The sequence below is a fragment of the Populus trichocarpa genome, chromosome 10, assembly GCF_000002775.5.
Source record: "Populus trichocarpa isolate Nisqually-1 chromosome 10, P.trichocarpa_v4.1, whole genome shotgun sequence".
Lineage (NCBI taxonomy): Eukaryota > Viridiplantae > Streptophyta > Magnoliopsida > Malpighiales > Salicaceae > Populus > Populus trichocarpa.
In genome coordinates this window covers 9,469,388-9,749,567 of record NC_037294.2, presented here as the reverse complement: position 1 = coordinate 9,749,567, position 280,180 = coordinate 9,469,388, and the positions used below count along the sequence as shown (strand labels likewise).

The 280,180-nt window shown below is 33.8% G+C and overlaps 24 protein-coding genes across 65 annotated transcripts; 12 read left to right on the top strand and 12 right to left on the bottom strand.

Annotated features, from left to right (window-relative positions):
• The first annotated feature begins 39,002 nt into the window (after positions 1 to 39,002).
• LOC7459975 (peroxisomal membrane protein PMP22) lies at positions 39,003 to 40,838 on the top strand. Its single transcript, XM_002314453.4, has 7 exons — positions 39,003 to 39,194; positions 39,337 to 39,435; positions 39,596 to 39,697; positions 39,789 to 39,864; positions 39,995 to 40,065; positions 40,174 to 40,259; positions 40,531 to 40,838. Exons 1-7 carry the CDS (start codon positions 39,123 to 39,125, stop codon positions 40,580 to 40,582), a joined length of 558 nt encoding a protein of 185 aa, XP_002314489.1. The 5' UTR covers positions 39,003 to 39,122; the 3' UTR covers positions 40,583 to 40,838.
• Positions 40,839 to 50,245: 9,407 nt separating this feature from the next.
• Positions 50,246 to 56,036, top strand: LOC7459976 (protein NPGR2). 5 transcript variants are annotated; one of them, XM_024611158.2, is made up of 6 exons: positions 50,246 to 50,517; positions 51,148 to 51,413; positions 52,020 to 52,272; positions 52,791 to 54,007; positions 54,965 to 55,115; positions 55,589 to 56,036. In XM_024611158.2, the coding sequence occupies exons 2-6, from the start codon at positions 51,162 to 51,164 to the stop codon at positions 55,903 to 55,905; spliced, it is 2,190 nt and encodes a 729-aa protein (XP_024466926.2). In that variant the 5' UTR covers positions 50,246 to 50,517; positions 51,148 to 51,161; the 3' UTR covers positions 55,906 to 56,036. The 5 variants fall into 5 exon arrangements, with proteins under 5 accessions (XP_024466926.2, XP_024466925.2, XP_024466929.2 ...); XM_024611157.2 differs by having other exon boundaries at positions 50,807 to 51,413; XM_024611159.2 differs by lacking the exon at positions 50,246 to 50,517 and adding an exon at positions 50,591 to 50,806.
• A 2,142-nt stretch (positions 56,037 to 58,178) lies between these two features.
• Positions 58,179 to 62,715, top strand: LOC7475407 (uncharacterized). Its single transcript, XM_002314455.4, has 11 exons — positions 58,179 to 58,287; positions 58,382 to 58,442; positions 58,956 to 59,110; positions 59,551 to 59,832; positions 60,071 to 60,200; positions 60,908 to 61,012; positions 61,119 to 61,221; positions 61,301 to 61,426; positions 61,744 to 61,937; positions 62,163 to 62,257; positions 62,445 to 62,715. The coding sequence occupies exons 2-10, from the start codon at positions 58,390 to 58,392 to the stop codon at positions 62,251 to 62,253; spliced, it is 1,239 nt and encodes a 412-aa protein (XP_002314491.4). The 5' UTR covers positions 58,179 to 58,287; positions 58,382 to 58,389; the 3' UTR covers positions 62,254 to 62,257; positions 62,445 to 62,715.
• Positions 62,716 to 63,550: 835 nt separating this feature from the next.
• On the bottom strand, positions 63,551 to 64,504 carry LOC7475408 (50S ribosomal protein L28, chloroplastic). The gene is made up of 2 exons (XM_002315538.4): positions 64,168 to 64,504; positions 63,551 to 63,901 (listed from the first exon to the last, which is right to left on the bottom strand). The coding sequence occupies exons 1-2, from the start codon at positions 64,394 to 64,396 to the stop codon at positions 63,669 to 63,671; spliced, it is 462 nt and encodes a 153-aa protein (XP_002315574.2). The 5' UTR covers positions 64,397 to 64,504; the 3' UTR covers positions 63,551 to 63,668.
• An 817-nt stretch (positions 64,505 to 65,321) lies between these two features.
• On the bottom strand, positions 65,322 to 74,251 carry LOC18102464 (splicing factor U2af large subunit B). Of its 4 annotated transcripts, XR_002983926.2 has the most exons (11): positions 73,991 to 74,250; positions 71,912 to 73,358; positions 71,675 to 71,812; positions 68,605 to 68,676; positions 67,594 to 67,635; positions 67,301 to 67,390; positions 66,998 to 67,105; positions 66,808 to 66,900; positions 66,596 to 66,675; positions 65,696 to 66,503; positions 65,322 to 65,591 (listed from the first exon to the last, which is right to left on the bottom strand). XR_002983926.2 is itself a non-coding variant. In XM_024609369.2 (10 exons), exons 2-10 carry the CDS (start codon positions 73,316 to 73,318, stop codon positions 65,774 to 65,776), a joined length of 2,760 nt encoding a protein of 919 aa, XP_024465137.1. In that variant the 5' UTR covers positions 73,319 to 73,330; positions 73,991 to 74,251; the 3' UTR covers positions 65,322 to 65,773. The 4 variants fall into 4 exon arrangements, 3 of the variants coding, with proteins under 3 accessions (XP_024465137.1, XP_024465138.1, XP_024465136.1); XM_024609369.2 differs by having other exon boundaries at positions 65,322 to 66,503; positions 71,912 to 73,330; positions 73,991 to 74,251; XM_024609370.2 differs by having other exon boundaries at positions 65,322 to 66,503; positions 71,912 to 73,467.
• A 6,672-nt stretch (positions 74,252 to 80,923) lies between these two features.
• Positions 80,924 to 83,804, bottom strand: LOC7459979 (multiple organellar RNA editing factor 2, chloroplastic). Of its 4 annotated transcripts, none has more exons than XR_002984362.2 (5): positions 83,312 to 83,803; positions 83,113 to 83,210; positions 82,956 to 83,021; positions 81,402 to 81,655; positions 80,924 to 81,298 (listed from the first exon to the last, which is right to left on the bottom strand). XR_002984362.2 is itself a non-coding variant. In XM_024610664.2 (4 exons), the coding sequence occupies exons 1-4, from the start codon at positions 83,728 to 83,730 to the stop codon at positions 81,513 to 81,515; spliced, it is 726 nt and encodes a 241-aa protein (XP_024466432.1). In that variant the 5' UTR covers positions 83,731 to 83,804; the 3' UTR covers positions 80,924 to 81,512. The 4 variants fall into 4 exon arrangements, 2 of the variants coding, with proteins under 2 accessions (XP_024466432.1, XP_002315577.2); XR_008060341.1 differs by having other exon boundaries at positions 81,426 to 81,655; XM_024610664.2 differs by having other exon boundaries at positions 80,924 to 81,655; positions 82,956 to 83,018; positions 83,110 to 83,210; positions 83,312 to 83,804.
• Positions 83,805 to 84,289: 485 nt separating this feature from the next.
• LOC7459980 (cyanate hydratase) lies at positions 84,290 to 87,496 on the bottom strand. The gene is made up of 4 exons (XM_002315542.4): positions 87,141 to 87,496; positions 86,975 to 87,046; positions 85,849 to 85,957; positions 84,290 to 84,537 (listed from the first exon to the last, which is right to left on the bottom strand). The coding sequence occupies exons 1-4, from the start codon at positions 87,407 to 87,409 to the stop codon at positions 84,499 to 84,501; spliced, it is 489 nt and encodes a 162-aa protein (XP_002315578.1). The 5' UTR covers positions 87,410 to 87,496; the 3' UTR covers positions 84,290 to 84,498.
• Positions 87,497 to 100,718: 13,222 nt separating this feature from the next.
• LOC7459981 (protein NRT1/ PTR FAMILY 5.2) lies at positions 100,719 to 105,650 on the top strand. The gene is made up of 4 exons (XM_002314456.4): positions 100,719 to 100,921; positions 102,905 to 103,122; positions 103,826 to 104,391; positions 104,529 to 105,650. Exons 1-4 carry the CDS (start codon positions 100,813 to 100,815, stop codon positions 105,403 to 105,405), a joined length of 1,770 nt encoding a protein of 589 aa, XP_002314492.1. The 5' UTR covers positions 100,719 to 100,812; the 3' UTR covers positions 105,406 to 105,650.
• Positions 105,651 to 105,912: 262 nt separating this feature from the next.
• LOC7475409 (protein unc-13 homolog) lies at positions 105,913 to 110,408 on the bottom strand. 2 transcript variants are annotated; one of them, XM_024609196.2, is made up of 5 exons: positions 109,573 to 110,408; positions 108,436 to 109,323; positions 107,872 to 108,327; positions 107,565 to 107,751; positions 105,913 to 107,151 (listed from the first exon to the last, which is right to left on the bottom strand). In XM_024609196.2, exons 1-5 carry the CDS (start codon positions 110,176 to 110,178, stop codon positions 106,187 to 106,189), a joined length of 3,102 nt encoding a protein of 1,033 aa, XP_024464964.1. In that variant the 5' UTR covers positions 110,179 to 110,408; the 3' UTR covers positions 105,913 to 106,186. The 2 variants fall into 2 exon arrangements, with proteins under 2 accessions (XP_024464964.1, XP_002315579.3); XM_002315543.4 differs by having other exon boundaries at positions 109,588 to 110,407.
• Positions 110,409 to 119,140: 8,732 nt separating this feature from the next.
• Positions 119,141 to 129,672, top strand: LOC7459982 (uncharacterized). Of its 3 annotated transcripts, none has more exons than XM_052456541.1 (25): positions 119,152 to 119,376; positions 119,827 to 120,035; positions 121,224 to 121,441; positions 121,956 to 122,061; positions 122,171 to 122,272; positions 122,511 to 122,570; positions 122,716 to 122,794; positions 123,048 to 123,195; positions 123,381 to 123,504; positions 123,625 to 123,805; positions 124,383 to 124,411; positions 124,961 to 125,109; positions 125,646 to 125,748; positions 125,936 to 126,031; positions 126,108 to 126,163; positions 126,258 to 126,381; positions 127,202 to 127,264; positions 127,383 to 127,442; positions 127,530 to 127,691; positions 127,978 to 128,051; positions 128,142 to 128,235; positions 128,426 to 128,562; positions 128,663 to 128,743; positions 129,228 to 129,333; positions 129,419 to 129,672. In XM_052456541.1, exons 2-25 carry the CDS (start codon positions 119,853 to 119,855, stop codon positions 129,488 to 129,490), a joined length of 2,607 nt encoding a protein of 868 aa, XP_052312501.1. In that variant the 5' UTR covers positions 119,152 to 119,376; positions 119,827 to 119,852; the 3' UTR covers positions 129,491 to 129,672. The 3 variants fall into 3 exon arrangements, 2 of the variants coding, with proteins under 2 accessions (XP_052312501.1, XP_052312500.1); XM_052456540.1 differs by having other exon boundaries at positions 123,045 to 123,195; XR_008060364.1 differs by lacking the exons at positions 128,426 to 128,562; positions 128,663 to 128,743; positions 129,228 to 129,333; positions 129,419 to 129,672 and having other exon boundaries at positions 119,141 to 119,376; positions 123,045 to 123,195; positions 127,767 to 128,051; positions 128,142 to 128,218.
• Positions 129,673 to 131,515: 1,843 nt separating this feature from the next.
• On the top strand, positions 131,516 to 136,943 carry LOC7475410 (uncharacterized). Of its 2 annotated transcripts, none has more exons than XM_052456542.1 (15): positions 131,516 to 131,698; positions 132,341 to 132,498; positions 134,164 to 134,266; positions 134,380 to 134,475; positions 134,563 to 134,618; positions 134,692 to 134,815; positions 134,996 to 135,058; positions 135,182 to 135,241; positions 135,339 to 135,500; positions 135,617 to 135,690; positions 135,771 to 135,864; positions 136,024 to 136,160; positions 136,260 to 136,340; positions 136,423 to 136,528; positions 136,695 to 136,943. In XM_052456542.1, the coding sequence occupies exons 2-15, from the start codon at positions 132,356 to 132,358 to the stop codon at positions 136,776 to 136,778; spliced, it is 1,383 nt and encodes a 460-aa protein (XP_052312502.1). In that variant the 5' UTR covers positions 131,516 to 131,698; positions 132,341 to 132,355; the 3' UTR covers positions 136,779 to 136,943. The 2 variants fall into 2 exon arrangements, with proteins under 2 accessions (XP_052312502.1, XP_002314494.3); XM_002314458.4 differs by having other exon boundaries at positions 131,517 to 131,712; positions 132,343 to 132,498.
• A 14,714-nt stretch (positions 136,944 to 151,657) lies between these two features.
• Positions 151,658 to 206,097, top strand: LOC18102462 (uncharacterized). Of its 5 annotated transcripts, none has more exons than XM_006378259.3 (15): positions 202,592 to 202,805; positions 202,937 to 203,092; positions 203,299 to 203,401; positions 203,515 to 203,610; positions 203,697 to 203,752; positions 203,826 to 203,949; positions 204,129 to 204,191; positions 204,315 to 204,374; positions 204,474 to 204,635; positions 204,762 to 204,835; positions 204,918 to 205,011; positions 205,150 to 205,286; positions 205,389 to 205,469; positions 205,549 to 205,654; positions 205,781 to 206,097. In XM_006378259.3, the coding sequence occupies exons 2-15, from the start codon at positions 202,950 to 202,952 to the stop codon at positions 205,862 to 205,864; spliced, it is 1,383 nt and encodes a 460-aa protein (XP_006378321.2). In that variant the 5' UTR covers positions 202,592 to 202,805; positions 202,937 to 202,949; the 3' UTR covers positions 205,865 to 206,097. The 5 variants fall into 5 exon arrangements, with proteins under 5 accessions (XP_052312505.1, XP_002314497.3, XP_006378321.2 ...); XM_024593201.2 differs by having other exon boundaries at positions 202,903 to 203,092; XM_024593200.2 differs by having other exon boundaries at positions 202,873 to 203,092.
• Positions 172,822 to 176,507, top strand: LOC7475412 (uncharacterized). Its single transcript, XM_052456543.1, has 15 exons — positions 172,822 to 173,041; positions 173,188 to 173,343; positions 173,555 to 173,657; positions 173,771 to 173,866; positions 173,954 to 174,009; positions 174,083 to 174,206; positions 174,385 to 174,447; positions 174,571 to 174,630; positions 174,730 to 174,891; positions 175,011 to 175,084; positions 175,167 to 175,260; positions 175,403 to 175,539; positions 175,642 to 175,722; positions 175,819 to 175,924; positions 176,049 to 176,507. The coding sequence occupies exons 2-15, from the start codon at positions 173,201 to 173,203 to the stop codon at positions 176,130 to 176,132; spliced, it is 1,383 nt and encodes a 460-aa protein (XP_052312503.1). The 5' UTR covers positions 172,822 to 173,041; positions 173,188 to 173,200; the 3' UTR covers positions 176,133 to 176,507.
• LOC18102461 (heterogeneous nuclear ribonucleoprotein 1) lies at positions 184,779 to 216,846 on the bottom strand. Of its 6 annotated transcripts, none has more exons than XR_008060366.1 (4): positions 216,405 to 216,846; positions 213,704 to 215,000; positions 212,883 to 213,145; positions 184,779 to 185,147 (listed from the first exon to the last, which is right to left on the bottom strand). XR_008060366.1 is itself a non-coding variant. In XM_006378258.3 (2 exons), exons 1-2 carry the CDS (start codon positions 216,624 to 216,626, stop codon positions 213,843 to 213,845), a joined length of 1,380 nt encoding a protein of 459 aa, XP_006378320.1. In that variant the 5' UTR covers positions 216,627 to 216,846; the 3' UTR covers positions 213,425 to 213,842. The 6 variants fall into 6 exon arrangements, 1 of the variants encoding a protein (XP_006378320.1); XR_008060367.1 differs by lacking the exon at positions 212,883 to 213,145 and adding an exon at positions 186,794 to 187,056; XR_002984371.2 differs by lacking the exon at positions 184,779 to 185,147 and adding an exon at positions 210,667 to 211,436.
• Positions 216,847 to 226,386: 9,540 nt separating this feature from the next.
• LOC7475415 (pheromone-processing carboxypeptidase KEX1) lies at positions 226,387 to 228,221 on the top strand. Its single transcript, XM_024610047.2, has 3 exons — positions 226,387 to 226,639; positions 226,730 to 226,815; positions 226,949 to 228,221. The coding sequence occupies exons 1-3, from the start codon at positions 226,568 to 226,570 to the stop codon at positions 227,829 to 227,831; spliced, it is 1,041 nt and encodes a 346-aa protein (XP_024465815.2). The 5' UTR covers positions 226,387 to 226,567; the 3' UTR covers positions 227,832 to 228,221.
• A 1,705-nt stretch (positions 228,222 to 229,926) lies between these two features.
• LOC18102460 (uncharacterized) lies at positions 229,927 to 233,366 on the bottom strand. Its single transcript, XM_024609531.2, has 2 exons — positions 232,477 to 233,366; positions 229,927 to 230,380 (listed from the first exon to the last, which is right to left on the bottom strand). Exons 1-2 carry the CDS (start codon positions 232,716 to 232,718, stop codon positions 230,323 to 230,325), a joined length of 300 nt encoding a protein of 99 aa, XP_024465299.1. The 5' UTR covers positions 232,719 to 233,366; the 3' UTR covers positions 229,927 to 230,322.
• A 1,652-nt stretch (positions 233,367 to 235,018) lies between these two features.
• On the bottom strand, positions 235,019 to 245,940 carry LOC112328994 (uncharacterized). Of its 7 annotated transcripts, none has more exons than XM_052456314.1 (7): positions 244,805 to 245,940; positions 242,744 to 243,965; positions 240,895 to 241,159; positions 239,032 to 239,209; positions 236,769 to 236,985; positions 236,323 to 236,518; positions 235,019 to 235,568 (listed from the first exon to the last, which is right to left on the bottom strand). In XM_052456314.1, the coding sequence occupies exon 1, from the start codon at positions 245,678 to 245,680 to the stop codon at positions 244,808 to 244,810; it is 873 nt and encodes a 290-aa protein (XP_052312274.1). In that variant the 5' UTR covers positions 245,681 to 245,940; the 3' UTR covers positions 235,019 to 235,568; positions 236,323 to 236,518; positions 236,769 to 236,985; positions 239,032 to 239,209; positions 240,895 to 241,159; positions 242,744 to 243,965; positions 244,805 to 244,807. The 7 variants fall into 7 exon arrangements, with proteins under 7 accessions (XP_052312274.1, XP_052312270.1, XP_052312272.1 ...); XM_052456310.1 differs by lacking the exon at positions 235,019 to 235,568 and adding an exon at positions 238,015 to 238,074 and having other exon boundaries at positions 236,038 to 236,518; XM_052456312.1 differs by lacking the exon at positions 235,019 to 235,568 and having other exon boundaries at positions 236,038 to 236,518; positions 242,744 to 243,050; positions 243,159 to 243,965.
• LOC7459984 (actin-related protein 2/3 complex subunit 2B) lies at positions 235,336 to 240,649 on the top strand. The gene is made up of 10 exons (XM_002314464.4): positions 235,336 to 235,473; positions 236,472 to 236,538; positions 236,841 to 237,048; positions 238,072 to 238,238; positions 238,864 to 238,941; positions 239,059 to 239,191; positions 239,430 to 239,521; positions 239,643 to 239,699; positions 239,981 to 240,032; positions 240,308 to 240,649. The coding sequence occupies exons 1-10, from the start codon at positions 235,415 to 235,417 to the stop codon at positions 240,505 to 240,507; spliced, it is 1,113 nt and encodes a 370-aa protein (XP_002314500.2). The 5' UTR covers positions 235,336 to 235,414; the 3' UTR covers positions 240,508 to 240,649.
• A 3,641-nt stretch (positions 245,941 to 249,581) lies between the features above and the next one.
• LOC7459985 (protein PROTON GRADIENT REGULATION 5, chloroplastic) lies at positions 249,582 to 250,557 on the top strand. Its single transcript, XM_002314465.4, has 2 exons — positions 249,582 to 250,024; positions 250,238 to 250,557. The coding sequence occupies exons 1-2, from the start codon at positions 249,746 to 249,748 to the stop codon at positions 250,340 to 250,342; spliced, it is 384 nt and encodes a 127-aa protein (XP_002314501.1). The 5' UTR covers positions 249,582 to 249,745; the 3' UTR covers positions 250,343 to 250,557.
• Positions 250,558 to 251,229: 672 nt separating this feature from the next.
• On the bottom strand, positions 251,230 to 254,032 carry LOC7475418 (eukaryotic translation initiation factor). The gene is made up of 5 exons (XM_006378256.3): positions 253,756 to 254,032; positions 253,389 to 253,557; positions 253,158 to 253,286; positions 251,588 to 251,653; positions 251,230 to 251,512 (listed from the first exon to the last, which is right to left on the bottom strand). The coding sequence occupies exons 1-5, from the start codon at positions 253,959 to 253,961 to the stop codon at positions 251,465 to 251,467; spliced, it is 618 nt and encodes a 205-aa protein (XP_006378318.3). The 5' UTR covers positions 253,962 to 254,032; the 3' UTR covers positions 251,230 to 251,464.
• Positions 254,033 to 260,718: 6,686 nt separating this feature from the next.
• LOC7459986 (peroxygenase 1) lies at positions 260,719 to 263,316 on the top strand. Its single transcript, XM_002314466.4, has 6 exons — positions 260,719 to 261,114; positions 261,858 to 262,007; positions 262,229 to 262,314; positions 262,533 to 262,627; positions 262,712 to 262,837; positions 262,925 to 263,316. The coding sequence occupies exons 1-6, from the start codon at positions 261,006 to 261,008 to the stop codon at positions 263,076 to 263,078; spliced, it is 720 nt and encodes a 239-aa protein (XP_002314502.2). The 5' UTR covers positions 260,719 to 261,005; the 3' UTR covers positions 263,079 to 263,316.
• A 131-nt stretch (positions 263,317 to 263,447) lies between these two features.
• On the bottom strand, positions 263,448 to 265,374 carry LOC7475419 (acid phosphatase 1). Its single transcript, XM_002315548.4, has 3 exons — positions 264,267 to 265,374; positions 263,884 to 264,093; positions 263,448 to 263,795 (listed from the first exon to the last, which is right to left on the bottom strand). The coding sequence occupies exons 1-3, from the start codon at positions 264,647 to 264,649 to the stop codon at positions 263,618 to 263,620; spliced, it is 771 nt and encodes a 256-aa protein (XP_002315584.1). The 5' UTR covers positions 264,650 to 265,374; the 3' UTR covers positions 263,448 to 263,617.
• Positions 265,375 to 265,563: 189 nt separating this feature from the next.
• LOC7459987 (60S ribosomal protein L23) lies at positions 265,564 to 267,820 on the bottom strand. The gene is made up of 4 exons (XM_002315549.4): positions 267,671 to 267,820; positions 267,215 to 267,499; positions 265,959 to 266,000; positions 265,564 to 265,832 (listed from the first exon to the last, which is right to left on the bottom strand). Exons 1-4 carry the CDS (start codon positions 267,681 to 267,683, stop codon positions 265,750 to 265,752), a joined length of 423 nt encoding a protein of 140 aa, XP_002315585.1. The 5' UTR covers positions 267,684 to 267,820; the 3' UTR covers positions 265,564 to 265,749.
• Positions 267,821 to 268,952: 1,132 nt separating this feature from the next.
• LOC7459988 (uncharacterized) lies at positions 268,953 to 276,229 on the bottom strand. 13 transcript variants are annotated; one of them, XR_002984296.2, is made up of 9 exons: positions 275,912 to 276,229; positions 272,955 to 274,840; positions 272,500 to 272,730; positions 271,699 to 271,907; positions 271,009 to 271,060; positions 270,794 to 270,863; positions 270,301 to 270,347; positions 270,067 to 270,137; positions 268,953 to 269,877 (listed from the first exon to the last, which is right to left on the bottom strand). XR_002984296.2 is itself a non-coding variant. In XM_002315550.4 (3 exons), exons 2-3 carry the CDS (start codon positions 274,698 to 274,700, stop codon positions 272,563 to 272,565), a joined length of 1,914 nt encoding a protein of 637 aa, XP_002315586.4. In that variant the 5' UTR covers positions 274,701 to 274,840; positions 275,912 to 276,229; the 3' UTR covers positions 272,267 to 272,562. The 13 variants fall into 13 exon arrangements, 1 of the variants encoding a protein (XP_002315586.4); XR_002984298.2 differs by having other exon boundaries at positions 270,811 to 270,863; XR_002984293.2 differs by having other exon boundaries at positions 270,301 to 270,863; positions 271,699 to 271,977.
• Positions 276,230 to 280,180: the final 3,951 nt, after the last annotated feature.

Sequence of the window (280,180 nt, the reverse complement as noted above, 5' to 3'; positions counted from 1 at the left end):
TGTATAGTGGAAGAATCAGTACAGAGAAAATCAATCTTAATTATCAAACAAGAAATATTAAATTATATATGCTTATTATTTTATGTAATCTGTACATTAATGTACGCACACTCTCATTTATCTCATGTTCTAAACTCACATTATTTTATCTAATTTATGTATTAAAATACGCTCACATTAATCTCATGCTTTAAAACTCCCTTAGTTGAATCTCCTCAATATATAACATGAGACATTAAAAATTAATCTCTTTAAAATTGACATTACACAAATATAGCTTACATGAACTAAATCTAAGCATTATTAATTAGAATCTCATCCATTTTCATTATAAAAAAATAAAAGAATATATGATATTTTTGTCTGATTGATTATATAAATGAGGAATTGAGCTCATAAATTTGGGTATTGAGTTATTAATTATTTCTTTAAAGAAAATAATTTAAAAACAAACTTTTATATAGCATTACTCTTAATTTTTTATGCTTATATTCTATACACACAGAGAGATTGAGAGGAAAACAATTCTCATAAATGCACCGGTTATAGATAACTCGTATATGATTACATTAAATTAATAAAAAAAACTTAATTTAACATGTAAGAAACTGATTCAAAAATATTTTAAAAATTTTAAATTTCATTTAAAGGATGCAACTAGATTAAATCAGAGAAAATGATGTAATAAAGCTAAAAAAACAAGTTATTTTCTCCAAGTATATTTCAAAAATAGTAAATTATTTATTTATTTATTTAAGGCCTATTTATTTTTACATTTTAAAAATATTTTTTAAAAAAATTAAAATTCTTTTATTTTTTTTATTTCAAATTAATATTTTTAGATCATTTTGATGTATAGATATTAAAAATAATTTTTAAAAATAAAAAATAATATTTTAATATATTTATAAATAAAAAATAATCGCTAGAATATTCTTAATTTATTTAATTTAGAGGTTTTTTTCCTCTATGAATTAGATGACAGAATCATTAAAATAATACTGTTTGAAAATTCTGAATCTTTTCATCATTCTAATTTACTACAAGCGAAGACCGACGCTCTATTTATCAAAAGAAAGAAAAGAAACTCGGTGCTCTATATACCATTATATTTTCTTTATTGTCTTATATAGATGTCACATCAATTAATAAATAGTAGTAATTAATGACACTAACACTACATTTATTTTACTATTACTATTTAATTGATGTTATATAACACTGTAAAGTTTTCTTTTTAGAAAAGGCCATCGATGAAGCTACCCCTCTCTGTCCAGTCTCAAGATAAAGGCTTCATAATGTGTTGTATTATATTGGGTTTTTTTTTTAATGTTAAAATAATAGTTGTTTTTTTTTTTAAAAAAAGGTTATAAAAAATAAGTGCTAATCTTAAAATTCAAAATATAGCTTGGATATAAGTACATCTTCTCCATAAATAGGAATCAAAACATAGCTAAGCTGAGCGTTAACCAAGTGGTTCTGCCATTAAGGAACTAGCTTATTCTAATTTCTCCATTAAAATGTAAACAATGGGGTCTTGAAAACTTGAACTTTCCTTTATAATAGTGTTAGAACAAGAAATAAATTTGGCACCCAACATCAACGTCATTTGTGATCGGTTAATTGGGCTCAAGATCATTTTTCTTCAATGTAGAATAATTCCGAGTGCAAGAACCAGCATTAGGTGCGGATCGTTTGATCTCCAGTATAATTAGTAACATTCTTCCTCAATTACTATAAAAAAAAAATAATTGGAGGTCTTTTTACATTTTGAATCTCATCTGATGGTATGGGGAGCAACAACCCAAACAGTGGCTCTTTCAGTGCGTTTAAAACACGTGGATAGATTCTTTGCCAGAATATACACTCAGTTTTGCCAACTGGGAAATGATCGAGGGGCCTTGTAGGATCTGAAGAGCACTGTTGAGAAGTTGTTTTGTACAGTGCAAGGGACAAAAACAATGGTTCTAGTGGGATTTGCTCATGAAATAAATAAGCCGTGGAGCCAGATTTGCCAGAACTTTTTCTTTTTGAGTGTTTCGTGACGTTGGAACAATGTATTCCTTTTTGTGTTCCCCCACTAAGACAAGCCCCCATTTTATCAGATTAGTGGACTGTATGTAGATAGGGAACCCATTTTTGGTGAAGAAAACATATTCAAAGCTTGACTCTTGAGCCTTAAAAGATTGCCCATAACTTGGGACATGCAGTTCAAAAATCAAATTCCTGGGATGCGGTTACATGCTCTTTTAAGGGCAGTATTTAAGGTTTGTCTGCAATTGGATGAAACAGGAGGTCAAACTTGTGAGAATGTCGTCCTTGAATCATAGTAACATTTTTGGGTTTAAAAAAGAATGTACTTTACTTCAGTTGGAATCGGAATATTTCTATTGAGACTGAAGATCTAGAAAGTTCAACCTTTTTTTTCTTCTTTTAAGTCGGGGGACATAATATATTTAAGTAGCAGAAATCCCAGAATGGAGAGGGAAAGTTACATAAAGAGCTGCTGTGAAGTGCAGCATGCAGCCATAACAGAAATAATACAAAGAATCGATCCAGCCCTTATTTATACAGATTAATTATCTAGCAATAACCGAAAGTATCTTGTTAATTTAAGCGTAATTTTGAGTTTGATAGTGCCCAGGTGCTGTTACTCTTGGGAAGATACAAGATTCTGTCCGTAAGAACAGTACATAATTGAACGTGGTGGACCCTGTCCTTGAATCTTAATTGAGAAAATGACCCTATCCTGCCGTAAGAGCCAAAGATCTGTAGTTTAACACCTCCACCAACGAAGTAAGTAACAGTAAGGAAACTGTGCAGAAAAAAAATAGAAAATAATGTCCAATGTCCCTCTTTGTTCTGGTTATGAGTGCTCATGACCTTAATTTCCACCATCAGAGAGAGGAGAGAACTATAAATATTATTTGTCCAAGTCTATGGAGACCTTTCTAGGTCACCTTTCCATTTAAGTGTGTATTTTTCTGCAACAAAAAGGAAAATTAATGCATATCCCACTACTGGGAGTTGCTAATATATGTTTTTATTTATTTCATTCTCATTGTGTTTACGAGTACGCCTTGTTCTCTTCTACTACTTCTTCATTTAACTAGCCTTTTATGGTTTACTTTAGTACTTAAATAGGTATTGTTTTAGGGAAAAACATGGTCCCTTTTCAGGTCCATAAACCATTGCTGCATGGATATTAATTGGTAAGTGCTGGTCAAGATGATTCTCATCAATCTTTCTGATCTGGCTCACATACAGATTCCACAAGCAAGTGAACGTGATTAAATCAAAAGGGGAAGTGGGTTAGATGGAGTAGCATTTGATTCTTTAATAAAAGATGTAAATATCTGTACGAATTGCATTTGTCAGATAATTAATTTAAATCTAGCTTGCGCACATTAACGCCAATTCCACTTCAGTGGAACCTTTTCTTTTTTCTTCATCATAAAGATGACCAATTAATGCAGATATCAACAATGACACGCTAAACTTTTTAATTATGATAGTGCAAACGTCGGTTTGGCCATTAAGAACGTAGATTACTAAGACTAACACCCTTTTCTTGATTACTGCATGCTGTTTAAACCGGGATTACTGTTTTGTTTTTCATCATCTTTATTGTATTTTTTTCTCTTAAAATTATATGTTTATTTGGGGATTGTGGCACCATGTATATTGATTGAATTATAATGTTTGATGTAAGGTCTGGAATTATGGAACCTTGTGATGATTGGTTGATTAAGTAAATTAATAGTAGTTGATAATTTGAGATGTCCTAAATACAAACAAAACTTTGCTGAATTTTTGATAAATAAAAAAAAAATTATCCTCAAATTAAGAGGATATGTTGAGATCTTTTAACATTGATTAAGTCGTACAGTCGGACTGTTACAGTACTGTTTATACCGGGACTGTTGTTTTGTTTTTCATCATCTTGGTTGTTTTTTTTTCCTTAAAATTATACGTGTTTTTTAGGGATCGTGGCACCACGTATATTACGAATAAAAACTAAAGTTCTCATAAGATTTCAGCCTAAATTATAAAGAAATAGAGATCAGAAAACCTAATGTTTTCTAAAAAGTCTATAATTCAATAACTAGATCTCTAATTACAACTTCCTTGGACAGCATTTTTAGGTTGCTTATATACTAATAAAAACCTCTAAACAAAGTTGAAAAAATAATAATAAAATTATAATCGAGCAAGGAAAAAAAACATAAATTAACTGTGATTATTCTTGAGATAGCACTTTTGTTACAGCATAGCTAGCTTAATTGGAATACTGCCGATCTCAAATTAATATTCTCCATCCCCTACATGATTTGACTTCAAATCTCGTTATGAGTTAACAAAAAAACAACCATCTCCTCTGCTCTATGTTTATCTATTTCTTCTAGAGGATAAAAATATAAATTATCTAAAATTGTTGTCCATCTTAATGCAAGACTAATCTCGTTTCTCAGACGTTAATTAGGTGTTACGCCATTAATTTTATGATTTATTTAGGTTTCTATGAAAGTATAAACTGAACTACTTTTGGTTAATTAATGGATAATGCGCGATTGCTTGGCTCAAAATATACCACAGGTTGCAAATATATAAGTGCATATATTATATCAAAATATTTTTTTGGGGCCTTAGTTAATGTTTAAGTTCTTGGATTTGGTAGCTTTTTAACAATTTAAAAACCGATTAATTGAATGATTAGGAGTTCAAATTCCAAAAACAACATTCCTATATAATTAATTAAATTTAAAATCTTAGTGCATGAAATAACTTGAAGTCTACATGCCAAAGAAGTCAAGTTTGTAGGGTATATATGTATTCCATGGGATACACGTAAACAACCACATTCTACATTAATAAATCAATTTTGTAGGGTGTGTGTGTAAATATATATACACGCGCGCGCACGCGCATGGTATACGATACACGTAAACAATTACACTCTGCACAAATAAATGTCGATATATAATTCTTTAATATTGATTAGATAAACCATTAACAGATACGTACATAGCTAATTCGACACATTTATCTATTGAAATAAGATTTGTTGGATGGACTAATAGCCCATAAATATGAAAAAAAATAAAAATAAAAGGAGAACTCTTACGGATAAATTTTGAATTATGATCTCACAAATTTTTATTTTATCTTTCAAACCAAATAATTCGCTCGTTTGTATTTGAAAAAAATAAATATTTGTACATACAGAAAATAAGATCCAAATCATACCTAATCTTCTTCCTCCTCCTCCTTTTAGTAAAGATTTCATTAAATTGAAATTAAGGCTTATAAATTAATTTGTATCCGAAGCTAATTAACTCAGATATAATAAAATTATCTATATGTAGAGAAGTAACCGAACTTTTATATTATTGAAATTGTATCCAAAAAATATACAATAAAAGTTTTATAAAAAAAACTAGAATCTAGATCTAAAAAAATTTAAAATTATTGATCTACAGGTGGACAGATTATTGAACACTTTTTCAGCAATCTACTAATGATTTAATTTGTTATATTGTTTTCCACTTGATATTTATTGTTAACCGAGAATCGAATACCAAATCATAAGCATTATTATTCATGAAACTTTAGTATTTTTGGGATCTGTTTTAATTAAAAACAATTAATGGGTATATTTAAGACCGAATCTAAAGTGGTTTATATTCACTTTTAAAGTTAAAACTTTGTTGGAAATTATTCTCCATTAAATTTCTTTAACAAGGAATAACATAATTAAAATAAATTATGGATAAATAAAAACCTTTCCTTCAAGATCAAGAGGTCAAAATGGATTCAAAACCTTCCAAAAGCCCCTAACAAAACCCTATAAATACCCCCTGAAAAATCAAAGTGGAAGGGGGAAAGAAAAAAGTAGGAAAATCTTGATACGAAAGCTAAATGTGAAGGCTTAAGAGCCTAACACAAAGTTTTCTTAAGTTTTGAAAGGGTAGTCAATTATTAGAGGCAAAACTTTCTAAAGAAAAACAAAAAGAGAGTAGTTGTTCTAAGTATATTTTCTGATTCAAAAGTAGAGTTCATGTGGCCTGTTTGAGGTGTTTTTTATTTATGTTTATGTTTACATACATGGAAATGAGATTTGAAATACTAAACAAGTAATGTTGTGTTTACCTCTTTTGTTGTGTGATAGTTTGATCTAGTTTTTTGAAGTTCCTCTTTGATGTTTTAGAACCTTTCTACTTTAGTTATTTTTTAATAAAATGGTTTTGTTTTAGTTTATGCTAGCTTAAATAACGCATGTTGAAGTGATGATGTTTATTCCAGGCTTGCTAAGTCTGTGCATGACCAAAATGGGTTTAGAAAACCAATTTTGAATCCAAATTGCATGAAGATTTAGGTTGTATTAAGTTGGCAGTTTTCAAAATTGAAACCCCATGTATAATTTTGATGATTTAATATTATTTGTTAGTTATTTTAATTCAAACATGTTCATTTATGGTAGTGTGACTTGTTAGAATAAGAAAGCATGTTTTAAAGGTAAAAAATGTTAGTTTTTAAGGCTTGGGTGGTTGAGTTTTCTGGGAAGTGGCTGGGTTTTGTTGGACAATGTTCTTTGTGTTCTTGGAAGAACATTACCTTAACTTCATGATTTTGATCAGTTTTGGTTCGTTTCTTTGCACTAAACACTTTGTTATACTTTATTAGTTAATAATTTAAGGTTTATTTGCATCAATAACAAGTTTTGAAGGGTTTTAATCTTTGGGTTTTGTTTTGAACTAAAACTCATTTTGACCAAATCATGATGATTCTGTGATAATCAAAGTGAATGGATGCTAGATTATTAATCCTTGCATGATTTACAACATGTCTATGTCCTTGGTTTGATCATATCTAGTCTAGTTGGAGAGTCACGTTGCTGGGTTTGGGTTGAATGTTCTTCATGTTTTTTTCGTGTTTGATCTGTTTTAACCAAGAAATTTTGAGTTTTTATATTTTTTGGCAAGTTTAATATGTTTTTGGCTTTGATGTTGTTTTTGGGTTGTTTCTTGGTCAAACCATGATTTTTTGTTCGGTTTATGATAGTATTTCGAGTTAACCCGGTCGGTTCAAAATCAAGTCAAAGGGTTAAAACCCTGTTTGGCTTACAATCTTATTTCTAAAGGGAATTTTGGCTTATGAGTGTGTTTTAGAAAGACGCTCTTAGATCTATTTTGATAGCTTTATTTCAAGAAAAATAATGGGTTTTTGCCAAACAAAATTTAAAAATTAACAAAAAAAAGATATTTCTTTTTTCTCTTGCTTATGGACAAAAATCTTAAAATTATTTGAGCATTTTTTTTAAAAAAAATCTAAAATACTTTGGCATGTTTTTTTTTAAAAAAGGTATTGCATAGATTTTACAACAAGTTTGTAAAATTTCAAAGGATTTTGGCCTATATTTCAAAAATATTTAAAAATTATTTTTGGTGAGAAAATATATTATTCACTTTTAATATAAGAATAAAAAAACCTAAAAGGAGTTAATATTCAAAATATTATTAGAGATAATGATTTTGTTTTATTACTCAATTTAGTATAAGTATAAACAACCTGCATGAGAGGTCAATATCTAGAATATTTGGGAGTAAAGCAATTCATTCATTTTTAATATAAGGATAAAAACCACATGGAATTTTATTTGAAATATTATCTGGAATGACGTGATAGCCAAAATTCTTCAATATTAGGTTGATTGAGAATTAAGCTTCATAATTTATTTCGGTTTACGTTCTATGAAGTTATCTTGATCTCATGATCTGAGTCTCGAGTTTGGCCAGTTGGCTTAGGTTGACTCAAGTGGTTTTTTTTGTTTTTTTTTAATTTGATTTTTTTAATTTCATCATTCAATATTGGGTTGATTGAGAATTGAGTTTCACAATTTCTTTCGATTTGTTTTCTATAGGGTTATCCTAATCTCGTGATCTAGATTTGATATGTTAACTCGGGTTGAATCAACTTACTTTTTAGTTGAAATTGTTTTCAAACTCGTTCTTCAACATTGAGTTGATTGAGAATTGAATTTAATAATTTTTATTATTTTCTTTCTATAAAGTTATTAGGATGTCATGATCTAGATAGGTTTACCAGGGTCTCATGACCTAGGTAGCGAATTTGACAGGTATACCCGAGTTAATCCAAGTCTATCTAATATATTATCATTTTAATATTTAAAAAAATCATCTTTGAGTCAAATTATGTTTTTATTGGTCATCTAAATTGTTTTTGGACCTACAAAGTTAATCAAGTCATATAAAATCAATTCTCTTATAGTTTAATTTTTTTCCTACTAAAATACATATCAATAATATTTGAATATTTTTTTATTTATATAAAAAATTAATCTAACCACAATATAGCATGGAAAATGATCTAATCAAATCTAATAAGATAAGAACTCGACCCGACGTGCACTATAAAAACATGAAAATAAAAGTCCATAGATTCCCTCCTCCTTTAAAGTGTTTTCATTATATCCTGGAATCGTATACGTAACAAACATTGAAGGCACTATAGGTTGTTATCCTCATTTAGTGGGAAAATCTTCGGCTACAGATGAGCCATGGAGCTCTCCAGTGGAAACGAGAGAAATGTATCGTAAGCCCCATCGTTCGATATGTGGCCTTCAAGAATTAATGGAGTGATCAAAACAAAAACAATAAGAAAAAAAACATCATTATGATAAACTTGAATATTATTTCGAATATCAATAGTAGAATCTCGATTTTTCTTTAATGATGCCCTAGATATGATTACAGACTAACAAAACTACTATATTCTAACATAAAGGCTTTCTTTCTCAAAGTCATGCTTAATCTTGCATCGTCTTTTAAAAAGATTTCAAAGGTGGATGATGGATGTATTTTATTTTATTTTTGTTCTTTGGATGATTCTTGAATCAGAAAATCAGAAAAGTGTTTAAAACATGAAATACTCCTTCTTCTTCTTTTTTTAAAAAGAAAATATATTTATTATTATCTTATAATAGTAAAATACATGTCTTAATTTCATATAAAGATATATTGGAAGTGTCATATTAAAAAAAATATGCGGAGCTTTAATACTATATTAAGAAAGAGAAACAAGATACTAGAAAGGATAGATGTTTTGATTTTTTTTTATGATGTCATAAAAATCCAAGTGGTCTAGGATGAGGGTTACCGAGTTGGATAATCGGTTAATCAATTAATCCTAACAATTTCATCCATTTTTCCTAGTGAAGGTTGTTGATAACTTGCACGTGGTGCTTGGCAAACCAAGATGACTTATGGTTAGTATATGCAAAAGGTCTCATTTGGTAGATGTCGAGACTCTTAGATGCTTAAGTAAGTATATATTTAGAAAGAGAAAATACAATTATATTCTAGACAAAGATGCTCTTTATATATGCAGTAAAGAATGAATATTGTATTTATAACCCATGAGTTTTATCTTTTTGTGGAGAAGGGAAGGACTGAAAAGTCCTCTATTTTTGGTAATATTAATGGGGTAAAAATATCATTACACATCATTAATGAGATAACATAAATGGTAGGTCCCTTAATCTTTTGTATACCTATGAATATAAAAAAAATTATTACATCGGATATGAATGACTTATATAATTGTTCTAGATGGAGAGACATGGTGGTTTATCATGTCTATAATACTTTTAATTTAGAGGATCATCTAAGAATAGATATGTAGCCTTAGAACCTGATAATTGTTGAATTCAAGTGCTTTGATCTGGCATTTTGTCATACCTATGTTATCCTGGGTTTGGCTGACTGGCCAACCCAAGTACTTTAGGCTTGACATGTTTGTCAGGCCCTTGTTACCTTGCTGAACCCAAGTACTTTAGGCTTCAAATGTTTGACTCATGTTACATTGGGCTTAGTTGACTGTTAAACCCAAGTCTTTTTTAATCTGACATGTTTGTTAGACTCATTTTGTTTTTAAAATCTTTTCTATTTTTTAAAATCTATAACTAAAAAATATTGGTTCATCAGTAGCGCTTGAGTATTTGCAATATAATAATATACGAAGACTTTAATTAATTTCTCGGTTTAGGTAAAGTGGTGAGTTTTGCTTGTATAAAAAGGGAATGAAAGTTGGAAAAGATGCAGAAAAATGTGCATCTGGACTGAAAGAAATTCTTTCAGACATAAAATACAAAAAATTTATACTTATTAAAATTCTAAGAGATTAAGGGTACCATGTCTATCATTTATAAAAATTCCTAAATGGCTGTATGGAACCTAAGAAGAGTAAACCTATACTTGGAAATTTTTGAGTGATTATAGGTTCCTTGGAGAGTTGGAGCCTATAGCTTTTCTAATATTGTCATGGGGCTTAAAAGCCCTTCACTAAAAAGTGGTCATCATGATCAAAAAAGATTTACGGAGCATGAGAGCCCCTCTACTAAAGAGTGGTGATTAGATAATGTTTATATTTGTACTAGGGAGATCAAATTCATCCCTTGGAGAGTGATGCAAATAATATCGGGGAGATCAAGTCCATAACTTGAACAATGATGCATATAGCACTAAGAAAACCTCATACCAATCCCTTGGAGAGTGGTGCATATAGCACTGGGAAGACCAAGTCCATCCCTTTGTAATTTGAGGGACTACTACCTTTTGGGAAATTAAGTCAATCCCTTCCTAGGAGAATCGCACATTCCTAGGATAATTGTGTTATTGCACTAGAGAGGCTTCAAATCCATCCCTTGGTAATTTGAGGGACTATTTCCTTTAGGGAAACTAAATTAATCCCTTCCTAGAAAAATTGCACATTCCTAGTATAATTGTGTTATTATACTAGGGAGGCTTTAGATCCATTCCTTTTTAATTTGAAGGACTACTGCCTTTAGGGAGACTAAATCAATCCCTTCCTAAGAGAATTACACATTCATAGGATAATTGTTCTATTGCACCAGGGAGGTTTCAGATTCATCCCTTGGTAATTTGAAGAACTACTACCCTTAGAGAGACTAAGTTAATCCCTTTCTAGAAGAATTGCATAACCATAGTATAAGTTTTGAGGGGCCATGAATTGTATGTGATTTTCCATGAATTTCTTGACAAGCTTCTATCTAGCAAGCCATAAAGTTATCTCTAGAGGGTATGTTCTCTTACTCCTCTTATCAAGGCTTCTAAGGCCATTGACTCAATCGATTCTTCTACCTTGAGCATCTCCTCGTTGATTCTCCTCAAATATGCCTAAATAAACTTGCCCTCTTGTTTGGTGTCGCGAGGAGCACGCAATGGGTCTGCCTCTTGAGATGTGTGTGTCAAAAAGGATGTTTTGGTATGATCATAAAGTTATGATTATAAGGTTCAGGAGTCGCCACCCAATATTACGATTACTAGGAAACCTATGGTCTACAAGAGTCCAAGTAAGGGACTGGTTGTGCTAGGAAAAGACGTATCACTCTTAGTGCACCCTACTTGAGATAAGTTGCATTGTCGTTTGATTGTTTTTCTAGGTCAAGTTTCTATTCGTTGGTCTCATCTATAAGGTTTAAGACAGATCTCTTTTCGTGAGAAAGTCTTTACCTTATCGAGTTAAATCCTAATTGTTCTAAAGTCTAAATTTTAACATCACATTTATTTTGCGTTCTGTATCTTTAATACCTGATGGTATACTTTACAATGTAATTCTATACCCCTAAATATTAAAGTCTACAGCTAAATCCTAATACTTTAAATATAAAGTGAACAAAATAATTAATGAAGGATTTTGATATTTTGGTCAAAACCTAACAAATAATCATAAAGTGGTTATAATATCCATTTTACATTTTAAAACATGAGAAAGATGCAGTTTTTGTTTTTTTTTTATGAAAATATGCTTGTAAAACTTTTAGAATTCGGTCGTATGCACAAAAACAAAATATTTTTTTGTTTTTTTAAGATGAAATTAATTTTTTAAAAATTTTCTAGTTTTTTAGAAAAGTTTTGAAGAAAACCAGGTATTTTAATACGAGATCTGTATCTTACAATGTAAATATACATTCCAATATTATACAAAATGGTTGGAAAAACATGTGAGGGGCCCAAAAATATTTTTAAAATGCCCTTTAAAAAATTAGAAAATTTTTATTATTTTTTAATAGTTCGATATTATTTATTATATACTGGGTTGGGCCTGACTAAACCATTTGAGCCAGACCCAACCGAGTCGAATTGGGCCAACTGTGGCCCAACAGACCTTGCCTCTCTGTTTTTTTTAGGTGGGCTGGACCTGGTTTAGAAACATGGGTTGGGCTGAAGCGAGTCCAACCCACAACGCAAATTAATTAAGCCATCACTACTTGCAAATTTTGCTTGCTGTGGCTTGTGAAGGGTGTGGGGAAGAAGAGAAAAAAAAAGGCATGGGGAAGGCTTACTTGGCTGGACAAATGGCCAGCAAAGTTCATGATGGTGTACGGAAGATCAACAAGTGGTTGGTGGCGGCGCTAGCAGTGAAGGCGTGATAATAAAAAAGAGGAAAACGAGGGTTAGCTGAGAAGAGAATTTTTTTTGGGAAAAGCTATTTTTTACCAAATTTGAGCTTCGATTTCTTCTCCCACAGGGCATGGAATCCACCCCTATTTATAGGGGGTGGAAGAGGAACACTTTGTTTTTTTAGGACAAATCTTAGCCCTTGATTCAGTTGGGAAGAATATCAATTGTTGGCTAAAAGTGACCATTATGAACTGTCAAATTTGATAGTTGAAGGTTGTCTGAGTTAGTCTCTTTGGGGCGGCATCATGACATATGTCGTGTCAATCAGCCAGAAACAACCATATCGGGGTATGGTCATGTGTCAGGTCATCATTTTTGTACAAATTTTGTTAAATGTACTAAAGATATGAAGTATTTAATGCCTTTGAAAAGCATTTAATGCCTTTGAAAAGTAGTCCCATGAGCAGTCATTTCGGGTGAAAAGGAATAACATAATAAACAGTACCAGATGATGTATCATCTAGTCTGTCTTTGTTTTTTTTACTGTTCGGTCAATATGACGCCTTTTTGGTAAAAACATGTTATTTCATTTAAATGAAATGAAGTCAGTTTGGATTTTAGAGTTTTAATTTAGGAGTTTGGTCAAAGTTCAATTTGGACCTCCAATTTTGAATTTCTTTCAATTGCAACCCTAATTGACCCTAAACTTCTTATTTTATGCAATTTTGTCCCTACTGAACTTCAATATTAGCACTGAATTTCAGCATCTTTTTCATTGTAGTCCTTGGTTTCAGATTTATGTAAATTGACCCTCAATTTACCATTAAACTTTTAATTTTCTTTAATTTCACCCCTGATTTCAATCAATTAGGTCTCCCATAGTTCAATGCATTTTTCAAAATGGTCATTGGCTGCGAATTTCTTTAATTTAACCCTTAATTGACCATTATACTTTCAAATCTCTTCAATGTCACCCCTGATTTCATTCAATTTTGCCCTCATAATTCGGCACTTTTTTTCAAAATGGTTCTTGGCTATGAATTTCTTTAATTTAACCCCTAATTGACCTTAAAACTTTGATTTTCTTGTGATTTTATCTCTGACTTGAACCAATTGACTTTGTAAAAGTTAAATTTGACCTCCTAAAATTTCAATCTTCTCAATTAAGCCCAAATTAGGCTTCCAAATTTAATTTTTCACCAATTAAACCCCTAATAAAAATCAATTCGCCCTATTTAAAGTATAATTATGTGCTTGCACCTAATTAAATCCTTCAATTGGACCCAAATTAATTCTTAAACATAATTAAACTTTAATTTGGCCAATTATTAAATCAAATTGACCTATTAGAAATCTAATTATGTCCTTAGGCTTAATTTTTATGCAGATTCATCCAATAATGATTTAATTTGACCTTAAATTTTTAATGTCTCTTTTGTTTTGGGTATAATGGGATACAATTAGGCTCTTGATTCCATCCAAAATTATAGCTTGATTTTTCTACACTTGGAATCCTTCTTTAGCCAACTTTTTCCATGTCGATAGTCTTCTTGCTATTATTATTTCTTTTTTTATTTTTATTTTGAAAAGAAAAAAGGTAAAAAATTTTAGGAATAACCAAAAACAGGTTATGACATTGGGCAACACTACAAAGTTATGCTAAAGTGTGCCTTCAACCACAAATCCAGATCGAGATCTGAATGTGTCGAAGGATCATCATCATATCTCTTATTCAATCGAGTGTTATATGTATTCTGAAAAAATAAAATTCAAAAAAAATTAAGAACTTAAAAAAAATTGGTTAAAATAACATACGACAAAGTGTTAAACTCAATTATCCATCAGATGTTGCATCCTTTTTTTGTAGTCATTAGTCCACACATGCTTTTCTGCAAAAAGCTCCATTGGGCTTGGTTCACATCCAAGAACCGTAGCCTGCAAGAGAAAATTGTTGTTAGTTAAATATATTTATAAAAAAAACAATAAATAAAAAAATAGATATAATTAAAAAAAAATCTTACCATCCGTTTCGCATATGAAACGAACATAATTGAGTCACTAGTGCTCGTGGTTACAAAACTATGAACATGATGGTTCTGGTTCTCTGCACCAGAGTGTGATTGTCACACGAAACATTCAGACATCACGTGCTAAATATATTCTGTCCACACGGCCTCCGAGATGTACGGTGGTTTGAGACCCTTCCAAACCATAATCTCCTTCCAACCTGGAAGTTCTCTTTCTTTCACATATTTTTTGTTTTTCTTTTGCGTCTCGTACTAAAAGCACACAACTTATATGGTACAAATGAATTGTTTGTTAGTAAATAAAAAGTAAAATTGACTAAAATGATTAAAAAAAATTATCTTGATTTCAATCTTACCTCATTATAACGTGATTCTTCCAAACCCTCCTTGCAATATTGTTGTCAACTCTATCCCATTTAAATTTATCCTTGCAGTTAATATTTGTAATAGAAAGATTTCATTAATAGGTTAATAAAATAACCAAATTAATATAATAAAAAAATATTTAACTCAATACTAACCTTGAATCTTTTGAACGATGCATCAATCATAGGTTTTCATTCAGAATATTTGAAAACCTAACTCCATCGAAACAATAGAATTTTCATTGATGATTTCATTTTCGATGTTATGATTCTGACAGCCTCAATGCTTGTGAACCTGAATTTGCATTCATTAATTTAAATTAATTTTTCAAAAATTATTAACATATCATTGTGAATGGAAAAAAAACTTACATTGAAAGTCGTTTTTTCACTAAGCCTGGTACTTTTGGGTTAATGGACCCTCCTTAACATGGCAACTAACTTTTATCTAGGTATCTACACAAATTAAAGAATTAAAGTATCGTAAACCATTCCTATTTAAAAACAATTCGGCAGCACCTCCCCTATATGTGAGACTACCTAAAAATTTTAAACCTGCAAATACACAAAAATTTAAATTGTATTGCCACAAACCAGTTGATTTTATTTCAATCTATGTCAATCGAATAATTTCAATTATGTTAATTTAACCAAATTTTTAATTAACAATGCTACAACCATTTGTAAAATGATCATAAGAGGTAAATGTCGTACCCTCTCGAGAGCGCGACATTTACCTTTCATAGGTTTCTTTGCCCTTATATTATTAAGGGATAATGACTTATTATTTCTAGAAAAATATTTTGGATATTAACCACTTGAGGTTTCTTTATCAAGATATTAACAGTGAATAATAGAAAATTATTCCCAATAATATTTTGGATATTAATCCCTTTGGAATTTATTTATCCAAATATTAATAGTGGATAAAGACGAATTCCCTAAAAATAAGATTTTTCTATTTTTGAAATATTGGCCAACAACCTTTTTAATTTACAAATAGGTTGTAAAATCCAAAATGCAAGAAAATAATTTTTGTATTTAAGAAATCCATGCTAAAACACATTTTTGAAATCTTGAATTTTTTTTTTCAGAAAAAGGAATGTTCAAAATATTTTTAGGGTATTGGTTGTATGCAACACACAAGAAAACAGTTTTTATATTTTGTCAAAACACGAACATCATGATTAGATACAAACATCACAATTAAACAAAAAAGACATACCCATCTATTCCAAAATTCACAAGAAGCCTAAAACAGTTCATCTCAAATAAACAAGATTCGACACACCAATTTAAACTCGAAGCCTGAACAAGCCTGACCCATCATTCTCTAAAATAAGGCACAAGTTTGTATGCACGAAAAAAAAACAAAAACAAAGTTCTGAAATTGAAATTATAATAGGAACCGTGACCCACCACCCATCTTTTTTTTATGATCTTGAAAAAATACCATGCTCGTTTCACATAAAAGGCAAGAACATATATTAAATACTAAGACCAAAAAAACAAAGTGTCTACTATCTCATTTTCACAAAACAGAGAGGTTTAAAACGTGAACCCAGAACCTGCTGAAAAACAACAACAAAAAAACCTTTAACTATAAAGGACCCTCCCTCATGTTTTTCACTCTCTCTTCTGCACCTATAAGCCACAACTATTCCTATACAACATTCCATCGCAAGAAGACGCTCGAGCAAAGGGAGGAAGGGATGATAAAGACCTTTAAAGCTCACAAGAAAAGAATACACAACTTTAACATAAACAATAATCCAACTCAAAGGGGTTAACCTCTCCTATATCACATTGGTGCCGAAAAAAAAGGTTACCTCGGAATTCAAAGAGTATCGCCCAATTAGTTTGATCCATGGTATTTACAAGATTATTGCGAAGATTTTGTCCAGCAGACTAAAGGAAGTAATAGGCAGCTTGATTAGTGATAATCAGACTGCTTTTATAGCAGACAGACAAATTGTTGATGGTTTTATGGTAGCTAATGAAGTGGTTTATGATCTCAAAAGCAGTCGCAGATCAGGTCTCATATTCAAGGTTGACTTCCAAAAAGCTTTTGATTCAGTTTTATGGGACTACATTGATGAGGTGATGACTTACATGGGTTTTGGTATTAAATGGAGAGGGTGGATTTCCTCCTGCTTGTCTACTGGTCAGGTTTCAGTTTTAGTCAATGGCTCTCCTTCCCCAGAATTCAAAGTGGGGCGAGGTATTAGGCAAGGTGATCCCCTATCCCCCTTTCTCTTTAATATTGCTGCCGAAGGACTATCTGTTCTCTTTCAACGTGCGGCAAACTCCAACATCTTTCGGGGTATTGATTTTGGCTCTAATAACTTTTTAAGTCACCTACAATATGCAGATGACACTCTTGTCTTTATGCCAGCTAGTTTGCATGCCCTTCAGTCAGTTAAAAGAGTCTTAAGGTGGTTTGCTCTATGCTCAGGCTTGCACATTAATTTTTTTAAGAGTTCTCTTATAGGAATAAATGTTGATGACTCTTGCTTGGATGAGTTCGCAAAATCAGTTTTCTGCAGGCATGATTCTCTTCCATGTAACTATCTGGGTATGCCTTTGGGGTCTAATCCTAGAAGGATTTCAACATGGAAACCCATCATTGATAAGTTTCGAAAGAAACTCACCTCGTGGAAAGGGAGAATGTTAAGCATGGCCGGTCGCATTTGCCTTATCAAAAGTGTGTTGAACTCCCTTCCTTTGTACTTCATGTCCATCTTCCTTATGCCAAAAGGTGTGTGTCGCTTACTTACTTCAATCCAACGCAAATTCTTATGGTCCGGAACTGTAAAAATGAGAAAAATTTGCAAAGTCCAATGGAGTGTGGTTGTTAGAGATAAGGATAGGGGTGGCCTTGGGATTGGGTCATTGATAGCCAAGAATAAAGCAATGCTCTTCAAGTGGATTTGGAGGCTATCTCTTCCTGGTAATGAGCTATGGAAGAAGATGGTAATCACCAAATTCAAGCCGGTATTTGAAAATGGTTTTCCTATTTTTAATAGAAGATTGTCTTGTATCTGGAGAGACATCTCATCCCTCATGACTTCAACAGACTCTGTCTCCTCAGCTTTAGCCAATAATTGCAGATTTGTAGTGGGAAATGGCTATCTCACTCGGTTTTGGTCTGATGCTTGGATTAACAGCTCTCCATTGAAAGTCATTTACCCACGACTCTATATTCTTTCCACTAAACCAAATGCCACAATTGCTGATATGGGAAATTGGGAGCAAGGGGAATGGAAGTGGGAGTTAGCTTGGAGGAGACAATTGTTTCTCTTTGAAACTGAGCAGGTTGTCTCCCTTCTCTCATCTCTAGAAAGCTTTCGGCTAAAGGCAACAACAACAGATAAGAAAGTTTGGTCCTTTTCAACAGATGGGGGTTATACAGTTAAAACTTGTTCTTTACTAATTGACAGAATTGTGAATCCAGGGCTTAGAACTTTTAAGGCTTCGATATGGCAAAAAGGGGTCCCTCCTAAGGTTCAATCTTTTCTTTGGCTAGCTGTTCAGAATAGATTATGCACTAAGGATTTCTTACTTTGCCGCAATATAATCCGATTTGATCAAGCCTTTTGCATCTTTTGTGAAAATGAGATTGAAACTTCAAATCATCTTCTCCTTCATTGTAGACCAGTGTGGAAATTATGGATGAAATTCTTGGATTGGTGGGGTATTAGTGGTTGCCTTCCCTGCTGTGTGGATGATCTTTTACATCAGTGGCCCAACCTAGTATTTGGAAAATTCCAGCGTAAGGCTTGGTCTATGCTCTCTTGTTGTGTTAGCTGGAGTATATGGCTTATGAGGAACAAAGTAATCTTCAATGATGGAGCTGCGACCTTCGAAGACAGTTTCTCCTTAATTCTTTATCGCCTCTCAAATTGGCTCAAGTCTGTCGATAAGTTCTTCATGGCTACTAGCACTACTTTAACTATGGGACCTGAAGGTATTATAGATTGGTCAAACACCAAAACAAGGCTTTAAGCATGATGTATCAGTTTCTCCAATCTTGATGTTCTTTTCTTCTTTTTTTCGGTTTGTATTTGTTGACTCTCCTTTTCTTTTCTTTTGTATTTGTTTTTTGTTTTTGTGACTTTTTTTGGCTATCTTCTGGTTAGCCCTTTCAATATATCGAATTATTCCAAAAAAAATAATCCAACTCAAAAGCCATGGAAAGGACAGTGGATAACCATACTACCTTTTGTCCCAACAGAAAAATAACATCTAGAGCAAAGGAAGAAATAGGTTCTGGAACATAACAAACCACAACTGCAAAGTTTGAATATAGCAAGGAAGAAGAAGCTGGAAACTATACATGCAGATCTTACTTGTAAAAAATAAAGTACAAACCGATGTGCAGTCCCTGCTTGTTTTGCTTTTGGTGATCTTAATAAACCTTACTCTTTTTTGTTGTTTAATTCTTTTTTCTACTCTCCGCCTCCTTCCTCTCCTATGTTTTCTCTCTTGCCTTGCTACCTTTTCTTCTTGTTACCCTCTATTTTTCTTTCTCTCTTTTTGTTTACCTGTTTCCTCTCCCTCTCTCGTTTCTTTCTTCTTCTTCTTTTTTCCTCCATTAGGTCAGCAGATGAGGCATATATATAGCTTATACATAGCTCTATTTAGGAAAGACTCATTACACTAATCTAGGATATAATCTCGGCTGATTTACAATCAAATAAAGCAAATTAGGAAACTAAAATATTATGTGATTTCTATTCTGTGATTCCAGTAATTATTCTTCACGCTAACACTCTCATCCCAGCCGTCTGTGTTAAGGATAGAATCCCAAGCATTAAATGCTCTCTGGAATATATCGATGACCTTAATCCATCGGTGTATTTGTTGGTATTTTGAAGTTTATTGGTATTTTTATTTATGTAAAATAGATTTGGTTGCTAGATTGTACTGCATTCCTTATCTATCTATCCTATAAATACTTAAAATCATAGCAACAACACACAGCACAATAACACCAGTTTTGTGTAAAATATCAAAATTAATGTTTCCTTGTCATTTAATAATAAATTAACATCATTATCATTACATTAAAGTTGATTTTGTCCATAAATATTATATTATAATTTATGGCATTACACATTCGTCTTATGCAAATTAATCATAAGTATCTTCTTCTTCTTCAATTTTGTCAGCTCCATCGCAATCTTTTACATTGATTTTATTGTTATCATCATCTTCATTAACTTATGTATGTCCAATGGTTCTTAAAATATCATTTAACTCCTCAACCTCAACATCAATAAAAGTATTCTTGGCAATGTGAAAATTTGAATTGTCTTTTAAGTCATTAGACGGAACAACTTAATATGGATCAACTAACTCATCTCTCATAGTTAATTCATCATTGTCATCCTGAACAACTTGGATTTGATTTTTATTATGGATAACCAATCAACTCTTGAACAATCCTTTTTAAATGAATGAGTGTATGTTTAATAAATTTGCTGGTATTGTTTGGCAAAAACAAAAACATCATCGACGTTACAGAGTCTAGACTTTGTATTAATTTTAACGAAACCATGATGAGAATCTATTGTGATTCCTCTACCAATAGTATCACACCAATAGCATTTGAATAAAAAGATTTTATTCTGCTCGCTATAATATTGCAATTTAATGACAACTCCTAACTTCTCATAGTAGTCAACTTCAAACTCATTTTAAGTCGATCCCTTAACACAGATCCCACTATTATATGTCTTTCTACCTTGACCATACTTTTTAGTATTAAACACATGTTCATTGATGAAATACTTGTTATAGAACCCAGCTTTCTTTCAGGACCAAAACATAGTAAATTTAAAGTAACACTAGTATTCATTCCCAATTGATAAACCTGGTACATGAATTACATCTTTATCACAGTTAACAAGAAAAGTGTAACAAAATTAAGTATCCTGAGAGATAACAATGATTAAACAGTCTTTACATGTGTTCTGAACCACGTGGAAAAATGTTCACCTTGTCATCGAAAGATTTAGGATTCAGTCAGCTATGAATTTTTAGACAGTAAAAATTAATGATTTTGCCTACAAAGAATTTAAGAATCTATTAGTTTATGATAGTATAAGCAATAAGTTGTTTGAAAGTAACTACATGTGGAGTATTATACGTACTGAATAAAAGGTCTTAATTCATCGTAGTTAAATAACGCATAATTATGTGCTTATCTGAATTCTATTTCTGTCAAATATCTTCTCCTTGCAATATTTTTTGGTACAGGTCATCCAGGATGGTAGAATATTAACAAGTTCTCACTCGAAAGCACTTCCCCATAGTCGTCATGCTTTGGAACGCAGTTGATTCTTGTTCTCAAGTGAGGGTCGAAATAATACAAGATAAATATTAAGATCTTTTCGACAATATAAGCCTCGCATATTGAAGCCTCAATAAACACCTTGTTTTTTACTTTTCTCTTAAGGTTTAACAAGTATTTGTATGGAGTTAGATGAATGTTTTAAATTTTTTAAAAAAGTTAATGGAATGTTAATTACGATGCATGTGTAATCTCTAACCTCTTGAATAGATACATCCATCTATATTGAACTAGGCCTCCAACTTTTGCCTTAAATGGTAGATGTATGGGTAGATACTCTATTAAGTCGAAAAATGATGAAGGAAATATCATCCCAAGTTTGCAGATGGTATGGACAATGTTCATTTCAAACCTCTTTGTGAGTGCATCTTATATATATTAATTTTTTGTTTTGTAATAAATCCCTATAAGCTAATGGAATGAGTGTTTGCATAAACACATGGCAATCATGACTCTTCATTCCATACAATCTGCAATCCTTCAAATTCACCAACCTTGATATGTTCAAAGCCTTCCCATCAGAAAAACGTTGACTTTTATACCATTAGTAGACAAGTAATCGTGCATTCTAGTCTAAAACGAAGCTGGCTTTTGGCTTTGCAACCCGTAACCCATCATAAACTAACTCTGTAATTTTATGATAAAAAAAAATGATATATTCATTCTAGCCTTAATGTTGTTCTTTGTCTTTCCTTTCATATTCATAATCGTGTTGAAAATATTTTCAAGCATGTTCTTTTTAATATGCATGACATCAAAGTTATGGCGGAGAATATTGGTCTTCTAATAACAAAACTTCCAAAAAATACTTTGTTTTACCCATTTATAGGTCAATCCAAAATCAAGATACTTCTGTTTACCGGATTGAAAACCAAATACAATGTCATCATACTCTGACACCACGTCATACAATTCATCACCTGATGGCAGTGGTAATGTAACATCCTTTTCAGGTCTGCCAACAAAAAAGTCACATTTATGTACTTGTGATCCATTGGAAAGAATCATCGTTGGCAATAAAAAAAAAGATGTTTTACCATCATTTGTTAACATGAAGGCCTTGTTATTTTCCATACAGTATAGACATGCTAGTTTTTCATGCATGCCCCAACCAGAAATCACTATATACACAGGAAAACCATTGATGGTCCACATCAAAGTTGTCTTCATCTGAAAAGTTTGTTTCCTCGATACATCATGTCGCAGGGTCGCCCCGCAACGTCGTCTGGCAACGACGGAGGCTTTTGTCGTGCCTCCTGATGAGGTGTGGTGTGTTGGGAAGGGTTTTTGGATTTAATCATAAAATTATGATTAATGTTTAGGAGTCGCCACTTAGTATTATGGTCACTAGGAACCTATGGTCTGCAAGAATCTGGGTAAGGGACGGGTTGTGCAAGGGGAAGACGCATCACCCCCAGTGCACCCTACCTAAGGTAAGCTACATTGTTGTTTGATTCTTTTTTTCTAAGTCGGGTTTCTATTCATTGGTCTTTTCTGAGGTTCAAGGTAAATTTCTCTTCATGAGAAAGTTTCTACCTTATTGGGTTAAATCCTAACCATTCTAAAGTCTGAATTTTAGCATCGCATTTTTACACCTTGTATCTTTAATACCTGAGGGTGTACTTTATCGTGTAATTTTACACCCCACATATATTAAAGTCTACATTTGCACCTTGGAAAAAAAAGGTTGAAAAAGGTTTTTGATATTTTGGCCAAATCCTAATGGATAATCATAAACTGGTTAAGATATCCATTTTATGTTTTAAAATATGAAAAAGATGCAATTTTTGTTTTTATAAAGATATGCTTGGAAACATTTTAGGATTTGGTTGTATGCATGAAAAAAAAATATTTTTTTTGTTAGAAAAGGGAAATTAATTTAAAAGTTTTTTGAGATTTAAAAAAAAAATGTTTTGAATTTTAAAAATAAAATATTTCGGAGAAAACCGGGTATTTAATACCGGATTTGTATTTTACAGTGTAAATATACAACCCAAAATTATGCAAAATTGGTAGAAAAATATTTGAGAAAATCACAATTTTTTTGAAATGATTTTTGAAAATTTTTGGATTTTTTTTGTTTTAATATTATAATATATATTGAATATACATGAGCTGGGCCAAGCACAGCCCCCAGAAAATATGGGCCAATATGGGCCTAAATGTTTGGGTCGATCTTGGCCCAACAAAATTTTCTTTCTTTTTTTTTATTTTTTGGGGCCGGGCTGGACCCAGCCAGACACTTGGGCTGGGCCAATACTGGCCCGGCCCAAAGTCAATGTTAATTATTTGCAGAACGTGAACAGTGGTTCACGTTCTACATGCAACTGAAATGGTTACAGAAAATAGAGGTTGATGGAGGAGCGGCTCACTCGAAGCAAGAGTCTCGGTCGTGATCAAGAGGCTTAGCTGGTGGTTCTGGTGGCGTTTCTGCGAGGAAAGGTGGTCGGAGTCATTCACGGGGAGAAGAGGAAGATTTCTGCAGAAGTGAGAAAGAGGAAGAAATGGTGGCTGTTTTAGGCGTGGGGGTGGCCGACTTGTGGTTAAGCTAGCTACCTGTGGTGGAGCTGGTGGTGGCTGAAACGGCAAAGAGAGAGAGGGAGAGAAAAAACTGCAGAAACGAGGGGCAGAGGGGCTGGTTTTTGGCCGACTTTGGACTCGATTTTCTCCTCTCTCAGACCCTGAAATCCACCTCTATTTATAGGCGGTGGAAAAGGGCAGTCTTGTCTATATCGGGGGGAAATTGCAGCCATTGATTCAGTTAGAAAGGATCCCAACCGTTGGTTCAAAGTAGGCATCCTGAGTTGTTAAATATACAGGAAAAGGCTGACTGAGTTAGCCTCTTTAGGCCGGCACCGAAGGGTTGTCATTCAGCCTGAACAGGCCATATGCGGTTGTAAAGAAAGTGTAGAAGATCTTTTTTCGTGCAAGATTTGTCAAATTTGATGGACTTAGATGCATTAAATGCACCTACAAAGTAGCTACCCAGGCAACATTCTCGGGCATTAAATGCATTGACCCTAAACTTTTGATTTAATGCAACTAAACCCCTGATGAATTACTGTTTGAGCCCCGGATTTATGCACCTTTTGCAATATGGTCGTTAGTCTCGGATTTATTCAATTTAACCCCTAATTAACCATTAAACTTTCAATTTCTTTAATTTCACCCTCAGTTTTTGTCAATTAAACCCCTATAGTTTGGCGTATTTTGCAGATTGGTCATTGGCTGTGAATTTTGTCAATTCAACCCCTAATTAACCCCAAAACTTCAATTTTCTTGCAATTTGGCCCCTGATTTCATTCAATTAACTTGGTAAAAATTAAATTTGATCTCTTAAAATTCCAAGCTTCTCAATTAAGCTCAAATTAGGCTCCCAAACTTAAGTTTTCACCAACTAAGCTCCAAATAAAATTAATTTGACCCATTTAAAGTATAATTAAGTCCTTATACTTAATTATATCCTTCAATTGGACCCAAATTAATTCTTAAACATAATTAAAATTTAATTTGACCCGTGATTAAATCAAATTGGCTTATTAAAAATTTAATTATGTCCTTGAACTTAATTTTTATGCAAATTCGTCCAAGAATCATTTAATTTGACCTTTAATTTACATTGTTTTTTCATTTTTTGGCATAATGAGGTGCAATTAGACCTTGAATTTCCTTCGAAATTGCAACTTGATTCCCCGGCTTGCCTTCTCCACGTTGCCAACCTTTATTTTCTTTCTTTTTTAATTTTTATTTTGAAAAAAATGTGATTTTTAGGGAATAACCGAGAATTGGGTTATGACACATTATATGTCAAAGCCCTAAATGACCTTAACTGCTTCAACTCATCAATCAATAGACGAAGATAAACATCTATTTCTGAGTTGTACTATTATGACCTAGTATGACCTTAGATAAAAACATGAACTTCGGTTTTATACACATCCCTGGTGGCAAGCTGTAAATTATGAGTATCACCGGCCAACAAGAATAAGGAGTAACAAATGACCCAAATAGATTGAATTTTTCTGTACATAACCCAAGATGCACGTTACTTAATTCCACTAAAAACTAAGGATGCACCCTATTAAAAAATTTCCAAGCTTCACCATAAAAAAGGCGCACCATCACTCCATCCACCGTTTCATATGAATGATGTTATATCATATACTCAGCAATCTTTAGTGACATGAATAACCTTTGCAATCTATGTGTGATTAGGAAGTATCTAAGTTTTCTTATGTGACAAGAGTCCTTCCCTTGCTAGTTCTGGGTTTATAACGAGCATGTCCACATGTTTTGCACACGGTCAACTCTGTATTTTCAAAGTAGTACACCATGCAAAATTTTGAAAACGTGTCATTTTTTTAGTATTCTAGGCCGAGGGGTGTTATCATGGATTTAGCAGCATAAAAGTTATCTTTCAACCTATTCCTTTCAGGTAAAATATTTTTCGCTCATTCAATAATTTTTCCATAACCGGCCTCACTCAACTCATGATCTGACTTGATGGTGAACACTCATGCAACGACCGATAATTTACTGTGATTTGTGCACCCATCTCATAATAGTTCATCAGAGTCTTTCAAAAGATCAAATAACTTGGTCGCGTTTGCATGAGGTTCTTCATTTACTTTTGGACATTGACTAACATTACCCTGATTCATTCTCATCACATCCATAACTATATTCCTATAAGGATTACTATTTTCATCTACAACTTCATACACGTTACTAGAACTAGAAGTTGACCCAACCATCCTTTCTACCTTGGTCTCGTGAGGAACATATGATTTTCAACATAGGTATCACTTTATGAACCTTTTTTTTTTTGTAAAAGATGCATCGTTACAGCATCAAGATCAAGAAACTTTTTATTTTTACACCTCTTACATAGACATTTAATATCGCCTCCACTAATATTTCTCCGATTAGATAGTGTGTAATTAATAAAACCTTGAACTCCATTACAATTATCCATCCTACATAACCCTTTGTGTGAATCTTGATACATCCATGAACGATCATCTATTACTTATGTCAAACCTATATTTAAGATTATTTATTTAAATAATCTTGATACATCTATAAAGCCTTTTGAGAATTTGAAGGACAAGGAGCATTAATTTGCTTTTAGATATTTTTAAATAAATAAGCTTATTTAACGGGTCCATTTTATATTTTGTCAATTTTATTGTTGAGTTGAAATTTTTGGTAAATGTATAGAAATCTAAATTTATATAGATAATTGGTAATGAATTAGTTGTTTTATTAAAATAGTTTGAATAAGTTTGAGTTCAACCAATGTTCTGTTATTTATTTAATTTATGTAATTAATTATTTATTTCGTCACAAAACACCTAAGTCACAAATTCAAGATAAATTTCATCAATTTACAAGCAAGTATAATTTTACAAAATTTCAAGCAAACCCTAACATGTACAAATCATACATTCATACAACAAATTTCTAAGGAAAAAAATTATAAAACAAGTAAATACCCGAACAAAATATATATATACTATAAAAATGACATGTCATCGTATTTTTCATCTTTTTTTTTCATTATAATTTTCTTAGTATATATCTAGATAATATTTATGTTGATATATATTTACTGATGAATATTGTAAGTGCATATTCAGTCAAAACAATTCACTATAATTTACTGATAAATATTTTATCTATATATCTATTTATATTTACTAATTTTCTAAAAGTAATTTCAAATTCGTGGAAGATCATCTCGTTTCATTGAGCTTGACGCATGGAAAGAAAATTGACCTAATTTCTAAGCCCTTAGGAATATTGCTAGGGCTGATGCGAGCAAATCAGTCAGCTGATGAAATCAAATCAAAAGAGTTACATCAACCTCGTTTTCTGAAACAAAAGAAAGGAAAGGCCACATCTCGGTGGGTAGAGGTACTATAAAAAGTAGAGCTACGAGCATGCATCTCCCCTTTTGGGTGCTTGACCCTATTCACACAAAGTAGAACTACAAATCTTCTTTTCCATTGACACAGACATTTGATATTCCCCCATTATATTTACTTCCTGTTGAAGGCTCTCATGTATTTGTAGACGACGATCGAGTGCTGTACTTGATCTACAGTTGAAGCTTCATTCTGCGGTCAACTTATCCAAGCATTATGGAGGCACACCAAATGCAACCAAAATCCATGCCCTGCAAACTGTTGACACTCGAGCAAGTTTTTCATTCCTTTCTTTTCGTACATGAAGTTTCATTTATCGCTTCAGCATTAAGAAATACTCCTACTAGAGGGAATTAAAATTAAATGCAAAAACAATTAAAAGTTATTAGTCTTTCACTATGTTTATTATAGATCGCAATAGTTAAAAAATAATTTTACCATTCTTAAAAAAACCACCAACTACCATGGATAATATGATTTTTTTCACGTGACTTATTAATCATTTTCAAATATATTTGGACAATTTGGTTTTATCATTTTTTTTAATTAAATGATTAAATTTTCTTTAAAACAAATAAAATATTAAACTTGTGTAAAGAAGGTTTTTTGTCTTTTTAATTTTTTAGTATAGTGAAATGATTGAATTAGCATGTTTTTTATTTTCATAAATTTGTGTCAAAGAGCGTTTTTATCTTTTTATTGTGATATTTTATTTTATTTTATTTGCTATAATCAGGTTCACTTAGGAGTCATTTGATAATTTAATAAATATAAATATTATTAAAAAAAATGATTGACGAATGTGTTGCAAGCATCAACCATGATTGGTTCTCGCACTCTTCGGACAACGCATACGACATTGTTATTTGTTTTCTCTCTCCTCCGGCGACCCTCCATGATATAGCGATGCATGTGGCCAATCCAGTTTTGCGTCGGTAGCCTTTTTCTTTCTTATTTTCTCTCTTCTCCTCAATTTATGCACTTGACCCTTCAAGTTTTCAAAGCAGTCTTTCAATTGTTTTCTCTTTCAGATATATCCCTATTTTTTATTACTATTTCTTATATGAAATAATTATTTTTTTTCAATTTCATCCTCTCTTTTTTATATATGTTAGGTTTGGTCATCATTATTTTGATTGTTATTTGTTTTATTTGAGATATTTTTAAAAATAATTTTTTTATTTCATCCTCCTTCAATTTTTTTTCCTATTATATTTAATCTATATTCATTTGGTTGCAATTTTTTTACTTTGAAAAATAATTAAATTTTTTTTTTTCATCCTTCAACATTAAATTGGTTAAGAATCAATCTTCTTGGTTGATCTCAAGTCTGAGATTTCACGGGTTGTGAATTTAAGAAATTAACCCAGATTTAGAAGACCCGTCCGTGTTTACTTTTTTTTTCTTTATTAAACTCGTGTTTTTTCAATTTCATTCTTCAACATTTATTTAATTGGAGATTAAGCTCCACTATTTTTTTTAATTTTCTTTCTATTGAATTTTTCATTGAGTTTGAAAATGATTTGGGTTATCTTGTCCTTCAACATTGAGTTATTTGATAATTAAGCTTTATAATTTTATTCAATTTGTCTTCAACAAGATTACCCCAGTATCACAATTATATCGCACATTTTGCATGCTGACCTGATTGGACTCATGTTGGTTTTTGTTACCTTTTTGAATTATATTTTTCCTTTAATGCCATCCTTCAATATTTTTTTCATTTTACTTTTTATGAAGTTATTGCATATCATTTAATTTTTACTTTGTTATCATATGAGTTCCTTCATCATTTGAATTTTTATAAATTTGATTTTTTTATTTTAATTTCATCCTTCAGCATTTGATTGGTTGGAAATTAGTCTTCGTGGTTCTTTTTTTTTTTTCTTTTCTATGGGGCTATCTCAATCTTATACTTATATATGATCATGAGGTTAACGGGTTAATTTGGTTTGTCTCGGGGTTTTTTTTTGTTTTTTTAATAATAATTTTTTTTAGTTTTGTCCTTCAGCTTTATATTATTTGATAATTGAGTGATTGTATTCAATTTGATTTCGACGAGCTTATTATTGTGTCACGGCCAAAGTCGAGCTTCGAGAGGTTTGTTTTACCTTTTTTTTGTTGTTAGTTTTTTTTCACTTTATTTATTGTCTTTATATTTTTTTAATTTATCTTATTAAATTAGTTGAACTTGTTAAACCAAATCGATTTAATGATCCAAGTCTCAATTTTATTTTATTTTTTGAATATTTGCATCATCCTAACATCTTTTTTTTTTTTATTTTGGAAAGAAATTAGGCAATTTATAGCATAGCAAGGACACCTATTTAGTAATAAAAGTCTAAATGTGGTTAGAAGCAGGCACAGTCTACATACGTGATAATGCTGATATAATTTATATTGGCTCGCTGTTACTGAATCTTATTGGAATCATTTACGTTGATGGACGTAGGCGACAAGGCTGACCCTTCACTACTAGTCCTGGGAATTCTTTGAATCAGCAAAGAGATTAGGATTTTTTTAATCCACAGGAATAAACGGGAAATTAATATTTAAATTCTTTTATAAATAGCTGTCTCAAAAGTTATCGTGGAGTACCTTATAGGCATATGCCAAAAACCTTTAAAGATTCTTCATTAGAATAGAAAATAATTAAAACTTCTAACTGTAATAAATTAATAATATTCTAGTAAATAACTTTTTGTTCTTTGTTTTTGCCAATAGATATATTTCATCCATATTTAACATATTAAAATCAAATATTTTACACCAAAATTCTTTTTTTATATATAATCAACGAGACTATATTGAAAAGATGATAAAATTAATAGTCAAAAAAATAAAAAGTTCTTGATAATCTTAATTTGATCATCTTGGTTTGAGATTGAAACCATTGAAGAACAAGCATACCCTATTAACCATAAAATTACCTCCTAATTAGGTTATGAAAAGAATATTAATCTAGTAAAGTTACGTCAACATTTAATTATTTAAATAATAGTAAATAGCTAAATTAACAAATTAAGCACTTACATATATAGAAATATACAATAGGATCAATGATCCTCATAGCTGGCATCATTTAATTTAGCCATGAGGGCGGCCTTGTTACTAAAGAGGAAGGAGTTGTGAATAAATTGAAGCCTCTCCTTTGAGTGGGAAACATAGGCTTGCATTAATGTGTTAGGACTAATAAGGCGAAGCCATGACCACCACTCGTGTATTTTAGTGGAGGCTTTATGTAAAACATTGAAAGAGACCGTACCACTAGACCAAGTTGCGAGCAGAAGTCTAGCAATACACTAACCTAGCTTGCTAGCTCTCATCAGAACCTAACCCAACAACTATCCAAGGAGAGCATTTTCTCCTGTAAGGTTTCAGCACAATGGAATAAATTTAATATAAAACCCAGAAAATCCTGAGCATTAGTCCTTGATTTGGAGCGTTCAGCCAATAATTTGATGTGAAACAATCGAGTGTAGGTGTATTCATAGGAAATTTATGAATAAACAAGTCTTTGTTCATTTAATACAATTATTGAAATGTGTGATACACGAAGAATCCATTACAGAACTCGCATTATTTCTTCACAGTAGGAGGCACTAAACAAAACAATGCGATAAAATATCTAGATGAAGTTGGATGATCATATATTTGAATCCAAAAAAGATGATCATAGGACATAAATTATACCCAATGTTTTGATAGAAATTAAATAATGCATCGTGATCCTCTGCAGGCGGTGTCAAATAACTGGCTTCCTTCTAAAGAACATCCTCGGTTTATGTTCTTGCAAGATGAGGGTTCTTTGTTTTTTTCCTTGTCGCTTGTTTATATTAACAAAAGCTAAACCTTGTTTGAAAAACATTCTTCACCTCGATCTATTTGTACAGTTTTATTTGAACAGTACAATGATGTTTTTTGCACATCTAAAACAGTGATATCCTTGAAATTTGATCTTAATCACGGGTTTTATTGGTCATTAAAAATTAATTTAAGGGTATAATTGTTTTTTCCATCATTTTGAGCATAGAAAAATAATATATTTACCCTTGAAATAAAAAAATCATAAACATGGAGATGAGGGGTAAATAAGTCTTTCTCTTATTGAAGTACAAGAATGCCCTTGAAGTAAAAAAAAATTTAAACCATAATGACAGGACCTTTTGGTATTTTTACATTGGTTTTTAATGTAATTGTTGGAATAATCAAGGGCATGTATGTCCATTTGCATTAATTAAATATTATTTGAATTTAAAAAGTTAATGGCGCGTGTTGTGCATGTATCAACATGTGGGAGGCGCTTGTACACTTTGAAAGGCGCATGTGGCACCTCCCGATGGTAGAAAATAACCTTCAGCCTTGTCGTAGAATGTGTCATTATTGCATTCTCTTCTTTCTAGTACGGTGTGTGCCAATGGTTGTTGGGCGGTTTCTCGTCGGTCAATCTTTTTTTTTCTTCATCCTACCTAAACAATAAAAGTTGGTTATTTTTGTTCTTGATATTTCAACTTCAGTCATTATTCTTTTTATTTTTAGTTTTTCTTTTAATTTTTTATTAAAATTTATTTATTTTCAATTTAATTCTAAATTTTAATTTGTTATCCGCGAACAAAGCAAGGGTAATAGCCGGTAGGTTTGCTAAATTATAAGCAATTTATAAGACCGGTGATTTCTAATAGAAAAACTAAAAATAGGGACATATTATCCTAATTATGAGAGTCAAATTTCATTGGACCTCTTACTAAAATAAAATAAAAAAGTGTATGTTAGGTATTGACATGATCAATACGAGATGATAACGTCGATTATCATCATGTGTGTGTGTGTGTGTGTGTGTGTGTCCTGAGCATGCATCATGTACGTATACCGAGTGTCGTGTTGAAAGAAAGAAGGAAACCTTTAAGATATTGGACAGCTGTAAAGGCATATGACTTATTGGAGCCCCATTAGCTGATCCAAGGGTCACTTATAATGGATAGAGTAAGTGACAACAGTTGTTCTCAGTAATGTCAATTTACACGTCATTAATAAAGGAGTCCATTCGGTCGTAGAGAGACTTCAATTTTCTTTCTACTCGGTAGAGCCTTTTGAGAATTTGAAGGACAAGGAGCATTAATTTGCCTTGCATGTGTAATGAGACAACTATGGATTAAAAAAGAAATGGATAAATTAAGAGCAAATATGAGATCCTCAATCGGCACATCAAGGAAAAGCGTATTAATTGGAGTGTCTTGTGGGATTAACCCAACAAAGTTCTATTCAAGGAAAGGCAATTATAAACTAAATTTATTAAATTAGGTCAAATCAAGTAAAAATTAACTTGGTATAATTTCGTCATCATCTCAATTAATTCATAACCTAATCGATCCAATTAAAACAATGATGTTATTTTAAATGTTTTAAAAATAATATTGAAACGATACTGTTTTAGATTAAATCAAAACACTTCATAACTCTAATTTAACCATACAAGATTTAATATATAATTTTGTTATAAATATTTTTGGTTCCTGAAAGACGTCATGACAAACAATAAAGCAGTTCTTTAGGGGACATAGAAGACACAAGAAGACGGGATACGTTTTAGCATAAATTTTTTTATTTTAAAAATTTCTTTGGTAACATTTTGTAATTCCATGCCACACCTTTTACCTTTAATTAAATTTGTGTCATTAAAGTAGTGCAAATTACTTTACTCCACTAGATTACTAGATTTAGTTAACTTGTTTTAACCAATCAAATTCAAAAAATATAAAAGATCAAAAAAAAAAAAGAAGTGAGAAAATTCGCAATCTGCACACAACACTAGTCGAAACAATCATAAAATGGAAGCTCTCGTTGAAATGAAATCAAAGAAACCAAAATTTGATTGGAACCGGGAGATGTGTAGATTTGAAATCTGGATGTAACCCTTGCTATCATATAAACCTTCCCACCGAGCTCTACCTTTGAATCTTAAGAAACAATAGGGGAAAAATGGAGAGATATCATGTTTGATCCTCGGCAAAAGGTGGCGTCGACGGATAACCTGGATTTGGGCTGTCCATTTGAGCTCCCAAGGAAGAAAAAAAAAGGTAAGAAGGAGAGCACAAGAAAGGCAGACTTGGGCTCATCTTCTGTTATCGTCTTATTCATGAGCACCTTAGGCCCCTCGTTAGCTGCTATTAAGCTTCAATTGAACAAGTCCATGGGCTAGAAAGCTCTATTCATTCAACCAAATATCAAGCAAGCTCCTGCCCAGAGAGTTATCCTAAAAACATAATAAATACAGATCACTCAGTATCTACATTGTATTTCTTCTTCTTCGAGTGAAGATTTAAATTAATAATAATGAGAGGATCGTTTCTGTACATACTTGTGCATTTCAATGTCTCATATGACCCATGCTAACTTTTGTGTCTGAGATCTTTAGGTATTTTTAAGTTTATCGGTTGTTTTTTAAAATATTTTTTATTTGGAAAAATATTAAAATATTTTTTTTATTTTAAAAAAATTATTTTTTACATCAACATATTAAAGCTATCTGAAAATATTAAAAAAAATCCAACAATGAAAGATGAAATTTCAAAAAATATTTTTATTATTATTATTGATAGTAATTAAAAGATCAAGTTGCCCCTAAGATTACAAATAAATCCCTAAAATCAAGCTTTAAGAGTGATTTAAAAAAATAGAAAACCTTTAGGTGCCATTTTGCTTTTAAAGGTATTTTACTAATTTAATTGTGCAGAAAAGATGTAGCAAGACTGTAGTAATCTTGAACAAATAAAAAATGGCTAATTCATGATAAAGTGAAATATCCAAAAAGCTCCTAGAACATAGTTAATTTTTTTTATTTTTTACTTTTAAGGGTAATAAAGTAGTTTTAATATAAAAAATTATGAAAAGACCAAGATGCCCCTAAACAGTTCTAAAATGACAATTGAACCAAGTAAAAATACCATTATACCCCTAAAGACTATTCTTTTTGATTTTTTTGAAGACAAACTAAAATAATTTATTATTACAATCAACATTAAATCAAAACATATGCATAATACTTGTCCATGTATGTTAGGTTTTTCTTTTAGTATATGCATAAAACAATTTCCTTTTAATTCACGTTTTCTTTGTCAAGTGGATAGTAGCCCAAACGGTGGCCACTAATTATTAATTCTGGTGTCAATTCACTCCAAATTAACATCGCCACAATATCTCACTCAATATATCTCACACAAAAATGGGGATGAGTTAAACGATTGCTTTTGATATGTTTTTTTCATTATTATTTTTTGTCATGTTTATTAAATGCAAAGTAAATATAGAGATTGTTTTAATATGTAATTAAAATGATAATTATTTAATTACGCTTATCTTTTCATCTAATCTAAATAAATACATGTACATCAATATAGTTTTATTTTTATACTTTGTCTAGACTTTATATTAATTTAACTTATTTTTTTTTAGATTAATATAGGTGCCCGAGTTAACTTGCGCACACCTTGACTAATCTCACGGGCCCTGAAGTTAACGATCATGTAAACCTCCAGCAGCCCTGAAGCATGTAAGACTCGAATTGGTTATTTTTGAGGAGCAAACTCAAGGTCTGACCAGTTGAATTATACCCCTCGGGATTAATTTAACTTATTTGATGTTATGAGTTTTAGCTCCTTGTTGCTATTTTAATCTAATAATCCAATTTTTATGATGTCATGGATATTAAAATACGTGTACATCAATATAATTTTTTATTATATATTGTCTAGACTCTATATTAATTGAATTTTTGATGTTACGAGAGTTTTAGTTCCCTTGTTGCTAGTTTAGTCTTAGATTTGGATGAAATTTTATTCTTTATGTCAATAACTCTTCAAATTTTAAAATTTTTATTTAACTAGATATTATTATCGGTTTTTTCTTAATTTAAATTAATTTTATGTGTGTTTGATGATTAAATTAATGTCATTTTAGGTTGATATATATGAATTCTAATTTACTTAGAAAATCAAGACTCGTTGGCAAACAGAAAAACATTGTTTATTTTTTAAAAAAAAACAAAGATGATCAGATTAAGTAGTTTGGTTTTTCGTATTGAAAAAGAGACCGTAGAGAATTTCAGTTCAGATTCAATACTTAATGCTTTCGTTGGTTATCAAATCAGAAAAAGGGGGAAATTAAAAGATATAAACAAAAAAACGAGAGGTGATCTAAAAAAAATTCAAAAGAAGGGTTGCAAGAATAAAATCATATGATAATCACACTAATAAAATCATAATGTTTAAAAAATTCCAAAAAAAGAAAAGTGGTTTGAATTAAAGACAAAATAATTATATATTATGATTGAATAAATTGTTAAAGACATTCTTAAATTATAACTTGTAGCAAGGTTGTCTCTATAAAAAAAAAAATCAAGTTTTGAGATGTGTTGATAGAGTATTATCTACAAGAAACCATGATAAATCAATGACATTTGAATTTAAACTATCTAAAAGAAAAACTTGAAACTAAAATTCATTGGCGTAGCGTGATACAACTTACAGAATATTTATGTAAGTAAAATTATCTATACCTGTTTTTTAAATTAATGTTTCTTCTATAACAAAGAAAACCTTCAGTTTGAATATATTTTTAATTCTAATTTCTTTTTAATTTAAAGACGTGCGAAGAAAAAAATCTGTGATCTAAGATTTCCATGGCCCAATTATACTATGCAATAACAATTAAAAAGGTAAAATAAAATTACATTAAAAAAATAAAAAATTACAGTACTGCATGTATATTCTTTGAAAATATCAGTTCTTCTTTAAAAAAATAATCATATAATACTGCGATATCCAATAATTTACAATTATTAAGAGCCTGTTTATTTTCGCGTTTTGAAAATATTTAAAAACAATTAAAATTTTTTATTTTTTTTAAATTAAATTTTTTTAATATTTTCAAATTATTTTGATGTATTGATATTAAAAATAAATTTTATAAAATAAAAAAATATTATTTTAATATATTTTCAAATAAAAATATTTCAAGAAATAACCACCATTAAAATTAAAATTTAAAAGGAACTTTAAAAAAACTGTGTATACATATATTGAGCACCGTCAGTGTACTAAGGGATATGTAATGAATTTTCTTTTTCTCCGACAAAAAGAAAAGTAAAATTTGAATAGTTTCTATGTGCTTTTGAAAAAAGTTATATATTCTATTATATAACAATCCTTTACTATGCTGCGGGCAAGAACAAAAGTTTTTTTTAATGTAAAAAAGCACATGTCATGTTAAGAGCCCGTTTGATTACGCGACTACGACTATATTTTAATTAAAATATAGTTTGTAGTTGTTTGGTAAAAGAAAATACACACTTTATTATATATGGGGCATACATATTTTTGCCTTTGATACAGAGGAAAAGAAAAGGCATCAAAATGTTGTTTCTTCCTTACTGTGCATGCTAATTGCAATGTTCACTGAACAGTGTAATTAGCATGAACAGTGTATATTGAACACTGTTAACGTGAACAGTGCAAGAGAATTGCATTGTTCACTTAAAAAGTAATGAACTGCACTGTTCACGTGTGAATTGTACTGTTTACGTGAACAGTGCAACTCACTTGAACTGTTCACGTGACTTTTTTTTTTAATTTTTTTAACTAGTTTTTTTTTTTAGAGTGAATTAAATTCACTCGCACTGTGATCAATATTTTTTTTCCCAAATAGAATGAATTAAATTCATTCGCACTGTAATATCAATTTTATACCTGATAATATTTTATCTACGCTCAAAAAATTATGAAAACTGTAGTTCTTATCGGATGAATTTTGTACGTAATGGAATTATAAATAGTTTAATGGAATAATAAAAAATATTTTATATAAAGTATTTTTTATTTCATGATGTAATACGAGTAATTAATTCTACAATATTTAAATTTAAAACTATCAATATTAATATATATTTTTTAAAATTATTTTATAACATCAATTTCAAAAGCATTCTTAACCAAACACATTAAACTATTTTTTCTTCAACCTCAATTTTAACCACAGTTTTAACCAAACACCTATTTTTTCAAGCCAACCTCAACTAAAAGTACTTTTTATAAAATAATTTTTTTCAAACCACAACCATAACAACTACCGCAATACCAAACACACTCTTAAGAATTAAACCAAATGCTTTTTGAACGTGAAAAAGAATTTTTATGCAATGAAAATTATTTTGATATTGTTATTAAATCTGACTTGGTTAGTAAAACTTGAAACCTCCTAATTAAACTTCTTACTTAACATTAATTTAAAATGAAATTATATATGAGTTGTATTGATGTAACCCGATCGACTTAACAAGTCTAATTAAAACTTAGACAACCTGTAAAAATATAGTTTGACTTTAAAAAAAACTCAAGATGTCAATTTTTTACAATATTGATACGACAATATATTGGATCGATCCAGGTTTCGAGATTTAACCCGTCAAACCTTCTATTGACTCCAGTGAATCTAATAACTTTTTTTTTAACTATTCTTTACTTAATTATAAAATAACATAAATACATGGACAAAATCAAACATCAATCTAATGCTATGACTTTATTTTAGATTGTAATAACCTCATAGAAAATAAATCGAAATAAATTATGAAGCTCAATTCTTAATCAGCCTAAGTTAACACATTAAATCCACGATTTAGGTCATGAACTCCACTAAGTTTTATAACTTTATTTTTTCCAAAACTATTTTTATTTAATTATTCAAAAAAAAAATAAACGCTCACAAAAATCAAGCATCAATCAGATATCAAGATATTTGTTTGAGACCATAATAACTTTATAGAAATCAAACTGAAATAAATCATGAAAATCAATTCAAAATCAACCATACATTGAAGGATGACATTGAAAAAAAATCCAATAAAAATCCAACATCGAAGTATAAATTGAAAAATACATCACATGACAAAGAAAACAAACCAGACGTGTGGGCCTAGGTGCCCTGGCTCGCTTGACACTACCAACTTAAGCTTGCATGCATGGACTTTTTTTTCCATATCAATGCATCCTCCACCCACATTAAAAAAAAAAGAAGAAGAAGAAGCATGGGTGCTTCTTTTGCATGCCCAGTAATTGTTTACCATCGTGGTGATCGAAAAATCAAGGAGTTGTTTTTTTTGTTTAAAAATCAATTTTTAAACTCATTTTGACCTAAAAGCACCTGATAAACATTAGTAGAATCTCTAAAAATCAATTCATCAACCCAAAAATGGTTTAAAACTACGAAATTAAAACTGAAAAAATTATTTCTCAATTCTGATCTACTTTTTTAGACGGGATGAAGATTCAAATTAAAACACCTTAATGAAACCTTTGTGTTGAATGGAATCCACTAACACTAAGATAAGTTTGCATTTTATCGTTAAAATGTGGCTAAACTGACAACTTTTTCTCTCATTTGCTATTTTGAGGTGAATTTTTTTTCTCTCTTAAACTTGGAGTCTAAAATGATAAGAAAATAAAATTGTGGATTAAAGTTAAAATTACAAAACTATAGGGACTGTGAAAGAAAAAAATATATATATACTAAACATAAATTTTTCTAACAAAATTGAGATATCATCATAAGATTTCTCATTGTTTTACACTTTCATTATTTTTTTTTAATTTGTTTTTCTCTAACATATTATAAGAAATTGATAAATAATTTGGTTTTAAAATAATGCAATTGAAAAAAAGTATTTAACTATGGAAATTGAAAAAACAAATACTATAGATTGCTATGATAATTTACGTGGCATTTTAATGTATTTTGTAATGTGATTGTGATAGAAATTTGATTGGTTGCACCAAACCCTTCCTTGTCGTTTTATTTTTGTAGATAAACTGTTTAAAAAATGAAGAAGAAAGAAGAAAGCTAACATCTTAGTAAGCCGCTTTCCCTCTGCTTCTCACCTATATATAAATATCACAAGCAAATTAACCTGCACGTAATATCCAAGAGACCAGAGAGATTTGATAGTTAACATCATGTCTGATGTCGCCAAAGAAGCATGGAGAAAATATTTAATTCAACTCCAAGTTAACCCTCTTAGGACAAAGGTTGTTTTCTTTTGTTGTTTTTTCTCTCTTCTTGATCAAATACTGTTTCCAAGTTCTTGACTTTTATTTTTGTGTTTAGAGTTTGTTTTCTTGTTTCTTATATATTGTAATTTTACTCTATCATTTATGGGTGTCTCTGCAGGCATTAACTTCTGGGGTTATAGCTGGGTTAGGGGATGCACTTGCTCAAAAGATTTCTGGTATCAAGAAGCTTCAGTTAAGAAGATTGCTTCTTTTCAGTGTAAGGCCGGGGGCCTTTTCTTCTCCCTTGTGTTTTTTCCATATTCTCACTTAGGTTTCTTACTGGGAAATGAAAGAAGAGAATTTTGGTGGGATGCATATCTAGTAGACATGATGATCTTTAATTTGTAAAACTAAACAGCTGGTCTTGATTTATGAAGCTTTTTGGCTTTGCATATGGAGGACCGTTTGGGCATTATCTTCACAAATTGATGAGCGTTATTTTCAAGGGAAAGAATGACAGCAAAACTGTTGCAAAAATGGTAAGCTTCGTGTATGGTTTTGATTGTTTCTAGTGCCGATATTGCTTTTGTTTTCTAAAGATTAAGGAGTGGAAGTTCTTGAACTTACTAGGTTTTGTTCGAACAATTGACTTCCTCTCCTTTGAACAACCTGCTTTTCATGCTGTACTATGGCTTGGTAATTGAGGGTATGTGCCTATATTAATTGAACTTAATTCTATCCACCATTTCTTTCAAGTTACAAGGAGCGATCTCATTATTTAATCTCCATAATCTCTTAGTGTTTTGTTAAGAAGATTATTTTGTTTGCTACTGCAGGAATACCATGGGTTTTTATCAAGGACAAGATTAAGAAAGACTTCACTTCTGTCCAAGTGGCAGCATGGAAGGTGCAAAATATAAATGCAAACCAGTGCTATATATTTGACATGTACGCTGATAACACAGCAAGAGCATGCAGAGAACTAATTAAAATAATGATTTTTTGCGAGTTACAGGTCGGGCCTGTGGTTGCTTGGGTGAATAACCAGTTCGTGCCTTTGCAACTCCGAGTTATATTCCAATGCTTTGTTGGTCTGTGCTGGTATATATGCCCTCAGTTCACTCTGATCGATCCTCCAGATTTATTCAATCTCGACCATGTTAAATAAGCTAATTCTAAGTACTAATTTATTAATTTTCTACCTCAAATACAACTTCTTAGACTCCATGCCTTGGCCAGCATATTTTAATCTTGCAATGATAATGTTCAAATCTAGGCGCAGTTGTTGTGGCATTGTTGGGTTTTTGCAATTTGTTTAGCTATATATTATTATAATAATGACCTCTTTAATTTGTCTGTTTGCTGACTTCAGGACAATCTTTTTGAATCTCAAAGCACGTTCAGCTGTGATCAAGGACTCATAGAATGGAGTGACCTTCTTCTCCTCTAGATTTCCCTTCTGGTTTTTTAGCGCAATACCCCATCTTGTAAGGAAAGAAAATGCCAGGATATGGAATTTCAATCGTATAATAATAGCTTGTATTCATGTAGTCGAGCTTTTATAGACTGTTGGTTTGTTGAACTTCTCCCTTGGGAAAATTAAGGTCTCTGATTCTCAGTAGAACTACCTGGATTTTGTACTCTCTATATATTCTACAGTCCATCGTTTTTATGTGTGAATCTCCCTGCATTTCTGAGTTTAGAGGATGATTTTAATCTCTTACGCATCACTAGCTCATATTTAAAAAACTGTATATCATTGTTTAATAAAAGAAAAACAAATGGTTCTTTATCTTCTTTTTTTCCTTATATAAAACTATAGGCTTTCTCTGAAACCTCGTTCAGGACAAAGAAAGAAAAAAGAGGATGTGTGTTATCAGACAATCCATAGGTCAGATAACTGCAAGTCATCACAAATAGTTTTGACTGTTGGGTGTTCAAAGTAATATTGACTGACGATAAATGAATACAAGACAGGACCACTGAACGTAAATATGAAACAATTACCTTCGAACAAAAAAAAAAAAGCAAAAAGATCTCTCACTATTTCAAGAAAAAGACATTGATTTAATCTTACACAACGAGGACCATTAGGTGACACCCCATAGATCCTGTTAAAAATTACGTTGACTTTCCATAATATAATAATGGATTGAGAAGTTTATTGAGATAAATCATGAAATTTTATTGGAATAATTTCAAATACTGTGAAAGAATTATCATAATTTAATAGTTTAAAAATGAGTTTTTAATATATAATTTATATTATTTTTTAATATACTTCCTCGAGTAAATGTATATATTATAACTTGTTTTTTACCCTAATTTTTAAAATATTTTTCAAAAAACAAATCCTAAAAATTGTATTTTTCAAAAAAACAATCTATCCATTTTTTATAAAATTTGGCTATTTCATAAATTTTTTTATGGTTTTGTTCACCCTGTTGATTTTTTAAAACAAAATTAAACAGGTGATATTGCTTATATTAACATTTGATATATCACTTAGTAGTCATATTTCTAGTGACCAAAAAGTTATGGCATGATTTTTTTATCTTAAAATCTTATTTTTTTTTTAATTTAAAAAAAATCTAATAAATATCTTAAAACCCACATTAAAACCATTAATTGCTAATCTAAAAAGACCCTTCAATCAGTCGAAAATATTAAACTAAAGAGAAAAAATCTTCTTAAACTATTGGCAAGATAAACCCAATAAAATTAAGATTGATTTTTTTATTATTATTGAAATGGGGTAAATTCAAAGCTTTCTCTATGCATTTTTTTTATAATTTTTTCTCTAATCTTAAATCAATATATAAAAACCTTAAACAAATAGAATTTAGAATCAAAACATACATTACGAAAATCATAGGGATCAAAAATTCATAAACGGAATCTTTATGACCAAAACCAGAATTTTCACATGGAAATGAAAAGGATCCTGTTTGGTTTTTTTTTTTTTTAATCATCGCTTTTTAAAAAAATTATTTTTCATACTATAAATTTAAATCCTTTTTTATTAAATTAATCTCTAATTTAATTTAATATTTTATCAAACAATCTAAATGTACTAGAATATGTAAAGAAAAAATCTCAATACATAAAATAAAACCAGCACAACATGCCATAATAAAATAATAATAAAAAATAAAGTGAATAAATTAAAAATGACATTATTGATTAAATAATGTCTTCCATAATGAATTTAACATCGAAAATCGAGTCACACGCTATGGATAGCAGCCACCAACCGCGGCCACCACGAACTAGAACCACTACCAGAACTATTGACAGACCATCATAGCCCCCGCAAATCGACCACCGTCAGCAACACGAATCAAACACGTATTTTTATCTCGGACACTGGCGGAGGCCTAAGAGGCAGAAAGTGGGCCCTCACCAACCCTGGGCCTAACAAATTTACCAGGCTTGGGTATATGTTTTGGATCCAAAAAGTTATATCGTACCTTGAGTTGTACTGAATTTTTCCTCTCCTCCTTCCTACCTCATTTTGCTGGCTCTTCTTTTTCTATTTTCTATTTTTATATATATATTTCCTGGTAACTTCATCAAATTTCATTAAATTGAAAATAAATAGGATGCATTATCATGTACTGTAGCCCATACAGAACTAGAAGCATATTTTTATTCTATTTTATACCAATATTGTTTTTATTATTAATTTGAAATAGTAATTATTATTTGATAGGGTTAAATAGATTATTGGTTTCTGGGCTATGAATTAAAGCTATGTTTGGCCCTGCAAAACATGGTTTCACAATTTTCTCAATATTAATTGAAAATGCTCCTTGTTATATAACTGATTATATATAGTCATAATTAAAATTACATGGTTAATATTTAGGCCAACAAATTAAAAGAGGCAGCATGTATATATTACTGATCTTAAGCACGGATATTATTAATTCAGTCTTGATTTCTTTGGGATCGAGATACTGCTAGAGAGTTCTGTTCTGTAATCAGTGTTAAAATTAAAATGTACGCAGAGACCCTTATAGTCAAGGATCCATTCTGAGAAGCTGAGCCATAGAAATGACTCCTCACACCCCATGGGCCATCAAGCATTTCTCACTCGATCGTGCGTTATCATTTCACAAATATATACTTAATAGCTTGAAAACAAAATGACGAATAACACCGACTACATGGGCAGTTCATGAGCACATGGAAATTATCAATCACGTCATTAAGTTCTTACACATGATCAGCATGAAAATACTTATGAATCATGCACGTAGAAGCTAGCTAGCCGCATGCATGATGTAAGAAATCAAACAGTCAAAAGAATGAAGAACACCTTGAATAGCAAAAGAAAAAACAAACAAACATCTATTTAATAACAGTGATTAAACAAGGGTTCAGCTCCTTACATTCTCTATCCCCCGTGCGTACGTACTGCCAAATATGCATGTCTAATAAATGCTCGATAATATGGAGAAGCTAGCCCTATCTGAGATTATATTAAGCAACAAACAAGCTCAGGAACAGGATCATTTAGAATCTGACACGACCAAACACTGCCTCCACAGAGAGACGGACGAGGCTTTTGCGCTTGCTCCGTTGATTTCTGGTTCATCTTACTTCTGAGACGGACTCGCCGTTTCCAAACAGACCCGGCAACATATTCACAATCTTTTCCTTGATGGTTACGTGGACTCGAATCTATTTCCCAATCAGATCCCGCCACGTATAAATGCCAGTACACTTCTACATCTGGATCCACCTGGCCAGCTGGCAAGGATTAACAATCCCGGGAATGTGGGCCCCTTCACCCTTTAAAATGCTTGCCACCTCAGCGTAACTCTTGTGTTCCTTCTTCTTTCCCGGCTCTCCTCTCTTCGAGCACTCCACCGAGCCGCCAGCTAGAGACGTGACTTCTGCTCGAGCCGGATCGAACTTCTGCCCAAGAAGGGTGCCTTCAGTCAAGAACTCATACGCCATGTAGCCGGCTAGTAGCCGATTAGAGGAAATCGGCTCGTCAAGATTTGAAGCTGGTTGAGCCGAAGCCGATTTCGGCTTCATTGAATAAGACAGTGCCTCTCTCTCTTTGCGCTTCTTTGAGGCGCCAGGTGTTAAAGTCCTACGTGAGTGGTAACTCATCTTTTGAAGGATTAAACCGTTAAATTGCAGTTAATTCTGGGCCAAAAGAGTCAGACCAAGAATTTGGAATTTTATTTTTGGGACGTAAGTGTCAAATCATTTTCTTGACAAGGGAGCGAAAGGAAAGGTCCAAAACGGGGTCGAGAAGGAGAGAGACCCCATCGCTGGCGAGGTTCAAAGAGGCAAGCAAGTTCAAGGATAAAAAGGTAAAATAACAAAAACAGTTTTAAAATCAATTCATGATACACGGGAGAGTTGGAGTTAGGTTGAGGTATTGAAACGAACGGAACCAGATCTAGAACACGGATGAGTGTGTGGTCGGCGATTTTAATAGAGGCGGCGCGTGAAGAAAAAAGGTATAGATTGGGAAAGAGAGGAGCGAGGGGAGAGGATTTGTAGAAGGAGAGACAAGGGAAACTTGTTGTTCTGACTTCTACGGTGCTATTTATAAAACAATCTAGTCTTTTTCAAGAATCTCTACTCATAGAATGACAAAAATGCCCCAGTATTTAGTTGAGAATTCGAGGCAATCCACACTTTTATGGTTAATTACTTTATACTATCCCTATATTATATTGTTATGATTAATTGGATCATCAGATTATTAGTTTTATGCATTGAGTCCTTTTACCATTTCCTCTTTTTATTATTTAAACTTTTTACTTGGAAATGTATTAAAAAGATATCTCTAATTTTTAAAAAATTATTTTTAACATTATTATATCAAAATAATAAAAAATATATATAAAAAAATAATTATAAAAAAATATTTAATTTTCATAAAAATATTATTTGAAAGGCAATTACAATCAAATAGAATAAAAGTCTCGAGCACGTGTTAAGAATCTAGTGGGTTAAGAGAAAGAAAGAGGACTGGCTGACCCATTATATTTTTTTACAATTGTTTAATATGACCGACATGAATGGTAAAGGACTCAATGCTTCAAATTAGTGGTATAATGACTCGATTGATCAAATAAGATAGCATCGGGATGATGTGTGTAATTAACACTGATGTCTTTGATGAGCTTTTGAGTAGGAATCGGAATTACAGTTATGCCCTTAAACGCTCCTAGAAATTTTCCAGCCACGGATGGTCAAGGAGGGAACGAACTCGGCTTATGGCACCGTTGGTTTGTGCGCAGCCGTGTTTTTTTATTTTTGGTGATTTTTTTTTAATTTTTTATGTTTTTTTATTAAAATAATACATTGATTTTTAAAATAATTTTTTTAAAAAATTATTATTTTAATATATTTTTAAATAAAAATATTTTCAAATAAAAAATACAGAGGAAGCATAAACCTCGGGGGAAAAAAGTAAAATTTACCCGACATTAAAACGTGGATTGGTTTTCTTAATTCTGGAAAACACCTGCCTTTGGATTTTGGAATCTTAATACAGAGCAGGCCTTAAGGAGGTGCCACTGTGCCGGTGCCAGAGGATCCAGGCCGACACAATCCACGCAGCCCACAATTTGACATTGAGTTTGAACTCAACTATGAGCCTAATTATGAAATCGATAAAACTACGCTAAAATATGGGCAGGTACTCCCAATCTTTTTTTGAGAGCTCACTTCAGCGACTTTAAAGTTTACGGTAAATCAAACCAGGATTTTTTTTTTTATTTTTTTAAAAAAAATAACTAAATTGGTTTTAAAAAATTCAAACTGGTTCAAACCCACCGGTTTTGGTCCGGTTATTTTAGAACAAAAACTGGTTCAAACCAACCTATTCTGATTTGAATCGGCTTTTTATTTTGGCACGGTTTTTTTCCTGTTTGACTCTGTTTTTTTCGGTTTTGATTTTTTCAGTTTCAGGTTTATAAAACCAAACCAAACCAGTAGGTGTTTTAAAAATTCTAATCAGTTCAATCGGTTTTTTTTTCACGGTTTAGTTTTTTCAGTTATTTTTTTTTCTGATTTTCTCGGTTTAATCAGTTTTTCAGTTTTTTTGCTCACCCCTAAATAAATCTCATTCATATAAGCATCTGTTAGGCACATGTCTCGTTTAAAATCTCATTTGGTAGTGTGGTATTATGGTAATAATTGTTTTTTCAAATGATTTTAGTTTAGAAATACATCAAAATAATATTTTTTTATTTTTAAAATTTATTTTTAACATCAACACATCAAAACGATCGAAAAACATTAAAAAAATTAATTTAAAGCAAATAAAAAATTAATAAATTTTATTTTTTTTCAAAAATATTTTTAAAATAAAAAAACAGTTTCTAAGTCGAATCAAAGAAAATTTTTTTTACAATTAGGACTTATTTATTGGAAAAATCAGTCAATTTGTTACATAATGTAGCAATTCTGCAATTCCTCCTTGTAAATTATATAATTGTATAGTAGTTTGGGCTTAGGCCCATTAATCTTAAAAAAATGGATTAACTTGGTTTTTGGAGCTGGATCCGGTGGTGGAATGGAGGAATGGGAGGTGGCTCTGGCAATGGAATTTTTTTTTTTTTTTTTTTGAGGGGGTGGGAATCAATTACACATAAAGTTAGTTCTAGAGGTATAACTCAACTGATCAGATCATGAGTTTGCTTTCTAGAGGTTATCAGTTCGATTGCTACAAACTTTAAGGCTATTAGAGGTTTACATGGTCATTAACTTCAGAGTCTCAAGGGATTAGTCAAAGTACGCATAAACTGACCCGAACACTCACGGTTACCAAAAAAAAAAAGTGAGATGTTTATAAGAATATCTTAATTATGGAATTTCTTTATTCTATATATTTTATGTGAAAGATTTTTGGATGATGTTTTTTCTTGTTATCATAATAATTGATCTTTTTTCTAAATTATTATTATTTATCAAGTATTAACAAGTCCAGAGTTTTTGCAGAGCTTGGCAACATAAGCGTGTAACCCAGCAGAGACAATATTATGACTTGAATTCTTATTTAATCTAGATTTAATTTTAAACTATATAGAAGTTTATCGGACGTTATTTAATCAACTTGTGATTAAAAAAAAATGATTGATGTCAATTTCACTACTAAGTTTAAATAAACATTAAAAAAAAATATTAAATTCAAATTTAATATATAACGAGCATCGAAATGTGCAGATTTCGCAACATCACAATCCTTTAATTTCAATATCATGAAAAGCTATAATTTTTTTTATTTTACAGTTTTTTTTTTTCAGGGGTGTTCGTTAAAACATTTTCTTGACATACATGTTTATGTAAAGGCAATTCTGGCAGCATAGATGGGGCTCGAGTCATTTTAAAGGCCCAAGTATTGGTCTTTGTATCTTTTAACAGGCTGAAGTCTGAACGAAAACAATTAAAATCTGGGCTGGTCTGTAAAGGGATGATGATAAATATAATAATAATGAGAAGAAAATTTTTATTTTTTATTTTTTATTTTTTGTCTTAGCCGTCTAACTTTCTGTCTCGTATTTAGGACAACCCTGTGATGTATAAGAATTCACCATTCCAGGTCAATAATAATAATAAAAAAAGAAGGTTAATATATTTTTAAATAGTATTAATTATAAATTTTTATAGAAAGTGAAATGAAATTAAAAAAAAAATTAAATTTTATTCAAAAAAATTAATGACTATGGTGCTGATAACAAATATTATTTTATAGAAAAGACTCACTCCATATTATAATGTTTAGATTAAAACATTGTTGATGAAGGGATAATAATTACATTTAGAAACTAATCATTGAGAGGTCAAGTTAAACCACTTATGACTTTTTTAATATTTGAGAGATCATGACAGGTTGCTAGACATTGTACTTGATTTTTAAATATAAATCAATCAATTATTGAATTGATAATAAAATAATTTATTTATTTTATTTAATCCTATTTTATTTATAAATGTGATTTATATTTGGACCAACTTATTAGCAATCTAATGAAACGTCACACATATAAGAATCATTGGTCATAAATTAAAATGAAATGATTAATTAGGTGTGACTTGATTATAAATAAGTTGTAGAAACTGATGATTAAAGTGTAATTTATACAAGAAAAAATAATTATATGTTTAGAAAATTCAAGTAGGGACTTAATTGAATAATTTTTTAAAATTATATTGAAATAATATATGTGATATTATTCAGAAGGCAATTTATTATTTTGTTATTTATAGAGTTTTTAGGTCTCTATAAATATGATATCATGTCTTTTATTTTCTTAGCAGTAAATAAAAAATAGAAACTACGAAAGTTACAGGACACCTGAAAAAACAAAAAAAAAGTGTTATTATTTAAAGGTATAGCAATTACCCTTTTCTAAAAGAGTTTATGAGATTTCTTATTGGCGATTCATATGAATTACCGTTAGATACCAAACACTTGGACGACTTGTAATTTGCAACATATTAACCTTAGATCAATTATTTGAAGTAAAAAAAAACATATGATATTCAGATAATTTTTGTATAAACTCTAAACAACTTCAAATCTGTCTAATAAAATACTTGAGACTCTAAAAAACTTTTAAATTTATTGTTTTTATTGTGTATATATTTTCGGTGAACCCCTCACAATATACATGAGAGAGAATAAGGGTTTTATATATAGAGAAAAATTTAAATAACAAACACAATTTAAACAAGAGACATGACATGTACTTATTCTATTTTGTCGGTTTAGTTCGTGGGCAAGGAGATAATATATAGTTAAATTACTTTTGTTATGTCTAGCATATCGGACACACCCTTTTACAGGGTTAAAGTATCTTTTACGTCTTTATGAGTTAAACCTCACCAAAACAAGCTCGAATCATTTTTTAAGCTCTGTAAACAAGAAACTAAATTTCGAACGTAATTCTTTTTATAAGCAGGAAAAAATATATATACTGCAGTGCTGACATTACTTTTAACATTATATTTGAGAGTGTGGTTACGGTTTTTTTTTAAAATATTTTTCATGCCGAAATGTATTAAAATGATATTTATTTTATTTTTTAAAAATTATTTTTGAAATTAACGCATTAAGACAATCTAAAATATATATAAAAAAATTTCATTTTTTTAAAATACAGGCACGACTGCGTTTCAATTTAGAACCAAGTATAATTTATATGTAACTCATTCTTCTTCTCACACTTGAAGCAAAAGGCATTAAAGTTTCGAAGTCATAAAATCTTGAGTCGTTACTTAATAAACATTATACATGGTTTTGGTTTTTATGGTTTTTAGGATTGTAATAATGGTTATTTTTTTAAAATATATATATTTTAAAATAATTTTTTATTTTTAAAAAATATTGTTAATATTAACCCATCAAAATAATTAATTTTAAAAAATATAGTTTTAATCACGTTTCAAATGATCATTATTGTCAATCATGGCGATTACCGTAAAAAGGTTCTTCTCGTAATCTTTTTATCTAAAGTCTCGCAATCATGAGACAGCCTAGCATTAGAAAATGGAGTAATGAAAACATACCCACTCACCAGAGCACGGGTGATTGATTGGCTTTGCCTCTTCTTCTTCAAAATAAATAAATAAATAAATAAAAATGCTCAACTGGCTTTGCCATTTGCATGAATTATCTGCTACCGTAAGAAAACATACAGAAAAGTTGTCTGAGAGAGAGAGAGAGAGAGAGAGGATTTATCATGAGGGCCGGCACTGCAGTTGACAATGCTAAAATCATGTTATTTTTATTTCTCCTTTATACAAGCCAGTGAAGTTGCAAGAAATTTATTTTAATTTAGTGCTAAAATTGTTCTTGACAATGAATTGGGATTTATTTTGATATTTTAAATGAAAGCACTCAGACAAACAATTGGACGAAATATTTTGATTATAGCTAAATTTGGATGAAAGAGAGATGATATTATCCAATTTTTATTACATTTAGGATGAAATCAATAAAAATAAAAGTTTTGAGACTCGATTGGTAACAAAGTAATAACTAGGGGCTAAATTGAGTTTGTCTAAACTTTAATTCTGTTTCAAAAGCTTATCTGTGTTCACACACCTTTGAAACAAAGAATATAGTAGCGTCAGACTCTGATTTCATACTTCAACGCACATACATACCTTCTCTACTGTCTGAAACTTCAACAATTAATACTAAGAAAACGTTCTCAAGATAAATTAACTTAAAAGAAATTGAATTCTACGCTACAGAGAGAAGGGAAAAGACGTTAAGAAAATAAGAAGAAAAAAAAGAAGGAGAGGTAGAAATTGCGGAGATGCACTGTGAAGGTTTTGATGTGTTGTGGGCTCAGTCAGTGCTTTTTTTCCATGAAAGGTACTTTTCTTTTGGATGATTGTTCTGATCCCAGCTGTTTTCTTTGTCCATATGGTAATGAGTTTATATTACTTTCCCATTTTACCTTCCTTTCCAATCATGCTCTCTTTGTTGATTTTCCGGTGCATATAGTTCATCTGGATTTAGCTGGACTTTTCTTGTTTTTTAGCTTTTTACTTCCTTCTTACTTTTCCTTAGCTTGTGGGGTGCTGAGGTCTGGGTGGTTTATTGACGTGGTCGGTTTTGGTGAAGTAGAATTGAAAGATACTGGCTGTTTTTTTCTTTTCAGGTGATCATTCGGATGCTTGAACTCTACGTTTTTTATTTTTTTTTGGTTTTAAGGGCTTGAAATGTGTCGAGAAGCACTAAGTTCTTACAAAGATTGTATTTTGGGTTTATTCTTGTTCAGTTTTAGTCATGGTTTATTAGGACGGCAATGTAGATTTCATTTGATTGTTAAGAAAAACCTATCGATTCAATATATTTGAGAGATCACAGATTCAGACACTTCCATTTTTTCCATGATCCTAGAATTACATGGCATGTAATTAGAGCATGGTTATTTTGTTGTTTTAAGTTTCTCAAGGGGTTTTGATCTTGATCTTGATCTTGTTTTGGAACAATATCAAGGGTAATGAAACATTATGAGACTTAAGAATTGGATAAAAAGGTGGGGACTTGGCGTTAGAGGGAAATTGTGGAAGATGATGAAGTGCATACGTTCTGGGGAGCAGCTACGATTAGATGACATGGCTTCCTCTTCAGAGTCCTTGGCAACTCGGGACTACTCAGTCAGTTATTCATCTCAAGCTGCTGGGGTAGATACAAAGGTTGAGAATAGCAACATTGAAGAAGCAGAGTCATCCCTTCGTGAGAGTGGTTATCTCAACTATGAGGTAAAAGAATTATATCTTCTCCCCCTCAAACAGAATTTAATGGAAACACTTATGGTGATCACGGCCACTTGAAGGAATCTTTAAATTGAACAGTAAAAGAGTTAATAAATGTATAATTCTTCATGTTGAATCTGTAAAGAAGACAATGGAAAAGGCTACGCAATGAACTGTTACCTGCGACCCGGAATTTATCTGTTTTGCACCTCTTAGGCGTGGATACAGGGATTTCCTTATACGTTATGGTGGTCAAATAAAATTTCATTTTGCCGTGAATGAAACCATAGGATAACCATTTTGGGGTTAGCATATTGTGCGTGCGCACATGCCTGTGTTTGGAGATGAAGCATATAATGTTTTGACCCCATTCAAGGTCAAACTATGGAGGCGTCAATCAAAGAAGTATTAGGAGAGAGGAAAGGTAGAGTCTATTTGGGGCTTTCACCAGAGGCTTGCATTTTTCGTAGGTCTCATTTATAAGATTTGATGCTTTGTTTCTGTTTTACTTGACACAGCTTGCTGCACTTCATCAAAATTCGTGTTTTTGTTGAATTTTATAGTGTAACTTCACAATACTTCATGAAGCTAAGCGGCCATCTAATTTTATAGGAAGCTAGAGCATTATTGGGAAGGCTTGAGTATCAAAAGGGAAATATAGAGGCAGCACTTCAAGTGTTTGAGGGAATTGACATTGCTTCTGTGAGCTCTAAAATAAAACTCTCCCTTTCTAGAAGATGTGAACAAAATCGACGTCGTTCTCAAAGTGATGCTGCCCCTCCCATGTCTATGCATGCTATTAGCTTACTTCTCGAAGCTATTTTTCTCAAAGTAAAATCGTTGCAGGGTCTTGGACAGTTTGAAGGTAAATTTTTGCATCTTTTTTGGTTTTCCATTTTATATTATCTTTAGTTGGGTGCAGATGAAACTTTGGGATGGAAATGCTGTGGTTTGATTCTGGAGAGCCACTGGTTGGCGTATCACTCTTAGGACCCTGCGGTGGCAGGACTGTCAGTGAGCAGCAGGCTTCTTGGAATTCAGTTTGCGTGGATATTCAATTATTGAGTTGATCCAAATATAAAAAATAAATAATTGTAGAGGCACTTTTCCTTGTTATAAGAGAAAAGGATGGCATATATCAAGCAGTCATATATGTTGCCTGGTTCTTATAACTATTGTGCCCAAGTTTTCTCTGTGGGTTATTGTTGTTTATGCAGCAAGTTATTTGATGCACGTTTAGAAGTACCCATAGCATGAGCACATGCACACGGTGATGCAAATGAAGAAAATATGAGATAAAGGAATTTAGATTGCTGTATGCAATTAATGTATATATTATTTTTTTCTGTATGGCTAACTTTCCTTCCTGACCTACGTTTGCAGAAGCTGCGCAATCATGCAAAGTGATTTTGGACACTATTGAGACTGCATTGCCAGAAGGCATACCAGAAAGTGTTTCTGCAGATTGTAAACTACAGGATATTCTAAACAAAGCTGTTGAACTGCTTCCAGAGTTATGGAAACTCACTGGGTCTCCCCAAGAAGCTATCTTGTCGTACCGCCGGGCTCTCCTATATTATTGGAATCTGGATACAGAGACCACATCTAAGATAGAAAAGGAACTTGCCGTTTTTCTGTTGTATAGTGGTAGCGATGCAAGTCCTCCTAATCTCCGTTCACAGGTGGACGGATCTTTTGTACCAAGAAACAATATAGAAGAGGCTATTCTTCTGTTATTAATTCTATTAAGAAAATTTGCTGTCAAAAAGATTGAGTGGGACCCGACAATCATGTATCACCTTTCTTTTGCACTATCTATTTCAGGGGAACAGAGAGCACTGGCCCATCAGGTGGAAGAGTTGCTTCCAGGGATCATGGAAAGGAGAGAAAGATATAGCATTCTCGCTCTCTGTTATCATGGAGAGGGTGAGGAAATGATTGCTTTGAATCTTCTGAGGAATTTGCTGTTTAACAGAGGAAACCCAGACTGTGTTTTGGAATTATTATTGGCTTCAAACATTTGCGCAAAGAATACGGTTTGCGTGGAAGAAGGGATAAGTTATGCTTCCAGGGCGCTTTCTGAGTTGTGTGGTAGATGCAACCAGATGGAAAGTGTTGCAAACTGCTTACAGGGTATTTTACTGTCAACTCAATCCAGATCAGTTGCTTCTGATTCTGAGAGAATTTCAAAACAAAGTGAAGCACTTGAGATGCTGGAAAGTGCTGAAAAAATGATGATAGAAAGAGATCCATCTATCATATTCCATCTCAGTCTAGAAAATGCTGAGCAGAGAAAGTTGGATGCTGCCCTTTACCATGCGAAGCAGCTTTTGAAACTGGAGGCTGGGTCTAGTGTTAGAAGTTATATCCTTTTGGCTCGAATATTGTCAGCTCAAAAACGGTTTGTTGACGCAGAGAATGTAATCAATGCTGCTCTAGATCAAACTGGGAAGTGGGATCAAGGGGAACTGCTGCGGACAAAAGCTAAACTCCAGATTGCACAGGGGCAATTAAAGAAGGCCATAGAGACCTACACTCGTCTTCTTGCTATCATCCAAATTCAAACTAAAAGCTTAGGTGCTGGGAAGAAGCTTGCGAAGGTATGTGGACTGATTTACACACCTGTTCCAGTGACACTCTGAGAAAACATGTGTTAGGACGTTTAAATTGCTAATTTTTCACCAACCAGAAAAGTCAACACTTAAAAAAAAAGGGGGAACTCTGTCTTAATCTTTGAGCATAATCTTTTCAAAGCATATACAATTTATTTTTTCTGAATTGAATATGCACCGGGAAATTGTTTTAATGAAAACAAGGGTTTGCTCGTATGATGATTTGATCTTTACTTTTAACTCTCATGAAGTATGATGATTTGAAAGTTAACTTTCCTTGCTGTTAATCTCTAGAATCCATAATATAGTTGTTTGAATGTAATATCACCAGGAACCTTGTTTGATCTTTTCAAGAGTAGTTTTGAAGAAAATAGATTTAAATTTTTGAATGAGTACTGTTGGCTTCATAAATTTTGTATTTCTTTTATAATGCACAAATTATCTATAAATATTTACAGTCTTCAAAATACAAAAGTGCGTTTGAATGTCAATGGAATTATATATATATATATATATTAAAATCTGTCAAATTTCCTAAAAGTAATCGTAGTTTAACTATATTGTGAAACCAGAAATAGATTTATGGTATCATGAGCAGTACTTGCAATAGTTTACGAAGAATTTATGTTTTTCAACCTTGAGATGAGAGTTGGACTTACCATGTTTTATAAAGTTTTCATGGGAAATTTTTGTGGAAATTTTTGTCTGGTGAATAACCTAATTCTGATGAGCTTTCTAGGACCAGCTATTCTCATCCCAAAGTCTATATGATTTGAAAAGCTTTTGGGTTCTACCATTGCTGTGAGAGGTGAAAAGAACTAAAGTTTGGGTTTGAACCCATGAAGCCTGTGCTGAGGCAAAATAGTAGTATTGAATAGCACAAATATGTTTTATCTAAATCATTTTCCCGTACATATACATATACATATAAACATAAATCTACAGAATCAGAGAAACAGCTGGAGTTTGGAAATGGAAACATGGCACGATCTGGCTAATGTGTACACAAGTTTGTCACAGTGGCGGGATGCTGAGGTCTGCCTTTCAAAATCAAAGACTCTCAGCCCTTATTCTGCTTCAAGATGGCACTCCACAGGTGAGTAGATGTTAAAAAATGATGCACTCTCACCTTCATTATGTCTTTGTGTTTGGGTTGGTACATGCATGCACATGAAGCTACATATAATATATAAGCTGTCTAGTTTAACTGGAGGAGTGGTTCCCTTTTCTGCTCATTAGCTCCTGTCAGCTCAGTTTTTTGATGTCTGGTAATAAGCTTGCGGGATGATGCTAGGGAATGGCTCCAAAATGTAAGATTGCTTAAAACTATGGAATTGAATCTATAATGTGGAAAACTCATCTTGGAAGTTCAATTTTAGTCGTTTATGTTGGTTGCAGGCATATCATGTCATTTTCCTTGCCTAAGAGTTTTAGGTTTAGGGTACCAAATTAAAAAAATATATATATAAACAGTTGCTTTAAGTCGTTCTGCAGCAAAATATGAATAAATTTCTGCCAGATCTTCCTAATATATTGATATATATAAAAACAAAATGGTGATCATGTTAGGTTTACTCTATGAAGCAAAGGGCTTGCATCAAGAGGCTCTGAAAGCATTCAAGGCAGCATTAGATGCGGAACCCAACCATGTCCCAAGCTTGGTATCCACTGCCTGTGTCCTCAGGCGACTTGGTAGTCAATCAATACCAATTATCAGAAGCTTTCTCACTGATGCTATTCGACTTGACAAAGCAAACCATTCTGCATGGTACAACCTTGGACTACTCTACAAGGCTGATCCCAGTGCATCAGCACTTGAGGCAGCCGAATGCTTCGAGGCTGCAGCGTTTCTGGAAGATTCTGCACCAGTTGAGTCCTTCAGATGACTGCCTGATCTTGAAGTACATTTCTCTCCGTAAATCCATATGTAGATTTGTGTTGTTACTCAAAAGTACTTGTTTGACATGCTTCAATGAATTGGAAATCTTTTTTAAGAAATGATTTGCTATATTTGTAAGTTTAAGCCCCATTTTTTTTTTTTTGTAATATTTAACTTCAAATTAATTCAGCTTATGGTAGTGGAAGGAAGTAATTATATTTATTATTAATGTTTCTGCACTTGGGGATTTAATTCAAGAGAAACATATTGAATTTGAACTTTCGGGATGATGAAGTTGGTGAATGGAAACAAACTCATGTGCTGATAAGCTGTATCTCAATCGATATCTTTTTACCTTAAGAGGTCTCAAGTTCAAACCTTTTTCTACTAACCAAAAAAACTCAGGTGGGGATTCATTCTCCAAGCAAATTCTTTTCAGTTAGAAGCACTTCGAGATCAGGAAAGAAAGAATTCTCGGTCACAAAAGCTGGCGTGAGGGTTATACACATGGCTATAAAACAAGAATAAATCCCAACAATTGTAAATATTTTCGTTGTATTAACATAATGTTGTCAAATCTATGGCCTACACACCAATGATTAACGAACCTATCTGATGACAGTAAACTCACAAATATAAGGAGGACATGGGCTCAAATATGTTCTTGGGAGAGCTTGAGTTTAAAAAAAGCATCCAATTGCAAGGAGAGATTAGAGTAGTCTCTCGTTTGTGAATGGTGATAAGATTTTTTTATTGAAAGCAAGAGATAAAAGCTGATGGAGATGGCTTTTCTAGTAAAAAGGGATGTTGAAAAGGTCGAATGAATGAGCTGCATTAATGGGTGTCCATGAAAGAGTCGTTCATGGCCGGAAAATGAAGATATCGTAGCTGGGATATATTTTCATTTCAAGACTTTGATTTCAATTTTGGAAAAATGTTGAAAAGATTTATGAAGGTTGTTAGGGTGAGTTCAAGAGGTTCTTGGCTGGAAACAATGGATGCACATTGGGTGGTGGCCTCTATTTTTTCACGATCGAAGCATCATCGGAAACAAGGAGCGGCCGGCTACGGTCCTTGACTCCTTGGTTTCTCTTACAGAAAGAAAAGAGAAGAAAAACACGCATGGGCTTCCCAAGCTTGGCCCAAACTGTGGCATGTGGGCCAGGATGCACTAGATCCATTTCTTCTTCTTCTTCTTTTTCTTCTTCTTCTTCTTCTTCTTCTTGATGTTTTTAGTTTTTGGTTATTTTTTATAGCAAGTTTTTTTTTTTAATTTATAATTTGGATTATTATTAGATTCTGAAAGTAGTACCTGTGTTTTATTTATCCTATACAAATTTATTATATTATTTTTGGTTTATTTTCCTTAAAAGTATGTTAATATTCTTACAAAACTTCAAATACACTGCAATTGTTCTTATATTGAAATTAAAGTGTAAAAAACACATAAAACAATAACAAAGTGATAAAAATAATTTTTTTATTGAAATCTCTCGATCTAGAGATATTTAAATATTTTTCTTATTACATCTTTAATATACACTAGAAATTATTCTTAAAGAGATTTTCTTCACTGCAATTGATCTAAATATTGCAATAATTTCTTAGAAGTAATTTATTTTTTAATTTAATATTCAAGTTTTTCATTGATTTATCAATTTGATATTCATTATTTGATGCAATATAGAAATGTTAATTGTTTATAAGCTATTATCGAGCACAAATTAATCATGGTCTGATATTCTGCCGAAAAAATTAACCCAATCAGATTTATAATATGTAATAAATATATTGTTACCCTTCTTTAATACACATTAATTATAGTTTTATTCAAAAAAATGTTGATTATATACATTTGATAGTTTTTTAATCTATGGTGTAATTAATAAAAAAATTCCCACTCTCCTCTAATTTATGAATTTAACTCAACCAATACATGTGTTTTATTTTTTTGAAGCGTAATTTGTTTTTTAAATATTTGGTTTTGATTCATTTAAATTATAATTATAATTAATAAAATATACAAAATATGATTTATGAGCGCTCTGTGCGGTCCGGTTTGCCAGCAAATAACTATATTGTAAGTTGTGCCCACAAATTAAATAACGTTTTACTTTAAGAAAAAACAAAAACGGAAAGAAATGCAACGAATTGTAACGATTTAGGAAACTAATTTAGATTTATTTAGAGGAATTAGGCTATTCCTATTTTTGCTAGGAAAAGTCGGGATCTTTTATGTTAAGTTCAAGCAATTAAAAGAAATCGTAATTAAAAAAAAAAGGGGGAATAGAGGATTGAGATTCTTAAACCCTACTTCAAAATTCAAAGTCTCCTCGTCGAAAACCCTAAGACTATTTTCTTTTATTATCTTTTAGGGTTTTAAGTACAGGTGCATGCACTTAAGTACTTTCAATCAGTTTCGATGTTTTGTTTTTTTCCTTTACATGTCTAAAAACATATTTCTTATTAATTTCGTGATTCAGGCCTAAACATGCCAGGCACTCAAATTCTTGTGAACGAGCTTGTCACCAAGCTTAGAAAACGGTGAGTTCAACTTTGTCTTTAATTTCTATGTGCTTTTATTATTATTATTATTATTATTACACACGAATGTGATACTCTTTATCACATAAATTTGTTTAACAGTACTAATGTGATGTACATATACATTTTAGGAAGGGTTATTTTTATCATCCCTGGTTTTGGCATGTATCATAGGTCACAGGCTCGTATATGCATGCATGAATTTGTGGTGATTTTGACGTTTTTGATGATATTTGTGAGGAACTACAGCGTATGTTGAACTTTAATTAGGTTGTTCTTGGACATGAATACTTATGATGTAATATGTAGCCTAGCGGAGAAGAGTTGAGACTCGACAGAATGTTCCCTTTTAAAATTCCATGTTAGACTCTTGTTAGGTACAAACAATTCCATAGATCATCAGACTTGGGCAAAGTTAGTCGGGCCTTAGCTCGGATACCTGTGCTAATCCAAAAAAAAAAGTTCTCTTTCTTTGTTAAATGTTTTTTTTTTCTTTTATCTCTGTGGTGGCAGGAAGGTGGAGGGTTCACAGGCAACTGCTCTTCTGACAGCGGAGTTGCTTCGGTCAGTCATATCCCAGCTGAAGGTGCCACAAACCAACCAGGCTGAAACTCTCATTGAAGCTGTAAAAAGTGTGGGGGAGCAGCTCGTTGCTGCCAATCCTGTTGGTATGCTTACAGTTTTCTTCTGTAAATTCCTCATCGGGTTTGTTGAGATAGAAGTGATTAAAAAGATGAATTGTGGTCTCGATGATGCCTTTTGTGGACTTCTGAAAGAAAAGTACAGGTTTTGAATTCCATTCCTCTACAATCAAGAATATTTTTCTTCCTTTAGGAATCCATATTGGTTTATAGGCATAGATGAATATAAGAAGTGAGCTGGTGGAAAGCTCAGGACAATTGAAGAGCTCCCTTGTCACTTTAAGAGTGGGGATTAGGCACTATAAACTATAAAAATAACATGATCCCCGGCCCCAAACTTAAAGTTGCGAGTAATAAACACTCTAATTGTTATCCAGCACAACTTCAAAGGTCGGAAGTTATGTGGTAGCTTATCAGGTCGTCTTTGGTATATTTATAATGAAAATGTTGTATGAACGGCATTGCAGAGCTTGCTGTTGGGAACATTGTAAAGCGTGTTCTGCACGTAATTAGAGAGGAGGATTTTTCAGTTGCGACAAATGCTCTTAGAGGACTGGTATCATCTGCTGGCGGTGATAACAGGGATACTGCTGAACATAAAGATTTCCGAGCTCAAAATGTGGCTGCTGTTGCTGCAGGACCTCCATCGCGCCCCCCTTCATTGCATTCCCTTCTTGACCGCACACCTGATTCGGCAATAGCTCACCACTCTTCCTATATTGGAGATTCTTTCGAAGGAAAAGGAAAATGTAAGCTGCTATATGCTTAAAGCTTAGGTTCAAAATCCCCCACATATATTTTTTTCTGCCTTGAACATTTTCCCAATATTATTCTATGTTCGATAATTACAGATTTCAAGTATGAAAATGTTTTCAATTTTGCCGAACCTCATTTATCAGAGAGAAATACAATGGTCTCTAGCAAAAGCAGCATTCACTTCAAAGCATTTTTGGGTTTTGGTGTCTAATGGCATGTTATCCCTTGCAGCAGCCGATAGAAACACAGAGATCTGGAAATTGAAGCATGATGTGATACGGGCAGTTAATGAACTCATCGAAGATATAAACAGTTGCCACGAACAGATTGCAGAACATGCAGTGGAGCTTATTCATCAAAAGTATATATCATCACCACTTAATATCATTTTCTATCTCAAGATGCTTCACATTATTACCTTTAGACTTTTTCCTCCCAATGATATTGATTTCAACTATTTTGCTTTAGACACTCTGGGTCTGGGCATAAGAAGTTACATAATCCGGTTCTAACCAGTTTATTTAAGGTTTCCAAGATCTAATATGGAAGCATAAAATGAATGATAAACTTGCTAGTTGCAAGTCAGATGTTCTCATTTCATCTTTCAGAAGATTGTATTGCTTACCTTCTTGTTTGATTCATTATATCATCGCACTTTGTATAGCATTGCCCCCATAAAGGGGATTTCGGTCTCGTAGATTGAATTTCTGATTCTTCATTTTATCAGATTTTAAGTGCCCTTGGTTACTTCCCTGGGTTTCAGTGCTTGAACAAGTAGTACATATGGTAACACTGAGAAATCTGTTTGATATTTTCCAATACAATGCTGCAAAAGTACCCTGAAACTTGAGTCATTAGATAGGCTGACAGTGCATCTTAAAGCCTCTAAAAGAGTGTAATCTTAAAGAGATCTCGTTTGCTTATTCGTTTTAACTTTTTATGTTAATAACTGGTCTTATATGTATTTCTTTAGCCTGAATTTCTCCTCGCTTAACAATCTTGCCTGCGTATATTTGTCACAGCCCTTTAATGTTTGCATTATTTTTAACTATTTCTAATAATTTTCAGTGAGATTATTTTAACTTTTGGTCGTTCAAGAACTGTGAGGGAATTCCTATGTGCTGCAAAAGAGAAAAGATCATTTCGGGTTTTTGTTGCTGAAGGAGCTCCAAAGTATGTAGAAATCTTAACGTCAAAGCAGCAAAAATAGTCTCCCGCCTCACTCCCTTCATTGAGTATTTAATTCCCCTTTCTCTAATGATTCATTTCTATAAATTAGGTATCAGGGGCATGCCCTTGCAAAAGACCTCGTAGCAAGAGGCTTACAGACTACACTGATTACTGATTCTGCAGTTTTTGCAATGATTTCTCGAGTGAACATGGTAATTGCCAACTTCAAATGCCTTGCTCTTTCATTGATGAATATAATTTAGTTGCCTAAAATTGGGACTTCTGGTAAAGGTTGTAGTTGGAGTTCATGCCGTGATGGCTAATGGTGGCGTCTTAGGTCCTGTTGGGTTGAACATGGTTGCACTTGCTGCCAGGAAGCATGCTGTTCCATTTGTTGTGGTTGCTGGTACTCATAAGGTATGCTGACAAAAACATCCTATTGGATAGAACATGTATTCTTTGGAGATTTTCCAGTAGTATTCCTTGATCTGCTAAAGCATCAAAAATTTGGAAAAAAAAATTTAATATCGCAAAGCTTCTCGCTTTATAGAAGAGCAAGTCTGAAGCCTTCACATGAAACTGTCCAAATGGTAACAATCCATACAAAATCAATGCATATCTGTGTGTTCATGCTCAAAACTGTCCTGCAAATTCTCAATCCTTACGACTTTTGCTTTGACTCTGATACTACCTGTTTGCTTTTTGTTGCTGATGCTGTCTTATTTATCTGGCAGCTGTGTCCGTTATATCCACAAAACCCACAAGTCTTGCTAAATGAAATGAGATGTCCATCAGAACTCTTGCAATACGGGGAATTCTCAGATTGCATGGACTTCAGCATTGGCAGCGGCAATCCTCTACTTAATGTTGTCAATCCTGCATTTGATTATGTTTCACCAGAGCTTGTCAGTCTTTTCATTACCGACATGTACGACCATTCTAAGTGTTAGGAAGCAAGCTTGTTCTTCTTTTTCTTGGGAAATTAGCTTCTCTATCTTCAATTATCACCATTATGAAACAAATTGGCAAAAGTTTAACTGGATTGTCTGTTGTACAGTTTCATTCTTTTAACCGTAACTATTTTGTGCTCTTATTATTAGAAACTTAATGGCTTGTGTGGGTTTTTACGTCCTGGTCATTCTTTACGCTGCAGAGGAGGATATAACCCGTCATTCATGCACCGGCTCATTGCTGATTATTACTCTGCTGACGATGTGAATCTGCCAAAGAAAACCACTTCTTGAAAGGGTGAGTTTTCTTTCCATGTAGGATAAGGTTTTTTTTTTTATATATATCCTGTTTTGTGCTGGATAAGTTACTTGCGAAGGCTGTGGAGAAGTTTTCAAGATGTTTTTGTTGTTTACCAGATTCTAAAATAACAATATCGTTTCTTGTGTTTACTGAAATTGACCACCTGGTATTTCTACTTTTGCAGGCATGGCTGAGATCTTGATGCAGACTTTTAGTGGACTGTGAGAACTGAAATGATAGCCTAATCAGGTTTCTTTACCCGAAGAAAAAAATAGCATTCAAAATTTAGGTTTTTTTCTTCGTTCTTTTCCTTTTCTCTTGGCTCTTGACGATGATACTAATTGCTTGACAAAAAGGAACCTGAATAGATTTCTTTCCATTTGGCAAAATATGTGCCAACAGATTTAAAATATAGCAATACAGTGTTGCTGCACGAAAGTTTTTGGTAGAGAAGTGACTACCTGCAAAACCGAAGTTTCAAACTCTAAAAAAGTGAGATCTATCGGCTGAGAACAGTGTACTTTATAATTAACCCAACAAAAGCATTAGTTTCGGTATTGCAATTTTGGGATTATTGAGCTGCTCGTGCAGTACTTAGAGGCATCAAATACTCTCAGAATGACTTCATTTTGATACCCTGTCAACTCTGTACTGGTGAATTGTCGTAGAAGAGGGTGATGCTCGCACGCTCTCGCAAAACTCTTACCTTGTATAAGATGTAATGGTGTCATGAGAAGCTTGCTAGAAGGAAACTGATGCTCAAGTGCAAACATGAGATGGGATCAAATTTTCGTTTTATTTCCATTCAGCATTTCTTTTTCAGGGTTCCTCCCTCTATCTCTTGGGTGCTCTTTTCTCGGTTAAGTTGCTTCTCCACACCGCTACCTGTATGGGAATGGAACGGGAGCACATGGCTGGATTTGGATATTACATGACCAGAAAAGATATCTGGCCATGGCTCGATGAGTCTGGATCGCATCGATTGGATATCACGACATCTAGTCCGAAATGTTGCTAAAAATACTCGCACCTAGATTGCTTTCTTTTTCAAAATTAAAGCAATCATTCATCCATCCACTTCCAATGATGGCAAAATGCTTGAGCACTGGAAAGAGAAAAGGAAGAACAATCTAGCCTGAAATTTGAGAACCTATTCTGAAAATTTCAAGAACACTAATATAATCTACAACTAGGATTATGTGAAACTATTCTGCCTTTCCTGATAGAGGAATCAATACCATTTTAGACAAATGAAAAGCCCGAGCACATGAATAAAGAGAAATTGCCAGCTTGTGAGATGTAAAGATGATATCACTGATTTCAGGGAAGAATTCAACAAGACAGGGGATGAATAACAGAAAACCAAAATATACCATCAACTGGAAACAAAACCATAAGGCCCAATTTATTACTTTTTGCGAAGATCTATGCCAGCCTTCTTAGCAACAGCATCCAGTCCGTTCTTTTCTATAGTCTTTAACGCTTTGGTCGACAATCGCAGCTTGACATAGCGTTTGCCAGCTTCCCACCACACCCTCTTGTACTGCAAGTTGACAAACTGCAACTTCTTGGTCTTGTGGTTTGAAAAGGAAACTTTGTTTGCCCTGTTTGCTTTCTTCCCGGTGAAGGGACAAATTCTACCTGCCAAAAATAAATGAAAAAAACGAATCACATAACAGAATTAATCAAAATCTAAACCGCTGTAATATAGCAAGCACCAACCGAGTCCGATGTACATGAAGAACAAAAATCAAATAAGCAAGGACTAGCTCTGCCCCGTATCAGACATTAGCAATGCTGGGTTTAATCCAAGAAAAAAATAAAAGGCCATGTCTATGAAAACAAATCAAAACTTTTATTAAATAATCTAGAACAAACGAAAACAAGAGAAAGAGAGGAAATTTTACGGGCGATGACAGGTTGGAGAGCGGGAGAGAAAGGAGCGGAGAGTGGTTTTGGTGGGTTGTAGGAAATTCTGATGCCACTCAACTGGGAAGTAACAAACCCTATCTCTGAAACCGAAACCAGACTAGTCTTCGAAATAGAAAGCTGCTGTGTTTTGCGGAAGCATATACTGTTTCCAAGCAACACTCCTCCTCCAACCCCAACCCCTACCCCTATTGCTGTTGTTGCCATTGTCTTCTTCTTCTGTGTTTCCTTTTGTTTATTGCTTGTTATCTTCTCTCAAATTGGCAGAAACGGATAACATGTATTGAGCAGCAGCAGCAGCTACTTCATTTGAGGCCTCTTGTTTTTCATTCCTTTTCGTATTTGATGGACGGTGTGTGTATTCTCTTGGGTTAGGTTGGGCTGGGTTAGGAACCATCAACCTGATCACTCGGGCTGGGCTACACAGGGCCTTAAAAATGGCCTCATAGTGCTATGAAATTCATACGTTCGGCAATATTAAATATATTATCATACATCTATCTATCAACAAAATTACAAAACAAAGAAATGATAAAAAAAAATCATAAAATTAGTATTTTTTTGGTGTTAATTTAAAAAATATTTTTTTTTCTATATAAAAAAAGAAAAGGAAGAACAATGGAAGCCAAAAAACAAAGAGAGAGGATATACTCCTTTAATAGCTAAAATTATATGATGAACTAAGAAACATGATTGATTGAATTGTTATGTCATTATTGTATTTATTTTCCAATGAAAACCGATCAATTATATTGATAATATCATTAAATTTCATTATGCTTTGGTCCAACAATCTAATTAGATTAAGGTTTCTGTTTTTGTTCAAAACAGAAGCAAAAACATAGAGCTTAATTGTTTTGATTTTTACTTCTACAGAAATAAGAACCTGTAACCAGTTGCCAAATTGCCAAATTTTTACTTCTACAGAAAAACAAGTGTAATTTTAAGAATGAGGCTCTTGAAAGTTTTGGTAACATGTTGCTCGTACAAACAAGCTTTTCGTAGGGAAAACCACAAATGACACTACACAAACCCTAAATTCCTCTTCTTCTTTTTCTTCTTTTTTAGTTTTCTGGGAGGGAAGGGTACCTTGGAAAACAGGAACCAAAACTATGGCAATAAGCATCCCTCCTGTATCGCAAGCATTTACTAGATGAATTATCATCCCACTTTGGAATTAGGAGTTGAACCCTTGACCTTCAACGTACTTGTTGCATATGCAAGAAAGGAAAATATTACATTAGCAAATGTCTCTTTCAGCCTTATCCTTCATGTATGTAACTCTACTAGCCCCATTACGTGAATGATCAATTCAGTAGATCAACCTAGTTCAGACCAGCCCAGATCCTCAAACTTTCAAACTCCAACCAGTGACTATGATTTCAGCATTTTGCAAGTTTCCCTGCAGTTCAAAAAACATGTTCTCCGACATGTCATATGGAAAAAGGTTGAGATTAAACAAAGGTTCAACACTGCTCCAAATGTCAAAAAGGGTGGGTGTTTTACCAGGCATGAACAGAAAATCCCCTCGTCACTCTGCATGCACGTGGTTTTCCCATTAGTTCATGGCATCTACTAAAACAATCACTTCGGGAATCTGGCAAGGTAAATATCAAGAGGAAAATATTCCACCACCACAGCACGGTCATCAAATAACCTTCCATGTAAACAATGCGCTGCCATGCATGCGGCTTCTGTTCTTCTGAACTCCACAAAAACACATCCCCGCTCAAAAATGAGTCCAAGATTACAATCCTGTTCCTTGCAATCTCCCTTCTCAATAGAATTTGGTTTCATTTCCATGCTATCATTCACAATAGCCTTTTCAACATCTCCACTGACTTCCTCCAGATTCAACTCTTCTCCAGCCATTAATTTGTTATCTCCCACCTCCTTCAAATTCAAATCTTCTCCAGCTGTTGATTTGTTTTCCACATCGACTTCCTCAATTTCAATGTCATCAGTGACCTTGTCAACATTGCTGTCTGACACATCTTGAGGGGGTTCTTGAGAATCAGATGAACTCTTGCATGCTAAGTCTTGAACAGCCATATCACTGTCAACCTGACCTGGTTGGCATGGCTCATCCTCCATGACATCACTTGCTGGTTTATCATCACCAATGCCGTTGCCTTCCATAAACTTTTGGTCAATAGATCCTCTGATGTTCCTTGTTTTAGGATTTGTTCCATCACAGCCTAAGCTTTGTGTAGCTTCAGCAGATACCGTATCATCATTGAATTCGCATGATTTTGAAGTGGATATGGTAATTGCAGCATACTTGACAACATTAATGGATTTAACAGAGCCAAACCTGCAGGTTTGAGAGGTGAACATATATTCCAAACCATGATTCAAATTACTATCAAGTTAAAAAGCAATAATGAAAAATTCGTTTACTAGTACCTGGCACACTCTAAACGCACATCTTCCAATACTTCTTCAACTTCCGTGTTAGATAGGGATGAAAGGCTTTCTGAATCAAACTATTTAATATTGAGAAAAGGACAAGGATAAAATAGATAGTTAAGAAAAAATATCAATCCAAAATAAAGTTTAAATATAGAAACATGAAAGAATTACCAAAATAATATATACCAAGAAACATAATACCATACCACATTTTTAAGCTTTAAGACTTCTGTAGGCTTCTCAAGAAGTGCCTTTGCATGCTGAGAGATCTGGCCAAATTGTGAATTTCCATCACTTCCCTAAAATGTGGTGCTTCTATGTCAGTTCCCATCACCATGCAATGCATAGAGTTGATATTAAATTTTCAGTAGAGAAATCAGGGTGGTGAGGAACTACCGAGGAGGATGCATTTGGAACAGCTTGAATGGCAGTTATTACTTGCCCTCCTAACTTCATACCATTGAGACCCGCACAAGCCTTGAAAGTAACCGATTCGTCTGCATACTGATATCAAGAGTATAGATGAGTTCTTTGACAGTCAAGCTCAGGAGAAAGGGAGGATTAAGTTACAAAGAAAACAATAATGAACAAGGAAGCACAGTAAAATTCACGTAAAGGAGAACCCTAAGTGTTCTAACATCACAGTGGTATGCCTCTCTTGAAGCAAATGTAAGCAACAGCACAAATATGCTATGTTACCTCTAGGAAGGCAAATGGCTCATCAGGATCTTTACTATTCTCAAACTGGTATGCCTTCAGAGGTCCAAAGGCACTAGCAATCTCCATGAGCTATAAAAGCAGCAAGAACATCGTTGTCACTTACAGAACCGAGGAAATTGGAGAAATGCAAATAAAATAAAGGATATGGAAGGCGGAAAGGGTGCAGGAATTTTGGAGAGAGAGATGGAGTGTATGGGAATGCAGGAACCCTAGAGGCCATTCTCTGAAGGAACACTATACACAAAGAATTGAAAATTTCAGAGTCAAATTACCATTTTAGAAGAAAGAACCTTTGAAATTCCACCAATGAAAATCTGCACAAATAACTCAAAACAGAAAAATAAGCACAAGATTGTAAATATAAATCAGAGCAAGTAGCATAACAGGTAACTAGATACGAGCAATAGAGACTCACTACAAGATAAAATTACATTTAATAATAATGAAAATCCAACCAGTAAAAATAATAAGAAATAAACACAAAGGAGGTGGTGATTACATGTGGATAAAAGCAAGGAACAGTTCCTTTCAGGTCTACAACTGAAGGACAAAAATAAAAGCATGGCTAAATCAGTTTCACCCTGTAAAGTCTCAAGTCTCAGCTACACACCAGTTGTTTTATCAGTTATGCTACTAGCTTAGCAAGAGCAGCGGTGAATAGGGGTTTAAGCACAAGCTATTTTATGAGTAAAACAATTCACTGCAATTAAATTATATTGGGACCTCCACTTTCACCTTAAAAACAGCCTAGTCAAGCAGCCAGAGTGATGTTGGCCATCCACAAACCATTATATTCTAGTCATCAAATTCCTTTTTAGTTTTAGCACACTTGCAACATCAAGGCTATCCTATGTTCCATGGCTTTTACTATTTCCAAATTCTATTGCAACTGCCAGTTCACAATAAAAAAAGTTCCCCTGTCCCTCCCCATGTGGTCACTAACTCCTGAAATTTGTCTCACCCATGTGGTAGAAGAAAGCATTTTTCTGTGAATGCTGAAAATCATCTTTTCAATATAAGAAAAGGAAAGAGGTGGGGGAAACAAAGAAAAATTTATGTTCATCAGTTAATGTTATTAACAAGGAATTTCTTGAACTTCCATTGGAAACACATACAAACTGAAAATTGCCACTCGAGGTTCACAATTAAATTAAAAAAAAAAGTTATAAGAAAGAGGAAATAAAAACCCTAGCTTTTTGTTCATGCCAGAGAACCAAAATATACCTGGCTAACTGGAAGTTAAAGTAAACACAAAAATCAGTTAGAAGGATGATGGTGCACACCTTGTGAGGTGAATCCTTAACAATATCACCAATTGCATCAATTGCAGCTGCTGATTTTTCTAGTTCACCAGTCTGCATGAAAATAGCAACTGTCTGAAAACCTGCTACATGGATAATAACCACAATATACCTCAGAAAAAGCAAAGAAGAAACTGAAAGCATCAATTGAACAAAAAAATAGCTTCTGTTTACAATACACAAATTCAAGCAACGAGTATAAAATCAAACAGATTTCGTGAAAACTGAGGGATATGAGGCAATAAATAAAATATAATCTGTATATTCTAATTTAATAACACCAAATGTGAATGAGTTTCTGTTTTACAGTACCAATTCCATGATCAAAAGGCTTATATCCCTAAAAAAGTTCAAATGCATTGATAATCAAGGTGAGAGACTGTGTATGCCACAGAAACAGTACTGTGAGATCAAGATTGAACCTGCATATTGGTTTGTTTCCAGCAAACATAGAGCAAACCAATTATGTCATCAGCCCTGCTTTCATCTAGGGCAGACATGATGCCAGAATTAACATAAAGAGAAATAATGATACAAGAACATCAAAAAAGTTACTCGATGAAAGGAAATATCCTTTTAGTCAAAACTATGAACTTCAAATCGTTAGATCTTATTGATCCCTTCAATAAACAAATTTTAACCATATCTCTCGTGTTTTCTCTAAATTTCTGTTAAGACAAGAAATATACAGAATTGAACTTAAAGAAGAGAAATTAACATCAATAAAAGAATGTGCAAAACCATGCCAATGTTATGAGGAGAATATTTAGCAGACAACATCATGCCACTCAAATTATAATGTAAGTAAATATGCTGGGAAAATTCAGAGTTGATAACAGAGAATGACAGAACTATCCTATATATATACACCTTAAAGCATTATTGAATTAGCACATTAAATACATAACATACAGCACTGCATTTCCTTAGACGAAAAAATTACTGTTTGAGCAGCCTAGATCAGTAGCCCAAAACCAATGCCAGAGAAAGAAGCACCATCAAACTCGTCACTACACCTGGATATCTTCTTATTTAGGAGACAGCTTCATCACCATCCAGTACGTGAAATATCACACACCCAATATAAACATCCTATTTAAGAGATTCCAACATGACAGTCAGAATAAATCTCATGTAACTAGGCAAACAGAATATTCCATGTGCAATATAAAGTTTGTGAAGTTACAGAAACAGTTCCTATGTTAAATTTGTGGACAATCTTGCTTTGCTTCCACAGAGCTAGCAAAATCTAAGGAGTCTATGAAAACCAATGACAAAATCATGCAAGATCTCACAATAATGAGGCCCTCGCCTATATGATAAGGACTAAGAAATCTTCCATGACCCACAATTTTGAATATACCAAAACCACAAAATCCTGAACTAGACAACTCCATAAAGTATAGCTCCTGTGTTTGGTATTTGTGTATGACACAAGGGTTCATTTTATCTAAATACATACTTTTATACGAGTAGCACAGAAACTTTTAAGGATGGTCTTATATTCAAGGCACACACCTCAAAATAGTTTCCAGAATACAGTCCACTAGTTGATAGCACTGATACCCAGTGAACTGCAAACTGCTGCAATTCCATACAGAACAAGCTCACATCACTGTACCATGGAAGCATGCTCCTCTCTCACATGCATGTGGGATCTGTTGGTAGTTGTCATAAGTGAGACCCATGTGCATGTGAGAGGAAGCAAGTATACTCCAAGATTATGCTATAATTTTAACCAAAACAGTCAAAAAGAGTAACTGCAAGTGTTACAACTCCCCATTTATAAATGATGGGGAGAATAAGAGAGTAATAACTTCACATCAGGAGCCACCTCTTTCTTGGTAAACCCAATATTATTTGGCCTACAAATAGATTGACCATTGATAGTTGCATTAAACTTCGTCTTTTTGAAAGCCTTTAGATACAAAAGATCAATAAAATACTAAATGCATACAACAAATACACAATAATGAATTGTAGGTTCAAGAGCAGGTAATGCATCTGAGAGCAAAACTGTCACAGGAGTTATGATAAATGCCAAAACCTCTCTTTCTGATCAGTAGCTGCATTATGTAAGTTATAACTAATTTTCTGTGCAATATTTTACAAACAGTTAGATGCATTGAATTCATTCTCTTGTTAACCAATGCAACCAAACTTTATAAGTTGTTGACTTGGTAAAACACCCATTTGCAAAGAAATAATACCATTCTTGCAAAGTGATTGTTATAAAACACCCATTTACAAAGAAATAATACCATTCTTGCAAAATGATTGTTCAGGAGCAGGTAAATAATTTGCAGACAAGATTAACTAGTAGAATCATAACCTGACATTTTAAGCCTAAATCTAATGTGAATAAATACATGCCATATATATATATATATATCAAACCCTAGTCATAAAAATCCATCTTTCTCAATTACTCTGAAAGAACAACAATAGCTTGCAATCAATCATCTAAAAGGTCACGCCTTAATATCTTTTTAAACAGCACACTGGCCTAAACCGAGCTCACCACTGCAGCACTCCTCCTTCAGGACTCACTTCAAAGTAATTTAGGAAAATATGAATCTTGTCTTAAGATTTGATTCTGATCACCATGCAGGCTGGACCAGATTACAGAGAACTTGGCTTTTCTACTGTCATTTCCTTTTAGCTAATAAAACTATCTCTTGCAACTGATAAGGTTTCCGATTGACTAGACATAGGAATTGATGTACTATATGACTTGAGAAAAATAGAGCTCCAAAATACACAGATATATACATCATAAGAACTTGCAGCAATTAGATTAAAGTTAGAAATTCTAGTGGACAGACAACTGACATAAAAACAAATCATCACCAAAGAGAAACAGGGAAAAGAAATGATTGAAATAGATCAAATCTATTTCTAGGCATCCAGACAGACCAGTTAACTTCAAAATATACAATACCAAAAAATTCCAAACAATAGCACACCATGAATAAGCCAGAAAAACAAGAAATCCTAAAGATTAGTGCAAAGCTATTAAACTTTAAAAGAAATGGAGGATGGTCATTCTTACTGCCACTTCAATAAAGTCTTTGGGCCGTCTGACTTTGATAATGGAGCCTGAGAAGGAACAGCCATCAAAAGAGAGAGCTGCTGAAGCATCCTCTGGAGTCAGAAATTCCACAAGAGCTTGGCCCTTTTCTTTTTGCCTCTGCAGATAAAATATGGTAAGACATGCCACAACCCAATTGTTACCATACACTTGATACGAATAACATGGACATTATTCAAATACAAATTAGAAACTTACAATGCAGCTTATACATGGTTGGGTTCCTTGGATATGATGGACGCCTGAAGAAATCAAAAAGTTATTAAGACAGTCCATCACAGCTTTCTCTGAGGCTGAAGCTGGAATGTTCTCCATATAAAGCCTCCTTATAGGATGGGTCGCTTGTGTAAGTTGAATGGATTCAGTGGCGACTTTCATAGCGGTTGACAAAGAACTGAGTGAAACCCCGGAAAGAGGCTTCATTGGAGCTGAAACAACAGGAACAGCACTGACCACTTCATGTATATTTGAAGAAGCAGTTTGGTTTGGTGATTGAAAATTAGAGAGAATCACAGCAGGAAAGACATTGTTTGTTTCTTCTGGTGCAAGGTCCCATTTAGCACTTTTCTTCTCTGGTGAGCGTTTAGCTGGGGAAGGAGTCTTAATAGCGGCCTCAGTTTTTCTCTTCCTTGGTGAATAGCCACCAAGCCCACTTGCAAAGCCACCATGTCTCCTCTGATGCCTACTAGAACTACTGTTTGTAAGTTGGTTATTTTCAGCATCAGATTGTTGTCGTCCAGACCTTTCTTTGACAGAATGCGAGGACAATTCCACATGTTCTCTTTTGTGATAAGAACCACGTTTGTGAGCCCTTGGTGAGAGTGAAATAGACCTTCTATTTCTGTCCTCGTGCTCTCGGCTCCTTGATCGTCTCCTTTTCAGCCTTAATTCTTCATGATGAGATTTTGAAGATTCCTTCCTTTCCTTTCTCTCAGAAGTTTCTAAATGATGCCCTTTTCCTAAATCATGTTTCTTTGCAGCATTCCTGTCTCTACTTTTATCATCAATACCATTCCTGTATTTTTCCTTTCTTTCTCTTTCAGATTTTCCTCTACTTTTGTCCACATGTCTATCTTTCTGCACCTCTCTTGAATGCTTCTTCACAGCTTCGCTTTCAGAAATATTGCTTGGCCGCTTATCACCTTTTCTCCTGTCATGAATTTTTTCATTAGTCTTTTCTTTAACTTCAGTTCTCATATCTTCGTTCATTTTGGCCTTTGATTTTGTTTCTGAATCTCGAACATCCCTATCTCTGCCTTTGGCTATATAATCCTCCTTCATGGAAACATTATCTTCTTTTTTTCTGTAACTCGCCTTGCCATGTTCCTCTGACAAGTGCTGTCGGAGACCAGTTGAAGATTCTTCATTGTGGCCATTACCCCTTTCAGATCTATGATCAGAAGCTTTCTCATTAATAACACCTCCTAATATATCTTTTAATTCTCCTTCCAAAATTTCAGATGCTTTCTTGTTTTTCCTTATAGACATAATCTCATCAAAGCTGAACGGTCTAGTCCGTGCAGCAGTTCCTTCATACTGGTGATCTTGAGACATCTCACTACTTCTTCCATACTTGTCTTTATGCCGACTGGATCTGCTCATCATGCCTGATACGAACTAACTAAAAACAGTGAATTCTGCAGCCCTAGGAGAGCATGGAAAAAAGCGCATGCCTTGAAGTAAGAAAATCGTGCAGCATGCAGAAAAGCCAGTGAAACTCTGGCTGTTAGTAAAACAGTCGCTCTATAACTATCCTGAGCCCAGAGGAAAGATATGCACCACCATAAAGCAAGTATTAGTCGCTAATCCATGTGTTTTAACAATTGAAACCCTTCTGACAACAGATTGGGACAAAACAATAACAGGGAGGGAGATTACAGGTTCAATACCAAGTAACAACTCTGAGGTAGGCACCTAACATTATGCATCCATTTATCATACTATTTTTCAGTGGGACACCCGAAAAATCCATGAAGCCTAACACATTAACTACTGTTGGGCATTATATCAAAAATCTTCCAGATACATACAGGTTTAACGGAGAATGAAGATACTTCCAATAAATCTGAAAATAACACACAGATTATTCCTAATATTAGTCACTAATGCATGTGTTTTAACAAAGAATCAAATCACCTTTCGAAAAACTTGCTTAAAATTCCTACACTAAACTCACCTTGATTAAGTTTGTTTCTAGAACAAAACAGTATTCAGTCTAGATAATAGAAAAATAAGTTAAATTAAATATACTGCAAGAAGGTTTGTTTCGAGTCGTACCTAAAAGGCAGTTAGCGGAGTGGAGAAGTCGGAGAATGGCGAATTGGAGGCGGAGGCGGAGGAAATAGTTAAGTATGCTTAGTTACAGCCTACAAGTAGGAGGAGATGAGAGTTGTGCGGAGGAGATAGAAGAGACCTAAGGTAGATGATGGCCACGAACAAACACCATATATTTGCAGTTTAAGATTAGGAGCCCAAAAAATGAAAAATACAACGACGAGACGACGACCTATTAGTATCCCCTTCCCCCCCTTGTTGATTTCTCATGAATGACACGCCCCCCATATGTTGCCTCGTGTCGTCGATATTACAACGATATATTTTCAATTTTCTTTCCTTTTCTTTTAATGTTGCAATATTTAAATCTTTAAGCTCTTAGCAAACCATCTAGAACAATTGAGAAAAAATGAATTTAATTTATTTCTAACAAATGCAATTTCTGAATTCAATTCTTTGTAAAATAACATAAATTGATAATGGCATAAAAGAGTGAGTTATCTATAGAATGATAGTATTATGGATGCCAAAATTAGAGGGGTTTTATGAATATCAAAAACGGTTGATGCTGTTAAATAATATATTTATTTAGTTTTATTTATTAAGGATAGAATAGTATTTTCAGTTCAACCTATATATAATCTCTTTGTATTTACGTTAACACAAGAACTTAGAATAAACAGATTAATGAGAATTTTAATCTCCTTATCTCTTATGTTCGTATTTCTTTTATGTTAATTTGAATTACTTTAACATGGTATCAGAGTTGATTTTATAAAACAAGACTTAATTTTAAACATAATTTTTTTTTAAGTGATATTTGTTTAGTTTCTGTAAATCTGGTATTTTGTCTTTCCTTCAACTTTTGCAAATTTGATATTTCATCTTCCCTTCAGTTTCTGTAATTTGTTATCTATTTAGTTTCTACAATATCTGTTCAGTTTCTACAATCTGGTATTTTGTCTTTCGCTGCTTTTGCATTATGGTTTTCTTTGTTTGTTGATTATGACTATTGAAAAAGATGATTCGCTTCAGTTTGTGAGTGTGTGGTTGGATGAAAAGAATCATTCATACTAGAGTTATGTCATGAGAAATTTTTTTAAGGGGAAAAAGATGTGAGGATATGTTAGTGAAACTTATGTGATACCTAAGAATACTTAGGAGGAGGAGGAGGATGCTTTAATAGACACATGGGAAGCAAACAATGTAAAGATTATTACTTGGATCAACAATTCTGTTGAGTATTTCATAGGTACGCAGTTGGCGAAGTATGAGGCAACAAAGGAAGTTTGGGATCATCTGCAAAAGTTATTAATGCAATCAAATTTTGCAAAGCAATATCAATTAGAGATTGACATTCGAGCTCTTCATCAGAAGAATATGAGTATTTAAGAGTTTTATTCTATTATGACAAATCTTTGGGATCAATTGGCTTTTACAGAATCAGCAAAATTAAAGGCATGTGGTGCCTATATTAATCGTAGAGAGCAGCAACAATTGGTACAGTTTTTAACAGCACTTCGCAATGATTTTGAAGGACTTAGAGGTTCAATTATGCATTGTTCTCCACTGTCTTTTGTTGACTCTGTTGTCAGTGAGCTATTGGTTGAAGAAATACATCTTCAATCTTATTTTGAAAAAGAAATTATATCTACTTCAAATCTCTTTGTACTAGCAATACCATCTAAGTCATTCCTGAATCATCAGAATAAGCCTTACACAAAGGTTGCCTTCGACGAGTGCAATTTCTGTAAGCAGATAGAATCAATTTCAGAAAGGTCATTGGAAGCCTAAGTATCCCAAGTTGAGACAACAAAATCAAGCTTAGAAGTCTGGCAATCAGTCACAATCTAAAGTTTATAGACCACCTCAGGGTTATAAACCACCACACCACAATACTGCAGTAGTAGCTTCATCAAGCTCTATCATTGATCCTAGTACTATGGCTGAGCAATTTCATAAGTTTCTCTTCCTTACAGTCACAAGCAATGTCCGCTTCTCCTTTTGTAGGTCAGTTACCTCATGGTTCCTCAAGTATGTCACATTCTGAATGGATCTTGGATTTTGGTGTTACACGTCATATGTCTCCAGATTCTTCATCTTTTACCTCTGTGTCCCCTTCGCCCTCCATTCATGTTATAACTATTTATGACACTCTCATACCCTTAGCAGGTGTTGGTTTTGTTGTCACACCTCACTTGTCTCTCCCTAATGTTTATCCTATTCCGAAACTCAGATTGAATCTTGTTAATGTTGGTCAATTATGTGATTCTGGTGATTATTTAGTTATTTTTTTTCTTTTTTTGTTGTGTACAGGATCTGCAGTCTCAAAAGCTGATTAGGACAAGCCGTAAGGAGAATGGATTATATATTTTTGATAAGTTAAAGGTATCAGTTGTCGTTGCTGCTACTACTACTATTGATTTTTTTTTTCGTTCGAGTCCTTCATCTTCAAGTTTTTACTTATGACATTCTCGTTTAGGTTATGTTTCGTCTTCTCGTTTGAGATTTTTGGCATCCATGGGAGCTTTAGGAAATTTACAAACTTGTGATATTTCTAATTGTAGTGGATGTAAACTGGTAAAATTTTTTGCTTTACCTTTTAATCGAAGTATTTATGTTTCTTCTTCACCATTTGACATGATTTATCCTGATGTATGGGGACCTTCTTCTGTTTCCACAAAATAAAGGTCTCAATATTATGTTTCATTTATTGATGACCATACTCGTTATTGTTGGGTTTATTTAATGAAACATTGTTCTGACTTCTTTGAGATATATACAATTTTTCGAGCTCAAGTCAAAACTTAATATTCTGTTATAATCAAATGTTTTAGGTGTGATTTAGGTGGAGAATACACCTCTAATAAATTTTGTCAATTGCTTGCTTTACATGGAACCATTTACCAAACTTCATGTATAGATAATCCTGAGCAAAATGGAGTTGCTGAAAGAAAACATAGGCACATTATCGAAACTGTTTGTTCTCTCTTGTTGTCTGCTTCTATTCCTAGTGAGTTTTTGGGAGAAACTGTCCTTACTGCTGTAAGTTTTTTTAATACAATTCTCTCTTCTAATAATTCAGGTTTATCTTTTTTTGAAAAGTTATATGGGTATGTCCCTGATTATTTCTCCTTTAGAGTTTTTTATTGTACTTATTTTGTTCTTCATCCTCATGTAGAACGCAGTAAGTTGTCCTCTCGATCTGCTATTTATGTCTTTCTAGGTTATGGTGAAGGTAAAAAGTAGTATCGTTGTTTTGATCCTATAACTCATAAATTTTATGTATCTCGTCATATTGTCTTTCTCGAGCATATACCTTTATTTTATATTTCATCCACTACTCATAGCCTGACTAAATTGATCTTATTCGTATAAATCCTTTTTTTCTTAAGATTCTGATAGTTTATCATCTTACGTTTCTAGTACCTTAGATACCCCTCATCATGCTCGACCAATTTGTACTCATCAATTTGCAACTGACACTTTACTCTCTGGCACACCTAAAGCTTCATACTCATCTACAGCCCCTCAAGCTTCATCTGAGATTATGGATCCACCTCTGCGTCAATCCATACGTATTCGTAAGTCCACAAAACTATCAGATTTTGTTTATTCTTGTTATTCTTCATCATTTACTTCCTTTTTAGTTTCTATTCATTGTCTCTTTGAGACCTCTTCCTATAAAGAGGCAATTATTGATCCTCTTTGGCAACAAGCTATGGATGAGGAACTTTATGCTTTGTATAAAACAGATAAGTGAGATTTGGTTCCTCTACCTCCTAGTAAGAATATTGTTGGTTGTCCTTGGGTGTATAAGATCAAGACTAATTATGATGGGTCTATTGAGCGATACAAAGCTAGGTTGGTTGCAAAAGGATACTCTTAACAGTATGATATGGATTATGATGAGACATTTGCCCCTATTACAAAAATGATTATTATTCATACTCTTATTGCCATAGCTTTGGTTCGTTAGTGGCATATCTCTCAACTTGATGTTAAAAATGCCTTCTTGAATGAAGATCTTCAAGAAGAAGTTTATATGGCGTCTTCTTTTGGTATTTCACATGACTCTGGGTATATTTGTAAGCTCAAGAAAGCGTTATATGGTCTCAAACAAGCACCTCGGGCTTGGTTTGAGAAATTTTCTATTATAATCTCGTCTCTTGAATTTGTTTCTAGTAGTCATGATTCTACTCTTTTTATTAAATGCATTGATGTAGGTCGTATTATTATATCCTTATATGCTGATGACATGATTATTATTGGTGATGACATTGATGGTATCTCAGTTTTGAAGACATGGTTGGCTAGACAGTTTGAAATGAAGGATTTGGGTTCTTTTCGATATTTTTTGGGTATTGAGGTAGCTTACTCACCCAAAGATTACCTTCTTTCTCAGTCGAAATATGTTGCAGATATTCTTGAGCCGACTATACTTACTGATAACAAGATTGTAAATACTCTCATTGAAGTTAACGCAAGGTATTCTTCTTCTGAAGGTTTACTTTTAACTAAGCTTACTTTTATATTGTACTATTGTTGGGAGCTTGGTATATCTCATCATTACTCGTACAGATATTGCATATGTTGTTCATGTTGTTAGTTAGTTTGTTGCTTCTCTTACTATTGTTCACTGGGCAGCTGTTTTTCATATTTTACGATATCTTCAGGGGACAGTCTTTCAAGGTCTTTTACTTTCACCACCTCTTTCTTGGAGCTGCGTGCATACTCTGATGCTAATCATTACAGTGATCCCACAGATCACAAGTCTGTTACTGGTTTTTGTATCTTTTTAGGTGATTTTCTTATTTCATTGAAGAGCAAAAAACACTATATCGTTTCTCATTCCTCAACCGAAGCAGAATATCGTGCTATGACATCTGTTACTTGCGGATATGGGAGTTTCATTTTCTCATCTTACTCCTATATATTGTGACAACCAGAGTTCTATTCAGATTGCTCACAGCTCGGTTTTTCATGAACGAACTATTGAGATCGATTGTCATCTTACTCATTATCATCTCAAGCAAGGCCTCATTACTTTGCCTTTTGTTTCTTCTTCTTTACAGATTGCAGATTTCTTTACCAAATTGCATTTCATTTCTCATTTTTATTTTCTAGTTGGCAGACTCTCGATACTTGTAGCTGTCGCATTTAGAGTTTGAGGGGAGATGTTAAATAATACATTTATTTAGTTTTATTTATTAATGGTAGAATAATATTTTCAGTTCAACCTATATATAATCTCTTTGTATTTAGGTTAACACAAGAACTTAGAATAAACAGATTAATGAGAATTCTAACCTCCTTCTCTTTTATGTTTGTATTTTGTTTATGTTAATTTAAATTATTTTAACAGATGCATGCAAAATACTTCAAAACTCTAAAAATATCATTCACTCTGTGCTTCATTGACAATTACTATTAAAATTGATAAATTTTCTACTTTTAGTAAAAGGAAAGAGAAAGAGTAAATGGAAGCTTAAAAAGTTGGACATGGTATTAAAACATCTAAAACAAGGATGATAATGAAATTGTACAAGGTAAAATTTTTATATATCTACATCCAATATGGTACATCTATACTCTTAACTACGCAAGCAAACACGCGTTACATTACGAATCGAATAAAAAAAATTAAACATAATAAAAAAATATTAAGGTCATAGAAAACTATTTGATATTATTATTAAAGTCAGCACAATGTGTCAACCTCGAAATCCTCGGATCCAGCTCTTTGCCTAGCTTGGATCTAAAATTAAATTATTCGAGAGTTGTCTCTATACAACCTACTCTACTTAGGCCCCGTTTGTTTGCTGGAAAGTAGTTTCCTTTTGGAAAGTGAATTCCGGAAAAGTGAATTATTTTCTAATGTTTGATAGTATAATGAAAAATAAGTTAGAAAATATTTTCCAGTGTTTGGTTATGTCATGGAATATGAGCTAGAAAATAACTTATTAATGTTTTATTTTTCTCAAGTTTATTAAAATAATGAGGAACAAATCTTACAAATTAAAAAGTTGAATGAGAATCAAATTGAAAAAAAATATAATTTTATAAATTATCTCAAATAAAATAAATAATAATCAAAATAATAGAGATCAAATCTAAAAATAAAAAAAATGAAAGATGAAGAAATTAAAATAATAATAATTAACATTTTATAAAATAAGTAACAATCAAAAGAATAAGGACCAAATTTGATAGATAAAAAATTTCAATAAAAAAATGATAAGAAAAAAGCAAATAACAATTATAAAAATGAGGACCAAAGTTAATATAAAAATTAAATTTTAAGAGATGAAATTGAAAAATAAATATTCAAAACAAAATATATATAGCAATCAAAAGTTTGAGGACAAAATTTGATACAATCAGCAAATAATATGACATTTCTAAATTTTTCACAACTTCCGAAAAGTGTTTTCCGCCTAAATTTTCCAGGAAAACACTTTCCTGGAAATCAAGCCTAATTTTTCCTTGACTGGAAAGTGTTTTCCGTTGACCAACTTTTCTATTGTCAAACAAACACAGAAAAGTTTAGAAAGTAGTTTCCTGAAAAGTAAATTCTGAAAAACAAATATAACCTTAATCGATTTAAAAGCAACCCATCCAACATGTAAAAAGAATTCGAGGATAAAATTGATAAAAAAAATGATAAAAATAACAAAACAACATTTCAACTCAACTATTTGTTTAACACAAGTTTAAAATTAAATTGCAATAAAATTTTCTCAATATGACCTTAGATCTTAATTAACTTAATTGATTCAAAAATAACCTAACCAAAAAAAAATTTAAAGATAAAATTGACTTAATATAAAGAATATTATGACGAGTAAGTCTCTAAACACTTGCAGGAAAAGAAATACTTTTTACTGGTTGCCAGATGATTTCAATCATGTGCAAGCCAATTACCACACATTAAGATGGAGGTGTGAAACAATTATCATAATCAAATCAGAAAAAAAATAAACACGAGCCACTGGGTTCAATTATCAGGACCCTTGCCAACATGAACATCGTGCAAAAAAAATCATATTACAAACCCCAGCTAGTTTATGAACGAGGCTTTGCTGTTATATTATTCAAAACATTTCCCCTTTCTTCAAAGGGCCACACGCTCTTTCCCGCGAGTAAGTATGAGGATCCCATACTCACACAGTTCATATCTGCTAACAGGGACGCGCAAAACCATAAAGCTAAACCACCCCCCTCAATGTGGACAACCACCGAAAAGTATTTTACAATTTCCACCATGTGTTCAGTGCAAGTAAAACCTAACAAGCAGCTGATACGCCTCACCTGAAAGGAACAAAAAAGCGAAAATTACGAGGATAGCAGATTTTACATTCAGACGCTTCACGTTGGGACATGTCAAGGAGAGAAACATGAAATTATCACATACAATATCCTTGGTTCAACTGGCTACATTAAATAGTTACGGACACCATTGATAACCACGCAGGACAAGCTTCCAATTGCAGAAACTATACAGCAAGCTTTCCCATGCAGTGCTTCACCGCATATTTTCTCTGCGACGCACATATCGGGTTCTGTCATTATATCTTGGTCTGTCATTTGCTCTCTGTGGCTGTGGTTCCACCCTTTTCTGCCTTTCAGGTGGCCTTTGAACTATCTCTCCGTTCACAAATAACTCAGCTGCCATAAAAAGAAAGCCATACAACATTAGGAAAAGGAATATTATGACGAATAAGTCTCTAAACTATGCAATGGTGGGAAAAGAACCTCTTCACCATGAGGGTGAAGAAGCAACATACTAAAATTAGTCCATTGAAAGCATTGTGTTAGTTGAGAGGAAGTTAGGCCTGTAAAATAAAGGGAATTTCAGGCTAAAATTTGGATTGATGAAGACCATTTCTAACTTCTAGAACCGACAAAGGTTAACCATGCAGCCACAACCATAAGCCTTTACAATCTCAGGAACAGATATCAAAGGCAGAGATCGAATGCAGGGTCAACCAGCCAGTTTAAACAAATGATATTCATCAAGCTATCAAAGTTTTCTATTCAGGACAGAAAAAGATAGAACAAGCAGCAAGCCATAAAAAAAAGATAGAATCAACCCTGTAAATACATTCACCAAGGAAATAACTACACAATTCAACTTTCAAACAATTAGTAAAAAATGTAGCAGACACATTTCATCTCCACTGATCTGCATCTCCATGGAATTTGAAGAACAGAACAGTATAGAGAGCAATTTTATATAAGTCCATTAGCATTCAAAGCTAAACATTGCCCATAAGACTCTTTAGCTTTGCCAAGATGGACTGTGAGTTAAGAGGAACTTTTATAAAAGCAATAAAATTTATGTATCTTATCAAATGATTCTGCACCTCCATTGAGCACAAGAAGAAAAGAACAGGTAATGTTAGTAGATTGATGTGAGTCCATTAGCATTCAAAGCTAGACAGTCCATCTGAGGCTTTTAGCCTTGCCAAGATGGACTGAGACAGGACAGGCAACGATTCATAAACAAAAAGATATAATCAACCTATAAGCACATTCACCAAGGAAATAACTACACAATTCATCTTTAAAACACTTGGCATATGGTGTAGGAGTCATGTTTCATCTCCACTGATCTGCATCTCCATGGAATATAAAGCACAGAACAGTATAGAGAGAACAATTTGATATAAGTCCATTAGCATTCAAAGCTAAACATTGCCCATAAGACTCTATAGCTTTGCCAAGATGGACTGTGCATTAAAGAAGAATCAAATCATGCCATCGCCATTAGTTCTTCCTATCGAAAACTTCATGCACCAAATCTTTGTCAAAATCACCATTGAAGCACATGCATAAAATATATTACTTCCAAACGCACAGAGTTAAAGAACAACACGCACAGAGTTATCCTAACCACTGAAATTCTAGATGAGTCCTAAACAAAAGCAAATTAGTAGCACTCTTAGAAAGAAGTACAAAGTCTTACCACCATAGTCCTTGTATTCAGGGTCAACATAAGAATCCGGGAGGACAAAGAGAACACCAGGCAATCCTATTAACAATGAAAAAAAAAAAGTAATCCAAGTGGGAAAGGCATTGTAAATCCAACTTTTGAATTGCAGTGACTTAAAAAATGAACAGACCTTCAAGCTTGTTAGAGGTTTCCTCATCAATCTCGCATCCAAACCCAAAATACCTCTCACACGAAACATTATAAATCTTATTCTTTGCTTCCTCCTCACTAATAACAAAAATAATAATAATAAAAAAGATAAGCAATCAAGAAAACCACAAAAATCGAAACTTTCAATTAAAAAAACGAGACCCCTTTACCCATTTTACCTGCCAACAACTTTAGAAAGAGTTTGAATATAGCAATCAATCATTTGCTGTTTAGTAGCACCCTCACCACCAGGCTTATCCATAACAATAAGCCAGTGCTCATAATCACAACCAGGGAAAAGCGGGGCCATCTCATTGGGTGGCCGGTCACTAAAGTTTGACCCTGAGTTCAAGGGAGAGTAACCCGAGTTTCCAGCTCGGTTGACCCGGCATCGAATGGACGTGAAACGGGTGGGGTTAGTGGTTTTGTTGATGGATTGGAGAGCGTGAGAGAGTGAGGGTAGAGATTGGCGGCAGGGAAGAACAGTAGGAAGTGAAGGAGGATGGGTTATGGAGAAGGTGGAGAGGAGGCGTTTGGGGAGGAGGACACAGAGACTGAGGTGGCGGGTGGCGAGGGAACGAACTAGGGTTGGGGTCATTTTGATAAGAGCGAGAGCGAGAGCGAGAGCGAGGGATGAGGGTTTAGGAGATGATTATGACCGTTGAGTGTTTTTGGAAGGGGGCTATTTATCTTTATTTTCTTACCTCTCTGGAGTTTTTCAACTTGGGCCTGGAAGACTTGAGTTAGAGACTTTTAGGTTAGAGTACATACCTACTTCGATGCTTTCAATATTTTTGCTTTGAGAAAAAATAGCTAAAAGGTGGGGGGAAAATGTCAAATAATTTTATTTTATAATTATATTGCTGTGTCTCGGAGGGCATCCAGCCATCCACCTGAGAAGGATCATTTCAACGGAGGCACATATATTTGCCCCACAACAATTTCCTTTCAAATGAATGAACTAGACATGCCTTTATATGCCTCTATTCAGTTCATGCTAAGATCATTTGTGTTTCCTGCATTTGGTTCCATGGTGTGACTAAAATATGGTGGATTCTGGATTTTGATCCATGTCTTTTCTACATTTGGCAAAAAACTTGAATCACTGCTGCAAAAACAATTTCCAGTACACTGAAAGGGGGCTAGACATGCGAAACTAATAGAATGTTTGGCAACCTTTTATCATTCAAACGCACAACATACATTAGAACAGGAAACATTAAGGATTCAAGTAATAATACAGTTCTCGATCTTGACCTTATTGAATATCTATAAAATCCATATCCAAGTAATTTAACAAAGCCCCCAGGAAGTCCAAAGTCTTTATTAAGTGCGGTTTCCGTGTCCACATCCTGATTCAGCAACTTCAATGAGGCCTTGGTCTTGAAACCATATGCTCTGACTTCTGTAAGCATAAATACAAGAAATTCAAAGCTGTGATTGGATTAACTTTCAATGAGGAGTGCTACAGAATACATTGTATGTAAAGTTCATAGCTTTAAATGCCCGCAATTCTGTTTACAGAACAACATGATCCTACAGCGGCAGAATAACAGAAAGCATTTGAGATGTACTGCGCAATCATGTATCAGTTCAAAATCTTAACTACTTAAGTAAAGCACAATTTCTTTTCCTGCTGTTTTCTTTTGTACTCGATCCATTCTCTTTGTATTGGTGATGGTATGATATTATTCTCATTGCATGACAATATTGAAAATTTCAATAGCACCTCGGGCGTTGTTTATACTTTAAGAACTTAAAAAATTTCATTTTACTTGGTTATTTATGCCAATGCTCATTACTTTAAAAAAAAATCTAACCAAATCAAATAGAAATTAAACCTCTGAATCAGAGAGCGAGAGAAAGGGTCAGAAAAAGATAACTATGTGATGCAAATGAGAAGAAAGAGAAATGAATGATTTTAATTTGAATCTTGGTAAGTAAATTTTAGTTTTTCTTCTAAATCTATTCTATTTGGGAATTTTTCTAATTCAGAAATTTTAATACTATTCAGAATATTTGTTTATAATTTATGTAGGAAATTATAGCAGTATGTAGGAGCTTTCTGTTAGTTATGTCTCATGATTTCCTTTTTCCTTCGTCGCTTCTATTTCCTGCTTGACTTAGAACCGCTAAGCTTTTGGTGCCTTAAAGAAGCACATATTCAGACCTGAAATATGGAATTATTAGTATTTTGGTTGGTTTGACTGCTGCAGCCTACGAGTGTTTCGTCTGTTCTCAGTTTCTCTGAGTGCTTCTTGTTCTTACTCTCCGTCAATGTTCTTCTTGCTACAGTACCCAGCTACTATTCATGGCAGTGATGACATCCCAATTTCTTCCACAATAGTTGCTAATCTACCATAATTTGCATACACCAAACCCAAGGTCACACAAAATGTTTTCGCAGGACACCAGAATTATTAAAAGCAGTCCTAAATAGCAATATCCAGGTAGTCCACCAGAATAACTAAAATTAAACTCGACATCAGATAAGTAGCTCAAACTATATCAAATTATAAAAAATATGATATCATATGAATGTCTCTCCACAAATATGGTAAAAAGAAAATTCCTTAAGTATTCATGACTCTAGAACAAATATGGATCATGGTAAAATTAGGACCTGTCCAGAATTGTTTATTATTCATAAGCAATATCGCCCCAAATAGGGAAAAAAAGAAGAAGGAAGCAGTCATAGAAGTAGAAGGCCACAAACCTGCTCAGTATAAGGCAGATACTTCCCATCAAATGTCACAACTACACGATCCTTTCCATCTACACCTTTCACTTTGTCAACAGAGCAGTAGAAGTCTATAGCTGACATGCTGACCAAAAGAGTAGACAGCAAATGAGTAAACGAATTAAGTTGATACTCGATAATCAAATAACATGAACTTCATTTATCTAACCTTAAGAGCAAATTGTGAATTTCAAGCCAACCTCTTTCCATTTTTTCTTTTATGGACTACACACACAGTAGTTTTCCCAAAGTTGGGCCAAGGAACGATAGCAATTAGGATGCACCAACATCTTGGACACATCACAACAGTATAGTAGACAACATTTTAAGAAAAGACAAGAGCAATGGATCTACTGCATGCTTGATTTGACTGTTCATACGAAAATAAAGGAAACACAAACTCTGATTGTTGAACTTTTGTCATCTAGAGTAGAAAAAAGATAAAAGACCTCCACTCGTTAAGCGCTCAACTACATGCCTTGTTTTATTGCGTTTTCAATTTAAGAAATCCAACAACTCAAGTACTGAAACTAGCAAAACATCATCCTGAATCACTCTCCATAATGAAACTTCAACTCAAGTACTCAAACAAGAAAAACATCATCCTGAATCACTCTTGATAACGAAACTTCACCAATTAAATGCTCACTGCTTCCTCGTAATAGCTGACGAAAAATTTACAATTGAGTGTCCATTTCAACTACAGAAAATAAAATGCTAGTATAAGCAACAACATTTTAGACTAACTTCTGAGCTGCAAAATCTGTAGAAGCACAGACAAGACAAGAGAAGTACAAGTTTTGCACTTAAATGGTGTTCGGTTACGGAACGCATTTCATTATAGTTATAAAAGGTAATGGGATCCAGTCTCAAAGCAAATATACAGGACTTGGAGGCCAAGTGAGTCCCAATGCAAAACACCAATGTATACTTGCCCAGATTGAATTAATAGATGTTGAGTTTCAAGTTGATAAAATAATGACAAAATTACGGTAAATCTGATTCTGTAAATTCGATTCATCACAGCAACACAAAAACAAAACTTGAAAGAAATAGCTACCTCATAGGTAATTTAAACAAACAGGAGTAGTAATAAACTTACATGCCATCACCAAACTCTTCATTGATGATTTCCTTTATACTCTCACCAAAATGCATCACTGCCTCATTCAACCTACATACAAAACATTTCAACATCTCACTAATTCTCATACCTTAACCAAAATATGACAAAGTTGAAATCTTTGAGAAACAGAGCGAAAACCCACCTGTAAACACAAGGTTCTTGAATCAAGTTCGGGTCATAGGACCTCATGGGAGGTCTCATCATTTCCTGAAGCAGGTCCTCGGGCAGCTCAGGTAAGGCTGCCCGTAGGCTTGGGGCAGTATCAGGGTTAAGTTGAGCCTGACGTCTTAGTAACTGGGCCACATACACATTTGTCAGCCCAGTTTGCTCTGCTATCTGACTGCAGCTCTTGCCGGAATTGCGCTTCACGGCCTCCAGGCGGTTGATTATTGTCGTTTTGTTATCTTCCATTTGAAGATGAAGCAGTGATCAGACTAGTTTTTTCCTTCTCTTTTTGTCTCGTCTCAATGAGATGAGCAAGTGGGGCAGTGGAGTGAAAAGTTGTGGTCTTTACTCTTTAGGTCCTGACTAGGGACTAAAACATAAGACAAATGAAGTTTGGTACCAACATTGGAGTTTTGTGATGATGAAGGACTGAGATTTTATCATTTGAAAATTAAGATAAAAGTGAACTTTTTTACCCAATTTCAAAATTGCCACCTATTTTATTTTCCATTGTTATTTTAGTCCTCTTTCTTTCAATCTTGCTCTTCCTCAGCAAATCTAGAGCAATTAACCTTTAATTTGGCCATAAAAGAATGAAATCATTCAAAACCAAACTTCGGTGATCAAAATGAAAAACAAAATCACATAGTAAATCTATGTGAAAGGTGAGAGGAAACATTGTGTTTGGTCCACATTATGTTTTTTCACGTGATTTAGTTTTTTTTTTATAATAATAATATGGTAGGGTAGGGTAGGATATGGCACCCATACAGACCCAGCTAAGATGGGCGAGCTGTGTCCTTTTTGGGCCTTATTTAGAATTTGAGTGAGCCACGTCACTCCTCACTAATCATGAGGGCCTTGGTTCCTCGTTGGAAAATATAGTATTTATTTTTAATTAATAACAAGTAACTTTTTCATACAAATAAGTAATAAAAAGTAACATTTTCAATTAATTTGTATATAGGTTTTCTATTTTTACAGGTTAAAATGAATATTTCTTTTTACTATGAAAAATAATATTAACTTCAAGATGTTGGGCGGAGCTGGAATTATTTGATAGAGGGGCCAAAACTAATATAAAAAGATATAATTTTTTTTTAATTTATATTGGACCTGGTGATAATAAGGCACGCGTGAGAAAAAATTGATAATTTTGATGGTTTTGCTAAAAATAAAACATAAAAAAATCCAAGTATAATCAAAACAAACCCATAAAATATATCCAATTAATTAGAAAAAACAACATTCACTATAACAAGAAATAAAAATTGATAAAATTAGTAGATCTGAAAAACAAATTGCAGAATTATATATATATACACCTCATCAAATTCTTAACAAACATAAAAAAAAAAGATTTTAAATTTAGGTCACTAATTATTTGTTTTGATAAATAATGAATTAATTAGCAGCTTTGCTTTATTCTTTAGACATTGCTTTGTATTATTATATTTTTCGGTTAGGGTTTCAGAGAAATAAGAGAAAGAAACGGTAAAGAAAGGTAATTAAGTTGAAAATGATATTTGTCTTCTTGTTTTTCACTTACATGGATAGATAGTTTTAAAATCAAACATAACTAATGAAATAATAATTTATTATTAAAAATCCCATTACTTATTATATTTAAATTCTAAATAAAAAAAATTAAAATGTTTTGCAGATTCCGGACCCCTCCTAGCCTCCCCTGGTTCCGGCCGTGGTCTTGTGGTTAAGAAAGTTTGATTTTTTTTCTTAACTTCCTGTAGGATCAGCTTATAAGAAAAATTATTTTATTATTTTTAATTTAATAGCGAGTAAAAAAAACATGATTAATGTATAATTAATTTTAAAATGCCTTTACCTATCGAACTATAGAAAATGGAATTTAAGACCAGCAACATTATGCACGCATACAAGGCTATGAAGCTATTTGAGGGTAATTCGTGATTGTTTACCCCTCTTCTCTTCTTTCTAGTTTCACAATATTGTTAAAGTGTGTCTATATTACTCTTGACTAGTTTAGTCAAAGTTTTCTTTAATATATAATATAAGTATCATATGACTTACATACAATAAATCAAGAGTGTTCAATATTAGTTGTTTTTGTATTTTAAAAAAACAATAAAAAAATTTTAATTTTTTTTTTCATCAAATTAATATTTTTTTAGTATTTTCAGATAATTTTGATGCGCTGATGTTAAAAATACTTTTTTTAAAATAAAAAATATTATTTTAATATATTCCTGATTGAAAAATACTTTAAAAAACAACCGTAATTATATTCTCAAACAACCTCTAAAACTAGAATTGTTTTTTTTTCAAAATTTGATTTTTTTAATAATAAAATATAAAGATTCTTCCTCCATAAATTTCTCATTACAAAACCCACAGAAAAAGTAATTTGAAATTATCTTATTTTGCTTACATAATTACAAATTTAATCCAGTTGCATAATATTAACGTTGGTGTAGCATAGATAAAAATTAGATTTTGCAACCCTAATATTACATTACTGAACAATAGAGAAATAGGTAGAGAAAACTATAATATAATATTTTCTTAAAATTCTATAATTCAATAATATAATGAAAAAGATTGTGATTGATTTTCAAAATGATTTTTGCTTTAAAATAAATTAAAATAATATTATTTTAGTTATTTAAAATTTATTTTTAACATCAACACATAAAAAAAATCCAAAATCATACAAAATTTTATTTTAAAGCAAAAAACAAGTTTTTTAAATTTTCAAAAGTATTTTTTAAACACAAAAACAAACACTCTTGTTATTACCAAACCTAACAAAAAAAAATCAAAATTAAGTATAAAAAGTAATTGAAATCCAAAACTTAACTAAAAAAATAATTAAAACAGCAAAAATTATAAATTTTATAGACCTAATTCGAAAGGCTTTCTTGCCGGTTGATTACAGCAAAATAACACTCTTATGCATCATACTATATATTTTTTTAAATTATTTTATAATCTCAATTTTAAAAGTATTTTTAACCAAACACATTAAACTATTTTTTCTTCAACCTCAATTTCAACCACAGTTTTAACCAAACACCTATTTTTTCAAACCAACCTTAACTAAAAGTACTTTTTATAAAATAATTTTTTTCAAACCACAACCACAACAGCTACCGCAATACCAAACACACTCCAAATATTTGAAATCTCCTAGTTTATTCATAAACTGATCTATCTTATTTATATATATTAATGGCCCTTGAATATCCATCAAGAACAAGTGGAAGTACCACGTCAGCACAACCTCAGGCTGATGGATTCCGTTTTTCATTTTACACCCTTAATAAGTTCACGTCGAGCGATCAATTTCAATCTAGGAATTTTGTTTGCTTCCCATCGTCTTCTTTCTCTCCTTTTCTTCCTCAACGCCCATATCTGTCAAGAGAAGCTGTCAAACTTATATTTCTACTTGCGTCGATCCAGCTGTCATGGTCCAGGATTAAAATATTCTTACATCCGAAATTAAACAAGAATGCGCACTGTTTAGCCTTTTTGCTCGCAAGCTAGTCGGTGGAAGCTTCTTCTTTCTGATGCCATGTCGATTCAACGCTGTCTGTGTTCGAACATTACAGGACCTGTGGTCATCTCTGGACTTCGTCGTCGTTTGATTTCCACTCTTACTAAACCTGACCTAGCCGTTCATCCCGAACTTAGCCGACCCCCTTTCTGCATGTACTGGACTGGGTGTCAAAGCTTCAAGTGTTTCGGCTTTTCCGGTAGATTCATCTTTATTCTGTCAAAACCCGATGAGTTATTTTTATAAAATCTAGAAAGATAAAGTTTTTAAACAGAAAAATCTAGATGAAGAATTTTCTTACAATATATTTGTTTTTTATTATTTTGATTTAAACCAATTGAGATTTTATATTATAAACTTTAATCTAAGAAGTATATTGACTTTTATTTTTTGTCAATAAGTAAGAATATAAAAAAGACAATCAAATTGCTTAATTTCATGCTATATAATCCATATCAAAAGTACCCTTTAAATTATTTAAGAAGTATGACAAGATAATAGTTGAATTATATATCATTTACATCATTATTATTTTTCGATTAAACCCTTTACTAATAAAATTGTAAAACCATATAATATAATTTATAATATTTCGTTAAATTAAATATGGATAGAGAGCGTGAAATATATTATATGCACGTGTTCTAAAATGACTTTTTTTTTTGTTTTTTTTCCTATCATAATATTCTTTTAATCCATCCCAGTCAATATCAATTGATAAATTGATGAATAGGTGTGTGTTTTGAGCTAATAAGAAAATAATTTGTATCATTGATATTTTTATATACAAACTGTAGATACTTGGGCCAATAAGCATCTCTCATGTGTGTGAGATTTGTTACCATTTTACTTTAATACTAATATGAATTAAAATAATTATATCAATTATTACAATGCTGTGACAAAATCACTGTAAAAAAACTATTGCAATTCCCAGTGAATATATAGTACTGACGTATGAACGTCTGTATAGTCTGTATAGGACTAGTCTTCAAGTGACATAGCGTGATAGTAAATGACTTGAGATCTGCATAGCAGGTCTCGAGTTCGAGTCAGGGCATGCATCTCTTGTAAGATTTTGGGACAGCCAGGATTTTACTCGCTCACCTGGATCCACAAAATTCGTTTTGTCCCCAAGTGGCGTAGCGTGATGGCAAAAGGCTTGAGATCTGCACAGCAGGTCTCAAGTTCGAGTCAGGGTGTACACCTCTTGTAAGAACCTGGGACAGCCGGGGTTTTACTCACTCACGTGGGCCCACAAAGTGCGTTTTCGGAGGAGTGGGGTTTCCTCGAATCCAAAAAAAAAAAAAAGTCTGTATAAGAGTTAATTTGATTTGATTTTTAATTTTTTTATCATTTTATATTAAACATTCTAACCTTTAATTTCTTTCCTCCCTCATTTTAATTTAAATTCAATTAAATTGTTTTTTATTTTTTTTAAAAAAAAACAAGTATCCAAAGGACAGTGCAAGGGGTTACGTTGTAAGGCAAGACAAATTAACAAGAACAAGAGATATATTAACAAATTATTTTGTTTTGATTGAGTTTTATATTTATTTGTTTGGAAAAAATACTGACATGTTATCAATTAAAAATATTAAATGGCATGATGCCTGAGATCATATTTTTTTACTTATATCTATCTTTTAATTTTTTAGTTTATTTTTAGTTATTATTAATAATTTTTCTGAGCATTTATGGATACATGTAATTATTAATTAATTTTAATAAATGCACATGTCGAGTTTTCATGATTTATTTTTAGTTTTTTTTAAAATAAATTCACTTTTTTTTTGTTGGAATTAATTTTTTATCTAGCCCATAGACTATGATTAACTAATTATGTTATGATGCATATGCCATTTGTGTATATAAGAAATAAACAAAAAAATAAAAATTCGATGAAGCTTTATAGGATTTTTTGCAGGTTATAATAACAATAAAAAGAAGTTCAAACTTGGAGAAAAAGAAGGAAAATTGAAATATTGATAAGAACAAATTAACAAGACAAGAGAAGCTATGCCAACAAATTATTTTGTTTTAATTGAGTTTTATATTTATTTATTATTTTAAAATATTAACATTTAATTAAATAAAAATACACTAAATGGCACGATGCAACCCGAAATAATATTTTTTTATTTGTATTTATATATCAATTTTCCAATTTAATTTTTTATTATTTCTAATGATTATTTTGAATATTTATCAGTGCCTATGGCTATCAAATAATTTTAAAAAATACATTCGTCAAGTTTTCAATTTAATATTTTTTTTAGTTTTTAAAAAATTAAGAACTTTCATATGTTCTCTTTTTTTTTTAAAATTAAATTTTGATTATGCACTAAGATTAACTAATTATCTTATGCTACATGTGCCATTTGGGTATATAAGAAATAAACAAAAAAATAAAACAATAATGAAGCTTTTTAGGATTTTTCGTAGGTTAAAATAACAATAAAAAGAAGTTCGAAACTTGGAGAAAAGGGAAGAAAAGTCATGAAGAAAATTTGAAATATTGATGAAGTTTTTAAAAATCTATCCACAAGTTTTAAAGTCCAATTAAAAAAGGTACGAAACTTGGAGGAAAATAATAAGAAAAAAAAATGAAACATAGATGAAGTTTCAAGGATTAATCTTAGCAAGAGACTAGTTACATGACCCGCGCGATACCGCGGGTCAATGGTTTTTGCATAAAAAATATCAAAAAAAGTTAAGATTTAAAAGTATTAGATCTTTTTGTAAAGCTATATCCAAGAGTCTTGGGTGTGACTGCAACGTCTGACCCAAGAGTAATATTTATAATATTAATAATAATATTAAACTTGCATGACCCAAGTTTAAGTGGGTCTGACTACAATACCAGACCCAATAGTCTTGGATGTGGGTCTGGCTGCAAGGTCGTGTCATAAAAGTGTGATAATTAAATAAATTAATTAAAAAGAAAAAAAAACCAAGAGGAAGAAAAAAATTAATGAAGAAAAAAAAAATTGAATTAACCAGGTTAACCCGTCAAACCCTAGATTCATGTCGTGAAAGTTTGATAACTAAATAGAAAAAAAAAATTGACGGATTACCACAAAATTAACTGGGCTAACCCGTCAAACCCGGGATCCGTGTCATGAAAATTTGATAACTAAATAGAAAAAAAAATTGAACATTAACAAACTAAATTAAACGAAAAAATTGATTAAAAAGGAAAAAAACAAACAAAAATGTATCAGTCTTTTCACTGTGGACTCTAGTGTGCAGTCCACAGTTAAAGGCATAAAAACAGCAAAAAAACAAAAAGAAAAAAAAAAGAAAAACTAAAGGCATCAGTCAATAACTAAATAGAAAAAAATTTAATATTGATGAACTAAATTAAATAAAAAAATATTAAATAAAAAGAAACAATAAAAAAAAACTTATAAGAAGAAAAAAACTAATGAAGAAAAAGAAAAAGAAAATCTAAATTAATTGGGTTAACCCGTCAAACCTGAGATCCGTGTCATGAAAGTCTGATAACTAAATAGAAAAAAATTTAATATCAACAAACTAAATAAAAAAATTAATTAAAAAGAAAAAAAAAGCATCAGCCTTTTTACCGTGGACTACACTGTGCAGTCCACAGTGAAAGGCATTAAAAAAAAAACTAAAGGCTTTAACCTTTTTATTGTGGACTGCATACAATATTAAAAGATGAAATTGAAAGAACAAAACTAATGAGGAAAAAGAAAAAAAATCTGAATCAACATGGTTAACCCGCCAAATCAGGTTAACCCGTCAAACCTGGAATTCATGTCATGAAAATGTGATAACTAAATAGAAAAATGATTTATTATTAATGAAATAAATTAAAAAAAAAGATTAATTAAAAAGGAAAAAGAAAAGAGAAAAAAAACCTACAGGAAGAAAAAAACTAATGAAGAAAAAGAAAAAAATCTGAATAAACTGGGTTAACCCATCAAACCTGGGATCCATGTCATCAAAGTCTGATAATTAAATAGAAAAAATTTAATATTAAGAAACTAAATTAAAAAAAAAAGACAAAAAAAAAACTAAAGGCATCAGCTTTTTCATTGTGAACTGTATTGTGCAATCCACAGTAAAATGCTTAAAAAGAAAAAGAGAAAAAAAAAAACAAAGGCACACGCCACGGGTTAAATTTTTTTTCTTGCATAAAAAATGTCAAAAAAGGCTAATATCTAAAAGTATTGGGTCTTTCTGCAAAGATATGCCCAAGAGCCTTTGGTTTAGCTGCAACGCTTGACCCAAGAGTAATATTTATAATATTAATAATAATATTAAACTTACATGACTCAAGTTTAAGTGAGTCTGGCTACAACACCGGACCCAAGAGTCTTGAATGTGGGTCTGGCTGCAAGGTCGTGTCATAACAATGTGATAATTAAATATATTAATTAAAAAAACAAAGAAAAAAAACCAACAGGAAAAAAAAAACTAATGAAGAAAAGGAAAAAAATCTGAATTAACTGGGTTAACCCTTCAAACCAGGTTAACCCGTCAAACATGAGATTCGCGTCATGAATGTTTGATAACTAAATAGAAAACAAAATTGACGGGTTAACCCGCCAAACCCAGAATACGTGTCATGAAAGTCTGATAATTAAATAGAAAGAAATTTAACATTAAAAAACTAAACTAAACGAAAAAAAATAATTAAAAAGAAAAAAAAGCAAAAAACAAATTCCGGGTTAACTCGTCAAACTTTAAAAAAAGCAAAAAAAAAATTCCAGGTTAACTCGTCAAACCAGGTTAACCCGTCAAACCCGGGATCCGTGTCATGAAAGTCTGATAACTAAAGAAAAAAAATTAACATTAACAAACTAAATTAAACAAAAAAATTCATTAAAAGAAAAAAAACACAAAAAAAAGCAAAAAAAAAAAAAACCCATAAAGGCATAAAAAGCAATAAAATAAAATAAATAAAACAGAAAAAAAAAATTAAAAAAAAACAGCTTAGCGTGTCACTGTGGACTGCACAGTGAAACACTGAACAGTTTTAGTATATGTTATTAATTAAAAAGAAAAGAAAAAAAATTCGGGTTAACTCGTCAAACCAGGTTAACCCGTCAAACCTGAGATCCGTGTTATGAAAATTTGATAACTAAATAAAAAAAATTAACATTAACAAACTAAATTAAACAAAAAAAAATCATTAAAAGAAAAATACACAAAGAAAAAACCAAAAAAAAAAACCCATAAAGGTATAGAAAACGAAAAAAAATAAAAAAAATAAAAAATAAAAACAAAAAAAAATGGGAAAAAAATAAAAACAGAAAAAAATAAAAAAAAATAAAAAAGAATAAAAAAGACTGCTCAGCGTTTCACTGTGGACTTGCACAATGAAACACTGAGCAATTTTAGTTTATTGTCAATTTTCCTTCTTTTTCTGCTGTTCATGTATAGCGAGAAAGAAAAAGTTGCACATGCTTAGGAAAGCTATAAGAGTATATTTGTTTTTATATTTTAAAAATATTTTTTATAAAATTAATTTTTTTATATTTTTAAATTGTTTTGATATACTAATATAAAAATAAATTTTAAAAATAAAAAATATTATTTTAATAATTTTTAAATATTTTAAAAAAATAACCCCTCTGCCTAAAGAGTTGGGAGAGAATTGCCCCAGTTATATTTTACCACTTGTACCCCGCCAGAAAGACAAGAGTTCGCTATATCCATATCACTTACCAGTAATTTAATCGATTAGATTTTATATTTATTTTTTAAAAATTACTAATTTAAATTTTATAAATTTTAAGATTATTGAAGACTTATATAATTATTAATTTCATGACCTATTGGATTAGTCGAGATATACGCAACCTGACCCGAATACCTACTTTAAATCTTTAATAATAATAATAATAAAAAACAATGGTGATAAATCGAATCCTACTACAATATATATATATATATATACATTTTCATGTTGCAAAATATAAGTTTTAGATTTAATTGATTTTTAAAGTTTTTTATTTAAAAATATATTATTTTTTAAAATTTTAACAAAAAAACAAAAAAATACTAAAAAAATATTAATTTAAAATTAAAAAATACAGTTAAACAACAAATTGTCCGTTAAATCATAATCCATCAAACAAACAAGTTTTATTTTATTTTCTTACTCTTATTCACATGTCTTGTCAACTCACAGCATTTTCCAAGTAATGATACGGAGATCAGAACATTGAAATTTGTCATAAATGAACAACCGAATAAACTTTTTATATCTTTTTAAATCTTTTTATATGAAAAAAAAGGGTTTTGGTTGAAAATAAACTATGCATAAAAGTTCTACGAGTGAAAACGTGTTTGAGTGGTTAAGAAGAAAGCCTAAAATCTATGGGTTTTCTTTTTTTTAGTTAGTATAGTAAACTAAAAATTTAGGGGAAGAACATCGCTTGAATTTTTTTTTTAGGAAATGATATAGATTTTGCTCGTAAAATAATTAAAAATCAAATTCAATATAAAAATATGTTAAGTTTAGTTAGAATTTATTGATTAAAATTATTGTATTTTTTTATATTTTTTTAAATGAAACAAAATTTTGGTTATAATTTTTATATAGAGAATTTTTTAAAATTATAAAGTAAATAAAATTTCAGATTAATAAAAATTATTATTTTTATAAAAAATTTTAGATTTAAAACAAGAATGACTCAAAACTTTATAAGAAGTAAATATTTTTTTTAATTTTATTGTTCTTCAACTTCTTTACACGTTAGATTTTATTTTCTATTCTTTTAATAAAATTTTAAAAAATAAATTATTAATAAATTATTTTTCTATTTATTTTTTTAATATAATCATATATTAGAAAATATTTTATAATTTATTTTTTATGGGAATATCAATATTAAAAAATTATTTACTTTTTATAAAATTTATTTATTTTTAAAACAAAAAACATACTTTCAAGCAAATAAACCAGTACAAGATTTATGGCGTGGAACTCCAACATCAGACACCCAAGCTACGAAAATTAGCAAAACACAACAGGACGACAGCTACAAACAACATTGGACTACAACTCGTTTTTGAACGTACAAAGATTTCTTACGGCGGCGTGAACACGGTCGAGAAGGAGACGGACAAGCTAAGACCCGACGCAACCACTTCCTCCGGTGACACACACTCCTTCTCCTTTCTTCTGCATTGCCCCCCCCCCCCCCCTGTGTTTTTGTTTGCTAGACTTAAGTGTTCTTTCAGTCTCTCTCTTTCTGCGTCTGCTAAACCTCGTTTAGTAGTTGAATATCCTTGAAAGAGTTTATATTTCTTGATTTTTTTTCTGAATGAATTTCAGCAATCTATCTACATTAGCAGCATCGATCAGTGCAAGAGAATCTTTATTTTCCAGGAACACCAGGGCTGGCAACATGTTAGAAAGAACTAAAATCCAGCTCTTTTTTTTTAATTAATTTAGGTGTACGAATAGCTTATATAGTTTATATGTAACTCAATTAATTTATAAATTCTAAAATTAACAATCTTATAACTTTTCAGTAAACCTAAAATTTATATCACTCAAACTAATAATCTTTAATATATATATATATATATATATATATATATATATATTTTAACCTGAACTGTTCTAGCTGCAAGAGGCATCATGTTTAAGAGCTCGTCTGTTGATGTGTGAATTAAAATATTTTTATTTAAAAATATACATCGAAATATTTTTTTTAATATTTTTATATCAAATAAATATATATATATATATATATATATATATATATATATATATATATATATATATATATATCAAACCGTACAAACGCTAATGATAAACGCACTCCTAGATCATAACTAGCACGGCCGTATTTACATATAGACGTAGACATGCCCATGGACGCCCGGCATCACTCGTCAAATGCCGGCAAAAATTTAATGCCTAGCCAGCTCATTAATTGGTTAATCATTTTATTTCTTGTCCTCTCTTGAGAGAACTAGGGCAATGTTGAAGGGTTTCTAGATAACCGAAGAAACTAGAGTTAGAGGCTTGAGAGCTATGGTCCAGTTTTAACTAGTACTTTGGCAACATGCACATAGACTACACGATAAACTTGTAATTAAGGAACCAGAAATCCTCAATTTAATCCCTAACTTATATATTCATTTTTAATTGGGTCTTATACTTGTGAATTTTATCAATTTGGCTCTAAATATTTTATTAGAAAGGACCTAACTGAGAATTGTGGGAAATGTGGACAAAAAGAAACAAATATTTTTATTATCAAGCTTATATATATAAACTGTTGTTACAAGAAAGGAAGTATTTAAAAGCACTGGTCAAACATATAATTATCGAAGCCAGCTTTTTTAACATGATTATACAATTAAATTACATAGTAAAAGATCTATAAATATTTAAGAAAAAGATAATGATATTTTAAAGAGCTAGATGCTAAATAAGTAATAAAAATTGAATTTTTTTTTTTAAAATTCAATAAATCTTTATAACACATTATTTTTATCATTTCATGGAGGGGAATACTTAAAAGTCTTCTTTTTTGCTGATAGTATTAAAATATCTTTTATATGTTAAAGAGAAAAATATCTCTAATTCATATCTAGAATCATGTGGTCCAATAGATAGCATGATAAGATTGTAAGAGAGTCACTTGTACTTGAACGTTTAATACTTGACTGAACTCGAGGGTAATGAGTTTGACAACTCTTTAAATTTATATATGTTTAGACTTGATGTTTGGTTGAGCCAAATATATTGAGTATTACAACTCATTAAACCCATATATATTAGAATTTAATGTTTGACTGAGTCTAAAGATGCTGATCATCACATGTCTTTTTTTTTCCTAAACATTATTTTAGACAAACAAAAATATATATAAAATATGTTGAAAAATCAATAAAGAAAAAATAAAAGCTTGAAAAAATCAAATGAATGAATCGTCAACAACGTTAACACACGATGAGAATCCCACTTCAAAGTGATGAGAATCCCACTTCAAAGTATTAAAATAGCAGTCGTTCAATTGTGCATTTTAAGCTTGTTAATTATGATATTGTTATTGAATAGAGTGTTATTATCAATAATGGAGTGGCAATTTCATTTCCCTTTTTTTTTTTAGCCTAGGGCTTGCACAAATCCATGCCAGCTACAATGGGACAGAAGCAAGAACAGAAGGTCAAAACATTCTTTAGTACGAGCAATCAACTTTGAGACTCCAATATATCGAGAGTAATTGTTAAGAGTTTAGATTTTTAAGGATGCTTAATGTATTCCTTCATAAATGGAAGGGTTAGTGAAAAATAGAGAGAATAATTAAAATACTAGTAATTCTAGAGAAGGAAAATCAAAAAAATTATTTGGATATGTTTTTCTTAGATAAAAGAAAGGATGGGAGTGAAAAAACAGTACCATTTACCAGGAAATTATCAACTCTACGATTAGTACCTCCTCCGAAGAATGAATTCAAGCAAATTTAATTATTATTAAGGTATTTTTAACCTTTATTTTTTAAATTAAGAGTGCACATATATGGTGATTTTAGGAATGCAACCTGTCTGAGAGTGTTTTTTTCACCTATCACCTACTCCTCTCAACCAACCCCTCTACATGTAGATGTAATTTATTTTTATTTTGCACCAAAATGGTATTTTTTTGCCGACTTCCGTTCATTAATCCAAGTCCTAACAATGGCAAATCATCTAAGAAAATATCTTCAACTTGAAGTCCCTCGCCAAACCAGCTATTTCAAGAAGCGTTTTCCCGAGTGAAAATGCACACCGAATCAACCTGAAAAGCACTTAACCACCTCCTGCTAAACATAAATCGCTCCAAGATGTTGATTTATCATAGCAAATTGCTCAATGGCTGCATTTATACTCACGGTGTGGCTCGACTGGGGAGGTCTTAATTTACTATAAACCACATGCGACTAAAGCCAATAGAGAAACTAAAGATTATTGATAAAGGGAATTAATAATGGCAAAATGGTAAATTAAGGTTTTAAAAGGGTTGTTGCCGGATTGACAGTTCGATATATAGTGGTAGCAAGAAGCCAGTGGAGGAGCATAATTAAGGTCGAGAAGAAAAGAGAAGTGGGCGCGCGCAAGTTGTTAGGCCGAAGAGCTGGTGGCTATGGAACACGGGCTTGATGATTACACACAAGATGGGACCGTGGATCTCAAGGGAAAGCCTGTCCTTAGATCAAAGAGAGGTGGATTGAAAGCTTGCTCCTTTGTTGTTGGTAATTTATCTTCTCTACTTCCTCCTCCCCTCTCTCTATGATCTCTCAAGGGTATTAGTTTTTCCAAATTTACAGGAGAAGCTAGGATATTCATTAATGAGTCTTTGAGTAGGTTACCTACTAGCCCACTAGTCTGCAAATATTTTAGGACATTTGCTGTTTTGAGCTGCGTTCCTTCAAACTTGGAAGCTGTTTGCCAGGTGGCTGAACTCTTCTTTGTTCTTCTGTTTTTCCCTTTTTAATCACTTTAGCCCAAACAATCGTGCATGCCATGGAAAGACAGTATGTCCCGGCAATGCTATTCTCCGACTATACATTTCTCCAGCTCTACCTGGAGGTCTGTTTTGCTTTGATGTCAAATATTCAGGAGGACACTCTAATTCACTGTTGCTTCATTTTATGAACATATCACATGATTAATTTACATGGGCCTAATGATCATAGATAATAAGTAGGTATTAAATAAAAGGGAAATCTCATTAAGTCTAAGACATTCTGGCTACTGTCTGTCCTCTCCAATTCTAGGTTTTCTGTCTTTTCCATTCCAGCTATGCTATCTCGAGGAAGTTTTGCTGTCTAGTCAATAAATATTCTGAGAAGGGTCATCATCATATTTTCTTTATATCCATCATATTTTGATATCGTGGAACTTGCAAGAAATTAATATCCCTCAGCTACTTCGGTTCTAACCTTCCTGTTCCAAGTGCGAGCTAGAATTTATATCGAGTAGCCAGGAGTAACTATAGGATGATTTCGAAGCTAAACCTGCACCACCATTTTTAGTCCACAAATTGAATGCCGCTCTTAGAGCCACCAGCTTCGGGGTGTCCTACGCTAGGTAGGGCCAGCGATCTCTTATTAGTGAAATGAGCCCATCTGTCTGGCCTATCATTTATTGGTCGGCCCGGCGGTGGCTCCTGCTTCTCCATGGCAGCAGCTCCTCATACAAGTTCGCTGATAGGAGCCCTTGTAGTCGAACCAATAATCAATAGAAGTTTACTGACCCAGAGCGTGTGTGTGTGTGTGTGTATTTTCTAATTCAATTAAAGAGAGACTATTTATATTAGAACAAGAGGATTCATGAAAATCACACATGTAAGAGATTTATAAGGATTTATTCTTATTAAATTACCTGGTTAGAGGTTTGAATTCTATTATTAAAAAAAAAAACCTAGATTCTTTAACCATTAAGTCAGTTTTTTTAATTAAATTAATTATACATTCAAGTTATTTACTCATAATTAACATATATATATATTTTTTTAAATATCACACCTACCTCGAACTGTATAATTTGTTGCTATTAATTTCCGGTAGGTGAATATTATCTACATGTCCATTTCTATATATATTAATTTTACTGTATGGCAGAAAAGACAAAGTTCTTCAAAATTATTTTGGTTTATCATTTGTTCTTTTTGTTCGACGATGATGGTATCAAAAACACACATTTCACATTGACTTGATATATTCTTTTTTAAAAATAAATTCTCATAATTATTGATCCTCAAATTTAAATTCAATGAGTAAAGGAAATGAACAATTCCCTTTACGTATTAAAATAAAACCAAGAAAATAAGGACAATTTTTACAGTGAAATTGATGATCAAGAAAAGAATATTTGCTCTGCTAAAATATTCGGTGCCTCTTTATTAATTTAGTGGGAAATGTTGTCCGTGAAAAAAATATTAATTATTAGAACACGAATCTTTAACAGAACAAAAGAAATAAATTTCTCCCACAAAATGCAACTTCTCGTCTTTTCAATACAAGAAACATGTAAATCCAACAGGAACTATTTCAATATTTTTTTTTAAAACGTAGAAATAAACAGGTTCTTCAAGTGTTATGAACGCATAAACAATGTTCATTTCAAACACTAAGATCTTAACAAATATTATCTCCAGCTGATTTTTTTCTTCTCAACTTGTTAACGTTTGAAAATAACGTATCATTTTTCTTTCTTTTTGTATTGTATTGCAGTGTATGAGGTTTTCGAACGAATGGCATACTATGGGATATCAAGCAATCTTGTAGTGTACTTGACAAAAAAGCTCCATCAAGGCACAGTGAAATCATCCAATAATGTAACAAATTGGGTCGGCACCATTTGGTTGACTCCTATCTTGGGTGCCTATGTTGCTGATGCACATCTTGGCCGTTACTGGACCTTTGTCGTTGCATCTGTCATCTATCTTTCGGTATGTATGCATGCTGCCATTTCTAGTTTTCTCTATCGTACGCATGCATTGCTTCTGGTCCAGCTCCCTGCTTTATCTCGCCCGAAGAATGAGAAGCTCTTTGGACCACATCTTTCAATTCAAATATCCTATGTCAACACTGTTTCATATCCTTTTCAGAACGTGTTATTCTGTCTGAATTTATCAATTCATTTATCGCGAGTTGTACTGTGTTCTTGATCACTAGGTCAAACAAGGGATAATTATCAAGGGTTGTGATTACGAATACGTGTGAAATCTAGCTGCGTGACCAAATTATTAATTTCCAAGTTGTGGGAGGACGGCATGTGAAAGCGTGACTTCAGAGTTTCTGTTTTATAAGGTAGAATTAGGAAAAGATATTGTCTAATTCGTTGTAAGAAAAACCAGTTGCTTCGATGTGTTGAAGTTTTCAAGATTGCAACTTGGAGTTTGTCTCGTCTCGGGTCAGGGGAAAAAAAGAAATTCTAGCACGCACCCTTAAGTCAACTTTTGCAAATTAATTAGTGCAAACATAGGATAGGAACAATTCCTAAGATAACGTAGTTTTTGGATAACATTTGAATAGTAAATGGCTGAAAGCGATCTGGCGTTCGTTCATCATTTGTCTACGCACGAACAACTGTTGAAGTGATTTTTAATACAGTTGTGAGAATTTTAATGAAGGAATCTGACATGATTGCAGGGGATGTCTCTACTAACACTATCAGTTTCCCTTCCTGCACTAAGACCACCTATCTGCAAGAATGCCAATGTGGAGAACTGTAAAGAGGCCTCCACATTACAATTAGCAGTGTTCTTCGGAGCCCTCTACACGCTAGCTATTGGAACTGGGGGAACAAAGCCAAACATCTCGACAATCGGTGCTGACCAATTTGATGATTTCCATCCTAAGGAGAAGGCTTATAAGCTATCCTTCTTCAACTGGTGGATGTTCAGCATCTTCTTTGGAACGCTCTTTGCTAACACTATACTTGTGTACATACAAGACAATGTGGGTTGGGCATTGGGGTATGGGCTTCCAACTCTTGGGCTTGTGATATCGGTTGCTATATTCTTAGCTGGCACACCATTTTATAGGCACAGGCAGCCAACAGGAAGCCCATTTACAAGGATGGCTAAGGTCATAGTGGCAGCCCTGCGCAAATGGAAGGTTTCAGTCCCTAATGACCCTAAAGAACTCCATGAGCTTGACTTGGAAGAATATGCAAAGGCCGGAAAGTTCAGGATTGATTCTACACCAACCTTAAGGTTTGCAACAGTTGCAGTGCGTGTGTATTTTTTCTTTTCTTTTCTTCCGGCATTAGCTTAGATTAGATGTAAGGATACTAATTTATATACCTGGCTTGGCCTAGTAATAAGTCTGAACTTGGGCAACATGAATGCAGGTTCCTAAATAAAGCTGCTGTGAAGACAGGTTCAACTGATCCATGGATGCTTTGCTCAGTTACTCAAGTAGAGGAGACTAAACAGATGTTGAGAATGATTCCGATATTGATCTCCACATTCGTCCCAAGCACAATGATTGCTCAGATAAATACTCTTTTTGTCAAGCAAGGCACCACTCTTGATAGACAAATTGGCAACTTCGAAGTCCCACCAGCAAGTTTAGCTGGATTTGTGACTCTGTCAATGCTTGTTTGTGTTGTGTTATATGACAGGTTCTTTGTTCGTATTGTTCGTAGGTGGACAAAGAATCCCAGAGGAATCACTCTTCTTCAGAGAATGGGAATAGGCCTTGTTTTTCACATCATAATCATGATAACTGCATCATTAATTGAAAGACACAGATTAAGTGTGGCCAGACAACACGGCTTAGTTGAAAAGGGAGGCCAAGTCCCTTTGACGATATTCATTTTGCTTCCTCAATTTGTGCTCATGGGAGCGGCTGATGCATTTTTAGAGGTGGCCAAACTCGAGTTCTTCTATGACCAGGCACCTGAAAGCATGAAAAGCCTTGGCACTTCTTATTCAACAACTAGTCTTGGCGTTGGAAACTTCATTAGTAGTTTCCTTCTTTCCACAGTTTCTCATATCACCAAGAAGCATGGTCACCGAGGGTGGATTTTGAATAACCTAAACGCTTCTCACCTGGACTATTATTATGCCTTCTTCGCAATACTAAACTTCCTGAACTTCATTTTCTTCTTGGGTGTGATTAGGTTTTATGTTTATAAGGCAGAAGTTTCTGATTCAATGGAAGTACTGGCTGAAGAATTAAAGGCGATGAGATTGAGGGAACCTAACCAAGTTTCTGAACATTAATGAAACGTGCAGAAGAAAAGCCTGCATAGAAATCAAAGCTGAAATCGGAGATCAGCTTACAAGTTGACGACCATTGTATAGAAGCTCCCTCCCTCAATAGCCTATTTTGGAGGGGAACTACTTTTGGGATAAGTGGTGGTTTAATACCTGTATGCTTCATTTTCTTCACCTTTTGAGGGAGAAATAAAACTGTCATGTTTGCTATTTATTTACTGAATGGAAAAGAAATGGATATAGTTAATGTTGATGACTTGCAAGTGCTCATCTTAAACAACAGCATAATTAAGAAAATCTCCTCCCAGGGAAGGAATTGCATTTTGTAATGTAACTTGTCTGCAAGCTTGAAACATATAAGCATTTCTTGGAAAGCTCTGTGAAGTTAGAGAAACTTCGCAGAATTGATGTTAAGAAGTGAATGAACTTCTCTCACACACAGTTGGATCAGAAATTGAGGTAACAATGAGAAGCCATTCTTCAATGAGGAATTATAAAGATAAGTCTATCAGCTTAAAAGGAAGTTTCTGCTCAACATTTGAGAAGATCTTTGCTTTCGTACGGCTAAATGTTGTATAGAAACATACTATCTCAATCCCCAAGAGGATCTTGATATGGAATTTTAACTTAAACCAAACCCAATGTATACAATGAGCTCCATCACATTTCCAATTTAAAGTATCTGTTTTGGCTTCATGGCTAGAAGTCATTATACAATAGATCAATGCATCCAAAACTATAACACTCTTTGCCTGAAATGCACAAAAGTTCAAAACCATCACTTCCTTTATCTTCTCTTTGCTAACTGGAATGTTTTCTTCAGGAACTGATTTGCTGCTTTATCATCCCTGTGGCATAACACCCGTAGTATTGTGTTTGGATCTGCCCTATTCCACCTTCCTGTTGTTGGTGGCATTGGTAGTTTTTGACCTGAACCCGCAGATCCTATACCACTGGCTTCACAAGTCAGGATACTAAAATCTTCCATTAGTTGTTCTGTGCTATCACCCATCAATGCTATCACCCCTTCAACAATCTCAGCCTCCTTTTCCACTGCATCCTCGTTCATCAATCCTTCACCACATGTGCAAAATGTGCGCTTCAAGTTCTCACAGTCCTCCTCAATCATGGGATAATCAGATCGATAAAATATGCGGCTGCAGCCACCAGCAAGCAAAACCATGAGAAAGGCCTCAAAAGAGGCCTTCATGACTTCTCTCATTGCAACAGGTTGGGCGCGGTCAGTGAGAATTGCTGTCAACAAATTAAGGTTCTGTTTGAGAATCCTCAGTGCAGGCTTGATCCTTGCATTTGCTACATCAGCAACATAGAGAGTATCATAAAAAACAGAATTCGAGTCGAGGAATATCAAACGATAAGCAGCAACTTCTGATACATGATGACAGGCAGATTGAATGGATGCAAGGGCTAGGTCAAAGTAGGAAGAGGAATTGATGTGGTTCCTGCGATGATAACCACGGGACGCAGTGGTTCTTGGGGCAAGAGCAAGGTTCTTTTCTAGAGAGTGGAGATGAGATTGAAGATAGTACAAAGTGTTGAGCCGTATGTAGAGCCGTTGTGTTCCACGGCTTGTTGACGGCCGGGGATGATGAGCATCATTTAAACCATGTTGGTGCATATATTCTGAGTTAATAGTGCAAGGAGCAGCTCTCTTCCACATTTTGAGGAACTTTGAGTCACCATTGCACCTGGTTAGAGGAGGCAGTGTAGGAACATAGCTCTGTTTTGATCCTGCAAAGCATATCAAAGAAAATAACTGCTTAGTTGAAGTCAGTTAAGCACTTAGAACATACTCGTATTTATATTTATGACAGCCTTCAGTGGAGCATGTTCATCTCCTTCTAATGAAGAAAGAAGAACTTAGAGAGCATTATTATCCAGTCCTTGAAAAGTCATGCATCAACTATAACATGCTGCAGAACAGAACATCCACCAAAGAATCTTTGCTGCCAGTCAAATGTTCTGTGGTCATCAGTGAGTTATTTTATAATACCATATTGCTTCTAAGCAATTACTTCCGCAGAGAAAGTTACTCCTAAAGTAACAAGTCCAAGCAGAAAAAACCCAGGAGAATACTTTTAGAGAATAATATAAATCTTCTTTGACAGATACCACAAAGAATAAAGAAGGAGCTACTTTCTTACCACAAGCTGTTACCAAGTTGGAGTAATCTTTGAAGAGATTCTCAAAACCTTCGGCTAGATCATTAATCAGATCATCGGTAATTCCAACAGGAATTTCAAAGAAATCATCCACAGCTTCCTTGGCTATTTTTATTAACTCCGCAGCTGATGTCGCATGTGGCTCGTTTTTGGACTTGGGATTCCATGTCTGTAACATATATTTCACCATTTTACTCTCGAGTACTATTGACAATAAAAAAGCAAAATCTCACACCCATATAAGCTTAAATGCTGTATTCATTTCAGCAAACAAATTAAAGAAACTCACTTCAGAATCTTTGGCACGGTTAAGGCATTCTTGCCCACGTTTCAACCTCTCTCCAATCCATTTTTTCATAAGCCTCAGTATGACTGAATCAACTTCGTATGGAACCATCTCTCGTACGATTGTTTTGCCTCCGTCTTCACACTCTGCAGAGTCTTCAACCAGCATTTGAACCAAAACCTTTTCAAGTTTTCCAGCACTCTGCAGTACCGAAACAGTCTCATTATTGAGGGTCGACACCCCAGCAAGATATTGCTTCAAAACTGCTCCATAGCACTGGTGTAGCGTTACGGCAGCAATGCTAGCTGCAATTGAGTGCCATTTCTTTAGTATGGGACTAAAAACCTCCCTTTCTCTCAAGGCCAAGTCCTCAGCTTCTTTAGCCAACTGCAGGAGAGCCTCGCTTGCTTCATCTTTCACTTCCAGACTTGTACTCTTATAGCTTCCAGTTTCTATTATCTGCAATCAACAAACAAGAATGACTTAACATGAGATACATCGTAGTACAGAAACAGTAAATGTTGTAACTGATAATTAAGCAAAGGGGAGACGTATGGAAACAGCAACCTTTGCAAATGCATTCTTTATAGAACCTCGAATATAGTGATCCACACGATCCCCAGATGAATCAACTATCTGTGTGTCTCCTTTCTCTTTCCCAATCCCTTCTGCGATAGTAACGTCTTCTCCCAAAATTTTTGACGCTGATAATGCTAAAGGTAAAAGATTCTCAATTAGGACAAAATTTCCCCTCTGGAAATGGTCATGGTAGTGAAGCAATCTCCTCTCTGCCCACCCTTGCATTGAAGCCAACATAGAAGACAAAAGCTTCACATACATAGCCTCTCGGTCTGGCTTCTTCGCATCATTAGCCACCTCTGTCGATAACATAGCATGTGTCGCAGAAAGAAGATCCGGCTCTACTTGTGAAGTAAGTACGTATTGCTGGAAAAGCACCCAAGCAAAGCACAGATTGTGTATAGGTCTATTGATTCCCAGTGTAGACCATGTCTTTTTCATTAACTCAACAAGCTCGTCAACCTCATCAAGGACTAACGTCTCATCCCTAAAATCAAATATTGATTGAAGAAGAGAAACGTATAGGTGAATGTTGAGTGGAAATCCATCAGCCCAGTGGCATACATCGGTTGGTGTACCATTGGCACTTCGCCAAGACAAGGAAACAACACTGTTGCATAAGGTTCTCATCGTGTCAGAATTTTTGCCTGTGTCGATAGGTTTGGTTTCGCTGGCACGGATAATTTCACGAAGACGTATAGCATAAGGGCTTGATTTATCAAGCGGGATTGAAGGGTGAAGGAGGAGGCCAGCCTCCAGGATTTTGAGCTGACGCCTTTGCCAGAGATGGTACTCCTGACTGTCATTAAATTCTGACGGTTTTAGGTGGCGGAGGAGTTCCAATGGCAGGATTATTGTCTCTGCTCGCCTGCCCATCTGTGAAAGTAAAGAGAACAAGTCATGAATTGATGAAATCAAAACGAAAATTATGATCATCCAAAATCAAACAATTAAGACAAACGATACATACATATGTATCCAAAATCATTCAATCTATTTCTATCATTAACAACTAAATTATGCACGTACAAAATGTTATATCAACATTGAAAAAAAAAGAAGCAAAAACATGTGACTTTTATGTCCATCAAATTTGTCATGAAATTATAATTCTGAAATACATACAGTAGCAGTACGTACTTGGCCTACAAGAGTCCTCATGATCGTCTTCCTCAACCTATTATCACTATGCTCCGTCACTCTCATCTGCGCCCTCATTATCTCCGCGGAAGTCAGCGGCCTCCGAGGCCTCCCAGAAATCGGAACCGTGGCAAACCCCATGGCAGGACTTGTCCCTCCATGATTTAGAGGGCCAGTCGGTGATACTGGTGCCGACCCGCCTCCGCCGCCTCCAACAGCCGACATCCTCCTTGTAGGGGACTTCTTCAGCATCTTCATTCCCAGAGCTCGCTTTATCCGACTCGTCGGAGACATCACCACCACCGGACCACCGCCCATCCGACCACTCGGTGAGCCAGTTCCTGCTCCATCGCCATCATGTTGTTGGTGCTGATGGCTGGAATAAAAGTTGATGGCATTGCGGCCACCTCCGAAGCCAGGGGAGGAGCGGCAGGCGGTGAAGAAGACCTCATAGGCGGTCTCACTGACATCATCCTTGTCAAGGCCTTCAAGGTCTCCAAAAGGCCAAGAGAGATCATTGTCCTCGGGGTCAATGGAGCTGGAGATCGTTAGGGTACCAGAGAAGGATTCGCGGCGACTCTGTTGGGCCATTAAAAATATTGGCAATGATGTCTCAGATATCCGGCGGGAGAAAGAAGGGAGAGACGGAGAGCATTCTCTTAATACATGGAGAGAAAAATTAGAGAAGATCAGGAGACATGCAGAAATGTGGCTGCATGAGACTTTTGTGTGGTAGTTTTGTTAGTTAATACAGCGATTTTTTGCTAAGAGAGAGACAGATATGAAAAACACAGCTGATGGCTAAGAGACAACAACATTGTTGTGTGAGGAAAACTAGGAAAGATTACGGTGGTGAACTGCTATGTTTTAGCAAATATTAGCAATTACTACTCCGGAATTTCTGCTTTGTATATTTTTCATCTTTTTTTTTTTTTGTTTTCTTTTTTACACCTACAATTATGTTACTAACTTGTTGTCAAGGAGACCAACTTGGCAAAATTATCTTGTAGGATAGATAGATTTCAATGCACCATGAATATGCTAGCTATGTGTTAATTTGGAATATCATAATCATAAAACTCAATTTAGATTATGAGTTTGGCAAAACTATTGAAGTAAATCTAAACGATGTTGTTTTAAGTTTTTTAAGTTAAATAAAATTGTTTTAGAAAAAAAATTAAAAGTCAAATTTAATATCACCCACTAAATCATCGAAATATGGATTGAATCGCTAGGTTGATCAGATTAATTTTTAGTCCAATTCGATATGAAACTTAACTCGAAATTAATTGTGTGATCAATATGTTATTGGACTGAGTTACCAGACTTCACGGAGATTAATAACAATAGTTTGAATTGGATTGATAAATTTTGCAAGTGACATAACATTCGGGATTCATTAATCGAAGTCATTTGTAAAAGAAGATTGATGAAGATGTCAAATGTTTTCCATATATGAAGTTAATTATAGCATGTAGTACGTTCATAGTTGGTTAATTTTCTAACCCTAATTTTATGTTATTAATTATTGTAAGTTGGTTAAAACAAAATCTTTGATCCTCGTCGTGTGTTTGACAGCCAAGCAAGGAAGAAAAACAAATGTCTTTACATTGTCCAATTAAAGCTTATCTCTGCAGTTCTTCAAGAACAACGTTCAGAACTTGCTTTCCAACAGCACTAATCAGTTGATTTTTTTGTTTTGGATTCAAATGTGCTATCAATCCATTTGGAACTGAAACTGAAAGATCTTCGATCATTCTGATTAATTTATTGGTTTTATTTTCTACTATATATACGTGTTTAAACCACAGACAGTACCCCAAGATCGATCCATTGCATTGAATATTTTCAAATTAAGTTAAAATAATTTAATTTATTTGTCAGTGCATGCATGGCCTGGATCCAGGTTCTTGATTCTTTAATCAACCTCCTAAACTCTTGTCCTTTTACTATGGTTAATTACATGGCTCATTCGGCATCCATTGAATCTAATTACAAGATCACCTGTGTAGAGATGCTGTTGAGAGGTATGCTAGCAAATCGTGCAGGCAAATTTAGCATCGTTCTCGAGTTCTATCAATAACAACAGTACATGAGAAAGATGAAATTATTTCTTTGCCTTTTATATTTTATCTTTAATAAATAAGATTGAAAGATAGCATAGAAAATAAAATGAATTGGATTTTATTAATTTTAAATATTAAATTTAAATTATTTACGAATAGAAAATGTTGGGGCTGTAAGAATGGTTGGTGTGAATCACCTCAGAATCCTGTGGAGCCTCAACCAATTATAGTCTAGGCCCATAGCAGAGGCCCATCTGCGGAATTCAGGCCGACAAAATAGTGTCTTTGTCTAAGTTGATGTGATGTGATAGGATATGTGGTGTTGTTTTTTCCTAAATTCTTAGGCAGCAAGATCTATCGTATGTTGCGGTAGTGTACGTGTTTTTGTTCTTTTTTCTTTCTTCGCCACGTGTACAGATATCAATGGCTGTGGCTCATTCATTCTTCGTAATCATCATCCGTATTACTGTTTATTTTTTTGGTTTCAAAAATACTTTTAAAAAATTTAAATTTTTTTATTTTTTTATTTTAAATTAATATTTTTGAATATTTTTAGATCATTTTATGTGCTAATATCAAAAATAATTTTTAAAAAATTAAAAAAATATTATTTTAATATATATTTTCAAGTAAAAAACATTTTGAAAAACAAACACAATCATAATTTAAAACACACTCTCATTTTATATCATTATAAAGTTTTTTTTTTTTTACACTAGAGCATGCTCTTTTTTTTCTTCAAAACTCTCGATCAACAAACTTGTTGTGAAGGAGACCAACTTGGCAAAAAAATATCTTTTTGGATAGATAAATTGGAATGCATGATGAATAAAGTAGCTGAGTCTTAGGTTGGATCATAGCTATAAAACCAAAATCTAGTTTATGGGTAAGCTGAGCAACTTAGATAAATCTAAACAATATTATTTTAAAAAGAAATTAAACTCGATATCATTTGAGTTTAACTAGATCTAGCTTGGAACATGTTATTGGATTAATAAATCATTAAATTAACTCATTAGATCAAACCGAAATTAATAACAATAATAATTATTGATAAAAACCATATCTCAGGTTGAGTGATATTAGTATCAATAATAAGGTGAAGTTGTCATTCATGGACATGCATTTAAGCTATTTTTTCTAATAAATAAATTATATTATTGGTACACTAACTTTTAAACTTTTCTCCATGGTTTTTAAACCCGGCCTGGTGGCCAGCCCGGTTCAAGGTCCGGATTCTGGGATTTGACCGAGTCGTCCGGGTCAATTCTTTTTTAAAAAAAAAACCAAAACGACGTCGTTTTAGTAAAAAAACAAAAGTTAACGAGTTGCAACCGAGTTTTTGACCAGGTCACACCGGGTTTTTCCTTCCCCTGTTTTTTCTTCAATCCAGTACGGTTTCAGCTCCGAGTCAACCTACCAGATCGGATCGAATTTTAAAACTATACTCTTCTCGATAGAGTATAATTTTTTTATCAATGAAATATATAAACCCCGTTCTGTGCCCAAGATTTCATTAATGCGATCCATGCCCCCTTCGGCGATATCTGCCAAGTTCTGTGCCCAAAATTTCATGAATGAATTGTCGGGCAAATTTTCAACCGATTTTTGTGGGCGCAAAAATTCCAAATATATTTATACTTTCTCGACCGAGAAAAGTTGAAAAGTTAGTGTACCGATAATTATATTTCTCTGTCTCCTTCCCTTACCTCTCCCTTAAAATTCATGTTTGGCATCTAAACTTTCAACGCGGTCCTTTTAGTTTGAGATATTTGAGTATTAAATTTTATTCTTTTGATTTGTAGTTTTATTCCTTGATTGTTTTTTATAAGATTTTTATTTGTTTTTAATTTTATTTTTCAATTTAAATTGTTTATTTTTTATTTTTTTTAAAATTTAATCTCCATTTGTTTTATTTTTTGCTTTTTTTTTTCTTGACTCTTTTATAAACTTTTAATTATTTTCAATTTTATCATTTAATCAAAAAATTAATTTGTTATTTTTTAAAAATTTGATCCTTATTTTTTTAATGATTTATTCTTTTAATTCTTCTATTGAATTGATTTTTATTTTTAATTTAGCCCTTCAATTAAAAATTAAACATCCTCTCATTATTGTTTTTTCAAAATCTGATCTTCATTCTTTTAATTGTTATTTTTCGTTTGAATTCTTTTTTTGTGATTGAATTTGTTTTTCAATTTTAACATTTGACGTTATATTTATTGGAATTTAGGCTCTATGGTTTTTTTATGTTTGATGCTTCCGATCAAATGAACTAGTGAATTTAATAAGTTAACACGGGTTCATATTATTTTTTTTATTTTCTTTTTCAATCTCTGACATTTATTTTAAAAAAAATAGGATTCATGGTTTTTTTTCCCTCTTTTTATATGGTTATCTTTATTTCATGACCTGACCTGTGTGTTTGGCTATCTAATCTGGGTGGGCTCGTGTGTTTTTTTGGCTTTTAATTACTTTTTTATTTTATTTTAGATCCCTTTGTGTGGATGATTTTTTAAAAAAAACTTCCTTCAAAATTTGATTTGTTGAAAATTAGTTTTCATGATTTTTTTATTTCTGGTGTTTCCAATCAAATGACTTGAGATAAGGGTTGCCATTAGTTTTATTTACTTATCCTTCTTTATCTCGTGATTGATGTTTTTTCTCAAAAAAAAAAATTAAGTTTTGAAATTTTTTTTTGTTTTTTATGTTAAGTTATCCCGATCTCATAACTTGACCTGTGGGTTTAACAGGTTCAACCTGGTAGGTTTATATATTTTTTTGGCTTATAATTGTTATTTTTTAAAAATTTTATATGTTTATTTTTTTTTCAATATTTTTTTAATTGAATATTGAGCATCTATTTTTTTTTTATTCGACCTGCTAAGAATCACAGGTCAAATAGCTTGTATTGTGTGATTTCCATAAGCTTTTCTGTTTTGCGATGACATGATAGTTGGTTTTGATTAATTAATTTCAAAATTTGAGCTTCTCTTCGGGAGAAATTTCTTCTTTTTTTCAACCGGATAAATGCATTTATTTTTCTACAATTGACCTTTTACTATAATAAAAGGTCTCTAATTTAAATTACTTGTTCGAAATCTTCATATCATAAATTAAAAAAAAGGGAAAAATCGAGGATTGAAATAATTGATTGGAAGTTTTTCTTTTAAATATACTCGATTGATAAATAGCGAGATGTTGGTATACCAATAGTGTAATTATCTCCTTTGAGAGGTTTTAATCAATGTAATTAATCCATTGATCTAATAATGGCTTGGACTAGAAAGCTTGGAAGCTCGATCATTCGATAGTTTAAGATAGGGGTAAGAAAAAAATCAAAAAAATCAAACCGTAAAAAAAACCCGATTAAAATATAAGCCTAAAACCAAAAAAACAGAACCGAACCCAAACTGAAAAAATTGAAAAAAAACCAAGCCAAACCAGAAAAAACCGAGCCAAAACAAGACAAACCGAAAAAACCAAAAAAACCGAGCCAAACTGGTTTGAACCGGTTTTTGTCCTAAAAAACCCGAACCGAACCGGAACCGGTCGGTTTGAACCAGTTTTGATTTTTTTTTTATAAATCGGTTTGGTTACTTTTTTTTAATAAAAACTGAACCGAACCGTAAATGATCACCTCTAGTTTAAGAATATAGTTTGGGCAAAGTTTAATTTACCATCCAAATTTTAAATTAGGGTAAGCTCAGCAAATTTGTATTTCTTAATCAAACCATTCCGTTAAATATAGTTGATAAAATCACTAATTGTTTATGTGTTTTACAAGCAATTAATGAATAGAAATTATACGAAGCATAGTAAATTTGAAGCTTGCCCAGTAATTAACCAAATAAATAGTCATATCTTCCTTGGCACGATGACCTCGGCTGTCAAAAGTTTTGTTCTTATTTTCCATGTCCTCCCCCCGCGTCGTCAAGTCGTCAAGAGCATCTTGACTAGCCATGTTGAAGCCGAAAGGAAGTGTGCGGCCCACCATGGAGGAGCTTTCCATGTAATTACTAATTAGTCCTTCACCCGTCCCCTCGCTCGATCCACTATCAAACCCAACCTAAAAGCATATCAACAAAAATGTAAAATAGCTTTTTAAATAATATAAATATGATTTTTTATTTATTTGTATACATTTTGATGGTAAAAAAGCATTCAAGGGAGTTAATTATATTTTAAACTAAACTAATTTTAATATAATTATATAACTACTTTAATTAATTCTTACATAATATAATCATGTTATTAATTACATAATCTATTTGTATTTTAATATATCTGATACACAACTATTTTAACAATTTGATATGGCTCGGTTGACTTGACGGGTCTTAAAATAATTTGGACAATTCTCAATAAAGTTAATATTAAATGATAAAATTAAAAAAAAATCAATTAAGAAAAAGAAAAAAACCTAACTCGAGTCAATCCGGATAAAATTATTTCTATGATATGAGTCATGAGATTAAGATAATCTCATAAAATATAAAAAAAATATATACATATAAAAAAATAAAAGAAAAAAAACTAGTGAAAAAAATATTCCATTGAATAATGTTTGGTAAAGTTTTGACTTTTTTACATTATATATAGGAATAATATTTTTGTAAGATAAATGGTATTTTGTTTAGCATTTCTTTAATAGCATTTAAAATAAATATTAAAAAGTAAAATTAATTTAAGCTATTTTTTTTAATTTTTTACTTTCCATGTAGCACATCTCTCGAAGATGCCCCAGGTGGGTTGGGTAGGTGAAATCATCATTCATAGACATGCATTTAAGCTATTTGGAAAATTTTTCAACCGGATAAATGGATTTATTTTTCTGCAGGTAACATTTTCATTATAATAAATGGTCTCAAATTTAAATTATTTGTTCAAAATCAATTGTCATATCATAAAAAAAATGGAAAAATAAAGATTGAAATACTTGATTTTAGATTTTTAAAAACATTAATATACTCGATTGAGAAATAGTGAGAAGTTGGTATACCAGTAGTGTAATTATCTCTTTTGAGACAGGTTTTAATCAATTTTATTAGGGTAAGCTCAGCTGCACCATCAAGAAATTTGTATTTCTTAATTAAACCATTCCGTTAAATATAGTTAATGAAATTATTAATTGCTTGTGTGTTCTACGTACAATCCCCGTAAAGGGATGAAATTAAAAGGAAATTTTATTTTTAATACGGTGTGAAATAAATGCACGTGAGTGAACAATATAACTATTGTTTGAAATACTTGGGAATTTATATTTTGATATTTAGTGAAACACGTGACTTATTCTTTATTTTTTTTTCCCGATTTATCTCTCAGAAAGTTTGTTTATTTTGATCATCATAGATTTAATAACTTAACTTGAATTTTTTAATTCTTTTTTCAGTTGAGTTTTTCCTCAAATTTCATCCTTCTATATTTAATTAATTTAAAATTAGATTTTATAATTTATTTTGTTTTGTTTTGTGCCGATGTGTTTTTAATTTTCTTTGAATTTGTTTTTATTTTTTTATTTTAAAAAGATATTAAATTTATATTTTTTAGTGTTTTTTAATTGATTTTGTTATATTAATGTAAAAAATAAAAAAAAAAATATTTTAAAATAAAAAATATTTTTAAAAAACACCTTATGTGCTTGTTTGGGATTACGAACCAAACAGAGATTGGTTAAAATTCAATTTGTTTTTGCTTATTTTTTTTATTTTTAAATATATTTTTTAAAAATATATTATTTTAAAATACTTATAAATAAAAAAAATATTTTAAAAAAATCCACTGCTACAATCAAATACCGAAAACTTATATGATCGTCAACTTCAGGATCTGTAAAATTAGTTAAGATACACATAAATTAATCCGGAGATACATATTAATAATAATAATTAAAAAAAACACTGCTAGATCACGATACCAAGCAAGCGTCTCTTGACATATCGGTCTTGTTTGTTTTTCCGTTTCAAAAATGTTTTTGAAAAAATTTAAAATTTTTTTATTTTAAATTAATATATTTTTAATATTTTTAGATCATTTTAATGCGCTGATATTAAAAATAATATTTAAAAAATAATAAAAAAATTATTTTAATATATTTTTAAATAAAAAATATTTTAAAAATAATTACATCGATTCCAACATGACAGTGCATCCTTGACGAGCCAAGTTGAAGCCAGAAGGAAGAGTGGCTCCCACCATGGAAAAACTTTTACATAATCAGCCAGGAAGGCCACTGGCAGTGGCAGTGGCAGGCAGCTCAGGCCTCAGATGTCCACGATCAGATAGACCCGCACTTTTCCCCTGCGATTGGATTCATCACAACGTGGCCCATCCTGGCGCGTACAAAGCCAAGGACAGATAAAACCGACGGTCTTTTTTTTGTTTTTTTGTTTTTATTCCAAATTAACTTAATTAGAGTTATAATAGGTGCAATTAAATATATTAATACACTGTGTTATGATCGCTCGAAGACGTCTACAAATACTATCCAATTATTTATGAATATAGCTCAAATTAATATATAAAAATACAGTAAAGATAACTCCTAGAATATATCTCTTTCTTGACGTGCAAGATGAATTTATGGGACGCCTTTTTTAGTGGAATTTATGATGGTATATTGACAGGATTCATTTCGGTTCTTGTTTTTCCGTTCCTTGTCGTGGTTTCTTATGTTAAAATGATTATTTCATACAGTAGTGATAAAGATATGTTTTCTGCGCACAATTTATTTTTGTATTTGAAATTGTATTTATGTTTGTCTAGCTTAAAAAATATTAAATTAATTTTTAAAATTTTTTTATTTTAAAATGTTAATATCAAAAATAAAAAAATTATTTTAATATATTCTTAAATAAAAAAAATTATTTTAATGTACTATGTTAATGTAAATTTCACCTTATAACTGTGTTCTTAATGAGATGATATATATATTGGTCAAATATTTTCTGGTCAACTTACATCTACTTAAATTAAAGCTTTTTTAAATCAATTTTTAAATAATTTATCCGGCTTAAATAATGATAAATCAATAAAAGTTTGTATTATATGGTCAAATCCAAAATAATAATACAAGTAAAATCTAATATGAGACAAACTTTAATCATGAATAATTAAATTATTATGTTATTTTCCAAATCGGTGAAATTTAAAGATTTGAAAAATAAGGAATTAAAGTTATATTTGGTTACACATTTATTTTGTGTTTGAAAATACTTTTTAAAATAATTTAAATTGGAAAAAATACCAAATATTATCGAATAATTTTAATATACTGGTACAGAATTACAAGAAAATACTTAAAAGATCATTAACCACGATAATTTTTCAATCAAAATATGTTTTCAGAAAAAACATTAAACAGACACTACTCTCGCCGAAGACTTTCAGCAACAGTATCGAGACGGAAAAATTTTGAGGCTAGCAACACCTGTATAAAAACAGAGTACACCTCCCAAAATTCCATTCTCGGCTCATCTACTTTTTATAAGTCTTCTGCTCTCACTAGAGGAGGGGGAGAAGGAGGGGCAGGGGGAGAGGGAGAACGACTCTATTTTAGCCAGGCTTATCTGCTTGGGACATATATCTCTGGCTTTTAAGACAGCGAAGCTTTTGAGAGTTGTGATCGGTGAAACCTGAAGCTATACGGGGTTTTAAGGGAATGCCACTTGTTGGTTCAGACCAGACGCACACTTTCTTCACATTCTGGTAACATCTTGCGAAGGTAATAAAGTTTTCAATCTTCTGTTACTCGTGTACGTATGAGTAAATAATTAGCGCTCCCTCCTCCTCTGTGTTTTTTGCTCTAGTAGTACTCTATGCACTGTGTGACTATTAGAACAATATTACTCGCCATATATAGAGAAGCTAACCAGCGGGAACCAACCTGCTAATAATTAAATAAATAATTAAAACTTTGGAAATGAGCATGTGAATCTTTGGAAATGAGCATTCCACTCGTGAGTTTTCGGACTCTGAATCGTGTTTATTAAATAAATAATTAAAACTCTGAATTTGATAAACTGCGTGTCATGTTTATTTATTCACGACCCCACCTGCTACTTATGCACAAGCCTTTACCGAGCTTGAAGTCTCTTCGATATATATATATATATATATATTTTGCAGAGTTTTGGCACTTCAAAAATCTGAGACAATCCAACTAATAACGCAGGATTAGAACTTGGGATTTTCCATTCAATGTCAAGAATGAGAGTAGCAGTGGTTGGTGCTGGGATTAGTGGACTTGTTTCAGCTTATGTTCTTGCAAAAGCGGGTGCTGAGGTTGTTCTGTACGAGAAAGAAGACTCCTTGGGCGGCCATGCTAAAACTGTCTGCTTCGATGGTGTTGATTTAGACCTCGGTTTCATGGTCTTCAATCGGGTCAGCAACTGCTTATCTATTTTTCATTCTTCTTTAATTCTCTGTCGCTCTCTTGCTTTCCCTTAATGGCATAGGCATGGTTTGATAGATGTTATCGTGCTTTTTCACGTTAAAGAGGAAAGAAAATAATCATTAAAAAAAATGCATGAACTCGATCACTCTAGTGCTTGTTCGACTACATGGAGCTAGCTATAACTGTTTTTTCCTGAAAAGATAAATAGAAATTCGGTTGATAAATACAAAGAACAATATTTTTAATCAGTCACATTCTTTTCTGTTGACTAGCGAGTAGTGACGCGGACGCCTGTAAAGCATAGCAATTGTTCTCAAGGGAAACTCTTTCAAGTTAGATTATTAAATAATGAATACATAGATTCTTGGTGATAGCAGCAATATATATATATATATATATATATATATATATATATATATATATATATATCTTTTAAATTATTTTAAAACCATATCAAAAACAGATTTATTTTATTTTTTTGTTTTTTAATGTCCTCAACTTAACATTATTTTTTAAATTCTTACAGAAAAACCTATATTCAAAGCTTAGATAAAACAAAACCATAGGGTTAAAGTAAATGTATTAAATCATGAAAAATTAATGGCATGTTTAGTGATCAAATGTGTATTCTAATTGACAATATAATGAGATGATTCATTACATTCCTTTGTTTGGTTGTAAGAACTTTTAATGATACAATGGAGGTCTTAATAAAGTTTCATTTTTAATCCTTGTAGTTCTCAAAAAATAGTCTTTATATTTTATTTTTATTTCTAATTTAGTCCTTTTTTGAAATTGATTATCCTTGTATTTTATAAGCAAATACAACTTAGTCCTTACTTGCTAGCTAAGCTAGACAAGAGTTCTAATTATTGGAAAATATATCTTGTTAAATAATAGTATCCATGATAACAGTATCTCTTTGTCAATAACTATAACTCAACTGTTATTAGTTTTTCTTCTTCCATTGAGAGGTCTTGATGAGTTAAAGCCTCTCTTTTATAATAATAAAATAAATAAATAAATTCGAATCTCATTATAATAATATTTGACGTGAATTTGTCCTAGCTAACCAAAGCTTAGCAAATTTGTCATGTGTAAATAAGGTTGTAGGTTTTGTCACAAACTTGCGAGTAGGATTAATTGACTTGGAAGGATATTGGGATCATGAACAGGTAACGTATCCAAATATGATGGAGTTCTTCGAGAACCTTGGGATAGACATGGAGTTATCAGATATGTCGTTCTCAGTGAGCTTAGACCAGGGCAAGGGTTGTGAATGGGGAAGCAGAAATGGGTTTTCAGGTTTGTTTGCTCAGAAGAAGAATGCGTTAAATCCGTACTTTTGGAAAATGCTTCGAGAAATTGTCAAGTTTAAGGATGATGTGCTCAGGTGAGCCATTCTCTTTTCATATCTTTTGTATAGTGTGCATTGAGACATTAAACTTAGACCACATGTGGTACTTGTATTTATTTTTGGAGCTGAGAATTAGCTGCTTACATCAAACTTACAAGGCATGTTGTTAATTAGGATTCAGGATGTGCAATCGCCATACATTCAATAAAATTTCTCTCGTGTTTTTGTACCTTCAAGTTTTTCTTTCTGGTATTGTTAACCTGATGGTGCAAAAATATGCCCCACGGCCTTGAGTTATCATTCAAGGGTCAGCTGAACATGCATTTGATTTTCAAGGACTTATCTGGTTTTTGATCTTCTAGACTTATTTGTTGTATGGGCATACAGATTGTTGGCACTGGCAGTGTGTGATTTCATGAGTTTTGGCCTGGGAATTTGACTCTGTTCAAGGATAGACAAGCCTTTTAAGGCACTGATTAATGTTTCAAGGTAATTTTAATGTGCTCGCAGTGGCAATGGCAACTAATTTAATTTTTGTTTTGTATTGCAGTTATCTTGAGGTTCTTGAGAATGACCCAGTTGTTGATAGGAATGAAACCTTAGGGCAATTCGTCAAGTCACGAGGTTACTCTGAATTATTTCAGAAGGCTTATCTTGTGAGATCTCTAGAACATTTGTTCCGTCCCATTTTCTCAACCTTCTGATTAGGTTCTACTTTCGATCAGTTCAGTTACTTAATGACACAAATAACGTTGCTTTTCTTAGGTTCCTGTTTGTGGTTCTATATGGTCCTGCCCTTCAGAAGGAGTTATGAACTTTTCAGCTTTCTCTGTACTCTCATTTTGCCGTAATCATCATTTACTTCAGGTAAGTGTTCTTTCTGAAAGAAGTGTCATACATCAATTTAACCAATAAGTGATATCAATATGTGCATGAATTGTTTCAAGTAAATCACAATCATTGTCATCCAGCCATTTCTATATGCACCATTGAACAGAGGTCTTTTGGCATTACGTAAGCAAACCTTTAGTTTTTGTCTGCTACTGGAGTTCTAGGCAAACAGATGTATCGGATTTCTCATTGAATGCTCTTTGGTACTATACAGCTCTTTGGCCGGCCTCAGTGGCTCACAGTCAGACGGCGATCTCATTCTTATGTCAACAAGGTGCTCAATTGTTGCTTTTACAGTGCACCATATTATTTCTTAACAGTGTCTGAGTAGTCGTTGTTTTTAGTTAATGGGTTTCAGTTTTGAGCTGAAATGGCATGCTTCCTGTGCTTAATATTCATTCAATGTGCCAAAACATCAGGTCAGAGAAAAGCTGGAAAGTTGGGGTTGCCAAATACGAACCGGTTGTGAGGTACAGGCTGTTTCAACAACAGATGAGGGTAAGCAGTAACATTAATTTAGTGGAAGATTTAAGGCACTAGATTTTGTTTAACATAAAATGATGATTTATGCTTGATGATGTGAGGTATTTTAAAAGCAGAAGTTCATTGTATGTACAACTTCTGCAGAAGCAAAGAAAAACTTGAAATAAAGTTAAAAGAAGGAAAATGAACAACTGAAAAATCTTTAATAACTGATGAGCAATACTTTTCTCTAGTAATTCTAATGGTAACATGAGAAGTATTTTAGCAGGTTGTGCAGTACTCTGCAGAGATGGCTTGCTAGAAATGTACAGTGGTTGCATAATGGCTGTCCATGCCCCAGATGCTCTGGGATTATTAGGGGAGCAAGCAACATTTGATGAGACGAGAATACTTGGTGCTTTCCAATATATGTATAGGTATTTATTTTTATTGTTTCCCACTTTTCATTTATAATGTCAGGACTCAAGAATAAATGAACGAGCACTTCTTAATTTTTTGTAGTTGAAGTTTAACAAAAACTAACTGTTGAAAAGTTGATGTAAAACTCATTTAGTTCTCACTCACTCAAGATTTTCAATCATTCCACAATTTCTATTGGCAGCGAAATCTTCCTTCACCGTGATAAAACATATATGCCCCAAAACTCAGCAGCATGGAGTGCTTGGAATTTCTTGGGAAGTACAGAGAATAAAGTCTGTCTGACATATTGGCTGAATGTGCTTCAGGTTTGTTTTTAAATTTGTAATTAAGTCTCAGAATTTATCTGTCAGATTTGAAAAGAACAAGAAATTAGCCCAATGTCCCACTATCTAATTCTGTTTTTGAAATGTTGTATCATGCTGCAGAATATTGATGAAACAGGTCTACCTTTTCTTGTGACGCTTAATCCAGATAATGCACCAGATCATACCTTACTCAAGTGGTCGACTGGTCGTCCAGTTCCATCTGTAGCTGCAACAAAAGCTTCACTTGAACTTGACCATATTCAAGGCAAGAGGAGAATTTGGTTTGGTGGAGCCTACCAGGGTAAGTCTTTTGCTTGTAAAGAAGAAAGGACACTGGTACAGATACAATGTTTGCTTCTTCTATCAGATGAATTTTTATATATTCTGTATTTCCTTTTCTTTCCAGATTCACTCATGATTCAAAACATGATTTCACTTGGTGCTATCCAGATAAAAATAGAACTTTAAGGGGCTATGTTCATTTTTTTGTACTCTTATAGGCTGCAAGCGAAGTGTGTTTCGTAAGAAAATAAGAGAAGTGAAATAATGTTTCGGTATACGATAGAAGGTTGAAGACTCTGGCAATTATTGACGACCTTAGATAATCTGGCAAATACTTCAATCAACTACTGGTGGCTTTGCTAACATTAATTTGTGGCAAACTTGTAATACCAGTTTTTTATTTGATGTGGGGAGATGAACTTATTTGCTAGACTCCTTTTTTTTTTCAGATCTAGAAGGAGAGATTCTTTTGAAGTTTCCATGATAATTCATTTCTTTTATTGTTCAGCCTTCAGAGACACTGCAACTTTTCAGATTTTAGATTACTGGATTAGCTTGATACTTGATCAACTGAGCAGTTCGTGTTGCATTTTCAGGTTATGGCTTCTATGAAGATGGACTAAAGGTAGACATAATTAAGTAGAGATAACCACTATGTTTGTAGTGAAAATTCAATTCCTCTTTGTTGTATTTTTGGTCAGTTTCCACATTTCTTTTTGTTGGGAAGGTATAAAATATTGAAATGTTTTCTAGTTCTAGAGTACAAAGGAATCGATCACTGATACAATTCTGCTATGAAATTCTGTTAACCAACCTATGTTCTCTGAACTCTTTGTGGAAATGTCGTCTTCAAGTCTTGCAATGAAAATACCTTTCTTTTTTATATGAATTGAAAAATTGAGTTCAAAATGTATCCTGCAACAGGTAACAAATTAGCATTCAAACTTGCTTATGAATTACTGTTGTTCTCTCTTCTGAAACATGCTTTTGGTACTCGAAATTGAAAATCAAACAGGGCCTTGTTTTCTTGTCTCCATGAATTCATTAAGTATCCAGTGTTCTTTTCATGATATCATGAAGTTGGTGTTCTGCCACGGACAAGTGAGGGATATCAGTTTGTATTGGTGCTGATACAAGAAAATGAAATTATTTGTCTCTCTATTACACTTTGCAGTCTGGCATGGTTGCTGCACATGGTTTGCTTGGAAAAAGCTGTGACATTCTGAGGAATCCAAAACATATGGTACCTTCTATGTTAGAAACTGGGGCGCGCCTTTTTGTTACTAGATTTCTTGGACATCATATCTCTACTGGCTGTTTAACGTGAGTTCAATTATAAAGATAATTTCAATCCCTTCTTATGGTGGTGTTTTTCTTTCTAGCATTTTGTTGTTAGGAAAACATGCATACAGCTTGCTCTTTCTTTTATATTCATAAGGTCATCACATGCTTATCCAAGACCACATGTAGGTTGTATAATGGTTATCATCTTTCACTTGGATGCTGGATTGCGAGAGCATTGGAGGTTTAGTATCTGAGGTGTTTTCTTTTCACTTCATGGGAATGGGTTCGTGTAAACATGTAGCCATTTAGTGAATGTTCATTTCCTTTTATAATTATTCTCCTGTTGTGGGTGGATGATGCAGAATGTGGGCTTTCTGTAGATTCAGCTCCTCTATTGTCTTTTCAGAATAAAATCTCGTGTTGCAACATTACTATCTTTGTCACCTGTCCAAATTGTTTAACTTGATTCTCATTTCTTCAATAAGCTTGTGTTTTCAGTCTTGATTATTACTGCCATTGACAGCCCATTCTAGATTTTCCTCTCTTTTTTTAATCAATATATGGTGATTTGACAGTTTGCTGGAGGATGGAGGCACAGTTTTCTCCTTTGAGGGAACTTCTAAAAAATGTTCTCTGAAAACTGTTTTGAAGGTTCACAATCCGCAGTTTTACTGGAAGGTATGTACTCCAATGTAGTTCTGCTTTTGAGTGAGTTGCATGCCACCTTGAGTTCAAAATTATCAACAGGAAAAGTTTTAACTGGAATGTCGTGACAAAAAGCAGAAGGTATTTTAAAATTTAGAATAATTTAGTGCCTAGTTCAAAACTTACACTACAACTAATGAGCCCAAGAAAATTTTCTCAGATAATGACACAGGCTGATTTAGGCCTCGCAGATGCATATATCAATGGTGATTTTTCCTTTGTTGACAAAGATGAAGGTCTTATAAACCTTTTCATGGTGAGATAACTGATATAAGCTATCTCTTGTGGATGGACTTTCAAAGAATTTTCTTTGCTAATAATTTATATTGCAGATTCTCATTGTAAATAGAGATGCTGATAATTCTACATCTAAGTTGAACAAGAAAAGGTGTGTTGTGACTGGTAACTCCAAGAATATGATATTACAAGAGATTGAATCTTATATCTTATTTCATTAAGTATTCTCCCCCTGTTTGTCTCAGGGGCTGGTGGACACCATTATTATTCACAGCTGGTATTGCATCTGCAAAATTTTTCATTCAGCATGTTTCAAGGCAAAATACTCTTACACAAGCTCGCAGAAATATCTCTCGTCATTATGACCTGGTATGAGATGGTTGAACTGGCACTAACTCCAAAAATTCTGTTTTCTTAGAGTGGCTAACATTATGCTTAAACGTCTCTTTCTATGCTGTTTTGAATTTTTCTCCAATGTCTTCTTATGTGTAATGGAAGGAAAAGAAAATAGGCCACGGCTGCTTGCAAGGCTCAATGGAAAAACTATTTAATCTTTGAGATGGAGATGAGGGTGCAAAGATTTGAACACCGAGCCTTTTCTTTTAGATGGTTCCAGTTCTGATACCATTTAAACTGGCACATCTTGCTAAAATTTAAGCCTTTTAGAGTGGAGGCCTAACATTCCTTTCAATGTCATTCTCACTATACCTTTAATGGAGATACCAAAGTCAATTCCTCATCTCATTAGTGCATTTTGGAAATATCTGAAAACAAGAGTGAGAAAAGCTACTGAATAACTTCTAAGATTCTATATAATCTTATATATGTGAACCAGTAAAGTGATGGACTTGCCAAAGCATTCACTTGAAAGCATTGCCAAGGTTTTAGTTTCTAAGGTTCATTTTGAATCTTGTCGAAGTAAGAACCCTTTTAAATCTTGTATCAGATCATAATGATGAGACAGTGCTGCTTCTACTCTATCAAATATTCACAGGGCTACCATTTCAGAATTCTAAATTAGTGACCTTGTCAGCTTTTCCCATATCGAAGTGTTGTGAGAGTATTTGGTTTCATTATTTTTCCACACGTTCACTTTTGTTGTGGCCTTGAAACTTTTTTGGTTGTCAAAGTAGTAATTAAGTATGATTTATGACTAGAAGCTTACATCCCTTTCTGGTTGTGTCTCCAGAGTAATGAACTTTTTGCTCTGTTCTTGGATGAAACAATGACATACTCCTGCGCGCTATTTAAGGTTGGAAGCCCTGCATATTGATGATTTCATTTAAAATAACGCATGACAAAAATAATCTAATCCTTGACATGCTATGTTTAACTGATAATATATTCATTTTCTTGTGTTGTTTTAAAAGAAAGAAGATGAAGACTTGAAAGCTGCACAGATTAGAAAAATATCCCTTCTAATCGAAAAGGTAAGCCTGTTAATTATTCTTGGACAACTTGACCAAGGTTGCTTGATACTAATGTCCATTTTTATGTGCTTACCTTTGACAATCTAGGCTAGAGTCAATAAAGACCATGAAGTTCTTGAGATTGGTTGTGGCTGGGGAACCTTAGCTATTGAAGTTGTCCAACGAACTGGATGTAAATATACTGGCATCACTCTATCTGAGGAGCAACTAAAATATGCAGAATTGAAAGTGAAGGAAGCGGGCCTCCAGGTATGAAGTAGAGATTTAAAAGGACTTCTGCAATTCTGATATCGCCCAGATTTTCCTACTTTTTTCATTTTGCAGTCTTCACATGCAAATGGATGTAAAAAGCTTGTCCAACATAATTAAAGATCGTATTATATAGCAAGCAAGGATAAAGTTGGCAGTGTTGTCCTGACTTAACTGTCACGGAGATAGGGTTTTGTAGCAGTGGATTTCTTTTTCTCTGTATTAAAGCAGAACATGGTTGTTTCTGAAATCAAGTAACTTGTTTTAACGTTAACCATGTTACCAGGACAGTATAAAATTTCACCTCTGCGATTATCGCCAATTGCCCAAGACCCACAAATATGACACGATAATATCATGGTGAGTTCTCTCACCACCATTTTACATTCTGATCTTAGAATGTTGTACTAATACCATCGCTTTGATGGCCTTCTCTTTGCACTTGTCCAGTGAAATGATAGAAGCTGTTGGCCACGAATACATGGAAGAGTTTTTTGGTTGCTGCGAATCAGTATTGGCTGAAAATGGGCTTTTTGTCCTACAGGTTATGAAAATATGGGAAAAAATAGTTTTGCATAGTTGTGCACATTTCAATTGTAAAGTAATGGGTTTGATGGCATAAATCAGTGCTTAATTGCCAGTTTCTGTAGCAGTTTGGCCAATGCACATTACTCTATGTTTTACTTGACACCAAGGCCTCAGGGGGCTAACAGTTTTCTAACATATTTTTGTAGTTCATATCAATCCCGGAAGAAAGATATGACGAGTACAGGAAGAGTTCAGATTTTATTAAGGAATATATATTTCCTGGTGGATGCTTGCCTTCATTAACTAGGATAACATCAGCCATGGCCTCTTCATCAAGACTCTGGTAGAGGCCATCATCAGTTTTAGCTGAAATTTACTGCTGATGTTATTGCTCTTTCTTCAAACTACTTTCTGCAAAATGAACTTAATTTGTGTTTGTGTAGTGTGGAGCACGTGGAAAATATCGGAATTCAATACTATCAAACACTTAGATACTGGAGAAAAAACTTCTTGGAGAATCAGAGGTAAAAATCACTTCAGAATTTTTCACATTATTTTGTACCTTGTGGGGTCAGCTTCACCATTTGCAACAATTATTTTGAGTATCAGGTTGACTACTACTGGATGCGTGATGATTCATGATGACAAATGTCAAATTATTTGACTACAATGAGATTACATGATTACTTGCTAGATCCTTGTTGATCACATTACATTTTAAAACTAGCTGCTAGGCAGTGATCTTCATGAATAATGCCTGACACAATTCACTTTGCGCCAAAGAAAAGAAAATAGTTGGCTTTAGAATAATGAAAATAGTTGACATAATAATGCTTGACACAATTCACTCACTATTACTTGATTGATCTCACTATGACGTTTGCAATATCTGACACCAGAAGTTTCTGAAAAATATGATCTTTACTGTCTTTTTACTGGTAACCACGGTGGCTAATTGTAGAATAACAATAATTTTTAGAATTAAACAGACTATTTTATGGTGGGCAGAGAAATTCTTTCCCTGGGATTCAATGAAAAGTTCATTCGAACATGGGAGTACTATTTTGACTATTGTGCAGCTGGTTTCAAGACACACACACTTGGAAATTATCAGGTAAATCTCAAGATTACATATGGCTTTATTAAAATCCTGTCCTTGAGCTTCTGACAAAAGAAAATCGATTTCTTCTGTAATGTAGGTTGTATTTTCACGTCCTGGAAATGTTGTTGCACTAAGCAATCCATACAGAGGTTTCCCTTCAGCATACTGATCCTTCTCTCTGAAGGAAGACAGCACCAGCACATGGAAGTCAGCCCAAGCATTAATTTCTTTGTTTTTCTATACTTCTTTATCAAGTTATGTAGATCATTTGTGTCGCTGATAAAATATTGCACCAAATTCGAAGCTCTCTGTTTACTTTTATTTTATAAAAAATGTATTCTCGTTCTCATACACAGCTCACTGCTCAGGATGATGAAATCTCATCCTTGGGAAATACTCGTGGCGTTATTGTCAGTGTTTGGTTACAGAAATAAATACATAAAAATATGTTTCTAAATAATTTTTTTTACAAATTTCTTCACTTAAAAAAAAACATGTTTCAGAGTAACTAAATTATTGTTTTGTCTGTTCTGTTCTATTGTCAGTGACCATATTCATAGTTATTAAACCCGGACCGGCCCGGCGGGTCGACCCGGGACCCGGTCGACCCGGTGGCTGGACCGGTCCGAGTTTGTCAAAAGACCGGCCGGTGCAACGACCCGGCAAAACCCGGCCGACCCGGCGGGTTAACCCATGACCCGGGTGACCCGGGCAAACCCGTGTGAGACCCGGGTGACTCTCCATGGCAGATTTAAGATTTTATCTCTGTCTGGATCTGTGGAGGTTGAAAAATTAACAGTGGTTTGGTTGTGCGATGACTTAAGCTTCAAATCCTTATCTTCGAGAAGGAAGAGAGCGTTTTGGAGCGCAGATCTAGCATGAATCAAAAAAGAAAAAAAATCTCAAACAACAAAAAATCGAAAGAAAGAGCATGAGGAAGAGAGGGGAAAGATTTACCAGGAGATTGAAAACTTGTTGATCTCTCTTCACTGTTAGAATTTGAGCCCAAGGTGTAAAAGAGGAGAGGCAGCGAAGAGGAAGGGTGCAGACAACAATATATATATTTTTTGTTTTACAATACTTTACGCTCTCTTCTCAGCATCAAATATTTTCAATCTTTTTTTTTTTGTTGAAAACAGGTCTTTTAACTTAATTTTTTTTAAAAAATAAACATAGTAAAATATTTTTAAAACTTTATTTCGCACTTAGAGTTTTTGTCAAGCGGAGATAAATTTTATTTTATAAAAATTAATTAATAAGTATATTTTATTTATTTTTAAGATTTTTTTATTAAATATAAATCTTGAAATATTACTCTCCTCACCTTTAAATTTTGACTGATTTTATTTTGTTCCATGTATTTTTCTCTCACTCTCAAATATATAAAAAAAACCATGTTCACTTCTTTTTTTTTTATTCTTTTCAAATTTACTATTACAGGGAAATTGTTTTATTATAAAACATAACCGAATTAAAAGCATATATTTTCTAGTTAAATACCATTAAGAAAATCTCTTTTCTATTTTAATATTTTTTTATGAAATATTAAAATTTTAAATATATTTTTTAAAATTTTTCCAGGTTAATCCGGGTTGACCCGAGTTGATCCAGGTTGACCCCTAAAATCCAAGACCCAGCTTCTTGACCGGGTCAATATCCAAATCGGGTTTTATAACTATGACCATATTATTGCTTGGCCTGGCAAGTGGCAACTATAATTTTTTTTTATTATTTTGAGTTGAGCGAGAATCTTGCCTTTGATTTGGGAAAAAGATTTGCTTTTGCTTTTGCTTGGTGCTGAAGTGATTATTGATGATATGTTTGCCCCTGTAAATTTATCAATATTACACTTCTATCTAAAAATTTTATAATTTCCAGAAGTTTGGTATTTTTTTCTACCCATCAAATAGCCTACGTTTAATTTTGTTTCCTGATTTTATTTCAGGTTTATGAATGTTTATGTGAGAGATTATAGCATGTTTGTAGATTTAAGAGGAAAAAAAAAGAGAGAAATAGAAGAAAAACATGAAAAAGTGAGCTTTCTGTAATAGTTGAAGAGTGAAATTGAAACTTATTAGAAACTATAGGGGTACTATTGGGAAAGCCTAGGCTATGAGGATAGAAGTGAAGCATTGATAAATCTACGAGGGCAAAAACGACGTACAGCTTAATCTTGATCTCCTGTAACATGAACAGACATGTTTTTGCTTTATTACTCGATAACATACCTTATGTTTCTGCCAGAATTTCATATCAATGAAAATTATTAATTCCTAGCAGCATAAACCCTTGTCTATCTACCTGTCTAGCAATTCTTTGATCGACCTTTCCAGCTGCGCCTTTCTATTTTTTATTCCCAAGTTTTGCTGCAATTATCGCTGCAATTATCAGGTATGTATGTTCTTGTTTCTTTTTGCATCCAATGAAAATAGAAATGCTCACATATATACGCTTGGAGTTGGCTAACCACCCCCCCTCCCCCCAAAGGAAAAAAATCAAAGATCTTTTATATATATATGCAGGTATTTTCTTTTGCTCAACTTCCATAATATCCATAATGGATTTTGTTTTTAGAATTAATAATCATCATCATAGATCTTACTTTACCTTTGATGCGTGTGTTAAGCTGGTTTGACCTTTTTATAAAATTCTGCGTATATAGAAAGCTAGATATGTTTAGCTGGAAACCCAAAAAATGCTGTAGAGACATGGTGAATTAAAATACTTAATTCATGGATGTATAATATTGAATAAACAAGTTCATGAGTCGTGCTAGATTTGTATCTCTTAATTAAGAAATCAATAATCTATATATAAATAATTTATTTAATGAAAAAGAGAAAATCCTGGATAATTAGCTGGCCGTCTGGCTACAAAACCATGAAGTTGTTAGCTGGCCGTCGAGCTGCTCCTATATAACAGCATCGTTAGCCTTCTTGAACTTGATCATAGTGAGGAGTAGAGGAATTCATCAAGTTGATTTGTAGATCATCTAAAGCTCGAGGTTTAATTCTCTTGCAGTCTTGTAGCATCAATGGCCGCTGCAAATTGTTCCTCTGGAGAGACTTGTGCTGCTCTGATCCATGGAAAACAAATGGCACCTTCTCGGCTAGAAGCTTGGGCTCGTCTTTTTGTTACTAAATTTCTTGGACGTCATATCTCCACTCACCGTTTAATGTAAGTTCACTTTTTTTTTTTTTTTGTTTTTTCGTTTACAAGTGTTTCGAAAATGAATAAATATAATTGGCAAGAAATTAGAAATACAACGATACCAATTAAACTAAGGGGGTGTTTAATTTATATATTTTCTAATCACTTAATGTATATTGAAATCATTTATATGGAGAAGAAATATAATGAAATAATCATCATTACTTTTAGTTTTTTTTTAGATGATAGTATGTACTGATTAAATTGAGAAAAATACGAGCTAATTATAAGAATTCGAAGGCAATAAAAAACTTTACTTGCAGCTCCTGCACAAATAAAGCTCTTGTTTCTAATATAATAATACTGAAAAAACAAAAGAAGTCGAGAAGAGAATGGAATCATATATCAAAATCTTTTTTTTTAAAAAAATATCAAAGCAATTTTTTTATGAAAAAACATATTAATAAGAGAGAACGTTGAAACTTACTTGTTGTTATCTATTTTTGAAAGTACTCACACAAAAAAAAAAGAAAAAGAGAAAATACAAAACAATTGTAGAAAGAAAAAAAATATCGAAGAGAATACCAGGGCGCTAAGAAAATGGTTAAAGATTGGTTGAGGAGGTTCAAAAATACAAATATTAAAATTTGATAGTATATTTTCAACTAACGAGAACTTTGTTGGCAGAGAAAATTTAATTTAGAAAAGAGAAATTTAAAATTGGATGTTTTAAAACCCAATCGGATTTTGTTGAAAGTTTAATTGAATTTTTTAAGGGTTTAATTGTAAGAAAATTAAAATTTTAAGTCAATTTGGGCTTTAACTGAAAGAAATTAAAGTTTAGGGGTCGAACTATAATTTTTAAGAGTTAATTTAGTCAAATCAGGGGATTAATTGTATAAGTATTAAAATTTGATGAGTAATTAGAGATTTGATTGAAGAAATCCATGTGATTCCTTGGTCTTCAATCAAAATTTGGCTTTTGTCAACATATATTAAAAAGATTTTAGACAATGACAGTTACAGTTCATTGTATGCAAGTAAAGCTAGTTTCAGTTACAGTTCATTGCTTGTAAGAAAATTTATTGTATATAAAAGAAATATACAAATTGGGACCACGGCTTAAAATATACTCTATGGTACCAGAGCAACAATTGGCTGCTGCTATAAGGCATGGATATGAAATAATCAACTATATATCTCCAACAATGCCCTCCCAAAGTTTAAATATATATTTTTTATAACAAACATGATTAATTAATTTAGAGTTTGCAATTGGATTCAATTGTGCCATGTGAATTTTAATGGACTTTAGAAAAAAGCTACTAAAATAAGGATAAGGAAGAAGTCTAAGTTTTCAGAATAATTTTATATTATTTTTAATATATCTTCTTGATTATAAGTTTTTTAAGCTTGGAATTTTTATAAATCTTATAATTTAATCAGATAAAATCAAATGGTATCGTATAAAAAAAAACTAGTTCAATCCATAAATTTAAATTATTAAATAATATTTTAAGAATAATTTTATATTATTTTTTTTAACACCAATATCTCCTTTATATATACTGGGGATAAATATCTCCTTTAATGTCAAAATTTATTTGCAATCTAGTCCAACTGGGGATAAATTTACCTTCGAGGGAACTAACTCGAATTTAATGTCATTTGATTTGGACTGTGCTGTCACAGCTTGGAGGAGGAAGGGGGTGCAACTTTCACCTTCGAGGGAACTAGTAAAAAATGTTCTCTAGAAGTTGTTCTCAAAGTTCACAATCCTCAGTTTTACTGGAAGGTACGTTCTGCTTGTGGGTCTCCTTTTCTCTCAGCTAAGATTATAAGCAACAATATTGTTGCAATGCACGAAATTCTCAACATTTCATTACAATGATTAGAAAACGTTGTCAGGTAACGACGCGGGCTGACATAGGCCTTGCAGATGCTTATATTGATGGAGATTTTTCTTTTGCTGACAAAGACCAAGGTCTTCTACATCTTATCATGGTGAGATATATAATGTTGTTGTAATATATAGTGCTTTTCATTTCGGTTTTAATATCAATAATTTTCTTTAAAAAAATTAAATTTTAGGTTCTGATTGCGAACAGAGATGCAAACAGATCTATCTCCCAGGCGAAGAGGAAAAGGTATGCGATTTTGCTTCTTTTTATTCCTTTGATCCTATCGGACCATCTAACATTCATCTGTGGTTGAGTATAGGGGTTGGTGGACACCATCGTTATTTACAGCAGGTATTGCTTCCGCAAAGTTTTTCCTTCAGCATGTTCTGAGGCAAAATACTCTTACACAAGCTCGCAGGAACATCTCTCGTCATTATGACCTGGTATGGGATCATAGCTTGTTAATTCTTTTGTTTAATAACGTCCACGCTGTAGGGCAAATAGATTGTGTGGAAATTGTGTGGAAATGCATGTACTAGCTAGTGCCATGTTCAGAATTCTGATGTTAGTGAAGGATCTTTCAGTGAGGCTTACATCTCTTCCTTTTCATTTCGTTCTTCTAGAGTAACGAGGTTTTTTCTCTATTCCTGGGAGAAACAATGGCATACTCGTCTGCAATATTTAAGGTCAGAAACCCAACCTTCCAATGTTTTTATTTATTTTATTTGATGCAAAACAGGAATCTCATCCACTATGTGCCAAGGCTTTAACTTTTGATTATTTTATTTGCATGCGATGTTACATTATAGACTGAAGGTGAAGACTTGAATACAGCTCAGTTGAGGAAAATCTCTGTTCTGATTGAAAAAGTGAGTGTAATATACAATCTCTTAACTGTTTCACCAGATTTTTAACAAATTTTAATTGATATACATACTATCATGTATTTATTTTTAACCAATATAGGCAAGAATCGATAAGAAGCATGAAATTCTTGACATTGGTTGTGGCTGGGGAACTTTTGCTATTGAAGTTGTCAAACAAACAGGATGCAAATACACGGGTCTCTCTCTATCTGTGGAGCAACTGAAATATGCAGAAATGAAAGTCAAGGAAGCTGGTCTGCAGGTATCTATGGGATGATAATTGATACATATAGCATCTACTGTCTGAATTGTTGTTCAGACTGATTTTCTTAAGACAAATATCTTCATTTTGAAGCTTATAACCTATTCTTTTACCAGGATAATATCAGACTTCTCCTCTGTGATTATCGTGAATTGCCTAAAGGCTATAAATACGATAGAATCGTATCTTGGTAAGATGCGTCTTTGATAAATATATACCTACCATATCCCACCCAGACAGATAGTTGTAAATTTTGATCTATTTTCCTAGTGAAATGATAGAGCATGTGGGTCATGAATACATGGAGGATTTTTTTAGTAGCTGCGAATCAGCATTGGCAGAAGATGGGCTTCTTGTTCTACAGGTATGACGAAAAAGGGAAGGAACCTCTCATTGTCTGAGTTGCAGTGCTGAGAGAAATGTGTTTGATTACTACATTTTCAACATTTAGCCTAGGTAACTCCTTATCATCTTTACCATTCTACTTATTGCTAACCAGTAAAAATGGTTTGTTTTTCCTCAGTTCATATCAATAGCAGATGAGCGTTATGATGAGTACAGGCGAAGTTCTGATTTTATCAAGGAATATATTTTTCCCGGTGGATGTTTGCCTTCATTAAGTAGGATAACATCAGCCATGGGTGTTGCATCAAGACTCTGGTACGAGTGGTTTTGTTACACAGTACTTTAAGGCTTTGTTCTTGCTTTTAGTTTGTCGGAATATTCTGTAATATACTAACACAAGTTTTGTTTGTGCAGCGTGGAGCATGTGGAAAATATAGGAAGTCATTACTATCATACGTTAAGAAGGTGGAGGAAAAATTTCTTGGAAAACAAGAGGTAGATATAATCATTTGATTTTTCTGTTCTCTGCAGAGTATATATGACGCCAGTAATAACCTTTTCTCATTCTTTTTCTTAGCAAAATTCTTGCCATGGGATTCGATGAAAAGTTCATCAGGACATGGGAGTATTATTTTGACTACAGCTCTGCTGGTTTCAAGTCGTACACCCTTGGGGATTACCAGGTAAGTGCAGAATTGCATTTATCCCTTTCCTTTGAAAAGCTCATGAATAACTTTTCGGAGATGTAGGGACTACTTTGTATACAACATTAGAATCAATATTAAATTAATATAAAATTTAAAGATTCTCTACTCCCATATTAATGTTTTAACTTGTATGAAAATGCAGGTTGTATTTTCACGTCCTGGCAATGTTGAGGCATTAGGCAATCCATACAAAGGTTTTCCATCGGCATATCAACACCTTCTATAGAAGAGAGACCGTTCTATGATATAAGCCGCCTCAAATTGTAGCTACTTACTTATTTCTTTAATTTCCAAGTTTGCTGTGTTGCAATAAAACTTTCTTGAATTGGCTGTTAGCCAAAGAAACTGAAATTGTGAAATGGTTTGGAAAATTAATTTTTTAAGACAGACATGTCATGGTGTTCAGATTTAGACATCTCATTCAACCCAGGATGTGCAAATTAATTTTTATTTTTAAAAAAATTTTAAATTATTTTTATTTTTTTACTTAAAATTAATTTTTTTTAGTGTTTTCAGATCATTTTGATGTGCTGATGTCAAAAATAATTTTTAAAAAATAAAAAAAAATATTATTTTGATATATTTCCTAGCAAAAAGCAACCGCTACCATACTCTCAAACACCTCTGTAGTCAGGTCCAGAAAAGCAAAAGGTTTTGAGCAATTAGATGGGGACTGTTCAAACAGACTATGTAGATGACCTTAACATATGATTTTATGAACTAGTGAGATATTGATAAGTTCAAGAAGAGGTTTGGTCATACCAGACCAACATGGTGGCTTAAAGATAACATAAATTCTGATTCGATTATTAGATTGGATATAATTTTTTCGAGGAGATTCCCGAGGCCCGGTTGGATCATATTTGTAATTCAAATATGCTATAGTGTTCCCTCAAATTAAGGTTAGAAAATCTTATTTAAACTAATTTTGTTATTTTTTTTTATTGTTTTGGATTTCATGTTTTATTTTGGATGTTTTGTTATTTTTCTTTATGTTTTAGAATTTTAAAGAGGGAGACTTTTTTAGACTTTATTTTCAGATAATAAAACTATGAATTTAAGTTTCATGATTGTAACCCTTTTAATTTATCAAATTTTATATTTTATGTGCTTCTTTGTTGTCTTTTGTTCTTCCGCTTGCATTACTAAAATTCATATGTGGTTACCCATACAAGTAGCAGCAATCAAAGCCCTACTGAATTTTTGGGATCCTAGTTATCGGTGTTTTACCTTCGGGAACATGATATGACACCTACCTTGGAGGAATACGAGAGGATTCTAGATTTTCCAAATAACAGCCATAAGATCTACCTCAGGCAAAGATTTGAAGACACAGCTTCAGAGGTAGTCAATTTATTAGGCCTGGGAAAGATCAGCCAATGTAGAGTAGCTGATGGGGGTTTTAAATGGAAGGTCATTGAAGCCCGAATGAAGAAAAATGCTGAAGAAGGCAAGTTGGGAGATGAACGATACAAGTTGGTGGCCTTCACCATTTTTGGACTAGTATTGTTCCCATCCAAAATCAAAGTCATCAGTTTAGAAGCCGCAAATGTCTTCATAGAATACGAGAATGACCGGATTAATCCCTCTTCAGCCATTTTGAGAGAAACCATGTTATCACTCAACCACTATAGAACACATGGAAAAGGAGCCATGAGATGTTGCATCCCTATGTTGTATTTATGGATTATCAGTCATATCGAAACACCAAGGGACATCTTTAACAACTTCTGGTGGTTTGACCTTCGACCATTAAAAGTTACCATAGATGAGACTTGGAAGAACTGGGATGAGAAAGCATGTATAGATAAATATGCAGCATTGCCATGGAGCAACTTCAAATGGAAAGCACCATGGATGAACAACGCCATCTGCATAATGAGCTGTGGAAGTAAGATATGGGTTCCCCTGATCGGTGTAACCGGGTACATCAGTTATGCAGCCGCACTTGTAACAAGGCAGTTGGGTGGAATGCAGTACGCACCAAGAACTCTGGGTTTAGCCGATTTCATAGGTTTATTCAAGCACCAACCATTCCTTGAAGAGATGGAACTTATCCGACAAGACTGGGAAAAACCCCTGCTGGTAAAAAGGGAAGAAGGAAGCAATTTTGAAACGTCATTAAGCCAGAATTATGCAATTTGGAGAAATGAAGAGCTTTCTGAAGTGAGGGGTTTCTCAACACCAAAACATCCAGAATCAGCAATAGAGCAACCAAAAATGAAAAGGACTGATAATGAGGAAGAGTTAAGAAAACAGTTAGAACGATGTAGAATTGATCACAACAAAAGCAAAGGGCAACAACAACTACTGGAAAATCAATTAGAGGAAGAAAATATGATGAGGAATTACTTGAACCAGCAGTTGGAAAAACAAGATAAGTAGTTAACATCTTTCAAAGAATGGCAGAAAAGGGCCGAGGTAGCTGAAGAAATAGCTAAAGAGGTCCAGGATGAGTTAATGAATCGAATAACTGAATATGATGAGCTGGTTAACAAGAATGGGCTCACAAAAAAAGAGTTGGCTAAGGTTAAGAGATCAACAAAAGGCAAGATGAATGTTGATAAAAAGATGATGGATTCTTTGAAAAAAGGAAGGGGCATTCTTATAAAGAAGGTAGAAGTTGAAAAAGAGAAGAATCGAGTAGTCCAGCTCGACATAGAAGAGGAAAGAAGGATCAGGGCTCAATATATGGTGCAGCTTGAGGAAGAGAGAAGTGCAAGGAAAGCCGCTGAGTCTGATATGAGAGATTACCAAAAGAGAGTTGAGTCTTCAAACGGAAGGATAAGGGCTTTACAATCCGAGATTGAAATACGAGAAGAAGAGCCGAGGGAGTTGAGAAGCCATTACTTCGAGATGGAAGAAGAGTTGAGTAAGATTAAGCAAGAGCGTCAAGAATGTCATGACTACATGAACATCTTTGCAGTTCAAATTAACTCCAAAATAGCCGAGCTGGATATCGAGAGAGAAGAACTATAAAGGGCAAGGGATAAGTTGGCACGATCGGAGGCTATGGTTCGAATGTTGGAAAGAAATAATGAAGCCTTAGGAGCCAACAACAAAGTGATAATCATAGATAACGTCGTGTTCCATGATAAGATAAGACATATGTTAAAGCAGGTCAAACAAGCAGCCCGTTGTGCGGAAAGGTTGCAACAACAAGCCACCCAAGTTGGAAATGATGCTTCGAGAATACATGGGGGCTATCACCTCTTTTATTGGGGACTTAGCTAATATGGGAAATGCCTTTTAAGGGTAGCGATGTATAAGGCCCTTTTCTATTTTAGTTTTGTATGAGCGACTGTTATTTATAAGAAGGCCATGACCTATCTTTCTTTCTAATGTGTTTTGGTAAGCTATTATGATAAGAACTTGGCAAACCCTCCTTTACAGCAATCAGTTTGACTCAGAAATCTTGCCTAAAGGATTACAAAAGTCATGAATCAGCTCTAAAATACACATCGCATGTGCATCATATTTTCATCACGCATTTGTTTTTAATTTATCATATGCATTCCAGATTGTGAAACATAGGTCCCACATCCAAAGTCCACCACACTCGGTCCAGATCAAGGTTGGAGAACGAAGAAAAAGCTCACTTAGAGTCACATTATCAGACCGAGTTAGAATCCGTAAAAAATGAAGTTGCTTGGCTGACCGACCTACTCGAGCAACTTCTAAGAGCTAAGAATGGTGAAGGAACATCCGCATAACCGCCTGCAGAAGCGTTAACAACTCACATCCCTCAAGCATCTCAAAACCAGGGGCAAACTCGGCCAATGAACAACTTTGTGCCTATCACCCCTATCCAGCCAACTCATGCTCCAATCACTGTGGACTTAACGACGGAGGGAACCCCGGATAATAGGTCTACCAGTTTGATGGACCATGATAAGCTGTTTGCTTTGGAAGAAAGATAAATGACAGTTGAGGGTAATGACTGGTTTGACCCTATGCGAGCAGCCAAAGTATGTCTGGTACCAAATATCGTGGTGCCAAAGGATTTTAGGATACCAGATTTCATTAAGTACACCGGTTTGGAATGCCCAAACACTCACCTTCGATCCTACTGCAATAAAATGGTGGAAGTAATCTGTGATGATAAATTGCCAATCTATTTCTTTCAAGATAGCCTCGTAGGATCTGCTTTGAGCTGGTACATGAGGTTAGACAATGTCAGGATCATGAGCCGGAGAGATTTGGTAGAGGCTTTCCTTAAGGAGTACAAGTTTAACCTGGAAATCGCTCCAGATCGAACAAGTCTAATGTTAATGGAGAAAAGGAGCCAAGAGTCGGTAAGGGCCTATGCACAAAGGTGGAGGGATGAGGCAACACACGTCCAACCCCATTTAATAGAAACAAAGATAGTGACCTTCTTTGCCAATACCTTCAAGGCACCTTATTATGAGCACCTAACAGGTAGCTCATCTCATCATTTCTATGATGCGGTAAACATAGCCAAAAGGATAGAGCAAGGGATTAAAGCTGGACGCATAGCTGAGCCGTTGGAGAAGAAGGGTTTTATTGGAAGGAAGAGGGAAGGTGACGTTAACAACTTGGAAGGTAGGTACAAGGGCAAGAGAGTGGATTCCCATAACCCACAAATACCTACCTCTCAATTTTCCCACATGAACTTTAGCAAACCTTTTTCCCCTAATCGAACAAATAACCAGTCAAACAACCAAAACAACCACCAAAGACCAAATACAAAATACATTACAGAACAATTACCGCATTTACCCATGCCTTTGAAAGACTTGTATGCCAAACTACTGAGCATTGGACACATAGCTCCTATCCCCGCATTACCACTTCAACCACCATTCCCCATCTGGTATAAGCCCGAGTTGACTTGCGAGTACCATGCTGGTAATCCCGGGCACGGTCTTGAAACATGCTATGCTTTCAAGAGGAGGTTGTTGGAGCTCATCAAGATAGGATGGGTGTCATTTGAAGACACACCCAACATCATTTCAAATCCATTGCCTAGTCATACCCCAAGTAATAGTGGAGTGGGCATGATAGAAGTCGGGAATCAAAGTAAGGCGTTGAAGGTATCTATGAACAAGTTGTACGACATATTGGTACAATCAAGATTTCTAGAGATAAATGTTGTATGCCATTTGAAGGGACGTGATTATTGTGAGTTCCATGGAAGAAGGGGACATCATATTGAGGATTGCATCGAGTTTCGCGAAAGGATTGCGAAAATGCTGATAATGGGGGAGTTAAGGATTGAACCCATGAAGGGCAGTCATGAGGTGAGTATGATGGAAGGCCAAGATAAGCTGTCAGAGGTATGTAGGATCCAACAAACAATTAATGGGCCACCAAAGTTGATCTTGGCTAAACCTTCCTACACAAAAGGAAATCACAATGCTATGCCTTACAATTATGGATATACCTCTAACATCCAAGTCACTGTTCCTTCATTCCAAACCGAGATTAATTAGTGGGGAGACTTGAAGTGGCCGATGCTTCACACCTGAAGAGTTAAGGAAAGCAAAAGGAAAAGAGGTGGTAGATGTCGACCAAGAATTAGAGGTTAATATGCCAGTGACTAAAGAAGAGTCAAATGAATTTTTAAAGTTGATAAAACACAGTGAATATTGCATAGTAGATCAACTAAAAAAGACCCCTGCCAGAATCTCCCTTATGATTTTGATACTCGGCTCCGAACCGGATCAAAATGCCTTCCAAAAGGTATTGAATGAGGCTTATATGCCTCAAAACATTGAGCAGAAAACCATGGAGCATCTGGTTAGGAGAATTCATGCAACTGATTATTTGTACTTCACAGCAGATGAGCTAAGTGCTGAAGGAACTAGACATAACAAGCCCCTATACATTACTGTTAGGTGCAAAGACTGCCTCATAGGAAAGGTGCTCATCGATAATGGCTCGACTCTTAATGTGCTGCCAAAACACATGTTGAAAGAAATGCCAGTCGATGAATCTCACATAAAGCCAAGTACCATGATGGCAAGAGCATATGACGGCTCACCCAGACAGATAATTGGGACTTTAGAGGTGGAACTATATGTGGGACCACAAATGTTCCTAGTAACGCTGCAAGTTATGGATATCCACCCTTCATATAGCATGTTATTGGGAAGGTCTTGGATTCATGCAGCCGGGGCGGTAACTTCATCATTACACCAATGCTTGAAGTATATCATGAACGGGATGTTAGTAATTGTCAAAGCTGAAGAAACAATATCTATGATAAAGAACGTAGCCATACCTTTCATTAAGGCCGCAGACTGTAAGGACGGGAATGTCCATGCTTTCGAGATCGTGAACACTGATTGGGTTCCCGAGAACACAATATTAAGAAGGCCAAAGATCCCAGAAGCAATAAGGATGGCGATTAGATGCTTCTTAGATCGTGAAATTCCATCTCCGTATAACCCTATCACCAGAATTCCATTAAGGTCTAGTCTCATAAAGATGAAACATGCTAATTAAAGATTTGGGCTCGGGTATATGCCTAAAAGGGAGGATTATCAATGGGCTACTGGTAGGAGAAGGGAAAAAAGAAGGGCCAGGATTGAGGGAAGGGAGCCCGAATAGGAAGAGCTGAAAATCCTTCACCTTAGGGTTTCATTCCCAGAGGCTATATACATAATGTGCCACCTGATAAAGGTTTGGAAAACCTTGGTCAGGAATTGTCAATGATGAACGTGAACACCATGGAAGAGGGTAAGGTTGAAGGAGGTGATAAGAAAACACGGGTTGGGAAAGAAGATGAAGCACTACCACAACTGACTGTCCATACACTAGAAGAAGTCTCCGCAAGACCTTTGTGCGCAAGTTGGATCAAGGTGAGAAGTTTCAGAACTGGGTGACCCAAGAAGCTCCACTAGTTTTCAAAATGTAAACCAACTTTGTTTGCCTTAACATGCTTTTGTCATTGCTTTTGTTTGCTTTTATTTTCTCTAGTTGACAATCTAGGCTCATGATGTCAGCTAGATTTTGTGTTTGTCATTAAGCCCACCTTTTCTTTAAATAAATGATGAGATCATGCACTTTTCAAAATTATCTTTTTTATGCATTTACACCAAACACTTCTCGCTTTCATGAATCCTGAAAGCGGATCTCCCACAACATCACATACACTTAACATCAAGAATAAATGGCCAAACTTGAATGAACATGTGATAGCTATGGAAGAAGAAGAGTGGGATGAAAGCAATATCAGTGAATTCACCAAGCTAGTGGAACAATGTGAACAGACTTGGAAGCCCGCCGCAGAGGAACTCGAAACCATAAATGTGGGCAGTGATTAGCTCAGGAAAGAGTTGAAAATAGGTACCTTAATTACTTCTGAACAAAGGATGGAAATGATCGCCCTATTACAAGAATATTCAGATGTTTTTGCTTGGTCCTATGAAGATATGCCTGGCTTGGATACAAATATTGTAGTACACAAGATACCGTTGGAAGAAGGTTGTAAACCAGTCAAGCAGAAGCTGAGGAGGGCCACCCAGATATTTGGATCAAGGTCAAGGCAGAACTCGAGAATCAGTGGAATGCTGGCTTTCTAGAAGTAGTTAGATATCCACAATGGGTATCTAACATTGTTGTCATGCCTAAGAAGGAGGGGAAGATTAGAGTTTGTGTGGACTTCTGGAATTTGACTAGAGCTAGCCTTAAGGATGATTTTCCTCTACCACACATAGATGTTTTAGTGGACAACGTTGCTCGAAGTTCCACATATTCCTTTATGGATGGTTTTTCAGGATATAACCAGATAAAAATGGTTCCAGAGGATAAGGCGAAAACAACTTTTGTCACACCTTAGGGGACATATTGCTACAAGGTCATGCCATTTGGTTTGAAGAATACAGGAGCAACCTATCAAAGAGCAATGGTGACTCTGTTCTATGACATGATGCACAAGAAAATTAAGGTGTATGTAGATGATATGATTGCTAAGTCCAAAAAGGGAGAAGATCATGTTGAGGTTTTGAGGAAGTTATTTGAGAGGTTGAGGAAGTATGAATTAAGGCTCAATCCTGCAAAATGTTCATTCGGAGTTAAATTAGGTAAGCTGTTAGGATTTGTGGTAAGTGATAGAGGTATATAGATGGATCCAGATAAAATAAGGGTCATTCAATCTATGTCATCCCCTAAGATGGAGAAAGAAGTAAGAGGATTCTTGGGAAGGTTAAACTATATTGCTTGGTTTATAGCTCAGTTAACAACAACATGTGAACCTATCTTCCGACTATTAAGGAAAAAGAATCCTGTAACCTGGAATGAAGAGTGTGAGGAGGCATTCAATAAAATTAAACATTATTTACAAAATCCACCTTTACCTCCGATATTAGGAAAACCTTTGGTATTATATCTAACAATAACTGAAGCATCCATGGGATGTGTATTGGGTCAGCATGATGAAACCGGAAGGAAAGAAAGGGCTATTTATTACCTAAGTAAGAAGCTCACCGAATGTGAGTCTAGATACACCGAGATAGAAAGGCTCTATTGTGCGCTGGTATGGGCGGCAAAGAGATTACGACATTATATGTTATACTATACCACTTGGTTGATTTCAAAAGTGGATCCTCCAAGGTATATTTGTAACAAACCCTATCTCTCAAGCTGAATTGCAAGGTGACATGTTTTATTAGCAGAATATGACATAGTGTATATGACAATGAAAGCTGTAAAAGGAAGTGCAATTGCAGACCATCTAGCTGATAATGTTGTTGAAGATTACGAACCTTTGGATTTTGATTTCCCCGATAAAGATATATTGTCAATAGAGAAAGAATAAGAGAAGACAGATTGGTGGACCATATTTTTTGACGGGGCAGTGAATGTATATTATAACAGGGCTGGTGCGGTAATAATCTCTTCTAATAAGAAACAGTATCCGGTTTCGGTTAAACTGCATTTCGAGTGCACCAACAATACAGCTGAGTATGAAGCTTGTATCCTTAGTTTAGAAGCTGCATTAGAGCTAAAGATAAAAAAGATAGATGTATATGGGGAAATCCAACCTGCAACCTTTAGCCACCAAACACATATACTTCAACCAACTAAGCTATGATATGAAGTTGTTATTAAACAATTAAAAAAAATATTGACTTTCCAAATGTTGCTTCTAAAATTTCAGAGAAGTTCTGCTATTTTTTTTTGTCCATCAAATAGCCTACGTTTTATTTTGTTTCTTGATTTTATTTAAGGTAAAATGGTTAGAAAAAAAACAAAAAAAAAACTATATGGGAAAAAACACTGTAGCAATCCACAATAATTTGCGAGGAAAGCTACAGTGCTTCCCTCACATATTGTAATTGTAATTCTTAACCAGCTCAATATTAAAAAATAAAATCGAAAAAGATAATTTTTGGAGAAAATCATAAAAACAAAAAAAAAACCATGTGGAGAAACACTGTAGCAATCAACAATGTTTTAAAAAAAATTACAAAACTAAATTCTCAATCGGCTCAATATTAAAAAAATAAAATCGACAAATATAATTTTGGAAAATAAAAAAATAAAATAGAAAAACCATGTGGGAAAACACCATAGCAATTCATAGTATTTTAAAGGAAAAAAAATACAAAGCGAAATTTTTAACCAGCTCAATATTAAAAAAGTAAAATTGACAAAGAGAATTTTGGGGAAAAAAAGAAAAAAGGAAAAGAAAAGGTGAAAAAAAAAAGAAATATCATCTTAATATTCACTAATGCTAGAATATTTGTATTCTACAATGCCAAAGCTGAGAATACTTTCAGTATTCACTAACGCTAGAGTTAAGAATATTAGCACTAGAATTAGAATTAACTTTGAACCCCAATATTCATTGACATCAAAATCAATTAGGAATATCAGACATTCTCTTCATATAATACTTACCAACACCAGAATTGAAAGTATTTTTAGTTGAATACTCATTGATGCTAGAGTTAGAAATATTATAGGAAGTTGTTATTAAACAATTAAAAAAAATATTGACTTGGTTTATTTTTCATATGAACATGTAAACCGACACTAGTCCTTTGTTTTATAATAATAATAATAATAATAATTTGGAGAAAAAAACTTCATGTTTCTCTTTAAATTTATCAATATTCCACTTTTATCTAAAAATTTTATAATTTCCAAATGTTGCTTCTAAAATTTTAGAGAAGTTCTGCTATTTTTTTTGTCACGACCCGAATCTCGGGTCCATGACTGGCAATGTAAGAGCGGAGTCGAAGGGACACCCCACCTACACTAAGCCTCAGAACGGATATATCAAAAGAACAAGTTGTTCAAAAATACACAGCATTTCATAATCTTCAGAAATATTATATTATTCAAAACTGATAAAACCAAAAGATAGTTCAAAACTTCTCATCAAAAATTAAAACAAAAACAATAATCCATAATACTCGTTATATTATCAAAATCCAAACTTAATTAAAGCAAGGTAACAGTAGAGCGTCTAAGACATCAAATCAAAACTAAAAGGAAAGCCTCGCAAAATAAGCAAGGCATACTTACCAAAACTATAGAAGCAGAAACACTCAACAAAGCCAACCTGCTATCAGAAACTAAGAACCTGAAATAATATTAAGAATGAGGGGTGAGTTCAACCAACTCAGTGAGGGGATAACATTTAATATACATTTTATATATTTTAGATATTAATAGTTGCAAGTTGATTTATCTTGATATACAAAAACATATACATATACATATACATACTAAACATATTAACATAAAGTAGTGAAATACATGTCAGAGATCAGATGACACCCGAATGTGACCACTATGGGATGATCAGTCGCCACAGGCTGATGCCTCTCTCACAAGCTAGGTATACAGAATATTATGTGAACATAGGCTAACTACTCTCCGTTAGCATGGAGTTACTGACAAGTCCTATATCAAGGCATAATAGATATTCACATAATCATCAAACAAATATATATCATATCAAATAGAATTTAGTTTGACAGATTACGAGTGCAAATTCAAGAATAAATGAGTACTCGGAAAATAAAGCAAAATATATAAATATTCAAGAAATTAACTAGTTGTAGTCATCATATAATTAACATACATATTTATTTATATTATATGCATATTAAAGATTATCCCACTCACCCGGAAAATATAGAACCAAAAGGAATGTTAGATGAAAGACCAGAAAATCCTATTGAGGATCGTTAGGAGAACCTACAATAAATATAAAAAATATACTCAAAAGCAACTCAAAACAACACAAATAAAAGATTCCAATGCATAAAAGAAAACTAGGTTTAGTCTCCTAGGTTTAGAGACTACAACGACAATTTTCCAAAATAGGCACCAAAACATAATTTTACCAAAACTAGACCAAACTGTAAATACATAACCATACTAAAATTTCACCCATAAACCATCCGCAATTCTGTCCAGAACAACACAGGGACCAAACTTTAATTTTTTAAAAGTTCAGGGACTAAAATGTAAATCCCTAAAATTGAGGGGCCAAACTGAAAATATTCCAAATCAATTATCAAACCAAGTTCCTCATCCTTGACCTCATAATAACACTGTCTAGAACCTCAAAATACATAGGGGTCAATTTATAATTTTTTCAAAGTTTAGGGACTAAACTGTAATTTTCATAAATCAAGGACCAAAATAAAATTTGGCCATCTTCAACCTCAAGACCATTTTGTCCAGATTTTCCAGCAAGGTTGAAATGAATTTCTTAACCCATAAAAATTAATTTAAATAAATCAACTCATAAATCCTTATTTCTCACAACATACTCCAAAATCAATCACTTAACATTAAACCTCTAATAATCCTAAATTAATCTTAACAACATAAACTTCAAATCCTTCCATAAACAAATCATAATCAAAAGTAACATGAGAGAAATAATCACTTACTTGCTACTTCCACCTTTCTTAAACCCAAAAACTCAAGATCAAAAACTGAAATTCTTGGTTTGATGAGGAGAGGGTCACGACAGCCACAAGAATTAAAAGAGAGAAAAATAATTCTTTTGCAATTTTTCCTTATATACCTAGGTTAACTTAGGTTGAGTTTGGGTTGACTTGGGCTTGTGTTTGGGCCAAAAGTTTGGGTCTTATATTTTTTTTGTCCATCAAATAGCCTACATTTTATTTTGTTTCTTGATTTTATTTAAGGTTTATAAATGTTTACATCATGTTTGTTGATTTAAGAGGGGAAAAAAGGAGAAATAAAAGAAAAACATGAAAAAGTGAGCTTTTTGTAATAGTTGAAGAGTAAAATTTGAAACTTATTAGAAACTATAGGGGTACTATCGGGAAATTCTTAGCTATGAGGATAGAAGTGAAGCATTGATAAATCTTTGAGGGCAAAAATGACGTACAACATGAATTGACAATTCGATACCAGAATCTCATACCTATGACTTGTGCATGCTAGACTATATTTCATATCAATGAAATTATTAATTCCTATATATATATATATATATAGAACTGATATTATTTTGATGTTAAAAGTATAACCACCACCCCCACCATAGCCATATATTGGTGTGGCAATCAAGTAATTAATTCTGGAGGTGTTAATTAATGTCTCACTTCCATTGACTAGAAAACAAAAGAAGAAAGTAAGCCTTTTTATTTGAATTCTCATGCACACAATTTTTACATGGATACACAGTTTTTCCCATGCAAGAACAGGCACCCTTCTCTATTCCAATGGAATATCATCACCGACTATGACATGATATATTAATTAAGAGCCACACTATTTTTTCGATCACTAGATAGCACAAGTAATAGCACAGCTAAGTTACAACCAGAAAATAATTTCTAGCAAGACAAGTTGCAATCAAAAGTCGTGAAAGCACTATTCCTAACCTTCGAAAGTCAGCTAGGCCATATAATTTTTATGGCAGCTACGTCATTCCTAACCTTCACTTTATTTTTTTCTACTACTATTCTAAACACCGTCTACAACTCATTAGTAATGAGGTTGTATTTACCTCGTAAGAAAACAAAATAAAGATTACGACTCCTAATCGACTTAATTACAATATTTTTTTTGGATCTAGAAGAAAACGATGAACAAGTATCTCTATGATGCTTAGCAACATGTCAAGTCAGATGATTTTCTGCGTGGCGTAAGGGTGGTGAGGCCTCAGAGCATGTAACTGCAAATATTTTGAATTCTCATGCACAAACACAAGATTGGACTTCTCTCCCGAGCTCCATCTTGAGGAAGCATAACAGAGATAATCAGTTGCTTCATGCACTTACTCTTCCTTATCAGCTTGTTTTATTCAAATGTATTTAAATGTATTTAGCTGTAGCCGTCATTCATAAATATAGGATTCAGTAGTAACCTTCCTAGTTTTTAGACTCTTCAACCGCTCTTGATTTTGTATTTATACGGCTGTTTAATCAATAAATTCTTTACACCATAGCCATATACAAGATTCTGCTGTAACCTTTTTAGTTTTTAGCATCTTCAACCACGCTTGGTTTTGTATTTATGCGGATTCTTTACAGCCATATATAAGATTCTGCTGTAACCTTTTTAGTTTTTAGCATCTTCAACCACTCGGTTTGTATTTATGCGGTTGGTTAATGAATGAGAAGTATTCCGCTTTGCTTCAATTTGGGTTAAAATTTCAAAATTTTTGAAGAAATTCAAAACTTGGGTTAAAATTTCAAAATTTTTGAAGAAATTCAGAAATTTAATGAAAAAACACAATTTGACCAGTTTTATGTTATTGGACGTAATTTTCAATGCGACATCAGATTGAACTGAAATTTTACGAAGGATCTTAAAATATATTGAATAAAATCTGGTTGAAATTTTAGAATGAACGGAGCTTAGTAGTGCTAATAAAAAAAAAGGACCGTCAAATAAAAGCAAAACGACTCATTAAGGGTAAAATGATTATTTGCCATTAAAAAATAAAACAAATCAGCTCTTCCTTCCTTTTATATGTTGCCGACCGGGCAGAAGCATAATAGGAAAAGAAAGAAAAGAAAAGGCGAGAGAGAAAGAGAGAAAAGAAAGGGAAAAACATAAAAAAAAAATCCAAGGAAAAAAAAAGAAAAGTGAGAGAATAACCTTATTTTCCAGTTGACATAAGATTGTTATTTTATCTCGGTTGAGGGGTTGTTACAATATCGATTCAGATTCGATTATAGATAAATTATATTCCACAAAATATCAAAGGATGTAACTTCAATAGTGAGTTATTTTTACTTTCACTTTAATTTTATGTACTTTTAAATTTATTTTTTAATATTTTGAATAACATATTTGAATTAAAACATTACTATTAACTTCAAAAATTCATGAAAATAAATTAATAATTAACTTTAAAAATATTTTATATATTTATTTAATAACCAGGCTGGAAAAATTCCTGCTCCGCTAATGAGTATTCAGCTTTGCAATTCTTTACACCATAGCCATATATAGGTGTCGCAATCAAGTAATTAATTCTAGAGGTGTTAATTAATGCCTCACTTCCACTGACTTCGAAAACAAAAGAAGAAAGTAAGCCTTTTTATTTGAATTCTCATGCACAAACTTTTATGCACACAATTTTTACATGGATACACAGTTTTTTCTATGCAAGAACAGGTGCCCTTCTCTATGCCAATGGAATATCATCACGGACTTTTTTTTAGTTTTTTCTATGCAAGAACAGGTGCTCATAGAGGTGCTCTTCTCTATGAATATCATCACGGACTTTTTTTTTAGTTTTTTCTATGCAAGAACAGGTGCCCTTCTCTTTGCCAATGGAATATTATCATCACGGACATTTTTTTATAAATAGCAAATATGACACCACAATCATGACATGACATGACATGATATATTGATTAAGAGCCATACTATTTTTTTTCACCAATAATAGAGTCTTTTCTTCATGAAAAAATTCCAAGACCAAAATATATGAATACACTCAGTTAGCAGGTAAGTATGCAATGGCACAACTAGGCTTACGATGATAGTAGTTGGATGGTGGCATAATTCGGCTGACTTTTTTTGTTAATTGGGTATTTATTTTTGCATCCTTTGAAGATTGCTTAATTGCAAACTTAAGTCCCTAAAGCTTCACTATAAATAGGCATTCATTTGCTTGTTTTAATCATCAAGTTTTAGAGAGAAGTTAGAGAGAGAAACACTAGTGAGAAGTATAGAACAAGCTCTTGTAGATTCTTAGTATACAAGAGTTAGAGTATATTAATTTTTGGATGTTCTCCTGGGATATCCCAAGTAGAGAGATTGAGTCATTTATAATTTATACTCCTTCATAGTAATATATCATTGCCATCTTGTTTGTGGACGTAGACCAAGTCAGAACCATGTAAATCCTTATATTATTCTTTGTGCATGTTTCTTTCCTCTTCGTTATCTAATCTGTTTCTCTTTAGTTTGCTGCCTGTTTTCTTGCTGCGACTCAACAAGTTGATTTGTAGATCATATAAAGCTCGAGGTTTAATTCTCTTGCAGTCTTGTAGCATCAATGGCCGCTGCAAATTGTTCCTCTGGAGAGACTTGTGCTGCTCTGATCCATGGAAAACAAATGGCACCTTCTCGGTTACAAGCTTGGGCTCGTCTTTTTGTTACTAAATTTCTTGGAAGTCATATCTCCACTGACCATTTAATGTAAGTTCACTAGCGAAAATGATCACTTTTTTTTTTCGTTTACATGTGTTTCGAAAATGAATAAATATAATTGGCAAGAAATTAGAAATACAACGATACCAATTAAACTAAGGGGTTTTTTTTTGTCTATTTTAATGATACTTTTTACCTTCGAGGGAACTAACTCGAATTTAATGTCATTTGATTTGGACTGTGCTGTCACAGCTTAGAGGAGGACGGGGGTGCAACTTTCACCTTCGAGGGAACTAGTAAAAGATTTTCTCTAGAAGTTGTTCTCAAAGTTCACAATCCTCGGTTTTACTGGAAGGTACGTTCTGCTTGTGGGTCTCCTTTTCTCTCAGCTAAGATTATAAGCAACAATATTGTTGCAATGCACGAAATTCTCAACATTTCATTACAATGATTAGAAAACGTTGTCAGGTAACGACGCGGGCTGACATAGGCCTTGCAGATGCTTATATTGATGGAGATTATTCTTTTGCTGACAAAGACCAAGGTCTTCTACATCTTATCATGGTGAGATATATAATGTTGTTGTAATATTTAGTGCTTTTCATTTCGGTTTTAATATCAATAATTTTCTTTAAAAAAATTAAATTTTAGGTTCTGATTGCGAACAGAGATGCAAACAAATCTATCTCCAAGGCGAATAACAAAAGGCATGTGATTTTGCTTCTTTTTATTCCTTTGATCCTATCAGATCATCTAACATTCATCTTTGGTTGAGTATATATAGGGGTTGGTGGACACCATCGTTATTTACAGCAGGTATTGCTTCCGCAAAGTTTTTCCTTCAGCATGTTCTGAGGCAAAATACTCTTACACAAGCTCGCAGGAACATCTCTCGTCATTATGACCTGGTATGGGATCATAGCTTGTTAATTCTTTTGTTTAATAACGTCCACGCTGTAGGGAAAATAGATTGTGTGGAAATTGTAGCAATATATTAGCATGTGCTAGTGCCATGTTCAGAATTCTGATGTTAGTGAAGGATCTTTCAGTGAGGCTTACATCTTCCTTTTCATTTCGTTCTTCTAGAGTAACGAGGTTTTTTCTCTATTCCTGGGAGAAACAATGGCGTACTCGTGTGCAATATTTAAGGTCAGAAACCCAACCTTCCAATGCTTTTATTTTATTTTATTTGATGCAAAGCAGGAATCTCATCCACTATGTGCCATGGCTTAGCTTTTGATTATTTTATTTGCATGCGATGTTACATTATAGACTGAAGATGAAGACTTGAATACAGCTCAGTTGAGGAAAATCTCTGTTCTGATTGAAAAAGTGAGTGTGATATACAATCTCTTAACTGTTTCACCAGATTTTTAACAAATTTTAATTGATATACATACTCATGTATTTATTTTTTAACCGATATAGGCAAGAATCGATAAGAAGCATGAAATTCTTGAAATTGGTTGTGGCTGGGGAACTTTTGCTATTGAAGTTGTCAAACAAACAGGATGCAAATACACGGGTCTCACTCTATCTGTGGAGCAACTGAAATATGCAGAAATGAAAGTCAAGGAAGCTGGTCTGCAGGTATCTATGGGATGATAATTGATATATATAGCATCTACTTCTGTCTGAATTGTTGTTCAGACTGATTTTCTTAAGACAAATATCTTCATTTTGAAGCTTATAACCCATTCTTTTACCAGGATAATATCAGACTTCTCCTCTGTGATTATCGTGAATTGCCTGAAGGCTATAAATACGATAGAATCGTATCTTGGTAAGATGCATCTTTACTAGATATATACCAACCATATCCCGCCCAGACTACTGATGTCATAAATTTTGATCTGTTTTCCTAGTGAAATGATAGAGCATGTGGGTCATGAATACATGGAGGATTTTTTTAGTAGCTGCGAATCAGCATTGGCAGAAGATGGGCTTCTTGTTCTACAGGTATGACAAATAAGGGAAGGGACCTGTCATTGTCTGATAGCATTGTGCTTCATTACCACATTTTCAACATTTAGCCTAGATGACTCTTTTACCTTTCTACTAATTGCAAAATATATAGTAAAAATGGTTGTTTTTTTTCCTCAGTCTACATCTATAGCAGATGAGCGTTATGATGAGTACAGGCGAAGTTCTGATTTTATCAAGGAATATATTTTTCCCGGTGGATGTTTGCCCTCATTGAGTAGGATAACATCAGCCATGGGTGTAGCATCAAGACTCTGGTATGAGTTGGTTTGTTACACAGTACTTTGAAGCTTTCTTCTAATTAATTTTTAGTTTGTCTTGACTATTCTGTAATCCTAATGTAAGTTTTGTTTGTGCAGTGTGGAGCATGTGGAAAATATAGGAAGTCATTACTATCTTACGTTAAGATGCTGGAAAAAATATTTCTTGGAAAACAAGAGGTAGATATAATCATTTGATTTTTATCTTCTTTGCAGATCATCATCATCATCTATCACCCCACAAAGGAAAACATTTCTAACTTTTCTCATTATTTTTCTTAGCAAAATTCTTGCCATGGGATTCGATGAAAAGTTCATCAGGACATGGGAGTATTATTTTGACTACAGCGCTGCAGGTTTCAAGTCGTATGCCCTTGGGAATTATCAGGTAATTGCAGGTTTGCATTTATTCCTTTCCTTTGAATACAACATTAGAATCAATAAAAAAATATATATGGAATTTAGAGATGCTCTACTCCCATGTTAATATTCGAGCTTATATGATAATGCAGATTGTATTTTCACGTCCTGGCAATGTCGGAGTATTAGGTAATCCATACAAAGGTTTTCCATCGGCATATCGACACCTTCTCTGATATCTCCCGAGCTCCATCTTGAGAGGAGACATAACAGAAATAATCAATTGCTTCACTTACTCTTCTTTATCAGCTTGTTTTATTCAAATATATTCAAATGTATTTAGTTGTAGCTGTCATTCATAAATAAAGGATTCGGTTGTAACCTTCCTAGTTTAAACTAGGATCTTCAACAACTCTTGATTTTGTATTTATACTGTTGTTTAATCAATGAGAAGTATTCAGCTTTGCAATTCTTTACACCATAGCCATATATAGATGTCGCAATCAAGTTATTAATTCTAGTGGTGAAGTTATTAAGCTATGACATGAAGTTGTTATTAAACAATTAGAAAAATATTGACTTGGTTTATTTTTCATATGAACATGTAAACCGACACTAGTTCTTTTTTTTATAATAATAATAATAATAATAATTTGAAGAAAAAAACTTCATGTTTCTCTATAAATTTATCAATATTCCACTTCTATCTAAATTTTTTTATAATTTCCAAATGTTACTTCTAAAATTTCAGAGAAGTTATGCTAATTTTTTTTTGTCCATCAAATAGCCTACGTTTTATTTTGTTTCTTGATTTTATTTAAGGTTTATAAATGTTTACATCACCGTTTGTTGATTTAAGAGGAAAAAAAAGAAAAATAAAAGAAAAACATGAAAAAACGAGCCTTTTGTAATAGTTGAAGAGTGAAATTGAAACTTATTAGAAACTATAGGGGTACTATTGGGAAATTCTTAGCTACGAGGATAGAAGCGAATCATTGATAAATCTTTAAGGGCAAAAATGATGTTCAGCATGAATCGACAACTCGATACCATATCTTATGTTTCTGTCAAAATCTCATACCTATGACTTGTGCATGATAGACTATAGAGTATATTTAATAGTGTGATTGCGATTGTTATTTCTCAAGTGTTTTTCATTTGATTTAGAAATGTATCAAAATAATTTTTTTTTTTATTTTTTAAAATTTATTTTTGACATCAATACATTAAAATGATCTAAAAATAGAAAAAAATATTAATTTGAAGAAAAAAAATAATTTTTAATTTTTTTTAAAAACGCTTTTAAAATATAAAAACAAATTTGGCCATATCAATGAAATTATTAATTCCTATATATATATATATATATATAGAGAGAGAGAGAGAGAGAGAGATAGAGAGAGAGAGAGAGAGAGAACTGATATTATTTTGATGTTAAAAGTACAACCACCACACCACCATAGCCATATGGCTCAACTAGAAAACAAAAGAAGAAAGTAAGCCTTTTTATTTGAATTCTCATGCACAAACTTTTATGCACACAATTTTTACATGGATACACAGTTTTTCCTATGCAAGAACAGGTACCCTTCTCTATTCCAATGGAATATCATCACCCAATTTTTTGTATAAATAGCAAAGATTACACAACAACTATGACATGATATATTAATTAAGAGCCATACTATTTTTTTTCATTAATGATTTTCATAAAAAAATTCTAAAACTAAAATATATAAATACACTCAATCACCAAATAAGCAAGTAATAGCACAACTACTGACTACCAGAAAGTAATTTCTAGCAAGAGAAGTCCTAATCAAAAGCCGTGAAAGCACATGCCAACCCATTGAAAGTGCCAAATAATTTTTATGCCAGCTACTTTATTCCTAACCTTCACTTTATTTTTTTCTTCATGTATATTTCTTCTTTTACATGCACATTGATTTAATTTAATGTAGTAGTTTGGTAACACAGGAGTGCTATATCCATTACAAAACCCGTCGTGCAGGATCTCAAGATAGTGGACAAATGGACTGTATTGATGAATATATATCATTCCAAACAGTGGACAAATGGACTGTATTGATAGAGATATTGCAGGTGGGGTAGAACCAACGAAGGCAATGGATGATTTGCTTGCCATATCGCTCAGGTGCATCCTTCCTCAAAATGAGAGGCCTAACATCAGACAAGTCTTTGATGATCTCTGTTCTATATCTGTTTGAAATTTTGTACATGTGTCCTGGAATTAATTTTTGTCATTCCCCAACACCCCCCCCCCCCCCCCAATTGTCCATTTCCCCCATTTGTTTCATTAATTGGTTTTAAAGCCTTCTGGGGCTAATCATCACTTTTTTTTTTGGCTGGAAATTTTCTTGTAAAGGAACAACCAATTAATCTATTGATTATTTGACAGTGTTTTTGAGTTTGAGAAAGGAATTTCAATTCTTGTGTTCTCATTTATGTCACTTTACCAACTTGAGATTGCGAGATATGTCTTTCATAGACACAAGAGTGCTAATGACGTTTCTGCATCATCTCCTAGTCTGCCTAAAATCCGAATTCCAAAGTGTATGGTCTCTCTTCCAGTTTTAAAATCAATACAGATGCAGTTGTTTTCCATAATAAGGGATGTGGCCTAGGAGTTGTGATAGGGAAAGATCAAGGTCCAGTCTTACTTTCAGCCTCAAAATACACCACAACTAGGATGGCAACATTGCAGAGACCTTGGCAAGCTTTATACGGGCTTCAGCTAAACAGGAAATAGACAATTTGGAGCTTGAGAAAATTTATTGTCTTTTATCTCTAAAAATTGATGTCACTTCTTACTCTGGGCCCCTAGCTGAAGACCGTTGAGCAGAGCTTCCCTGCAAGCAAGTGATTTATTTTGAGAGGAAATTTTACACGTGAAGAGAGTCACAAGAGAACGGTCAACTGTGTAATATTTTCATAACTTAATTTTATTAATTTTTTAACTAATATAATTGATAAAAAAGAGGCCACAATTTATTTACTGGCTTTGAAAAATCAGAAAAGGCTCAGTATGGGTATTGTTGCTATAATTTATTTTTCTAGATCGTCATGTTTAGTTGCCTTTTCCCCTGCATTACTGAGGAGGCAAAGAATGGTCTAGTCTAATTGTCTACTAGTCCAAGTTTGTTAGGAAAATTGAAAGAAAAAAAAATTCTGAAGACAACTTTCTGATAGTAGTATTATTGTACATTATTGATTCATCATAATCAATAACACATAGTATTATTGTGCTCGGACAAATTTAATTTCTTGTGCAGTAGTAGGTGTTTATGTCAGGTGTTCAGTCAGGGATAGATGACTATTGTGGGAGGAAATCATCACTCTGCAGGCTGCCTTTGGGATACCATTCTTTTTAGTTGGTGATTTCAATTAAACTTTGCATCAGAGTGATAGAAACAGTAGCTACCTCAATCAGCTAGGAGCAAATGAATTTAGAGACTTTATTAGCGAGTGTAACTTCCTGGAGTATCCATTAAATGGGCATCGATACACTCGCTTTCGAGGATAGTCTCTGATAGCAGACAACAAACATATAATATAAAGGTAAAAAACTTAAAACTAATTTAATCAAACATATTATCCCAGCCATGCTCAACATCCTCCCTTTTCAAGTACTCAACTTAGCTCTGATAGTAGACAACACTGGTTTTCAAGTAGAAAGCCTACTTGGATTGGCACCTAAAGGCAACCCAAGGTATCTGATCGGAAAAGAATCACTGCGACAAAAAATCACATTAGTCAAAGTTTGACATGCAATCCTCATCCAAGTTAATTCCTATAAGATAACTTTTATAGAAATTAACTTTTAGACTTGATATGATCTCGAACAAGCGAAGAATCCTCTTGGCATGCAGCATAGAAGAGTAGTCATTTGGCAAGAATATCAGAGTGTCATCTGCATATTGCAAATGAGTTATATGGTGCCCTAGAGTAGTCTGGAGGCCCTTGAAATAATCCGAATTTGAAGCCTTGTTAAATAAAACAGTCAAACCATGTACTGCTATGTCAAATAGAAAATGGGAAAAAGAGGATCCCCTTGCCTTAGACCCTTCTCTTGACCGAATTCTCTACTAGAAGAGCCGTTGATCAAGATGGCCATTTTAGAGGTGGACAAGCATTCAAAAATCAATTTTTTCCAAAGAGAACCAAATCCCATAAAATCCATAGTAATATCAATATGCTCCCATAAAATCGATTTGAAAGCTTTGTGAAAATCCACCTTCAATAAAAAATTGTGCCCCCCTTACAACGAATGTAGTTGAGAATAATTGGGAGGTTCGACCTATTGGTTAGCCAACCTTTTCTATATATATGTGTAGGGCAATATACAATAATAATGGTGGAGGTTACAACACAAGAGTATGACTATAATATTTTCTATATTGATACATTCTATAATATGCCCCCTCAAGCTGAGGGTGGAGGATCGACCTGAAGCTTGAATCGAAAGCAGTAAACGGAGCAGTAGGAAGCGACTTAGTAAGAACATCGGCAAGTTGATCGTGAGAGAAGATAAAGCGAATCTGAATCTCTTTCTTCGTAACTCGGTCTCGTACAAAATGATAGTCAACCTTAACGTGTTTAGTACGAGCATGAAAGATAGGATTTGCAGATAAATAAGTAGCGTCGAGATTATCACACCAAATAGTAGGAGTAGAATCAGAATGAATCTGCAGATCTCTCAATAGATACTGAAGCCAAATAACCTCAGCAGTGCCATCTGCCAAGGCTTTATACTCAGCTTCGGTGGAGGAGCGAGCAACTGTGCGTTGCTTGCTTGATTTCCATGAAATCAGCGTCTAACCAAAGAAGACAAGATAACCACCGTAGACTTGTGATCATCAGTACTACCTGCCCAATCTGCATTTGTAAAACCATGTAGATCAAAGGAGGAAATACGAGTGATATGTAAGCCATAGGTGGCCGTACCCTATAGATAACGTGGAATACGTTTAACGACACCCTAATAAGAATCTGTAGGAGTATGCATAAACTGACAGACTCTGTTGACTGCAAAGCAGATATCTGGTCTCGTAAAAGTGAGATATTGAAGAGCACCCATAATCTGATGAAACTGTGTAGGATTAGAAAACAAGGGATCTGACATTATGGTGACTTTGGAAGTAGAGATAGGCGTATCAACCGGTTTGTAGGAAGTCATACCAGCCTGAGCGAGGATGTCAAGGATATACTTATGTTGTCGTAAGATCAGACCCATAGTAGTGGATTGAACCTCAATGCCCAAAAAATAGTAAACAACGCCTCAGTCACGAAGCTTGAACTCTGAACTGAGTAACTGTATTAGGCGGTGAAGTATAGTAGAGTTGCTACCCATAAGCAGAATCTCATCAATATAAACCAGAAGATAAAAGATATTGGCACCAACAGACAAGATAAATAAGGAGGTGTCAACCTTGGAAGCATGAAAACCAACAGAGAGTAGAAAGTCAATCAGACGAGTGTACCATGCCCGTGGGGCCTGTTTTAAACCATATAGAGATTTATGCAACCAGCATACATGAGAGGGAATAACAAAATCAACAAAACCTGGTGACCTATAGGTGACACTCAATAATATGACCTGTTTCAATAATATGACGATAGTGACGCTCAATGCTGCCATTTTGCTCATGTGTATGAGGACAAATTAATCTGTGATGAATACCAATAGTTTGAAAGAGACTGTTTAACTTGCGATATTCACCACCCTAATCAGTTTGAATGGATTTAATTTTGCGAGAAAACTAACGCTCAACAATTAATTAGAAACGTTGAAATATAGGAAACACAACTGATTTGGCAACAAGAGGATAATACCATATATATTTTGTATGTGCATCGATAAATAACAAAGTAACGAAAACCATCAGAGGAAAACATAGGAGCATAACCCCAAATATCATTGAATATTAAATCAAGTGGAGTAGAAGCTTTGTGACCTATAGGTCGCAAAGACAAATGCGAAGACTTGCCAAGTGGACAAGCTTGACATTGAACAAGAGAGCGCCTAAAAGTACACATTATTTTATTTTTGGAAACTAACAAATTGAAAATACAGGAAGTACGATGACCCAATCGACGATGCCAGAGATCAGCATTGACAGAGACACAATGAGACCAATAAGCTTAAGGAATGGTGGTGGCAGGAGACTTAGAGAGAACATAAAGACCATCATTGCTCTGTACGGAAAGGAGCACTGCTTTGGTGGTGAGGTCCTTTACATAAAAGATAGAGGCATGAAATTCAAAATAAATATTATTATCACGATAAAATTTCTGAATAGGTAGCTATGGTTTGGTAATGTGAGGAACATGGAAACATTAGATAATGTAAATGTATGTTTAGGTGAACGTAACATGATATGTCCAATATGGGATATGGATAGACCCTTATCGTCACCAACATGTAAGTGATCATTACTAAGATAGGGTGCAGAATCGGTCAGAATCGCAAGATCAGGCGTAACGTGGTGGTTCGCACCAGTGTCCGGGAACCAAGTAGGGGCAGAAACCGAACCAACAGCAAGATGAGCAGAGGGCTGGTGACCACTGCTGCGAAAGTGAGCACATTATGGGGTTGTGTGGCCGAAGGAGAAGCATAGCTGACACTTAACGTTCTGCTCAAAGGACTGGTGGGGAGACCATTGCCCACCAGCAGATCGTCTAGGCTGTTGCCAATGACCTTGCTTTTAATCCGTGAGAGCAGAGGAATGAGAACCATGAAAATCAGACTTGTCATAGTTATTGTACCTGTTGCTTTTGGAGCGCTAGTTGTCGCGGGAACGACCTCTGTGACAGCCAAAACTAGAGTTGTGCTGTTGCTGGGCAAGATGAGCAGAGGGCAGCAGAGATGGATTTGCAGCCAAGGATGGAAGAGAAGTCCTATGCAGAAACTCATGAGTAAGAAGATGGTTGTGAAGGTCCGCGTATGACAGTGGTTCTGCCTTGGTCACGAGACTAGTTACCAAGTTTTTAAACTCACCATGAAGACCATGAAACATATACAGGTTGAAGTCTTCAAGAGAGAGGGGCTGGCCAACAGTAGCCAATTCATCAAATAATAACTTGGCGTGCTGCATGTATGTAGTAACTGAAACATTTCCTTGCCGAAGATCTTGAAAAGACCCATGAAGTTGCATAGTGTGAGAATCAATGGAGAAGCGAGTGTTTTCTCAAGAGTGCGCCAAACACAAGAAGAAGTCTGACAATCTACCACAAGATGCAGGACATCCATGGAGAGAGAGGAGAGTAACGCGTTTAAAATAAGCTGATCATGTTGCTTCCAATGGAGAAAAGAGGGGTTGATTGCTGAAGAAGAGCCATCAGAACAGTTAGAAACATGAGAGGGAGGACACGATACTAAGCCATCGATAAAGTGGAAAACACCTTGACCAATAAGATACGACTTCATCTGCATTCACCAATAGAGATAGTTGGTGGTTGTAAGCTTCAATGAGACCACTTGATGAGTGTTGGACAACACAACGATAGAAGGAGTTGTCCTCATGATGTGAGGAGGTATGACAGAAACATGGGAGAAGGAACCATGATTTTGCTCTGCAGGTTGGGCCTGCTGCTGGTGGGAGAAAGAACCAGCAGCAACAACTTCTGAGGGGCTTCCTGGCTGGGCTGTACTGCCGATTTGGTGGAGGGAGAAGGCGGCAGCAGCAGCAGCAGAATCCATTTAGGAGAGGGAGAGAGGAGGACAACTACAGGGGGGAGAGGGAAAGAAGAGTTCAGATGGAAAAAGGCTCTGATACCAAGTCGAGAATAATTGGGAGGCTTGATCTATTGGTTAACCAACTTTTTCTATATATATGTATAGGGCAATATACAATAGTAATGGTGAAGATTACAACACAAGATTATGACTATAAAATTTCTTATATAGTATACCTATAATATTTCCTATATAGATAAATGCCACCAACAATCTTGTTAACTATCATGAATCCATCTAAAATCTGACACCCAGCAATAAAAGCTGACTAGTTGATACTAATAACATCTCACAGAACACTCTGGAGGCTAGTAGACAAAAGCTTTGGCACTATTTTGTATAATCCATAAATCAAGCTAATAGGCCGGAATTGAGAGAATGTGTTTGGTCCTTGGTCTTTGGAATCAACGCCACAAAAGAAGAACTAATACCCTTGGGCTTTCACATCTATAACAATGATCTGGAAGAAAACGATGAACATGTATCTCTATGATGCTCAGCAACATGTCAAGTCAGATGATTTGCTGCGTGGTGTTAAGGATGGTGAGGCCTCAGAGCATGTAATTGCAAATATTTTGACTTCGAATAAAAGATTGTGTCCTACGTCTTGCAGTAAACATATCTTGTTCAATCATCATAATGGATTGTTTTGTAGGACAAGTAACTAAAAGATTAGAGCGGTGGTTCTTCATTGTTAATATCATCAAGGGACTTGAAGACAATCAAGAGATGTTTAGTTCCAAATTTAAGGCCCTGACAATTCGGATTACAAATTTAATTTTTTTTATATATTTTTTTCTCTTTATACTTGATCTTTTTATCATTTAATATTTGACCTATAAATTTATTACCATTTGTTTATCTTTATTTTTTGTAATATTTTTTTAGTTTTTCACTTTTTTTTCACTTTTTTTGGAAAAAAATATTTTTTTTACTCTTTATACTTGTAATATTTATCATTGTATACTTTGCTTGTTTATACTATTATTTTTGTTTTTATTTTTATTTTTTTGTAATTTTTTTGTATTTACACTTTTTTTGTAAAATTATTATATAAAAATTAAAGAAATGATATTTCATTGTAGCAATTGCAATATTAACACCTTTATTAACACATATAATTTTAACTATATTTTCTTATATGTAAGTATGGACATAACACTAGGTGATGACTCTTTAAACTATTCCTCCTGAAAAATAATATGTTGGATATCTATATTTTTTTTCAAAGTTCATCGCGAAGTCAGATAACAATAAGGCTCCTGCAATAAGTTTTATTACAAATAACTGGAATCTATGAGAATCTTGCCTTTGGCTTTTCCTGCGTAGCACAAAAGTTTCAGAATACAACTTTGATTCTATTTTCAAATAAAGAATTTTATTTTGATTTTATTTGGTGATCTTGTATTTGATTAGTTTATTTCCGGCACTATCATAGAAAACTTTTGGTGTTATTATTATACTTGTTACAATGGCTAAAACTTGAAAACTCTCAACCCAACTTTTTGTTTATCTCAAATTTTAAATTAAATCATGTGTAAATTATCCTAACGTAACCTTGTTAACTAGGTAGATTTAAAACAAATCAAAAAAGAATAAATGGATCAGGTTAAACCTAGCTAGTCTGCCAAACCTACAATCCGGGTTATGAATTCTACTATGTCAAATTAATTTTTTTATTTTATTATACGATAAAAAATTAAAAAATCGATTTACCATTAATCCAATACTAAAAAATAAAATTAAATAAAAATCTCATATTAAATATAAAAAACTAAAAAAGAAAAAAAATTAAAAAACAAAAGGCAAACAAAACCAAAGAGCCTATTACAACAAAACTCGAGCACATGGGCTTGAGAGAGGATAGCAGGTTAGTATCCTATCATCTGTGGTCTGAAAGAAAATATTGTTGTCAGGGGAAATTCAACCTGCAACCTTTAGCCACCAAACACATATATTTCATCCAACTAAGCTATGACATGAAGATATTATTAAACAATTAAAAAAATATTGACTTGGTTTATTTTTCATATGAACATGTAAACCGACACTAGTCCTTTTTTATATAATAATAATAATAATAATAATAATAATAATAATAATAATTTGAAAGTATACTCAAAATATAGAATTAATTAAAAGGAATGTCAGATGAAAGACCCGAAAATCCTATTGAGAATCGTTAGGAGAACTTACAATAAATATACAGAATATACTAAAAAGCAACTCAAAATAACACAAATAAAAGATTCCAATGCATAAAAGAAAATCAGGTTTAGTCTCCTAGGTTTAGGGACTAAAACGATAATTTTCCAAAATAAGAACCAAAACATAATTTTACCAAAACTGGACCAAACTATAAATACATAACCATACTAAAATTTCACCCATAAACCATCCGCAATTCTGTCCAGAACGACACAGGGCCAAACTATAAATGTTTTAAAAGTTCAGGGACTAAAATGTAAATCCCTAAAATTGAGGGACCAAACTGAAAATAATCCAAATCAATTATCAAACTAAGATTCCTCATCCTTGACCTCATAATAACACTGTCCAGAACCTCAAAATATATAGGGGTCAATTTATAATTTTTCAAAGTTTAAGGACTAAACTATAATTTTCATAAATCAATGACCAAAATAAAATTTGGCCATCTTCAACCTCAAGACCATTCTGTCTAGATTTTACAACAAGGTTGAAATGAATTTTTTAACCCATAAAAATTAATTTAAATAAATCAACTCACAAATCCTTATTTCTAACAACATACTCCAAAATCAATCACTTGACATTAAACCCCTAATAATCATAAATTAATCTTAACAACATAAACTTCAAATCCTTATAAACCCTAATCTCTCTTTTTTTTTAATTCTTCCATAAACAAATCATAATCAAAAGTAACATGAGAGAAAGAATCACTTACTTGCTACTTCCACATTTCTTAAATCCAAAAATTCAATATCAAAAACTGAAATTCTTGGTTTGATGAGGAGAGGGTCACGACGGCCACAAGAATTAGAAGAGAGAAAATGAATTCTTTTGCAACTTTTCCTTATATACCTAGGTTAACTTAGGTTGGGTTTGGGCTGATTTGGGCTTGGGTTTGGGCCAAAAGTTTGGGTCTTACATTTTTTTTGTCCATCAAATAGCCTACATTTTATTTTGTTTCTTGATTTTATTTAAGGTTTATAAATGTTTACATCACGTTTGTTGATTTAAGAGGAAAAAAAGGAGAAATAAAAGAAAAACATGAAAAAGTGAGTTTTTTGTAATAGTTGAAGAGTGAAATTGAAACTTATTAGAAACTATAGGGGTACTATTGGGAAATTCTTAGCTATGAGGATAGAAGTGAAGCATTGATAAATCTTTGAGGGCAAAAATAACGTACAACATGAATCGACAACTCGATACCATATCTTATGTTTCTTCCAGAATCTCATACCTATGACTTGTGCATGCTAGACTATATTTCATATCAATGAAATTATTAATTCCTATATATATACATATATTGAACTGATATTATTTTGATGTTAAAAGTATAACCACCACCCCACCATAGCAATATATTGGTGTGGCAATCAAGTAATTAATTCTAGAGGTGTTAATTAATGTCTCACTTCCATTGACTAGAAAACAAAAGAAGAAAGTAAGCCTTTTTATTTGAATTCTCATGCACACAATTTTTACATGGATACACAGTTTTTCCTATGCAAGAACAGGCACCCTTCTGATCTATTCCAATGGAATATCATCTAGATAAACAAGTAAAAAAAATTGACTTAATTACAATATTATATGATTTTTTTTTTCAATTTTTTTCCTAAACAATCTTTTAATTTTTCTTAAAAAAATTGTTAAAAATAACATTATTTCATTAGAAACTAATAAACCCAGGTCAATTTTTTGATCTGCTGATTCATCTATTCGACCTACAACTCAGACCTTAGACCGGATAATTAACCAGACATGGTCTCAAAATTAATTATAGCCCCCAAACATAGATATTACAATTCGTGGAGTACACTTTGAAAATTTTATCAAGAAATACTTTTTGTGCTGGTTTCTTTGATCAGTAGTAAACTGATCTATTCATTTATCAAGGGTCAAGACCATACTTACAGATCATACGAGCACACTCTATGGCCATTAACTGGTTGAATAGCTACTGCAGGGCAACAGGAAAATCTTTTCTTAAATTAATTTATTTTTAAGGGCTCGTACGAATTTGCAATGAATGCCAAGTAATATATTGATGTTTGTAGATCGATACTATAAAGATATATATGATGTGTTCTTAATAATATTTTTTTAAAGAAAATCTTAATTGACTTATAAATTGATTTGAAGATTCTTTTTATTATTAAGTGTTTAAATGTATAATATTTTTTTTTGATGAATTTCAAAAGTATATTTCATTTAAAAAAGTTTTAAATTGACGTTTTTTTTATAATTTTGATATACTAATATTAAAAATTAAAAAAAATAATTATTTTGATATATTTTTAAATAAAAAGCATTCTTTTCAAAAACAAATAAAAAAGTTTTGATAAGTACACAAATTATTGCACAAGTGCAATGTTTGTCACCCAGTTAATCCCCTTTAAAAAAACAAAATAAAAAATAAAATCACAAATTAAGGAAGCACTGTGTGATGACGATTTATCAACAAGATCAACATCTCTTTCTTTGTGATCTTTCGTTTCTTGGCCAAATTTAGCTTAAGATTGATATAAAATGACAATTCTAGCTAGTCAAATGGAAGCATCATTTGGAGAGCAAGGACACGATCTTGACATCAAGATATAAGCTTGCGGCCAAAAAGTCATCGTCGGAATGGTTAAAGAGAAGTGCTTTTAGTCTCAATCAACTTGTCTCAGTTATTTAGGTTCTTTCTTTCCTTTAGCCAATCAATCCAAGTCGGTGACACTTTACAGATTTGAACGCGTGTTTGGCAGTGTGGTTGCGGGTGCTTTTTAAATAGCTTTTCGTGTCGAAATACATGCCAATGATATTTTTTTATTTTTTAAAAATCATTTTTGACATCAGCACATCAAAACGATCCAAAAAATACAAACCGCACTCAATTTTAGCAAAAAAAAAAAAATTTAAATTTGATGAAACGCAGTTACAAACACAATGTCAAACGCAGTTAATTGATAAGATTTATAGGCTCGGAACGCAATCAAGGATGGATGAATATATAAATTGGATGATTAGATGTGTCCTTGAACCAGCTTACATATCAACTGATAATGAATTTATTTTATACTAATACATTTTAAAAAAATAAAAACTCCTCGATCGATATTGGGTTTCAATTAAGTTAAAATTCTCGTCAGATCAACATGTTGAGTCACTAAATTAGTACTCTTGCTTGTATTTGACAGGTTTAAAGCTTGCTTTGGTATTCAGATATTCAAGAAAAAACCTAGAATTAAAACAGTTTTTACAGTAACTTGTTATCACTCCAGGCCTTGTCATAAAGGAGTCCAAAACTGCAAGGGGCAAACAAATTGTTCATCCTAAACATTGCATAGACATAGGTTTAAAGGCTATGTAAATTGTCTTGAATTCCAAGATAAGCCATCATTTAGAGAGATGGAAAAAAGACTTTATTTTCTTTCACTTGCGAAAACTAGAATATTCAAGGCATCTAAACCTCACAAAGACTCCCGTCTTCTACCCTAAACAGCAAAGATGACACAGCGACAATGACATGATATATTAATTAAGAGCCACACTATTTTTTCGATCACTAGATAAACAAGTAATAGCACAGCTAACTTACAACCAGAAAATAATTTCTAGCAAGACAAGTTGCAATCAAAAGTCGTGAAAGCACTATTCCTGACCTTCGAAAGTCAGCTAGGCCATATAATTTTTATGGCAGCTACGTCATTCCTAACCTTCACTTTATTTTTTTCTACTACTATTCTAAACACCCTCTACAAATCATTAGTAATGAGGTTGTATTTACCTTGTAAGAAAATAAAATAAAGATTACGACTCCTAATCGACTTAATTACAATATTTTTTTTGGATCTAGAAGAAAACGATGAACAAGTATCTCTATGATGCTTAGCAACATGTCAAGTCAGATGATTTTCTGCGTGGCGTTAAGGGTGGTGAGGCCTCAGAGCATGTAAATGCAAATATTTTGAATTCTCATGCACAAACACAAGATCGGACTTCTCTCCCGAGCTCCATCTTGAGGGGGCATAACAGAGATAATCAGTTGCTTCATTTACTCTTCCTTGTCAGCTTGTTTTATTCAAATGTATTCAAATGTATTTAGCTGAAGCTGTCATTCATAAATATAGGATTCTGCTGTAACCTTTTTAGTTTTTAGAATCTTCAACCCCTCTTGGTTTTGTATCTATACGGTTGTTTAATCAATAAATTCTTTACACCATAGCCATATATAAGATTCTGCTGTAACCTTTTTAGTTTTTAGCATCTTCAACCACACTTCGTTTTGTATTTATGCGGATGGTTAATCAATAAATTCTTTACAGCCATATATAAGATTCTGCTGTAACCTTTTTAGTTAATTTTTAGCATCTTCAACCACTCTTGGTTTTGTATTTATGCGGTTGTTTAATGAATGAGAAGTATTCAGCTTTGCAATTCTTTACACCATAGCCATATATAGGTGTCGCAATCAATTAAGTTATTAATTCTAGAGGTGTTAACTAATGCCTCACTTCCATTGACTTCGAAAACAAAAGAAGAAAGTAAGCCTTTTTATTTGAATTCTCATGAGCTGCCTCACAAATTTTTTATACACACAATTTTTACATGGATACACAGTTTTTTCTATGCAAGAACAGGTGCCCTTCTCTATGCCAATGGAATATCATCACGGACTTTTTTTTAGTTTTTTCTATGCAAGAACAGGTGCCCTTCTCTTTGCCAATGGAATATCATCACCGACTTTTTTATATAAATAGCAAACATGACACTGTTACTAAACAACCTGTTAAATTTACTAAACAAACATGAAAAAATTTAATCTTAAAATTAACTTTTCCAAAATAGTCATCTCCCCGTCTTTCTTTTTTAGAGAACTTTGAAGAAATAAGATGAAGGTAATAAGGGTAATATAGAAAACAAAATAAATTAAATTTTATCTCTTTCAAATATGTAAATTCAACTTATTTATTAATTGAATTCAATTACATTAAAAAAAATTATTTCTAAACAACCTATTACTGTCTAGCTACTGCTGTATAACAGCATCAATAGTCTTCATGAGCTTGACCATAGTGAGGAGTAGAGGAATTCATCAAGTTGTGTTGAACGGTAGCTCACAATGATAGTAGTTGGATGGTGACATAATTCGGCTGAATTCTCATGCAAACACAAGATTGGACTTCTCTCCCGAGCTCCATCTTGAGGGGACATAACAGAGATAATCAGTTGCTTCACTTACCTTTTTTTTTTATATAGTAAACGAGAGAATTATATATTAATTAAGCAGCCCCATCAAGTAACTGGAGCTGAACAAAAGATAGAATACAATGAGAATATAAAAGAAAAGAAAAGACCAAAGCGACGAGGGACTTAATTAGTTAGTTCAGTTCATAATATATTCAGGATTTCTAAAAAGATCTAAGCCCGTATAGCTGAAATTTATAACTGATGACTTCAACCAGAAAGCCAAACGGTGAAAGGTGAGATCAAAAATCATATCCCAATTAATCTGAAGCCTTGGATTCGAAGATTAGACGGTTGCACGCTATCCAAATTGACCAGTATAAACCTTTACAGAGGAGGGTAATAGCACGTCGCTGAAAATTTCCATTAATCAAACCGGACCATTCCTGTAGATTTTGATTTGTGTCTTTGTGCAGACAACTTGAGCACCCGAACCAGTTCAAGAAATGACCCTAAAGAGACCATGTTATAGGACACCAATGGAAAAGATGATTAATTGTCTCAGTTTCCTTGCAGTAGAATGGGCAGTGAGATTCCTCATAATTAATGATTCTTCTCTCAGCTAAAAAACTTCTTGTACTCAAACTGCCATGAAGAAGAAGCCATATGAACACATCCACTTCTGGAGGAGCATAACCATTCCATAGCAGAACAAGAGAGTGATTATTTTCAGTGGCCAATAGACTATCAAAGAAGAGGCAACCTGATTGAGTTGAGTACATGCCAGAGCTGTGGAATTTCCATAACTTGCGGTCTGCACCATCTGAGAAAATGAGACCACGATGCACCTCTGCGATCAAGCTCTCCCTGATGCAGTTTCTTCACTTACTCTTTCTTATCAACTTGTTTTATTCAAATGTATTTAGTTGTAGCAGTCATTCATAAATATAGAATTCAGTTGTAATCTTCCTAGTTTGTAGGATCTTCAACCACTCTTGGTTTTGTATTTATACTTTGTTTAATCAATGAGAAGTCAAGGGCGGAGGGATGTTAAAGGTTTCGGTGAGCTATAGCCCAGGTCAAGATTTTATCAATATTTTTTGACTAGTTTTATGTAAAAAAATTCATAATTCTCAATTAAGTTATCAAAATATTCTGAAAATTTGCGTGGAGCCTTCTAATATGATGCTTTAACTTGGGTTAAAATTTAAAATTTTTGGAGAAATTCACAAATTTGATGAAAAAACACAATTTGACCAGTTTTATGTTATTGGGCGTAATTTTCACTGCGACCATCAGATTGAACTAAAATTTTATGAAGGATCTTAAAATGTATTGAATAAAATCTTGTTAAAATTTTAGAATGAACGGAGCTTAGTAGTGCTAACAAAAAAAAAATCGTCAAATAAAAGCAAAACGACTCATTAAGAGTAAAATGGTTATTTGCCATTAAAAAATAAAACAAATTAATTCTTCCTTCCTTTTATATGTTGCTGACCAGGTAGAAGCATAATAGGAAAAGAAAGAAAAGAAAAGGTGAGAGAGAAAGAGAGAAAAGGGAAAAACATAAAAAAAAAAATCCAAGAAAAAAAAATAAGAAAAGTAAGAGAATAACCTTGTAAACTTACAAAGTCTAATTTATAAAACACTAATCTAAGGAAGAATCAAGTGAAGAAAGGAGGAATTGAGAGAGGGAAAAATTTTAATTACTTTGTTTTATAGTTGACATGAGATTGTTATTTTATCCCGGTTGAGATGTTGTTACAATATCGATTCAGATTCGATTATAAATAAATTATATTACACAAAACATCGAAGAACGTAACTTCAATAATGAGTTTATTTTTACTTTCACTTTAATTTTATGTACTTTCAAAAAAAAAATTTAATATTTTAAATAATATATTTAAATTAAAACTTTACTGTTAACTTTAAAAATTTATATACATAAATTAATAATTGATCTTAAAATATTTTTATATATTTATTTAATAGCTCAGGAAAAATTCCTGACTCGTGAGAAGTATTCAGCTTCGCAATTCTTTACACCATAGCCATATATAGGTGTCGCAATCAAGTTATTAATTCTAGAGGTGTTAATTATGCCTCACTTCCATTGACTAGAAAACAAAAGAAGAATCATCTAGGTGGTGGCCTAGTGGTAAGAGTTTGGGACCAAGAAGTTTGCTTCCTCTGTGGTCTCAGGTTCGAGCCCTGCGGTTGCTCATATGATGGCCACTGGAGGCTTACATGGTCGTTAACTTCAGGGCCCGTGGGATTAGTCGAGGTGCGCGCAATCTGGCCCGGACACCCACGTTAAACTAAAAAAAAAAACAAAAGAAGAAAGTAAGCCTTTTTTTTTTAATTCTCATGAGCTGCCAGCACAGATTTTTTATACACACAATTTTTACATGGATACACAGTTTTTTCTATGCAAGAACAGGTGCTCTTCTCTATGCCAATGGAATATCATCTCGGACTTTTTTTTAGTTTTTTCTATGCAAGAACAGGTGCTCATAGAGGTGCTCTTCTCTATGAATATCATCACTGACTTTTTTTTAGTTTTTTCTATGCAAGAACAGGTGCCCTTCTCTTTGCCAATGGAATATTATCATCACGGACGTTTTTTTATAAATAGCAAATATGACACCACAATCATGACATGACATGACACGATATATTGATTAAGAGCCATACTATTTTTTTTCACCAATAATACAATCTTTTCTTCATGAAAAAATTCCAAGACCAAAATATATGAATACACTCAGTTAGCAGGTAAGCATGCAATGGCACAACTAGGCTTACAATGATAGTTGTTGGATGGTGGCATAATTCGGCTGACTTTTTTGTGTTAATTGGATATTTATTTTTGCATCCTTTGAAGATTGCTTAATTGCAAACTTAAGTCCCTAAAGCTTCACTATAGATAGGCATTCATTTGCTTGTTTTAATCATCAAGTTTTAGAGAGAAGTTAGAGAGAGAAACACTAGTGAGAAGTATAGAACAAGCTCTTTTATAGATTCTTAGTATACAAGAGTTAGAGTATATTTTTGGATGTTCTCCTGGGATATCCCAAGTAGAGAGATTGAGTCATTTATAATTTATACTCCTTCATAGTAATATATCATTGCCATCTTGTTTGTGGACGTAGACCAAGTCAGAACCATGTAAATCCTTATATTATTCTTTGTGCATGTTTCTTTCCTCTTCGTTATCTAATCTGTTTCTCTTTAGTTTGCTGCCTGTTTTCTTGCTGCGACTCAACAAGTTAATTTGTAGATCATATAAAGCTCGAGGTTTAATTCTCTTGCAGTCTTGTAGCATCAATGGCCGCTGCAAATTGTTCCTCTGGAGAGACTTGTGCTGCTCTGATCCATGGAAAACAAATGGCACCTTCTCGGTTACAAGCTTGGGCTCGTCTTTTTGTTACTAAATTTCTTGGACGTCATATCTCCACTGACCGTTTAATGTAAGTTCACTAGCGAAAATGATCACTTTTTGTTTTTTTTTTTTCGTTTACAAGTGTTTCGAAAATGAATAAATATAATTGGCAAGAAATTAGAAATACGACGATACCAATTAAACTAAGGGGGTTTTTTTTGTCTATTTTAAGGATACTTTTACCTTCGAGGGAACTAACTCGAATTTAATGTCATTTGATTTGGACTGTGCTGTCACAGCTTAGAGGAGGACAGGGGTGCAACTTTCACCTTCGAGGGAACTAGTAAAAGATTTTCTCTAGAAGTTGTTCTCAAAGTTCACAATCCTCGGTTTTACTGGAAGGTACGTTCTGCTTGTGGGTCTCCTTTTCTCTCAGCTAAGATTATAAGCAACAATATTGTTGCAATGCACGAAATTCTCAACATTTCATTACAATGATTAGAAAACGTTGTCAGGTAACGACGCGGGCTGACATAGGCCTTGCAGATGCTTATATTGATAGAGATTTTTCTTTTGCTGACAAAGACCAAGGTCTTCTACATCTTATCATGGTGAGATATATAATGTTGTTGTAATATATAGTGCTTTTCATTTCGATTTTAATATCAATAATTTTCTTTAAAAAAATTAAATTTTAGGTTCTGATTGCGAACAGAGATGCAAACAAATCTATCTCCAAGGCGAATAAGAAAAGGTATGTGATTTTGCTTCTTTTTATTCCTTCGATCCTCTCGGATCATCTAACATTCATCTGTGGTTGAGTATAGGGGTTGGTGGACACCATCGTTATTTACAGCAGGTATTGCTTCCGCAAAGTTTTTCCTTCAGCATGTTCTGAGGCAAAATACTCTTACTCAAGCTCGCAGGAACATCTCTCGTCATTATGACCTGGTATGGGATCATAGCTTGTTAATTCTTTTGTTTAATAACGTCCACGCTGTAGGGAAAATAGATTGTGTGGAAATTGTAGCAATATATTAGCATGTACTAGTGCCATGTTCAGAATTCTGATGTTAGTGAAGGATCTTTCAGTGAGGCTTACATCTTCCTTTTCATTTCGCTCTTCTAGAGTAACGAGGTTTTTTCTCTATTCCTGGGAGAAACAATGGCGTACTCGTGTGCAATATTTAAGGTCAGAAACCCAACTTTCCAATGCTTTTATTTTATTTTATTTGATGCAAAGCAGGAATCTCATCCACTATGTGCCATGGCTTAGCTTTTGATTATTTTATTTGCATGCGATGTTACATTATAGACTGAAGATGAAGACTTGAATACAGCTCAGTTGAGGAAAATCTCTGTTCTGATTGAAAAAGTGAGTGTGATATACAATCTCTTAACTGTTTCACCAGATTTTTAACAAATTTTAATTGATATACATACACTATCATGTATTTATTTTTAACCGACATAGGCAAGAATCGATAAGAAGCATGAAATTCTTGACATTGGTTGTGGCTGGGGAACTTTTGCTATTGAAGTTGTCAAACAAACAGGATGCAAATACACGGGTCTCACTCTATCTGTGGAGCAACTGAAATATGCAGAAATGAAAGTCAAGGAAGCTGGTCTGCAGGTATCTATGGGATGATAATTGATACATATAGCATCTACTTGTGTCTGAATTGTTGTTCAGACTGATTTTCTTAAGACAAATATCTTCATTTTGAAGCTTATAACCTATTCTTTTACCAGGATAATATCAGACTTCTCCTCTGTGATTATCGTGAATTGCCTCAAGGCTATAAATACGATAGAATCGTATCTTGGTAAGATGCATTTTTACTAGATATATACCTACCATATCCCGTCCAGACTACTGATGTCATAAATTTTGATCTCTTTTCCTAGTGAAATGATAGAGCATGTGGGTCATGAATACATGGAGGATTTTTTTAGTAGCTGCGAATCAGCATTGGCAGAAGATGGGCTTCTTGTTCTACAGGTATGACAAATAAGGGAAGGGACCTGTCATTGTCTGATAGCATATTGTGCTTCATTACCACATTTTCAACATTTAGCCTAGATAACTCTTTTACCTTTCTACTAATTGCAAAATAGTAAAAATGGTTGTTTTTTTTCCTCAGTCTACATCTATAGCAGATGAGCGTTATGATGAGTACAGGCGAAGTTCTGATTTTATCAAGGAATATATTTTTCCCGGTGCATGTGTGCCCTCATTGAGTAGGATAACATCAGCCATGGGTGTAGCATCAAGACTCTGGTATGAGTTGGTTTGTTACGCAGTACTTTGAAGCTTTCTTCTAATTAATTTTTAGTTTGTCTTGACTATTCTGTAATCCTAATGTAAGTTTTGTTTGTGCAGTGTGGAGCATGTGGAAAATATAGGAAGTCATTACTATCTTACGTTAAGATGCTGGAAAAAATATTTCTTGGAAAACAAGAGGTAGATATAATCATTTGATTTTTATCTTCTTTGCAGATCATCATCTATCACCCCACAAAGGAAAACATTTCTAACTTTTCTCATTATTTTTCTTAGCAAAATTCTTGCCATGGGATTCGATGAAAAGTTCATCAGGACATGGGAGTATTATTTTGACTACAGCGCTGCAGGTTTCAAGTCGTATGCCCTTGGGAATTATCAGGTAATTGCAGGTTTGCATTTATTCCTTTCCTTTGAATACAACAGTAGAATCAATAAAAAAATATATATGGAATTTAGAGATGCTCTACTCCCATGTTAATATTCGAGCTTATATGATAATGCAGATTGTATTTTCACGTCCTGGCAATGTCGGAGTATTAGGTAATCCATACAAAGGTTTTCCATCGGCATATCGACACCTTCTCTGATATAAACCACCTCAAATTGTATCGGGACAATCATCTATAAATTTTTTAAAGCAATTTTTTAAAAAGAATAAAACCTTCAATTCTTTTCAAGCTCAGCCACTATGTATTGGCAAGAAGAGAACAGAATTGCGGGCAAAAGCCTTCAAAATACAAGGCCTCCAAAGACAATGATCTGGAGAAAACGATGAACAAGTATCTCTATGATGCTTAGCAACATGTCAAGTCAGATGATTTGCTGCGAGGTGTTAATGGTGGTGAGGCCTCAGAGCATGTATTTTGACTTTGATTGTATCTTTCGCTTTGTAGTAAACATATCTTGTTCTAGATATAACAATCATCCTAATGGATTGTTTCGTAGGACAAGTAACTAATTAAGGATGGTGGGATTAGAAAGATTTGCCATGTTATTTAGCAGGCTAATTAATGATATATTCTACCACAACTAAAATTTTAGAGCAGTGGTTCGTCATTTTTAATATCAACAGGGGACTTGAAGACAATCAAGAGATGTTTAGTTCCAAATTTAAGGCCCTGACAATTCGGATTCTAAAAGGAATAGGTGACAATTGGGATTACAAATTTAAAGTTTTTTTAAAAAAAATTTTGTCTCTTTTTAAATACTTTATGTTTTTATCATTTTACATTTGGCTTATTAATTTATTACTTATTTTTTGCAATATCTTTTTTAGTTTTTTCTTATTTTACATTTTTTTTAGAAAAAAATATTATGTTTTATTCTTTATATTTTTAATATTTATTTTTCTACACGTTACCTATTTATACTGTTATTTTTGTTTTTGTTTTTGTTTTTGTTTTTTTTGTAACTTTTTTATTTACAATTTTTTTATAAATATTTTATACAAAAATTAAGGAAATGGAACTGAAGCTGAACACATCAATTGGAAGATTAGACGAGCTTTAAGGTTTAGGTCCAGGTATTGGCCCCAGTGATGGGGATGAGGCTATAATAGTTCTTTTAGAAAGTACAATTGAGAGACAAGCTAGAGAGCGTCCTCCATCAATGACAGCCTGATTGTGAAGTTTTTTGATTTTGGCTGCAGGATTTTTTGGTTTTCTCACAATAGCAGTTTGCGTAGTATCAGGGATTTTTTCAGCTTCTAATTACTGTCATCCAAGCCGCCTTTCCGTTGTTAATCGTGTTTGCTGTGTGTTGCAGCAAGAATAAAAAAATAAGGATCAACATTTTATGTTCTTACCTAATCCTCTCTTATAAAAGAGTAACTAAAGATAGGCTAATATCCTGTATATTTGAGTTGGGTCAAGCACTAGCCTAAATATATATGAGTTTGACGAGTTATCAAACTCATTATCTTTAAATCCAGTTAAATGTCGAGTCTAAACATATAAGATTCGATGAGCTACCAGACCCACAATGTCCGAGCTCAGCTGAGCACTGAGCCTAGACACATATAAGTTTGACAAGCTGTCATACCCATCATATTCAAGTTCATGCTCTTTTTTACTTTAAAGAATCTTAGGCTCCATGATTAAACTATATGAGTTAAAAATATTTTATTTTGATAAGTCTGAGATATTTTATTCTGATAAATTAGAGATATTTTACTTACATTTTAACTCATTCTCTTCGGAAAGAGATAAGCCCTATAGGCTATAAAAAGGACAAGATATATCTCAAAAGCAGACTCGTTTTTTTCTCCCCTCTTTATTGCATATGTATTTTTAGAATTCTTTTTTAAAATATGATTGTATTTTCTTTGAAATGATAATCAAAGAGTTTTTAAATTTATAAGAGATGATTTTTTGCAACTATCAGGAATTATTCATCAACCGTCTTAATAAAAATATCAGCTTGGCTCGAGCCCATCGGGTAAATTTGAACCTCTTCAAAAACATTCGTTCTTTTCAAGCTCAGCCACTATGTATTGGAAAGAAGAAAACAAATTTGAGAGCAAAAGACTGAAATATATAAGGCTTCCAAAGACAAGGAATGCTTTCTTTTACATCTACAGCAATGGTCTGGAAGAAAATGATGAATAAATATCTCTATGGTACTTAGCTACATGTCAAGTCAGATGATTTGCTGCCTAGCCTAAAGGGTGATGAGGCCTCAGAGCATGTAATTGCCTATATTTTGACTTCGAATAGAGGATTTAGTCTTTACTTCTTGCAGTAAATATATTTATTCTAGTCAAGTAGAGTTAAGTGATTTTGCTTCTTTTTATTCCTATGATCCTATCGGATCATCTAATATTCATCTGTAGTTGAATATCAAAAAATTACTAGTAGCATTCTTGAAAAACCCTTTATTTTGCTCTTCATTAAAATAAAAATCCAAAATAGTATTTTTACATATTTTAGCATTGTCACAAAAAAAAATCTCAAAAATACTTTGCATGCATATTTGAACTTAATAACAAGTTTATTAAGTACATGAGAATTTGATCTATATTAAAAGTTTCATTAATTAGGCTAACATACTCAAATTTACAAAATAATAAAACCATCGAATGTATGTTACTTATGTTTAAGGCAAATGGACTCATAGCGAGCCAATACCCTGAATATTAAGAAAATAAAAACACAACTCCTAAATTTTCAACAAAAATATTTTTTTTATCCAAATAATCTTTTCAATTTGTATTAACGACACCAAAGTTGAAAATACCCACTTGGATTAATATCCACCAATTCTTGAATTGAAAATATCATCTTAATATTCACCAACGCTTGAATATTTGTATTCTATAAAGTCAAAATTGAGAATACTTTCAATATTTACTAATGTTAGAGTTAAGAATATTAATATTATAATTAGAATTAACTTTGAAACTCAATATTTATTGGCGTCAAAATTAGAAATATCAGATATTTTCTTCATATAATACATACCAACATCAAAATTGAAAATATTTTTAGTTGAACATTAACTAATGCTAGAGTCAAAAATATTACAATAGACCTTTCGTAATTTAAAACAAAATCAATAATATAACCTATCTTAAGTAGGATATTTTAGGAGTGATAATATCTTCTTTTTAGCATAATTAATTTCATACCATAAAATATTTATTGATCAATTATGATTTATAATGACATAACACTAGATGATGATAACTAGGGGTGTTCAAAAAAACTAAGTAACCGAGAAAACTGATAGAAAATTAACCGAGAAAACCAAACCGAGATGGAAAACCGATTAAACCGATTTTTAAAACCATAAAAGCTTGTTGGTTTGGTTCGGTTTCGGTTTTACCACTGAAACTGGTGAACCGAACCGGTTCACCCATAAAATAAAGTTAATAAACGACCTATAAATAATACAGTAAACCTAACCCTAATTGATAACATTACATGAAAAGCCGCCACCCACACCAGAGACGATTTATCACCTTCTTTCCCTTTCAATTTTCATCCACCCTGCGTCTCTGCCCCCTGCATCTGTGTCTTCTCTAGCCAAACAATAAGTCATTAACCCACGTCTCCGCATCCATCTAGTATACTTGCAGCCAAACAAAAACTCTTGGCTTCTCTCTTTACTTGCAGCAGAAAGAGAGGGTTCCTCCATTAAAGAAAAGACGGCAAGGTAAAGTTTATCCATCTTTGACACTGCTCGTCATCTTTGATAGTGCTTCCATCCTCAAGACATGGATTGTACTATGTCAACTACAAGCAAATCAAAGGAGCCACTAAAAATAGAAGCCATTATTGAGTAGAGAGGCGGATGATGAAAAGCCTAATGAGACCGAGAGGGACGATAGAGGAAAGGGAAACCAAGGGGAAAAAGGAAGCATGTGGAGAGGGAAGCTTCCAAAGCCTTGGATTCTCTGTTCATGAAAGCATGCTAGTCCATTACCACATCCATGATTAGGTTTCTCGGTTTTTAAGCTAAAAAACTGAATTTAACCGAACCGAACGAACTGGTTCGGTTTGAACCGGAATTTGGTTCGGTTGGGTTTGAATTTTAAAAAATATAAGTTACTCGGTTCGGTTGGTTTTTATAATTCAAACTGAACCGAACCGAACCATGAACAGGTCTAATGATGACTCTTTAATCTAAACATTTCCCCTTCAAAAAATAAAACGCTAGATATCTTCTTTTTTTTTCAAAGCTCATCGCATATTCGGGTAAACGCTCCTGCAATAAGTTTTATTGTACAAAACTGGAATCTGTGAGAATCTTGCCTTTGACTTGGGAAAAAAATTCCCTTGCGTAGCACAAAAATCTCTGAATACAACTTTGATTCTATTTTCAAATAAAGAATTTTATTTTGATTTTATTGGGTGATATAGTATTTCATTAGTTTATTCCCCGCACTAGAATCAAAATCTTTTGGAATTAAAAAAAAAAGTATCTAGATTATAAAAAACTTTTTGGTGTTAATATTAAACTCATTATAATGGTTAAAACTTAAAATTTTAAATTAAATCATGTGTGAATTGTTAACTTGTTAATTAAACATGTTTAAAAAAAAAGATAAACGGATCAGATTAAAACTAATCAATCTGTCAAATCTACGACCTGAGTTATGAATTCAACTGGATCAAATTAATTTTTTTTATTTTATTATATGATAAGAAATATAAAAATCAATTTATCATTACCCAAGTAGTGAAAAATAAAATAAAATAAAAATAGCATATTAAATAATAGAACTAAAGATAAAAAAGAGGCTAAAATACCAAAATAGCCTAATACAACAAAACTCCGGCATGTGGCCTTGAGTGAGGGTCGCGGTATCATATGTGGTCTGAAAGAAAATATTGTTGTCAGCGGAAATCCAGCCTGCAATCTTTAGCCACTAACACATATATTTTAACCAACTAAGTTATGACGTGAAGTTGTTATTAAACAATTAAAAGAAAAAAAGAGAAATAAAAGAAAAACATGAAAAGTGAGCTTTTTGTAATAGTTGAGGAGTGAAATTGAAACTTATTAGAAGCTATAGGGGTACTGTTGGGAAAGTTTAAGCTACGAGGATAGAAGTGAAGCATTGATAAATCTTTGAGGGCAAAAATGACGTACAGCATGAATCGACAACTCGATACCATATCTTACGTTTCTGCCAGAATCTCATACCTATGACTTGTGCATGCTAGACTATATTTCATACCAATGGAATATCATCACCCACTTTTTTTTATAAATAATTTTTACATGGATGCCAGGCTTAGAACTAGAAAGTAATTTCTAGCTATACAAGTCACAATCAAAGTCCATGAAAACACGGACCAAACCATTGAAATTCAGGCTATGCCATACAATTTCTATGACAGCTATGTCATTCCTAACCTTCACTTTATTTATAGATCAGTAAAATATTGATAAGTTCAAGAGAAGATTTGATTACCTAACAAGTTGATTTGTAGATCATGTAAAGCTCGAGATTTAATTCTCTTGCAGCATTAATGGCCGCAGCAAATTGTTTTTTTTAGTTTAACGTGGGTGTCCGGGTCAGCTTGCGCGTATCTCGACTAATCTCACGGGCTCTGAAGCTAACGACCATGTAAGCCTCCAGTGGCCATCATATGAGCAACCATAGGGTTTGAACCTGAGACCACAGAGAAAGCAAACCTCTTGATCCCAAACTTTTACCACTGGGCCACCACATAGATAGTTTACTCTGGGGAGACTTGTGCTGCTCTGATCCATGGAAAACAAATGGCACCTTATCGGCTAGCTAGAAGCTTGGGCTCGTCTTTTTGTTACTAAATTTCTTGGAAGTCATATCTCCACTGACCGTTTAATGTAAGTTCACTAGCGAAAATGATCACTCTTTTTTTTGGTTTACAAGTGTTTCGAAAATGAATAAATATAATTGGCGGGGATATAAAAAAATTATTTTAATGTATTTCTAAAAAATCATTTTGAAAAAAAAATTATATCACTATTCTAAACACTCTCTACAACTTATTAGTAATGAGGTTGTATTTACCTTGTAAGAAAATAAAATAAAGACTACGACTCCTAATTGACTTAGTTACAATTTTTTATTGATCTGGAAGAAAACGATGAACAAGTATCTCTATGATGCTTACTGCTTAGCAACATGTCAAGTCAGATGATTTTCTCCGTGGCGTTAAGGGTGGTAAGGTCACAGAGCATGTAATTGCAAATATATGCTTAGCAACATGTCAAGTCAGATGATTTTCTGCGTGGCGTTAAGGGTAGTGAGGCCTCAAAACATGTAATTGCAAATATATGCTTAGCAACATGTCAAGTTAGATGATTTTCTGCGTGGCGTTAAGAGTGGTGAGGCCTCAGAGCATGTAATTGCAAATATTTTGACTTTGAATAAAAAATTGTGTCCTACGCCTTGTAGTAAACATTTCTTGTTCTAGATATAACAATCATCCTAATGGATTATTTCGTGGGACAAGTAACTAATTAAGGATGGGGGATTAGAAAGATTTAGCAGGCTAATTAATGATATATTCTACCACAACTAAAAGATTAGAGCACCGCAACTCTCCGCCTATCTTGAGATCCTGCACGACGGGTTTTGTAAATGGAATTTGGAATGATCAGAAGGTTAGGTGGTTCACGGTAGATTCAGTTAATTGTGTTGGCGGAATACTCGTGATAAGGAATGATGAATCATTTAAGTTTGATTCCATTGAGTACAGTGGGCAATGGATAGCACTCCTGGGAACACATGCTCAGACAAAATTTTCTTGTGCAGTAGGAGGTGTTTATGTCAGGTGTTCGATCAGGGATAGATGACTATTGTGGGAGGAAATCATCACTCTGCAGGCTGCCTTTGGGATACCATTGTTTTTAGTTGGTGATTTCAATTAAACTTTACATCAGAGTGATAGAAACAGTAACTACCTGAATCAGCTAGGAGCAAATGAATTTAGAGACTTTATTAGCGAGTGTAACTTCCTGGAGTATCCATTAAATGGTCATCGATACACTCGCTTTCGAGGATAGTCGATGAGCCGTCGTGATAGAGCTTTTGCTACTCCAGAATGTCATCTACAATTTTCAGGACTGATGCTTTATCGATTTCGTAGAGGCTTGTCGGACCACTGTTAACTGTTGTTGGGAATGAAGCATCAAGACTGGGGATGGAGGTCATTTCGGTTTCTCAACTGCTGGCTGGAGCACCCTTTATTTTTTGAGAACCTCAAACTCTCCTGGACTAAACCCTGTGCTGAGCATGCTGGCAGATTCAGCTTATTAAGAAAGCTTAGTTATTTGGCATCTACTATCCGGAAATGGAATAAGAACTCTTTTGGTAATCAGGATGAGAGGCTTTTACAGATTCAAAGCAGACTCTAGCAGCTGGAAAAGGAAGGGGAGGGTCGTTCTCTGAGTCATCAGGAGATCTTTGAATGGCATGAACTTAGCTCTGAATAGTGGACAATGAGTAAATATGTGGAAGCCATTAATTTGGAGGCAAAAGTCTCGACAGACTTGGTGTAAACTGGGAGATAGAAACACCAAATTCTTCCACTTAACAGCCACTATTAGAAGGGGAAGAAACAATATAACAAAGATTTTATTTGACAGGGTAACACACACTACACCACATACAATTAGGCTGCTGCTGCTGCTTATTTTTCAAGTCTGTTCAAACAGCCAGGTTCTACAAGGCCACGGATTGGTTCAGATGGGTTCAACAAACTTTCTCTTACACAGTCTGCTGAGTTGGAACAGCCAGTGACAATGGATGAAGTTAGAAGAGCTGTGTGGGATTGTGATGGCTCAAAGGCTCCTGGGCTGATGGCTTCACATTCAACTTCTACAAGGCAGCTTGGTCATTGATTGGAGATGAGTCATTTCATGTGGTGTCTGAATTTGTCAGAATAGGAAAAATGCCAAAGGGTGTTAACACTTCTTATGTTAAACTGGTGCCTAAGAATGCACACCCAACAAAATTCATGGAGTTCAGACCAATCAGTTTGATTCATGGTGTGTATAAAATTGTTGGGAAGTTGCTCTTGTCACGGATACGACCTATCATGACTACTATTATCGGTCCTCATCCAACAGCTTTCATTTCAGGAAGGCAAATTTTGGATGGGTTTATGATAGCTAATGAGGTTATATATTGTATCAAAAAAGGTGGTCAGGAAGCGTGGTTTACGTCTATCACCATTGTTGTTTGACATTGCAGTTGAAGGACTGTAAGTTCTTTTTCAAAGGGCTTCGGCAGCACAATACTTTCAGGGTATTGAGTTTGGAAATGGTCAGTCAATCAGTCACCTCCAATATACAGACCACACTTTGGTTATATCTTTTTAGTTAATGTTAAAAGGATCCTACGGTGGTTCAAGTTGACATCAGGACTGAAAGTTAACTTTCATAAGAGCTCTTTTGTTGGTATTAATCTTGATGAAGATTATACGGCTGGTATGACGAATGTAATCTATTGTAAATGGGACACATTGCCATCAGATACTGGGGACTATCTTTGGGTGCAAATCCGAAGAGAATTTCAACTTGGAAGCCGGTTGTTAATAAATTCCCCGCACTAGACTGGGAAGATGGAAGGGAAGATTTCTAAGTTTAGAAGGACGTGTCTGCCTTATCAAGACTGTTCTCTCCTCCCTGCCACTTTATTGTATGTCAATATTTCTGTTGCCGCAGGGGGTTGCCAAGGTGCTTACATCAATCCAACAAAAGTTTCTGGGGGTGGTGTTTCACATGGAGAGAAAATGTGCAAAGTGGCTTGGAGTGTTGTAATTAGGTCCAAAAACAGAGGAGGTTTAGGATTGGGGTCATTACAAGGGAAGAATAAAGCATTGTTGTTCAAGTGGCTTTGGTGGCAGGATTTCATCAGCACAACATACTGCCCTGCTTTTGAAAATGGACTTCCTCTGTTCAACAGACCATTGTCAGCTACGTGGAGGGAATCTACTCAATCATTAATTCAGACACAACAATTTCATCGTCCTTGAAGAGCAGTTACACAATTGGTAATGGGGGGACAATCCAATTCTGGAAAGACAAGTGGATGGCAGCTGGCCCTCTTAACATTTGTTTCCCATCACTATATGCAATTTCAGCACAACCTTCCATTTGTTTAGCTGCAATGAGGGAGAACACGTTAGAGACCATGAAGTGGAATTTTGAATGGACAAGGCCACTTCGGCCTTTTGAGGAGATACAACTGATACAGCTATGTGCTTTGTTGTCATTAGTAAACATGAATACAAGTAAGGAAGATTAAAAAAGATGGGAACATTCTAGTGATGAAATCTATATTGTTCGGTTTGCCAATAATCTAATTGACCAGCTGGAATTCCCAGGTTCATTTTCTTTTGCAAACTTGCTATGAAAAGGTCTCCCTCCTCCTAAGATTGAGATGTTCCTATGGCTGGTTCTACAAGATAAAATTTGCACAAGAAGTCTATTGCTATGTAGGCATCTAATCCAACCGAATCAAGCTTTGTGCCCTCTATATCATATTGAAATAGGGCAAGTGCATCATTTATTTCTACATTGTCATGTTTCATGAAAGTTTTGGAATCATTTCATGGCTTGGCTTGGATTCACTTGGTGCATGCCTAATTTGGTGGAAGAGATGCTAAGACAGTTGCTTGCAATGTATCTTGTAGGCTATATGAACTGCTCGAAACAGTTGTTTTTTTTTAGTTTTTTTAGGATGAGGAGATTAATTAAACTAAAATGTTTGATCTGTAATCGTCACTAGTATCAAAAAAAAAAAAAAAACTAAAAAATTAGAGCACTGATTCTTAATTATTAATATCAATAGGGGACTTGAAGACAATCAAGAGATATAAGCAGCTTAGTTCCAAATTTAAGGCCCTGACAATTCGGATTCTAAATTGAATAGGTGACGATTGATGAAAAGTGAACTGCTTTCTTTCGAATATAAGACAGAAAAACATGGTGGTTACTAGAAGAAACGAAGAATCACATGGCATCCACACAAATTTTATTCTGTCCACAATCAAGTATTTGATATCAAAGCATGAAGCACAAGCACAGGGGATTGGACCAAACAAAAACAGTAGGACAATGATTGTTCTAATGTCTTGGCAATTTACAGAACGCCCAAGCCACCGCTTTGCAATCACTTCAGCATATTCAACTCCAAATGACATGTTGCTAATAGTTGAACTGTAAAACTGAAGGGACAGAACATCCTACACACTAAATATCAGCAAAAAACATAGTGTGAAGGATGTTTCTTAAAAATAATCGTGCAATTTGAAACGCCTGACCAAAATTTTTCACTCAAACCAATAAATGGATGCAATACAGCTCAGAAAAAGTCTCCAGAAAATCAGAATCAAAAGGGAATGTCCAACCACAGAATACAAATTTTGGAATCAAACAGAGAATTTCCACCGAGTTATAAAAAACAAACAATCCACCCATCGGAGAAGAAAATCATGGGTGGTGGCAACTCTTAAATAAGATTAAAACATCACAAGACTCTTTATCAGTAGTAGGAAAATGCATCAAATTAGACGAGCAAAACACCATTTGCACATTTATCTTGTTTCCTAATAAAGATAAGTTGCCATAAAATGTAATTAAAGCCATCAATGGCATTCCAAGATCTACGAGCATTTTCTATTGATAATGTTTCTGGTGCTCTGAACAATTGGAACCCAATCTAGTCCAGCGCATAACTATCTAGCCTACGCAATTAGGTAGTAAGATCTTTGACATATAACACAGCTAACTGATTAAGCCAACATACCGCAAGCTCTTTTGTCTTACATATCCATCAGTCCAAAAGAAATCGGAATGATCGAGAAATTTATGACTTCCAATGCCAAGAATCTGCAAGAAAGGGTGACAGTGGCATCACCTAGCTGGAAAAAGCCTTTCTTGGGTTAATCACAAATCCAACTGACAAGTCCTCTTCAAATTCACTTCCACGCTGACCAACCCCCACTAGGAAGCTCGGGTTCAGCCATGAGTGGACACTTTGACTCCACCTTAGAACTTGGGCATCTCCTCCTGTACAACACAAGGGCAAATACAGGGGGAAAATGATTATGCATCTTCAAAGTGTCAACTACCACTACGATTAACGCTACCCATTTACGAAGTGATCAACCCAAGTGCTTATAGCTCCACTGCTATCAGTTAATAACTCTCAATTCAATCTCAGTAAGCCTACTTGTCATATCAAATCAAGCAAATCAAGTTCTAGAATTCGCCTCTAGCATCTTATTCCCAGTCAAAAACAGACCAAAAGGTGCGCACTAGTGAAGATAACATAAACAAATACATATCTGAGATCAAACCAACACAGATATTATATGCGCAGTAGATTAAACACTATGATAGAGAGCTGAAAAGTTCCAGAACAGCTAGCAGATAATTGTAAGCACGCCGAATTAAGAACTACACTCAATAAGCAAACATTAAATAAGAAGGGCATCTAGTATGCCTTGAGCTACTTATTATAGACTAGCAAAATAGATAGTGCAAACTACTGGGATTTAAGCAGTCCAACCATTCCCAAAGTGCATCATCCAATTTGAGCCTCCCCCCTGGTGCTGGGAGCAAGAAATCTTAGGAGAACCTCTTGAGAACAGCTGGACACGCCCACAAACAAAGATGTAGACCTAGTAGGCAACCAAGGTGTTCACAAATCACTGTTGTTGGGCTTTTCGAGCCTGAGAACTACCATAACCACCACCATATCCAACCTGTCCACCATGAGGACCATTTGCTTGAGGAGATTTGCAAATATTTTGACTTCGAATAAAAGATTGTGTCTGACGCCTTGTAGTAAACATATCTTGTTCTAGATATAACAATCATCCTGATGGATTGTTTCGTAGGACAAGTAACTAATTAAGGATGGGGGGATTAGAAAGATTTGCCATGTTATTTAGCAGGCTAATAATGATATATTCTACCACAACTAAAAGATTAGAGCACCGCAACTCTCCGACTATCTTGAGATCCTGCACGACGGGTTTTGTAAATGGAATTTGGAATGATCAGAAGGTTAGGTGGTTCACGGTAGATTCAGTTAATTGTGTTGACGGAATACTCGTGATATGGAATGATGAATCATTTAAGGTTGATTCCATACATTGGGCAATGGATATAGCACTCCTGGGAACACAGGAGTGCTATATCCATTACAAAACCCGTCGGGATCTCAAGATAGTGGACAGATGGACTGTATTGATGAATATCATTCCATGCAGTGGACAAATGGACTGTATTGATAGAGATATTGCAGGTGGGGAAGAACCAACGAAGGCAATGGATGATTTGCTTGCCATATCGCTCAGGTGCATTCTTCCTCAAAATGAGAGGCCTAACATCAGACAAGTCTTTGATGATCTCTGTTCTATATCTGTTTGAAATTTTGTACGTGTTTCCTGGAATTAATTTTTGTCATTCCTCGACCCCCCCCCCCCCCCCAATTGTCCATTTCCCCCATTTTTTTCATTAATTGGTTTTAAAGCCTTCTGATTTTGGGGCTAATCATCACATTTTGTTTTTGGCTGGAAATTTTCTTGTAAAGGAACAACCAATCTATTGATTATTTGACAGTGTTTTTGAGTTTGATCTTCAATCGAAAGGAATTTCAATTCTTGTGTTCTCATATATGTCACTTTACCAACTTGAGATTGCGAGATATGTCTTTCATAGACACAAGAGAGACAACAAGAGTGCTAATGACGTTTCCGCATCATCTCCTAGTCTGCCTAAAATCCGAATTCCAAAGTGTGGTCTCTCTTCCAGTTTTATACAGATGCAGTTGTTTTAAGCTTTATACGGGCTTCAGCTAAACAGGAAACAGACAATTTGGAGCTTGAGAAAATTTATTGTCTTTTATCTCTAAAAATTGATGTCACTTCTTACTCTGGGCCCCTAGCTGAAGACCGTTGAGCAGAGCTTCCCGGCAAGCAAGTGATTTATTTTGAGAGGAAATTTTACACGTGAAGAGAGTCACAAGAGAACGGTCAACTGTGTAATATTTTCATAACTTAATTTTATTAAATTTTTAACTAATATAATTGATAAAAAAAGAGGCCATAATTTATTTATTGGCTTTGAAAAATCAGAAAAGGCTCAGTATGGGTATTGTTGCTATAATTTATTTTTCTAGATCGTCATGTTTAGTTGCCTTTTCCCCTGCATTACTGGGGAGGCAAAGAATGGTCTAGTCTAATTGTCTATTAGTCCAAGTTTGTTAGGAAAATTGAAAGAAAAAAATAATTCTGAAGACAACTTTCTGATAGTAGTATTATTGTACATTATTGATTCATCATAATCAATAACACATAGTATTATTGTGCTCAGACAAATTTAATTTCTTGTGCAGTAGTAGGTGTTTATGTCAGGTGTTCAATCAGGGATAGATGACTATTGTGGGAGGAAATCATCACTCTGCAGGCTGCCTTTGGGATACCATTGTTTTTAGTTGGTGATTTCAATTAAACTTTGCATCAGAGTGATAGAAACAGTAGCTACCTCTTGGCATAGACTTGAGATGATCCCGAACAAGCAAAGAATCCTCTTGGCATGCAGCATAGAAGAGTAGTCATTTGGCAAGAATATCAGAGTGTCATCTGCATATTACAAATGAGTTATATGGTGCCCTAAAGTAGTCTGGAGGCCCTTGAAATAACCCGAATTTGAAGCCTTGTTAAATAAAATAGTCAAACAATGTACTGCTATGTCAAATAGAAAATAGAAAAAAGAGGATCCCCTTGCCTTAGACCCTTCTCTAGACCGAATTCTCTACTAGGAGAGCCGTTGATCAAGATGGCCATTTTAGAGGTGGACAAGCATTCAAAAATCAATTTTTTCCATAGAGAATCAAATCCCATAAAATTCATAGTAATATCAATGTGCTCCCATAAAATCGATTTGAAAGCTTTGTGAAAATCCACCTTCAATAAGAAATTGTGCCCCCTTACTACGAATGTAGTTGAGAATAATTGGGAGGTTCAACCTATTGGTTAGCCATCCTTTTCTATATATATGTGTAGGGCAATATACAATAATAATGGTGGAGGTTACAACACAAGAGTATGACTATGATATTTCCTATATAATATACCTATAATATTTTCTATATGGATACATTCTATAATATGCCCCCTCAAGCTAAGGGTGGAGGATCGACCTGAAGCTTGAATCGAAAAGCAGTAAACGGAGCAGTAGGAAGCGACTTAGTAAGAACATCGGCAAGTTGATCGTGAGAGAAGATAAAGTGAATCTGAATCTCTTTCTTCGTAACTCGGTCTCGTACAAAATGATAGTCAACCTTAACGTGTTTAGTACGAGCATGAAAGATAGGATTTGCAGATAAATAAGTAACGCCAAGATTATCACACCAAATAGTAGGAGCAAAAACAGAATGAATCTGCAGATCTCTCAATAGATACTGAAGCCAAATAACCTCAACAGTGCCATCTGCCAAGGCTTTATACTCAGCTTCGGTGAAGGAGCGAGCAATTGTGCATTGCTTGCTTGATTTCCATGAAATCGGCGTCTGACCAAAGAAGACAAGATAACCACCCGTTGACTTGTGATCATCAGTACTACCTGTCCAATCTGTATTTGTAAAGCCATGTAGATCAAAGGAGGAACCACGAGTGATATGTAAGCCATAGGTGGTCGTACCCTGTAGATAACGTAGAATACATTTAACGGCACCCCAATGAGAATCTGTAGGAGCATGCATAAACTGACAGACTTTATTGATTGCAAAGCAGATATCTGGTCTTGTAAAAGTGAGATATTGAAGAGCACCCACAATCTGATGAAACTGTGTAGGATTAGAAAACAAGGGATCTGGCATTATAGTGACTTTGGAAGTAGAGATAGGCGTATCAACCGGTTTGTAGGAAGTCATACCAGCCTGAGCGAGGATGTCAAAGATATACTTATGTTGTCGTAAGATCAAACTCATAGCAATGGATTGAACCTCAATGCTCAAAAAATAGTAAACATTGCTTAAGTCACGAAGCTTGAACTCTGAACTAAGTAACTGTATTAGGCGGTGAAGCATAGTCGAGTTGCTACCTGTAAGCAGAATGTCATCAATATAAACCAAAAGATAAAAGATATCGACACCAACAGACAAGATAAATAAAGAGGTGTCAACCTTGGAAGCATGAAAACCAACAGAAAGCATAAAGTCAATCAGACGAGTGTACCATGCCCGTGGGGCCTGTTTTAAACCATATAGAGATTTATGCAACCAGCACACTTGAGAGGGAAGAGCAGAATCAACAAAGCCTGGTGGTTGTTTCATGTAGACCTCTTTAGCAAGAACACCATTAAAGAAGGCATTATGAATATCAAGTTGATGGATCTTCTAATTGCTTGAGACCGCAATGGAGAAGACTAATATGACGGTCGCTGGCTTAACAACTGGACTGAAAGTTTCAGAATAATCGATGCCTTCTTACTGAGTAAAGCCTCTTGCAACCAAACGTGCCTTATATTGCTCAATACTGCCATTCACACGACGCTTTATCTTGTACACCCACCGACTACCAACAACATTTATCGAAGGATGAAAGGGAACCAAGGACCAGGTGTTAATGGAGTGTAGGGCCTGAATTTCATCGCGTATAGCACCATGTCATGCCTTATACCTGTTAGCACAAGAGAAGGCAATGGGCTCAGAGGTATGAGAGGACATTACCTAAGAGATAGGTGCAGCAAAAGAGGCTGCAGATGCTGTGAGAAGTGCAGTTTTTGGCAGCCATGGGCGAAGAACCATCGAATGCTGACGGGCAGCAAATCGAGGGGGAGAAGACTCTGAACTGGGAAGCTGCTGAAGTGGATAAGAGGAGAGATCAACAAAGAGTTACGGATCTGCATAGGGATCTGCCAAAGAACCTGAGTTCGCAGCAGCAGATGAAAGAGAGCCTCCTACTGCAGAATCTGTGCTGACGGTAGTAACAGACCTAGAAAGATGCATTCTAAAGAAGGAGAATTTGTGCCTGCATAATGATCATCAGAAAAATATACACATGGTGACGTAAGGGCAGGGCTGTGGGATGGTGGTATGGTGGCAGATAAAGGGGGGAATGTGGTGGCTGTGTTTGTGGGGCAGGAAGTGCAGCAAAGCCACTGAGAGGGGTGATTGGCGGGTCTGCTGGGTGAAAAATGGAGGAGGTAATCAAGGTGGGCAAGTGTGTAGGCTAGGTAGAGGTGGATGTGGGCGGAGCTATCTGTTCAAAATTAGCAAACGAAAAAACATTTTCATGAAAACAAACATGACGGGAGATGTATATACGTTGAGACGCTAAATCAAGACAACGATAACCAAGATGAGAGGAACTATACCCTAAGAACACACATGGAGATGAACAGGAATCCAACTTATGAGCATGGTATGGACGCAAAAAAGAAAAATAGAGACACCTAAAATTATGTAAAAAATCATAATCAAGAGTACGATTAAACAAACATTCTAAAGGAAACTGATTTTGGAGGACAAGTGTGGGCATGTGATTAATGAGATATACTGATGATTCAAATACATAATTCCAAAATCATAACGGGGCACTACATTGTCCTATGAGGGTAAGACCTGTTTTAACAATATGACGATGGCGACACTCAATGTTGCCATTTTACTCAATTAATCTGTGATGAATACCGATAGTTTGAAAGAAACTGTATAACTTGCGATATTCACCACCCTAATCAGTTTGAACGGATTTAATTTTACGGGAAAACTAACGCTCAACAAGTAGTTGGAAACGTTGAAATATAGAAAACACATCTGATTTGGCAACAAGAGGATAATACCATATATATTTTGTATGCGCATCGATAAAGATAACAAAGTAACGAAAACTACCAGAGGAAAACATAGAAGCAGGACCCTAAACATCACTGAATATTAAATCAAGTGTAGTAGAAGCTTTGTGACCCATAGGTCGCAAAGACAAACGCGAAGACTTGCCAAGCGGACAAGCTTGACATTGAACAAGAGAACGCCTAAAAGTACACATTATTTTATTTTTGGAAACTAACAAATTGAAAATACAAGAAGTATGATGACCCAATCGACGATGCCGCAGATCAGCAGTGATAGAGACACAAGGAGACCAATAAGCTTGAGGAATGGTGGTGGCAGAAGACTTAGAGAGAACATAAAGACCATCATTGCTCTGACCGGAAAGGAGCACTGATTTGGTGGTGAGATCCTTTACATAAAAGATAGTGGCGTGAAATTCAAAATAAATATTATTATCACGACAAAATTTTTGAACAGATAGTAATGGTTTGGTAATGTGAGGAACATGGAGAACATTAGATAATGTAAAGGTGTGTTTAGGGGAATGTAACATGGTATGTCCAATATGGGATATGGATAGACCCTTACCATTACCAACATGTAAGTGATCATTATTAAGATAAGGTGCAGAGTCGGTTAGAATCATAAGATCAGGCGTAACGTGGTGGTTCACACCGGTGTCCAGGAACCAAGTAGGGGCAGAAACCGGACCAACAGCAAGATAAGTAGAGGGTTGGTGACCACTGCTGCGAAAGTGAACACATTATAGGGTTGTGTGGCCGAAGGAAAAGCATAGCTGACACTTAACGTTATGCTCAAAGGACCGGTAAGGAGACCATTGCCCACCAGCAGGCCGTCTAGGCTGCTGCCAATGACCCTGCTTCTAGTCCGTGGGAGTAGAGAAATGAGAACCATGAAAATCAGACCTGTCATAGCTGTTGTACTTGTTGCTGTTGGAGCGCTAGTTATCAGGGGAACGACCTCTGTGACGGACAAAACTGGAGTTGTGCTGCTGCTGGGCAAGATGAGCAAAGGGCAGCAGAGGTGGATTTGCAGCTAAGGATGGAAGAGAAGTCTTATGCAGAAACTCATGCGTAAGAAGATGGTTGTAAAGGACCGCGTATGACAGCGGTTCTGCCTTGGTCACGAGATTAGTTACCAAGTCTTTAAACTCACTATGAAGACCATGAAATATATAGAGGTTGTAGTCTTCAAGAGAGAGGGGCCGGCCAGCAGCAGCCAATTCATCAAATAATAACTTAACGTGTTGCATGTATGTAGTAACCGAAGCATCTCCTTGCCGAAGATCTTGAAAAAACCCATGAAGTTGTATAGTGTGAGAATTCAATGGAGAAGCGAGTGTTTTCTCAAGAGTGCGTCAAACACAAGAAGAAGTCTGACAATCTACCATAAGATGCAGGACGTCCATGGAGAGAGAGGAGAGTAACACGTTTAAAATAAGCTGATCATGTTACTTCCAATGGAGAAAAGAGGGGTTGATTCCGAAGAAGAGCCATCAGAACAGTAAAAAACATGAGAGGGAGGACACGGCACTGAGCAATCGATAAAGTGGAAAACACCTTGACCAAGAAGATATGGCTTCATCTGCATTCGCCAATAGAGATAGTTGGTGGTCGTAAGCTTCAATGAGACCACTTGATAAGTGTTGGACAACACAATGATAGAAGGAGTTGTTGTCCTCATGATGTGAGGAGGTATGACAAAAACATGGGAGAAGTAACCATGGTTCTGCTCTACAGGTTGGGGCTGCTGCTGGTGGGAGAAAGAACCAGCAGCAACAAATTCTGAGGGGCTTGCTGGCTGGGATGCACCGCCGGTTTGGTGGGGGGAGAAGGCGATGACAGCAGCAGCAGATTCCATTTAGGAGAGGGAGAGAGGAGGCCATTTGCAGGGGGGAGGGAGAGAAGAGTTCTGATGGCAAAAGGCTCTGAGACCAAGTTGAGAACAATTGGGAGGCTTGATCTATTGGTTAACCAACCTTTTCTATATATATATGTGTAGGGCAATATACAATAGTAATGGTGGAGGTTACAACACAAGAGTATGACTATAAAATTTCCTATATAGTATACCTATAATATTTCCTATATAGATAAATGCCACGAACAATCTCGTTAACATCATGAATCCATCTAAAATCTGACGCCAGGCAATGAAAGCTGACTAGTTGATACTAATAACATCTAACAGAATACTCCGAAGGCTAGTAGACAAAAGTTTTGGCACTATTTTGTATAATCCATGAATCAAGCTAATAGGCCGGAATTGAGAGAATATGTTTGGCCCCTTAGTCTTTGGAATCAACGCCACAAAAGAAAAAGTAATACCATTGGGCTTTCACATCTATAACAATGATCTGGAAGAGAACGATGAACAAGTATCTCTATGATGCTCAGTGTCGCGCGTGAGCGACGTCGCGGCGATCGTCCACCCTCGAATGTGTGATGGGGGTGTATATATCTGGTAAATATGGTGAGACAAGGAGTTCTTTGTCTCTTAGCAGTGAAAAATGGTGTGGGAGTCGCCACCTAGTATTTTGGTCACTAGGAACCCTAACTGGTCTCAGAGATTGGGCACGGGGACTGGTTGCGTAAAGGGAAGGTATTAGCACCCCAAATACGCCCTACCTAAGGTAAGCTGCATTGTTTATTTGTCTGATAAAATTCAAGGTCTCGCTGTGTTTCCTAGTTGCTGGTCCGTCTATGGTTCAAGAAAAGTCCTCCTCAATAAGGAGGTCCTCATCTTATCGGGTAAAACCTAACCGTTCTAACGTCTATGTATGTTGGTCCATCTATGGTTCAAGAAAAGTCCTCCTCAATAAGGAGGTCCTTATCTTATCGGGTAAAACCTAACCATTCTAATGTCTATATATGTTGGTCCGTCTATGGTTCAAGAAAAGTCCTCCTCAATAAGGAGGTCCTTATCTTATCGGGTAAAACCTAACCGTTCTAATGTCTATGTATGTTAGTCCTTCTATGGTTCAAGAAAAGTCCTCCTTAATAAGGAGGTCCTTATCTTATCGGGTAAAACCTAACCGTTCTAATATCTATATAAAAAAACCATATTTTTAATATCAGGAATACGTTTTATGTATAAATTCTTAATCCCAAATACTAAAAGAAGACAAAAAGATTTTTTTAGAATTTTTGAATTCTTAATCCCAAATATATATATATATAATGCAACAAACAAATAAATACATAATATAAAATTAAATTGGGCTGGGCTGGGCCAGCCCAGCCAGTTGGGCTGGACTCAGCCCCAAAGGTGTTGGGCCGATTTCGGCCCAAAATGGATTGGGCCGATCTCGGCCCAAAAAACTAGTATTCCCCTTCTGGGCCAGGCCAGGCCCGGCCCAGAAGGCGGGGTTGGGCCAGGATCCGCCTGGCCCAGCAACCAAAACGGGCGGGGGGAATTATTTCCCCCCCACCCCTGCATGCAGAACGCTATTCGTTCTGCATGCAGAAAAGGAAACAAAAAACAAGAGTGAGGGTGGAGAAGAGTTACCTGGCGCAGAGGCGGTGTCTTGCTGCGTCGCTGGCGGTGCTGTGGCGGAGGCCCGTGGCGGTGTCTTGGCTCATGGACGGCGGCTCCAAGCAGCGGCGCTACCCTTTCGAACGGCGGTGCTACGTTTTTTCCAAGTTTTTCTACCCGTTTGCAGCTTTCCCTTCTTATATTTCGGTTCCTCTCCCTTTCGGTTCGTTCTCTCCTCTCTTTGGTTCCCTCTGTTTTCTCTCTTTTTTTCTGCCTTTTGTTTTTCTCTCCTTTGTTTTTCTTTCCTCTGTTTTTTCGTTTCTTCCCCTCTCTTCCCTCCTCTCGTTTTTTTTCTCCCCGTCTGTTCTCTTCTCCCCCCCCCCCTCATTGCTGCTGTGTTGGTTGTTATTTATAGAGCCAAGTGAGTGGCTTTTCGCTGTGGAGCATGGGGAGCAGCCGGCTGGTCGGCCATTGGGCGCGACTGCCAAGGTTCGGCCCCCCTCCCCGGTTTTCTGGCAGGTGCGCGGTGGGTGGTCGGCCATTGTGTCCGGTCGGTGGGCTCCAGGCGAGAGAGTGGCCGGCAAAATATTCAAATTAAAGCAACCCTTTTTCCTTCTTCCCCGCTGCATGTTCGGGGGGAAGAAGAAAGATGAACAGTGTCGTTCAAAACGACACCGTTCTGCTCTTTCTTTTTCTTTTTTTTTTTTTAATGTATGAAACGGCGTCGTTTTGGAGAAAACACGCCGTTTCATTTGAATGTGGCGCCAGAACGCGCCAAATTCCAAATCAGCCCTTAATCATCTTTTTTTTTCTTTCAATTGCATCCCTGCCAATTTCGGTCTCCGCCCCTCTTGTTGGCCGCGTTTTTCACTTTAGTCCTTGGCCTCTGATTTATGCAATTGAGCCCTTAATTGATCACAAACTTCCAATTTCTTCAATTAGGCCCCTGAATCAATTAATTCCAGCCCCTCAATTTACGCGCCTCTTCCAATTTGGTCCCTGGTTTCGGATTTTCTCAATTAAGTCCCCAATTGGCCCTTAAACTTCAATATTTATGCAATTAGGCCCCTGATTTGACCTAATAAATTCCTAAAAAATATATTTTGGCCCCAGAACTTAAATTTCTTCTAATTAAAGCCCAAATTGACTTAAAAATCAATTTTTCTTACAATCAAATCTCCTATAAATTCATTTAAAAATCCAATTAAGTCCATAAATATCCAAATTTGGGCTTTTCTCCTCAAATTTCAAATTTTCCTTCTCAACAGGGCTCTCCTCCCTCAAGAATATATTATCAAAAATTCAATCTTTGTATTTTTAACCTTATTGACCAATTTTTCAACCATTTTCAAAGCGTTTCTGCCTCCTGTTATTTTTCTAACCTCTTTTGGCTATATATTTTTATATATATTTTGTGGGGACCCAAAAATAGGTTACAACACTCAGCAACATGTCAAGTCAGATGATTTGCTGCGTGGTGTTAAGGATGGTGAGGCCTCAGAGCATGTAATTGCAAATATTTTGACTTCGAATAAAAGATTGTGTCCTACGTCTTGCAGTAAACATATCTTGTTCAAGTTTAACTCCGGGTCCGCGATACCTCAATCATCCTAATGGATTGTTTCGTAGGACAAGTAACTAAGAGATTAGAGCACTCGTTCTTCATTGTTAATATCAACAGGGGACTTGAAGACAATCAAGAGATGTTTAGTTCCAAATTTAAGGCCCTCACAATTCGGATTACAAATTTAAGTTTTTCTTATATTTTTTTTCTTTATACTTGACTTTTTTATCATTTTATATTTGACCTATTAATTTATTATCATTTTTTATCTTTATTTTTTGTAATATTTTTTTAGTTTTTCCTTTTTTTTACACTTTTTTTTGGAAAAAAAATATTATTTTTTATTCTTTAAACTTGTAATATTTATCACTGTACACTTGGCCTATTTATACCATTATTTTTGTTCTTATCTTCATTCTTTTGTAATTTTTTTGTATTTACACTTTTTTTGTTAAATTATTATACAAAAATTAAGGAAACAGTATTTCATTGTAGCAATTGCAATATTGTCACATTTATTAACGCATATGATCTTAACTATATTTTATTATATACTTGAGACTTTTTCATTCACAGTTATATTTTTTATGCGATGTCAAAAAACATGTTAATAACACCTACATATTAATTGTTGTGCGTTAGAAAAAACATTTTCGACCTGCAGGTAGGCAAGTCAAATAGACATGTTAACACTTCTTTTATTTTATTTTTTTGCATTTATTGGCATAGATGGTTTTTAATTTATTTAATTAAAGGCATGCATAGGCTTTTTGATTTATAAACAGGATTTTTTTGTAAAAAAAAAATGCATTTGAAAAGCTCGCATATTTATTGTTTTTTTTTTCCAAAAACATTATTCGACCCGCAGTAAAGCACGAGTCAAATAACTAGTAGTATCTAAAAAAACCCTTTATTTTGCTCTTCACTAAAATAAAAATCCAAAATAGTATTTTTACATATTTTAGCATTGTCACAGAAAAAGAAAAATCTCAAAATACTCTGCGTGCATATTTGAACGTAGTAACAAGTTTATTATGTCCATGAGGATTTGGTCTAAATTAAAAGACTGATTAGGCTGACATACTCAAATTTTCCAAATAATAAAACCATCAATGTTTGTTACTCATTTTGAGGCAAATTGACTCATAGCGAGCCAACACCCTAAACATTAAAAAAATAAAAAACATAGTTCATAAATTTTCAACAAAAATAAAAGTTTTTTATTTATCAAAATAATCTTTTCAATTTGTATTCACTACACCCGACTTGAAAATACCCACTTGGATTAATATCCATCAATTCCTTAATTGAAAATATTGTCTTAATATTCACTAATGCTAGAATAAATGTATTCTACAATGCCAAAGCTGAGAATACTTTCAGTATAATACTTACCAACACTAGAATTGAAAGTATTTTTAGTTGAATATTCATTGATGCTACAGTCAGGAATATTATAGGTCAACCATAAATAGCATAACACAATAAACTTTTCGCAATTTAAGATAAAACTAGTAATATAGTCGACTTCAAGTAGGACATTTTAAGAATGATAATATATTTTTTTTTAGCACAACTAATCATATATCATAAAATTTTTATTGATTAATTAGAGTTTATAGTGACATAACACTAGATATAACTTTTTAAGCTACATCTTTCCTCTCAAAGAATAAGACGCTGGAAATCTATATTTTTTTTCAAAGTTCATCGCGAAGCTAGACAACGACAAGGCTCCTGCAATAACTTTTATTACAAATAACTGGAATCTGTGAGAATCTTGCCTTTGGCTTTTCCTGCGTAGCACAAACGTTTCAGAATACAACTTTGATTCTATTTTCAAATAAAGAATTTTATTTTGATTTTATTTGGTGATCTTGTATTTGATTAGTTTATTTCCGGCACTATTATTGTGGGTTGGACCAAAATCTTTTAGAAATAAAAAAAAAATATCTAGATTATGGAAAATTTTCTGGTGTTATTATTAAATTTGTTACAATGGTTCGAACTTGAAAATTCTCAACCCAACTTTTTATTTATCTCGAGTTTTAAATTAACTCATATGCAAATAGTCTTAACATAATCTTGTTAACTGGATAGGTTTAAAACAAATTAAAAAAAAGATAAATGAATCAGGTTAAACTTAGCCAGTCTGTCAAATCTACAACCCGGATTATGAATTTCACCATGTCAAATTAATTTTTTTATTTTATTATACAATAAAAAATATAAAAATCAATTTATCATTAACCCAAGATAAGATTAAAAAAAAATCTCATATTAAAAAAAAATACAAACAAAACCAAAGAGCCTATTACAACAAAACTCGAGCACATGGGCTTGAGAGAGGATCGCAGGTTAGTATCCTATCATCTGTGGTCTGAAAGAAAATATTGTTGTGTGGGGAAATCCAACCAGCAACCTTTAGCCACCAAACACATATGCTTCAACCAACAAACTAAGTTAAAAAAAAAAAAAAAAACAAATTGACTTGGTTTATTTTTCATATGAACATGTAAACCAAAACTAGTCCTTTTTATAATAATAATAATAATAATAATAATAATAATAATAATAATAATAATTTGAAGAAAAAAACTTCATGTTTCTCTATAAATTTATCAATATTCCACTTCTATCTAAAAATTTTATAATTTCCAAATGTTGCTTCTAAAATTTCAGAGAAGTTCTGCTATTTTTTGTTTTTTTGTCCATCAAATAGCCTACGTTTTATTTTGTTTCTTGATTTTATTTAAGTTTTATAAATGTTTACATCATGTTTGTTGATTTAAGAGGGGAAAAAAAGGAGAAATAAAAGAAGAACGTGAAAAAGTGAGCTTTTTGTAATAGTTGAAGAGTGAAATTGAAACTTATTAGAAACTATAGGGTAACCACCACACCACCATAGCAATATGTAGGTGTCGCAATCAAGTAATTAATTCTAGAGGTGTTAATTAATGGCTCACCTAGAAAACAAAAGAAGAAATTAGTAAGCCTTTTTATTTGAATTCTCATGCACAAACACAAGATTGGACTTCTCTCCCAAGCTCCATCTTGAGAGGACATAACAGAGATAATCAGTTGCTTCACTTACTTTTTCCTTTCAGCTTGTTAATTTTATTCAAATGTATTCAAATGTATTTAGCTGTAGCTGTAATTCATAAATATAGGATTAGTTGTAATCTTCCTAGTTTGTAGGATCTTCAACCACTCTTAGTTTTGTATTTATACTTTGTTTAATCAATGAGAAGTCAAGGGCGGAGGGATGTTAAAGGCTTCGGTGAGCTATAACCCAGGTCAAGATTTTATTAATATTTTTTTACTAGTTTTATGTAAAAACAAATTCGTAATTCTCAATTGAGTTATCAAAATATTCTGAAAATTTACGTGGAGCCTTCTAATATGATGTTTTAACTTGGGTTAAAATTTCAAAAGTTTTGGAGAATTTCAGAAATTTGATGAAAAAACACAATTTGATCAGTTTTACGTTATTGGATGTAATTTTCAATGCGACCATCAGATTGAACTAAAATTTTATGAGGGATCTTAAAATATATTAAATAAAATCTGGTTAAAATTTTAAAATGAACGGAGCTTAGTAGTGCTAACAAAAAAAAACTGTCAGATAAAACCAAAACGACTCATTAAGGGTAAAATGGTTATTTGCCATTAAAAAATAAAACAAATCAGTTCTTCCTTCCTTTTATATGTTGCTGACAGGGCAGAAGCATAATAGGAAAAGAAAGAAAAGAAAAGGCGAGAGAGAAAGTGAGAAAAGTAAGGGAAAACCATTAAAAAAAATCCAAAGAAAAAAAATAAGAAAAGTGAGAGAATAACCTTGTAAACTTACAAAGTCTAACTTATAAAACACTAATCTAAGGAAGAATCAAGTGAAAGAAGGAGGAATTGAGAGAAGGAAAAAATTTAATTACTTTATTTTCCGGTTGACATGAGATTGTTATTTTATCCCGGTTGAGGGGTTGTTACAATATCGATTCAGATTCGATTATAGATAAATTATATTCTACAAAACATCGAAGGATGTAACTACAATAGTGAGTTTATTTTTACTTTCATTTTAATTTTATGTACTTTCAAATTTATTTTTTAATATTTTAGATAATGTGTTTTAATTAAAACTTTACTGTGAATTTTAAAAATTTATGTATATAAGTTAATAATTGATATTAAAAAAAATTATATATTATTCAGCTTTGCAATTCTTTACACCATAGCCATATATAGGTGTCGCGATCAAGTTATTAATTCTAGAGGTGTTAATTATGCCTCACTTCCATTGACTAGAAAACAAAAGAAGAAAGTAAGCCTTTTTATTTGAATTCTCATGAGCTGCCTGCACAATTTTTTTATACACACAGTTTTTACATGGATACACAGTTTTTTTGTATGCAAGAACAGGTGCCCTTCTCTTTGCCAATGGAATATTATCATTACGGACTTTTTTTTATAAATAGCAAACATGACACCACAATCATGACATGACATGACATATTTATTAAGTGTACAATAGCACAACTAGGCTTACAATGACAGTAGTTGGACGGTGGCATAATCCGGCCGAATTTTTTGTGTTAATTGGATATTTATTTTTGCATCCTTTGAAGATTGCTTAATTGCAAACTTAAGTCCCTCAAGCTTCACTATAAATAGGCATTCATTTGCTTGTTTTAATCATCAAGTTTTAGAGAGAAGTTAGAGAGAGAAACACTAGTGAGAAGTATAGAACAAGCTCTTGTAGATTCTTAGTATACAAGAGTTAGAGTATATTAATTTTTGGATGTTCTCCTGGGATATCCCAAGTAGAGAGATTGAGTCATTTATAATTTATACTCCTTCATAGTAATATATCATTGCCATCTTGTTTGTGGACGTAGACCAAGTCAGAACCATGTAAATCCTTATATTATTCTTTGTGCATGTTTCTTTCCTCTTCGTTATCTAATCTGTTTCTCTTTAGTTTGCTGCGACTCAACAGGTTAATTTGTAGATCATATAAAGCTCGAGGTTTAATTCTCTTGCAGTCTTGTAGCATCAATGGCCGCTGCAAATTGTTCCTCTGGAGAGACTTGTGCTGCTCTGATCCATGGAAAACAAATGGCACCTTCTCGGTTACAAGCTTGGGCTCGTCTTTTTGTTACTAAATTTCTTGGAAGTCATATCTCCACTGACCATTTAATGTAAGTTCACTAGCGAAAATGATCACTTTTTTTTTTTTCGTTTACATGTGTTTCGAAAATGAATAAATATAATTGGCAAGAAATTAGAAATACAACGATACCAATTAAACTAAGGGGGTTTTTTTTGTCTATTTTAATGATACGTTTTACCTTCGAGGGAACTAACTCGAATTTAATGTCATTTGATTTGGACTGTGCTGTCACAGCTTAGAGGAGGAAGGGGGTTCAACTTTCACCTTCGAGGGAACTAGTAAAAAATGTTCTCTAGAAGTTGTTCTCAAAGTTCACAATCCTCAGTTTTACTGGAAGGTACGTTCTGCTTGTGGGTCTCCTTTTTTCTCAGCTAAGATTATAAGCAACAATATCGTGGCAATGCACGAAATTCTCAACATTTCATTACAATGATTAGAAAACGTTGTCAGGTAATGACGCGGGCTGACATAGGCCTTGCAGATGCTTATATTGATGGAGATTTTTCTTTTGCTGACAAAGACCAAGGTCTTCTAGATCTTTTCATGGTGAGATAGATAATGTTGTTTTAACATATAGTGCTTTTCATTTCGGTTTTAATATCATTAATTTTTTATTAAAATTTATATTTTAGGTTCTGATTGCGAACAGAGATGCAAACAAATCTATCTCCAAGGCGAATAAGAAAAGGTATGTGATTTTGCTTCTTTTTATTCCTTTGATCCTATCGGATCATCTAACATTCATCTGTGGTTGAGTATAGGGGTTGGTGGACACCATCGTTATTTACAGCAGGTATTGCTTCCGCAAAGTTTTTCCTTCAGCATGTTCTGAGGCAAAATACTCTTACTCAAGCTCGCAGGAACATCTCTCGTCATTATGACCTGGTATGGGATCATAGCTTGTTAATTCTTTTGTTTAATAACGTCCACGCTGTAGGGAAAATAGATTGTGTGGAAATTGTAGCAATATATTAGCATGTGCTAGTGCCACGCTTCAGAATTCTGATGTTAGTGAAGGATCTTTCAGTGAGGCTTACATCTTCCTTTTCATTTCGTTCTTCTAGAGTAACGAGGTTTTTTCTCTATTCCTGGGAGAAACAATGGCGTACTCGTGTGCAATATTTAAGGTCAGAAACCCATCCTTCCAATGCTTTTATTTTATTTTATTTGATGCAAAGCAGGAATCTCATCCACTATGTGCCATGGCTTATCTTTTGATTATTTTATTTGCATGCGATGTTACATTATAGACTGAAGATGAAGACTTGAATACAGCTCAGTTGAGGAAAATCTCTATTCTGATTGAAAAAGTGAGTGTAATATACAATCTCTTAACTGTTTCACCAGATTTTTAACAAATTTTAATTGATATACATACACTATCATGTATTTATTTTTAACCGACATAGGCAAGAATCGATAAGAAGCATGAAATTCTTGACATTGGTTGTGGCTGGGGAACTTTTGCTATTGAAGTTGTCAAACAAACAGGATGCAAATACACGGGTCTCACTCTATCTGTGGAGCAACTGAAATATGCAGAAATGAAAGTCAAGGAAGCTGGTCTGCAGGTATCTATGGGATGATAATTATTGATATATATAGCATCTACTTGTGTCTGAATTGTTGTTCAGACTGATTTTCTTAAGACAAATATCTTCATTTTGAAGCTTATAACCTATTCTTAATTTTACCAGGATAATATCAGACTTCTCCTCTGTGATTATCGTGAATTGCCTAAAGGCTATAAATACGATAGAATCGTATCTTGGTAAGATGCATCTTTACTAGATATATACCTACCATATCCCGTCCAGACTACTGATGTCATAAATTTTGATCTATTTTCCTAGTGAAATGATAGAGCATGTGGGTCATGAATACATGGAGGATTTTTTTAGTAGCTGCGAATCAGCATTGGCAGAAGATGGGCTTCTTGTTCTACAGGTATGACAAATAAGGGAAGGGACATGTCATTGTCTGATAGCATTGTGCTTCATTACCACATTTTCAACATTTAGCCTAGAAAACTCTTTTACCTTTCTACTCATTGCAAAATAGTAAAAATGGTTGTTTATTCCTCAGTCTATATCAATAGCAGATGAGTGTTATGATGAGCACAGGCGAAGTTCTTGTTTTATGAGGGAATATATTTTTCCTGGTGGATGTTTGCCTTCATTAAGTAGGATAACATCAGCCATGGGTGTAGCATCAAGACTCTGGTATGATTTGCTTTGTTACACAGTACTTTGAAGCTTTCTTCTAATTAATTTTTAGTTTGTCTTGACTATTCTGTAATCCTAATGTAAGTTTTGTTTGTGCAGCGTGGAGCATGTGGAAAATATAGGAAGTCATTACTATCATACGTTAAGAAGGTGGAGGAAAACTTTCTTGGAAAACAAGAGGTAGATATAATCATTTGATTTTTTCTGTTCTCTGCAGAGTATGACGCCAGTAATAAACTTTTCTCGTTCTTTTTCTTAGCAAAATTCTTGCCATGGGATTCGATGAAAAGTTCATCAGGACATGGGAGTATTATTTTGACTACTGCGCTGCTGGTTTCAAGTCGTATACCCTTGGGGATTATCAGGTAATTGCAGGTTTGCATTTATTCCTTTCCTTTGAATACAACATTAGAATCAATAAAAATATATATATATGGAATTTAAAGATGCTCTACTCCCATGTTAATATTCGAGCTTATATGATAATGCAGATTGTATTTTCACGTCCTGGCAATGTCGGAGTATTAGGTAATCCATACAAAGGTTTTCCATCGGCATATCGACACCTTCTCTGATATAAACCACCTCAAATTGTATCGTGTTAGGAAATCAAATCTTCCATGTATAGAATATCAGAGTAATATAGAATAGCAGATATGTATTTATTCACTTTCTATTGTAATACCTAACATGTCGCTGAATAAGCTACAATGCAGCAACCGATTCTTGACTTGTAGGAATCAGTTGCGGACTCCTGGTATATAAGTACATGGTTCAGTATCAATAACAATCATTTCTACAAATTCAATCTTTCTTCTTGATTCTTTTCATGGTATCAGAGCTAGCTGGATTAGAATCCTGATTCATCACTACAATTAAATCTCTTGTGTAGCATCTCTCTTCTTCAGCCATCATAATCAACAATGAAATATCATCAAACCTAGAAGCTTATGCAGATTTTATATATTTTAGCATTGTCACAAAAAAAAATCTCAAAAATATTTTGCATATTTGAACTTAATAAGAAGTTTATTACGTCCATGAGGATTTGATTTACATTAAAAGACCTATTAGGCTAACATACTCAAATTTACAAAATAATAAAACTATAAAATGTATGTTACTTATGTTTAAGGCAAATGGACTCATAGCGAGCCAATACCCTGAACATTAAGAAAATAAAACATAGTTCCTAAATTTTCAACAAAAATATTTTTTTATCTAAATAATCTTTTCAATTTGTATTAACGACACCAAAGTTGAAAATACCCACTTGGATTAATATCCATATATTCTTGAATTGAAAATATCATCTTAATATTCACCGACGCTTGAATATTTGTATTCTACAATGCCAAAGCTGAGAATACTTTTAATATTCACTAACGTTAGAGTTAAAAATATTAATATTATAATTATAATTAATTTTAAAACTTAATATTCATTGACGTTAAAATTAGAAGTATCAAACATTCTATTCATATAATATATACTAATATCAAAATTATAAATATTTTTAGTTGAATATTTACTAACGTTGGAGTTTCAAACAGCCAGGTTCTACAAGGCCACAGATTGGTTTAGATGGGTTCAACAAACTTTCTCTTACGCAGTCTGCTGAGTTGGAACAGCTAGTGACAATGGATGAAGTTAGAAGAGCTGTGTGGGATTGTGATGGCTCAAAGGCTCCTGGCCTGATGGATTAACATTCAACTTCTACAGGGCAACTTGGTCATTGATTGGAGATGAGTTATTTCATGTGGTGTTTGAATTTTTCAGAATAGGAAAAATGCCAAAGGGTGTTAACATTTCTTATGTTACACTGTGCCTAAGAACGCACACCCAACAAAATTCATGAGAGTTCAGACCAATCAGTTTAATTCATGGTGTGTACAAAATTGTTGGGAAGATGCTCTCGTCATGGATATGACCTATCATGACTATTATTATCGATCCTCAGCAAACAACTTTCATTTCGGGGAGGCAAATTTTGGATGGGTTTATGATAGCTAATGAGATTATGCATCGTATCAAGAAAGATTGGCGGGAAGGGTTTCTGCTGAAAGTCGGCTTCAACAAGGCTTTTAATCCAGTTAACTAGTCTTACTTAGAAGAAGTGATAATGTATATGGGATTTGGAGACAAATGGATATCATTAGCTCATGAATGTATTTCAGCATCACAAATGGCAATTCTCATTAATGGCTCTCCAAGTAAAGAATTTCGATTTTAGTGTGGTTTACGCCAAGGTAATCTATCACTATTGTTCTTAATTTGACATTGCAGTTGAAGGACTGACAGTTCTATCATACGTAGTCTGAAAGAAAATATTGTTGTCAGCAGAAATCCAGCCTGCAATCTTTAGCCACTAACAGTCTAACACATATATAGGTGTCGCAATCAAGTAATTAATTCTAGAGGTGTTAATTAATGGCTCAACTAGAAAACATAAGAAGAAAGTAAGCCTTTTTATTTGAATTCTCATGCACAAACTTTTATTTATGCACACAATTTTTACATGGATACACAGTTTTTCCAATGGAATATCATCACCCACTTTTTTGTATAAATAGCAAATATTACACAACAACTATGACATGATATACTTGAAAGAATCAGGTATGCTGGTTCTACAACTTATGTCACAAATGTATGGAAATTCATTTGCCCTCCAAAAACAGAAATGACTTTATGGCTGGCCTTAAATGAAGGCCTTTGCACAAGAGCCTTCCTGGTGAAGAGGCATGTTCTAAGCCCTCAGGAGGACAGGTGTCCTTTTTGTGAGCAGCATTCAGAAACTGTATCCCACATCCTCTTGCATTGCCAAGTGGTTTGGAAACTATGGAACAAAATTGTAGCTTGGAGAGGTTTGAGCTGGGTAATGTCGTATGGCCTTGACGACCTTCAATGTTAATGGCTGGGTCTTTTGCAGGGCAACCACTGTAAGTTTGAAAGATCTGTTTGGGGGGGCTTTATGTTTAGCATTATCTGGACTATATGGAATGCTAGGAACAACTTGATATTTGAGGATCAAAAGCCAATATGGGAAGATATCCTATAGCTTTTGTTTTACTTTGCTGCAGGATGGATCAGGAATCTCAACTCTTCCTTTTAATATACTGGTGCTGATCTATACAGGAATCATGAATGCATTTCGGCATGGTCTGTTTAATTTCTGATTTAGTGTGGGTTTGTTTTTGCTTGGCCAAATAGTAGGGTTATAGGTTTTCTTGTATTTATTTATTGTAATTAGGCTGATGCCTAGGCTACAATCTATGTAGCTAAAGCTAAAGCTCTGCTCACACTGTTCATGCTTTCTCTTTTTATTATATATCTATTTTCGATTTCACCAAAAAAAACTATGACATGATATATTAATTAAGTATTGGCCTAGCGGTGGTAGGGGCTTGTTCCCTTCCTCTGCACCCGGGTTCGAACTTCACTGTGCACACCTGTCACTCCCGCGGTGCCTTACATTCTCACTGGGTTTGCAAGATGTTCAATGGGTCGTGGGATTAGTCGTAGTGCGCGCAAGCTGGCCCGGACACCCACGTAAATCAAAAAAAAATTAAGAGCCATACTATTTTTTTCATCAATGATATTCATAAAAAAATTCTAAAATTAAAATATATAAATACACTCGATCACCTAATAGCACAACCACTAACTACCAGAAAGTAATTTCTAGCAAGACAAGTCCTAATCAAAAGCCGTGAAAGCACATGCCAAACCATTGAAAGTCAGGCTAGGCCATATGGTTTTTATGCCAGCTACTTTATTCCTGACCTTCGCTTTATTTTTTTCTTCATGTATATTTCTTCTTTTACATGCACATTGATTTAATTTAATGTAGTTAGGTTATCGAAAGCAAAAGGTTTTGAATAGTTAGATAGGGATTGCTATGTACAAATAGATTATATAAATGACCTATTTATAGATCAGTAAAATATTGATAAGTTCAAGAGAAGATTTGATTACCTAACAAGTTGATTTGTAGATCATGTAAAGCTCGAGGTTTAATTCTCTTGCAGCATTAATGGCCGCAGCAAATTGTTCCTCTGGGGAGACTTGTGCTGCTCTGATCCATGGAAAACAAATGGCACCTTCTCGGCTAGCTAGAAGCTTGGGCTCGTCTTTTTGTTACTAAATTTCTTGGAAGTCATATCTCCACTGACCGTTTAATGTAAGTTCACTAGCGAAAATGATCACTCTTTTTTTTTGTTTTTTCGTTTACAAGTGTTTCGAAAATGAATAAATACAATTGGCAAGAAATTAGAACTACAACTTAACAATTAAACTAATGGGGGTGTTTGACCCTTAGTTTTTAGACCCGGCCCGGTCCGAGGTTCGGATTCCGGGTTTTGACCGGGTCAATTCTTTTTTAAAAAAAATCAAAACGATATCGTTTTAGTAAAAAAAAAAAAAACCAACGTGATGGCTTAACAACAGCCAGATTCTACAAGGCCACGGATTGGTTCAGATGGGTTCAACAAACTTTCTCTTACACAGTCTGCTGAGTTGGAACAGCCAGTGACAGTGGATGAAGTTAGAAGAGCTGTGTGGGATTGTGATGGCTCAAAGGCTCCTGGCCTGATGGATTCATATTCAACTTCTACAAGGCAGCTTGGTCATTGATTGGAGATGAGTTATTTCATGAGGTGTCTGAATTTTTCAGAATAGGAAAAATGCCATAGGGTGTTAACATTTCTTATGTTACACTGTGCCTAAGAACGCACACCCAACAAAATTCATGAGAGTTCAGACCAATCAGTTTGTTTCATGGTGTGTACAAAATTGTTGGGAAGCTGCTCTCATCATGGATACGACCTATCATGACTGCTATTATCAGTCCTCATCAAACAATTTTCATTTCAGAGAGGCAAATTTTGGATGGGTTTATGGTAGCTAATGAGGTTATGCATCATATCAAAAAAGATGGTAGGGAAGGGTTTTTGCTGAAAGTCAACTTCAACAAGGCCTTTGATTCAGTTAACTGTTCTTACTTAGAAGAAGTGATGATGTATATGGGATTTGGAGACAAATGGATATCATTAGTTCACGAATGTATTTCAGGATAAAAAAATGACAATTCTCATTAATGGCTCTCCAAATCAAGAATTTTAACCTTAGTGTGGTCTACGCCAAGATGATCCACTATCACCATTGTTGTTTGACATTGCAGTTGAAGGACTAACAGTTCTTTTTCACAGGGCTTCGACAGCACAATACTTTTAGGGTATTGAGTTTGGAAATGGTCAGTCAATCAGTCACCTTCAATATGCAGACGGCACTTTGGTATTTATGCAAAATGAGTATAGCTCTTTAGTTCATGTTAAAAAGATCCTACGGTGATTCAAGTTGATGTCAGGACTGAAAGTTAACTTTCATAAGAGCTCTCTTGTTGGTATTAATCTTGATGAAGATTATACGGCTGGTATAACCAATGTAACCTACTGTAAATGGGACACATTGCCATCAGATACTTGGGACTATCTTTGGGTGCAAATCCGAAGAGAATTTCAACTTGGAAGCCGGTTGTTAATAAATTCCCCGCACTAGACTGGGAAGATGGAAGGGAAGATTTCTAAGTTTAGCAGGACGTGTCTGCCTTATCAAGACTGTTCTCTCCTCCCTGCCACTGTATTATATGTCAATATTTCTGTTGCCGCAGGGGGTTGCCAAGGTGCTTACATCAATCCAACAAAAGTTTCTGTGGGGTGGTGTTTCACATGGAGAGAAAATGTGCAAAGTGGCTTGGAGTGTTGTAATTAGGTCCAAAAACAGAGGAGGTTTAGGATTGGGGTCATTACAAGGGAAGAATAAAGCATTGTTGTTCAAGTGGCTTTGGTGTTTAGGGGATAATCATCCAGGTGGGTGGCAGGATTTCATCTGCACAACATACTGCCCTGCTTTTGAAAATGGACTTCCTCTGTTCAACAGACCATTGTCAGCTACGTGGGGGGGATTCTACTCAATCATTAATTCAGACACAACAATTTCATCGTCCTTGAAGAATAGCTGCAGTTACACAAATTGGTAATGGGGAGACAATCCAATTCTGGAAAGACAAGTGGATGGCAGCTGGCCCTCTTAACATTTGTTTCCCATCACTATATGCAATTTCAGCACAACCTTCCATTTGTTTAGCTGCAATGAGGGAGAACACGCTAGAGACCATGGAGTGGAATTTTGAATGGACAAGGCCACTTCGGCCTTTTGAGGAGATACAACTGATACAGCTATGTGCTTTGTTGTCATTAGTAAACATGAATACAAGTAAGGAAGAATAAAAAAGATGGGAACATTCTAGTGATGAAATCTATATTGTTCGGTTTGCCAATAATCTAATTGACCAGCTGGAATTCCCAGGTTCATTTTCTTTTGCAAACTTGATATGAAAAGGTCTCCCTCCTCCTAAGATTGAGATGTTCCTATGGCTGGTTCTACAAGATAAAATTTGCACAAGAAGTCTATTGCTATGTAGGACTCTAATCCAACCGAATCAAGCTTTGTGCCCTCTATATCATATTGAAATAGAGCAAGTGCTTCATTTATTTCTACATTGTCATGTTTCATGAAAGTTTTGGAATCATTTCATGGCTTGGCTTGGATTCACTTGGTGTCAATATCAATAGGGGACTTGAAGACAATCAAGAGATGTAAGCAGCTTAGTTCCAAATTCAAGGCCCTGACAATTCGGATTCTAAATTGAATAGGTGACGATTGATGAAAAGTGAACTGCTTTCTTTCGAAATATAAGACAGAAAAACATGGTGGTTACTAGAAGAAACGAAGAATCACATGGCATCCACACAAATTTTATTCTGTCCACAATCAAGTATTTGATATCAAAGCATGAAGCACAAGCACAGGGGATTGGACCAAACAAAAACAGTAGGACAATGATTGTTCTAATGTCTTGGCAATTTACAGAACGCCCAAGCCACCGCTTTGCAATCACTTCAGCATATTCAACTCGAAATGACATGTTGCTAATAGTTGAACTGTAAAACTGAAGGGACAGAACATCCTACACACTAAATATCAGCAAAAAACATAGTGTGAAGGATGTTCCTTAAAAATAATCATGCAATTTGAAACGCCTGACCAACATTTTTCACTCAAACCAATAAATGGATGCAATACAGCTCAGAAAAAGTCTCCAGAAAATCAGAATCAAAAGGGAATGTCCAACCACAGAATACAAATTTTGGAATCAAACAGAGAATTTCCACCGAGTTATAAAAAACAAACAATCCACCCATCGGAGAAGAAAATCATGGGTGGTGGCAACTCTTAAATAAGATTAAAACATCACAAGACTCTTTATCAGTAGTAGGAAAATGCATCAAATTAGACGAGCAAAACACCATTTGCACATTTATCTTGTTTCCTAATAAAGATAAGTTGCCATAAAATGTAATTAAAGCCATCAATGGCATTCCAAGATCTACGAGCATTTTCTATTGATAATGTTTCTGGTGCTCTGAACAATTGGAACCCAATCTAGTCCAGCGCATAACTATCTAGCCTACGCAATTAGGTAGTAAGATCTTTGACATATAACACAGCTAACTGATTAAGCCAACATACCGCAAGCTCTTTTGTCTTACATATCCATCAGTCCAAAAGAAATCGGAATGATCGAGAAATTTATGACTTCCAATGCCAAGAATCTGCAAGAAAGGGTGACAGTGGCATCACCTAGCTGGAAAAAGCCTTTCTTGGGTTAATCACAAATCCAACTGACAAGTCCTCTTCAAATTCACTTCCATGCTGACCAACCCCCACTAGGAAGCTCGGGTTCAGCCATGAGTGGACACTTTGACTCCACCTTAGAACTTGGGCATCTCCTCCTGTACAACACAAGGGCAAATACAGGGGGAAAATGATTATGCATCTTCAAAGTGTCAACTACCACTACGATTAACGCTACCCATTTACGAAGTGATCAACCCAAGTGCTTATAGCTCCACTGCTATCAGTTAATAACTCTCAATTCAATCTCAGTAAGCCTACTTGTCATATCAAATCAAGCAAATCAAGTTCTAGAATTCGCCTCTAGCATCTTATTCCCAGTCAAAAACAGACCAAAAGGTGCGCACTAGTGAAGATAACATAAACAAATACATATCTGAGATCAAACCAACACAGATATTATATGCGCAGTAGATTAAACACTATGATAGAGAGCTGAAAAGTTCCAGAACAGCTAGCAGATAATTGTAAGCACGCCGAATTAAGAACTACACTCAATAAGCAAACATTAAATAAGATAATTGTAAGCACGCCGAATTAAGAACTACACTCAATAAGCAAACATTAAATAAGAAGGGCATCTAGTATGCCTTGAGCTACTTATTATAGACTAGCAAAATAGATAGTGCAAACTACTGGGATTTAAGCAATCCAACCATTCCCAAAGTGCATCATCCAATTTGAGCCTCCCCCCTGGTGCTGGGAGCAAGAAATCTTAGGAGAACCTCTTGAGAACAGCTGGACACGCCCACAAACAAAGATGTAGACCTAGTAGGCAACCAAGGTGTTCACAAATCACTGTTGTTGGGCTTTTCGAGCCTGAGAACTACCATAACCACCACCATATCCAACCTGTCCACCATGAGGACCATTTGCTTGAGGAGCCCCATAATTTCCAGAAGCTTGTGATTGCTCAGATCTCCACGCTGCATTTCCATACCCAGAATTTCCATTTGCATCACCATATCCACTCCCCATGTAGCCACCGCCACTCCCCTGTAGTTCTGCTCCACCAGGACCACCAACATTACTGTTTGGAGTGCCCCCAGAACGTCCTCCAACAGCACCATACCCAGCTGGATTCCCATATGATCCATCATTTCCACCGTAACTACTGTACCCATAACCTTGATTCCCATACCCAGCGGCTCCACCAGGAGATTGACCAGCAGGTACTGAACCAGGGCCACCACTGCCAGCCCCAGCATTTTGAGCGCCCCAAGAACCAGCATTCCCATAACCCATAGCACCATAGCCAGATGAACCTTGACTGTTCCATGAACTTCTGGGTGCACCAGGTGCACCACTTACATAGCCAGCATTTGGAACATTAGGATTCCCATAAGCTGCACCTGCAGGTCCCCCATAACCAGCTCCAGCTCCAGTATAGCCGCTATAACCACCATAACCAACACCATTAGTGGCAGGACCATATCCATATCCAGCTGTGCTATAGCCAGATGAGCCATAAGGAGGAAAACCACCTCCAGTACCTTGAGGCTGCATATACCTCTCCATTCTACCATCATATGAGCTTGTGTTGCCACCAGATGCACCATAGTTCTGGTAACTGCCACCCATGGAGCGGCCACCCCCACCAGGATTGGCCTCTTTAGGAAGAGCCCGTTTCACTTCAACTTGCTTACCGTTCAAATCATGGAACGATCTCTGTAACACCCGGTCAACTGCATCTTCAGTGTCAAAAGAAATAAAGCCAAATCCACGAGGTCGCTGGGTGCTCTGGTCATACATTATTACTACATCAGCAACAAAGCCAAAGGCTTCAAAATACTGACGAAATCCATCTTCAGTTAGAGTGGGAGGCAATCCTCCAACAAATATCTTCTTGGTCCGAATATTTCCACCACCGCTGGTGTTTCTAGCAGGATTCAGGTTTCCGGCCCTGGCATTGGTTTGCTGCTCCTCTCTTGATAAGGCCCTCTTTGCCTCAACCTGAGAAACCAAAACAATTGGTTGGAAGGCAGGAGCACAAATTGAAAGCAGGAAACTTGTTTCATCATGCAGAATTACCCAGATATCTTATCTGATTACAATATTCTAGAACTTGTATAAGTAGATTCTTCATGTATGACAAGCATAGCAACCGCTAAAAGAAATAAACAACTCTCACAAAGTGGCGTGTTTATGCATAAACTCATATTATTAGACGAGTTAAGTTGTCAAGGAGTCAATCTATAAGGATACTTGAGTTGGTGTCAGCTTAAGCTGGCACATAAAATCAACAAAAGATCACAACTCAACCTAAAATTGTTTGCAGAAGTTGGTATACCTGGCACACTAGCTTATCAAAACATGGGATGAGTAATGCAACAATAAAATTTGAACCCCACCAAATACAGATGAATAGCTTCAATGATAAACCTCTATAGTTGATCAACTAGAAACATGTAACTATAAGCACATGTAACACCCTGCAAACAATTTTTACTCACTGAAAAGCTACCTAACAACAAGAAACTGTCTAAGTAATTTATTGATTTATTCAGTTAATTAACTAAATAAGTGGATTTTGATTTGTAGGTCCTTTTCAACAGAATTAAAAGGCACAAACCCACCCCTTTGAAAAATAATGAAATATATCATATGGACTCACTACCGGTGCCTGAGCTGCAGACAAGACTGGAGGTTTACCTCACTTGAATAAAAAAAAAATTATTACAAATACAGATCCAAAGCCAGGCTCATATATGGGATATGTTTATTATGGTTGACTAATATTTGAAGACATTTCAAGCTGTGCTGCATTGCAAAATCCATAAGAGAAGTGCAAATTCGATAAGTGAAACTCATTCAAAGAGGTCACAAACTGTTCAAAAACCAAACAGGCCATTATATTTCACACATTTGTAGTTTGCCCGAATCACAAATGAAAAAGGAAAACCCTCACTTATTTTGAAAATCAAAAGGAGCATTCAAATCCAACAATTCACAAAAATCAAGTTCTCTGTTTCATGCCACATAGATTACAACCTTAGAGGAAGAGCAATTATAAGATGCTCTCCACAGTTTTTTTTTTCTATTTCCTTTAATTATCCCAGTTGAGCAACTCAATAGCAGCATGTATATCATAAACCATTCAAAAAAATTCAACTAAATTAATACAAACCAATCATTCACAAAAATAAAAGAATACCCGAAACCAACGGCCAGCAACACCATCACCGACACTCAATAATATTGTTATCATAAAACAAGAGCTCAAGAACCCTAAAATCATTCAACAATAGCAAAACTACCAGTTCCGAATATAATGAAGATGCAAACAAAAGTAAACCCAAAAAAAAAAAAACATTAACGAAAACCACACAAAAACCATGAAAAAGGTTTTTAACTCACCATTCTACCATCAATGGTGTGCTTATCTTGAAGAACCATATCAAGCACGGCAGGATCTGCAAAGACGACAAAGCCAAAGCCTCTAGGTCTACCAGTAGTCTTATCTTTCATAACGACAGCCTGCAAAACGTCCCCGTATTGCCCAAAGTAGTCTCTGAGCTTCTCCTCTGATGTCTCCCACGAAATCCCTCCAATAAATAGCTTTCCCTGATCTGAATCCATTGCTTATAATAATATTGTCTAGATTTGTAGCTATAAATCTCTCTCTCTCTCTCTCTGAGTTAGGGATTCTGGATTTTGAAATTTGGGGATTTTTAATTTTGGAGGGGTTTTGAGGGGTTTGGGGATTTTCAGGGAAGAAAAAAAAAATGAGGGTTTCGTTTTGAGGCGACCCTTTGAGGGAGAATTTTTATCGTTAGAGAGAGAGAGCGGGGAGGGAATCTTGGGATACTAATGTGGAGATTATGCAATTTGGAGGGTTCGGATTTGTTTAGATTTGTATGGACGGTTGTGATTTGATGTGGTGGTTTTTTTTTTTTTTTAAGGTGTGACCTTGTGTCATTTTTGGAGCTTGCTTTTCTTCTCTATAATTAAAATTCGATTTTAAAGTCCGGCAGAAATTATTTTAAAAAAAACTTAATTTTTATATTTAAAATTTATTTTTATCATCAACCTATATTAAATTAATATAAAATTAAAAAAATATTAATTTAAAACTAAAAAAATAAAAATATCAGTTTAAATCTTTGTATCTTGATCTTAGGAAAAATTACAAGAGAGAAAGGTAGAAAGCTTAGAGGGCAGAAAAGAATTGGATTCGGCAGGAAATTGGTTTAGCAGATCGAACAATACATCTGCAGAAAAAAATGGATTCAAAGTTATAAAGAGAAATTGACTTACGACTTGTTTGGAAGTGTGATTTAGATTATTTTTTAAAATATTTTTTATATTAAAATATAATAAAATAACATTTTTTTATTTTTTAAAATTTATTTTTGAGATCATCGTATTAAAATGATTCAAAATATATAAATAAATTAATTTTTAATAAATATTAAATTAAATTTTTAAAAAATATAGATTTTACTGCGTTTCCAAATACCAACTTAATTCTAGAGTTTGGTAGGTCAGGTAATAATGAGGTTTGTTCTCTTCATTAATTTTACGAATATAAATCTTGATGTCGCTGTCTCAATGACGATACGAGGATATCTTGACCGTCCAAAAAAACAAACAATGAGAATTTACTGTATGAGTAAGAGCCTGTCAGGAAAGTATACTATAGATATAAAAGGTATGATAAATAACACGGCAGCACGATACAAATACAGAGAAATTAAGGTATAAATTTATTTAAAAGGAGTTTTTAAATACAATTGAGTCTCGAAAATACAAATCAATAAAGTCTGCCAATAAAATATTTGAATTGATCACTACTGGCCGGCTAGGTAAATCGAAATCTATGTTGGGTTTTATTTTGAAATTTTTATATATCAACCTAGTTAAATTTAGGTAATTTTATAGGTTGATTTGGCCAAACTTGTCATGTTAAAACCAGAAAAAATTAAAAAAAAATTAAAATTATATTGTTTTAAAAAAAATTATAAATTTAAGTTGACTTATTAATCCAATAATCTCAACCCTAAATCGGGTCAGACCTTTGGATTGGATACGATAACTATGCTTATAATACAGACACATTTATATATATATAAAAAAATACTTTGTTTTTCATTGTATATCGAGACACAAGTTACCGTGGATTGAAACAATAAAATGACAATTTTGCTTATCCAAGAAAAATCATTCAACTTGTTTTTAAGGGATATATGATCTTTTTCTCATAGCCCATTAGTCATTTTCAATTTGAATGGGGACAAAAAAGCCATTACATATTTTCGGCACGGTATGATGACTTAAACACCCTTGAAAGCAAAAATAGTTGAATTGGTATATAAGGAGTTTTTTCATATTTTCACTCTTTAAGCATAATAAAATGACTCAATTGCCCATAAAAAATTATTTAAAAAATGGTTTTCAAGGGTTTTTTTTGTATTTTCATCCTAGATTTTTAGTTATAATTAGTTTAAATAAGGGGAAATTTGATTTTTTAATAAATATAAAATATTATTTGAAAAAAAAATGGTTGGCGCATGCAATACACCCACTAGCATGTGTCTTACCCCATGCCCTTTGGGCTGCATGTGAGGGGTCATGCAACGTCCAAAAGGTGGCTTTTGGGGCAACGTTCAAATCGTATCGGCTGCCCCTCCATACTTAGACGGCACGTGTGGCTAATGGATCTCTGATTTTGCGTCGATGATATTTTCTTTTTACTTTCTCTCTCCTCCTCAATTTTTGCATTTTACTTTCTAAATTTTCAACGCAGCCTGTCAGTTTGTTTTTCCTTCAAATTTGGTTCATTTTCTTTTTACTATTATTTTTTTATTTGAAATAATTTATAAATTTGGATTTTTTAAATTTCATCCTCCTTTAGTTTTTTAGCTGTTAGATTTGGTCTTCATTTTATTGATTGCTATTTGTTTTTATTTGAGATAATTCTTAAAATTAAATTCTTCTAATGATTTCATCCTTCTTCAGTTTTTTTTCTATTAGATTTGATCATTATTTGATTGTTATTTTTTTTAACTTGGACAAATTTTGTAAATTGATATTTTTTTTATTTCATCCTTCAATATTAAATTGACTAGGAATTGAGTTTCTTGATTGAGTCTGAGTCTATGATTTCACGGGTTGTGAATTTGAAAGATTAATCCGGATTTAGGAGATTTGTTTGGGTTTGCAGGGCAAAATTTTTAAAATTGATTTTTTTTTCAATTTCGTCCTTCAACATTAAATTGGTTGTGAAATTTGCTTCTTAATTAAGTCTGAGTCTAGGACTTCATTTGGGAAATTAACTCAGATTTAAGAGATTTGTCCAGGTTTGATTTATTTTTTTTTTTGCTTTTTTTTAACTCATATTTTTTAAGTTTCATCCTTCAGCATTTATTTAATTAGAGATTGACTCCGTTATTTTTTTTTATCTACTTTCTATAGGATTTTTCACTACTTTTAAAAATAAACCAAGTTATCTCAGTTCTTTTTATTTGTCGTTCATTGTTAAATTTAGCTTTTTAAAATAAATTTTATTTTTTAATTAAATTAAATTAATTGATTAAATCTAAGTATGAGATGTTCACTTCATGATATTTTGTTTGATTTGCTTTTCAGGTCGTTGCTCTAACACCGTGTGCGGCTTCTTTCAACGTCATTGTGCACTGTTTTGAAGTGGTGTGAGAACCGTCTTGGTAAACTCTTTCTGATGGTGGAGCAGTGTTCATAGTGAAACGACAAAGAGTCTCCAATGGGCTTTTCTTTCTTCTCCTCTCAATATAATATTGGCAACTTACTTTTTATATTTTATTATTGTTATTTTTTTGTTCGCTCTATTTACTATTGATGTCTTTTTTTTAATTATATTATTAAATTAAACCAAGTATATTAATTCCAGTCAAATCAATGACTCGTGTCTCATATTTTTCTTGCTTCTTTCAAAATGCTCCCATCGCCTGAACAACTTTTTTTTACATTAAAAAAAAAATTGGATAGGCCCGTGGCACAACGGGGGACAACCTATATAATATAATGACAATGAGCTCCTTACATTTGCATTTGTAAGAGGTCACAAGTTAAAATCCTTTCTCTAAAATATTTGGGTTCAAAAAAAGTATAAAAAGGTTAGAGTAGCCTTTAATCTTTGTAGTACTAGTCAATTTTAATTACAAAAGAAGCTCATATATATATATATATATATATATATATATATATATATATATATATATATATATATATATATATATATTACATCAAAAGATGAAAAATTAATTATTTAATTATTTAAAAATTCTCGGTGAGAAGAAAAATATAGATGCTATAACATTTAAAAAAATATGCATGTAAGAGATATTATTAATTTAACACATTAGTATTCAAAATATACAATTTTGATATTTTTCAAATATAATTATGAATTTATTAAGTAGGTATATTATAGGTTTGATAATAAATTTTTAAAAGGAAACTTCTAAAACAAAGATAAGAGTTTTTCAATGCTTTTATAAAGATAGAGAAATTGTGTGTTTGAGTCTAATTTTGAAAACATTGGATTTTGATATTTTTCAAATACAATTATAAAGCTTAGTAGGTATATGATAGATTTTTAGCAATTTATTCTAAATTGATCAAAATAAGTACAGGACTAGAATTTCAATATATATTTTTAACAGGTTGTTTCCAAGGATTAAATCAATTCTTGTGTTTAAAATTCTTTTGAGGATATTGATTTAAATTCCAAATGGAATTCAAATCATAAAAAATAGACAAAAGTAAATCAAAAGGGAGATTCTCTTATTTGCAAATCAATTCATCTTAAAATTAACATTGAAAATACTATTCCAAAAATACTCTCTTTCATTGCTTCAACAAAAACTTCTCTTTACTTTAAATTGTGCATCTATACTACCTTATTCTACTTGATAATATGATTTTCCAAACATTTATTTATATTGTATTTAATAGGTAACTACTCTTGTATTTGATGAAAGCAATTTTTCTATATGGAGAAATGGAGAATGGTGGATGCCTTTTGCTACTCGGAGCATGGCAATTGGCATGATCATGGTTTGATGGGTTTCAAAGTACTTTGATCATGTTATGGCAACTAGATTGATGTTATCCTTACTCACTCAGCAAGTTACCCATCATTTGTGCCATAATTTGATAATTAACATGGATAATTGCAAGTTGAGTATTTTTCTTTTATTTTTCTATATTTTATATGTTTATTCTGTATTGTCTCTTTTTCTTTGTTAAATGAAGAAAATTTCATTGAGAGAGAGTGAGTGAAAGAGTAGACAATTAAACATTTCATTTCCAATGCAAAATATAAACAAATAACCTTCGAGTCTTGTTAAATATAAGCTAAAGGCATGGCTTGGAAAAGCTCCATGTTGAAGGCTAGTTTAAGGGAGCTCAGCGTAATAATAGTCAAAATTGCTAATTTGATTTATTTTCATAGGTATTCCAAACAGTATAATTGAATTCAATTATATGATTTAGTATTTTATTCTAAATATAAGAATTGTAATAGGTTATTATTTGAATTCAAATCACATATGGAATTGAATTTAATTTCACATGTGATTTGATTCCAAATAAGTTGTAAAGCATTTTGAAGAAATGTGAATCATGCATTCGACCTATCAAGAAGAAATAAGAAAATTTTTTATTTCAAATAGGTTTATTTAAAGTGAAAATATGATATTTATATTTTTAGATGTAATTGTGAATTACAGCAGGAAAAGAATAAAGTGCAAAATAGCATAACAATATTTTATAGATTTGATTTTGAATCTACATAAGTAAATAATAGAGTTTATGAACTAATTTTATAGGTTTGAGCAAAACAAAGAGAAATTCAAAATTTTTTAAAAAAATATTAAATTCATGATTCAAATAAAGTTTTTGAGATATTCAAAACAATAAAGAATCATCCATTTAAATTATTTTTTAGAATGAAATTCAATTTAAAGTAATTTATAAGGTTACAATTAACATGTATGTCATTTTTTAAAACCTAAAAGAGTTCATCACCAAATTTTCATCAAGGTTTTGAATATTTCAACTAGAAATTTGCTTTGATCTAAGTCATAAATTATTAAAATTTTAATTTGTCTCATCAAATCAAATCCGAGAAGTATGATTAGAGGTAATTTCTACAAATTTTTTTTTACTAGAATCAAATCAAAATTAAAAGTGTTACAAGCCCCCAAAGTTATAATTTATAGAGATATGTTTATTGCAAAAAACATTGTGTAGGCCTAATTGGACTCAAACCAATGATTAATACTATTATATAGTTTTTTCATGTATCATCAAAGCCTTTGAAGTCTTGCAAACAAATGTGTTTTGAATACTTGATCTAGCAAAAGTGGGGGAGGAAATACTTACAATGGGTATTGTTATCTTTCGTGTATCATCAGAGTCCCCTCAAGTCCCAATGACATCTTTTGTGTGTACAAAATGCCATAAAAGTTGTTTGATGGCGTAGCCTTGTGGCATAGCCATTGAACGTAGTCGTGGGCGTAGTGGTAGGCATGGTTGTAAACGTAATAGTGGGTGTCACCGTTGGTGTAGTTGTAGGCATAGCCGTAGACATAATTATAGGTGTTGCTATGTATAGTCACTAGCATAACTTGGGTATAACCGTTGGCTTAAACTCTAACATTTCATTGGCATATCCATATACATAGTTGTTGGCATATCCACAACTGCGTTGGGGTTTCGTCATCTATGAAAAGAGCTTTTGAGAAATAAGAATGAACTGACTTTTTGTTCATTTCCACATACAACGCCAATGATGAGGCTGACAAAAATCCTTGAGAAAGATTAGGGGCGCTTTCCATGGGATGATAAAATTAGACCTAAAATAATAGGCGAGCTTGACAACATCTACAAGAAAAACATTATGATGCTTAAGTCAGTATAGTGTTTGTACATGTAACGAGGAGAATGAGTATTCACTTGGCTTAAATGTTTTTTAAGTTTTGTTGAAGTCTTGTATTAGACATGTGTTGTGTTAAACTTTAAGTCTAGAAAGATGAGCTTTGGCCTTTTGGCCTCTTTCTTTAGATTTGTTTATATAGATTTTATTAAGATAAATATCTAGGACATTTATAGAGATATGTATAGTATATAAAATACCATGTAGACCTAATTGGACTCAGCCCAATAATTAATATTACCGTATAATTTTTTCATGTATCATTAGGTCTTAACCAACATGTACTCAAATAAGCATGGCCCCTAGGCTTAGGTTTATCGTCAAATAAATTTTGAGTAAAGTTTTTAAGGCAAAAAATAATTAGGTTCTTTATTTATTTTTTATGATGGGTAGTTAAGAAAAAATATCAAAATTAATTCTGGTAATCAATATAATTAATTAAATATTAGTTTTAGTTTCAGAACTTGATATAAAAAATGGTTGAAGGGAAAATGTTTTACGCACTAAGCAATATTTATTCAGCCTTCTCTCCTTTACTTTTTCCAACTTTTCTTCTTATTTTTTTCTTTAATCATTCTAGAGTTTAAATTCAAGTATTTCATATAGATATTTTTTTAGTTAGTTTTTCTAGTTTGTGAACCTTGTTTAGGAGTCTAACTAATAAAAATGGTGGTGTTGGAATCCTAAAAGACTAATTGCAATAAATTATTTGTATCAAGTGATGATTAATAAAATATTTATATAAATGATGAAATCATTGACAATAATATTGTAATTTGCATTTTTTTTTCTAAGTGTTTTAACATGTAAGTATATTCAATATTCTATTTAAGATATTCTTTATATGTTTTTTTTATGCATGCTTTGTCTAAAATACTAATTTTAATCCTTAGACTTATAAAGTTGTTGTGCAATTTTTATGTTTATGTTTATGCTAAAGCAGTTTTAGACAAATTGGTTAAACCAACCTTTAGTATTTCTCTCTAGTTTGTATGCTAAAAATACATAACTAATAGAATTAAGGAACTCTAATCTTTATCTTCATGCAATCTTACATCTAAATCTAATTAATCTAAATATTAACATAAAAGATCTCATAAAATTCTCTATGTTGTTTTTCTAAAAAATCTCAGAATAACTATATACAACATGGAGAAAAATAAGTAAAAGAAAAGAATGATGTACAAATTCTTTGCACGATAAAAAAGCTATCTTCTCCGACATTGAGAGCTTGTTTGACATTATGGTATCGAGTGCTTTTAAAATGTTCTTCATTTGGAAATGCATCATAATTTTTTTTTTAAAATTCATTGTTGATATCAACACATCAAAATGATCTAAAAACACTCAAAAAATTATTTTAAAAAATTTACTGTTAAGAAAAAAATCAATTTTTTAAAAGCACTTTTGCACTGCAAAAACAAACTGTGTCTGAATCCATGATGGACATTGGATTCAAACTTTGTTGTTCTTTTGGTGTTTGAACAAATGATGATGATTTTGTAATCTAGAACTTGGATATGAAAAAAAAAATATAAATTACCACGAGAAGGGTGACTACTGATGTTGCTTGCTTGAATGGTTTTCCAAATCTAAAAATATAAGAACTGTGTTTTGTTAATTTGATCAAGATAGAATGATGTTTTGAGGAGATCGATTGGTTACTTTTTCGGGTTTATAAGTTTGATCTGCCATTAATAAGGAGATGAGTGCAGGATGATGTTTCTTTGTTGCCTCTTTAAAGAAGAAGATGTAGTTTGATTGTGATTAAAAATATGCGTCTTTGTAAACAAAAAGGAGATCTTGCTATCAGATTTGATAAAAATACAGGAGGAAGGCTAGTTTTAACCGTGGATTTCTATGGTGAAATACCCATTTTGCTTTCCATATTGAAAACCATATAACTTGTTTCTAGAGATAAAATCATTATCATTTTTTTCACGGATCTATTTATCATTACTAGATTGAATGAGAGTTAAAATGGTCTTTTAACCTTTTATTTGCACATTATCATTATCAAAATACCTTCTAAAGTCTAATTTGCTTAACTATTTAGGTTGAGGTATTTTTGATTTTCTATCTTTGTCAGCATATTGAAATTACTAAGGTACGTTTAAAAGCAAAAAAAATTATAGCTTAGGTTAACGAGCTTTTTGGTCTTTTTTTGTTATGGTTTTTTCATTAATATTATGTATGGTCAGGGGCACTAAGATCTTTTTATGAATTAAATGAAAAAAAAGAAAGATGAGTTATTGGCGCGTGAGGCTTGTGGAAGGCATCCGAGTGCTTTGTTCGGCATGTCTTGGAACCCTAAAAGGCCAATTGTCGTCTCTTTCGATGGATCATGTGGCGGCGCATCCAATGAGGCAAATTATATAAGGCGTTTTGCGGTGGTTAGGCGGTAATCCCCCCCTCTTTTCTCTCTCTCTCCCTCGGAAAACATGTTGACTCAACCAAAATTAAAGGTTGTCCTCCATTTTCTTCTTATTTCAACTGTGACCCTTATTCTTTTAATTGTTTTTTATTTGTTTTGAATTCTTTTTTTTTTTCAATTTCATCTTTTATCATTTGATTTTAGGGTGCATGATAATATAGTTTTTGGTTTTTAATATAAAATAACCAAACCAAACCAAAACATGTTGGTTGGAACTGGTTTTAGTTTGGTTTCGGTTTTATTTTTTATATTTTATAAAATTTCAGTTTAGTTATTTTTATAGATAAAAATCAAACCAAACCGAAAATGATCACCCATAATTCCTATTGAAATGAAAATAACAGTTATTAATAGCAAAATCAACCAATAAAAGTAAAATCATGGCTTAAAAGTAAAAAACTATAAAAGAAGAAATATCATGTCAAAAAAACAAATTTAAATCAGTAAATCAACAGAGACAGCTTACTAATTATGTATGGTTTTGTTGGATTCAAGTGAAAAACTAGAGATCGAGAAAGAACGAGGGAGTAAAGAGAAAGAAGAGGGCGGTTGTGATTTGGGAAAGAGAAGGTGAGTTTGTGAGGACTGAAAAAAAAAATTAAGGTTATTTTTATACATGTTAGCTTAGAGTTTAGTTATTGGTTGAATTAATTTCAGATTTTTAAAATCAAAACTAAATTTATAATTTTTTTAGGTTTATTAATTGGTTTAATTAATTAATTCAATTTTTTTTCTCAATTTGATTTTTTTTTTTTTGTATTTTTCTCACTCCCATTATAAAATTTGATTGAAAATTAAGATAAACGACTACGATAATAATATAATAAAAAAAAATAAAAAAACAAAGAGCCGCAAAGTTAGATCGGGACAAGGTTTTTATAATCCATTATCTGCCCCTTTTTTCTGGATCTTTGAATAATTAATAATAAATTGGTGCACACACATTGACATCGTCCTTGTCCTAGTCCTAGTCCCGACCCACCACCACTCATACAATCATTAAAGCCTAACGTTCCTATTTTCAAAACCCGTTGGAGCCAGAAATGGTTTTCAAATCCACACCACACTTCACTCAAACCCTCCTTCTCTCTCTCTATTTTTAGCCAATCTCGCCATTAACAACATCCTCTAATCCTTGTGGTCGGTCGGTCGGTCGGTCTCTGCCTGATGGGTTGCTTTCTTGGCTGTTTCGGCTTGTCTTCAAAGAGAAAGCGTAGAAAACCGGGTTATAGAGACCATGTAAGCTTGCTTATATATTTCCAACATTCATTTGAATTAATCACCAATCTTCTTCTTCTTCTTTTTTTACTATTTGTTTTGATGTAGCAGAAGCTTTGTAGTTATGAACCTCTAGATTCTGTTTCTACAAACCTTGCCATTACAGGGAAGCCCGTAACCTCTGAAGCTGAACTCAGGTCCCTCACTTTATTTACCCTATTTTTCAATCATTTAATTTGCTGTTGTATGTTTCGTTGTTTTGGGCCTCTCTCTTTGTAGTTAATCTGTGCTCAAGTTTTGTTCTTTGGTGTGTGTTTTTTTTATTGACAGCAAAAGACCCAAGGATTCCTTGAACTATAAAGTTAGAAAGAAGGTGAGCTTCAATTTGAATGTTCAGACTTATGAGCCAATTCCGAAAGAGGTAAGCACGAGTGATTACTGGGGAAGTGATGAGGAAGAGACTAGCAAAGATGATGCAAACGAAAGGCAATCTTCTTCTCTCTCTGAAGCGGATTCAATCGCGTCCAAAATGGCGTCTTATCCAACAAATTATAGATATAGAAACTGCATTGACAGCTATGATGAAGAGGATGGAATAGCGTATGAAGAAAGTGATTTGGATGGTGATGATGATGAATTCGATGACGAAGAAGAAGAAGAAGAAGATGATGATGATAACAATGGCTGCAATATAGATGAATTGAGAGTAAATCAAAAGGAATTTTCTGGGCAATTCAGCTCCCTATCTGCGAGTTCACAGAATAAAAATTCTTCGACAAAGCTGCGAAAGGATACAACTGAAAATCTAAAGTCCCTTGGTGACTCAAATGAGGGAGGATTGAGATCGCGTCAATATGTTCATTCTGTGCTGAAACCAGTGGAAAATCTCAATCAATGGAAAGTAGTGAAGGCAAGAGGAACGCAACCACCTAAGCAACAGATGAAAGAAAATGTGGCCCTTGAGGAACACCCGCTGAAACCCCTTAGTTCAATCTCGAATATCAGTCACTCCACACCTCTCATGCAAGAAATTGCAGTTGATGCCAGCCTCTCAAACTGGGTGGTTCCTCCTGATTCTTACCAGAAGATAACTGCATCCAATGATGTTGAGACCAAGGCGCCATCAAAGAAAGCTTGTTTGACAGACAGTACATATTCATGGAGAAATAGAGAAGATCTGCCCATTTTAGACATTATCAACTTGGAGGCCTGATAAGAAAATTCCATTGTCACCGTTTTCCGTTGTCTTCTTCAAGATAGTGACGATTCGATTAAGAGAAAAAAAAAACAAAGATAAGGATTCAAACTAAAGACCAATTTCATGGAAATCTACCACAGGCAAGAAAGTGAGAACGGTTGTTCTCATATGAGGTTGGGATGAATCTGTGGATGGAAATACAGCTGAGGTTGCTCTTGTTATTTTCTGTAGCCCATTCTGGGCAAGTGTGAAACGATCTGGGGTGATGCATTTGTGTCTTTTTCTGATTTTTTGATCCACTTCTTGACGTTGTTTTGGTATAGACAAAGTGGGCTTTTAAGTATCTTATTTCTCACCATCATTACTTTATTATTTAAATCTCCCTCCCCTTCGAGGTTTGCTGTTTGTCTCAGAATCAGTACTAAGCTGAACTACTCAATTTCAAATATCATCATTCTCAATTACTAAACATTTCAGAGCCAAGATTAGTCTCTGGAGAATCACTTTCCACGCCAATCCGAAGACAAAAACAGTGATAAATGATGCACAACATGCAGAATACTTTCTAGTTTCGGAGAATCATCATTCTCAATCACTAAACATTACAAGAGCCAAGATTAGTCTATGGAGAATCACTTTCCACGTGAATCCGAAGACAAAAACAGTGGTAAATGAAGCACAACATGCAGAATACTTTCTAGTTTCTGGAGAATCATCATTCTCAGTCAGTAAACATTTCAGAGCCAAGATTAGTCTCCGGAGAATCACTGTCCACGTTAATCCGAAGACAAAAACAGTGGTAAATGAAGCGCAACAAGCAGAATACTATCTAGTTTCTGGAGAATCATCATTCTCAATCATTAAACATTTCAGAGCCAAGATTAGTCTCCGGAGAATGACTTTCAAGTTTCATTTATGGTAGAAGACCAACACTGGTCAGTAATGTCTTACAATGAAATTATGTCCTCCTTCCAACACTGGCTAAATGGAGAAGAATGTTCAAACCAAAGACTATTACTTTAAAAAACTGTTTAAATTGAGGAGATTCCTGTATTAGCCTGCAGGGCCGCAAAGTTTCGATAGTTAATTAAGAAAGAGTAGAAGGGAAGTTGTTGAAATTAAGGTTATATTCCCTGAAATAAAAATATTTTTGTTTTTTATTTCTAGTTTTTTTTCTTCCCTTTTCACTTTTTATTTTCCAATAAAAATTGACAAGCATATTTATTTATATCAAGTTTTCACATCAAAATTACAATCAAAACCATAAATTTATAATTATAGAATATTTATTTTATTTTATTCAGATTAAAAATTATCATGAAAAAATTATGTTGTTAACTAAAAAAATATATATTAAATTTCTAATAAAAATTAAATTTGTAACACTAATGTAAATAAAAAAATTATCTTTTACATTACTAAAAAATTATCTATATATATAAAAAATTATTTTATTCATGTCTTTACTTCATTTAAAAAACAATGAACAAGTTGTAAAAAAAATCTATGAAAAACTCCTAAAATATGTTTTTCAAACCTGGCACAAATTTAAAAACCAGAAAAATTAGTTTTTAGATTTATGAATAAAGAAATATTATATTTAAACATGAAATTGTTGTTTTTTCTTTTTCTGGGCTCTAATTTTATAAAAAAAAATTAATATTTTATAAAACAATTTAATGTATTATTCTATTTCTAATAGTTCTTAGATATCCCTGTCATAATGTGGCATAAACAAAAACAAAAGTAATGTTCGGTAGTGATTGTTTTTTAAAATATTTTTTAATTGAAAATATATCAAAATAATATATATTTTTTTATTTATTTTTTTATATTAATACATTAAAACGATTCAAAAACATATAAAAAAATAATTTTCAACAAAACACACAGCTAGCCGCGAAAACAAACACAGCCAACCTAAGAAGGGAAAAGAACACAATAAGAGCCCACTCACCCCCACCCATCAATGCACACATCATGCATAATGCGCCTGGCATTAACTCATGATCACTGTGTTCATTATTCCAGACTTGATCTGTATACATCCAGCAGCCTGCAAAACCAAATGTGGCATGATAGGAATAATGAAGTGCTCATAAAGTCGAAGTAAATGAAACTTCATGAAATCGTCATTGAAAATAATCTTTGAGCTTTGTTCATCTCTTCATATATAATCATATGTGGAAAAATGTTCAGTTTTACTTGATATCCTATGCCACATGGTGTAAGCCTGATCATCGTTATTTCAGTCTGCTTCATTTCCCAGGATTAGGTCCCACCAATATAAAGCTGCTTGTTTGAAATCTCACCACAAAAACCACCTAAGAGCTCTAATTATATTTCCCTTTGGCAAGCAGCGCCAAAATGTTGACAGGGATTGCAGATGCCTCAATTACAACAAGAAGTTGAAACCAGTCCTTCACACAATTATCATGCCGTAGCTGGAGAGAATGCCCTTCTAGCTTATCCAGCAGATATCTACAAATTGATGTACTGATGATATCTACATTATCGTACATAAGCAGGAATCTGTATCCTCTTCGTCAGAATCACTAACGTCGCTGCAGCCACAAATGGAAAACTGGAGTGAGGGGTACAATAATCGTCAACTAACATGAAATCTATGAACAGAAGTGATTCAATGCTCAGATAAAACACATCACATGGTCAAGAGTTTCTTGTGGACACATGTAGATTTTTAAGTTTTCAATTAATTATGACAGGGACGTAGTAGATTTGAAGAGCTGAAAAGGTCACCTAATGCTTTGCACTGACCACAGATTGAATTAGTTGAGTGTTTCACTATTTCATCAAAATGATTGGATGTGTGCTAGTTATGGATGTTTTGAACAAAACACCAGGATCTTCCACCCACATTAATATCACAGTAGAGAGCAGGTCAATTTTTGAAGCTCCAAATGACATAACAATGAGAAACATGACCAGTATAACAGGGTCTTGTTCTGGAGGGAATAAATTACATCTGTTTTTTTCTTTTTTTGGATTATTTTCTTATCTTAACTTTCAATTTACTCATATCCTCCTTACAGCCCTCAATTTTGGGGAGGCATATTGCAACAACAGCTTGTTCCTTTTTGAAGGCCATTTTAATGTTGGGTGAGGCTATCATAATATGAGTCAGTGGACTTGCACCGGGTAATACTAAATTCTCTAAATGAGATGTGAGGGATAAGTTCAGATCAGTGTGGTTGACAAAGACCAAATGTAGATTTCAACATCCACACTTGAACTGCACAGAAGCAGCTCAAACAAGGGATCTGATAAAAATCCACCAGATTACTACTATTAGCCTTCTTTTTTTCATGAAGCAATGGAGAGAAACTTGGTACTGAGAAAGATAAAAAAGGAGTAATAAATAATCCTAGAAGAAAATTTTGTTTCCTGATAGAACCTTGTGAGGATACTAGAAAGAGAGAATGAAAAATCTGACACAAGATTACTAACAAGATCCACAAAATAATAATAATCTGATGGCATATATGGGTACACTAAATACAAACAAAAGCCAACTGAAAAGCAACTGGTCTTTAAAACTTCAGTGTAATCTTTATTTCTCCCTTTTTTTATCATTACTTTATATTGTCATAAACTGTGGTTCCAAATAATAAACAAACCTCTCCTTTCATCAGAAACAGAGGTCACTTAATGTCCAAATTTCAATAACACTAAAGGCAGTAACTGAAGCTGTTGAAATTTCTTAAACACAGGATGACAAACAGATCAGAAAATAAAAATCAAGTGCTTACACATCCAACTTAAATAGGTAACCCCAGCAAAAGTTAAATAATTTTTCAGGAAGTTTCCAACATTATAATGATAATATTCATTTCTCCAAGAGGTCTAGATAATTAAGCCCCACAATTATTGTTAGATAATGTTGAATGGGCTTCTCCTTTTGATTCTAGATGAATAACCGCTTGGCAAGAACATTGGCAATGTATCCATGGAAAAACACAACAATGGTAGTTGTTCAAAGATTAGAAGAAAATAGGCTTTGTAAGTGGTAACTTATGTCATAAGGCTTCCAAATTAAATAGAAACAGGACTGGGTTTTAGACTATCAAATGAATACAACGTAATTTGTTATGTAATGACCATCAATGGAACAAGCCCTGTCAGTTCTAGCTCTTACAGCCAGATATTTCTGTAAACGGGACTGATCAAGAATCTAAAAAACGGAATGCGAACTCAAGAGGGTCAAGCTCTGCTTATACCACAGACACTTTGACTCACTTCAGCCTGATCTTTAATTAAAGTTCATTCCAGAAACAATTGCATGGTATGCATGGAACTTGCATAATATTCGTACTTCATACAGATTCACTTCTACTCAAATTGAGTGAAAGTATAAAAATTCAAAGCCAAAACAAGTCATCAAAATGCTTTCAAATAACTTAAAAACCACCAGGATAACCCCACCCAGATCTATCAATTAATCTGAAGCTAATCTGCTCAAGCATAGCCAGATTATATGCCCTGCACGTGTACGCCAACTTTTCTTTTTGATAATTAAGTCATAACTAGTTTCCAAAACTAAAATCTCACAGCTCAACTTGTGAACCAAATATCAGATAATAACAAAACCAAAGCCAGAAAAGTAAAAAAGCCAAAATTCCGAAAAAAACTATAAAATTACCTGGGTTCGAATTCTAAAACCTCCACAAGCTTATTCCCATTATTATCATTCCACTGAACTTTTCTCCTGACTTTGTCTGAATTTCTTGACATCCCACCTTTCCTAGGAGGCAACAAAGCCTTGAACTCACTATAATCTTCTCCATTCCCTTCAACATCCTCCTCAGCTTTTGGAGAGTCTAGAGTCATAATTAAAGGCTCGTTTTTTAATCCATTAGCATCCTTATTAACATGCTTGTCCATTGACTACTAAATATACACCCACAATCCTAAAAAAGAAAGAAAAGCAAAGCTAAAAAAACCCAATTCTATCAATCAAAATAACATATTTAACCAAAATAACACCAACCCAGATTTCTAAACGTCAAGAATCAACAAACCTTGACCCCAAAACCCAAACTTTTTGTGTGGTCAAGGCTGTTTTGATAGGGTTTTGACGATCAAAATACAAGGTCAACGCTTGTTTTTGACATGATCGAACTCTGAACTGGATTAATAAAATACAAAATCAAGAAATCTAAAAGAAAAGGGGCGTAAAAAAGAGAAGTCATTGAGAGGAGGAGGGAATAACATTACTTTCCCAAGAAAGTGAGAAAAAACAGGAGCTTTGAAAAGAAAAGAAGAAGAAGAAGAAGAGAGTTTCGTTTTAGCTAATTGATAGATGAATGAAAAAGGAAAGGAACGTTAAGGCAGAGAAAATAAGATTAATCGTACAGAAAAGTAGATCAAACAAGTGACAAAATGAAACCATTTAATTTTAATTTAATAAAAAAGAAAAACCGAGGATTGATTTTTTGAGGAACCCATAAAGATAGGAAACATAACAGAGAGTTGTTTTGTAGTAATTTTTGTATCACAATGTACATAAATTCGACATGAGCCTTTGTTTTCTTCTTAATTAATTCTTTAGTATTATTATTATTATTATTTGTTTTTTCTTTTTGGTAAGTGGTGGAGAGGAGAGGGGAGAAGATACAACGGCTGGCGGTGATTAAAGTGCGGTTGATGGTGTACGTTAGTTTAAAAAACAAAAATATTTTTTTTAAAATTAATATTTTTAGATTATTAATATTAAAAAAGTAAAAAAAATATATTTTTTTAATAAATAAATATTCTTAAAAAATAATCGTTCCCACTAGGGGTGATCATTTTCGGTTCGGTTCGGTTTTTATCAAAAAAAGTAACCAAACCGAATTTATTTTTTTTTGAAAAAAAAACCGAAACCGAACCGAAACCGGGTCAAACCGACCGGTTTCGGTTCGGTTCGGTTTTTTAGGGCAAAAACCGGTTCAAACCGGTTTGGCTCGGTTTTTCCGGTTTTGGCTCGGTTTTCTCGGTTTTGGCTCGGTTTTTTTGGTTTGGCTCGGTTTTTCCGGTTTGGCTCGGTTTTAGCTCGGTTTGGCTCGGTTTTTTTTCCGATTTTTTATTGGTTTCGGTTCGGTTCGGTTTTTTCGGTTTTTTGGTTATAAAACCGAAACCGAACCGAACCGGCTGGTTTTTTCAAAAAATTAATCGGTTTAATCGGTTTTTTTTTCAGTTCGGTTTTTTTTATTATTTTTTTTCCAGTTTTCTCGGTTTAATCGGTTTTCCAGTTTTTTTACTCACCCCTAATTCCCACAGCTTCAAAATCCTACATGCTATGGAAAGTTGGTGGTACATAGCTGTCAGTGGAAGAGGAGACAATTTCAATGGGGGTTCTTTGCTTTGCCTTTAATGTTGATTATTCTCATACAAGTGGCATTTGGCTTTGGTGAGACCAATTCCAATTTAGTTCTTCTTTATATATATATATATATATGCTTGAAGGTTAAATTTGTTTTTTTTATTAACGTGAGTATCTGTTCTAGTTTGCGCGTATCTCAACTAATCTCACAAGCCCTGAAGTTAACGATTATGTAAACCTTCAGTGGCCATCATATTAACAACCACATGACTCGAATCTGAGATCACAGGAGAAATAAATCTCTTAATCTCAAGCTCTTAATACTAGGTCATCTATTATATGATTTTTGGAGGTCAATTTTTATTCGTACAGTGTGTTGAATTAATTATAATTCATCAATTGTTAGTCCAGTGTGTTGTAATTTATTTATTTTTTCTAATTAGCTTTTAGATCGGTGTTATTCTCATAATTGTTAGTAATTTGTGGTTTTATGAGGGTTTTTTCTTTCTTTTTAGATTCATTGTAGAATGCATTTATATATATTTGAGTCAAAGCATGCATTTGTTTCATCTTTCCCTATCTATTGACTTTGTTTTTAACAGTTTTTCATATATATTTACATGAAATGTTTTGGGAAAAAAAAATAAGAAATGAAGCATCATATAATCTTACAATTGTTTTTTTTTTCTGGCACTTTCATTGATAGATTAAACAGTGCCATAAATGATCATCAAGCTGATGCAAAGCTTCCTCAGTTCAAAAGAAAAGGAGTAAATAATAATCCAGTCCCTAAATAACTGCAAGGACAACCAGCAAAAGAAACGATATTATATTATGGATGGAGCCAGGAAAAATCAGTGGAGAAAATCCAGTGGGTACGTGAGAAGAATTTTCTAATCTGAAATTGTGTGACTCGCAAACAACACACGCAAATTGAGTATATGTGCTTTTACAAGCGAAGCTCATGGCTCATGCAAGTATTATTAGACTTATTAATGATATAAAATCCTAAAAGAAAAGTTTACAGTGGGAGGGTGTGGACAGGTGATCCATTAGGCGTACTTTGCAAACAACAAAGCAGAAAGATGGAGAAATGAGAGGGAAGTGATGATGGTAGGTACTTGCTTCAAGGGTTGCTAAACAATGATGGCAGGACTTCAACTTGCTTTCTACTCAAACTTCATAGATATGGACAAAACCATTTGGATTTAAAGTTGAACATCTCCGTTCATTTCCACCACCATGTGAGGCAGGGCTTGAGAGAGGTTTCTTCAACATGGCATGCTTTGATAGGGTGTCGCCCGCGCTCAGGGAGATCCTGCTCAAGCTATACCGGTAAGTCTTTCTGGGATGCCTGTCACCTCTTCTAGCTTTTTTTCTTTTTTTCAAATGTAGGTTTTCAAGGATTCATTACCACCACACTCAAGAACCTGCATAACTTCAATATTAAATTTCTAGATAGATGAAATATTGAATCTAGAACATAAGAATGTATATTACCAAGATATTATTGTGAAAACATAAGATTTTGTGGCTAAACAGGGAGGGTGAAGGTAGCTTTCCTCTTGAATGATGACTCTATAATTGTCTGGTGGATAAAATAGAATGTGTTTTCCAGGTAGATAAGCAATGAAACGCAATAGTTGGTGGGTGGGGTAAAGCTGAACAGCTCCCTCAAGTGGAAACAGCTTGTGATGGGCTGTTTCTTTTAGGTTTGCCACATAAATGAGTGAGCATGCAACATAATAAAAGATAAAATGCTTCTCCCCAGCTTCATGGCTGAGATCAAACCATGATCTATGATTGATGACATCATATCACTGAAGAAAGCAAAACAGTTGAGAACTCAACATAACCTTTCATACGAAACAAAGCCAAGCACTGAACTATTTATCTAAATTCCACAAATCGCATGTCTCAATTGATTAAATTTCTTCCCTTTAAGATAACTTCTCCGTACAAGATGATTTATCATTGGCTTACCCGAAATAAAAGGCAGGAAATTAAAAAATAAATGAATGATAAGTTCTGCTAAGGTATCTCACGGACTTCTAATGTAAAAAGTCTCTCCAAAGTCTATGGAACCATTTCAGCATATTTATACAAAAATAGAAAACGGAAGCAATTCTAGATATCCATTCTCTAGTAGTAGAGGAAAGGAAAAGGAAACTCGGAAAATGCTACCCTTGAAAGTAGTAGGCTTTCATTGCTCTGGACGAATTTGAAGTTTCTTTCTTCTCCTTCACATCCCAAGTAGCAAATACTGTATCTCAAGTTGCAAGGATGATTAACAAAAACTATGTTGAAAATTGATGTGCTTCCTTTCATGATAGCGCTGAGAAGCCTGTGGAGATTGACCATCACTTGTATGAATTTGGGTCTGTGGAATACCATGTTCAGGTTAGTCTATTGCATTCTTAGCATGATAAAATTTAATTTATTACAGATAACTTGTGTCAACATTCACTTTCTACTTGATGCAACCGATTGTAGTTGACACCACATTAGAATGTCCAAGTAATTGACTTGAAAAATAGTTGGAATGACTCCGCATCGAGAAATATGCATGAATTCTAGAAATGATTGTGATTAATGGCTGAGTGCATACTCAAAAAGCACATGCCCACTACCTGTCAACATATATATAGGCTGCCAACAAAATGTTGAGAACTATTCTGATAATCATCCTGTAATATTCACAGTCTTCAGCAGCTGATCCACAACATAACTACTTGTCAATATCAACTCCACTACTATCCCAAGGAGCCCTGCTATCATACGGGTTGTCATCATACACCATGCAGATGGTAAAACAAGTTTGCTCGGATGCTGTGGAGATTGTTGAACCTGCAAAAGAAGGATATCAGCTAACCCTAAAGCTAAATTTTGCTAAGGTTCCAATTGGAAAAGGTTTGCTACTTCTTCAAATCAACACCAATTTTTTTTAAAAAAAATGCTTGGTGCTTTGTGACACATAATAGTACTATCTTGCATTTAAGCATGTTATTCCTTCTATTCACCAAAAAATTTAAGAATAGCTTTCAGTATACTATAGTATCAGTACGGAGTTTACAGAGAGAAAAAAAGGTTTCAAAATCTCCATCTACAAAAGAAGACTGAACTGCACACATGAAAGGAGAAATATGTTAAATTTCTGATAGGAGGCTACCTTGAAAAAAGAAAATAAGCTGGAGCTTGAATGAGAAGATTGTGCAATTTCTTAACACAAACAAGAAATACAAGAACTGTATGCAGTAAATCTGAGTTCAGGGTTTATAGCAAAGACAGATTAACAATACAAAGAAAAGTTTAACCACCCAAACTAGACAAACAACACCAACCATTTTGATCAACTAAAATGTAGCACTGAAATAGATTTCCTCTTAAATAACAGAATTCCTGATTCAGCCAAGTACCACCATTCACAATCTCAGGATTTGAAGACATCCATACAAAGTTTTCCATGACACTTGAATGTAGGAAATAAAAAGATTACCTGATAATACTCCTGAAAAGAAGTCAACAACTCAGAAAATAGTATCATATGTTTAGGTGGGAGTTGAAATAATAATAGAGTTGAACAAAAGGATTTGAACATATGGCTTCTACTAAACATAGACATAGCATTCAAGTCAAGATCATAAAACTAATTAGAATTAGCGCTAAAGAAACTTTATGCTAAATGACTTGTCATTATAGCCAGTGCAATCTTCAAAATTTTGAAGCATGAAATTAACATCTTGATCTTTGCTTTGAAACAAGGGCCACCTCTGGTTCTGTTGGTGCTTGAAAAATTATCTAAGCATTTTGTAAGGAATGAAAGAGGAAAGAACAAAATCCTAATAGGAGATGTTTATTTTTTGTCTATTTTCATACCAGGCTATCAAATTTCCACACTTCATAACCATGCTGATACATATTTTCCTTTTCCAGACTCTGAAAAAGTGATTACACAAATTTCGTCAGTGCAAGCAGTTATACTAAGTTCCCAGCTGAAAGAAATGTTGAGAAATGTCAACTCCCAGGATACATCCCAAGGAATGAATAAGCCAATTAAACTTGTCTATCACCCAAGAGAACCCTTCTATGTCATCAGACAGGTATTACCGCTCATACAATCACCATCTTCTTCTAATTAAGGTCTCAATCCCCAAGGGACAATATTAGACTTGATGAAGTATTATCATAGTGAAAGACTGATTTTGATAACAATTTTGTCAGTCTACTAATAACTTCCAATGACAGTGTGCCAGATTTTGATTTCAAGATTTCTGAGTTTTGTAAAATCTTTCTAGAAATGCTTAAATACAGTCTGGCCAGAAACTTGTAAGGTAAATAAACTCATTACCAATTTGGCAGTCTAGCCTTGCTCGGAATCTGGCCAAGTTTTACACTTGAAACAGTTCTGGCATTTCAGTCACATTTCAAGCCATTTTAAATGATCGAACAACTTAGTTTTCAGCTAAATCCAACCTTTTATGTCCTTTATGAAAATCTCCACAAAACAGCGAGGTAAATAAAGATATCAAAACATAATATGCTAAGAGATGGACATGTTTGATTAAGATTCATATCCGCTAAAAGCCACCCTCTTCACTTATTTGATATAATAAAAACTGAAGTAGATCACTCTTTAGAATTGGCAACAGCACCACTACCAAATTTTGACTACCACACATATTTGACTCCAGTTTACTAAATTAAAGTAATTTTTTTGTTTAACAGCCACAAAAAATCACAGCAGTATTCCCAATGCGTTTTAGAGAGCACTCAGATGTGATTATTGCGACAGCCTTCTTTCAGGTTTGCAAAACTCTAACATCAGAGACATTAACTGATTTTTTGTCCCGAAGTTCTCTTGTTGTTATTTAGAAATGATGGTATCTTTATTACCTTTCATCCTTTTCCTTTTGGGATTAGGAACTCATGGATGTGGGCAGCTCAGAAAAATGGGCTAAAGCTCCACCTTGCACCTGGTCACCCATTCCTCCACCAGAACTGAGAGGAGAACCTTTAGAAGATTTAAGCACCAATGGAGGGTTTGTCTCTTTTGGTATCCCCTTGCTCAAAACTGAACACAAAACCATGCATAAAGTGGCTTAAACAACAATTCCATCATTTTGCAATAATTATCATTGAAAATACAAAATTGCTTGACAACTAGTTATAATTTTGATACACAAAATATAGAAACTAAATTCATTGATCATGAAACTTTTCATTTGGGTATTAATAAGCATTTGTTTTCCTTGAGCATGTGTAAGCTAATGTATTTGCTGCCATATTGTCAGATATCTCTTCACGCCATGTTGAAGGTAAAAAACTAGACAAAACTGTATGGAGTCTATTAAACTTCTATGCCTACGTGAAAAACCACGTAAAGGTAATACTTTCTATCAAGGTTTTTTCTTTTATTTATTTCTGATGTTCTTTGGGCATGAGGGGTGTTAAGCACAGGAGTTAATAGTGCATACGTCCTTTGCTGACAAGATTTTTTCTTATAGTGCACCAGAGGTTTCATACAAAGAAGGATGCAAAAGCGTTTGGAAAGTTTGGTTGAGGTGCTGACAAAACCTAACAGAAGTAGCATCATATTCTTAGTAAACTTTATTCAGATAACCAAAAAGCACTACAGTTTTCCTCTCTTGTTATTGAACAATTAACTGTTGCATTTCAATTTTTATTTTTCTTCCCCTGCACTCCAAAAGGTAATTTAGGATCTAACCTAGCAACTCCACATTGCAAGAAAAGCAATCGTGAGTCAATAATACATCAGCCCTCAACAAGGGGACAGCAAGACTAATTTTCTTGCTGAGACTAATTTTCTTGCTGCAACTTGCAGGTCCTGCACGAGGAAAAATTGGAAGAAAATGGAAATGTTAAGAAGGTCAAAGGTAAAGTGTTCAGGTCATTTATGTTATCAGAGAGAAAATTAAAGAAAAGAACAAGGGAGAGTTCTCTTTTGCTTCACATAGAGGCACCGGATGGTCTCTATATTTTGATGAATGCCGAGCTCAAAAACACTTAACTAATCCACAAGACATCCCATCATATATATGATACTTAGAGAAATCACACAGAATGATGACAAGAGTGCGGGTTAAGAAAGAAGTGGCAAATAGGTTTCCTTTTACTTTTAGCTAACATTCATGTTTTGTTTGTTTTCCAGCACATGCAGAAAGCAGGCATGGTGGAAAACTGGTAAGATTATCAAAACCAAAAAACTTCAAAAGAAGATGTCGTGATTTAACCAAGAAGATCATGCAAATTCGTTTTCGGATTAAAATCCATGGATTTCGGCATTTTCGTAGACGATGGTTGACAATCCCAAAGTTCTCTTCTCCACTAGGATATACTAAACTAGAATAATTTAAACTCCGTGTTATATATTCTTATTTTCAGTTATCAGATGTACTTTTGTGCCATATGTGAACTTCTATCATAACTTGGGTTTGTCTTGTAGAAGTACATCAAAGCTGCATGTTACTCTAATCTACTAAGGTTGTGACAATAGCAGTATAGCAACTTCAAGAGCCATCAGGCCTATCATTAAATGTATCTAACCATATTGACAATGACACTGTAATGAGAAGTTTGAAGTTCATATCAGTTCAAACACAAACAGGAAAAAGAAAAGCAAGATCAGTTAAACTCATGAAACTTCCTCTGATGTGACATGCATATTAATGTGTTTATAACTAGAATTCAAAATCTGATTTACATATTAAACTATATAAAGAGGTCAGAGAAACTTACTAGAAATTTTCAGCCACTGTCATTGCTTTTCTGAAAGTCTTGAACGAAGACTTTTATAAATTTCCTTCTTTTGCTGAACCTCATAACACAGCAACAAATAGCAGTTGAAGCATTATTTCTGTGGATAATAAACTGGAATCTATCATAGCCAGCAGACATATACTATGCTTTGCACACAATTCTAGTTCTTTCTACTTGTTAAAGTTTCGGCTGCTATCTCCTTCCTCATAAGCACACCCTTGTCACAAACCTTCTATGAAGACACCTGTAAGAAGGAAAGGTAATTATCATTAGATAGCAAGCAAAACCTGCTTTTCAGGGCAGTAGAACCATGAATTTCAGATGAACCTATGTAGTTGAACTTCTCTTCAGCTTACTACTGCGTGCCCCAACTAGAACAACATTAGAACATTTACATTGCAAATGACTCCAATAGGGCACACCACCTAGATCACCAAAAGAACTGAAGCTACTGATGTATGATTCCACTATATCCACTTAAAAGATGATAGATAGGATTTCTCATATGCGGGGCCACTTAAAGAATACTAAATCCCTCCCTTCATTCCAGTCTGTTTAAAGCTACAATTTCTTGTTTTTATTCTTTTTTTGCAACTTCAACTCAAGACATTTTCGGTTTATTTGTTATTGTCTTGGCTCAATAACCCTCAATCTTAAACTATTTAGGTTCAATTCCATGAATTTCCATCCAGATCTATTTTAGGTAAGATTCTTCATAAATTGTTACAATGCTAAACCATTCTTTATCACTCTAACCCATGGCATTTTTTCCATCCACCCCCCTTGTCTGTCCTAATACTTAACGTGATCACATTCCTCATCAGTTTATTTAGATTTTGATGTTGGATGAGAGTAGATCATCCTAATTTCTCCTTTAACTTCCCTTCAACAGGAGTCACCCCCACCATCCCAATTATGTACATGTTTCTTATACAGACTTGACTTGTTTATTTACACATCCTGACATCCATAGTTATACCCTCATCCCTTCTATAGTACAATCACTCTTCCTCACCAGCGCGCGCGCGCGCTATATAGGACCTCTCCAACAACCTTCCCTATTTTATTTTTCTTAATCAGCTATACCTCCACCTTGGTGAAAAAGGAAAAACCAGGTTGTCTAAATTTCTTCAAGCAACCTTAGTTGTGCAATAAGGCCCTAAGACTTTTCTATTTGCTTCACCTTCTGAAGTGGAACATGCCGGGCAAGCAAAATGGATAGGCAAAATCATGAATGAGGTAAACAAACCAGACTGATAAGCAGAAGGATAGTTGAGGAATAGGTATATAAATATACATGAAAATCACAATGTCAAAAATTTTAACAAGGGAAGTCAACTACCAAGAAATGGTAATATTTTTGAAAAAAGAAAAACCTCCTATGTTCCTTTAATATAGGATGCAGTTGCAACAGTTCCAGTTTGGTAAACGAGAGGAAGAAACCTCCAAGGTAGATCAGTAATTGAGGACTTAACCGAACATTAAAATACTAAACCAGAAGACAAGCATCTGGTACCTTATAGGTCAAAAGCCAACAACATCATTTGCTGCTGAGAATTCTCAAAAGTGATAATATAATTTCCAATTTGACTTGTGTGTTTACTGATAAATGTGGATGAAAACTGAACTAGAAAAGGTAAAAAGTGTGCGCGCACACAAGCCTGCATGGGTATGCTTGAGTGCGTGTGTCTGTGGGACAGAGAGAGATGGCAACAAAAGTATAACATGTAGAAAGTACTCATTTGTTAGCACAAAACGGACATCAGAACCTGAGAAAAACTCATCATCTAAAACTGTATTTTTAGAAAAGTTATGCAATTTTGCTTACAGGATACTAGAAACATCTTGATTTGAATCACATCTATTCTCCCACTCATTTCTTCTTTTATCCAGGGGCACATTCAGATAAGTCTTTCTTCAGTAGCATGCTATAGTACCAACCAAATTTAACATATGACTCAGATGTTGCTCCTGCATCACTTCTTCCTCTTCTGAATGCCAGATCCTTCTCATGCTCCAACAGCTTGTTTTTCAATAAAGCATCTTGCAAGCAGATCACTGGAAGGACAATCACATTCCATTTCTTTGCACACTTTGATGGGAAAAATTGGGAGGGGGACATAAATTTCAGCTTCCTACAACAAATATATTAAATAAAGGTTCCATGATAATCAAAGATTACGGTTTTGTGAGGAGTGGAATGGGAGAATGAGAAAAGAAGCTCTCCAGCAAAGCATTAGCACCTGAGTTCAACAGTTATGAACACATGAATTGGTAAGGTCATGGTCCGTCAGTGAATTCAAGTCACCATAAAAGTCCTTACGTTTTACCATGTTCAAAATCTGAAGTCAAATTCTCAAGACCTTCTAATTGTCTCCAAAGACATCATTGAAGAAATAAAAATCATGAAGTAACGGCTCCACTTCATGCATTTTATCCACAAAAACAACAATTTCTTCAACTTGAAAGATAGTGACACAAAGGAATATAAAAAATCCAACCATCATTATCAAAGATGCCATGATATTTCTGCCTAGAATCCAAAATTTCATTGAAAGATACTCTGTGTTGCTACTACATACTGTCATGAGATGAAATCTTAGTCACTGCAGAACTGAAATTTTTTAAAGCTTGTGGGTTTTTACTTCCATATGAAAGAAAAATCAAAACCCACCTGTCTAAAGTGTTGAACTTTAACACTTGATCACTTCAGAGGTGTAAAGAATCTGTGGCCATTATCATCCAGTTGAATTACTAGAGTTAATCAAATGTGATCATTCATAACAACAACATGAACCAATGCATTTGGGAGGAACACAAAACAGTAACAAGCTATCTATTTCCTGCAATTTGGAGGCCCACACTATGCTACAAATGTTACTGATGCCAATAGGCAACTCCAGCAACCGTTTCCTAAAACTATTTACTGGTTACTTACCGCATAACAAAGTAACAGCCTTTACCCACAAGCAGGAACAGATCTAGAAGCCCTTCCCAAATATACACACACATTCTTTTTGGCCCCTCAATCCCTAAATCCTTTGCTGCCCCTGCCCATTGAAGGAGGCAGAAAATGATACTCATGACAGGGTAATCTACGCAAGCACATGTTAGTAAGGCATTATAAGGATCAAGGCATTTTTTCTATATCACATGCATTTCATAACATGTGTGTGCGCGCACGCGTGTGTATATGATTCTGAGATTGTTTCCAATATATCATATCAGCAAATGGTAATATGTTTGAAATTCATTCTGTATGCAAGTGATCTAAACTTTAGATACAGAATACAACAAAACAAGAGCTCAAATTGCTTCAATGTTTGGCAATCCATCCATGTCTGTACTCTTTATTAGATTACGAAATGTATTTTTTTACTGTACCTAAATGCAAGAATAGAGGAACTTAACTTTAGAAGCATGTCCTGCTAAACAAAAAGGAAATAAAAAAATTCCAACCGATTCTGCACATGATAATATATGACATTTCGTCTGAACACTGCTTTCATTTTCCTACAGAATTGAAGCTGTATTTGGCTACTTGCATGATTACGTTATGGCTTCTAATCAAATACACAAGTATGAAAGCAAGTCTATCCACCTTAATTAGTCTTATAAGTTCTGATTGTATTGCCAGCGCTATTAAATAAATGAAAACAATAAATTAAAAAAAAAAAAAAACATTTTCATTCACTGATAAAAGGTAATTCGACAATAAAAGGACAATCTAGTATCCAATTTCTGTGTGTAAACAGCAAAGGCTTGTCAGGAAAAGAACACCATTGCCTTGTATGTATACACAAACAATCGATTCAATTCCATTAAACACCAAAATTGTGTATTATCAATACAGGGAAAAAGGCAAGAAAATAAAAAAAGAAGAACATACACTTCATTCCACTTCAAATTCAGGAAGCGCCCGCATCAAAGCACTCTCAGAATCAAGCCCTGCCAGCAAAGGACCACTTGCTTCACCATGCCTCAAATCCCTATTACTTGACAACAATCCAAACAACCCCAAACTCACAAGAAAGACCACGATTGCATGCCCAACAAACATCAAATTCACCAATGCCACACCCCTCAACCCATCCTCCTCAAGATCACACTTCAACTCAACATTTCCACTTCCAGGCAAAATCTCAATCTCATGACACCCTTTAAAACCAAAAACATCAGTATACAAACACAACCCAGCTTGTAAAAACCAAGTCCCTTTCAAAACCAACCCACAACAGAAACAAAACTCAGCAAAAAATGCACCAGGCCTAATAGCCAAATACAAACAACAAAACCCACAAACAAGACTCAAATCACCACACAAACCATAAACAACCTCGACAACAAGACCAGAAGTGCCCTCACCAATAAAAGAGTACTCTACGAAAAACAAAATCCCACCAAACACAAACAAGAAATTATCAAGAATGACTACAGGGTCAATGGCATCACGTAAAACGAACAAAATTGCCAAAACCCAGTAAAGAAAAAGAAGCAATGATTCATGCAAGAAGGAGAAACGGTAAGTTGTGTGACCAGTAGTAATGGAGAGGAAAAGAAAGATTAAAGAAAAAGAAGCGATAGGGAGGGCTACGGTGAGGACGTACAAATCAAGATTTTTCCATTTGGGATCAGAGAGGTACCATGTTTTGGATCTAAAAAGAGATGGGTTCTTGAGGTAAAGAGAAGACGAGCAAAAGAGACGGCGGATGCCTATAGGGAGAAGGAGAAGAGTGACGCACAAATGGGTTACAAGTGATGCCATTTTTTTCTTCCTCGTTTTTCCTATGTTCGATTGATCGTCTTCCAACTTGTCCTTCTGTTTTGAGGCCGGTTTCAGTTTTTTTCGGTTGCAAATGGTAGGGGCAGTCAGATGTCATGTGGGCACTTCAACATGGCTTACCTTGTTTTAAGATAGAAGACACAGTTTGCAGAAAATACATTAGTTGTTTGACTCGAAGGATTAGGACAAATCCATCAAACAAATATATTTTAAAACAATTTTACAGTGAATTTAACTCTTTACTGCCTCCTTCTCTTACGTTGTAGCCAAATGCTAATAAAATTAGGTTGGCTATCATATCTAAAATTCTAAATCTCATATCATATTATTATGTTATCAAAAGCAAAACTTTCATGGATTTAATTATGTAGGTCAAGTGCAAATATTTTATTTTTTAATCGATCAAAACTGTGAATTTAGTTTTGATATTCGAGAGTTAATTAAATCTATTTGTAAAGTGTGGATGAGGATTGTTATTTAAAATTTTAAAACATATATATATTAAAATAATATTTTTTTATTTTTAACATTAAAATCATTCAAAAATATTAAAAAAATAGATCCAATTTTGATGTTTGAGTGCAATCCCAAAGAGGGCTAGGGTTAAAAACAAAATGAGCGATTATATTCTGAAAATTTTTACTTAAATTTGACTTGCGACCACGAATTGGAAAACTTGTAGTTAAATATATCCATTTGGCTGTGCTATATGAAAACAAATTAACATGGATTATTGCTGACAACAAAAGTCAGTGCAGGATTAGAGAAGGTCAATGGAACAACCATGCCTGAGCAAGTTGTTGTGATAGAACTTAGAAGATGAGGTAAGAGACTGGGTCACAGATCTCAAGCTGTCCTCTAATGAACAAAAGCTGATCACACACCCCCATTTTGGTCAATGAAACTTCCATGCTCAGCTACTCCAAGAAGATCCAAACCGCCTGCAAATAGGTGGATTGATCCCAAAAATTTATGGGATTGCCTGAAGATATATATTGTCCCCAGTCCATCATCACATATCAAGCCTGAAGCAACTGACCCTTTGTAACCCTGCGCATCCTGTTTCTTCCTCTCCAAAAAAATAGGATGCCACTGTCCTGACAAACATTTATATGTCAATGGCCAAGTTAGCTCCTGCAGAAGCTGGGAATGTCAACACCATTGGAGAAGAGGAATAAATTTGGAAACAATGAGTGAATGAAGAGTAAATGAAAATCTGCAAAATGCCAAGCACATGAATCCTCGACCCCACTGAAGAACCACTTCAGCCTCAGCAGAAACCCAGGCTCAGATATCTACCAAGATAACTTGAATACTTGTTTTTCTGCGAGGTGAGCTCCTGCGTATGTGTGGAAGTTGTTGATTATAATCATGAACTTGCGCAGTTCCACAAGACCAAAATCCCCATAAAAACTCACAGCTAACAGAAGGCTCTGACCGTCCATCCCAACCATGGCCTTAACATCCTCTGCTCTATTGCCAGAGTAATCATCACCTGTGAGTGGGTATCTTCCATTGCAAGTAAACATGTGCAGACGCGAGTTTGTATGGCAGTATTCTCTTGTCTAGTAAAAGGAGGCAGGAGCCCTAAAAAAAACCAAACTTGGATGTAAGAATCCAGCCCACATCTTATGAGGAAGGGCCAAGCAGGACAGCAGATATTCAGATTTGTTTGAATATGCTCGATTTGTCTATAGAAATTAATTAAGTAATTTAATTGGTTATTTTATTTGGTTTAACTTTTTTCATAGATAAAAACTACACAATAAATGGACTGGAATAAAAATGAGCTTCGCCTATTATAAGGCTATGAAGTATGAACGGTGCAAGGATAGACCCGTGTTATAACGGGTCAATACCCGTCTATTCCTTCTCTTTAGAATTTACTAGGACACTGCTCCGCACGTTGCCATAGCTTAGACCAACTTTTTTTAAATGTAAAAGAAATGCTAACAGTGTTATTAAATTCGGACAAGGGAGTTAATTTTTAAAAAAAATTATTTGACTCTTTATTTAATTTAAAATTTTAATTAAATAATGTAGGCGCTAATTAATTTTACAAGTTTAAAAGTAACTTGAATAAACATGAAAATACGGTTTAATTTTAAAAAAAAAACTTTAAGATAAAAATTTTTAAAAAAAAAATATTAACATTATATTGGATTAACTTTGATCATCCTACAATTATATTTTATTTAATTATATAATAAAAAATAAATACTTATAAAATCAAATATCAACTCTATAATATACATTTATTTTCTGGACACACAACTAAAAAAAATCAATAACCAAAAACAATTCAAAAAAGAAAATACACTAAAAAAAGTGCACAATTATTGCTTATTTAGCCTTTCTAACAAGTTGAAGCAATTTGATCTAAAATATCTATTTTCTTTATCTAACTCAAATAAATATGTCTAAACATGGATGATGTGGTGCGTGATCAATCTCATAGCAATTTGAGAGAAGTTTTGCATTTTATTAATTATTTATTTGATATTGCGGTTCAATTATTTTATTTTTTTAAAATTAATTTCAAATTAATTTTTATATTTTTATATTATTTTGATATATTAATATTAAAAATAAATTTAATAAATATATATTATTTTGATGTATTAAAAAATATATTTCAAAAAACAACTTTTACTCATTAAATAGAACTCTTTTTTTTAGCACTTGCACTCTTATACCACACAACTTTTAAAGTTTAGAGTCTGATTAGAAGTTTTGTAAAGGTTATTTTTAATTTTTTTTGTTTGGAAATATATAAAAATAATATTGTTTTTTATTTTTTAAAATTTATTTTTGGTATCATCATACTAAAACGATTCAAAAAAAATTAAAAAAATAATTTAAAACTAAGAAAAAATTAAAAAAAAAATAAAAATACAGATGAAACACAATACTTGAAAGTGCCTAATCAGTTATTTAAATTTTTACCACTCACTCAATTGCTTGCCACTCAATTATACCATGATGCAGATCAGAGCACCAGAAATCTAGGAAGCAAGGACTGTATCAGCCACTGAGTCCTTCAAGAAAATTGAGCAATCCATAAATTTATGATGTTATAAATTACTAATTTTTGAAGAAACAAATAGCATGCACAATTGAAAGATTTCAAACCAATTCTAAACAATCTAATCATTATTTATATTATAATCCTTTTCGATATCTTGTGTAATTATTTTTATTCTCACCTCAATTCATTCAATTAATTTCATTCGTCTTGATGAGAAAATTGCAGTGAGGCAACTAATATCGTATTTGGAAGTATAAAAACAGTTGTTTTTTTAAAAAAAATTATTTAAAAATATATTAAAATTGTATTTTTTTTATTTTTAAAAAAGTTACTTTTGATATCAACATATCAAATCGATTTAAAAACACTAAAAAAATATTAATTTAAAATAAAAAATAATAATTTTTTTAAAAAAAACCGCAGAAACAAAAAGACTTCAGGAAAAAAACAACACAAGCAGCCTGTGATGCGTAGCATCCAAGAACTGAGGAATGGAAAATACAAAGTGAGTTTCGTGCCCAATTTCAATGGTCTTGTGGTTAGGTAAGAAACCACAGCTTCTCGGAACTCTTTTTTTCCATCTTGAAAAGAGAAATTAACGTCCAGAATGATCCCATGGAAGCTCTGACGCGTGAAGAAATGGTAGAATGAGGGCCCATCCTTGAACAAGGAGCCACTAAAATTCTAGATCAAGATTTTCTCCTCCAAAAATTTGGATCGTAAGTAATAACAGGACAAGTACTAGTGATATACGTGTTTGGTCTGAAATCTAAACAAAAATCCAAGCCACCAAGCATGTGTGGTTCTCAATGCCCCATGAAGATCTCTCTCCCACCACCCTTTAATAAAAAACCAGAGGCTCTCGTATTTTACACCAAAAAAATATCCTCCAGGGGCAGAAAAACCTAGAAAACACATACATCACAGACTTCCTTGTAAAGCAGATGAAACACTATCCAAATTAATTTCGAAGAGAGCAGCAAGAGCTAGAAAGAACTCCAGGGGTGGTTCAATTTTCAATGGCTTCTTCAATTTCTGCAACTGGGTTTAAGGGAGGTTTTGGGACTGCGTTTATGGGAAGTTGGGGCACTTCAATTGTTGGCGAAGACTATGCCATGTTGGTTAAGCCAGTGCCAAGCCATGTTAGAGTTGCGAAGCCAGTGAAATCGCCTCCCATGATGAAGAATGTCAATGAAGGAAAGGGTCTTTTTGCTCCTGCTGTTGTTATCACACGTCAAATAATCGGCAAGAAAAGGTTCAATCAGCTTAGAGGCAAAGCAATCGCCTTACACTCACAGGTATAATTCTTGCCTCTGCTACTAGATTTAGTCTCAGCAGCTATGCGTTATGGGGTCAGTGGCTTTTTCTTGTTTTTGGACAATTATTGGCCTTTTATTTGCGAGTTTCGGATAATCTGAATGACGATGTTCTTCCTTAATTAGTTTCTTGATTAATTATTATAACGCAAATAATTTAATCAATTGCATAACCAATTTGTTAACTGTTTACAGGTGATTACTGAGTTCTGCAAATCGATAGGAGCAGATGCAAAACAAAGGCAGGGACTGATTAGGTTGGCCAAGAAGAATGGAGAGAGACTCGGGTTCCTTGCTTGATAAAAGAAGAGGATTTCTCCTCTGGTCATCTTCATGTAACAAGCATTTTCTAGTCCACAGTTCATTTGAGGGCTTTCAGATGTAAATACCTCTCTTCATCTGGAGCCCTTGGAATCATCATGTTAACGACACTGTATGGCTACTTCACTCTTCATTTTACCTGTAGTACTTTGTCTTGAGATTATTAAAGTAAAGCTTCTTTAAAGGTTCGTTAATTACCTGGCTCGCGGCAAGGGTGACCTGGGGGCCAAAAAACCAGCTGTTCCTTGAGCGGCTCAAATGGCCTCCAAGGAATCCGGGAGCTGAACCAACACTATATTAAGCTTAAGTTCTTTTAAATAAATCGGCGATGATGGAATTAGGACTAAGTTAAGCTTTATTCAACCACCAGATTATGTTTTAAATGCCGCTTGTATGTCCTTGAATATTAATTAGAATGGTCTAAACTCTGGATTAGCGTTCGATCAAGCTTCTAACATCGGGAGCCATGCAGCCATTTCCCACCAGCCTATTTGTTGATTAATCCGTCAAGTTAGAAATGATTGCAGCGCCGGCAGCGTTAAAAGAATGCCACCTCAATTGGGTTGAAGCACCACCAGGATGTGAAACATTCTCCAACTGCAAATTATCCTTGATCAATAGCTCTGATAAAGCCTCCGGTGCGGTGAGGAAATAAAGAGCGCGCAGAAATAACACCGTGATTCGATGATACCGGCCTTTCATGCAGGAATTTCTTGTTTTTTTTTCCTTTTTTCTAATCTGTGCACCCATTATGCTACCACCATTATAGCTAATTGTAGTTGATAAACACAACGATCATGTTTTCCAAAACTTAATCAATCTCTTTGAGGAATATCAAAATCCAAGCACAAAAAAAGGAGTAGAACTGTAGAAGTGACCTTTTTTTTCTGCCAAGTGTATTGGGAACAACAATATATCTCAACAGTACAGATTGCTGGTGGTAGAAAGTAGAAACTACAAGACTTTCACAAGCTCAATCTTATCTAATACCAAAATTAAAGGAGCATCATCACGATACATCCATTAAGGACTAATCAGATCAAAAATACATTTCACTTCTCGGTGTGGAACCAAGCTAAAGAAACCACCGTCATGGAGTGCTTACACATTGTAACGGCTTTTGGCATTTCTTTCTCTCTTGGAATCATCCTGCAGTTACCAAAATAGTAAGATTTGAGAAGTAAATTTTCTTAAAATCAGATAGGACCACAAAAAAAAGATTACATGGAAGCTGTAGGTGATCTTATTAGTGACATCAATGACCTCCTTCCACTTCCTGCCAATGCTCATCTACACAACAAAATTCAAATGCCATAACATCGTTAGACTTGAAGCAATTAAAGGGAATAGTAACTAATAAACATGAAGCATTTAGGGAGAGAACAAACTTAAACAACCAAGTCAAAGAAGAACAGCATGCCGGTGGGAACTAGTTGCCACTAGAGCTTAATGAACCAGTGTATTAAAACCCAACTAGAAGTTTCCATTCAAATGTTGTATTATGCTCTACCTAAAAGAAATGTCAACATGGAAACCCTTTTTTTTACAATGAAAACAGCCAAGAATCCCATATATTGTTGTTTGAGCTAAACAGTAACAGATCCATAGTTATTTCATGTAGAGGCTAAAGTTGAGTTCAGATGAAAATCATCAAATCAATATGTCAGATATGGTGGATAGCAAACGCACGTCAGCATGCAAGAACACGAACTGCATGCACAATGCCACAGCCCACAAGCCAGGAAGACACGTTGCTGTTTAAAATTTGACATTTTGAAAAGGGCCACAGAAATAGAGTGAGGAACGGGTTCCAAGAACTGTTATGCATCAAATAAAACAAAATGGAGAAAAGTTTATTGTGTATGACCTAACTGCCATCCAATCACCGCCTAACTAAATAGCTTTACCTAGTCAGCTTGCTGTATAAACCTAAATTATGAATCTACCAGAAAACACATATATGCTATATATGTGAGCAAAAGCAAAAGATGCATCAGATTCTAATAGAAGTTAGCAATCTAAGCACTTTTTTTTTCTTTTGGGGGATAAAATATCCGAGTATGGGCATGTTAAACTGGATCAACCAAGCATCCCTGTGCTCTCAGTGACAGTATCTATCTCCTCATAAGAACTCAGAAGTCTTCTAATGAGTATGTGCAGACCAAATGACAGCACTTAGAAATGGTAAACAATCACTCACAGGTGCTACAACATTACTGCGACTAATTGACAACCCTAAATGATTGCTAGTCACCCATTGGCTACTTACAAGGTCTGCAATCATAAAATCAGCTATTGTCACCACCAACAGAGCCCTTGTGAGGCGAACATTCATTAATTTTTGTCGACAAAAGAATATCATATAACCTCTGCCACCAAGATACACAAGATCCCCATTCACATGCAAGGTCTAATCAATTAGAAATATCAAATCGGAGTGGTATTAGTCTCAAGCATTCCCTCCTGGGGAGAGAGATGCTGGTGAGCCTCATTCTTTGTTAAGCCCAACAAGAGAAATAATCACATGTTTCTCTTCCCAGTCATTAAAACATGAGAAGCCAAACAAGACATGAGCCTTGGTATGGGAACCTGAGGTTGCAGAAAAAATTCCCACTTCACTGTCGGCAAAGGAAGCCAAGCACACCCTTAGATGAAATGCATATGATGTCTAAGGGCAGGTTCTTTGGATGGAATTGATGCTTAAGGGACACCACAAAGAATTGATACAATGAAAAATGTCATCTAAATTCACAAGTGCCAAGTATATTCTTTGATTGAAAGAAATAATGACAACCTGCACAGCCTCATTTGCGGCAGTTTTAGTCCACAAAGCAAGTTTATCCTGCCTCTGGCGGCGCACACTTGCAACCACGCCACAAATCTCATCAGCTTCATCGAATTGCTCCCCGATCAATGCCATCAACTGTCCAATTATTTATTCATTGGCACATGAACAAAGATTATGCCAATACACCAACAAAGGCATCCAGAGCATAAAAAAATGAAGAGAGAGTAAGACGATTACAGTTTCAAGCCACATGGTGTCCAAGTTGGCCTTTCCGCTGGAGGTAACAGACCATTTGCCTCCAGTAGCACAGACTGGATCTTCCCATTTGGGTTCAATCCCAGCTCTAAATAAATGGAAATCAGCATTTACAGGCAGCTTGCTTGGCTTGAATATCTGCTCATACAAACTGCGCCCAAAATAAATAAATAAATAACTCCAATTTTCCATTAACAATTATTTAACTACTCACTAAGCAATACCCCGTCTGTCTAGAATAAAAAAAACCCTAGGAGAGTCTGAAAACTGAATAAACAAGAGGCAGATCTAGCAGCAAACAGATTATAAGAAAGTATTAAAATAAAAAAAAGGGAAAGGAAATACATACCACCAGAATTCTTCGACGGTATCAAAAGAGAAAATCTTGCGGAGAGAAGTGCCCCAGGCGGCGCCTTGATTAGGTTTGGATTGGTTATCGAACCAAAAGGTCCATTTTCTCTCAAGCTTATGCGGCAGCGGCTTCTCTATTGTTTCTGTAGCGCTTCCTTCAATACTTGCTGCTGCTGCTGCTGCTTCATTTGTAACTGCCGCCATTACTAATCTTATGATCTTTCAGATGAGATTACCAGGCTACCAGCTACCAAACACCAATCTTTCTTTCTGCTTTGTAATAAACTAAAGATGGCGGCTTTATTGGGTTCCTTGCTCGGCCCTTTTATTGGGCTAGTGGGCTTTGTATGTGGCTGATCCAGTTTTTTATTGTCCGATTATCTGTAATTATGGATGCTTCTTCAATCAAAATTAAATATTTTTAGAGTTATTTATTCACTAAAATAATAATTTTTTTTCAACAATACATAATATGAATATTACATAATTTCACATCTTCCATGTGTATTTAATTTAAAAATTCTTACTTCCTCTTGGATTTTGTAATAAATGATAAAAATTGCATGACTTAATATTTTAATTTTCTTAAAAAAGGGTTTGATTGAGAAACAATATAGATGCAAGTGATATATAATTAAACTCCTACATTATTATAAATTTTTAAATAAATTAAAGGATCTTGATATGAATTAATTCAGTATTAAAAATGTTTTCTTCCCTTTTTTTGCCTACATGAAAAATATACAATAAACATATTAAATTAAATCTCATGAAACGAGCTTTTAATTTGTTTTAAAGAACATGCAAAATTTCATTTCGAGTTTTCATTTAAAAAAATTTCCATTATTTTATTTAAAAAAAAATTAATATTTTAAAAGGTATTCATTTTTTTCTTTGTATATGTGGCGTTGCCCTATACCATATTAGAATACAGAAGAGTTTTGAAAGTAAATTCTCTAAGGAAATTTACAATAGGACTAGCTTTGTTTGTTTTTGCGTTTTAAAAATATTTTAAAAAAAATTTAAAATTTTTTTATATTTTTTTTTTTTGCTTCAAATTAATATTTTTTGGTGTTTTTAAATCATTTTGATGCGCTGATTTTAAAAATAATTTTTAAAAAATAAAAAAAAATTATTTTAATATATTTCTATATAAAAAGCAACCGCAATCACACTCTCAAACTACACCATCTGCTTACATGTTTAGTGCGTTTGTTGCCTCCTTTACTCTCTCTAAACCTCTCTAAAATCATTATAGATTCTTAGTAAGAATTGTGCTCGAAAATAGGGAATTTTGTCCCCCATTTTCATCTATAAATAGAGAGGTTCAGAGAGAGTCGAAGGCAAAGAAAACACAGTAAACATGTAGTAGAAGGAGCTGTCTTAATTGAACCTCACCTGACAATAGAAGATATATTATTGGCTGGTATTTTGGCCTACTAAACATATAGCTTCACAGTAAAATTTTATGACAATTACATCCTTTTTACTTACTGTATTGAGATTAAGATAAAGATAAGATAAGATAGAAGGTACATTAGATGATTTCTTTAGCATGAGGAGGAAAAATAAAGCATAAGAAATAAGTGGAAAGTAAAACAAAGCAAGAAAGGATCTTTGAACGAAAAAACAAGCGGGCCAAATTATTATACAATATACTAAAAGAAATCAATGTTCCTGTTATTATTTACCTAAACACAAAGTACTATAGATTGGAACAGTGTATTGGCAAAATTGTCCTTACCACAAAGAGTTGGAAAGACTGTAGGAAAAGGGTAGGGTCGTTTTTTTATTGGGATGCATTTGGAATTGAAAGGATAGTTGGGGAGAAAATAAGGCTGCAGACACCTCGAACTAGGGTTGTTATGCCCTGGACACTAGGGCTAGACAGACGCGCCTAACTGTAGACCCAGGCGAACGGGTCTGCAACCCGCACTCCTGGGAGCGTTGCCTTCTCTGTCAAAACTCAAAAGCTGATGGTTCTAGCTTGGCAGCTGGATCAAACGTTGTTGGGTCTGCCTGCCAAACCAGACCCGAAACACTTCCAAAAGATGTAATAGCGTCACTTCAAAAAGGTGATGAGTCTGGTTGCCCAGCCAAACCCATTGATATTGGATCTGGGATTTTTTGCTCTTTTCTCTAATTTAAATTTATTTTTCATACAATAAAAAGTAAATAAATTGATGGGACTTTTTTTATATTCTACAAAAATTAGACGATGATAAAAAAAATTTTGTTTCAAACTGGGTTGAATTTTCTTATTAAAGCATATTTCGAAAAAAAAAATTGACAATTTTTTAATTTTTTTTACTTCAAATTTGTATTTTTTTCTTAATTCATATTAAGATTTTTTTATTATTATTTTGATGTGATTATATAAAAAATAGATTTAAAAAATTAAACATGTTATCTTAATATATTTTTATAAAAATATTTTAAGATATTTCCAATTTTATTTTTTTCCCTCTTGAAATTTTTTTTATTTTCTCTGATTAATTTTTTTTTCATACTGTAAAGAGAAAATAAATTAATATGAATTTGTTTTATATTATACAAAAGTTGGGTGATGAAATTTTTTTTTCATTTCAGGTTGGGTTGAATTTCCTTATTAAAGCATGTTTGTTTTTGCATTTCAAAAATACTTTGAAAAAAATTTGAAATTTTTTTATTGTTTTCTTTACTTCAAATTAATATTTTTAATATTTTTATATTTGTTTTATTTTTAAAAAATATATTGACCAAGAAGAATATATTAAGTTGAGTCTTGCCCCTATAAGAACCCAAAATAGCTTTGGATGCAGCTGCAACTAGACCCATCAGTCTTGGGTCCTGTTGTGGCTGGACCCATCAGCCTTGGCTCTTATTGTGAGCAGGACCCGATGCTTTTAATTTTTTTTCCTCCTCATGTAATTTTTTTATACAGTAAAGAGAAAATAAATTGATGAGAGTTTTTTTATATTGTTTAGAAGTTGGGTAATCATAATGTTTTTTAGTTTTAGGTTGTGTTGAATTGTAAAACCCGGGAAAAATAATAAATAAATAAAAGTGAAAGAATTCATGCATATGATTAAATAAAAAAAACAGAAATTCAGAAATTTTTGAATATAAATTTCCGGACGAAATAATTCGAGACATTATAATAAACCCGGCTGTTGAGGGTTAGATTTAATTGAAGAGAATAATGCACTTAAAGGAAAAGCGGGTCTAAATGCAAAAGAGGGAAAATATAGAGTATAAATACTCTCTCCTCACCAAGACAATCGGTAAGAACCATAAGGAGAGAAAATAGGGAGTTTTATACCCATTCTCGAGAAATCAAGAGAGAGATACTAAAATTTCAAGAACCCATCCAAGATTAAGAGCTTAAAGATGGGATAAACACTTGAGAGCAAAGGATTACCAAGAAATTGAACAAGAAAAAAAGAAAGGAGGGAGTTGAAAATCTTCAACTGATTGAAGATCAAAATCTTAATTTATACCGGGTAAGGTATTCTAAACATGATCTTAAAAAAAAATTCATTTTTTAAATTCGATGAAGAATTGATGCCTTGAAATTGAATCATAGGTTAGGGTTCTTAGACTTAAATTGGGGAAAAAGTACTTATTATTGAGATTAAGTTAATTCATGTGTGTAGTATGTAGTTTATGAAAGTATTGTGTGAAGGGGAGGGGGAGACGAATCTGGACAGACTTGTCTCCTAACTTTCGATGAGATTTCGGGTAGGAGGATGAGGGGATTAGAATCGAGTTTCCTATAGAAATTGTAGATTTGAATGTTAGCTAACCAAGAAAACTGGTCTTGCTCAATTTGGAAATATAGAACTCCAGTTATGGGTTACCAACTGAGATTGAGTCGTGACTGATTATGTAGGACAGTAGGACTAATTAGTAAATGAACAATTTTGACTATCTTGGAGGCAAAATTGGGTTCTCCTCCCTCAGAGAACTAGTAGCCTCGTGTATTAGCTTTCTAACGAGATCAATCTTAGTTAAAATGGAGTTTTAGAACTTTAGAGATAGTTAAAAATCTGATGAGTGTTCAGACAGTAACAGTTGGAAATTGGACAGTAACAGTTCAAGGTCAGACAGTAACGGTTGGAAAAGTCAGACAGTAACGGTTGGAAAAGTCAGACAGTAACAATAGGAAAAGTCAGACAATAACAGTTGGAAAAGTCAGACAGTAACAGTTGGAAATTGGACAGTAACAGTTGGAAATTGGACAGTAACAGTAGACTTTCATGTGAATACTATAAATAAGAATATAAAAGAATTGAGTCATATGAACACTTGTATATTGAGATATTAACTCTGAAAATATACATGATATATGAATGTATGTTATTATGAGGAAATGAACATGCATAGAAAGTAAAAACAAACTTCCTTGTGATTCAGGAGGAGCAACCAAGATTGGATCTTCTGTTAGGGGAGGTCGTGAGACAGGCGAAGCAGGTGCGTGATTTTCCCTCCTATTTGCACTTATACAGTTTAGAATCCTTCTGGTGAATGTAATTATAATAAATATCGTGTTCAATGTAAATAAAGCCTAGTGTATTTCCAAGATTAGCTTCGGCTAATGGCATCCGTGATAGGATTGCCGGGATATGATTTACACGATTAGCTTCGGCTAATGGCATCCGTGATAGGATTGCCGGGATATGATTTACACGATTAGCTTCGGCTAATGGCATCCGTGATAGGATTGCCGGGATATGATTTACAGGATTGCCGGGATATGATTTACACGATTAGCTTCGGCTAATGACATCCGTGATAGGATTGCTGGAATATGATTTATAGGATTAAACCTTGCAATGTCACCTAGTTTATGCAAGTAAATAAGATTATTCAATTAAGAATATACAAATGAGTGTTAATTGGGTTTAAAATATTTACAAGCAAAATATAAGTTTTGTTAGAGTTCTCATGGAGTCGATAAAAAGCTAATACCTCATTCGTATTCATTACATGAGCATACATATATTCTTTAGCAACATAATGGTATGTTTATTTATGTTACAGGTCCATCAAACATCCAGGAAGATCATTAGTTTAGGACTCTGCTTTGTGAAACTTATGTAATTATTTAACTTAAAACAAAAGGGAATTAACGTGTTTATGTAGTATACTTTTGTGCAAACCTTGATGTATTTATAAAGGTTCAGCTTAGCATGTAGTATCTTAGTTATCTTGTAATCAACCCTTTTGAAATATTTAAGAACACTTCTTATTTTGTAAATACTTTCTTTGCATGTTAGTACTCCTTTTCTTTTAAATTTTATGATATAATGTGTTGGACTATGTTCATATTGAACTTACTCGTATGATATATATATTGTGTGGATTGTATGAGGTGTGGAATTATGAGGTTTGATATAAGGTCCGGAATTAGAGGACCTTGTGATGATGGGTTGATTGAGTAAATTGATAGTAGTCGATAACTTGGGATGTCCTACATGCAAACGAAACTCTGATGATTTTTTTTTAAAAAAAAAAAAATTACCCTCAAATAAAGAGGATATGTTGGAATCTTTTAACATTGACCGAGTCGTACAGTCGGACTATTACATGAATTTTCTTATTAAAGCATGTTTATTTTTGCGTTTCAAAAATTATTTGAAAAAAAAAATTTATTTTTATTTTTTTTCTCTACTATTATCATATTAAAGTTGATGGAGCTCTCAATAAATTTTTTATTCACATCATATGCTTTATATATTTGTATTATATAAGAGAATTTTTTAACAATAAAATCCATTAAAAAATAACTTATAAACATTATAATATAATATTATTTTGGGTAATAGAAGATATTTTAATTTTATAACATTAGTGTATAAGATTCAAAGTTTTATCAATGTTTTATTGTCTTTAGATTTTGTATTCAGTAGTTTTGAATTATATGTATTATTAAATATATAAATAAATTATGTGTTGGGTCCTGCCCCCAGTGTCCCTATTAGAGTTGGGTCCTGTTAGGGGCAAGATCTAAAATAGCTTTGGGTCTTGCTGCACAACAGGACTCAAAAGCACTAGATTCAAACCCAATTTTCTTAGGTCCAACTTCATGACTCAGGGCTAATGGATCTTGCGTCAGGAACCAACTCGCTTGGATTCTGTGTCAGGACCCAACGATAATGGATTATGCCTCAGGATCCATTTCGCTTAGGTATTGCGTCAGGACTCAATTTTCTTGGATTGAGCATCAGGACCCAAGGGTGATGGGTTATGCATCAAGATCCAAAGGTGATGAGTCCTTCATCAAGATCCATTTCGCTTGAGTCCTGCCTCCGGACCCAAGATTCTTGGATCTTATGTTTCTAAATATTATTATTTGTGTTATAAATATTGTTATTTTTATTATAATTAAAAGTATTAATATAAAAAGTATTATTATTTTTATTATAATTAATATTATTTATAAAATAATTAATAAATTTGAAAAACAATTATTATCAATACTAAAAAATAACCCTAGATTTGATTTGGAGGGTAAAATTAAAAATTATTATTATTGTTGTTGTTATTATTACTATTGAAGAAAAAACAATTGTTTTTTAAAAGATTAAAAAATATAAAAATTTAGAGAGACAAGTTAAATATTATTATTTATATTATAAATATTATTGTTGGGTCTGGTGTTGCAGTCAAACTCGAAACTCTTGGATCAAGCGTTACAACCAAATCTAACACTTTTGGTCTTATATTTTCTTTCATATTTTTTATAAAAATAAAAAGTTGACCCGCAGTGTAGCAGAGGCCACCTAACTAGTGCATGACTATAATGAAATAACTCTCAGATTCAAGGGTTAAATTGAACAATTTTCAGAATTTTGAGGGTGCCATTGACCCTAAAAGCAAACATGTAGTTTCGCTTCCGCCCCCGCTAAACAAGGAGCCTCAGACCCTGTACGCCGGGGCCAAGTGTTCTATTGGATATTTTTGGAAGGAAAAAAAAACTACACAAATCCATAAGCATACTTTTGTGTAGTTTATTGTGGTTTCTTCAAAACGTAACCGCTGCCGTGTAGACAAACACGATTGCTTATGTGAGCACTGAGAACCAAATCAAAGCATGCCACAAGCAAGCAGCTGTCTCTGCATGGCTGCCACGCAGCCTAGCTAGCTCAATTTATATTGACCCGACGGCTAGGCTGAATTACGGAAAGAGAGGAACAGTAGAAAACGAGCCTTGTTAGAAGAAAGAGGGAAAACAAAAGGGACAAACACAGCAGAAACAAGAAATTAATGGACGGGGAGATCGAGAAGGATTCACTGGCAAGAGAAGCACCTTATGCACCTGTTACTCATGAGAGACCTGTTCGTGATGATTTGGATGATAAAATCCCAAAGCCTTGTAAGTCGTCTCTTCTTCTTCTTCTTTTTCAAGTCATTCTTCACTAATAACATGTGTTGTGGATAAATTTCATTATGTATATATATAGTAAGTGATTTCTTAGAGAAAGAACCACTAATTAAGAAAGCCATAGTAGCAGGTTGTTCTCACCATTGCAATTTGCCTTCCAACTAACATGTGTGTTGTGATTCTGCCAGTCATGAAGGGAAAAAACAAGGCTTGTGTTTCTTTATCAATCTTTGCTCTATTTACGTTGTAGTAAATCAAAATTGTTTGATAAAAAAATGAAAAGAAGGAGATTTTTTTCTTGTCTTGGAAACTGGTATGTTTGATTTGAAGTATCTTGGACTGATTGTCTCCCGTCAAGAAATTATCATAGTAATTATTTTGAATAATCGAGGGACATGCTTTATATCACATACTCTGTGCTAAGAAAATTTGCATAGACAGTAACATGTGAGCCATGTCATGGTAGAATCAAGAGGAAGGGTTAACAAAATTGCTTACAGAATTGATGTCTAACTTTGACTTTCCTTGATCTTCACCCTTTCTGATAACTGATTTGAGGCCAATTTTGGGCAATGGACAATGCTCAAAATGGGGAGTGTAGATGAAGTTATGAGCTGAATTCACTGGTAGAAGAAATAAGGAGGGGAAAATGTTATGCTTCCATGGAGTAATTCCACATACTATTCTTAGTTTCTGGATGAAACTTTTGATCTTTTCCTTTGGTGTGAAAACAGACATGGCAAGAGGTTTGCAAGCTCCCGATACAGAAAATCCTTATGGAACACCGGGACATAAGCATCGCGGGTTGAGTGTCCTTCAGCAACATGTAGCCTTTTTCGACCTAGATGAAAATGGAATAGTTTACCCTTGGGAGACTTACACTGGTAAAAAATTTTGATTTTTTCAATCATCCCGGATTATATTTTCATACTCTGCATCTGTTGTTTCCTAAAAAAGAAAATGAAAGAAAAGAAAACGAAAATTTTTCTATGTTGTACAGTTTGCCGAATCATGAAATATACCTTTGTTGTTTATTATTCTTCACATTTTACATACATTTCCCTTCTCTTTGGATCATCTCCACCCTATCCCCAACAAAACACAGGATTGCGTGCAATTGGTTTCAATATAATTGCCTCTCTTATAGTGGCTGCTGTCATCAACGGAGCTTTGAGCTATGCTACTCTTCCTGTAAGTAAACCCAACTTTGTTTCTGCCATCTAAAGACACTTACAATGAAGGATCAGATGTCACATTGTAGAGTCGAAAGAAAGATTGTATATTTTGTACATTGTGGCTCTCATTATCTGTTTAAGCTTCTAATCTGTTTCAAGATCGATGCAATTTTTTTTATCTTTCTAGTGTGGAGTTAGGAAACTGCTTATCATATAGCATAAAATTCGTTTCAGGGATGGTTCCCTTCTCCCTTTTTTCCGGTACACATACACAACATACACAAAGCCAAGCATGGGAGCGACTCTGGAACTTATGACACAGAAGGAAGGTAGAGATTTGAACACATGAACTGTATCTAGATCGCGCTTAAAGATTAAAAATATACTGCCATGATTACCCAGTACCTATGCAGATACATACCAGTGAATTTCGAGAGCATTTTCAGCAAGTATGCTAATACAAAGCCAGACAAGTTGTCACTCAGAGAGCTCTGGAAAATGACCGAGGGACAACGGGTCGCCTTCGATATATTTGGATGGTTTATTTCCAGGCTCCCTTCTGTTTTCCAACTCAATATGCTTGAATTTCTTGAACTACGCTGACGTGATTGAGCAATGGCTTGCAGGATGGGAGCTAAGTTAGAATGGGGCCTTCTCTATGTTCTGGCAAAGGATGAAGAAGGATTCCTGTCTAAAGAAGCTATAAGACGATGTTTTGATGGTAGTTTATTCGAGTATTGCGCCAAAATGAACAGGGGTGCTGAAGCTAAGATGCGCTAAGGGATCTCTACTGCTAAGTACTCAAATATCAGGAACCTAATAGTTTTCTGTTTGACTGATAATACTGGTGTAATAAATTGAGACTTGGCCTTTTCTTTCTGCAGAAAATGAACACTAGTGCTTGTCTAGAACTGATAATTTATCAACTATCAAAGCGTTGTGTATGTATTTGAATAAAAGCTCATGTAGTCACTTCATGCGTGTTTGAATATCATCATGGTGCTGGTGAAGTTCTTCAGTTCCTAGAGTGAGTATCATCAAGTGCTTCTAGCAGATAGTATGGAAACATCGATACATCCTGGGTGGCCTATACCACTACCAGGCTTCAGTCCTAACATTGGCCACATAGAGAATTAAGTGCAAATCTAATGATAGTTTCAAAATTAGCTTGGTCTTGAGACAACCTTATTACTGAGAATCATTTGAATACCGAAGAACAGGGTTTACCAATAAACAAGCAAGCTTCAATACAGATTTCTTCGAGCCACAAAAACACAATGGACATTGAAAGAAAATAAGGTAGTGGCCTAGGTGATGCATCAAGAAACGTAGTACAACGGATTTGGAAGTTTGAATGACCTTCGCGCACTTGGGAGTCCCTCAAAGCTGCTGTACTGGTCTCCAACTATTCCCCAGATGCGGAACCCATTGCTGATCAATTGTTTTCTCACGTTGGCCTTGTATTGTTGCACCTCATTCAATTCATCATCTGGGCCCCTGCATCGAGCCAGAAGTATTCTCGTAAAGCATGAGGGAGGGAGGGGGGGGGAGGGGGAGTACATAATTGGTCAGTATGGGAGTTTACCTTAATATAAGACGAGTCCATCCATGATAACCAACATCAACAAGGTTGTCGATTGTGGCTGATCTAAGATGTTCTCTTCTTGAAGAAACCAGAAAAATCTGAACTCCCGTGGATTTCAATTCGTCAAAGAACTTGAGTGAGTGCTCCAAGGCTGGTGCTTTACCGTTACTCATCCATCCCTCTAACGATGTCAAGTTCAGTTTTTCTCCCCTGCTCAAAAGAAAAAAAGTTTAATCACTATTACATAGCAACTCAGAAGCTCAAAAAAGAAGGGAAAAGAGGTCATAGATCAGGATTCCTGATTTTTTTGCAAGCATGCAACCACCAGTTTTACCTTCGCTGCAAATATTGTAAGCAACGAACAGATAGAAGAAATGGATTACCCAAAATGATGTTTCTTGAAGTAAGGCACAGTAGATAACAGGGTATCATCAATATCAAACAGCCAAGCGTCTCTGCCATCTTTCTTCAAAGGGCAGCTGGTGCTGAGATATAATCTGCATTCTTCAATTGTCCTCTCGGAGTCTACATGGTACTGGCTTGATGCAACATATTTGCCAATGTAGGACACGCATTCTTCCGGCACAACTGTGAAGTCTTGGATGTTATGCAGCTCAACATTTATTCTCCAGCTTTCACAATAACTTTTCAGGCTAATCTTTAGCCCACTCTTTGTTCTTTGATTCAGGATATTCCAGTCTGCAAGCGTTGCACTGATGAAGAAACTCGAGAAACACAACAAGAAGCCGAGAAGCCTCCCCATCATTTTCTTCACAAGAGGACTCGAGCGTAATGTTACGAGTAGGTAACATATTTACAGGGAGATGGATCAAGAAACAGTGACTTGGTCACATGATTTTTGGGAAGTTGTCGCAGGCCACTAACTCGATCCCAGCTTCACATGCTGGCCGAGGTGGCAAGCACCCTAAATTAAAGAAAATTGATTGATAGAAAAACAAGGTTTTAATGCCGTAAGGTCTGACAATTCCACGCGACAGCACGATCCAGTTGCAAAACACCAAATCAATCAGAGAGTATCATTCACAACTTTATTTTCTATAAAAAGAAAAAAAAGTGTTTGACCATAAGTGCATTGCAACGGTTGATCATTGATAAGATGATCACCATTAATCATCAAGAAGATGCCTGGGAGCGTCGTCAACTGTTGATTGATATTGATTTTCTTCTTAAACAATAGCACGTTGAGAGAGTACATGATTCTTTCAAGCAAATGCAGGGCATACCTGCTCGCACGTATCGTGACAGTGCTCGTCAAAAACATGTTCTTCAAAACAGACAGTGGGCGATAGGCAAAATCTGATTTCATCAAAACGGGGAGGTTTCTAATACAGCAACAGCACCAGCACTTGTAGGGTTTTCTAACCCGATGGAAACAACAAGCAACTTCTCAGCCACAAACAATTTCGATGATCCCGTTGTCAAATAATTGGTGATGAAATTGCTGGTAAAAGCAGAAACATCCGGCAGCACATAGTATATATGAAGGACTGAAGTTGTGTTTAGAAGTCTGGATGCTTTTTTTAATGTTTTTTATATGAAAATGTATTAAAATAATATTTTCTTATTTTTTAAAAATTATTTTTAATTTCATCGCAAAAAACCAAAGAAAAATATTAATTCTAACAAATAGGGAATAAATATTTTTAATAAAGCTAGAAATTTAGATGAAGGGTTTCCATAAAATTTGAAATCAACAACAAAATCATCATCTTTCTTGCGCAAACTTCATGCTCACAAACAAAATTCAGTCAAGCTTTCATAAACACAACTAAGATTATCCCTACAAAAACAATCAGGACTAACGACAGTATGTTCCAAATGAAATGAACAGACTAATTAAAGCTCTTAAACGATGGCATTGGCTGCACTTGCAATCCTTGGCCAAAGATCAGCGCACTCCTTTCCAATTGGACCAGTAATTGCAGAGCCTGGAAGCGAAAGTAACAAGAAATAAGAACGTGCAAGAAATCAGACAAGTTAAGTTGTACATCTAAAAACACTGGAAGAATGGTGGCAGCCATGGGGACCCAGAGGTTACAAGTATTAGGCAGTACCTTTCATTTCTCCTTTAGGGTTCACGATGACACCAGCATTATCTGCAGATAAAAGAAAAGGAATTCCAATTCAGGAACAAACAAATAAACATTTACAAGTTTGTTATTTATCGAGCAAACAGCCATAAGAATTGTCTCCTCTTGATAGCCATGAGAATTGTCTCCTGTTGTTATCAAACAAAAGAGACATGGCAAGAGTGCATTTCACTGACATGCAATGCAAAATACCCTCATATCACAAAATAGATGCATAACAAAACATATTGAAGATACTCCAAATGACGATCAATAAAAGTGCCCTTGTTTCAAAAACAAGATCATATTGAATACATTCCATGTAACAACCAAAACAAGTTTAAAACATCCAAAAAAATCATTTTAAAATACAAATGTTGGGTCCAAATGGAGCAGATATGCAAATTAAAAGAGACAGCAAATCTGTAACGAGGGACTCTGTCAATTTACCAGACGTGTAACTGTATCAACCACAGAAATTTTCAGGAGGATACTTGACTTATGTCTGGTAACATGTCATGTTTGCATACCAGCATCTGAATGTATCATGCTAGGTTATTCACAGAATTGCTAAATTAAAAACCAATGTGCTCAAGTCTCGTTTAGGAAATTGATGAACAAAAAATATATCAATGCAATAAAGGATATACCTCTAACTAAACCAAACACATTATGCATGTCTCAACCTTGATAGGTATGATAAAACAAAATTACCATCCAAATTGGGATAAGGTGAGTGCATATAATCTTGCTGGGTATGGGAGGTGCAAAGAAACTGCAATGCGAAAATTCTCAACACCACATCACCAGATATAAATCATACAAACACCTTAAACACATCTAAGATAGGCACTGGGAAACACTTCCAAATACAGAGCTAAGTTGAAGAGTTTATCGAATTGCAAAATAAAGTGATTCTACATTAGAGAAATCATACTCGATAAATATTTGACCATCTAGTTCAATATAGCTGGTCTTAGGGAGCATAATATCAGAAAACACGCCGAAATAAAAAAAGGAGATGCACTTTTACAAGCAATTTCAAAACAGTAGTAGCCTGGATCTCTAGTAAGAGAGATGATTATAACAACATAAATCAAGAGATGATACACTAGCGACAAACAACCTATTAATACAAAAAAGATAAACATAGAAGGCAGTAAATAAACACCTGACAGGTAAACAAACACAGCTAGAAATGGTGAAACACCAAAATAGAATAACAGAGGGAAGACAATGACCTTCAAAGTACATGAAAACACCGTCCTTTCGGCGCCAAGGCTTACGCTGCCTAACAATGACAGCAGGCATGACCTTCTTCCTGAGATCAGGCTTCCCCTTCTTGACAGTGGCCATAACCATATCACCAACGCAAGCAGAAGGTAAACGGTTCAAACGACCCTTGATTCCCTTCACGGAGATGATGTAAAGGTTCTTAGCACCAGTGTTATCAGCACAGTTCACTGTTGCTGCCACTGGCAGACCCAGTGACATCCTGAACTTGTTACCAGCTGATCCTCCACGCCCTGTATTTTTATTCAAACCAACAACATCAGCAGCGGTGTTAAGAATCTAAGTGTTAGCAGACACAAAACAAGAGATTTGTGATGATTTTAAATTGTTTTATTTCATTTTCTAAGAGATCGCAGAGGAAAATATGAAGAAAAAACGATGTAAGGAGACGAGAGAGAGCTGACCTCGCTTCGACATTTTCGACTGCTGGAGGAACACAAAGAGTGGATTTAGGGTTTGGGGGCTTTATATAGATGGCTCTCTAAGTCTAGGGTTTTTGTTTTGGTGTTTTTCGTATTTCCGGTTATATCCTTGTCTTTTTGCTTAATACCGAGATTGTACAAGGGGCCTCGTGAAATTTTATATTCCCGATTTCGGAAGCATGGGCCAGACGCAATGGGCCCAGCATCCTTTTTCTGCCACCACTCCTCACGAAACACCGAGTCATACCCAAACTTGTAATTTGCAAACTAAGCCCTGTCCAAATAAAGCCCATTAACTTAACTGTTTTGATATCATTTTCGTTTTCCTTTTTAAAAGCAAATTTCGAAAATAAAAATAAAAAACTTGTTTGTTTTTTGTTTTAAAAAATGTGAATATTCTATATTTATTATAAAATAATTTAAAAACTAATAAAGAATGTGGTTTTAAGAAATTTATGTTTGTTATTGTTGGTCTTGATTTGTTTTTTATTTTTTTGCACAAAACAAAATCAAAACTAAATATTTTTTAATTTCTATCTTCATAAATTTAAAAACAGAAACCTCAAATGAAACAAATAGATTTTTTAATAATTCAACACTTTATTCTCATAAAAACTCAATCAATTAATAAAATACCAGCTAAAAGCACAACTAATTTATTGTAGGATCCATTTTTTAATTAAAATAAAAATTTTCTTCATTAATTTTTTTAATTATACATGCAAAATTTACCAGTATTTTATGTAACTCTATTTCAAAAAAAAATTATATATTATTTATTTTATTAAAATGACATACATGTGTGTGTGTATTATCGACCTATTTTACTTCTTTACTTAATTTTCTTAAACTTGATAACTACACGTAAAAATATCAGATAACCCTCAATCATGTTTTGTTGCAAAAACAAAATATTAACCAATTTAAAAATGATTAAAAGCAATTGTGCTGCTTTAAAAGCAATGATAATTTAATCTGAATTCCATGAATATTAACACAGTCTGACAAACCCACCCGAACCTAACCTGATATATATTTATATTATATAAACAAATTTATAGAATATTTAGATTTTTTTAATACAATATGATATACACATACTTAAATATTAACATAAAACATATATATGGACAATATTTATCATTTTATCATTTATATATATATATATATATATATAAAATAGATAATAAATACTCATTGGATACTCAAAGCCCAAAAAATAGTTTATAAATATCTAAATTTTTTATTCGATAAACAATAAAAATAAAAATAAAAATAAAAATAAATATAATAAAAATATTTAAGAATACCCAACAAGCAGATACAAATTATCATGCCTAATAGATAGAGCGTAGAGTTGAAGAGTAATGGGAAGACGACGAGACCAGGTGAAAAGGTGGACCTAAAGCCTCTAACACGAAACTTGCATACACGTGAGAACTGCGAAGTTGACCGGAAAAGCCTAGTAGATCACAAGTCCTTTCTGTTTTTCTTTCAATACATGAAATTTGACCCCAATGCCTTGACATGCCCAGCATTCGAATACTCGGAACCTTCTATATGATTTGGGTAACATTGTTTAGCCTGAGGCGGCATGATCTTGGAAGACACAAATACATCTTGTCAGATGCAGGGGCATTTACTCAAGGACCAGCAAAAACCGATGGAAAATGGAATGGTCAATCTATAGCTCATGCTGTGGAAAGAATGATCTAGCTTTTAATGATTTGTGTTTTAACTAGTCATAAGATGCACGCAGTGGAATGGATGATCTAGCAAGCTGTGCAGGAACACGGACTTGAACTCCACACAGTGACCGAGCAATGCTCGCTGGTAGCAATTTCGAATACTTGAACCTAAATTCTAGACAGCAATTTCTTGGGCCATTTTACCACGACCGAGAAAAGACACTTGCAAATATAATATGTAGCAGTTCTCTGCCTTTGGATATGATCGTTTCCTTTCTTCTCCGACGAACTCTAGCAAGAGGCCAGGACCATATGAGATATGATTATAGCAAGCTTAGATGCATGCAATGTCATGACAATATTGCATACACGATGGTTCTGTGCCTGAGACACTGGACATCAATTTTGAGGAAGCCTGATCACAATAGGTTTGTTTTCCCTGTTTCAATGCCAACTGCCAAGAAGGAGCCTTGATTGTGAAGATTTGCAGTGTAATTTTCCCTGCACCAAAATAAAATCGTTCCAGTGGACAAGAGTTAAAGACAACCTTGAGAATAGCCTGGCAGAACATCCATGCTAGCTACAAAATCCTCAACGTTTGGCTGAATACAAAGCATCGCTACTTAATGATGACCTATAAGGGATTCAAAAACCATATATACCATCAAGATCAGAGATCATAACAAATACCTCAAACAGTTCCATTGTTCCAGTAACCAACGTGTGTTTGCTTGTACACAGCTCACTCATGATCAACTCAGCTTCATGGAACAATTTCAAGTTATATATCATATAATGTTGTGCAGTTTATCTATAATGGTGTATGAAACAAATGAAAAAAAGAGAGAGGAAAGAAGTCAAATCATGTTAAGCATAACAGTTAAAATGGTTAATTAATGGATAAGCAGCTCCAAAATCTCCTACCTACTACTTTCTTTCCTGGTTCCAAGCGCTACCTTCTTTTCCAGAAGCTACCAAGGGGAGATGAAAAAGTCAGGGGAGCTGCTTTCAATGCTAAAAGACACAGAATGTCACCGTGGTCCATTATAGGGTGTCTGTGCAAAGGAAAAAATGTTGCTAGAAAAAACTATTCCTAAACTATAACACAGCAGGATGTATCGTATTTACGCGCTCAAATATGTGTGTGCATGTGATGGTCAACAAAAGCAAGAACTTGTCCAGTTCTTTAGTGGACAACCGATAAATTCAACTTGAGGCACTGAAGGACCATGGAACGTGTCAAAAATCACCTGCCACGTTATAGAAGCAGAGAACCAAGTCTCACTTGCATCCACAGAGAAACAACAAAATATGCACAGAGATACACTGCCTAGATCGTTCAGAAAAAAGAGTACACTGCATTGATATAATAATAGAAGATCATTAAACGAGTGAAATAGAATCTTTAGGCTTTAACCATGTGCCACTTCCCACCAGCTTTTGAGATCAGCCCAGCCATTAGCTCCTCAAGTTTGCCCTGGAAACATCTGAAGCAAAGGATACTATATTTCACATTTTCCATTATATATGATGAAACATGCTTCCTGTTATCTTTTGATTACATGGACTAGACTTGATAATACTAAAAAAATAAGAACTGTGAAAGAAAAAGCAGGAAGAGTTTAAGCTTACCTTGAGATATTGAACCTTCAAAGCAGAACTGACCAAGTCAACCAACCCAAGGCTACATAAAAACAAAGCCTGGTTGAAGATGAACCGACAGCATAAACATACACTACACAGATATAAGAAAAGTTGAAACTTAACTTTCCCAGTTCTCTCAAAACAACGTGGGTTTTAGAATGAGCTGCTCATACTTAACAGTGAGAAGAATATCTTAGAAAAGGAAACACGAGGGTATGCTAGTGGGAATTCAATATCATGTCATGCCAGGAAATGCCAAAATTGATCTTTACAATCTATATCTAAAACTTTTACAGAAAAATGACTCTTGAACGTGATCATGTGCCTGATGGGTGATACTGCATGCTAAACATGTTATTGTCCAAAATGCGCTGCTTAAAATGTAAAGAATTAGATATAGAATTTTTGAAAAAAGTAAGGAGACCCCAAAGGACAGAGTTTCAAAAGCTACTCTTGTATGTTAGCACAGTAAGGCTACATAAATAAACCCAAAGTAACTATAACAAAGCTCAATGGAAACTGCAGTATCTACCACCATAGTGGGAGTTATTCATATACCAAGAAAAATTGCAATTAGCCCCTTAGGACATGCATTTAATGTGTGTATATGATTAAGCAGAGAAAAACTCTTATCTAAAATAACCAGTGCAAAATAGCAACAGCTGGAGTTCACATTACCTCCAAAGTGCAAATGAAAGAGGCCTGCAATCCGCACATTGACAGGTTTAGATTCATGATTGGGAACCATGCAGTAATATGAAGCATCATGAGCCACAAAAAGATCCCAGCTATTTCCACTTGAAAATCGAAACTTTGACTGCTTAACTTGCGCTCTTGTGGAGCAACGTGACTTCAGCCATTTAAGAAGCACATGCCCTCCATCTACCCTTGAGATGTGCATGTGATAGCCAAATGCACCAAAATCCTTTCAGATTATCAATACAGTCTAGTATTGAACTACAGTGAAACCAATATTTAGTGTTCCATACCCAATCAGCCATTAAGTGCACACCCAATAGAATGTTCACTTTCTATTATCTTTAAGGTACCATGTTGCGCAGAGAACTAAATTAGAAAGAAAAGGAAAATAATCACAACCCTATCCTCTTCAAACTACAAATGTAAGATCTTTGTCACAGAAAACAAATTTCATATTAATTCTTCTTATGCTTAAATTCCAGTTCCCACTGATTTGCAGTGCATTACATAAATTGTAATCCATATGCTGATGGGCGTGTAGTTATAATTCTTCTTACAAAAATTCATACATCTTTCATAAAAACAATTGTACAATCAATCATAGCATAGAGATTACATGATATTCTTGTCGGAAAATCAAAGGATAACCAATCCCAATCGCTAGCAAGAACAAACAAACTTTTGAAAAATATCCAACACTAAAACACTAGCAAAAAGAAAACAAAAACTTACAAAATTAACAATCTACTTCATGTATAATTACTGTAAATTTTGACTTACGAAGCGCTGCGGTACAGTAAGAGAGTTACAACTACATCAAGCTGAGACATGAATCTTCCTACTTTAACTCCTGTACATATTCTGGTTGGAGTGCGGGACTTTTTGGCTATGGATAAATGCCAATGCTATTGAGAAAGTCTGCAGAGCTGACAATGTTGACTGAAAATGCACAGAATACATGCCATCATGGACATTCACCATCCTCAAGGGGGGAGCACCATTCTCTGAACCCTGCAAAATAAGAGTTGAGTCATGCTTACATTAATACTCATAAGAATCTACAAAATTGCGGTGAAGAAATGGAGAAACTACAAATTTTGAAAGGAAAATGAAAAGAAAGGAACAAGAAAAAAAAGCAAATTATATCCGTTGCTGTTCTTTCTGTCCATTGAGACAGCACTAGCGATGGCCACCTTAAGAATTAATGGATAAAGCTTGCATGGAGTGTGGCTCACCTGTATGAACAAATTAATTAACTTGCACTCCCCCTGCATATCTGCTGAGGATGAAAACTCCTTGTTGGCTGATCTGCTTTTGAGTACTGTTAACGGACACCCTAGGTCCCAGCCACCACAATCACAGTACCCACCTGATCTCCATCTATCAATAAGACTGGAAGGACCACCATTTCTGGTCCTTGGACCTCCATGAAGACCAGCTGGAATGAGAATATCAATGCTTGTTGAGCAATCACCGGTATCTCGGGCACAACTGGCAGAAAGTACTGAGGATTTCATCGTATCCTTGGCTTGCGTTACAGCCGTGTTCTTGAGAAAATTCAAACCCCAACCTCCAGTCTTCTCTGGACGCTTCTCAGGAAGATGATTTTTCACCAAAATGGCCGCCAATTCAAGATTTGGTGGAAGATGATTTTCTAAGAGATTGGCCCCACCAAGTGCGTCCATGTTGTATTCTCTCTCTTGAAAAGGCTCCCAAGAAGAATTCTCCAGTATTGCACCAGATCCATCAAATCTGGAGTTAGTTCTCTTCTTGAATGAGTTGTTGGTCCTGAACACTTCCACCACCCTGCTTGACAATCTCTTGTTCTTCCTGAGGTCATGGCTTGAACTTTGCAACTCTCCCACTAAATTTTCATAACAACCGAACAAAACAAATTCTCTCTCCATGATTCTACAATTGTTTGGGCAAAGAGAAAAGGAAGTTGATACGTTCATCTGACCTACAAGGCGAGACTCTTTATCATGAATCATATGTTCCTTTTGGCCACCTTTTCTAGAATGGAATAAATACACGTACTCTAGAGCCTTATCATCTGCTGAATTAACATTATAAAAGTTGGCCACGTAGACCACCTTCTGATCGTCTAAGGAGAAGATGAAATGTGGGTTTCCCCCCTTCCATGTGCACTGGAGCGTCCCCTGAGTAACAGCAGCAGGGAGAGAAGAAGAGGACTGATCAGAACAAGTAGAGTTTGTACTCGACATAGAAACAAACCTTTTGTGCAAACTCTCTGATTCATATTTATGGCTTCCTGGAGTTTGTGCTCCGTTATCGAGCTTGTGTGGTGAATAACTACTTAATCCACCAGGAGAGTTCATAAAATCGTAACATATTGATCCTTTAACATCGCTGGAAGTCACTTTCTCAAAATTGGCATCACCATCATATGCACCATATCTGCGCAATAAAGGACTCTTCAGTATATTCACCATGCTCTTGCTACCCATGATTGAACCAGCAATCCACTGTTCTGCAGGGCTAATGACTACACTCCCGGTCCCAGCCAATGGACAGTCAAAATCAAACCCAGCCGAACTACATGTATTTTTATTCCCAATTTTAGCTATATTCAGGCCATCAGAGAAAAAACCCATGTTTCCCCAATCCAAGTACATAGAGGCGTTGCATGGAGCCGCTTGAGAAGTACTGGCATGTATGAATTCTAGGCAACGACGAAGATATTTCTCATCGATTGTTATTATATGCTTTGGAATCCAATTGTCTAAGACATGAATGCTTCGAAGGAACGAATCTTTGATGCAACTTTTACTGCGTTGCAGTTGCTTAACTTTTAAATGCAGATACTGATGTGAATTTACCCTTCTTGTCAGCCTACTAGATTTTGATTGGGAACAATCCAGCTCGTGGTCACCAGATAATTCTCTATCATGGCTTAAGCTATGCAATGAATCCTCTTTGCCCAGGCCATCTTTTTGAGCATTGGCAAATGTGTCATCCATCTTGAGCCTCCAATCTAACAAAGCACAGTAATGGCAGACAACTTTGTTTTCATCTTCTGTCTCCAACTATTTGATATAAATTGGAAAGCTCCAGCATATCAGGTAAGCCTCTTATTGCCAAAGTCGTATCCCAAAGGAATCTGAAAAAAGCAATTTGAACGGCTACCATCAGCACATTGCAAAACGAAGCATCCAAGAGAAGAAAGCTAATATTCATACATTTCACATCAGAATCTCTGAAAAAATTACAATTATTAGGAAAAAAGAAATAAAAAGTAAAAAATCAAAATCAATATTGGTTGTCAAAAACTTGAACCATGGGCATCCATGCTGGCTCGAATATATTGCATGTAATCGAGTAAATCTTGAAGCTTTCACTTTTCTGCCAAAATGCCAATATCAAAGTACTTTCCTTTCTTGATGTCACTTTACTTTGTTTCTTACGTCAAACAGGAAATTGAGGCAAAACCAGACATCTTGTGACAATTAAATTAACCATGTCAAGGTAACAATCAATACAAGAGTTATAACAGTAAACAATTAGTTTTCTTTAAGACTCCATAATTATGATATTGATTCTTAAGGAAAAAGAAAACCAAGACTGCAATTTTGCAAATGGGAATTACATCCAAAAATAAAGAAATGATGGGAGAGTGAGAAATATAAGGAGAAAACACATTCAAACTGCATCTTCCGCAATGTTACATGAAATCAATTGAACATGGATCCAACAGAGTGATAAAGAGAGGAAGAACAAGCTCACAAATCACATACATGTTCAGGAAAAATTATGGGGTTGCTCAAATTCAATAAAAGGTGTAATTGCACACAAGGCCCGCTCTATCAACCCAACTAACTTCATTTCAACTCTACTATTCTCAGCCCAACTCTATTTTATTTTTTTTCCTTTTTCCTTTTAATTTAACCTTACTCCAAATTTTAATATGGAAAGAAAACCTTAAAATGGTTGAAAGGAAATCACTAGAACCAGAATAAAAAAAAACTAATATTTCTCTTCTTGTACCACCTTTCCAGGAACAAATCCACAACCCCATAAGCTATCAAAATCACAAATCCAGCCATCAAAGTAGTAACTTATAAGAAATGCATAAGCAAACACCAATAAAGTAGCAAGCTTTAACTAGTGGTGTGTATAAATAGTGGTAAAAGAAAAACATATATGAAGCAAGAGGCCAGCTTTTGTTGCTTACCAGAAGAAACGGATCCAAGAACCAAAACCCAGTTCAATCACACTCTGATTCCCAAGAAAGCCAAGAGCTTAGATTTTTTAGCTTATCTAGCACCCAAAGAAACACGTAAAGAACACACAAAAGGAGAAGGAAACTTAACCGCTGACACTAATACATGGTTCTAGACATGATATGTTTCCCTTTAAACTAAAAAGAAACAAAAGATGTGCTGTGTCGTTAACAGTTTTTAGAGGGAGAAAGAACGAGAAACTTAACTAAAACAAGGTAGTAAGAGAGCTTAACATTGAAATGTGGATGTAAGCCACGTTTCTTAATGAATTTTCAGACAGTCCCCCAAAATCCATGGTTACGTGTAGGACCCATTATGGTGTTTGCAATTTCTAGTGTAGGACCCAATTTCTTTCTCTCTTCTTTTGCAATATTTTTTGGGCCATTATATTAAATTGAGTAGCAGACAATGTCCTGGATAAGGACCTCTTGTTCTGTTCATAGAAGGAAAGAAAGAAGGAAGAAAAGGAAAAATGAGCTGGTTCCCACGATAGCTACAGTCTTCCACACTGTTTTCCCTCCCATTCCTGATTGATGGGGACCACAAAACACAGCGTTTTGGTTTGAGTTTGGTAACACGTTCTCACAAATTTTTTAAAAAAATTATTTAAAATAAAAAAATTTATATTCTTAAATTGTTTAATATATTGATATAAAAATAATTTTTAAAAAATAAAAAAATTATTTTAATATATTTCTAAACAAAAATACTTTAAATCGTCACCGTTACCACAATTTCAAATATGATTAAGGTATTTTTTTGTATTAAAATAATTTTATTTACTTTTTAAAATTTATTTTTCATATCACCCCAATAAAAATAATCTAATAATATCAAAAAATTAATTTTAAAAAAAAATATTAAAAAAAAAACATAATTAAACTACAGTACCAACCAGCAACATGAGTGAAGAAATGTGTCTATTATAATAATAATTTTTCTTTTCTTTGTGGGCAAAAATTTTCAAGTCACGTGAGAGAGAGAGAGAGAGAGAGGGAGGGAGGTGTGTCAAAAGTAGGTACTCCACGTTGTAGGGCTAACATGCTCCATGGCTCTGTTTGACTGCATATGTTGCCGTTGTTAGTTTATTATTATGCTGTTGAGGATGTTGTTTTATTGTGCTCATGTTTTTCTTACAACCTTATTTATTGCTTGGGCGGTTTCGCTTTTATATAAAAACACTCTTTTATATCGGTTTTGATATGCTTGCACCGCTATTATTAAATTCGGCTCCATGGTTGGACCGACTCGGAATTAGTTTGACTAATTAATTTTTAAATAAGTCAAAACCTTGTTTAGTATTTTTATAAGAAAAACAGTATTATTTTAATTTTAAAAAAATAAAATAATAATAATTTGGATTAATCTGTTTAACTAATAACTTGGTGTTTAAACCGAGTTATAAGCCGAATCAGGTTTTGCGGTTTTGGGTGTATGTGAAGGTCATGATGTTTATTTCATATCACTCAATTTGTGCTTTTCGATCATGCAGGTGAGTGAAGAAATAACGTGATGAGTGAATTGGATCTTGTGTTGAAGAAACTGAAAAATATGTTGGAATATTAGATGCTTGTGTCATCTAGACAAGAGATTATAATAATTAGGAGTGCCACTATCTCCACGGCATTGTCCGTTTTCTATTTCTAAATCATCATAAAAGAAAACTATGTGGTGTGTTAAAAGGGAAATTTCCCATTGATAGGAGTGGTTGATGGTCTCTCGTGTTTAGAGTGTGGTTGTGGTTGTTTTTTTAAATATTTTTCACTTGAAAATACATTAAAATAATTTTTTTATTTTTAAAAAAATATTTTTGACATCAGCATATTAAAATGATCTAAAAACATAAAAAAAAATATTAATTTGAACCCAGAAAAAAAAATTTAATTTTTTTAAAAAATACTTTTAAAACACAAAAACAAACAGGACTGTTAGAAGCCGTTTGGGAACGCGGTGCAAACCGCGTCCCAAAAAATTCATAAATTTTTTTATTTTTTGCTAAAATTTAATTTTTATATATATATATATTTCGGGTTGTTTTGATGTGCTGATCTCAAAAATAATTTTTAAAAAATAAAAAAAAAATATTATTTTGATGCATTTTGACACGAAAAGCACTTTAAAAAACAACCGCAACTATACTCTCATACAGGCACTAAATAGAGTAGGTTAAAATTTGAAAATTTTTATTTAAAATTAATTTTTTATGTTTTTTTATTATTTTGATTTTAAATATCAAAAATATTTTTTTATTATTTTCAACATAAAAAACTACTACTATCACATTTTCAAACATACTAATGCCAATCTACTTGTCGCAACTTACAACACATAATTAGAGTTAAATGGAGGGTTAGAAAAGATGATAATGTCACCTCCACCGCCTGCCCTCCTGCAAATAAGAGATTTCAATGTATAATTATTAAATTTATTAGGATGGATAGAGGATTTGACACCTTAGGTATCCAATAAAGCAAACGCCATACATGAAATTTAATTAATCTCTCGGTTGCATCAACTGGAAATAGAATTGCAAATTGCTTTGTTAGTCAATATATGCTCCATTACGGGGGCCTATGTAGTTGGTGTGGATTTATAAATTAGTGGAGCATGCCTATATAGTTGGTGTGGATTTATAAATTAGTGGAGCATCATTTGTCAAGGTGTAAATGATATTTTTATTGGACAATTACAAAAACTCTTTAATAATTTAACATTAATTTATTTTCTCTCTATATTTTTATGAATTATATTTTACATCCCGAATTAAATAATAAAAATATAAATATAAACCATCTAGTAGGTGGTTCAGTAGTAAAAATTTGAGACCAAAGAGTTTGCTCCCACTGCAATCTCAAGTTCGAACAATGTGATTGCTAATATAATGGTCATTGGAGGCTTACATGGTCGTTAACTTCAGGACCCGTGAGATTAGTCGAGGTGCACGTAAGCTGGTCCGAACACCCACGTTAATAATAATAAAATATATAACTACTAGAAGGTTTTTTTGTAATTATCCCTGTTTTTAGATGATGAAACTCCTTTTAAAATTATTTGCTTTCAAGGAGAATAAATTGATTATCAAAAGGTATATATTGACTAACAATGCAAGGAATATGCGTCTTCGTGGATCAAGGTTGTTGATTGGTTAAATAACATCAATGTGCGTGCGTGTAAAGTCAATTAACTCAACTACCATGGCTTTGGCTATGGTCTTGCCTTCCATTTATTTGCCTTTTAAGGGTATTTGTGTAATTTTCGTGCAAAAAAATGTAAACTACTAAATTGTCCCAAATTATTTTGCAAATGACTTTTAGATCCCCTAAAGATATTGTTCAAGGCAAAAAAATTCTTTAACGTGTAGAATGTGCTTGGCAGTGTGGTTGTGAGTGCTTTTCAAATAACTTGTCGTGCTAAAATGCATGTTAATAATATTTTTTTATTTTTTAAAAATTAGTTTTGATATCAGCACATCAAAACGATCCAAAATGTACAAACCATATTAAATTTTAACAAAAAAAAAAATTCAAATTTTTTAGGAACGCGGGTTAAACCCCGTTCCCAAACGCTTCCTTAATCATTTATCTTATCTATAATCATATCCAAGAGAACAATTAAAAGCTTGGCGTCTCATCTGCCGAACCACTTCAAAAAGCAACCACTTTACAGCCAAAGAAACGTAAGCATCCCTGCGCGCCACTGGTAAATCTTTGCTCAATGAAAGGTGCCCTAAATGCAGCACCTACTCGTCTTCTCCACTATTACTTGCACTGTACGTACCCAGGCTGGTCTCCTTTAAAAAGCTTCTTTTTTTTAATTTTTTTCCAAATTACTTTTCATTTAAAAAAAATTAAAAGTGCATTTACGGTTATTTTTAAAAAAATGTTTTATTTGGAAAAATATTAAAATAATTTTTTTATTTTTAAAAATTATTTTTAACACTAGCACACCAAAATAATCTGAAAATTTTTAAAATAATATTAATTAAAAGTAAAAAATAGAATAAAAATTTAAATATTTTTAAAATATAAAAAGGAAGAGGATTTAAGTTACGTCCACGCACGGTTATCTAAATTCCTGGAGATATTTTCCCTGGACGGGACAGCTTGAAATCTAGACTCCTGTGAAGAAAATCATGCGTACGCATCACCCTACTCCGTCCCACCAAGCTCCAACCATTTCTTGTTTTCATTGATTGTGACCATGAAAAGCAAGATTTGCAT

Coding starts and splice junctions, on each gene's coding strand:
- LOC7459980 (XM_002315542.4), bottom strand. CDS start 87,409: ATGGAAGATAACAAAACGACAATAATCAACCGCCTGGAGGCCGTGAAG. Junction 87,047..87,140: donor CAAGAACCTTGTGTTTACAG/GTGGGTTTTCGC, acceptor TTTTGTATGTAG/GTTGAATGAGGCAGTGATGC. Junction 85,958..86,974: donor GAAGAGTTTGGTGATGGCAT/GTAAGTTTATTA, acceptor TCTTTTGGTCAG/CATGTCAGCTATAGACTTCT.
- LOC18102462 (XM_052456545.1), top strand. CDS start 152,031: ATGGCCGCTGCAAATTGTTCCTCTGGAGAGACTTGTGCTGCTCTGATC. Junction 203,753..203,825: donor TCCAAGGCGAATAAGAAAAG/GTATGTGATTTT, acceptor GGTTGAGTATAG/GGGTTGGTGGACACCATCGT. Junction 205,470..205,548: donor ACTTTCTTGGAAAACAAGAG/GTAGATATAATC, acceptor TCTTTTTCTTAG/CAAAATTCTTGCCATGGGAT.
- LOC7459988 (XM_002315550.4), bottom strand. CDS start 274,700: ATGGATGACACATTTGCCAATGCTCAAAAAGATGGCCTGGGCAAAGAG. Junction 272,731..272,954: donor TAATTAATTTGTTCATACAG/GTGAGCCACACT, acceptor CTTATTTTGCAG/GGTTCAGAGAATGGTGCTCC.
- LOC7459979 (XM_024610664.2), bottom strand. CDS start 83,730: ATGACCCCAACCCTAGTTCGTTCCCTCGCCACCCGCCACCTCAGTCTC. Junction 83,019..83,109: donor CTCTAACAAGCTTGAAGGTC/TGTTCATTTTTT, acceptor TGTTAATAGGAT/TGCCTGGTGTTCTCTTTGTC. Junction 81,656..82,955: donor TGAATACAAGGACTATGGTG/GTAAGACTTTGT, acceptor TTTTTATGGCAG/CTGAGTTATTTGTGAACGGA.
- LOC7459987 (XM_002315549.4), bottom strand. Junction 266,001..267,214: donor TGTTTTCATGTACTTTGAAG/GTCATTGTCTTC, acceptor TTTTATCTGCAG/ATAATGCTGGTGTCATCGTG. Junction 265,833..265,958: donor CCCTAAAGGAGAAATGAAAG/GTACTGCCTAAT, acceptor TTTCGCTTCCAG/GCTCTGCAATTACTGGTCCA.
- LOC7475418 (XM_006378256.3), bottom strand. CDS start 253,961: ATGGCGGCAGTTACAAATGAAGCAGCAGCAGCAGCAGCAAGTATTGAA. Junction 253,558..253,755: donor ACCGTCGAAGAATTCTGGTG/GTATGTATTTCC, acceptor TTTTGGGCGCAG/TTTGTATGAGCAGATATTCA. Junction 251,513..251,587: donor AGATCACCTACAGCTTCCAT/GTAATCTTTTTT, acceptor TGGTAACTGCAG/GATGATTCCAAGAGAGAAAG.
- LOC7475409 (XM_024609196.2), bottom strand. CDS start 110,178: ATGGCCCAACAGAGTCGCCGCGAATCCTTCTCTGGTACCCTAACGATC. Junction 107,752..107,871: donor ACCGTGCCAAAGATTCTGAA/GTGAGTTTCTTT, acceptor TATATGTTACAG/ACATGGAATCCCAAGTCCAA. Junction 107,152..107,564: donor CAACTTGGTAACAGCTTGTG/GTAAGAAAGTAG, acceptor TATGCTTTGCAG/GATCAAAACAGAGCTATGTT.
- LOC18102464 (XM_024609369.2), bottom strand. CDS start 73,318: ATGATGAGCAGATCCAGTCGGCATAAAGACAAGTATGGAAGAAGTAGT. Junction 67,636..68,604: donor TTAAGGATTCACCTCACAAG/GTGTGCACCATC, acceptor TTATTTGTGCAG/ATTTTCATTGGTGGAATTTC. Junction 66,676..66,807: donor TCTTAAAGCTTAAAAATGTG/GTATGGTATTAT, acceptor AATATTAAATAG/TTTGATTCAGAAAGCCTTTC.
- LOC7475408 (XM_002315538.4), bottom strand. CDS start 64,396: ATGGCAACAACAGCAATAGGGGTAGGGGTTGGGGTTGGAGGAGGAGTG. Junction 63,902..64,167: donor TCTCCAACCTGTCATCGCCC/GTAAAATTTCCT, acceptor TATTTTTGGCAG/GTAGAATTTGTCCCTTCACC.
- LOC18102460 (XM_024609531.2), bottom strand. CDS start 232,718: ATGGACAAGCATGTTAATAAGGATGCTAATGGATTAAAAAACGAGCCT. Junction 230,381..232,476: donor GTTTTAGAATTCGAACCCAG/GTAATTTTATAG, acceptor TTGTGGCTGCAG/CGACGTTAGTGATTCTGACG.
- LOC7459985 (XM_002314465.4), top strand. CDS start 249,746: ATGGCTTCTTCAATTTCTGCAACTGGGTTTAAGGGAGGTTTTGGGACT. Junction 250,025..250,237: donor CAATCGCCTTACACTCACAG/GTATAATTCTTG, acceptor AACTGTTTACAG/GTGATTACTGAGTTCTGCAA.
- LOC7475412 (XM_052456543.1), top strand. CDS start 173,201: ATGGCCGCTGCAAATTGTTCCTCTGGAGAGACTTGTGCTGCTCTGATC. Junction 174,631..174,729: donor TCTCTGTTCTGATTGAAAAA/GTGAGTGTGATA, acceptor TAACCGACATAG/GCAAGAATCGATAAGAAGCA. Junction 175,723..175,818: donor TATTTCTTGGAAAACAAGAG/GTAGATATAATC, acceptor TATTTTTCTTAG/CAAAATTCTTGCCATGGGAT.
- LOC18102461 (XM_006378258.3), bottom strand. CDS start 216,626: ATGGATTCAGATCAGGGAAAGCTATTTATTGGAGGGATTTCGTGGGAG. Junction 215,001..216,404: donor ACACCATTGATGGTAGAATG/GTGAGTTAAAAA, acceptor TTGGTTTCTCAG/GTTGAGGCAAAGAGGGCCTT.
- LOC7475415 (XM_024610047.2), top strand. CDS start 226,568: ATGGGTTGCTTTCTTGGCTGTTTCGGCTTGTCTTCAAAGAGAAAGCGT. Junction 226,640..226,729: donor AACCGGGTTATAGAGACCAT/GTAAGCTTGCTT, acceptor TTGATGTAGCAG/AAGCTTTGTAGTTATGAACC. Junction 226,816..226,948: donor ACCTCTGAAGCTGAACTCAG/GTCCCTCACTTT, acceptor TTTTATTGACAG/CAAAAGACCCAAGGATTCCT.
- LOC7475407 (XM_002314455.4), top strand. CDS start 58,390: ATGCCAGGCACTCAAATTCTTGTGAACGAGCTTGTCACCAAGCTTAGA. Junction 60,201..60,907: donor GTGGAGCTTATTCATCAAAA/GTATATATCATC, acceptor AATAATTTTCAG/TGAGATTATTTTAACTTTTG. Junction 61,013..61,118: donor GTTGCTGAAGGAGCTCCAAA/GTATGTAGAAAT, acceptor TCTATAAATTAG/GTATCAGGGGCATGCCCTTG.
- LOC112328994 (XM_052456314.1), bottom strand. CDS start 245,680: ATGGCATCACTTGTAACCCATTTGTGCGTCACTCTTCTCCTTCTCCCT.
- LOC7459976 (XM_024611158.2), top strand. CDS start 51,162: ATGAGACTTAAGAATTGGATAAAAAGGTGGGGACTTGGCGTTAGAGGG. Junction 51,414..52,019: donor GTGGTTATCTCAACTATGAG/GTAAAAGAATTA, acceptor CTAATTTTATAG/GAAGCTAGAGCATTATTGGG. Junction 52,273..52,790: donor GGGTCTTGGACAGTTTGAAG/GTAAATTTTTGC, acceptor CTACGTTTGCAG/AAGCTGCGCAATCATGCAAA.
- LOC7459984 (XM_002314464.4), top strand. CDS start 235,415: ATGGCATGCTTTGATAGGGTGTCGCCCGCGCTCAGGGAGATCCTGCTC. Junction 235,474..236,471: donor ATCCTGCTCAAGCTATACCG/GTAAGTCTTTCT, acceptor CTTTCATGATAG/CGCTGAGAAGCCTGTGGAGA. Junction 239,700..239,980: donor GTTTGGAAAGTTTGGTTGAG/GTGCTGACAAAA, acceptor TGCAACTTGCAG/GTCCTGCACGAGGAAAAATT.
- LOC7459981 (XM_002314456.4), top strand. CDS start 100,813: ATGGAACACGGGCTTGATGATTACACACAAGATGGGACCGTGGATCTC. Junction 103,123..103,825: donor CATCTGTCATCTATCTTTCG/GTATGTATGCAT, acceptor ACATGATTGCAG/GGGATGTCTCTACTAACACT. Junction 104,392..104,528: donor GATTCTACACCAACCTTAAG/GTTTGCAACAGT, acceptor ACATGAATGCAG/GTTCCTAAATAAAGCTGCTG.
- LOC7459986 (XM_002314466.4), top strand. CDS start 261,006: ATGGACGGGGAGATCGAGAAGGATTCACTGGCAAGAGAAGCACCTTAT. Junction 262,315..262,532: donor TGAGCTATGCTACTCTTCCT/GTAAGTAAACCC, acceptor AATTCGTTTCAG/GGATGGTTCCCTTCTCCCTT. Junction 262,838..262,924: donor GCCTTCGATATATTTGGATG/GTTTATTTCCAG, acceptor AATGGCTTGCAG/GATGGGAGCTAAGTTAGAAT.
- LOC7475410 (XM_052456542.1), top strand. CDS start 132,356: ATGGCCGCTGCAAATTGTTCCTCTGGAGAGACTTGTGCTGCTCTGATC. Junction 134,816..134,995: donor TCTCTCGTCATTATGACCTG/GTATGGGATCAT, acceptor TCGTTCTTCTAG/AGTAACGAGGTTTTTTCTCT. Junction 135,059..135,181: donor ACTCGTCTGCAATATTTAAG/GTCAGAAACCCA, acceptor GTTACATTATAG/ACTGAAGGTGAAGACTTGAA.
- LOC7459975 (XM_002314453.4), top strand. CDS start 39,123: ATGTCTGATGTCGCCAAAGAAGCATGGAGAAAATATTTAATTCAACTC. Junction 40,066..40,173: donor TCCAAGTGGCAGCATGGAAG/GTGCAAAATATA, acceptor TGCGAGTTACAG/GTCGGGCCTGTGGTTGCTTG. Junction 40,260..40,530: donor TGCTTTGTTGGTCTGTGCTG/GTATATATGCCC, acceptor TGCTGACTTCAG/GACAATCTTTTTGAATCTCA.
- LOC7475419 (XM_002315548.4), bottom strand. CDS start 264,649: ATGATGGGGAGGCTTCTCGGCTTCTTGTTGTGTTTCTCGAGTTTCTTC. Junction 264,094..264,266: donor TTCAAGAAACATCATTTTGG/GTAATCCATTTC, acceptor TCTTTTGAGCAG/GGGAGAAAAACTGAACTTGA. Junction 263,796..263,883: donor TGGACTCGTCTTATATTAAG/GTAAACTCCCAT, acceptor GGCTCGATGCAG/GGGCCCAGATGATGAATTGA.
- LOC7459982 (XM_052456540.1), top strand. CDS start 119,853: ATGTCAAGAATGAGAGTAGCAGTGGTTGGTGCTGGGATTAGTGGACTT. Junction 121,442..121,955: donor TTTAAGGATGATGTGCTCAG/GTGAGCCATTCT, acceptor TTTGTATTGCAG/TTATCTTGAGGTTCTTGAGA. Junction 127,265..127,382: donor ACTCCTGCGCGCTATTTAAG/GTTGGAAGCCCT, acceptor TTGTTTTAAAAG/AAAGAAGATGAAGACTTGAA.